This window comes from Anomalospiza imberbis, chromosome 22 (assembly GCF_031753505.1).
Source record: "Anomalospiza imberbis isolate Cuckoo-Finch-1a 21T00152 chromosome 22, ASM3175350v1, whole genome shotgun sequence".
Lineage (NCBI taxonomy): Eukaryota > Metazoa > Chordata > Aves > Passeriformes > Viduidae > Anomalospiza > Anomalospiza imberbis.
In genome coordinates this window covers 6,193,667-6,458,750 of record NC_089702.1, presented here as the reverse complement: position 1 = coordinate 6,458,750, position 265,084 = coordinate 6,193,667, and the positions used below count along the sequence as shown (strand labels likewise).

General features: G+C 50.3%; 12 protein-coding genes and 3 long non-coding RNA genes across 29 annotated transcripts in view; 7 read left to right on the top strand and 8 right to left on the bottom strand.

Moving 5' to 3' along the window:
- The first annotated feature begins 2,287 nt into the window (after positions 1 to 2,287).
- On the top strand, positions 2,288 to 13,361 carry PFKM (phosphofructokinase, muscle). Its single transcript, XM_068212449.1, has 23 exons — positions 2,288 to 2,397; positions 3,900 to 3,998; positions 4,730 to 4,803; positions 4,900 to 4,977; positions 5,267 to 5,456; positions 6,084 to 6,249; positions 6,327 to 6,371; positions 6,459 to 6,567; positions 7,187 to 7,282; positions 7,372 to 7,464; positions 7,555 to 7,680; positions 7,978 to 8,042; positions 8,125 to 8,188; positions 8,364 to 8,510; positions 9,647 to 9,717; positions 9,806 to 9,893; positions 10,146 to 10,298; positions 11,546 to 11,710; positions 11,814 to 11,875; positions 12,077 to 12,188; positions 12,313 to 12,412; positions 12,790 to 12,895; positions 13,004 to 13,361. The coding sequence occupies exons 2-23, from the start codon at positions 3,908 to 3,910 to the stop codon at positions 13,149 to 13,151; spliced, it is 2,349 nt and encodes a 782-aa protein (XP_068068550.1). The 5' UTR covers positions 2,288 to 2,397; positions 3,900 to 3,907; the 3' UTR covers positions 13,152 to 13,361.
- On the bottom strand, positions 7,236 to 8,342 carry LOC137486879 (uncharacterized). Its single transcript, XR_011005810.1, has 2 exons — positions 7,936 to 8,342; positions 7,236 to 7,825 (listed from the first exon to the last, which is right to left on the bottom strand). It is a non-coding gene; the product is annotated as an uncharacterized lncRNA (long non-coding RNA).
- Positions 13,362 to 13,992: 631 nt separating the features above from the next.
- On the bottom strand, positions 13,993 to 16,508 carry ASB8 (ankyrin repeat and SOCS box containing 8). The gene is made up of 3 exons (XM_068212451.1): positions 16,286 to 16,508; positions 15,618 to 15,722; positions 13,993 to 14,927 (listed from the first exon to the last, which is right to left on the bottom strand). Exons 1-3 carry the CDS (start codon positions 16,400 to 16,402, stop codon positions 14,295 to 14,297), a joined length of 855 nt encoding a protein of 284 aa, XP_068068552.1. The 5' UTR covers positions 16,403 to 16,508; the 3' UTR covers positions 13,993 to 14,294.
- Positions 16,509 to 21,430: 4,922 nt separating this feature from the next.
- On the top strand, positions 21,431 to 25,320 carry LOC137486857 (zinc finger protein 787-like). Its single transcript, XM_068212394.1, has 4 exons — positions 21,431 to 21,476; positions 21,847 to 22,029; positions 23,819 to 23,911; positions 24,605 to 25,320. Exons 1-4 carry the CDS (start codon positions 21,446 to 21,448, stop codon positions 25,318 to 25,320), a joined length of 1,023 nt encoding a protein of 340 aa, XP_068068495.1. The 5' UTR covers positions 21,431 to 21,445.
- Positions 25,321 to 27,742: 2,422 nt separating this feature from the next.
- On the bottom strand, positions 27,743 to 51,163 carry LIMA1 (LIM domain and actin binding 1). 4 transcript variants are annotated; one of them, XM_068212390.1, is made up of 11 exons: positions 51,016 to 51,163; positions 47,452 to 47,587; positions 45,484 to 45,529; positions 43,128 to 43,526; positions 38,840 to 38,951; positions 37,902 to 38,062; positions 35,482 to 35,586; positions 33,672 to 33,729; positions 33,291 to 33,403; positions 30,288 to 30,421; positions 27,743 to 29,910 (listed from the first exon to the last, which is right to left on the bottom strand). In XM_068212390.1, the coding sequence occupies exons 2-11, from the start codon at positions 47,568 to 47,570 to the stop codon at positions 28,911 to 28,913; spliced, it is 2,247 nt and encodes a 748-aa protein (XP_068068491.1). In that variant the 5' UTR covers positions 47,571 to 47,587; positions 51,016 to 51,163; the 3' UTR covers positions 27,743 to 28,910. The 4 variants fall into 4 exon arrangements, with proteins under 4 accessions (XP_068068491.1, XP_068068493.1, XP_068068492.1 ...); XM_068212392.1 differs by having other exon boundaries at positions 38,840 to 38,948; XM_068212391.1 differs by lacking the exon at positions 51,016 to 51,163 and adding an exon at positions 50,225 to 50,243.
- Positions 51,164 to 53,692: 2,529 nt separating this feature from the next.
- LOC137486860 (uncharacterized) lies at positions 53,693 to 54,793 on the top strand. Its single transcript, XR_011005797.1, has 2 exons — positions 53,693 to 53,988; positions 54,496 to 54,793. It is a non-coding gene; the product is annotated as an uncharacterized lncRNA (long non-coding RNA).
- LOC137486861 (uncharacterized) lies at positions 54,236 to 57,390 on the bottom strand. The gene is made up of 2 exons (XR_011005798.1): positions 56,265 to 57,390; positions 54,236 to 54,718 (listed from the first exon to the last, which is right to left on the bottom strand). It is a non-coding gene; the product is annotated as an uncharacterized lncRNA (long non-coding RNA).
- A 3,343-nt stretch (positions 57,391 to 60,733) lies between these two features.
- LARP4 (La ribonucleoprotein 4) lies at positions 60,734 to 82,939 on the top strand. 6 transcript variants are annotated; one of them, XM_068212387.1, is made up of 17 exons: positions 60,756 to 60,888; positions 65,537 to 65,711; positions 65,915 to 66,059; positions 67,307 to 67,465; positions 67,769 to 67,844; positions 68,345 to 68,481; positions 68,711 to 68,814; positions 69,780 to 69,890; positions 70,259 to 70,312; positions 70,885 to 71,094; positions 71,903 to 72,006; positions 74,644 to 74,868; positions 75,555 to 75,603; positions 75,805 to 75,963; positions 76,500 to 76,621; positions 77,438 to 77,606; positions 77,792 to 82,939. In XM_068212387.1, the coding sequence occupies exons 2-17, from the start codon at positions 65,661 to 65,663 to the stop codon at positions 78,182 to 78,184; spliced, it is 2,268 nt and encodes a 755-aa protein (XP_068068488.1). In that variant the 5' UTR covers positions 60,756 to 60,888; positions 65,537 to 65,660; the 3' UTR covers positions 78,185 to 82,939. The 6 variants fall into 6 exon arrangements, with proteins under 6 accessions (XP_068068485.1, XP_068068490.1, XP_068068486.1 ...); XM_068212386.1 differs by having other exon boundaries at positions 65,912 to 66,059; XM_068212384.1 differs by lacking the exon at positions 65,537 to 65,711 and having other exon boundaries at positions 60,734 to 60,888; positions 65,912 to 66,059.
- A 2,252-nt stretch (positions 82,940 to 85,191) lies between these two features.
- DIP2B (disco interacting protein 2 homolog B) lies at positions 85,192 to 149,425 on the top strand. 3 transcript variants are annotated; one of them, XM_068212382.1, is made up of 38 exons: positions 85,192 to 85,371; positions 112,028 to 112,099; positions 116,484 to 116,627; positions 116,886 to 117,011; positions 119,552 to 119,764; positions 122,046 to 122,189; positions 122,874 to 122,993; positions 124,173 to 124,370; positions 124,549 to 124,640; positions 125,024 to 125,116; positions 126,327 to 126,450; positions 126,952 to 127,061; positions 128,061 to 128,163; positions 129,190 to 129,254; positions 129,750 to 129,843; positions 130,527 to 130,646; positions 131,241 to 131,355; positions 131,923 to 132,062; positions 132,267 to 132,403; positions 132,715 to 132,795; positions 132,924 to 133,051; positions 133,778 to 133,892; positions 134,870 to 135,071; positions 135,411 to 135,520; positions 135,635 to 135,715; positions 136,257 to 136,380; positions 136,747 to 136,868; positions 137,501 to 137,612; positions 138,042 to 138,151; positions 139,516 to 139,646; positions 140,167 to 140,335; positions 141,254 to 141,424; positions 141,883 to 141,944; positions 142,077 to 142,134; positions 142,662 to 142,736; positions 143,265 to 143,442; positions 144,895 to 145,018; positions 145,965 to 149,425. In XM_068212382.1, the coding sequence occupies exons 1-38, from the start codon at positions 85,290 to 85,292 to the stop codon at positions 146,215 to 146,217; spliced, it is 4,698 nt and encodes a 1,565-aa protein (XP_068068483.1). In that variant the 5' UTR covers positions 85,192 to 85,289; the 3' UTR covers positions 146,218 to 149,425. The 3 variants fall into 3 exon arrangements, with proteins under 3 accessions (XP_068068483.1, XP_068068481.1, XP_068068484.1); XM_068212380.1 differs by having other exon boundaries at positions 125,024 to 125,134; XM_068212383.1 differs by lacking the exon at positions 119,552 to 119,764 and having other exon boundaries at positions 125,024 to 125,134.
- Positions 149,426 to 150,938: 1,513 nt separating this feature from the next.
- ATF1 (activating transcription factor 1) lies at positions 150,939 to 164,072 on the top strand. Of its 3 annotated transcripts, none has more exons than XM_068212397.1 (8): positions 150,939 to 151,163; positions 155,425 to 155,497; positions 156,748 to 156,876; positions 158,364 to 158,464; positions 158,769 to 158,899; positions 159,558 to 159,737; positions 159,819 to 159,978; positions 160,844 to 164,072. In XM_068212397.1, exons 3-8 carry the CDS (start codon positions 156,748 to 156,750, stop codon positions 160,986 to 160,988), a joined length of 846 nt encoding a protein of 281 aa, XP_068068498.1. In that variant the 5' UTR covers positions 150,939 to 151,163; positions 155,425 to 155,497; the 3' UTR covers positions 160,989 to 164,072. The 3 variants fall into 3 exon arrangements, with proteins under 3 accessions (XP_068068498.1, XP_068068497.1, XP_068068499.1); XM_068212396.1 differs by having other exon boundaries at positions 155,425 to 155,541; XM_068212398.1 differs by lacking the exon at positions 155,425 to 155,497.
- On the bottom strand, positions 163,297 to 172,689 carry TMPRSS12 (transmembrane serine protease 12). Its single transcript, XM_068212399.1, has 6 exons — positions 172,578 to 172,689; positions 171,100 to 171,298; positions 167,712 to 167,983; positions 166,527 to 166,669; positions 164,704 to 164,963; positions 163,297 to 164,652 (listed from the first exon to the last, which is right to left on the bottom strand). The coding sequence occupies exons 1-5, from the start codon at positions 172,672 to 172,674 to the stop codon at positions 164,718 to 164,720; spliced, it is 957 nt and encodes a 318-aa protein (XP_068068500.1). The 5' UTR covers positions 172,675 to 172,689; the 3' UTR covers positions 163,297 to 164,652; positions 164,704 to 164,717.
- A 1,451-nt stretch (positions 172,690 to 174,140) lies between these two features.
- TMT1A (thiol methyltransferase 1A) lies at positions 174,141 to 176,313 on the bottom strand. The gene is made up of 2 exons (XM_068211792.1): positions 175,536 to 176,313; positions 174,141 to 174,917 (listed from the first exon to the last, which is right to left on the bottom strand). The coding sequence occupies exons 1-2, from the start codon at positions 176,043 to 176,045 to the stop codon at positions 174,681 to 174,683; spliced, it is 747 nt and encodes a 248-aa protein (XP_068067893.1). The 5' UTR covers positions 176,046 to 176,313; the 3' UTR covers positions 174,141 to 174,680.
- A 2,908-nt stretch (positions 176,314 to 179,221) lies between these two features.
- On the top strand, positions 179,222 to 246,591 carry SCN8A (sodium voltage-gated channel alpha subunit 8). 3 transcript variants are annotated; one of them, XM_068212379.1, is made up of 27 exons: positions 179,222 to 179,377; positions 188,817 to 189,146; positions 198,163 to 198,282; positions 201,684 to 201,772; positions 203,330 to 203,458; positions 206,247 to 206,338; positions 209,898 to 210,119; positions 210,469 to 210,532; positions 211,081 to 211,222; positions 211,876 to 212,082; positions 212,353 to 212,640; positions 216,017 to 216,376; positions 217,241 to 217,376; positions 219,153 to 219,391; positions 219,567 to 219,740; positions 220,440 to 220,796; positions 221,867 to 222,337; positions 223,140 to 223,257; positions 225,052 to 225,206; positions 226,398 to 226,571; positions 235,321 to 235,443; positions 239,554 to 239,838; positions 240,709 to 240,762; positions 241,578 to 241,719; positions 242,453 to 242,577; positions 243,670 to 243,940; positions 244,598 to 246,591. In XM_068212379.1, exons 2-27 carry the CDS (start codon positions 188,871 to 188,873, stop codon positions 245,743 to 245,745), a joined length of 5,961 nt encoding a protein of 1,986 aa, XP_068068480.1. In that variant the 5' UTR covers positions 179,222 to 179,377; positions 188,817 to 188,870; the 3' UTR covers positions 245,746 to 246,591. The 3 variants fall into 3 exon arrangements, with proteins under 3 accessions (XP_068068480.1, XP_068068478.1, XP_068068479.1); XM_068212377.1 differs by lacking the exons at positions 179,222 to 179,377; positions 198,163 to 198,282; positions 201,684 to 201,772; positions 206,247 to 206,338 and adding an exon at positions 206,017 to 206,108 and having other exon boundaries at positions 189,019 to 189,146; positions 241,578 to 241,728; positions 242,486 to 242,577; XM_068212378.1 differs by lacking the exons at positions 179,222 to 179,377; positions 198,163 to 198,282; positions 201,684 to 201,772; positions 206,247 to 206,338 and having other exon boundaries at positions 189,019 to 189,146; positions 241,578 to 241,728; positions 242,486 to 242,577.
- Positions 246,592 to 256,796: 10,205 nt separating this feature from the next.
- On the bottom strand, positions 256,797 to 260,415 carry TMDD1 (transmembrane and death domain 1). Its single transcript, XM_068212736.1, has 2 exons — positions 260,319 to 260,415; positions 256,797 to 257,575 (listed from the first exon to the last, which is right to left on the bottom strand). Exons 1-2 carry the CDS (start codon positions 260,413 to 260,415, stop codon positions 256,872 to 256,874), a joined length of 801 nt encoding a protein of 266 aa, XP_068068837.1. The 3' UTR covers positions 256,797 to 256,871.
- Positions 260,416 to 260,529: 114 nt separating this feature from the next.
- FIGNL2 (fidgetin like 2) overlaps positions 260,530 to 265,084 on the bottom strand; it is a 17,590-nt gene continuing 13,035 nt past the window's right edge. Inside the window, exon 2 of the mRNA XM_068212055.1 lies at positions 260,530 to 262,754. Within this exon, the coding sequence (XP_068068156.1) occupies positions 260,551 to 262,743 (2,193 nt within the window). The 5' untranslated portion in view covers positions 262,744 to 262,754 and the 3' untranslated portion in view covers positions 260,530 to 260,550. The remainder of the gene's footprint in view (positions 262,755 to 265,084) is intronic.

The window sequence follows — 265,084 nt, the reverse complement described above, 5'->3', positions numbered from 1 at the left end:
CCCTATGGGGGTCACTCTGGGGGGCTGTGACCCTATGGGGCCACTCTGGGGGGCTGTGACCCTATGGGGCCACTCTGGGGGGGTTTGACCCTATGGGGCCACTCTGGGGGGCTGTGACCCTATGGGGTCACTCTGGGGGGCTGTGACCCTATGGGGGTCACTCTGGGGGGATGGGTGACCCTATGGGGCCACTCTGTGGGGCTGTGACCCTATGGGGCCACTCTGGGGGGGTTTGACCCTATGGGGCCACTCTGGGGGGCTGTGACCCTATGGGGGTCACTCTGTGGGGCTGTGACGCTATGGGGCCACTCTGTGGGGCTGTGACCCTATGGGGCCACTCTGTGGGGCTGTGACCCTATGGGGTCACTCTGTGGGGCTGTGACCCTATGGGGCCACTCTGTGGGGCTGTGACCCTATGGGGTCACTCTGTGGGGCTGTGACCCTATGGGGCCACTCTGGGGGGCTGTGACCCTATGGGGCCACTCTGTGGGGCTGTGACCCTATGGGGCCACTCTGTGGGGCTGTGACCCTATGGGGTCACTCTGTGGGGCTGTGACCCTATGGGGCCACTCTGGGGGGCTGTGACCCTATGGGGTCACTGTGTGGGGCTGTGACCCTATGGGGCCACTCTGGGGGGCTGTGACCCTATGGGGCCACTGTGTGGGGCTGTGACCCTATGGGGCCACTCTGGGGGGCTGTGACCCTATGGGGTCACTCTGGGGGGCTGTGACCCTATGGGGTCACTCTGGGGGGCTGTGACCCTATGGGGGTCATTCTGGGGGGCTGTGACCCTATGGGGCCACTCTGGGGGGGTTTGACCCTATGGGGCCACTCTGGGGGGCTGTGACCCTATGGGGTCACTCTGGGGGGGTTTGACCCTATGGGGTCACTCTGGGGGGCTGTGACCCTATGGGGGTCACTCTGGGGGGCTGTGACCCTATGGGGTCACTCTGGGGGGCTGTGACCCTATGGGGCCACTCTGGGGGGATGGGTGACCCTATGGGGGTCACTCTGGGGGGCTGTGACCCTATGGGGGCCACTCTGGGGGGCTGTGACCCTATGGGGGTCACTCTGTGGTAGGTGGTCACTCTGTGGGGTTGTGGCCCTATAGGGGGTCACTCTGTGTGCGTTTAGCCCATTACAGCCGGTCCCTACAGCTGATCCCGTTACAGCTGATCCCATTACAGCCGTTCCATTAGAACCGACCCCATTACAGTCAATCCCACCGTAGCTGGACCCTACAACCAATCCCATTACAGCTGATCCCACAACAGCTGATGTCACTGCAGTCCATCCCATAATAGCCAGTCCCTGCAGCTGATCCCATAACAGCCGATCCCATTACAGCCGATCCCGTTACCCCGATCCCGTTACTCCGATCCCATTACAGCCGATCCCGTTACCCCGATCCCGTTACTCCGATCCCGTTACTCCGATCCCATTACAGCCGATCCCGTTACCCCGATCCCATTACAGCCGATCCCGTTACCCCGATCCCGTTACTCTGATCCCATTACAGCCGATCCCATTACCCCGATCCCGTTACTCCGATCCCGTTACCCCGATCCCATTACTCAATCCCATTACAGCCGATCCCGTTACAGCCGATCCCGTTACTCCGATCCCATTACAGCCGATCCCATTACAGCCGATCCCGTTACTCCGATCCCGTTACAGCCGATCCCATTACAGCCGATCCCATTACCCCGATCCCATTACAGCCGATCCCGTTACAGCCGATCCCGTTACTCCGATCCCATTACAGCCGATCCCATTACAGCCGATCCCGTTACCCCGATCCCGTTACTCCGATCCCGTTACAGCCGATCCCGTTACAGCCGATCCCGTTACTCAATCCCATTACAGCCGATCCCGTTACAGCCGATCCTGTTACTCAATCCCATTACAGCCGATCCCGTTACCCCGATCCCGTTACTCCGATCCCATTACAGCCGATCCCGTTACTCCGATCCCGTTACAGCCGATCCCGTTACCCCGATCCCGTTACTCCGATCCCATTACAGCCGATCCCGTTACAGCCGATCCCATTACAGCCGATCCCGTTACCCCGATCCCGTTACAGCCGATCCCATTACAGCCGATCCCGTTACTCCGATCCCGTTACAGCCGATCCCGTTACCCCGATCCCATTACAGCCGATCCCGTTACCCCGATCCCGTTACTCCGATCCCATTACACCGCCCCTCGCGGCCGGTCCCAGGTCCCGGCCCGTGTCCCCGCGCTGTCCCCGGGCCATGGTGGCGGTCCCGGTGGCCCCGGGGCTGTCCCCGGGGCTGGGCCGGTTCCTGGCCCCGGCCGCGCTCTCCTTGGGCGCGCTCCTCCTCCTCCTCCTGCTGTCCTTCCTCCCGCCCGGCCCGAGCCGGCGGCGCTCCGCAGGTCAGTGCTCCCGGTGGGCGGAGGGGACTGGCGCCAGTAACGGCCCCGGGAGGGGACCGGTAACGCCCGCGGACTGGCACCAGTAACGCCCGCGGACCGGGACCGGCGCTGAACTGGAGCCGGGAGAGGCAGCGGCAGGGAACGGGCACTGGGAGCAGTAAGGAAAGCAGGGCAGATCCCACCGGGAACAGCGACCCAGACCAGTAACGGCCCCGCACCGGGACCGGTGATGAACTGGAACCGGTCAGGGAGAGGTACTGGAATCAGCAGGGAGCGGGAACTGGCACTAGTACCGCCCCCAGACTGGGATCGGCGGGGAACTGGAACCGGGAGAGGCACCAGCAGGGAACGGGGACTGGCACCGGTAACAGCCCCGGACTGGCACCAGTAACGCCCCCGCACGGGGGCCACCAGTCAGCTGGAACTGGGAGAGGCAGGGAATGGGGACTGGGACCAGTAAGGAAAGCAGTCTGGAACCAGTGAGGAGTGCAGAGCAAATCCCCCAGGGAACACAGACAGGGACTGGTAAGGACAGACCGGCACCAGTAAGGAGGATAAACTATCACCAGTAAGGAGGCCAGACCAGTAACCACAGGGAACAGAGACTGGGATGAACAGGGAATCCAGACTGGGACCAGTAAGAACAGAGCGGCACCAGTAAGGATAAACTGGCACCAGTAAGGAGTGCAGAGCAGCTCCCACTGGGAATAAACTGGGACCAGTAAGAACAAACTGGCACCAGTAAGGATAAAATGGCACCAGTAAGGAGTGCAGAGCATCTCCCACTGGGAATAAACTGGGACCAGTAAGAACAGAGCGGCACCAGTAAGGATAAACTGGCACCAGTAAGGAGTGCAGAGCAGCTCCCACTGGGAATAAACTGGGACCAGTAAGAACAAATTGGCACCAGTAAGGAGGATAAACTGGCACCAGTAAGGAGTGCAGAGCAGCTCCCACTGGGAATAAAGACTGGGACCAGTAAGAACAAACCGGCACCAGTAAGGAGGATAAACTGGCACCAGTAAGGAGTGCAGAACAGTAACCACAGGGAATGCAGACTGGGACCAGTAAAGATAAACTGGAACCAGTAAGGAGAACACAGCAGTTCCCACTGGGAACACAGACTGGGACCAGTGAGGACAGACTGCCACCAGTAAGGAACAGAGACTGGGACCAGTCAGAAGGACAAAGCGGCTACCAGAGGGAATATGTACTGGGTCCGGTAAAGACAAACTGGGACCAGTAAGGAGAGACCGGGACCTCTAAGGACAGCCTGGCGCCAGCAGGGAATAGGGACTGGGACCAGTATCGAGGGCTCCCAGTAAGGAGTGCCCCAGCCCCCCCGGGCGGGAGTGTCCCGGCGGTGGCAGCGGGGCTGTCCCAGTGTCCCCGTCCCCGTGTCCCTCCCCCAGCGGTGCCACTCTGCGCTGGCAGCGCCACCCGGAGGGACAGAGCCGCCCTTCCCGCCTTGGGATTTGCCCGAATTTCCCGATTTTTTCCAGGCAGGAAAATGTCCCCGAGCCCCGCGGGAGCCCAGCGCCCCGAGACCCTGGGGGTCGGCAAAGCCATCGCCGTCCTCACCTCCGGGGGGGACGCGCAGGGTAAGAGGACCCCAAAGCCCCCGGGATCCAAAAGCCCGCCCGAAATCCCTAGAAATGCCCCCAAATCCCACCGAATCTCCCCCCCCCCACAACTCCCCAAATCCCCTGGGATCCCGAAATCCCTGGGATCCCAAAACCTCCGCCCCAAATCCCTCCTGAAATTCCCCCCAAATCCCTAAAAATCCCCGCCAAGTCCCCAGAACTGCTCGTGTTGAGGTAAAAACCAGGATTTTGATCCCACAGCCGTCGGGGTTTTCCCTGGATTGAGGTTCTGGGAATGACCTTGGATTTTGGGGTGGGGTGGAGCTCGGGGGGAGTTTTGCAATGGCGGGGGGGAACAACGGTGACAAAATTCGGGCAGGGGACCCCAAGTGGACACCGGTGGCACTTTGGTATCGAGCCAAAATAACCGGGCTTGCCCAAAATTCTGAGGATTCATCCCCAAACTTGGGATTTTTTTCCGGGGGTCTCAAGGATGGGGGGGGGGGGTGCTAGGCCACGGGGGCCCCCCCGGAGTGTCCCCTCCCCCCCCCGTGTTTGTCACCCGTGTCAGGCGCTGCCACCAAAGGTCACCGGGGCAAAAATAACCCAGGCGGTGGCAGCTGTGGGGGGGAGGCGGGGGGGCCGGGCCGGGGGTGTCCGCTGGTGGGTGGCAGCCGCAGGGAGGGGACGGGGGCCTGGCTTTGGGGATGTCTCCGGGGGGGTGACGCGATGACCGCGGTGTCCCGCAGGGATGAACGCGGCCGTGCGTGCCGTGGTGCGCGTGGGGATCTACACCGGGGCCAGGGTGTTCTTCGTGTGTGAGGTCAGTGTCAGCGCCAGTCCCAGAAAAATCCCACAGCCCCGCTCCAAAATTTGGGAAAAGGGTGTAATTTAACCACTGTCCACTCTGTCCCCACAGGGCTACCAGGGGCTGGTGGACGGTGGCGACCACATCAGGGAGGCCACGTGGGAGAGCGTGTCCATGATGTTGCAGCTGGTGAGGGACACGGACAGGGGGACACTGGGGGGATCCCCTCCTGGGCTGGGGCAGCACTGGGTGTGGTCCTCACTGGTCCCAGTTTGTCCCTCACTGGTTCCAGTCTGAGCCTGGGCTCAGCAGAAAATGACCCAAAACCAGAGCTGAGACGGGAGGAGGAAGGGCGGGGTGGCCTTGGGGACGGACATGGGGACGACACAGGGATGGGACGGGCGGATGGACAGAGGGGTGGACGGACACAGGGACGGGCCAGCCAGCCCCAAGGCCACCCACGCCTCGCTGTCCCCAGGGTGGCACGGTGATCGGCAGCGCGCGCTGCCAGGATTTCCGCACGCGCGAGGGGCGGCTCCGCGCCGCGCGGAACCTGGCCAAGCGCGGCATCACCAACCTGTGCGTGATCGGCGGCGACGGCAGCCTCACCGGGGCCGACACCTTCCGCGCCGAGTGGGGAGGGCTCCTGGCAGAGCTGCTCAAAACCGGTACGGGGGGGAGCCCCGGCACCACCCTGGGGTGAGGGAGAGGGTTGGGGTCAGAAGAGAAAGGTTTGGATTCAAAAGCACACAAAAATTTGGGTTTTCGCACACAAAAATGTGGGGTTCTTCCTTAACTGCGGAAGTTTAGGACACCTTGGCTCCCCAAGGGGACATTTTGGAGGGGGGAGACAATGAGAACAGGGGGTGCGGAAAGGTTTGGTTTTGAATCAGGATGTGAAACTCAAAAATTAGGGTTTTTTCCCCTAATTGTGGAGGTCTGGGGCACTGTTGAAGATGTTTTAAGGGGAGACACAGAGGGAAAAGAGGGTGTGGTAAAAAAAATCAGGGTGCAGCACTCAAAAATTTGGGAATTTCCCCCAAAACAGAGATTTGTGGCACTGCTTCCTCCTAAGGGGACATTTTGGAGGGGGGTCCCACATCAGGAAAGGAGGGTGTGGGAAGGTTTGTGATTCCAAAAGAGTTTTGGTTCCCAAATCAAGGTGTCCTACACAAAAATACGGGGTTTTGTCACCCAAAGCTGAGCGTTTCCCCCCCCAACAATCCCTTTGACACCTCTACCCCCCGAGTGACCGTCTGAGGATGACGTCCCCCTCCTGCCCACCCCCTCCCCAGGTGGCATCACGGCAGAGGAGGCGCAGCGCTCGAGCCACCTGAACATCGTGGGCATGGTGGGCTCCATCGACAACGACTTCTGCGGCACCGACATGACCATCGGCACCGACTCGGCGCTGCACCGCATCATGGAGATCGTGGACGCCATCACCACCACGGCGCAGAGGTGACAAGGACACCCTTGTTGTTCCCAACCCCCCGGTGCTCCCGTTTCCGGTGGGTGACGCTTTCTTGTCCCCGCAGCCACCAGAGGACTTTCGTGCTGGAGGTGATGGGGCGGCACTGCGGGTACGTCCTGGTGGCACCTGGGAGGGGGTCTCGTCACCCCAGAAATTGGGGGAAGTGGCTCAAAAGCGGTTTTTGGCCCCATTTCAGGTACCTGGCGCTGATCACAGCCCTGGCCTGCGGCGCCGATTGGGTTTTCATCCCCGAGTCACCTCCTGAGGATGACTGGGAGGAGCACCTGTGCAGGAGGCTGGCTGAGGTGGGAGGGAGGGATGGACACGGGGGTGGACACAGACAGGGAGGGATGGATGGATGGACGGACAAAGGGATGGATGGATGGATGGATGGATGGATGGATGGATGGACGGACAAAGGGATGGATGGATGGATGGATGGATGGATGGATGGATGGACACAGGGAGGGATGGATGGATGGATGGATGGATGGATGGATGGATGGACACAGGGAGGGATGGATGGATGGATGGATGGATGGATGGATGGATGGACGGACACAAGGATGGAGGGATGGAGGGATGGACAGACACAGGGATGGATGGATGGATGGATGGATGGATGGATGGATGGATGGATGGATGGATGGATGGATGGACGGACACAGGGAGGGATGGATGGATGGATGGATGGATGGATGGACACAAGGATGGAGGGATGGAGGGATGGAGGGATGGACAGACACAGGGATGGATGGATGGATGGATGGATGGATGGATGGATGGATGGACACAGGAATGGATGGATGGACTCAAGGATGGAGGGATGGATGGAGAGATGGACAGACACAGGGATGGATGGTTGGATGATGGATGGAGGGATGATCTCCCCCCATCTCTGTTGCCACCCCGTGACCCCCCCAGACCCGTGACGGCGGCTCCAGGCTCAACATCATCATCGTGGCCGAGGGCGCCATCGACAAGCACGGCAAGGCCATCACCTCAGATGACATCAAAGCCGTGAGTGGGGACAGGGGGACATGGGGGACAACCCCCTTTGCCCCCTCCCTTTCTGGGGCCAGCCCTGGAGCTCTCCTGTGTCCCCACAGCTGGTGGTGAAACGTCTGGGGTACGACACCAGGGTGACCATCCTGGGCCACGTCCAGCGCGGGGGGACTCCCTCAGCCTTCGACCGCATCCTGGTGGGCACCTCCTTCCTCACCCCGGTCTCAAACGAGGGGACCTGGAGGTGACAGCCCCCCTTGGGAGGTGACACCCCCGTGTCCCCTCAGGCCAGCAGAATGGGTGTGGAGGCCGTGATGGCGCTGCTGGAGGGCACACCGGACACACCGGCCTGCGTGGTCAGTCTGTCCGGCAACCAGGCCGTACGCCTGCCCCTCATGGAGTGTGTCCAGGTGGTGAGTGGGGATGGGGGGACACTGGGAGTGGCCCCAGTCCCAGTCCAGGGATGGTTTCCACACCTGAGATGTCCCCAAACCCTCCAGGAAGTGTCCCCAAGCCTGCCCCAGGGATGGATCCCACCCCAGGACACCCCATTCCACCCTAATCCCATCCAAAACACTCCAGATCCCATCCCAGGACACCTTGATCCCACCCAGGACACCCCAATCCCCTCCCTCCCCCAGTCCCATCCCAGGACACCTCAATCCCACCCCAGGGACAGATCCCACCCCAATCCCTCTCTGTGCCCCCAGACCAAGGACGTCACCACAGCCATGAACGAGGGACGCTTCGAGGACGCGGTGAAGCTGCGGGGCCGGTGGGTGGCACCTCCATGTCCCTGTCCCTGCAACCCCAATGTCCTCAAAACGTGTCAAAACCTCAACTTGCCCAATTTTTAGGAGCTTTCAGAACAACTGGAATGTCTACAAGCTGCTGGCCCACATCCGCCCGCCTGCCACCAAGGTAGGGGGCACTGGGGAGGGCACGGGGAGGGGCCTGACCCGGGACACCCCAGTTCCATCCCAGGACACCCCAGGCATGGATACCACCCCCATCCCATCCCAATCCAACCCCGATCCCACCTAGGATACCCCAAGCCCACCCCAGGTTACCCCAATCCCCGTGTCCCTGTCCCCAGAGCGGGTACACGGTGGCCGTGATGAACGTGGGCGCTCCGGCCGCGGGGATGAACGCGGCCGTGCGCGCGACCGTGAGGATCGGCCTCATCCACGGCCACCGGATGCTCGCAGTGCACGACGGCTTCGAGGGGCTGGCCTTTGGGATGGTGAGGGTCCAGGGGGGAATGGGGTGGGAAAAGGGTGAGGAAAGGGTCTGGGATGCGGAGATTCCAGAGGGGAAAGGGTTTGGGATGGTGAGATTCCTACAGGGAATGGGGTTTGGGATGGATTTGAGGGGCTGGGATGGTGAGGGTCCTATGGGGGAAAGGAGTTGGGATGGGGAGATCCCTATGGGATAAAGGTTTGGGATGGTGAGATTCCTACAGGGAATGGGGTTTGGGATGGATTTGAGGGGCTGGGATGGTGAGGGTCCTATGGGGGAAAGGAGTTGGGATGGGGAGATCCCTATGGGATAAAGGTTTGGGATGGTGAGATTCCTACAGGGAATGGGGTTTGGGATGGATTTGAGGGGCTGGGATGGTGAGGGTCCTAGGGGGGAAAGGAGTTGGGATGGGGAGATCCCTATGGGATAAAGGTTTGGGATGGTGAGATTCCTACAGGGAATGGGGTTTGGGATGGATTTGAGGGGCTGGGATGGTGAGGGTCCTAGGGGGGAAAGGAGTTGGGATGGGGAGATCCCCATGGGATAAAGCAGTGGCCAGGGCATGACGGATTTGAAGGGCTGCATTTTGAGATGGTGAGATTCCTACAGGGAAAAGGGGGTGGGAAGTGCAGCATGGGTTTGAAGGGTTGGATTTTGGGAGGGGGAGATCCCAGAGAGAAAAGGGGGTGGGAAAAGGGAGTGAGAATTGTGGGATGGGTTTGAGGGACTGGAGACGGTTTTGAAGGGTTGGGTTTTGGAATGGGGAGATCCCAGTGGGAAAAGAGTCTGGGAAAAGAGTTTGTGAAGTGCAGGATGGATTTGAGGGGTTGGGTGCTGGGATGAGGAGATCCCTGTGGGAAAAGGGTGCAAGAAAAAGGCCAGGGAAGGGGCAGTTGTGGCACTGCAGGGATGGAGATTCCTCCGGAATTCCTCAGGATGGGGGTGTTTGACCCCTGTCCAAACCCCAGCCCTGCTGTGAGTCTGATCTGCTGCTGTCCCCAAGCCAGGGGACATCGTGTGACCTCCTGAGAGGGCTGAGGGGACGTCGTGTGACCCCAGTGTCACTCTGATAGGGCCGAGGGGGGCCAGTGTGACCCCAGATCTTCTCCCACCCCATTAAACCCCTTTTTCACCCCCCAGGTGGAGGAGATCGGCTGGAATACCGTGGGCAGCTGGACGGGGCTGGGAGGATCCAAACTGGGCACCAAGAGGTGACTCCCCTCTCCGTGTGGGGTCATTTGGGGTCTCTCTGGGGTCCCCCTCTGGTCAGGCTCATCCAGAGGAGTTTACCCTTCCCAGGACTCTGCCCAAGAAATATTTTGAGGAGATCAGCGCCAATATCAGCAAATTTGGGATTCATGGTCTTATCATCATCGGTGGCTTTGAGGTCAGCGGGGTGTGGTCAGCAGGGTGTGGTCAGCAGGGTGTGGTCAGCAGGGTGTGGTCAGAGCATGGCTGGGGCGTGGCCAGGATGTGGTTAGAGGGGCATGGTCAGGGTGGGGTCAGCGTCCCCCTGCTATCCCCCAGGCATTCACAGGCAGCCTGGAGCTGGTGGAGGGCCAGGTCTGGTCAGGGTGTGGTCAGTGTTCCTGTTCCTCTCCTCTCTGCATTGTCTCCTGATGTCCCCATTGTCCCTCAGGCGTTCACGGGTGGCCTGGAGATGGTGGAGGGCCGGGCGCGCTTCGAGGAGCTCTGCATCCCCCTGTGCATCGTGCCCGCCACCGTCTCCAACAACGTCCCCGGCTCCGACTTCAGCATCGGCGCCGACACCGCCCTCAACACCATCACCACCGTGAGACCCCAGATACCTCCCCAAAATCCCCCGCGTCCCAAACACCATCACCACGGTCAGACCCCAAATCCCCAGCGCCAGCACCACAGTCATACCCCGATCCTATAGCCTCTGATCCCAAACACCATCACCACAGTGAGAACCCAAATCCTGTATCCCATATCCGTCCTGATCCCAAACGCCATCGCCACAGTGAGAACCCAAATCCTGTATCCCATATCCGTCCTGATCCCAAACACCATCGCCACAGTGAGAACCCAAATCCTGTATCCCATATCCGTCCTGATCCCAAACGCCATCGCCACAGTGAGAACCCAAATCCTGTATCCCATATCCGTCCTGATCCCGAACACCATCACCACAGTGAGAACCCAAATCCTGTATCCCATATCCGTCCTGATCCCAAACGCCATCGCCACAGTGAGAACCCAAATCCTGTATCCCATATCCGTCCTGATCCCGAACACCATCACCACAGTGAGAACCCAAATCCTGTATCCCATATCCGTCCTGATCCCAAACACCATCACCACAGTGAGAACCCAAATCCTGTATCCCATATCCGTCCTGATCCCAAACACCATCGCCACAGTGAGAACCCAAATCCTGTATCCCATATCCGTCCTGATCCCAAACACCATCACCACAGTGAGAACCCAAATCCTGTATCCCATATCCGTCCTGATCCCAAACACCATCACCACAGTGAGAACCCAAATCCTGTATCCCATATCCGTCCTGATCCCAAACGCCATCACCACAGTGAGAACCCAAATCCTGTATCCCAAATCCGTCCTGATCCCAAACGCCATCACCACAGTGAGAACCCAAATCCTGTATCCCATATCCGTCCTGATCCCAAACACCATCACCACAGTGAGAACCCAAATCCTGTATCCCATATCCGTCCTGATCCCAAACACCATCACCACAGTGAGAACCCAAATCCTGTATCCCAAATCCGTCCTGATCCCAAACGCCATCGCCACAGTGAGCACCCAGTGGAAGTCCCAAATTCCCCTGATCCCAAAGCACTTCTCCCACCACTCTCACCACTCAGACCCTGATGGAAACCCCCCAACTCCCCTGACTTTAAACCACTTTTCCTGACCCCAAATCCCCCATTTCATGTGACCTGATCAAGCAGTCTGCCGTGGGCACCCCAAATCCCATGACCCTAAATGACAACCTCAAATCCCCTGGCCCTAAATCCCTTTTCCTGCCCCCAAATCCTGTCCCCGTTGCAGACGTGTGACCTGATCAAGCAGTCGGCCGCAGGCACCAAGCGCCGCGTGTTCATCATCGAGACCATGGGTGGCTTCTGTGGCTACCTGGCCACCATGGCCGGGCTGGCGGCCGGCGCCGACGCCGCCTACATCTTCGAGGAGCCCTTCAGCAGCCGTGACCTGCAGGTGGGGACAGTCCTGTCCCCTGTGCCCAGTGTCACCAGGGTGGTGTGGCATGAGTAGGTTTCCATTCCTGACCCCACTCCCACCCCCATTCCCGACCCCGCAGGCCAACGTGGACCACCTGACGGAGAAGATGAAGACCATGGTGAAGAGGGGGCTTGTGCTCAGGTGGGCCCCGGCTTTGGGAGGGACCTCACGTCGCCCCCGTGGGGACTGGGTTTGGGATCAGGGGAACTGGGCTCTCACTGTGGTGAGGGGTTAGGAATGGAAGATTTGGGGTCTCATCACGGCGCTGCTGTTTGGGATCAGTGGAATTGTTTGGGATGGGGTGAACTGTGGGATTTGGGCCTGATCCTGTCCCTGCTGTAGGAATGAGCGCTGCAATGAGAACTACACCACAGATTTCATCTACAACCTCTACTCCGAGGAGGGCAAAGGGGTTTTTGACTGCCGGAAAAACGTCCTGGGGCACATGCAGCAGGTGGGAACGGGGAGAGGGTTTGGGAATTCCCCCAGGAACAGGATTGGTGTTCAGGGGATTTCCCCGGGAATGGGATCAGGATCTGGGGGATTTCACTGGCTCATCCTGGATTCTCCTGGGGCAGGGAGGCAGCCCCACCCCCTTTGACCGTAATTTCGGCACCAAGATGGGCGCCAAGGCCGTGGCCTGGATCACCGGGAAGATCAAGGAGTGCTCCCGGCATGGTGGGTGCTGCTGGATGGGGGATCCCAAAAGGACCCCAGAGTGACCCTGCACTCCCAAAAGCCCCTCCAGCGGATTCTGGGGGATGTTCCCCACTCCTGGATGATCCCAAACATTCCTAACCTCCCCTCCCATGTTTCTGGAAGGTCCAAATATTCCAACCTACCCTCCCACAGGTTTTCACCTCCTGGAGCATCCCAAACATTCCCAACCCCTTCTCCAGGAGGATCCCAAACATTCCCAACTTCCCCTCCCAGGTGTTCTCCCACCCCTGAAGATCCCCAGACATTCCCACCCTTCCCTCCCACGGCCCTGGAGGATCCCAAATATTCCCAACTGGCCTCCAGGAGGTTCCCCAAGGTTCCCGTGTTCCCCCCAGGCCGGATCTTTGCCAACACGGCTGACTCGGCGTGCCTGCTGGGGATGCGCAAGCGCAGCCTGGTGTTCCAGCCCATCGCCGAGCTGCGCCAGCAGACGGATTTCGAGTGCGTGGCCCTCCCTGTGCCTCCCTTCCCCACCCCGGGAAAGTGGGACAAAGCCGGGGATCCCTCCCCAGGGATGTCCCCAGCCTGTCCCTGTCCCTGTCCCCTCAGGCACCGCATCCCCAAGGAGCAGTGGTGGCTGAGGCTGCGGCCCATCCTCAAAATTCTGGCCAAGTACAACATCGAGCTGGACACGTCGGAGACGGCGCACCTGGAGCACCTGACCCGCAAGGTCCTGGTCCCCGAGGCCACCCTGTGACAGCCACGGTGGCCACTGCCAGCCTGAGGAACCCCAAAAATCCCCTTTTCCCACAGCGTCCGGGGGCTTTTTGGGGATTTGATGGGATTTTGGGAAGAGGTCCCCAAGCGATGTCATGATAAATTGAGGATGGATGGTGGAGGTTGGGGTTTTTAGGGTTAAAAGTCACAAAATGGAGATGTTTCAATAAATTCAGTGCTTGTCCAAGTGCTCCAGGTCTCTGTGAATCCATGGAAAGGTGAACCTGGATCACACTGACAGCAAATCCCTCCTGATCCTCAGGATTTCCCTGCGCAGCTTAACAGAGAGGGATAGAAGAGGTAGAAGTTGAGCTTTCATTCCACAAAATAACAATAACAGTTTTTAGCTGCTTGGTTTCACCTTGGAGAGCTGCTCTTCCATTGGATACTGGAATAGATCCCAAAAAAAAAAAAAAAAAAAAAAACCCAAACCAACACCAAAGGGTGAATTCCTGGTGGGAAAGCTCAGGAAGAGACTGAAGAGATGGGAGGGAAACCCTCAGCTGCACATGGAGCTCTCTGGAGAAGATTTCTTTCACCCATAAGAATTCCAACCCTGCAAAATTTTGGTTTTTGAGGTGGTTTCACTTTTGATGCAGCATAAAAATTATGGGTAAACAGGGAGAACTTCACTCTCCATGCTGGAGAAACACCCAGATCTTTGATTTTCAGCCAACATATCCCACAGGATTACTCTGCAGCCCATCCCACAATTTCTTGCCTTGGGTCCTTCCTCAAAGGAGACTTTTCCTTTAAAACCTTCCTTTACCAAGGCAAAAAAAAAAAAAAAAAGAAAAAACCAAAAAAAGGGGAAAACCAGATTAATCCAACAGCTGGGATATAATTTGCCATCAGAGGGATATTGTGCATTGCAGGAGAGTGAAAGGGGGGGACAGGGAGAGAAGCAGGGGGAACAGAGAGGAGGAAATGGAGGGAGCCTGAGAGAACGGGCAGAAATGGAGGGGACAAGGCGACCAAAGGGAGGCAGTGTGAGGGGCCAGCGGTGTCCGGGGTGGCCAAGGGGAACAAAAACCATGGAGAGGAACCTGGGCAGTCACAAAGCGAGCGGGGAAGCTCTCCTTGGAGCGGGGGGCGATCCAGGGGGAGGGCAGGTGTCCCTCCCTCAGGTGAGCAGCAGCAGGTACTCCTTGAGGCAGGCAGGCAGCGGCAGCTGCTGCACGGCCTGGGGCAGGAAGCGCAGGCCGAGCGAGCGGCGCACGGCGTAGCGCGACAGCGCCTGCAGCGTGCCCGGCGCCGAGCACAGCAGCGTCAGCCGCTGGCACAGCTGCGGGTCCCGCGCCACCTCCCAGGGCAGGCTCCCGTTCTTGCGCAGCTCGAAGTGTCCCGTGGCTCTGTGCAGCAAATCCAGGCAGGAATCCTCCCGCTCCGTGCCCAGGCCCCGCACCAGCAGCGCCACCAGGCGCGAGATGGGGCTCTGGCCCTTCAGGTTGACCACGCGCACCTCGGCGCCGAAGTCCAGCAGGACGCTGACGCTCTCCAGGTTGCCCTTCATGGCCGCCCAGCTCAGGGGGGTGTCGTTGTTGTAGTCCAAGGCGTTGACCAGGGCGCCGTTGGCCAGCAGGGTCCGCACGCACTCGGCGTTGTTCTTGAAGGCCGCCCAGTGCAGGGGCGTGTCCTTGTTGCCGTCCAGGGAGTTGGGGTTGGCTCCGTACTCCAGTAAAATCTCCACGCAGGTTTCATCTTTTTCTGCTGCGTAGTGAAGGGCTGTCCGGTTGTAGCCGTCCAGGGCGTTCACCTGGGGGAGAAGAAAACCAAAAACGGTTTGGGGGTCAGCTGGATCCCGCAGCAAGGGAAGAGTCAAAGGTCCCAAATCCCAAATGTAGGGAAAAATGAGGCAGGGTTTTAGCCCAGTAGCCAGGGGAAAGCGGCGTAAAAAATCCAGCAAATTTAGGGTTTAATTCTTCCTTCCCAGCTACCTGAAATCTCAGTGCAAAAATTTAGGTTTCCATGCTACTCCCTCCCTCTTCCCAAAATGTCAGTGCGAACGTTTAGGTTTTAATTCTCCCTTCTCACCCTCCCCAACAGCTCAGCACAAAAATTTTAGGTTTCAACTCTTCCTCCTCTCCCAAAACCTCAGCCCAACAATTCCCTCCCTGCTGGGACAAAGAACCTTCCCCTGGTGCCACTTTGTGAGGGGAAACAAGCCCATGGAATAGCCTGAGCCGGAAAAGACCTACAAAGATCATCAAATCCAAGCCCTGGCCCTGCACAGCACACTCAAAAAAATCCCCCCACTATGCTGGGAGCGTTGTCCAAACCCCAGTCCCTGGAGCTTCTGCCCCATGACACTCTGGGGGAAGAACTTTTTCCCAAAATCCAACTTAAACACATCAGCTCTAACCCCAGCTGCTTATCCGCTCCTCCTGTCTTCCCTGCCTCTTATCTAGGCATTTTCCACCTGGTTTCAGTTTTTCCAAAGCTTTACCTCGGCTCCTTTTTGCAGCAGCAGCTCCACGCAGTCGGCATCAGCCACCATGCAGGCACAGTGCAGGGGTTTGAGGGTGCCGTGCAGGCAGTTCACATCGGCGCCCTGGGGAGCACAGGAACGCCGCCCCCGTCAGGAACTCACCCCTTCCCACCGCCTCACAAAGGGTTAATTCACACAAATCCCGGGGGTTTGCAGGAACCGCCTCAGGGTCTGCGAATCCCACGCTCTCCCCGGCCTCCCCATCCCTTCAAGAAAGGCTTAATTAAGAGAAATCCCGTGGGTTCGTTTCTACGAATGCTCCCGCTCTTAATCCCGCCTCCCGCTTGTGTTTCACCAATTCACTGCCCCCAAACGGCGCCCGGAGACCGCCCCGGCCCCGGCGGTGCAGAGGGTGGAAGGAAAAGCCTAGAGTCTCCACACCACCCGAGATGCCCCGGTCTTCCCCTCTCGGGACCCGAAAACCCCTCCGGAGAGTCCCCGCGGCGGCTCGGCAGGGAGCGGGACAGCCGGGGACAGCTGGGCAGTGCCCGTCGGAGGGACCCGGAGTCCCGGGGGGGCTCAGGCAGGCCGGCCCGGCCGCGGAAGGGGTGGGATGGCCCGGCCGCGGAAGGGGTGGGATGGCCCGGCCGCGGAAGGGGTGGGATGGCCCGGCCGCGGGGCCTCACCCGGCCGATGAGATCCTCCACGTTGTCCCGGGGGAAGGAGCGGATGGCGGCGATGGTGCGGATAAGGCGCTCGGATAGCGAGTACTTGCTCTGAATGCTCTGCATGATGTACCACATGGCGCGGGCCGCGCCGCGGCATCCCCGGCCGGCCCCGCCGAGCCCCGCGCCGGCCCCGGGGCGGGGAGGGAGCGGCCCGGCCCGGGCCGAGCCGCAGGAGAGTCCGGAGGTGGAGCCGCGGCCGTTCCGGAGCAATCCGGAGTGGCTCCGGGGCGGTTCCGGGGGGCCCGAGCCGCTCCCGGAGCGCTCCGGGATCAGCGGCGACGGCCGGCCCAGCAGGACGCGGAAATGCCGCTAACCGGAAGTGACATCACACCAAATGCCCCGCCCCGACCTCCTCGCCGCAAATCCGGCTGCGGCGCCCCCGCTGGTCCCGCCCCCTCCCTTTCTTTCCTCCAATCTCCAGCACCGACCGCCCTTAAGCCGCGCCCCCCATCAGATTTCCACCAATCCGCGCTTTCCTAAGCGCACGAAGGCCCTCCCCCTCCTCCATAGACGCCCTCGTAACCCCCATCCCACTTTCCCCTTAGGCCACGCCCACACAGACGCACCAACCAATAGGGACGCAGCAACAGCAACACGGGGGCGGCGCGGCGCGGTGAAGGCCACGCCTCCTCCCCCCCGGCCCCACAAACGGCCCCAAAACGGCCCCAAAACGGCCCCAAAATTGGCAATTCTTTAATTGCTTTTTCGCGTCTTCTCCCGCAGCCACCTCCAGGGAAGCCCCGGAGCTCCTGTCCAGGAGCCTCGGATCCCGTCAGAGGTCCCTGCTTGTCCTTCATGGCCGCGGGTTGAGATCCCAGTGGGAGCGGCCGCCACTGGCCGGCCGCAGAGCAGAGCCCTAAGTAAAGGAGAATGGTCCTGGCTACCGAATTTCGGGGTGGCCACCGCGTTTTGGGGAGTGGCTACTGAGTTCTGGCGGGGCTTGGTCACCGAATTTGGGGGGGGGGGTGGTGTCTGAATTTCGGGAATAGCTACTGCATTTGGAGGTTTTATCTTCGTTTAGGAGGAAAAGGGATGGGATGAGGGAGGGGCAAGGAGGAGGGGATGGAGCTGGGGTCCTCCCAGTGCTCCCAGTATCACCAAGCCCCCCTCCCAGTGCTCCCAGGAACCCAAATTCTCTCCCATTAGCCAACTGCCTCTTCCAGTCCTGCCCAGTAACCCCCTCCTCCCAGTGCCCCCAGGTCCCTCCTGGGGCTCCCTACATCCCTTCCCAGTTTATCCCCGTCCCCCCAGATTCCCCTCTCCGCATCTCCCAGTTCCTCCCAGTGCCCCCAGTACCTGTCTCTCGCTTGTCCCAGCCAGGGGGGGCACTAAGAGGGGAAAGGGGCGTTAGGGGGTTTTGAGGCCACCCCATAGATCGGGGTCAGCACTGAGGGGCTTCTCTGGGAGGGCCTGGGGTCCTGCGGGGGGTTTGGGGAGCTCTGGGCTCCTTCCGTGGGGGTTTGGGGTCACGCCATGGGGCTTTGAGGCCCTATATGAGCTTTTAGGGTCCCTCCTCAGAGATGAGGAAAGGGAGTGGGGCTTGGAGCTGAAGGCCGGGGCTTGGGGCATTATTTTGGGGTAAAACCTGTAGGATTTGGGGTCGCTCACCCACGCTGGAGGCCAGAGGGGTCCCTGAACTTCTGTAGGCTACGCCACCCTGAGGGGGGAGAGCGAACCGTTATATGGCAACCCCCGATATTTTGTGGTGGCCCCCCTTCGGGGTGAGGTGTCACCTGCCATCCCAGGGTGCCGTGGGACTGAGGGGGCTCCAGTGGGGCCAGGCGGCTGCAAAAGAGAGGCGGGAGGTTTGGGGGACCCCCCTGTGCAACTGAGGGACTCCCCCCATCCCAATTTCGGATGCCCTCCCCCCCACCTTACCTGACCACCCGACTGCTGAGCTGCCGGCGGGGCTGGGGAGTCACTGGAAAGGAGGTGGAAAATTTGGGAGGACCCCTATGAGCCAGGAGAAGAGGCCAGGGAGGTGTTTTAGGGTGCGGAAGACTCCCTTAAAAATTTGGGGGGCACTTACCCGAATGTGTGGGGGAGGGACGGGGGGTGCTGCTGCGGCTGCTCCAGCGCCAGCCTGGGGAGAGCTGTGAGGAGATTTGGAGGGCAGTTTTGTGGGGGGGAAGTTTTGGGGGACAGTTTTGGGGGTGAGGGAAGGGGCAGGGGGGCTTTGGGGGCAGTTTGGGGGCCAGGGGGGACTTTGGGGGCCACCTGCATGCGGCGCAGCTCCTCGTTCTCCCGGCGAAGTGACTCCAGCTCCCTGGGAAGGGGGAGGATTTAATGGAGGGTGGGAATTCCCCTCATTTGGGGTGGGGGGTCCCTCCGTAGGGCAGCTGAGGGGGGCAGAGCAAAGGGGGGGTAGGACCCTCCCAAGAAAGTGGCCAGAAGGATGAGGACTCCCATCAAGATGTTCACCAAGGAGTGCTGCCTCACCCACATGCCCAGAGGAGCCCAAGATGGAGGCGTGAACCCCCTACCATGGCATCCCCCTCACCTGCTCCTCTCCCCCAGCTCGTCTCTGGCCTTCTCCAGCTCTGCCTGCATCCGCCGAGCTCTGTCCCGGTGCAAGTTCAGCAGAAGCTGCACCTGTCCTGTCTGGAACCGCCACACCTGGGGGACATGGGTCACCCCATTGTACCCCCTCAGCGTGTGGGGCTGGGGACAGTGGTGGAACCTCATCCCCCACCACCTGTGTCCTCCTCACCTGTGTGATGTGGGCAAGGTGCTTGAGGGCGATGGCCACCGGGTTCTTGAAGAAAATCTTCTCCTGAGGGCGCATCTGTTGGGCATGGGGGTGTCAAAAGGATGGGAAGAAGGTTGGGAAACGGGAAGGGAAAAGGGTGGGAAGGGGATCTGGGGCACAACACGGCAGACACTGGCCTGTTCGGACAGGGGCAGGTAGCGGCAGGTGGTGCCACAGACTGGGCAGGGACCTGTAGGAGGGAGAGAGAAAAGTGAGGAAAGTGAGGGAAAAATATGTCTAAAAGTCTCCAAAATATTGTTCCTTGAGGGAAATGGACCGTTTCCCCTCATTTTAGGGTTTTAAATTGAGGCAGGATCCTCCATTTTCACAATGCTAAGGGTGTAAATTGAGGGAAAATCATCCTTTTTCCACCATTTGAAAGACAGAAATTGAGGGGAAACCCTCTTTTCATGATATTTTAGGGGTTTAATTTGAGGGCAGAGCCCTCAATTATTTATTTGCTTGAGTTGAGGTGACCCCTCCTTTCCCTCTCATTTTAAGGGGCTAAATTGAAGGAATACTCTCCCTTTCTCAGCATTTTAAGGGTTTAAATTAGGGGTTTTCCTCACGTTTACCTGTGCCCCCACAGCCCTCGCAGAGGATGTGGCCGCAGTTGGTGATGGCGAACCGGGCGCCATCCTGGCGGAAGCAGCGGCTGCAGTGGAACCAGTCCATGGCCGGGGTGAGGAGCTGCCTCAGAGCCTGGGAGGGAATGAGGGGGAAAGGTGAAGGGAAAAGGTGAAAGGGTGGGGAAAAAAGGTGAGAGAAAAAAGGGTCGGAAATGTGAGGGGGAAAGGGCTGGGAAGCGTGAGGTGAAAAAGGGCGGGAAAGTTGAGGCGGGGGGAAGGGCAGAGAAAGAGAAAAAGGGCGGGAAACGTGAGGTGAAAAGTGAGGGGAAAACAGCAGGAAAGGTGAGAGAAAAAAGGGACGGAAATGTGAGGGGGAAAGGGTCGAAAATGTGAGGGAAAAAAGGGTCGGAAACGTGAGGGGGAAAGGGTCGAAAATGTGAGGGGGAAAGGGTCGGAAATGTGAGGGAAAAAGGGCTGGGAAGCGTGAGGTGAAAAAGCAGAAAATGTGAAGGATGAAAGGGCAGGAAAGTTGAGGCGGGGGAAGGGCAGTGAAAGAGAAAAAGGGCGGGAAACGTGAGGTGAAAAGTGAGGGGAAAACAGCAGGAAAGGTGAGAGAAAAAAGGGACGGAAATGTGAGGGGGAAAGGATCGAAAATGTGAGGGGGAAAGGGTCGGAAATGTGAGGGGGAAAGGATCGAAAATGTGAGGGGGAAAGGGTCGGAAATGTGAGGGGGAAAGGGTCGGAAATGTGAGGGGGAAAGGGTCGGAAATGTGAGGGGAAAAGGGCTGGGAAGCGTGAGGTGAAAAAGGGCAGGAAAGTTGAGGCGGGGGGAAGGGCAGTAAAAGAGAAAAAGGGCGGGAAACGTGAGGTGAAAAGTGAGGGGGAAAACAGCAGGAAAGGTGAGGGGAAGCAGGGTGGGAAAAGGGAGGGAAAAAGGGTGGGAAACATGAGAGAAAAAAGAGGGGGAAATAAGAAGGGGAAAAGGGCAGGAAAGGTGGCGGGGGGAGGGGTGGGGGGAACGGTGGGGGAAAATGAGAGAAAAAGAGCAAGAAAGGGGAGAGATGGAAAAAGTGGGAAATGTGAGGGGGAAAAGGGCCACCTGGATGGGGACAGGGAAACCAGGATTGCGATATCAGGATGGGGACAGCAGCATCTGGACCTCTGGGGGCAGACGGGGATGAGGATAAAGACACCAAGATGGAGACATTGGTGGGATCAGGGATTTGAGGTGGTGCAGGGGGAGCACCCCAAAACCCTGATCTTACTATTTCCTGCTCCCAGAATCGCCAAATCCTGCTAAATCTTTGGCCGTGTTGCCTAATTCCAACAATTTTTAACTGGGGGGTTGGGGGGGCAGGAAAAGCACCCCCAGAATATCGGGGAGGGCCTCGGGGTTTGGGGGGTGCAGGAGGCACCCCAGAACCGCAATCCTACCACTACCGGATCCCAAAATTCCTCCGTGTCCCTGTTGAACCCTCTGGCCTCGCTGTGCAATTCCAACCACTTTTAATTCTAGGGATGTCGGGTGGGGGCGGGGGAGGCAGGAATGCATTCCCAGGCCCTCGTGAGGGAGAATCTGGGGGGGCACAAGGGCCACCCCAAAACCCCGATCCCGCTACCCCCCAGTCCCTCTATCTCGGGATCCCGTGATCCATCGTTGTGTAATTCCAACCACTTTTGATTCCCGGGGGCGGGGGCAGGAAACGCCCCAATAAAACCCTCTGGTGGGGGTCATTCAGGGATTTGGGGTGCGCAAGGGACACCCCAAAGCCCCGATCCCGCTGTTCCCGGGATCCCTGGATGCCGCTGCCGAGCCCTCCGCCCTCGTTGCGTAATTCCAACCATTTTTAATTCCCGGGGGGACAGGAAACGCGTCGCTGCCGTTACACAAAGCAGGAAGGGGTGAGGGAGAAGTCTGGGGGGTGCCCTGTCTTTAGTCCCCCCAAACCCACCCTGTCCATCCCCCACCCAGACCCATCTCCCGCTTGGAAAATACCCCCCCCTTCCAAAAACAACAAAACCCCAACAATTCGGGCAATTCGCATAATTCCCCCGCAACCAAAACCGGGCGGTTCGGGGGTGTCCCTGCTGGGGCCCGCCCTTTTTTTCCCCTCTAGGGGTTCCCCTCGCCCAAATTCCCGTTGTTCCAAGGTTTCCCCCCCCCCACTTTTCCCAGCGTTTTTTCCCCGCTTTTTTCCCAGTGGCGCATCCGGCGGGGAATGGGATGACGGGACCTTCCTGTTCCCGGCCCCGCGCCCGCCTCGCGCCCGGGGGACACCCCCGCCACGACCCCCCCGCACCCCCGAGCCCGACGGGACCCCCGGAGCCACCCCCGGAGCCCTCCGGAACGCCCCCGGCCCCTCCCGCGCCGCGGAGCCGCCGAGGTGAGTCAGGGGGCGCGGGGAGGGGGAGACGCCGTTTTTGGAGGGGGGGGAAGGTGAGGGGAAAGAGCGGAGACACCCCCCCCCAAAAAAAAAAAAAAAAAATTGGGAGATCCCCTCCCTCCAGTGTGAGATACCCCGATGTTGGATTTGGGGTGAGGGAGGCAATGGCGGAGGGGCGCCGTTGGGGGGCTGGAAATGAGGGGAAAAGGAGGGTGGGAACTCTCCCACAAAAAAACGGGGAGGACACCCCCCCCGTCCCCCCTCCCAACCGGAGATACCCCCGGGCTTGGATTTGTGATGGCGAGGCGATGGCGGAGGGGTGGCAAAAGATTTGGGGCGGGGGCGATGTGGATGAACGGCGGATTTCGGGGGTGGAAAGGGGAGGGAAGACAGCGGGGAGCACCCCCCCCCCCAAAAAAAAAAGAAAAAAAGAATCTGGGAGATCCCCCCCCGTCCAAATGGGGATTCCAGGGGATAGAGGGGAGCGATGGATTGGAGCCGGTGGGGGGTGGGGCGGTGGAAACGAGTCGCCGTTTGTAGGGTTGGAAAAGGTGGGAAAAGGAGAGCGGGGAACACTCCTGCCCCCCCAAATTTTGAAGATCCCTCCCCGATTGGGGATACCCCCGGTCTTGGATTTGGGAAGGGGGAGGCGATGGCAGGGGGGGACAATGGAAAGGGAGGGGGAAGGTGCTGTTTTTAGGTTTGGAAAAGAGGAGAAAAGGAGAGTAGGGACCCCCTACAAAAATCTGGGAGACCCATCCTGGAGTTGTGGATAACCTCCGTCTTGGATTTGGGATGGGAGGGGAGATGGATTTGGGCCTGGGAGGAGGGATCATGCGCTGGTTTGGGGGGAAGAAAGGGGGGAATGAGAGTGGGGACCCCCTCCAAAAAATTTGTGACACTCCTCCAAAAAATTTTGGTTACCTCCATGTTGGATTTGAAGGGGGGGGGGGGGGACTGTGGATAAACCGTTTTGAAAGAAGAGGCAAGAGAGTGGGGACTCCTCAAAAAAAACCCTGGGAGTCCCCGCCAGTATTCGATTTGGGGTGGGGGGTGAATTGTGGGGAAGGTTCCTGGGGCTCCGTTGTTCTTTTGTGCCCCCTTCCCAAAATTAAAGGGAGGGAGCAAACCTGGGGGGACTGGGAGTCATTTGGGGGTACCCTGGGTGATCTGGGGGGTCCCGAGTGATTTTGGGGGGCACTGGGTGACCTCCCCCCAGTCTGCATCCCTCCATTCCCCCCCAACCCCCCCAGATTTTGGGGGCTGAGTCTGGAGCAGCTGCGGGACCCACCGAGACCCTCAAAGAGCAGATGGGGGGGAATTGGGGAGTACAGGGAGATTTGGGGAGACACAGAGGGATTTGGGGGGACACAAAGGGATTTTTGGTGGGAACAGGGATTTTTGAGGGGGCACAGGGGGATTTGGGATCACATGGAGGAGTTTGAGTTTACACTGAGGGATTTGGGGCGACATGAAGAGATTTGGGGTGACACAGAGAGATTTTGGGGGAACAGATGGGCTGGGGGGCAGAGAGGTTTTCGGGGGGATGAGACTTAGGAGGGCATGAGGGGATTTGGGATCACCCAGAAGGATTTGGGCGGGGTACATGGAAACTGAGGGGGTCACAGGGAGGATTTTAGAGTCACACTGAGAAATGGGGGGGGTACAGCAGGAGCCAAGGTGCAAACAATCCTTTGGAATGGGGTGGGGGGGGCGGTTGTGGGTTTCTGCTGCACAGGGGGGGTCCTGGGGCGTTTTGGGGTGCTCAGGGCCCCCCTTGACGCTGCAGTCCCCGCAGGAGCCCCCATGGAGCAGGACGAGCCAGACGTGGTGGAGCTGCAGGACTCGGACGAGGGGGATGTGGTCCGGAGGGTCTTCATTGGTGAGGAGGGGACCCCAAAAGTGGATGAGGGGGTTGGGGGGCTCCAGGTAACCCAGAAAGGCGGTACAGAAAATTCTGGGGGGATCCAGACATTTTTGGGGGTGCTGTAGGCAAATTTTGGGGGTACCAGGCAACCCAAGAAGGGGATGCAGGCAAATTTGGGGGGACTCCAGACACCCCTAGAAGGGGGTAGAGGCGTTTGGGAGTGGGTTCAAGGCACTTCTGGGGGTCTCCAGACACCACTGGAGGGGGGCAGAGGCATTTGAGGGGGGTCTTAAAACACTGTTGAGGGGGTTCCAGACCCCTCAAGAAGGGGCTATGGGGAATTTTGGGGGCCTTCAGGTACTTTTGGGGGGCTCCAGACACTCCAGGAGGGGGCACAGCCTCTTTTTGGGGCACAGTGAGCGTTTGGGGAGGGGATTCAGTCCCTTTTTGGGTGACAACGACCATTTGGGGAGGGGTCCCAGCCCCTTTTGGGTCACAACAAACATTTTGAGGAGGCTCCAGGTAAACTGGGGAGGCCCCAGGCGCCCTTTTAGTGCACCATGAGCATTCGGGGAGGGGGCCCAGCCCGTCTCAGGAGTGCAATAAACATTTGTGTCAGGGTCCCAGCCCCTTTTAGGGTCACAGCAAACTTTTGGGTCGGAGGTCCAGCCCCTTCTGTGCTCTCACCCCCTCCCCGTGCCCCCCCAGCCGATGACGGCATCGTGAGCGACGGTGAGGCCGAGGTGCTGCCGCACGAGATCATCCGCACGGTGATCCCGCACAGCCCCCTGCGCCCCCCGCCGCCCCGCGGGACCCCCGCCCCGGCCCCGGGGGGCTCCGAGGAGGGCGGGGGCCGGCGGGGCGGGGGCCGCCAGCGCCCCTTCATCTGCAACGAGTGCGGCAAGAGCTTCAGCCACTGGTCCAAGCTGCTGCGGCACCAGCGCACGCACACGGGCGAGCGGCCCAGCACCTGCGGCGAGTGTGGCAAGAGCTTCTCGCAGAACTCGCACCTGGTGCAGCACCGCCGCACCCACACCGGGGAGAAGCCGTACAGGTGCGGCCACTGCGGCAAGAGCTTCTCCTGGAGCTCCAACCTCATCCAGCACCAGCGCATTCACACTGGGGAGCGCCCGTACGGCTGCGCCGAGTGCGGCAAGAGCTTCACGCAGAGCAAAAACCTCATCAAGCACCAGCGCACCCACGCCGGGCCGGGTGCGGCGCGGCCGCGGCGCTGCGCCCACCCCGCGGGTGCCCCGAGGGCGCTGAAGGGGCCTCGGGCGGGGGGCGAGGGCGAGGGGCCCGCGGGAGCCTCGGGCGGCTGCGGGCAGGAGCCGCTGATCTGCGTGGAGTGCGGGGAGAGCTTCGCCCGGAGCGCCGCGCTCAGGAGGCACCGCCGGGGCCACCGCCCGCTCTTCGTGCCCTGAGGGGCAGGAGGACAGTGGCACCGGGACATGGGGACACTCGAGCTGGGCACTGCCCGCTCTTGGTGCCCTGAGGGAACCTGGGAACACTGCGGAGAGGGCACAGGGACAGTGGGGCGCTGTCCTCGCACCGCTGGGGACACCGCCCCCTCTTTGTGCCCTGAGGGGCAGGAGGACGGTGGCACCGGGACGTGGGGACACGAGAGGTCCGCTCTTGATGCCCTGAGGGGACACCGCGGTGGGGACACAAGGACAGTTGGACAGTGTTCTGGCAGCGCCCGCTGTTGGTGACCTGCAGGGACGCACAGTGGGCCACCCTGGTGGAGGACACAGGGACTTGTGCCACAGACAGGAGATGTGGTGCCGCCATGCGAGGAGACACAGGCAGTGTTTCAGGGACAGGACGTGGTGATAGAGCTGGGGTCACCGCCACAGGTGAGGGGACGTGGTGACACCAAGCTGGGAGACAGTGGGGGGCACCTGGACTGGGACAAAGACAGTGACACTCAGGACAGAGTGACACGGAGCTGATGTCCCCAAGCCCACCCCGTGCCCTGTGTCACCCTCGGTGCCCCTCGCTGTTCCCCGTGGGTGCCACATCCCAGAGCTGTAAATAGGGGAAGGGGGGAGGGACACGAGGGTGGGACCCGTGGGGGGGGGGAGGTGACACCAGGACCCCCTGTGGGGTGGGGCGGGGGCATGGACGGGGCCGGGCTGTGAATAAAGTTGTGTTTTGGGGGACCTGGGCGTTGGTTTTAGGGGGTTTCAAAAATGGTGGGGGGGACAACCCTGGGAGAGAGACTAGAAACCCCTGGGGAAGGGCAAAAAGCCCCCGTGGGGGGGAGTTTGGGGGGGCTCCGGGGTTTGGAGGGTCCCGGGACAGTCCCTGCAAAGTCTTAAAGGACGGGGGGAGTGACAGAGGAAATTTGGGGGTCAAAAAAGGGGTCTCAAAACTTGGAAGGGATTGCAAGGAGGTCCCAAATTGGAAGGTCGGGGAGACCCCAAAACCGGGAAGGGTGTTGGAGGGGGCAAGAGGGCTCTCATATAAGTGGGGAGGGGGATTGGGGGACACCAGATTCTGTGGGTGCAGCTGTGGCAGAGCCCTCCCACCGCAGACCCCCCCATACCCCAAGTTCTTCCTCTCAGGACCCCTCAAAAAGCCCCAGATCCCACTCGGAGCCATCTCTCCCTTATTCCAGGGACTGGTACAAAACGGGGAAGGCAGTGTTGGGATTCCGGGGGGCTGCACCCCCAATCCCACAACAAGATTTTTGGGGTGGGGGGCTATGGCACAAGCCAGGAGCCCTGGGGCGCCATCAGCAGCTGCAGCATCTGCGTGATCATCTCCAGCATGGCTAGGGGGAAACGGGGGTAAGGGGGCTGCAAAGTGAGGAGGGGTCAGGGGAGAACGAGGGGACATGGGGACTCAGAGGGGACCCTCCTAAAATTGTGAACGGTGCAGGATTTCTCCCACACCAAAGCTGCCAGCAACTTGGACTCAGTTTACCCTTGGAGTGCCAGACACTTCCTCCGAACTGACATCAAGACACTGCGGGAGGCGAGTTTTGTTTCGCCCGAAAAGGGCCGGCATTGGTGTCCAGGGGCCCGTGGCCCTGACTGGGCCACTGCCACCAGAAATTCAGAACGGTGCAGGATGTGTCCCAGAGCCAACCCCACCTGGAACTTGTGCTGCCCTGGCAGTCCCAAGCACACTCTGCAAACTGACAGCAGGAACCTGGGCTGGCCACTTTTCCTTCCCAGGGAAAAGGGCCAGGCTTGTCTCCGGGGGCTGTGGGCAGGCGCCTCCAAAAAATCTGAATGGAGAAGGATGTGTCCTTTTCCCTGAGAAACACAACTCCACACCCCAGGTTCCTGATGTCAGTTTGTAGGGTTCCCTTGGGACTGTCAGGGCAGCACAGGTTTGAGGTGGGGGCAGGTTGGGTCTGGGACATATCCTCGTCCGTTCGGATATTTTGCAGGCAGCCGGCCACTCAGGGCCACAGCCCCTGGAGACAAAGACCGGCCCTTTTCCCTGGGAAAGAAAAGTGGCCAGCCCAGGTTCCTGATGTCAGTTTGTAGGGTTCCCTTGGGACTGTCAGGGCAGCACAGGTTTGAGGTGGGGGCAGGTTGGGTCTGGGACACATCCTTGGTTGTTGGGATTTTTTGGAGGCAGCTGCCCACTCAGGGCCACAGGTGGTCGGTCGCTGGAATGGATTCCCACAGGATGCCTCATCCCTGGAAGCACCCAAGGCCAGGTTGGTCGGGGCTTAGAGCAACCTGGGATAGTGGGAGGTGTCCCTGCCATGGCAGGGGGTGCAGTGTGATGAGGATTCAGGTCCCCCCTAACCCCAAGCACGATTCCATGACAGTTCTGTGACCCTTTAAACACCGCCTCTTTGTGAAACAAGATGAATCCAGACTTCAGTTATAATGGAAACGACCCAAACTTTATTGAAGGTTTTGTCATTAGCAGAACTGTTAAGAAAGCAGAATATTTTACACCTCAAGAATCATTAAGATCTAATTCTCTTGAGAATACAGTACAAATAAAAGCTAATAAAAAAAAAAGGGCCTCCTCCTCCCCCCATTCAAGATTTTATTATTTGTAAAATAAATGAAGTCAAGTTTAAAAATGTTCTGGTCTTCAACACTGGCAATTGGAAAGTGTCACTGATTCCAGAGATTTTTGCAATGCAGCACAATTTCACAGCTGTAAGGAAAAGATTTATGGCAGCTTGATAAAAGTAGGATTTCAAAGTGGTTAAAAGGCCTTAAAATCTTATCTGCAGTTTAAAATGATGACGAAGAACTCCAAGTAAAAAAAAAAAAGACAACAAACAAACAAAAAACTCCACTTCAAATGCGTGTGAAATGCACAAGTAATGCCCTGCAGGCTGCTCCAAAGTGTTCACTTGTCTTTTGCAGAGACCTGGCAGCCAGCACAGCTCCTGGGGTAGCACTGAAATGCACATGGTCCAGCAACGGGCACCATTCCAGTTGTGCAGGGACTCCTCAGCTGATCACAGGTTTGAGACAGAAATTCACATTGCACTCGCTTTAGGATGCTTTAGTCGTTGGACTCTACACACAGAAATGCTTTTATTATTAAAAAAAAGCCCAGTTATGCCCTTTCCACGTATTAAAGTGCATTAAGTGACCATTTTAAAGCAGGCCAGAAAGTCCCTTTGAAGTTGGTCCCTAAGCACTGCAGTAGCATTTGTAGTGGTACGGGTGGTGTGTTCCAGAGGCCCTGTCCCACACCAGCACAGCAAGTGCAGTGGAATTCCAGAAATTGTTAGTGAAATACCTATTGAAGCTCAAAGGGAGAAGACAGAGAACAGCTCTGTTCTCATGCTGGGGACAGACACTACCTGCTGAAGCTGTCCCACAGCCAGACACACACTTGTTCCATGCACCTAAAGAATTTGCAGGCTTCCAGAGTTTTCTAGCTGAGATAATTTGTAGGTAGATTCCCTTAATGCTGATGTGCAGTGCAGCATCACTTCATCCAGGAGAGCTGTTTGTTAAAGCTAAAAACACCCATTTCAAAAGGCCCAGCACCTTGCAGCAAGTTTTCTAGTTAAAAGGCCAACTTAGTCATCATCATCATCTTCATAGTAGCGATTCCTTTTGATCTGTTCTTCCACAGACAGATCTTCCATGTCTTCACCCTCCCAAAAACCAACGTCTTGGGATTTGCGATTCTGGTTTGGAGATGATTCCTTAGCGGTCACAACGTTGGCTAAGCTGGAATGTTTAGGAGAATTTGGTTCAGGGAGTTCTTCCTTTGGAATTTCTGGCTCCTCTGTAGCGTGTTCTTCCTCATCCGTGTCTGCATTCATCTGGCCATTCTCTACGACGTTATGCTCTGCTGTTTTCATACCAGACAATTCCCGTTCTTCCTCCACATTTTCCTCCCCGGTGTTCTGGATGTTCCTGTGCTCAACCCTCTTTTCCTTTTGCTTTTTCTCTACGACAACCTCTCTCTCCAGTTCCTCACTCCTTTTCAATGTGTCTCTCTCTTCCTTGGAAGGAGGTGAATTCTCCGTTTTATGGCCTTTAACAGATACTGTTCTAAATGAGGCTGCAACTGTAAAGGGGCGACTTCGCTCCTTCAGCGAGGAGGATCTTCTTAACTTTTTGAGATCCAGATCCACATCCTCCTGCACATCAGGCTTGGAAATCTCTTCTTCCGGAGGCCACTTGGGTTTGAGTACTTTGATGCCCTCATCTAAGGCACTTCCTTGGATACTTTGGTCAGATGGAGGTGGCCAGGCAATCCTGAGCTTTTTTGTTTCTGCTGGTCTTTCTTCCCTTTCAGGCACAGCTGAAGCTTTTGCTTCCATACTTGCTGCCAGAACTCCCACTTTTGCAATCGGAGCATCCTCTACTCCTGGGCTCTGTGGAGTTTCTGGCGAATTCACACCATGGACGGTTTTCTCCGGGGATTCTTCACATTCAGTTTTACCTGCCCACAATTCCTTATGCTGCTTGTGTCCAAAGCCCTCGTCGTAATTGCCTTTGGACTTGAAGAGCTGATTGAAGTGAGGCTTGCAGTAGATGTTCCCACGCAGAGATGCGTACGTCCCGAGGCTGTTCAGGAAACACAGATCCAGCATTAGAGCTCAGGGCCACCAACACCAGCGTCTGTTTCAGTTGTGTTACAGAAAAGATTCAATTTCAGTCTTCCACGTGTTCAGAATAGCAAGCTTACAGCCCTCAGGGTTTGTATGGCTCTTTCTAGGAATTCTTTACAAAGCTGGACATTCTATGTTTCCCCACGTAAAATGACATTAAGAGTTTAGAAATGGCATCAAGTGCACCAGGCACTGGCAGAAGTAGGCCTGTGGTACCTCTCCTACACAAATCACTGGATTATGGTGACTTCCAGCTCAGCTAGGCCTGACTTCCCTCAGCTGGGACAGGAAAATTCACTTCCCAGAGGGCAGCCAAGGGAGCAGTGCACATACCTGAGTTTGCTGTTGCAATAGGAGCAGCGGAAGCAGCTGATGTGAAACACCTGCTGGTTGGCAAAGAGCCTTTCCATGGGGTACACGGTCTTCTGACACCCAACACAGGTTTCCTTCATTGGCAACTGGAATTTCTACAGGGGGAAGAGAAAGTTTCTTAACTGGAAAACACATCAGCTACTGGGGACTTGGCGTGGGTTCACGCACGGCTTCCTGAACTCTCAAGAACTGCAGAGAGTTCACTTTCTCTAGTTATGGTGCAGCGGGGTCTGGTGGGCAGTAAGCAGCTATGACAGGCCCGTGGGACTGCTGCGGCTTGACAGGGAGCCAAGATTTCACCCCAGTGAATCCCACAGCTTGAAGCATCACATGCTGAGCAATGGTTGGGAATGAACAAGGAGAGCACTAAAACTGAGCCTGTCCCCCAAAGCTGTCTCCTCCTTTCCTGCAACCTGTTTTTATTGATAGGAGAATGATAAAGCATTCCAGTTGATTACAATCAGTGTGAGACTTGGCAAAATAATAAAAATAGTGCAGAAAAAGAGAATCTTGACATGGTTTGGGTTGGAAAGGACCTTGAAAATCATCTCGCTCCAATCCCCTGCCACAGTCAGGGACACTGTCCAGCAGAAGAGTTGAAATAGCCTCAAAAGGTACAGGGTGGGAGAGGAAAGGAGGGAAACAGGCTGCCCAATGGTTTGAAATGTTCCATTTTTGTTAAATCTTTTCTCTCAAAGAGGAGGAAATAGTCTCAGCACCAATACAACAGCAGGAAACACTCCTGGCTTCACTTGTTTACAATTCCAGCTCAGGTTTCAGGACTCACAGCCCCCCAAACTTGCTCAAGATTCAAAGTGAGCAGAGCTTTGAGGTTAAACAGCTACAATTCTTATGTGCTTATTGAACTTCCTGAGGGTTTAGTGCAAGGATGAACTTGAGCACTGAGGAGCTGAGTGTCACTGCTGTGCAGCAATGATCACAGGTTTGTTTTCGGACAGCATCGAGGAAGCAAGAACATTGTCCATGAGAAAAGGTCACTGGATGCCATTTGCTTCTTGAAATCTATTAACACTGGCCGATGGGGAGGACACTTCACAGGATAAATTAAATAACACAGCACTGGCATTTTGAGGCTGCATGCTGACTACAAGTGATTTAGCAGCCCAGCCTCCACTCCAGGCTGTGCTCAGACATAAGTGTGGCTTTTCCTTGGCAAAGAATTACCTGCTACAAACTTACAAAAAGCTTTATGGAAAAATCTGATGGCTAAAGAAAAAGCAGGAAGGGCACAGGAAGACATAATCACAGAAATTTATTTATAACAGTCTAGAAACAATGGCTAGGAATGAACGTTCCAGCATGTAAGGGCAGATTGCTGAAGATGGAGCCAGCTCAAGTCACTTTGTCACAACCATAAAGTTTGCTGCCAATTTAATTCCATTTTAATATGTATTTCAGGGTTTCCAGGCATTGCTTGAAGTTACAGTAGATTAAAGTTCTGTGATAATAGCTTCACTAACAAAATTCAGAATTTCTTTTGAAAAAGAATCCACAGTCTCTAGGTGCTGCCAAAACTCTGCAGCTTGAGTCACGAAACGAAATCTCAAAAAAATGAGATTTACTGATGCAAACAAAAATCTAATCACCCCTGCTTGCCACACAGAGCAAGGCAGCAAGCATTTGCTTGCCCATCGAAGAGTTTTCTCCCTGAAAGCTCAGTTTTGCACAAGGGCATTGGTTTTGCACGGTGACACAACAGCGCTGGCACATGCTTCTGCAATCACATCCCCATCCAAGGAGAGGGACTTACTTACATACAATGAGCCCTATATGTCTGTGGAGAGGCATTCTGGGCTGTGAAGAGACAGAAATTCCTTTCCAGGGCACTACAAAAAGGAGCTACAGGAGGAAGATGAGGCCCAATAATTATAAAAAGGACTTGAGAGAAAGCTGAGAGTTGAGCTCACATTAGGAGGGAAGCAGAAGGCAGGAGGAGAGGTTAGGAACCAAGAACAGGAGACAGAAGCTGGAAGAGACAAATAGGAACCTTGCATGAATAAACAGAAGCTTCTATCTCACACAGTGCAGCACCTAAAGCAGTAACTGGGCAAGAGGCTAAAATGGTTTTGATAGTATCAAGAGAGCACCAGGACATGCAGGCTTTGTGTCACAGACTAGGATCACACAGCTCTCACTGGCAGCTCCCATTTCCCATACTGGCATTTCTCCCTTGCACACTGGGAAGCCAGGTCTCCCCAGTCTCTGGGCCCAGGGCTGTTCCTCCCAAAGATGGGGAAAACAACAAAAGCCCAGTTGTTTCCTTAGGAGAGAGCCAGGAAGTGTGTGGCAGCCCAGGGAATCAGCATCCCAACCCCAGACAACACATGTGATGAGCAAGTACAGCCTGAGCAAAAGGTCCAGTGCTGCCATTTGTTATCTAGCCAGATTAGCAAATACATCCTTGTCCCAGAGTTCTCCATCTGCTTTATCACTCCCTAAAGAAACTAACATCAAAGACTCATTACTCAGAAAGCCAAAGCTGATTTTTATAGAGTCAGGCACCACAGTGCCCTCACTATGAAGTTACTATCAGTTGCAGTTACCTTGCGAGCAGCTGGAAGAGGTGCAAAGCCAAGTCCCAGCTTGCTAAAGGCTCTGGAGATCGGTCCCAGGACCTCAGGGCCCATCTCCAGGAGCACAGACAAGCCCTGAGACCATCCCCTGCTCGAGCCCCTCTGCCACACTGAAGGGAAGCAGCCTCTCTGTCACAGGGGTGTAACAGAGACAAGCAACTCCCACCCAGTCTCTGGAAGAAACCTGACTGCTTTGAGGTGCTTCTCCACCCTCACTTCGAAGTGCCCTCACAATCACTCTCTGATGAGGATGGAGCAGGTACTGATGCAGTTACTGCCAGACCTTTATGCTTAAGCCCATCTAGGCTTTTCAGTGTTAAACAGTTGGTTTTAACCTTCAGCAGGGTTTGAGACTAAAGAGCTGCATTACCTTCACGGCTTTCGGTGGGGAGGCCTCTGTCTGCCCAGCTGCTTTAGCACCAAGGTTCTGCTGCTTTGAGCTGACAGGTTTCTGAGCTTCTGCCTCGCTCTCCGACTGGCCAGCTGAGGGAGCAGGGGAGGGAGAAAAGGCAATTACAGTGGCTTTAAACTGTGCGCAGCTTATGCTCACCTGACCCATCAGAATCTCAGTTCAGTGGTGAAGGAGCTACACTTAAAAATGTTCAATCGGGGCAAAAGGAGTTATAAATGCCTTAAAATTACAGCTGCAAGCGAACTTCTAAACATGAAAGAAATTCTTATAAAGTGTGTGTTAGGCACAGGACAGATTTTTAGTACAGTTTCTATTAATTAATCATTTGCTAGGGCTCACCATGGCCATCCTCCAGCAGACCAGAGTGCAAAGACAAGCTGTTCTCACCTACAGAAGCCTGCAAGAGAAAAAAAATGAGACAATGAGAACCTCTGACCTTCTGAGATCTGAACAGTCTTGGCTCCAGGAAGCTACCAGGCAGTTTGAGCAGGGAGACAGGGAGAGACCTGAGTGGCTCAGGAAAGGAGCTGTTTCTGAGGCACAAAAGGGTCCAGCTGAGTGTCAAGGGAGTCCTTACTACAAGGCAGACACCCTCACAGGCTTCACACATACAAACATCAGATTCCTGTTTCCCTGGACACCTGTATTAACCCTCAGAAATCTTTGCTGATTTGCTGAGGTTCCTCCCAGGTTTTCTCACTTGCAAATCCCTTAACCCCCAGCAGCACATTTACTGGAAATCTAGAGGCTCCCTCCAACATTTGACCAATCTCTGACATTCAGCAGAGACTGTGCTCTTGGGAAAAAAAAAAAAGACCAAAATAACAAAACCTGCTACAGATAAAGCTCTTGATGTATAACTCTTTATTAAACTTGGCACTATTGCTATTAAATCAAATAGTTTTAAGTGAGGAACTAAAGTACTGTAACAAGATTAACTGCAAATCATCACTAATTCACCTTAATGATTGAAAAGTCCATTGCAAGCAACTGAAATTTGTAAATGAATGAGGTAACGAGGAGGCGAGTTACGTGCATTAACACCCTCTGCTCTGCTGGAACCAGAACTGAACCCCAGCGTCCTGGGCAGAGCATGAACGTGTTCTGAGGCTGCTGAAGTCACACACGCCTGGCTACTGGATGTGCCACGGGTGCAGTGTGAAAAGTGACAGAGTGAAGTGCCTTTTGTTTCCTTTTTGCCAGAGGACTCCCATTTCTGACACTAACGACAAGCAGTTTTAATTAGGCTCATTTCCAAGTTCGCCACGTCCCTTCCAAAGGACAATCCTGGCTCCCAAACAATGCTCCATTCAGGTTCTCATTGCACCTGCACACCTCAACAAGTAACTCTGCAATTACAGCTGAATACAAGAAATTTTATTCAAATCTTCCCTTCACGACAGGGAGATATTCTGATTTAACAGGTGCTCTTTTAATTAACTCACCTTGGAGCAGGAAGCAGCCTCGACCAGTCAGACACGAAGCTGCTCAGCTGTCTCTGAGAACAGCTGAAAGCAAAGATTTGGCCCCTTGCCCAAGGAAGGCTGAAAAGCTCTAAAAGCCCTCCTGGCATTAAGCTGCCACGTGTTCAGCCTGGATGGAATACACAGTACCCCAATTATTATTCAGCTACTTTTATCCCGTCTGCTGTCCCCAGTTCAGGGAACAAATGCTCCAGTCCAGTTTACAGAGTCTCAGTTTATAGCTGGAGCTCAAAACCAGGAGCAAACCCAAGGTGCCATTCTCAGTTACCCTAAAATTTAGCCACTAAATGCAGAAGAAACAGTGACAAACGCCTTTGACTTGGGTCACGCAAAGCTGCTCATGGGTTTTTTTAAATTGGTGTGGATTTTTTGTTTATAAGAAACCCACCATAAAACAAGCCTACCAAGACAGAAAAACTCTCTCAGAAAGTTTATCTCTAGACATTCTCTTCCACAGACATTTGCTGTCTTTATAATTCAGAGACAGTCCAAAAAGAACAATTTAAAAAAACAGGAATTTTGCAGCATGTAATGAATCTGCATCAGCTGCTCACGTTCAGTCCCCAGATGGCATGTGGAACATGGAACCAGTGTATCAGCTGTGCTTCCACAGCCAGTTCCACTAAAAATGAAGCCCTTGATCTCCACCAGCACAGACATCTTACCTTCTCCCCATCCTGACAGGAACTGGAGTCCTCAATTGGTGCCATATTCTCCTTCTGCCCAGATTTGTAATTCTTGAGTTCACTCTCACTGGCTTGAATCTCACTCTATAGGACAAAGCACTGGAAAGGTGACAGGTTCTTTTCCCCTAAGAAAATACTTGCTTTCTATTTTTCTTGAAATGTTTTTAAAACTGCTTTTCTAGTATGTGGAGTGATAACTGCAGGAAGGGCCATAAGAATGTACAGCCACTTGTTAAAGTGACATATTCTAGTGAGGGAACAGGATTGGGCTGTAGAGTTTTACTGTGGTCTAAGGTGGTAAAATGCCAGTGTTTTCCTGAGCAGCCCTTTTCTTCCAAATTCCTGTTTAAAATCAACTCCTAAGTGTTCCCTGCTCAATCCACATCTTCCTTTTTGAGAAAAGTTAACTTTTCACTTGGAATGACAAGTATTTCCAGACAAGCACTGCCTAAAGTACAGTGTAATTGCTAAATACAATATGACATAAAAGCAAATCCCACGTTTGCTTCAACTCTAGTCAAAACCCTGACCCTGTTTTCCTGACATTTTTGTTCTTGATAGAGCTGAAGACTTCTTGACTGAAGACTTTCACAGAAGGATCTTTCAGACTTTCACAGAAGGATCTTTCAGACTTTCAAACCAATAAAGTCCAGTGAAACCTCGTGTTTCTTTCATTGCCACAGGACAAGATCATTGGAAGCCTCATGCTTTTCACAAGGTCTCTTCTCTGTGACATGAAAGAGAAAGAGCCACATGCCAGCACCAGCATCTTCCTGCACTTGGAAACAAATCTCCACAAAACCAACCACATCCAAGGGGTTTGTACCAAACGCTGGAATTTTAATGCTTAGATCTCTGGATCTGCTGTCCAGCACCTTTCCCTCCCCTTCCAACACACAGAACTGATTGTTCCTCATCCCTACTCAAACCAAGTGTCCATCAGGTTTAATCCAGGCCTTACTACACCACAATGCCCTAAAATAGTTTTCCCCAAGAGAGAGTCTGGCTTTCCCTTGTAGCCCAGGTGTGAGAAGGGCAGCACAGACACCACATTTCCATAGCAAAAAAGCCCTGGTTGCTTTGCCAGCAGGGAAGGAGAAGGTCCCAAGGTTAGGGCTGCTGTTGGAACAGTGGCACTGCAAACACTGGCCTCAGGAACCCCTGTCTGCTCCATCTCACACTGCCCTCATCCACATGCCAGGTCAAAATGGGAAGAGATTGTGCCCAGGTGGGGCATCCTGAGAGCATCAGGCTGGACTGACACTAAACCAAGAGCACTGGGGGGCTGCTAACAGGAGCCTCTGGAGAAATCTCTTGCCATCAGGACAGAATTTAGTTACTCAGCCACCACTCTGAGCCCCAGGCTGGAAAAGGCATCAGGGAACAAGACCAGGCGAGGCACAGGAGGCAGAAATGGGCAATTAGGTTAATCAGATTTGTTGCAGTGGCTGCAAGGACTTTCCATTCAGGCAGGGAAGGTTTTACCGACCCTTCTCCCACAGCTGGGCAATCTGACCCATGTGCAGATGAAATTCAGCAATCTTTTGGGCTCAGAAGAAGCCCTTGGCTCTCCACAGAGACTCCTGGAAAGCAGGCTCTCCTCTGAGGGAGAACCAGCACTTTGGGCTCTCATTTCCAGGGCAAGTTTCCCAACTTAAAAAGGCCTTTTCTCCTCAAATCTATTACTCTGGTTAATAAAAGTAATACTTGAGCAATGTAAGTTTCCATCATTCAGCAAAAGTATCAGAAACTTCCAGCAAATGTACCTAAGCAGTTTTTAACAAAAGCTGAGATTCCTGAAACCCCCTCAGCTGCAACACTTCATTAATTGTTCAGCTCCTGGTCAAATATTTGCAAAACAGGCAGACGTTCATTCACTGCAAGAGTCTAATTGGATTCAGAGAGTGCTGAGAAATCCTGAAAGGAGGTGAACAGCAAAAGTGAGGAAAACTGACTGGAGATCCCAAAGCTGCAGGCCAAGAGATCCAGGTTCTGAGCACTCCGTGACACCAAGTCACTTCATCTCACTGTGCCTCAGTTTCCCACAGCTTAGAGCTGCTGGACAACACGGAATTGAGTTTTTTTTTTTTTTAAACAAAAACAAACATGCAGAGAGCTACAGACGTTCAGAAAGAAAAAGAATGTCAACTGTGCTTCAGAAGGACCTCGCTCAGGGTGCCAGCAATTAATTCCTTGGAAAACTTTCAACATTACTGCAGGAAGATGCAAATATACTTATTTCTTCCTGCAGTATGTAAAGGCAACTCTTCATCAGAAATTGGCAGAAAGGTGTTTTCCAAAGAGAATGGCATTACCCTCAAGCAGCCTGGTTTCCTTAAGATCTTCTCTCGAGTCTCAGGCTGGGACAAAAATTCACTTGCACACAAACCAAGACTTACCATGGGCATGATGCCTGAGGAAGTGCCCTGCTTGGACACAGCTGCCTGGTACTTGGCCAGCCTGTCCTTTATTGAGGTCTCTGATAAACGGGGCATGTCCAGGTTCTTCCTGGTCTCTGCCTTGTCTGGGCTGAGTCCTGCACTGCTCTCTACAATATACCCTGGTAAAAACAAACAAACAAACAAACATAAAGAACAGATAACTCTCAGAACACTCACTAACATCCTTTTTTTGGGGAGAATAAACACATTGCCCTTCCCTCCAGGATCATGCCAGCGAGTACACGATGTGTATCAGCAAGGAGGGAGACCCAAGGGAACAGCTGCAGCTGTGCCAGCCATTGGTGGAAACCCCAAAAGATTGCAGATGGTTTGCTGGAAAAAGGTCTCCAAACAGATAAAAATACAGTTTTGTTTTTTTTAAAGTCAAAGCTCACAGTAGCTCCCTGTGTCTGGCCAGGACAGGAGGGATGAAGATTGAAGCAAGGAGGCAGAAGGAACATTGACTTTCTGTTCACTGCTTCCTAAATTACCTTGACTATTAAAACTAGTTCTAGGATTGAGACACAGGTAAGAATGGGCTGTATTCCTTATCTTGTTGGTTATTCCCTGTGCCTTGGTTTCCCATGCTGAGGAGTGGAATCGTTTTAAACTCCCAGCAAGGCTTCACTAATTAAACGGGATGCTGATGGACTGCCTTCCACTTTGGAAAGGCAAAAGTTATTTCACAGAATCCTTGAGACTGGAAAAGCCCCCCAGGACCAGCAAGTCCAGCCTCTGGCTGATCCCCACCTTGTCACCCAGACCAGAGCACTGCGCACCACGTTCCAGCTGTTCCTTGGACACCTCCAGGGAGGTTTCTCATGTACTGTATAGATTTATCTGCTAAACAAAACCCAAACCAACCCAGGCCAACCCCAGCCCTGAGGTTTCCTGACCTGCTGTGCTGTGGCTCCTCTCTCCTTGGGCAGCATCGCAGTCCTCCAAGGAGAGGCTGTTCTCCGAAATCCTCCTGCCCACGGCCGGCCTCCGCGGCTCCCGGGGGCCCTGCTGGGGACAGACCCTCCCATCAGCTGCCTGGACACACAGGGATTGCTCTGGGTAATCCCTTAAGAGGCACAGGTGTCACTAGCAAATCTGCTTTACTGGAATAAACAAGTCTAGCAGGTAACATCTTATTTAACCAATATAAAGTTTGATCACAGAGTACCTGACCCTGTCACCTGGGAGACACTTTGTTGAAGAGGTCAGTCCCTTCCCTTTGGAAGTTCTCTTGGTTTAAAAGGACCACAAAGATCAGATTTTTAGGTCGTTCCCACTACGTATACAAAACTTCAGTCTAGATTTTTGCATTTCATGCAATTTCTGTTGAAGCCAATAGTCACGGTCGTCATATGAAGATTTAAAATCAGAAAAAGAATGCAAGGAACCACTTATCCAAAATCTGCATTCATTTTCAGCCACGGAAAAAGGAATTAACAGTATTGCAATAAAAGTTATCTAGAGTTATTTGATTTGGATAGTTCATGCATTCGGTACCAAATAATTCCCTAATTAGATCTGATAAGGCTGAAGCTTAAGCAGGAGTGTTAGAGATAAATATTCTCAGATCTCCAGGATAATCACTCTCTGCTGCAGAGCTGGACAGGGTGTCCTGGTAGCACCACACAGATGCTCTGGCTGCCTCAATCAGATTTTATTCTTATTTGTTGAGACCAACTCCCCAGAAGCTAAATCTCAGCAAAAGAAAGCACAAAAATAAATTTCCACAGCTTTGCTAAAAGTTGTTGAGCACAGAGTTAAACTGGACTCCATCAAGGTAGGATGCATTCACAGCTGAAAGTCAGCCTATAAAATCCTAGAAGGTGCTGGACCTCTCTTCTCTCTCTAGGAAGAGTTAAATCACAGTTGGGAATTCAGACTGAGGCTAATGTAGAGAAAAGGGCAGGTTTGGCAAGATGCTCCAACCACACATTCTCCCTCAGTTCCAAAGGATTTCTTATTTGCTGGTCACCAAACTGAAGGAAATTCCAAAGTTTTATTTTTGCAGAACTGCAGTGTAAGATAATCACTGTGAAAAATCAGGCTGCTTTCCATACAAACAGCAACTTCACCAGGAAAGGAAAATGCAGCTGGAAAACCTCATTTTCCATTTGCATGGGAAATAGTTTCTATTTCTGTGGTTTAAGACTTTGGTAACTTTTCTTACTGGAAAAGAGCTTTAGCTCTGACAAGTCTTGTGCTGACCAATAGGCTCAGGTCTGGGAGTGCCTGCACACTTGTAAAGACTTGCAGGTCCCTCATTCCATGAAAACTATTCTTAGATTGATTATTCAATCAGTGTCCCCTTTAACATCACCCGGAGCCCACGAGTCTGGGGTTCTTGCAGCTCAGAAATTTGGGGCCAAAGGGTCCATCAGGAAAAGTTCAATCTGCAGAAGTAGCTAGAGTGCTCCAAGGCACCACTGCAGAGCCCTGCCAGCTCCTCCTCCTGCCCTTTGCCACCTCACATCTGCAGGTGTTTCAGCTTCACCTGGAGAGCCTTTCTGTGGGTGAGCTGCAGAACACAGAGTAAAAATCCCAACAACCAGAATGCAGACGCTTTAGAGGTCAGGGATATTTCAGTAAACCTACAAATACTCAGTAGATCTACGAATACCCTACAAATACATGTAGGTTTTATATCAACAGCTTTATCTTGGGTTAAAAAAAAAGAGTAAAAGGAAAAGAAATGTTTAACAGAGAAGACGAGGGACTTTCCACATTACAACTGATGGACTGACCAACTGCAGGGAATCGGCAGGATCATGGCTCATGGAAGGTAACTCCTCTCACATGGAGAAAGCCCCCTTAGGCATTTGTCACTCTGTGGCTGGGCCACAATTCCCAGGGCACAGATGCTGCTGCTGTTTTGCAAAGGAGACAAAATATTCCTCGTGTGTGGAAAGCCCCAAGGTCTCAGACGTGGGCAAGTGCAGAAGCAGCGTGAGCACAGGTAAAGCTTTGCCTGGGGCACAGAGTTGGGCAAAAACCCAAATCAAAGTTACACCTATTTCATTACAAACCACCTGTGGCAGACGTGACCCTGCCACGAGGTCGCTAACACCACAGCCAGGTTTTGCCTTAAAGGAAGAACACAGACCAGCCCGGAGACAACTTCTTGAGAAATGCTGCAGATCTGATCCTCCTTCCCCCTGGGTGGGCTTTCACTGTCACTTACAGGAAGAATCCTTTGAACATCAGGTCTTTGAGCAGTCCCAGTCTTTGCTTAGTGCTGAACCAATCCAGGCTGCCGCGCCTGCCCCTAATGGGATTAGAGCAGTTTGTTCCCATGAAAATGCAATAAAAGATCTGCCTCCTATCTATTGCAGAAGACTGAGTGAATAAATGAGTAAATGACGAGATTTAACTTATAATCCTGAAAATGAGAGTAGGTGTGTTTAGAGGGGGAGATGGAATCAGGAAATCCAGGCTCTGACCTGGATCCCTGCCCCAGCAACCATGGAAGTTGATTTATCAGCACTGCCCCGAGCCTCCAGCCGTGCTGCTGCTTGGTTCGCACGCAGGTTCTGCCAGCAAAGCTCTGACAACACCGACACATCAAGTCTTCAGTAAAGTCCAAGGAAAACTGCCATCTCCCAGCTGAATTTACAGTTGGACTCAAGGTTAGAAAGGAATTTTCCACCGAAACGGTTCCATGAAGCCTCGCTCAGGAAAAAGCACAGGAAATAAATGGGAGAGGCAACTGCAGAGCTGTCGTGGCTCCCACCTCACCGAGCCACACCTGGGTCACCACAGCTCCCTTCTCTGCACTGACTGACCCAATCCTCCCATCACAGATCAGTTCCCAGAAAGAGGAATGGAATTCCAAACACGCCCCTCTCCCCCACACATCCGAACTTCAGATCACTCCTCTTCCCTTCTACCGAAACAGATTAACACGGACCAGGGATTTTGAACCAAACCCGAGCACTTTTGTGCCTCCTGGATGCTGTTTACTGGGTCTAGCTGGTTTTCAACAGTGTTTGAATTGCTAAGCTTGACAAACTATCAGTTTCAGATTCACTCAGCTCCAAAACAATTTATTCCCCAGGCTGAGATAAAGTTACTCGAAGCCCATCTGCAGAATTCCTGGGGAATTCTGAGTGATTAATCCTACAGCAAGAGTTCAGGGAAGGTCTGTCATGGGCAGCTCTCATATCATGACAAAGACTCCAAAAATTCAAGTTGTGAAATGACTTCACACAGACCCAAAATTCCCTTTAACACCGAGCTGCTCCTCTGAGCCCCAAAATTGCTACATGTTGAAACAACTCTTATCCAAAATGTGTTTGTTTTAGTCGACACTTCAAGAGAACCAGTCGCAGTTAAACAAAGCCAGGAGGAGAGGAAACTATGAGAAAACTGGAAAATCCACCAGCATCGAGGCCTCGGGTCTGTGTTGCAAGTCCCCAGCATATGCAACTCATTTTGGAGTTAAGCAATTCCCCCCGGGACACGCCGGCTGCAGTCCACATGCGGGATCAGATTTCATGAGCAGTTGGAAGAAAAATGCGAGCCCTGAGCATTTGCAAGTCAAAACCAGTGAGGGCAGGAGCTGCTCTGGCCATCTCGGCTTCGTTTCCCCTCAGTGTTTTTTTTTTTTTTTTTCCCGATAAGAAACATTTTGTAAGACACAAAGATGAGGGAAGAGCGAGGAAAGGATGGGAGTATTTCACTGTATGCGTGTGAGTTTGTGCGACTCGTACTGATACAGATATCAAGAACTCTCACTTCTTAGTGCTTCATCTCGACTGCAACAGTCCTGATTGCTCAGCTCACTTCAAACTTCCTTACTTTTCATATATTAAAAAAACACATAAATACCTTCAGATGCATTTTACACAATTCACATTGCATACCTCACTGTAATCTTCACACGAGACACAAACAATCCCAACTCACTTTACAAAACTTCATAAATTCCGTACTTATTTTCCCCTCTTCCACTGAACCCTACCAACAGCAAATTCACTTTACTCCAACGAGCTGCCCCAACTCCGAGCACCCCACACATACTTGCGCGGCTCGAGTAAGCTACTAACACCACGATCTTCTGTTTTCACTAAAACAATGAACAGAATATTTGCAGAGTCAATAGCTGGAGCCACTCCCTGCCGGGATTTTCCTGATGCCGCGGAGGCAGCAGCTTTCATTTCTCCGGGACTGGGAGGGACAGATCCTTACCTTGGGCTGCGGGGCTTCACCCTTCTCGAACATCATCTTGAGCTTGCTCAGGGGCACGCTGTACTTCTCGATCCTGCCCGGAGACTCCGACCTCTCGCTGGCTCCGGGCTTTTCCGCTCCACGGGGCTCTCTCACGCAGCTTTCCATGCCGCCACCGTCGCGGGAGTGGCCGTGGGGCTCTGTGCTGTCACCAGCGGGACCCTGCGGCCGGCCAGGGGCAGCTCCGGCCCCCGGGGATGGCGAAGGGGCGCGGCCGGTCCCGACCTTGTGCCTCACCTCAGCGCAGCTGCTCCGCACCGTCTCCTTGCCAGACTCCGCTCCCAGCGCCGGATTCTCCCACTTCTTCTTCAGCACGCTCAGACTGCCCCTCGCGAAGTGAGCGGGCAGGTTTTCTGTGTTCTGCAAAGAGCAAGGAGTTCAAGTGCAGCTCTCCAAAGCACTTCCCTTCCATGCAGGAGGAAGCTCAGCACCGATCCCCGCTCCCGGCCAGCTGTGACTAGTTACAGCTGTGCCACATGGAGAAAGCATCCAGGACAGGGAAGGAAGGAGGGGGAGAGGAGAAAAGTCAGGAGCAAGGCAGGAAGTGAGCAAACAGGAATGGCCTTATAAGGCAGAAGGACCAGAGCCAGGAGTTAAATGCCACACAAAAGACCCGAGCCCACATGTGAAGGAAATGGGACTCAAATCCACACGAGGAGGGTCTCCAGCCCCAGATCAAGGGAACAGGAGCACGAGCGGCCATAGGAGATGCCTGGTGTGCCAAACGCTGCAGTGTCTTCAGAAGACAGCAGCTATCAGGCCTTGCAAGAGCTACAAACCAGCTCGCAGAAACCACAAAATCCTTGGAGTTACCTGTTTCTGCAACACTTCAGTTCCCAGAGACCTGCCCAGGACTTCACCCCACCCAGCCAAAGCTTAAGCCAAGCACCCACAACAGACATCCTTCTGCCCCAGTTTAAAAATAACCAGTAACTCGCTAGAATTTCTGTTGCGTTTCACTCAACCCATTGAAAGCACTGCTGGGGACACACACACACACACACACACACACACACACACACACACGAGTCACTGGCACTGCCTCAGCCCCGAGGGAACACCTGGAGCAGCATCACCTCCCATCCAGCTGCTTCCCAGCCCACTCCTGCTCCAAGCAGTTCCCTCTTCCCAGAGCAACAGCCCAGCCCGTGTTTGAGCCATTCCAACCCAGTACCTGCCACCACTGCATGTTTCCTGTCCCTCCCTTACAGAGACCACTCCAAACTCATTGCAAGTGGAGCAGGGCTGCCAGGCTTACAGGAATTAACCAGCATTAGCTGCTATATTGGGATTTAAGTCTCTCACCCTATTACTCTTCTGGTCACATTTTGAACGCTGCTTTGCAAATTGACTTGAATCCACTTACACGTCCAAAAAAAAAAAAAAAAATCAGTGTGCCTGCTGACCGTATTGAAAAGAAAGTATTAAAATAGGAAGGGAAGTGTTGTAATGGAACAGAAATATTGATAAATGTGTGGCAGGTTTCTGCAGGAACACCTCCAGAATCCCAGCACGCTTCCTAACACAAGTCCCTCCTGCTGGAGACTTGCCTGTTCCCTGATCACAGGAAGACTGACAGACAAGCACAAGCAATGAAGAAAATTTAAGACTGAAAAGTAATTTTCAGAATGCTTATTTTATCCCACCTATATCCCAAACAGAGGCTCCCCAAGCATTAGAGAAATCAAGGCAGCAACTTTCCTACAGATCCTGAAAATACTGGCAGTGCTTTAAAATACAAATTACCCCGAGGACAAAGCCCTGCAACCTTTTTCAGCCAAGGTTCCCTGACCCCTGAACACCTGAGTGCAATGCAGGTTACAAGAGGGAACGTGGGGCTGTAACAGAGCCAAAAAGGTTGGTGCTGCCTCATCCAGGGGCATTTGCAGCCCTGGAAGTCATTTCAGAGAAGATCCTACAGCTCTCAAAGACACATGGTGGATTTCAGGGTGGCTCCTTTCAAGCACTTTTAAATTTAGTTAAGAAAGGAAGAGGCACCACACAAGTGCCTCCAGCTAAGAACAGGAGGTGGGTATTCCTGGCTTGTGGTTAACTCATTTTACCTTTTGCTTGGGAGAGAATTGGTGATTCAACACAGCTTTGGGCAAGAAACTTCCTTTCCTTTCCTTTCCTCCACACTGGGAAAAAGCATGGAGCAAAAGCAAAGCCTTTGTCTAAGCCAGGTTTTCTGTAGGATACACAGCAGCAATTTTGATATTCCAAAAATCAGCTGTCAGCAATATTTGTGCAGGTGATCCATCCTGACTGCAGGCTGTGCTCATTCCCAAGGAAACAAACACTTGTACAAAACACTTACACTTCTCTTCTTCTCAGCGGTGGCTTCTTCAGCAGCTTTCTGATACCTTTGAGAGAGTGAAAAACAAACAAAACCCAAGTTGTAACCAGAATACTGAATGCTGCTGAAGACAGCTGAGATTTTTCTTCCCCCACCCCCTGGATCAACTAAAACTAGAGGCTGGACAAACAGCAGCAAATAACACAAAGCCAAGTGACAGACACTTTTTCAGTCATCCAGTTTACAATAATAACACCCATTAATACTTTTCATTCCCTAAGCACTCTGATTCCCCAATAGAGACCGTTTACCTTGGAATAGCTGTATTGTCTCCCCCACCCAGCTGTCTGCTGTGCCCCCTTGCAGGAATAATTCAGCTCTTTATACAGCAGCTGCTGAACCAGAACAAATTCCAGCTTGGCACATGCCGAAAATCTCCCTAAGTGCCAGAGGATTTTGCTCCGTGGGCTGGGAGCTGCCCCCATTCAGCATTTGCCTCCTGGGCAGCTGAGCCATCCCAGCCCTCTGGAGATAAGCCACCCTGGATCATGAATCAAAGTCCTTTAAGGAGCTGTAGGAAACTCCCAGCAATCTGCACTCCTCTGGGTGCGAGTCCCTCCACAGTCCTCACTGGTTATCACGCTGCACAAGGCGATTGCGCTTGGCCTTTGAAATAGGAAAATCAGTGAAAATGACAAATTTTGCCATTTTAAGGAGAGTGCTGCCTTTCTGAGAGAAGGAACCCAGTGTTGCTTGGGCAAAGGGTGTTTCTGTTTCCCTTATCTGTGGAATTCTGCTTTTGACACAGCAGTGAGTGTGTCACAGGCTGCTGCTCCTCTAATCTCTGCAAACACACTGACCCACATCTCTGCACTATAAAGGGTCCAAATTTGAACACAACGTGCTGAGAAAGTGATGCTGGAAGAAGAGGGATCAATACTGGAAGAAGAAACAAAGAGGAACACAGATGAAAGTCAAGTAGCACCTGGAAAACAGACGATGACTGAGGAGTCCCAGCCCTCGCTCCATGAGTCAGCCCAGCATGGGGCACTTTTTTAATCTCTGCTGTTGCCTTTTGTGCCTCTGACCTGACAAAACTGATTATGTGGGATGGAGAAAAACGTTTTCACATACAAATATTTAATTAACAGCACTTAAGCATCACACTCCTCCCTGTGGGCATCAGGGTGGCAAAGCCAGAGAGCAGGACTGTGTTTTTCCAAGGCAGTGACCCCACCTATGTAGAGGGACACTACTTGATTAAGGAGTAGCAGTTTGGATTACTTCCAGTAAGCCTTTTTCAAGGGATTATCAACATTTAGCAAGATGACCAGGTTCTGTAATCAAGCTTCAGCAAGTGAACAAATTACCTTAACCAGGTGGCGACAGCAAACAGCTTCTCCCTGGGCCAGAGATCCAGAGGAACTCTGGAGCTCTGGGTGTGTAACTACCCCTCTCCTGCAGATTCCATAAAGTTTGCCCCACTCAAGATCCAAATACTCCAAAACTTTGTTACACTATTAAAGCAACAGCCTCAGAGACTCAGTTCCCCAAATGCCATTGAAAACCCCAGCTAAAGCCTATATAATTCCTTAAGGAAATAAAAGCCTTTCCAGGGAATGCATTGGTTACTACCACTCAGCTTTTTCAGGGTATACAATAGTTATGGTTTGAGTTTAACCTTTTATCCATCTCTCGGAGAAAAGGAAAGCTTAATATTCCTTTTCTACCTAAGTCAGGACAGGTTTAAGCTGGGTATCAGGAAAAGGCTCTTCCCCCAGAGCGTGGTCAGGCCCTGAAAAGGCTCCTCAGGGAATGGCCATGGTCCCAAGACTGCCAGAGCCCCAGGAGCATTTGGGCAACACTCTCAGGCACAGGGTGGGATTGTTGGGGCGTCTGTGCAGCAGCTGTGGGAGCAGCAGTCCCTGCTCCAGGTGCCAGCTGTCACCTACACACACAGCTGGTGCTCCCCAGCCCCACAGCACTTACTTGGAGAACCTCTCTGCGAGGGCCGAGGACTTGCTCTTGTTGACCAGGGAAAGCTCTTTTGCAGTGATTTTCAAAGACTGGGAGGTCCATTGCCTTCTATTGAACGGGGAAGGCTCCATCTTATGTCCCCAAATCCCTGCTCAGGAGGAAGGAACAGTGTCAGCAATAGGAACTGTGGGCAGAAAAGAAGCTCCACCAAGTGATTTGCCCCCAGCATCCCAGCGCCACCAATCCTAACCCCTCAGGATCTCGTCCATCAACTGACTTTAAAAAGGCAGCAGATAACAGTTATAATTTCCTCTGCAGATGCCATTGAGATGGTGCCCTGATAAAGCCATAGGCACAACGGGGAGCTGCGACCAGAGGATGCCGGAGTGACAATCCTGTGTCACACACACACACAGGAGCTCCAGGAAGCCCCAAAGTGCCCTCGCTTGTTCCGGTTTCAAACCAAATGCATTTATGTAAGAGGGCTTGAGTTACGAAACTAAGAGGATGCAATTACTATACAAACATTTTTCATTCACTCTTGTGCTCACTCTCAGCACAGCAGCGTTTCCTCTGTGAGCTCAAACAAGTCTCGTGTTCATGGAGGCAGCTGTGCCCCTCCTGTGGCAGTAGTTACCATAATATCTGTTAAATAGTATTAATTACCTAAAAAACAGCTCCAGCCATCCCATTCTCCTGGAAATGGGAAGAGACTTTGTCCAGCTTTTCAGCACAGAAGCCAACAAGACTGGATCAGATTTATTTTTTACGTGGTTTTCTTTCGTGGAGGAGGAAAGGAGGGGAGATTAATTTAAAGAGTTCTCTGATAAGACAAAAATAAAGCCTGTAGGGCAACGCCTTTCCTTTTCTCCTCTTTTATTTTATCCCTAGTCCCATGTCGCACAATGCCCGTGGCAAGGGCGTGAACTGAGGCTGCAATGCCAGCTCCAGGCAGGCTGAGCTCTTCCTTGTATTTTCCATTAATTCCTTTAACGGATTTGCACAGCCACGGAACTCTGGATGCAGTGTGAGTCCAGGTCTGCCAGACAACTGGTCACACACAAACAGAAACACCCTCAGACAAGGTGGCATAAGCAGCCAGCCAAAGGGAGGGAAGATGACGTTTCTGAAATCCTCACAGGTACAGAATGCACCTGCTCAGAAATGACAGATGTGGGATTCTGCAACACCTCAGTCCAGGAGGATCCAGGGGCACAGGCAGAGTCTGGCAGCTCCCAGTGCTGGAATGGGAGCCCTGGGAACAGAAGAGCTTCTGCAGTGCTGTTCCCTGCCTGGAGCAGTGGCAGGTGAACACGTCTCTGTCCTGGGAGATGCAGTCAGGGAGAATGGGCCTTTCTCTCACATTCCACAGTTCCTCTGATGTGCTGGAGAGAACAGCACGCCATGACAGGACAGGTTTTATCAGAACAGAGATTTTGGTGGAGTTTTCAGACACGCAGGTTGAACTGTCGCTGCAAACAAGCGATGCTGGTTTTGTGGGGATGTTGAAACACACTGAAACCACTTATCAGTGTTGCCTTTCCAGGTGCAGCTACCTGCAGCCTCAGCCTCTGAAAGGCACACAGAGCTCCTTCCAACCAGCAAGAGAAACCCAAACTGGGCTTACTTTCTGAAATTTCTGCCTTTTTGAACACTTTCTGCATCACCAAGTCCCCTGCAAACCTCCATCCAGGCTGCACTGAGAGTGCTCTGCACTTGACTGGCCTTTGACAACAGCACAAATCACCATCCACAAAGACAAAGGATCTCATTTCCACCTTCTCCCCTTTTAAAAATCATACTGCATACACAAATAAACCCAGCAATTCTGTGATGCAGAATGCAGCCCCCAGTCTCAGTCCCCAGGAGCCTCAGAATTCACACAGAGATTACAGATAGAATTTACTGCTGGAAAATCCCACAGAAAGAATTCTGTCCGTGTTACAGACCAACGCTGAATGAGCCGTGTCATGCCACAGTTTGACCTTTGTTTTATGACTAATCTTGAGCCAAAGGGAGCTCACCTGAGGCCCTGCTGCAGTTTAAATGGCCTTTCACAGAGCAGAGTCAGCTGTGCCCAGGAAACAGGAGCGGGGCATTCATCAGAGCTCCCCTGGCACAAGGAGCAGGTGCTCGTTGACACACGGAAGGAACAGCTCAGTAAAACACTGAGAAACAAACCTGAATCGAATTGTTCAGAAAATAACCCCGGTTTGGATGCCCAAGCTTCCCACTGCATCTCCAACCAGCCCTATTCAGGGCTGCATCTTCTGTCTATTGAGGGCTTCTGCTTCCCTGCCATTCTCCATCAAAGCCACAGGTACTTTGAGATAATCTGGCCCTTTTAGGCAAAAATCTCTTCATAAAGTCAGCGCCTGCTGCTGGGACATTCAGCTGGAAAGAGAAGCAGCCTATCTGGAATCTCAGTCGCTAGAGATGACACGAAACAGAACTCCGACATTCCTTGAAACTTGTGCTCCCACATTTTTATGCCATTCCACATTCTTAGCACTTTCTCATTCATTTACAGTTTTGGTGTGTTCGAGTAGCTCTGGGCTTTCTTTACTGCTCCTTCGGAATGGTTTATTCAGAGAAGGTTCAGAAAATGCATATTCAGATTTAAACAAGACTATGAACCTTGTGCCTGCTGCAATGGAAGCAGGTTCTGTGGAAGGTGGCACAGAGTCCAGAGGAGATGGAGACAGGTATGCCAGAGGTGTGCCAGATGTTAGGGAAGGGAAGGACTGTGACTGAGCCACAATCTAGCACAGCTCCTCAAATCTACCTCTAATAACTTTACCCACGAGTTTAGCAGCAGGCTCTAAATCCCTCTATGTGGAAAGACCCTGAAAGGAAAACTGACTGACACTCGCCCAAAGTGGAAGCGGCCTATTCATCACAAGTGGCCACAGGAACGGGCCACCCGCGGGCACCACGCTGCAGCCCCGGGCACGAACCCGCCGGGGGCCGGAGGCTGCGGCCCCTCGAGCCCCGGCTCAGCTCTGCCGCTGAGGCCGAGCCCCGGTGCCCGGCACGGGGAGGGATGACCGGAGCGGGGCCCGGACTCACCCAGGGCCCGGCCGAGCCCCGCTCAGGGTCCGGCCCCGGGTGGTCCTGCTGTCGGGAGGGAGGTCCCGGGGGTCCTGACCCCTCCCCGCGCTTTTATCCCGGCCGAACCGGGGTGGGGGGAAGTCCCACCGCACCTGGCCCGGCCCGGCCGGCGGCTCCCGGCACACCTGGCCCGGCCCGGCCCGGCCGGAGGGTCCCGGCACACCTGGCCCGGCCCGGCCGGCGGCTCCCGGCACACCTGGACCGGCCCGGCCGGAGGCTCCCGGCACACCTGGCCCGGCCCGGCCGGAGGCTCCCGGCACACCTGGCCCGGCCCGGCCGGCGGCTCCCGGCACACCTGGCCCGGCCCGGCCGGAGGGTCCCGGCACACCTGGCCCGGCCCGGCCCGGCCGGCGGCTCCCGGCACACCTGGCCCGGCCCGGCCGGCGGCTCCCGGCACACCTGGCCCGGCCCGGCCGGCAGATCCTACCGCCCCTGTGTGTCGTCTTCCCGCCCCGCCCCGCGTACCTGTCCCGCCGGAACTAGGGAGATCCCGCCGCACCTGTCGCAGCTGAAACAACGGGTCCCAACGCACCTGTCCCGGCCGAACCGGCGACTGCCCCGCCGCGCCCGCCGCAGCAACGGGCAGCGGCTCCGGCCACGCCCCGGCCACGCCCCGGCCACGCCCCCGGCCCCATTGGCCCTGGCCCCGACCGCGTGGCCACGCCCCCGGCCACGCCCCGGGCCCTCGGGACACGCCCCGGGTTTGGTTCTGTTCCCCCGGGTTTGGTTCTGTTCCCCGGGTTTGGTTCTGTCCCCCCGGGTTTGGTTCTGTCCCTCCGGGCTTGGTTCTGTTCCCCGGGTTTGGTTCTGTCCCCCCGGGTTTGGTTCTGTCCCCGCGGGCTTGGTTCTGTTCCCCGGGTTTGGTTCTGTCCCCCGGGTTTGGTTCTGTCCCCCCGGGCTTGGTTCTGTCCCCCCGGGTTTGGTTCTGTCCTCCCGGGTTTGGTTCTGTCTCCCTTGCCTGGCTCTGTCCCCCGGCTTTGGTTCTGTCCCCTGGGCTTGGTTCTGTTCCCCGGGTTTGGTTCTGTCCCCCCGGGCTTGGTTCTGTTCCCCGGGTTTGGTTCTGTCCCCCCGGGCTTGGTTCTGTTCCCCGGGTTTGGTTCTGTCCCCCGGGTTTGGTTGTGTCCCCCCGGGCTTGGTTCTGTCCCCCTGGCCTGGCTCTGTCGCCCGGGTTTGGTTCTGTCCCCCCGGGCTTGGTTCTGTCCCCACGGGTTTGGTTCTGTCCTCCCGGGTTTGGTTCTGTCTCCCTTGCCTGGTTCTGTCCCCCGGCTTTGGTTCTGTCCCCCGGGCTTGGTTCTGTTCCCCGGGTTTGGTTCTGTCCTCCCGGGCTTGGTTCTGTCCCCCTCACCTTGCTCTGTCCCCATCACTTGGTCCTGTCCCCCTGGCTTGGCTCTGTCCCCCTGGTTTGGTTCTGTCCCCCGGTCTTGGCTCTGCCCCCCGCTCGCCTTTGGCCGCAGGGGCTCCCCAAAGCTGGCAAAGTGGGAGTGGAATGAGGGGTCTCAGTGGAATGAGGGGTCTCAGAGGAATGAGGGGTCTCAGAGGAATGAGGGGTCTCAGAGCTGGGGTTCGACCCCGCCGTGGCTCCCGAGGGCTCAGGAGGGGCTGTGCTGGGGGAAGCTGTGCCGGTGCCAGGTGTTTGGGTCTCCTGCAGCCTTCATGTGTTTGGAAACAAGAGAAATTGGCTTCAGCAGCCAAATGAGTCAGCCGGCATTCATTCCTGAGATTTAGAACATCCCCGTGTTCCTTAGCAGGACACCAGTGCTGCTCCTGGCCCGTCCTGCAGTTCCTCGAGGGATTTGAACAATTCATTGTGTTTCTTTAGGTGTTTCTATTTCTTTCCTTGTTAATCTTCCTAATGTGTCAAGTACCAAATTTCTGAGTTAAAAAAAAAAAAAAAAAATCTATGTATTTGGTGCTCCAGCTCCTTCCCCAGCTGCAGGTCTTGGATGTTGATGTTGTCCCAAATTCTGGGCTGTCCCAAATTCCTTGGGAGCTGCTTGCAGAGCATTGGCCATTAAGACAGGAAGTGACTAATTAAATTATTATGTTGATGTTACTTTTATGACCGTCTCAGCACTGGCATGTGAAATTTAGTCATTCCAGTAAAAAGTCTGAATTATAGCCCAGAAAATCCACACTGCAAATTACTGTTTGGATGCTGGTGGGATGAAGGCAGGCCCATCCAACCCGGCCTTGGATGGGGCTTGGAGCAAGCTGGGATAGTGGAAGGTGTCCGTGCCACTGCAGGGCTGGAATGAGACGGGCTTTGAGCTCCTTTCCAACCCAAACCATTCCAGGACACAAAGGATCAGCACAGGCTTGGCCAGTACAGCACAGGAACACTGGCACCTTCTGGACTGGCATCCTCCCTTTTTCTGGTGGCAGGAACACCACGGGGCACCTCAAATGACACCAGATACCAATGTTGAAGCACTTTTGGCAAACCATCCCTGCTTTTCCAATGTGCAGCCTCATCTGGAATGCTGCAGTGATGTGCTTTGACTCAGGGTTTTATGGAAAACTTCAGTATTCCAATAGACTCACAGATTTTCAAAATGAGAAATGGATATAGAGGGAGAATTTTTAGGTTACGTAGGATGGAGTAGTTCTTTGGAAACGTTGGAAATGTTGGGAATACAGGATGCACTGCAGTAGCACCCGGAAGTTTGATTATCCAAATATCAAGGATAAAAGAATGGATCTCACTGCTTGCATTACAGCAGCCCACAGACTGCTGATTGGAATCGGGGAGGAAGAATAACATGGATGAAAAATCAGACCGTGCCTCAAAGACAGTGTAAAGCCTCAGCCTCTGTGCCCATGCTGGCTCCGTGAGAGCTCCATGTGCCAGAGGGATCTGCTGTGGGATTAGTGTCCAAATGAGGCCGTGCCAGAACGTGAGGCACCTCACAGAGCCACGGGATGGGCCATGAGGAGGAAGAGGGCAGCACTTAGGAGCTGCTGCCTTGCCTTAATTAATTGTGTATGAGGTTTCTGGTGTTTAATTTAGGGTGTTACAAACATCCTCCTGGGCCATGACATCTCCAGCACAGGGACCCACCTCGGGAGATGCTGTCTGGGCAAGCGCACGAGCAGGGAATGTGTCACAGAATCACGGAATGCGTTGGAAGGGACCCACCTGGCTGCAGAGAGCTGGCAGCGACAGCGCTGTGATCTCATTCCTGGGGTGCAGCTGAGGGCTCTGAGCTCTGATCTCATTCCCCAGTTGCAGCTGAGGGCTCTGAGCTCAGCACTGATCTAAAATGGGGTTTCTGCTGCTTTGGTGAGAGGTGGTGAATTGCAGGTTGGTAAGTCAATGAAACAGGAACAATTCTCCTCCAGGAAACAACCCCAGGTGTAATTATTAATCTGTTGGTAGTGCCTCTTGCTTTCCAGGGATATCTGCAGTCACTCTTGGAGCTGCAGAATGGAATCACTCTGGTAGGTTTATCCCAGAGGGGAGAATCCAAAGAAACGTTTTCTGTCTTCATCCCTCCCTTTCTGAGTCTCACTCAGGGCATTGCAGCATTTCCCGAGGAGCCAGCACTGACTCCCAGTGTTGGGGCTCCTGAGCTTTCCATAGCCCAGGCCCAGCACCAGCAGACAGGGTGAGGCAGCAGCTGAAGAGAGCCCCAGAAAAGCCTGGGACACCCTCATGGCATTTTTTTTGGTTTTGAGGTCCCCACCCAATCCGTAAACTCCAAGTGACCCCTCCCAACAGCACTACCGGTTTGTTTAATCAGTGATTAAACTGGAATTTTATTTCCATTTCCAAACATACTCTGTCAGTCTGTACATTCCCTTTTTGCTTTGTGATAAAACCAAGGTAACAGAAAAACACCATCATGGAACTTGTGTGGCATAGCTTTGCTAAGGCAGGGCTGCACACCTGTGGTTCTGATGGCACAGCCTGAGCTCTTCCCTGAGCTCTCCCCTTTCTGTCTGCAGGTAACTTTAGCCAGGAGCTGCTCTCCGAGACTCTTTTATTCCTGGACAGTTGGAGCTGCTGCTTCTTCTTGGGTTACAGAATCCTTTCTTCCTCATCCTTGGGGACTGGGAGAGACATTGGATCCACCTGCAGAACACGACTGATTCCTTCCCACCCGTGTCAGGTTATTGCAGAGGCCACAGATGAACAGGATGGATGGATTCCCTGCAGGATGTGTGTTCCCTGTGGCACAGAGGCAGAACTGCCGAGCCCACTCCTGGCAGCTCCTGGCTGTCCTTGGCATCCCGGCTGGAGGAGCAGGAAAATCTGAGCTCCGGTCCTCAGCAAGGGAGCATCTCACAGCCACTCATCCAGTGGTTTTGGACCTTCCTAATTAGCCCTCAGACATGACTCCGGCAGGCAGCGTTGGGAATTCAGGAAGCACCATTCCCACTTTACAAGGGTGAAGTGAGGAACAGGAATCCAAAACTGCTGTTGAGTAACCTGAGCTGGGATTACCGTCCTGGGACCTGCCCTGCCCCCGGGGCACTGTGTGCTCCTTTTTAGCCAAGACTGTCATGCTTGGATTTAAATGCCCTTGGGAAGAGGAATGCGAGATAGAGGAAGAAGGGAGAGCAGGCTTTGCCAAGATGGTTGGTAACAACATCCAAACAACTCACCAGCTTTTCCTTATTGATGGTGTGGGAACTGCTGTGCCCAGATGAACAAATGAATGCCATTAATGTCATTTATCCATCTCTTTTCTGGTGCTTATCGGGACACTGTGAAGCCCTTTGGACTTTTTTGCCTTTTGACTTAACTGCCTTTGAGGCACAAGTGCAGCCCTGAGGGACGGTCCCAGCACAGCTCCTGGCCAAGCAGGATGTTCCTGGTGTCTCCAGGGCCTTTTGCTGAGCCGAGGCGTTTGGAGGAGTTAAGCATTAACTCCTGGCCAGCTCCATCTGTCCAAGGTCCAGGAGGAGCCACGCTGGGTCAGCCGTGCAGCTGCATTTCCTGCTCCTGCCCTTTCCGGGTGATTCACTCGCTCCTCCTCCCTGCCAGGAAGTCTTCACCTGGATGGAGCGGTGAGAAGTGGGACAGGGACACCTGAGCTCTCCTGAATGGACCTCTGGAGATCAGCTCCTGATGGCTGGATGCCCTGGAGGGTTTCCTGGCTGGAATTCAGTGTAGCAAGAAGAAAATCCTGGGTACCAAAAGACTCGCCTGAGCTACAGAAAAATCCCCCTACACTGTGTTAGCCAAGCTGGTGCTCCACAGCAGGTCCCTGCTCCTGGCAGGCAGCTGTGAACCCATGTGAGCCTGTTGTTGTCCTGCTGCCCCCTGCATGGGTTTTTATTTGATCATGTTAAGTAAAAGGGTAAAACCTTTTCCCTGTGGCCATTTGAAGAGTGTGGCCCAGCAGCAGGGCAGGAGGCAGATGGGAAGAGCTGGTTTATTTGAAATTATAGCACAGTTTCTACACTCCAGCCCCGCCAAGGCTTTGGGTGTAGCCAGTCTGCCACAGGAGATGGATTGCTCAGGGCTGGCTGCCCCTGGAGCTGGAGCTCCATGGGTTTGCCTGGCATGTTGGGATCAGACCTCATGATGCTCTGAGCTGCCCAAGGCTCCTCTCCCACAGCGGGACTCGGTTTTGTCTGGAAAAGCCAATCAGTTACTTCAGCACCGATGGAAGTTTGTGAAAATACAATGGCACAACCTCTGCTGAGCTCAGGCCCAGAAGCAGAGCCAAGAGTCTCTCTGGCTTTGGATAAAACTTTGTTGTGGTTACCGGCATCATGGGATCATGTGATGGCAGCTGATCTCTCCAAACCTCCGAAGTTCTCACTCCAGGCCTCTTCTGCTGCATAAAAACACCCTGAGTGCTCAAAACATCTTCTCCCTGCTCGGGTAATCATTTATTGATAGCAGAATTATCAGCCAAGTGTTGTTGAGTAAACTGCCACTGCTGGTGTTTCTGATGCTGCCAAGGCCTTTTCCCAGCCCTCTTCCCAGCCTGCCAGCCCAGCCACAAACCTTCAGCACCCTCAGCTGAAGGGATTTCTAAACAGACACAGTTTTCCCCTCCAGCCCAAGGACATGCTTTGGCCTGCTCAGCACAACATGTCACATCTGTTGATTCTTCAAGTTTGGGTTCTCAGCCCAGGGAATTTAGGAATCAGGTCTAAGCTGGACTCTGAGCCCCTTTGAACCATGCTGATGGAGAAATGCATGTCTGAAAATGACTTTAAAGGAACTCTAGGGAGAGAGAAGAGCAGGAACCTGTCGGCCCGGAGCTGCTGCCCCCTCCAAGATCTCTCCCCTGTGAGGAGCACAGCCCTGGATTTTCTGGGACCTTCTTCCCGCAGGATAACGCAGGGTAAGGACAGGCAGAGTCAGCTCTGCCACAGGGCTGGTCCTCTGGAGAGATGAAAGGGAGGTGGTTTGGTGGCCAAATGAAAGTCGTGGCTTTAAGGGAGAATTAAAACCAGATGTTTCCAGCAGCTGCTGAGCCCAGCCTTTTGTGTCAGAGCTACCAAGGAGGCCTTGGCAGCATCTGCACCGCTCCGTGCTGGGAACACCCTGAAATCCTGCAGGCTCTGCCACGGTGCTGGAGGCTCCCTGGCTCTCTGGGAGGAGGCAACAGGAGCTGAGGCAGAGATAGTGAAGCCAGCTCAACATTTGTTCCGTGTCTAAAAATATTTATTCCTTGCTGATAGTGGGGATGGCAGCAGAGGTGTGGTAAGCAAATTTAGCACCTTTGGACAAAACACTGGGGCCAAGAGGTGGTTGAGCCACGTTGGCATCAGCTGTGCAGGCACAGGGCAAGATGTGGGGATGAGGGACAGAACATCACCCCTGAGCCAGGGACTGGCCTTGGACCCCTTGGACAGGTTGGTGCCCAGGTAACCGACAGCTGAATCTGCTGTGCAGGGAGCTCCTCAGAGCCAGGGGCAATAAACAATCCCTGCCTTTCTTCTGGTGTTTGTATTCAGCTGGGACAGAAGTGAACACCCGTTCCAGAGTGGATGTAACACACTGAAACACCAGGAAAAGGGAAGGTGACTCCTTGTTTCAGCACAGTTGTGGAGGGAGCAGCACTTTGCACTGCGAGGGAGAGCCCAGGCCTCGGGGCTGCCAGTGGGAAGTCCCAGCTCACACCCAGGAGCCATAAATCTCTCCCAGCACTGCTCCTACTTCTCCTTGTGGTTTTAACATTCACTCCTGGCTTCCTAAGGCCAAATTCCTGGTGCCCTCTGCTCTACCCCGAGGTGGAGTTTCCTCTTGCGAAAGCAGCGGGTGTCCTGTTGGCTCTGAGGGCTGGGAAAGGCTCTGCTCGCTGTTCAGGCCTCTGTGTCGTGGTCCTCATCTTCCTCCTGCCCCGTCCTGAGTGTTGGGATGCTCCTGCTCTAGAGGAGCAGGGGAGATGCCCTTGAATCCAGCTGGATCCCTTCTGCCGGGGAATGAGGAATAAATCCATAAGGTATGCCTGAAGCAAGGAAAAGTCAATAGAGCAGAGGGAGGTTGGTGACAGGAAATCCCAGTTTTTACTGGCATCGGCTCACATCAGATAATCTGACTATAACAAGACAGAAATGGCTCCATATTCTGATTCCATGGAGCTGGGTGAGGGACTGCTGTAGGAAAGGAGCTTCTTGCCTCGCCCTTTGCTTGTTCTCAGACTGGGATGTCTCATGTGTGTGTCCACCAGCTCACTCTGGAACACCCTGGGCAGCAGGAACAATTGTTTCTGCTGAAATTCCAAACCCAGCTGCCGGGAGAAGGCTTTGGGAGCTCCTGGGCTGCCCTGATGGGGCTCAAGGGGAACTGCCCGTGCCTCAGTCACAGCTGGTGACTCACAGGAAAGAACCTGCCTGGGTATAAATAGAGAACTGGTTGTTTCACCTCCCAGCAGGTGACAACAGGACCTGCTCGTGTCCCGGCTTGAGCGGTGTCACTCCTGCGTTTCTCCCTTGGCTGACACGGAATTGTTGTCACCCAGCAGGAATTCTTTTCTCACTCTATGGACCAGGCCTGGTTTTCCACCCCAGCCAGAGAGGCTGGGAGTGTTCCCGAGCTGGAAGTGTCCTGGTGACACTGAGCCTTTACCAGCCGAGCGTTTCCATGGAATGGACAGAAGCAACTGCTGGGAAATGCTCTAATCTGAGCATTAGTGGTAATTTACATCCCAGCAAAGCCTGGGTCCAGGAGTCCTCAGCTCCTGGGGGACCTGAGGTGCTCAGCAGGTCTGGAAACGGGGCTAGGAAGCGTTCCATGCTGCGATCCCTCCGTGGCTTTGGGAGCTCCATTTGGGCACATTCAAAATTAAGGAGCAGCTTTGGAGCTCAGGAGGTTTGTGAGCAGAGGGTGATGCTTACCCTTCCCAGGGGTGTGAGCATTAAGGAGCTAATGGTTGCAAAGTGCTTTGGAGAGGACAAGTGCTCAGTCTGATGGCTTCTTATCGGGGAAGGGGATGAGGAGGAAGAAGTTCTCACTCTCGAGGGACCTATGAGGTCTCACTACATCATAGAATCAGGGAATATCCTGAACTGGAAGGGCCCCACAAGGATCATCAGTCCGGCTCCTGGCCCTGCACAGACACCCCAACAATCCCACCCTGTGCCTCAGAGCGTTGTTCACGTGCTCCTGGAGCTCTGGCAGCCTTGGGGGGCTGCGGCCATTCCTGGGGAGCCTTTTCAGTGCCCGACACCCCTCAGGGGGAAGAACCTTTCCTGACATCCAACCTAACCCTCCCCTGACACAGCTCCAGCTGCTCCCTTGGCTCCTGTCCCTGGTCCCAGGGAGCAGGGGCCAGGGCCTGATGTGACAAACACTGATCTGACAGGGGGCTGCTCCCGTGCCGTCCCTGCGGACTGAGGTCGGGCAGCTCTCGGCAGCGAGAGGATTCCAAAATACATTCTGCAGCGCGTGAACGGTCCCCTCCCATTTCTCCTGCTCCAGCTTCATTGTTTGACCTGTGTTTCTTTTTCTTTCACTCCTCCATGTCTTGGAGCTGCTACCCACGGAACAGCCAAGGGCCTGCCAGCTGGGCTGTGTTTGCTGGGCAGCTTGTGCTCCGTGTCTAATCTCCTCAATGGACCCTGATTATTCCCTGGCTCCAACTTATCCACACGGATCTGCCCAGCCCTAATTGCAGGTGATGGCGTTGCTGGGGTCCCTCACAGGGCACGGATTCGTGGCAGGGGACCTGAGGGCTGGAATCTCCATCCTCCACCCACACCGGAGTGTTTTAATTCTCTTACCAAAACCAACAACTTACACCTCAACGCGCTGTAAGAAATTCTGTGGATGTTTCTCTGAAGCAAAGTGGTTTCAAGGCGCCTTTTCCTGGCAGGAATCCCCTCAGAGCATCATTCCTGCCGCTCCCCGAGTGGGTCTGCGGGGGACACCCAAGTGGGGGCGTAGGACAGGATTTCGGGATCTCAGGACTTTCAGCAGGACAGTTTGGGCCCTGCTCAGCCCTTGTGATGGCTGAGCTCAGGTGTGTAACCCCGCAGCAGGAGCGTTACCTGGGCAAGGCACAGGACGGACAATTTGGGCTCCAGTGGACTCCGCCAAGCCCTTCCCCAAAAGAAGAGCCAAAGCCAGGCCTGACTCCTCCAGGACAGCGCCGTGGGGTCGTGCCCTGTCTGGAGGAAATCCTGATCCTGCGACATCCCCACGGCAGTCACGGCCCCTTCCCAGCACTTCCCCAGCCGTTCCTGGCCGGGGCGAGCCCTGGCAGCCGCTCGGGCCCCTTGCCCACCTGCGGCCGGGGTCGCGGGAGGGTGGACAGGCTCGATGGGGGACACCGCGAGGGACGATCCCTCGGCGCCCCCGGCAAGCGGCACCCGCGGGATCGCCGCCCCGCTCCGCAGTGTCCCCGCGGGCCCGAAAACGGGGAAAACCGGGGGAAAAAAGGGGCCGTGGCGGGCGGTGGGGCCGGAGCGGGGCCTGACGGCGCGGCTGCATGGGTTTGTAGGAAGCACAGAGGATTATGAGCTCTTTAATTAGGAACGAACAAACAAACAAACGAAAATCAGCCAAGCAATCCCCCCCTCACCAAAAACCCCAAACCCGAGAATTCCCCACACGGCGGCTCAGGGCCCGTCCACTCCCTGCGCGGGGGGCGCCGCCTCCCCCGCGCGGCGCCGCAGCCGCTGCGCCCTCTGGCGGCGCCGGGCGGAGCGGCCGCACCCCCCCCCCGGCTCCGCGCGGGAATGGTGCGTCCCGGCCGTGCCCCGGACGCGCTCGGTGCGCCCGGAAGAGGCGGCGGCGGCGGGCGGGGAGCGGGCGGGACGGGCCGGGCCGGGCGGCGCGGCCGGAGGCGGAGCCCGCGTGTCCCGATCGCCGCTCCGGGCACCGGGGAGCGCGGGCCCGCCGGCCGCGGCGGCACGATGCTGCTGTTCGTGGAGGTGAGGTGACGGCGCCGGGCCATGTGGCGGGAGGCGGCGGCGGGAGGCCGCGCACGGCCGCGCCGGGGGAGGGGACGGGGCTGACACAGCAGATCCGGGGGCGGCGGCCGCGGGCGGGTGAGGGGGGTCGGTGAGCGCTCTGGAAGGTTCCGCCGGGGCAGGGGGCGGGGGAGGCGCCGCCGTGACCTTCGGGTGCCGCCGCGGCCCGGCCGTGAAGGTGACGCGGGACACGCGGGGCCTGCCCGAGGCCTCCCAGGAGCGGGCCCGGCCCGGCCTCTCGACACGCGGTGCGGCCCCGCGGGGCCGACCGCGAGCGCGGCGCCTCGTTAATTTTAATTAAACACTGCGGGTGGCTTACGGCGCGGGAGGGGCGGGGGGGTTCTGCCGTTCTCCGGGCGGGACGAGGAGCGCGGCCCGGCCCGGCCCGGCCCGGCCCTGGAGGTCACCGAGGAGGGCGGGCGCCGTGTCCGCTGTGGGCCGGGATGGGGCTCCCCCTGCTCGCGGCGTTTCGGGGGTTCGGGGAAGCGGTTTTAGCCTTCGCTGAACGAACCCCGGTGGCCGCTGTAAACTTTGCGCCGAGTTTGATCCCAGAACGTGCCCGGAGCAGGGGGCTGCCGGGGCCGGGGGCAGAAGCGGAGGGAGCCGGGCGGGCGCTGGGCTGTGTCTGCGCGAGAGGGTTCAGCTCGGGGGGGTTTTTTTGCTCAGGGGTGAGATGGTGCTGGTGGGCTCACACACAAACACCAACACGTGCTCCGTGGTTAGGAGCCTCTAAATGAAGCGGTTTGGGAGACACGTTCTCTCTCTTAAGTGAATCCCCTCAGTTCTGAGCTGAACGTTCCTTGGCTTCGCGGGGAGGACTGAAAGGTGTCCTGAACGCCGTGACAGGCCTGGAGAATTAGGGGCTGCAGCGTTCTGCTGGAAGAGGAACTGCTGGGGCTGATGGGAGGCATGAGCAGCTGCCTCATCCCCGGCTGAGCGGGGCGGCCCCGCGAGTGAGCGGCGGTGCACGAGGCGGGTTCTGGAATGCCGGGATGGAAGGGATGGAGATGTGGACGGGAGCTGGAGCAAATCCGGGAGCACATGGCTGCTGGTGCTGGTGTGGATGGGAGCTGGAGCTCATCAGCACTTTGGGAATTTAGGGTGGCCTAAAGCACAAAACTCAACTCTGATCTTCCTCTGATGCTGTTGGAAGTTTCTGTGATCTTCGTGCTGGAAGCCTCAATAATATTTAATTTTGAGTTCCTGAGGACCATCTGGGCTTTCTGAAGGTTTCTTTTCGCTGTCAGGACAGAGAACTGGAGCTCAGAGCTAGGTATCCTGGAATGCTGCAGTTGGATGCCTGGGAGCAGGCAGCAGCTTTATCTGGGGATCTTTGGGGATGCCTGGAAAATAAGGCACAGGATGCGTGGAAGACCCAAGGTTTTCAGGGCGATTGGCTGAGTTGCTGTAGCTGTCAGTGCTTGTTTTAAACTTGGTGATTGTGCCGAGCCCTTCACAGTGTGTGAGGGGGAATTGGGTTTTCTTCGACATCCTTTAATTCCAAATCTCTGCAGTGATGGCTGTGTAAGGGCTGTATAAGGCTCGTGCTGTTTCATACGTTTATGTTTGGGGCAGGGCTTTTTTCTCCTTCTAAGCCAGGATCTGTGTGCTGTTAACAGTAATTAGGTGCGTTGGGAATATTAATAAATACATTGAGAGAAATGGAATTGATAGTGGGCTCCACTCAGATGGGTATGTGCTCCTGATTCCATATATTTGTAATTACTGGGGAAATGGGAGTCTGTGTGTTTCAGGTGGGTGAAATGCTGCCCATGATGTTTCCTGGTTAGAAATCCAGGACTGTGGGAAGCACTGAGCGTTGTTGGCCCTCTGGAGCAGGTGAGGCTTGCTGGGACCCCACACTGCCCCTGTTCACGCTCCTCTGACACAGGTACCACCTTCAGGCAGCACAGCTGTGCCTTGGCTTTTCCAAGGCGTGGAGCAGGCTCCTCAGTGGAAAACCCTGCAGCTGCTGGTGGGAGGGATGTTCCTGTGACCTCTGCAGTTACTGTGAGGCTGGGAGTTAGCAGAGCGCTGAATGTTACCTGAAACCTGCCAGCAGCTCTGGGGGAGTTCTGTGTGTTGGTTTGACACCACCTTCTCCTTCTCCAGACGCTGAGTCTGCATCAGCTCTCCTGAGGTGGCGGTGACTCCCCTCAGAGAAGGTGGTCACACCGTGTCTGAGCCCCTCGGGGTCCCTACCTGCCTGTCCCCCCGCCAGCACGAGGCTTCTCTCAGCTGCCTCCCGTAGCTTTGCTGACCTTGGGGTTTTTCCATCTGCTTACGTTTCCATTTCTGGAAAAGGGTTAGTTTCTCCCCTCGCAAGTTTGGTTAAATTCTCTTCTGGATTTTTTGCTTTGTTTCTGTTTAAGAGAGTTTGTCTACTCCAGGAAATCTGTCACAAGCTCTGGGTTAGGATTTTGGTTGCAGAATAATTTGAGTTAATATTAAAATCGAATGCTTTAAAACTCTTTGAGTGCCTGTATTTCTGCTAGCTTCATTGAATCTGGTTAAGTGTAATTTAGATGTAATTACAATAAGAAAAATATCCTTTGCCATGTTTCAGAATGAGAATTTTCTTCAATAGCCAATTTTTAGGAGTTGCTGGAGGAGAATCTTTGATCCACATTTCCCAGAAGTAGTGTGAGCGAGCGGGGAAGCTGTGCTGAGGAGGAGAGCTTTGTCAGCTCGTGGATCCCAGCGAGTGTTCCCAACCTTTGTCACTCTGTAAAGCTTTAACCTCGTCATGAAAGTTCCCGATAGCAGCTGGGAGGATCGTGCTGCAGCCAATCCCACACGCTCGGTGTTTGCAGCCTCAGTTAAATAAGCAAGAATTGATATTTTGGCCTTCTCTTCTGAAGAGCCGCTGGCCAGGATGGAGCGATTTTGCTCATGGAGCGCAGCATGAATTTCCCAAAAGCTGATGTAAATTAGGGACTTTTTATCCTCTGCAGTCCGTGGGGTTTTGCTGTTAAGATGAGTGAGAGCAGAGCTGCATCCTGCTGGGCTGTTCCAGCTCGCTGTTTCTAGCACGAGGGGAAGTGGCCCACGCTCCGTTCCAGGTGTGTGTCCCAGCCATCGTGTTCATCGCTTCATCAGAGTTGTTTTAGTCCCAATCACCTCCAGAAATGCAGTAACCACAGCAAAGTGTTTCAGTTTCACTTTATCACATTTATTCCTGCAAATTACTTTAGGCCTGAGCTCAGTGCTACCCTTAGAGATGTAGGTAGTGAGGCGTGGTTTATTTTTAGAAAAGAATGAATCATCTCCTGGATGTGTCTCGTTTCTTTTTGCTGTGTTGAGAAGTAAGTTCAAGGAACTGCTGGCTCTGGGTCGGTGAGCAGGAGCCCATGTGGGCAGGTGATGCTGCCCCAGGAGTGACCAGAAGCTGAGCAGAACTGAGTTTGGAGCTGCGGAGCTGCAGAGACAGAGCCTGCGGTTGCAGCAGGTTACTGGGTTTTGCTTTGCAGGTTGTTTTGTTGGGGAGCAACTACTCTGAAATCTGCAAAGGGAAATACACATGTGTCCTTTCACCCTGAACTATTTCCAGTTTCCAGCTCTGCTCCTGGGCAAAGATTAACGGGAGGGGAAGACTCTGTTGCTATGTGGATTAAATCAGTTGTGCGTGGGGGGTTTCAATCTCAGAGCTTTGCAAAAACCGTGGTCTTTGTTTGCTTCTTACACGGTTGTTTTGAACTTCTCCAGTTTTGGAGGCTTCTTGTTACTGAGCTGGGGCTTGTCCTTGCAGCAAACAGCTCTGGCACGAGGTGTGACCTTGGCAGAGGAATTATCTCTAAAGCTATTGCAACTGCTTCCTTATCCTGTGCTGTGTGTTTGAGGCCTGGTAGCGAGCCACTCCTTAACTTCAGAATCCAGGAGCCTGGCCTCCAGCATATCCAGCTTGCTTATCTGTGTGTTTGTGGATATGAGCTGGATTAATGGCTTTCACCTTTTAAAGTCCAGCAAATTGCAGCAGTGGAGTGGAGCATCGTTCAGTGGCTGGAGGAACTGTTATAGCTGCTTGCGGGGTGTTGGGGTATCTTGGGGGGAGAATTTTTGCAAAAGGGTAGTTTTATTCACTACCCCATAACTACAGTTATTATTTCACCGTGTGAAAGGAGCAGAAGCCACGTTTTTCCTCCGTGCTGCTGCTGGATTGTTGGATTCCTCACCCAAAATGCCTTTGAGCAGCTCTGGGAGAGGGACCTTGAAGGACTCTTACCTTGTGCTGTGGGAATGAGCGTTTCTCTGTGTCAGGTGCCAGGCTGGAGTCTTGCAGTTTTTCTTGTCTGTTTCATTTGTAACCCTTTGACTCTAATTATGGTCCTTGTTGCCCAGACCCAAAGTGAGAAGATCCTGTTCTCTCCCCAGCAGGCTGGGATGGTGTGTAAGTTTGTCTTGGCAATTCAGAACCTTTAATCTCCTTGGTTACCAGTCTAAGGAAACCATTAGTGTTCGTTGATGTGTGTAAGATTCCTGGGGGAATGGGGTAAGTTCAGGAGGAACCTGGCACAGCACAGGTGATGCTTGGTTAGTACAGATGTCACTAATTCCGTTAAGTTATACAGTTTCTTCTCCTTGACATATGTTTTTTTACCTTCCTTTCTAGGAAGGGGTCTGGAGGAGGGAAAATTTCCCTTTCTGGTGAAAGGGGACTGGAGCATTATGACAGTCAAGTCTTTAAAAGCTTATGAGTTCCCAGAGCCCTTGCCGAGTAGCCGCTGCCTCCGCTGATGTTGTCGGATGTCAATAAAGAGAGGTTGAAGGCAACACTTCTAATGGAGGTAGAAACGAAATACTTGGAAAATACCAAGGATTTTCCTGTTTTCATTAATAAAAAAATCACATAGGTGCTTAATAGCTGGGTAGACACTTGAGATGTGGAACTCTAGAGACAATCACTAAATTCGCCTGTATTTTCTGGCTTGACTTCTGAGGCTTCTCTGGGTTGCTCTAACTAACCAAAGCGTTCTGATCTCTTCAGCAGGTAACATCGAAAGGTGCTGGCTTGAACCCCAACGCAAAAGTGTGGCAAGAAGTGCCCCAGGGCAGTGGTGAGGCCGTGCCCCCCACCAATGGCACAGAGCACACGTGGCAGGAGACCGCAGCAGCCCAGGGGACTCCAGCCGAGGGTGAGGTGTTGGGCCAGGGGTGGTGGTACGGCCCCTCCTGGGGGACACTCGGGGAGTTCAGCTGGGAGGAGCAACCTCTGGCTCTTGTCCTTGAGGCTGTCAGTGCTGGTGGAGCAGTGTGTGTGAAGGGAAGATGGGAAAGCAGCAGGTGGTTGGTAAGGGTGGTGGGCTCTGGTTCAGGGAGGTGTCTGAGCTCTGCTGGAGCAGGATTCAGGGGGCCCGGTGATGACCAAGTAACGCGCTAAGAGGGGAGCAGGGTGCTGAATGTGTAGAAATGGATTCATGACATTGCTGCACTTGAGCATCCACTGGACCCTGTGAACAGGAAAATGAGATCTGAGGGCCACCTGCAGTCCTGGGGAGCTGAGGTGCTGCTGAGAGCTGTCAGGAGCGTTTGTTCTGTTCAGACCCTGTGCAGTGGCCGTGGTTAACTCCTTTCCATTCAGGCTGTTCCATCCACTGCAGTTCCATCCACCTGCAGTCCTGGGGAGCTGAGGTGCTGCTGAGAGCTGTCAGGAGCGTTTGTTCTGTTCAGACCCTCTGCAGTGGCCGTGGTTAACTCCTTTCCATTCAGGCTGTTCCATCCACTGCAGTTCCATTCCCATCCTTATGGCACAGGCAGTGTCCAGAGCTCAGGATTCAACTGGTTTCACTTGTTTGGCTCAGACTTGATCCAGGGATGTAGCTAAGGTGACTCAAAGCATGGCAGAGGATGCAGAAGATTCCCTGCAAAATGGTTTAGTAAAAGTTAGGGATAAAGAAGAGAACATTCAGCTTGTATGGCCTTGTCAAAGGTTTCTGGTAAGTCAGCAGAAGTGAGGAGAGAGTGCTGGGTTTGTGCTTTGCCTGACAGAAACTCATTTGTCTCTTCATAACAAAGTGAAGCAATTGAGGCAGTGTAAGCAATTTTCATCCCTTGTTTTTAGGAACCTCACTTAAATATTTTAAATTTCATGTGGAAGGACTGGTTTTTAGATTCTCTTGCCACTTAGGGGATCAATTTCAGGGTCCTTTATTTACTTTTATTTACTTTTCCCTGAGAGCCTAGTGCAAACCAGATCTTCCTGAAATTAGAGAGGTAAAGGTTCTATCCAACACAAAGTCAAAGAAATACAGGCTAAGGTTGGACACTCTCAGGTACAGCTTTCTTGAGTACTTATTTTAATGTTGGTAGCCAGAATTTTTGAAATGGGAAATATGCTGAGGCTGACAGGAGGTTTCCTGCTGCTGGTGTGTTCCTTTGCCAGGTAACATAGAGATCTCAGAGGACAGCTGCAAGCAGTATGAAGTGATGTATTCCCCGTCCTGTGAAGCCCCGAGGAATGGCACAGGAGTTGATGAGGCGTCAGCAAATGGAATTGTCCTGGCGACTGAAGAGCTGGGATACCAAATCTATGAAGTGTCTGGTGAGTGTTAAAGCTCAAATGCTGCTGTCAGTGTCTGTAACCCCCCTGGAGCTGCTCTGAGTGTGGTGTGACCAGGTTAGAGCTCTGACATGTCCACGTGTATCCAAGAAGCTCCAGGATGGCCTCAACGTGTGGCCAAACAGGTGCAAAGTGGGATCAGAGTCATTTTGAGAGTGTCTTTGAGCATCTTGGATGAGCTTTTCCTCTTGGCCCTACCCAGAGGGATTCATTCTTGTATTCTGCAATGAGATGTGTCTTGTTGCCATGGAAGTGGGAGCTGATGGTGGATGTGATCCCTTTCAGGTGATGGCAGCTCCACTGTGTCCACAGAAGACATCAGAGAATGTTTGAGAAAACAGCTTGAATTCTGCTTCTCTCGGTAGGTGCAGTCAATTCAGCTTGGTATAAACCCTTTATTAAATAATCTTTGGCAAATATCCCTCTTCTTGCCTTGATATCTACCATCATCTTGATAAAAACACAATCCAAGATTTGCTGATGTGCTGTGGAAGCCCTGTGGCACCTTCCAGCTGTTTCAGTCCTGTCTGTGCAGCTGTGTCCTTGGATGAGGATGACTTCTGTGCTCCACAGTCATAAGATGTTGAGATCATGTACTGAGTGGCACCAGAAGTCTTTTTGGCAGATCCTTTTTGCAGACCGCCGTGTAGGGCACTGGAACTTCATTAAGTTTTTTAAATTATCTTACTCTGTTTTGTGTTGATTTTCTGGGATTTGTTCCAGGAGAGAAAATCTGAGGGTGGTTTGGTTGTGAATGGTACTGGTGAATATTTATTTAAGCCTGTAGTTATCCTCTTGTTTTGAGTGTTCTCTAAGTCAGGTTCAGGATCTTTATTTAATAATAATTTTATATCTTTTTAGAGAGAATCTTTCAAAGGATCTCTACTTGATGTCTCAGATGGACAGTGATCAGTTTGTTCCAATATGGACAATTGCCAACATGGAAGGGATTAAGAAGCTGACAACAGACATGGACCTTATTCTTGAAGTTTTGAGATGTAAGTCTGGGACTTTGGTATCTGCATCAGTGGCATAAAGAATCCTTCCATGCTTCAGAGGGATGTTGCAGTCTCTGAGCTGCTTATGGTTTGTTGTTCTGGTAAATGGTGACAGAAACTTTACTGAGTAGGAGGCTCTTCCAAACTCCTGAATTCGCATTCTTTCTTCCAAGTTCCATGAGAGAGTCTACTACTGCTGAGATGTCCAAATTTTATACTTTATTTTCAGCTTCTCCTATGGTACAAGTGGATGAAAGGGGGGAGAAAGTCAGACCAAACCACAAACGATGTATTATTATTCTCCGTGAGATCCCTGAAACTACACCTATAGAGGTAAATAAAGAGAAAGGAAATAAATAACTGTTACTGGTTTTGGAAGGTGTTTTCAACAGCACCAGGAAAAGGTCAGCTGGTGTTTAATTGGATTATACATGGATAGTTTTCTTCTAGACCACCTCAGTAACTTTTTCCGCCTGGGTGCAGTGTCAAAACAGCCAAAACAAAAACCTGTTGTCATTATCCCTTCCCATTGTTTACTACTATGTTTAAACCTTCTTAAGTAAACTTTTTTCCCACTGAAGCTGAGCTAGCTCGCCTTTTCTGGAAGGAAGTTTGAACTGGTTTCTTTTCAGATCCAAAAATAAATCAGTCCAGGGCATAGCTTGGAATTCAGGCTAAATTTTTGTCACAGCAATAACTTTACTTGAAGTCAGACAGTTGTTTTGGCAGCAAGAAATGTTGCTAAACATTTCTCATTCATTGAGTCCCAGCGTGAGCTGAGCTCATTGTGCTCGAGGAGGGAGGATAATAAAATTCCTCCTGATACTTGGCGAACAGAATGATTTAGTTCTTTGTTTTTTAAAGTTGTAATCCATGGTGTTTTTCTACCAGCATTTTTAATGAGTTCTTTTAATGCAAACTCTGAGCAGCTGCTTGTCCCTCTCTTTACAATCTGATTATCACAAAGCTGTCAGGTTGCCTTGACTTGGAAATATTTCATGGAATCATTGTTGTCTCCATGACTCTGCTGATCTAAAGCCACACTTTTCCCACCTGTTTCATATGAAAACATCACCAGGTCTACGCAGATCTTGATTTTCTTACCAGCTGTGGCTGCTCTGTTTTATCTTGGGAGCCCAGGAGGCTGAACTAGATTTGTGGGTTAAGGTAGAGGGCGATTTGGTCAGGGGAATAAGACAACATCCCTGGTCACGGGAGAGCAGCAGCTGAGGAGCTGGAGCAAAAACTTGGGTCACTTTAGTGTTCACTGTACAAGGGCCCTGAACTTCTCTCCCCAGGAGGTGAAGGCTCTGTTCAAGAATGAGAACTGCCCCAAGGTGATAAGCTGTGAGTTTGCTCACAACAACAACTGGTACGTTACATTCCAGTCCGACACAGACGCGCAACAGGTAAGGCTGCCTTCCTCTGACACCCCAGCTTTAATCCTTCCCCTGCTCAGGGAAAGGGCACTTGTGCTTCCTGTAGCTAAAAGAGATATTTATTTACTGATCCCCTTTTTGTTGTTTTAAGAGATTACTGGCAGATTCTGGTTAATGAGACCAAAGCTGAGAGACTGTGGGCTTGTAATTCCCTTGCCTGGCTCTTGCCTTGGCATCCTCCGGCCATGACTGGCACTAGAATCCTGAATTTGAAGTCTTAATGAATTTAGCTCACAGGGAAGCACTTGACTGCACATTTGTGTTAAATTATGGAGCATCCTTTGGGAAGTACAACTTTATCAAGATATTCTAATGTTGATCTTTTTTTGTATCTGCAGGCGTTCAAATACTTGAGGGAAGAAGTGAAAACCTTTCAGGGCAAGCCAGTAATGGTGAGGCTGCTTTAGCTGCTGTTTCTGTTGGGATTGAATTGTGTTGTTTCTGTTTGGATGATGGTGACCGTTTGTGGGGGGTGAAGCAAGGACTCAGCACTGGGATAGTCCATAACTCTGGCTCTGGAGGCTGGAAACGTGAACGAGGTCACGGGGAGCTCTGACAAATTACAGTTCAGTGGCTGCTGGTTACTCACAGCACTGCCTCCCAGGGGGGGTGAAATACATTCCTGTGCTGGCTTCCCTTCTCCTCTTGCCCCAGAATGTGGGTTTGCAGAGCTCAGGAGAGGGATTCCTGCCGCTGTGAGCCTTGAGTTGGCTGCTGCACAAAGCAGGCTGGAGCAAAGTGCATGTGCTGTGAGAGGAGCTGTCACGATTGGAGTCTGGACAGTTACAGATCACCCAGCTAAAGCAGCGTGTGTCCTTCCCCTTACCATGCTGTGGGAATACGAGCTGGACTGATTTTATCAGTTTTTGTTCATAATCAACCTTCACATCCCTCCAGCAGGCAAGAAAGACTCCACGTTCTCCTTTTCTCCCAGCTGACCGTGGTGTGATGTGCTGTCTTGCAGGCCAGGATAAAAGCCATCAACACGTTTTTTGCTAAGAATGGTTACCGGGTCGTGGATTCCAGTGTGTATCCCCAGCCCGTGCAGACCCAAGCCCAGTTTGCCTCCCCCCTGTTTATGCAGCCTGTATATAGCCCTCAGCAGTACTCGATTTACAGCATCGTGCCTCAGACGTGGTCTCCAAATCCTGCACCTTACTTTGAGACACCACTGGTGAGTAACAGCTGCTGAGAAGGGGAGGAGGAGTGTTGCCCTGATTTTTAAAAGTGTTAAGTTTTCTTTTATAGTTCTTTTGAAAGTTTTAAAGTTCTCATAAAACTTCTTTAGCCTTCTGATAATGTTTACATATTTGAGAGTCAAGAGTTCTACACGATTTCATGTAGAAATAGAATAGTTTCCATATTTCTCTGTGGGTAGAGAGAAATGATTGATTGATCTTTGGACCGGTGTGGTTGGAGAGGTGGTAATTCCATCCTCCAATCCACGGTCACCTTTGGAATTCTATAAATACCAGACCTTTGAATAAAACTGGCTCTTTTTCCCTTTTGAACTTACCAAGCTTCTGTGTACCCATTTCGTGTCCAATAGCGACAGAGGAGCCCAGCCCATCGGGGATGATTGGGTTAATAATCACTAGGGTGAGTGGGTGCTCCAGGTTTCTTGGTCAGATCCTTCAGTTTTATGACATTTATGTCACAGCCCTGATGAAGCAACACTGTCAGAGGAGCTGCCAGTCTCACCATTGGCTGCCACGTATTTCAAGGAATTTTGGTGTGAAATTCCATTATCCTGCAGCTTGTGTTACTGGAAGAGCCCAAAGTTTTCCAGGAACGGGGGAACGCTGCTAAAGCAGATGCAGACTGCGAACCTGTGGGGATTTGGCTGGAGTAGTGAGTTCCCACCACAGCAGATGCTGTAGCCCAGTGTGAAATTACAGCCACGAGTAACTGCTGAAGCTGGTCGTTAATCTGCAAGTGTTCTCTTTGTAGCTCAGCCACTGAGTCTGTTGTGTCTGTTGCAGGCCCCGTTTCCCAACGGTGGATTTGTGAATGGCTTTAATACACCAGGATCATACAAAACAAATGCTGCTTCTCTCAGTATCGGTCGCCCATTCCACAGGAATCGGTAAGAGAGTTCTGCCAGGAGTTTGCTCCTGCAAAACTGACACTGCTGAGAGCCTCAAGTGTTCCTTGCATGTCACATGCAGTGCTTTCTGATGGGACCACATTATTTATTTTGTTTTATCAATCATGTGATGTTTTTCAACTTAATTAAAAATTGAAGTAGGAGGCAGCAGCTTAAGATCCTAAAATAATGGACACAGTGCTGGTGAGAGCCAAGGTAACTCTTTTAAAAGCCTCAGAGGAATTTTGCAGACAAATAAATAACTTCCTCCTCAGGTCATACTTGTAATTATGTTTGTTATACCCAGATTATAAACTCCTGCAGCCCAACATGAGCCTTTCCTGCTGGGATCAGGCTTGTGGAGCTGCTGGTTCCTGCAGTGGGAGTTGCTTGTCCTGACTGCTGCGTCCAACTGCTTGATGCTGGGGCTGTTCCTGTAATTTATTTGCTTTATCCCCATCTTTCCTGAGAGCTGTAAGAACTTAGCTCAGATGCAAACACTGGGGAGGAGGAAACACTCTGTATTGCTGGAGCAATTGCTCTGTGAGCACAGTGGAGTTGTAACGTGTGTGTGGGGGTGGGAGTTGTTTGTGTGCAGCACTGGGCTGGGATCATGGCAATTGCTGTTGGTATCGTTAGAGGAATCAGTCGGCAGCTGCCAGGGCCGTGAGCGGGTTTGTGGTGCAGTTCAGGTCTGTGGCTCTTGGCAGAAGGGGAACTTCAGGCTCTGGTCTGTGGTGACTCAGCAGAGTCTTAAGCACAGACTGTGGAACTGGGAGCGTGACTGCCTGGAAGATGGAGCAGCTGCTCCAGGTGCAGCTGCTCAGCTCCCAGCTCACATCTTGGCAAAGGTGGTTTGGCTTTTTTTTCTTTTTCCTTTAAATTGTGCACAGTCTTAAAACCTGTAAAGCTCTGAGGTATATGGACCCTCATGGAAGTACAGATGCTGCAACTGTGCAAGAACTGTGTGTATCCAAGTGCTAGCACCTTGAAATGCCTCCTCGTACATCACATCTGCATAACCCTAAGCTTTTAAAATCCTGGTTATGTGAAGACTTCAATTTTTAAGACTTGGGTGCTTGAGGTTGCAGCTTTAGGGTCAGTGTGTGCAGGTCCTGTCGGCCCAGTGATGATCAAGTATCGCGCTAAGAGAGAACAGGTCACAGTTGGGGGCTGGGCAGCCTGTGCTCCCTGCTTCTCCTTCCTCCTGCTCTTCCTTCCTTCTGCTCTCACATCATTTCTCCTCCTTTCTGCTCTTCTTTTCCCCCCTCCTTTATCTTTCCTTGTCTTTTCTGCTTTGCTCTTGTGCCCAGACAAGACTGTGGCCTTCTCGATGACGGGTAAGATTATGAGATCTGAGGGCTGAACAGTGACTTGAGAATATGCCATTTTGAGAGCAGCTTGGACAAAATGGAAGAATTCAGTTGACTTCGCTCCGCCTCCTCCCTGTGCTTGTTGCTGACGGGAAACTTAAACTTTTTTGGACCCTTAAAACTGGTTCTTGAAGCCGGGAAGTGTGAATTCATCTCTGTTCAGCAAATCTCCTCTTGACCTGCAGAGCAGCTTGTTTGGAGAGTTTATCCAGCTGCTGCTTTTGGGTTTCTGTCCTGACCCATTAAACGTAGTTTAATTTTGTGGTACAGACAGTTAATGGTTAACTGCTGGAGTTTTCTCTGTAGCTAAACATTTGTTTAAGCCACTTGTATTTATTTTGTGCTGATTTGTTGCAACATCCTTGTGGGAAAGGGAGATGGAGGAATTGTACTTTGACTGGCACTAGGAGAGATTCTTCTGATTTAATGGAATATTATAATGAGGTTGTTTAAAAGCAGCAAGTGTGCAAAATCCTCCTGCTGCCCTTAAGTTATGAGATGTGCAGAGTTTACCAGAGGAGAGAAAATTTAGGTTCTTGTCTTTGAGCAGTGCTGCATGGAAAACCAGTGAGGGGCAAAAGTAGAAAATAGTTGAAGACACCTAAGTGCTGCTCCAGAAAACTGTTCCATACTGTGCTGGATCTGAGCTTTTCTGGAGAATTCTGCGTTTAAGACCCTGAGCCTGAACTGGCAGCAGCACTGCGAGTGCAGAGCTGTGTCTGTGCTCAAAGGAGCCACAGCTTTAAAGCTGAATGATCGATAATGGGGTGGAACATTTGGGATTTGGGAGCTGCAGAGTCAGTGCTGAGGGTTTGGGAATGGGAGCAGCCAGGCTGAGCCTGGCTGTGCATGGTAGGGCTCAGCTGCCCTGGCCTGATCTGCCATGTTCAGTCACTCCTGGCCTTGTGTCAGTTCAGTTTGTTTGCCTGTGGCCAGATCAGTCTGTTCCTTGGCCTTGGCTTATTTCTCCAGCTCCATTTCCAATGCCCTGTGCCAGTGCTGCAGGCCCAGGCAAAGAAAAATTCCTCTCTGGGTTCTCCTGGCTCTTCTGCAACCCTAGGGTTTTGGGATTTTTTTAAAGTTGTTTGAGGTTTTGGAGGTCTTTTCCCCTCCTGGGTATCTTTTAGGCAGCAATCTCAAACAGGAGTTCTGGTGCTTGCTGACCTGCTTTTCTTGTCAGCTGTGGGTGAGCTGCAGTTGGTGGTGGTTCTGCTGTGGTTCCTCAGCATGGGGGGGTCCCACAGCTCCTGCTCTGTGCCTGCAGGGTGAAGCCCCATTTCCGCTCGTCCAGCAGCTCGGAGCACCCGGAGGGGCCGCCCGGCGCCGGGGCCCTGCCCATGGGGGACCTGAGCAGAACCAGCTCAAGGAATTTTGTCATGGAGCGACACAACAGCTCATTAACCGGGCACCAAGACCAGGGGTATTCCCAGAAGGATTCTCCCACGGCACAGCTGGAGCAGAACGGCGATTACGGCGTCGGCAGGGGCAGGTAAAGGGCTGTGTCCTGTGTTTGCTGTCACACAGCAGCTGGGACTTGGCTTGTGTGAGCCAAAGATATCGACCATCAGCACAAAAGATGTTTCTGTAAGGAGCAGCCATGAGAAAACTGAGGTTTGAGTAAATCAGGAGCAGTAAATGCTGACCTGGGAGCAGGAATGGTTCCAGTCTCACTCTCCAGCTGGTAGTTACTCTTGACAAACAGCTGGCAGTAAGACAGTGAGGTGTCTTTATTTTAAAGTAACTGATTTGTTCCCAGAATTAAAACAGATGTTGAAGTAATCGGCATCTGTTGCTGTAAATAATAAGTAAATCCTCGGCTGGGAATTTGATGCTCCTCAGTATTTTAAGATTAACTGTTTTTATCTCTTTTAACTCAGTGTTTAGACACTCGAAAGGGCAGATCAGTGAGAAATCAGACTAATAAGTTTATTACTATAAAATAATTGTCCCTGTGCTCGGTCAGATGCTCATGCAGGGAGCTGAGAAAGAGGAGCTGTTTCCATATTGACTCTTTCCCAACTTCTTCCAAAGCTGGAACTTTGACCCCTCGTGCGGAGGGAGAACATCCCAGAGCCATGTGTGGGGAAGGCTCAGCAGGCAGCAGTGGATCCCTCATGCAGAGCAGTGCCCACTGCAGCTGGGTGAATGCACTGACTGGTGTTCTTGTCTTTAAAGGAGGAACGTCTTCAGAGGTCGGAGGAGACGGGAGGACGACCGCGTTTCGGTAAGTTCTGCTTCCCTTTTTGCAGGGAGTCACACCAAGTGCAGAGTGTTGGATTCCCAGTTATCGAAGGAATGGCAGAGTCCTTAAATCCTCAGATTACGCTGGGAGTTTACAGTTTCTCTAGGAAGCTCCCTGACAGCTTGCTCAGGGCTTTCACTGCTCGGTGTTACGACTCTAGTAACTTGTATTTTCCCTCTCCAGAGACCTCAACCTTCAGCAGAAACAAAGACTCAGACACCAAAGTTTGACTTGCTTGCATCCAATTTCCCACCTTTGCCTGGCAGCACAGCAAAAATTCTGGGAGAGCCTGTGCTGGAGAGCAGGATGTCCGACGTCGTTAAAGGAGTCTGCAGAGAGAAGGTGCCTGGTCTTGTCTCTGTACACCCACGAGCGTACCTGGGTGCTGTGACTCCCTTTTCCCTGTCAAGGGGTTGGTGTGTTAGAGCCACGTATTCCAGTGCTTTAATCCCAGACTTCTTAGTGCACTTTCCCAGGTTTTTTGCGGGAATGCAGCTGGGGCTCATGCAGTTATGCTGTTGTAAACTCGGTGATGTTTAGGAATAAAGCGGGCAAAGGAGGAATGTTGGTGTTGGAGTAGGAACAGTTTGGTGGAGTGTGGGAAGGGATCTTTCCAGATGAATCCCTTCTTTGAGCTGGTGGGACCAAGCACTGCCGTTCTGGATGATCTAGCCATAGTTCTGGTTTTACCCACTGCTTGTTCTGCCCATATAAAGAGGTATTGCTTTAGAAGTGACGGTCCAAAAGAAATAAAATTGCTATCATCAGGACTTGAGCAGCCTTTGGGACTACCCCACTTCTCAGAGGTCTTGCAGTGCCATATTGTGGAGCAATTTGAGTATCGTTGTGTATTTTGCAACTTTTTCCTCTGTGTGCAGGAAAGCAAAGACTCCCTGTGCCCCTGCCCGGCTCCTGCTCCAGAAGAACAAACGCCCGGCGCTGCCCAACCGCCCGTGCCCAGCGTGAGCTCCCCGAGCCAGACTGAGCCTGTGGTGCTGAGGTATGCAGAGAACATGGACATGCCGTGGAGTTACGGAGTGTCCCGAGCTGAAAGACCCACAGGCATCATCCAGTCCGAGCCCTGGCCCTGCACAGACCCCCCAACAATCCCACCCTGGGCATCCCTGGCAGTGCTGTCCAAGCTCTCCTGGAGCTCTGGCAGCCTCGGGGCCGTGCCCGTTCCCTGGGGAGCCTGGGCAGTGCCCAGCACCCTCTGGGAGAAGAATCTTTTCCCGATATCCCTCCCCTGAGAGAGCTGCAGTGGTTCCCTCGTGTCCTGTCCCTGGTCACAGGGAGCAGAGATCGGAGCTGCCCCTCGGGATGAGGCTGCAGCCCCCCATGAGTCTCCCCTCAGTCTCCTCTCCCCTCTTCTCTTCCCCAGAGCCCTGAGCCACTCCTCCAGACCCTGCCCCATCCCCTTGTCCCTGCTTTGGACCCTCTCCATCAGCTTCAGGTGGTTTTGATATTGTGGTGGCCAGACTGCCCCCAGGACTGGAGGTGAGGCCACCCCAGTGCAGAAGAGTGGGACAGTCCCCTCCCTCACCTGTCTGGCAGTGCTGGGCCCCATGCCCCCAGAGCCTGGTGACCCCTTGGGCTGCCAAGGCGCTGCTGACTCATTTGCATGTTCTAGCAAGGTCTCTCATCAGTGTCTGGCAGTAATGTTGGGTGGTATCTTCTCCAGAGGCCACCAGATGGAAAGAACAGATACGGGTGGGAATGGCTGCGCTGTTCTGTTCTGCACTTGTGACTTAAAGGAAATAATCTCTGAAACATGAGTGTCGGTAGGTTTTCATTTGAATTGCTGTTGGTTTATCAGCACGGTTCAGCCAGAGAGCAAACCAGAAGAAGTGTCTGCTCCAAAGGACCTGGCCAGCCCGGCTTCTCCGCCAGCATCCGTCTGTCCCACCGGTGCTGCAAAGCCACCGAGGACAAACACCTCCTCACCTTCTGCTCAAGCAAGTGCAGCTCCCGCTCTGTCCACACAGGTAAGGCCCAGAGCAGGGGATGGGGATGACACGGGGAGCTTTCTCTGGGATGTGCTGATGGTGCACCTGGGAGCTCCCCTCTGCTCGCTGTGCGTGTTGCTGCTGTCGTGCCGTGGCTCCGTGCCTGGGATGGGCTGGGAGGTGGTTGTGGTGCATAAACCTCGCTCTTCTCCTTGCTCCCAAAGGAGCCTCGCAAGCTCAGCTACGCCGAAGTTTGCCAGAAGCCCCCAAAGGAGCCACCTCCAGTCCCTATCCAACCTCTGAGGGAGCACCGCACCAACATCGTTCCCCCTGCCAAAAATGAAGACAGCGGTACGTCGGAGAAGGCTCCGGAGAAGGCTCCTCACGAGAGGGCTGAAGGTCGAATGAAGGATTACTCCGGGTTCCGCGGCAGCGGAGCTCCCAGGGGGGCTGCTGGGAAAATCAGGGAACAGAGGCGCCAGTTTGGACGCAGATCTTCGCCTCAGGGAGCGCCGCGCCGCGTGGGCAAGGAGCAGTACGTGGGCAAGGAGCAGTACGTGGGCAAGGAGCAGTACGTGGGCAAGGAGCAGTACGTGCCACCCCGGTCACCAAAGTAACGCTGGGCCAGCCAATGATTCTCTGTTTAACTTGAGCTGTGGACTAAAGAGCAGCAGAGAGACTGAGGAGGGAAGGATTCGGGAAGGGGAATACTGAACTTGGAGAGTGGCTTGCGTGGAGAAGTTGTGGAGGGTCCTAAAATTCATCTCTAAAAGTGATTTCACAAATGCTGGAGGATTCCAATCACTATAAATACAGAGATTATAATTTTTGTATTTTTGTTCTTAATTTGCAGAGGGTTTCCTGCTTGAAATCAGCTTTGGGATTGTGAAAGTAGCTTTTTGACAAAGTGAAAGAATGAGAGTTGACAAATTAACCTGTCCCTCGGTGTAGGAGGAAAAGGATAAGAGAATATTATTTTTGGAAAATGAGCATTTCTGTAAAATTAGACCTTTTTTTAACCTATTTAACGTTTGGCTTGTGGGCTGGTGTGTCTGCCATGGATGGCCTGGCATTGCAGAGGCCTCTGCAGCAGCATGAGCGGAGCGAGCGCAGCCAGAACTGTTGTCATCGCTTAGTCACTGATGATGAAAACTGAATGTACTACTGTAGTGTAACCCACGTGTTTCCAGCTTGAAGTAGAGTCTCTTGACCTTGCTAATATTTCATTCAGCAAGCTTTTTAAGGTATAAGTTTTGCAGGATACTGGACTGTAGGCGAGAGTGTGTGGACAGCAGAAATTGTCTCGTAGCTGCAGTGGAAGGAGGCAAAGGGAGCATGTGAGAATCTTTATTATGCCCTTTCTCCCCGCCTCCTTTTGAGGGCAACTCCTTAGGTTTGGGGTTTTGTTTGCTTTTCCCCTCTCTTGTTACTTTCTCTAATTTCTTTATTACAGACTTTAGTGCATTTTTCTTGGTGTGTTTTCCTGAGGCAGCCCCAGGGTAGGACGGGCAGGTGGCTACACAGCACCTGGTGTTACCTGCCCAGGTAAGGAGCCTGGAATTCCCGCTGCAGGTGCTGGATTCTGCCTTGCAGGTGGGAACTCTGGCCACTGGCTGTCATCTCTGGATGGCCGGGCAGCAAACCAGAGCTGTGGCTGGGCTTTCTCTGTGCTGACCCTGGAGTAGGCTGTTGGCTGCTGTATTGCCAGAAATCAGGGTTTAGACTCCTGGGAACTCGTTGTTTACAGCTGATGTCATAGCAACTGACTCGTTTTTAAGTGTTTAAAGTGGAACTAAAGATGCAGAGTTAAGGAAATCCCCTCGTGTTCAGAGAAGCTACTGGAGCAGTGGCTCCTTGCCAGCTGTGTGCTGACTGAATTTGCAACACTATTGTGCAGTAAGTGGTTAAGTTTCAGGGTGATTAATGACCGAAATAGAAACATTCAGCGCATTAATCTGCCAAAATCAGCATACCAGGGTTCAAAGTTCTGTATAAAGTGTTAGGGAAAAGTAGCTTCCAGCAGTAAGAATCACATCTTTATTTTTTCCTCTTTTTTTTTTTTTCTTTTTTTTTTTTTTAGTGAATAGCAAGTGTACAAATTTAAAGTTGTAAGTTGTGAACACTGGAAAATTCAATTGTGATATATTCCGTAACCATCTTAGTAATATATGCTCGTGTTGCCATAGAATGAATGTAAGTGGCAGTTAAAATAACTGTGAAATTTTTCATCTTCTGATTTCTTAGCCAGATAACCCTTGGCAACTTGGGCCTCAGTAGGAATTCTCTATCAACTGCTTGGAGAACACTCATATCTATTTTTATAAATATATATATAAAGCCAGAGTTGTCATTTCTCTAACTTATTATTCAGCTTGGCAATTGCTTTGAGTTGATTCATAACACAATATAATGTATTTATGCAGTTAACCGTTCATTTCTAGGCATGTTACAAAGAGAGAGTCAGAGAACCATCGGCTGGGCTGGGCTGGAAGGGACCCATCAGCATCATGGGGTCCAAGTCCTGGCCCTGCAGACACCCCCAGCATCCCACCCTGTGCCTGGCAGCGTTGTCTAAAAGCTTCTTGAGATCAGACAGGCTTGGAGCTGTGAGCCCTTCCCTGGGGAGCCTCTTCAGTGCCCACTCCCCCCGGGGAAGGACCTTTTCCTGATCTCCCACCTCAACCTCCCCCAACTCGGCTTCCCGCCGCTTCCTCGAGTCCTGAAGTATGTATACATATATATATTTATATGTATGTATGTATATAGAAACCCCAAAATCACTATTCACTTTGAAACTACCTGTACTGGGTTTTGGAGGTGGCTTTGGTTTTTTTGTAATTTAGTTAAAAAAAAAAATCGTTGCTCACATCCACAGTTTAGGGATTCTTACAGACCCTTCTCCCTTTATTTTGATAATGCTACTCTCGTTGGAACGATAGGGAAGTTGAAATATTTGACACAAAGTCCTGAAATGCAGTGAATGCAAAGCTTAATTCGTTTTAAAGGCTCTAAACAATTCCTGCAGCCAAACTGGAGCAAAACAAGCCTGTAGGATGGTTCATGGGTGTTTAGGGGAGATGTGTTCTGGGATGTTGAGGGGGCATTGGGGTGCCGACAGCCGTTGGCTCTTTGGAGGAGGCAGTTGAGAGGGACAAGGGGCTGGTGCAGGTGTGGCTCAGAGTTCCTGATCCAGTGTCAGTGACTTGCTTGTGCTGAGAGGACCTGAGTGCTGAAATGGGACTTTGTCATTGATCAGATGTGGGAGAACCCAACCAGCTGTGGCTCCATCTTCCTGCTGGGGTGCTGGGAAGGGGGTGCTCGGCGAGTCCTGCGGGTGTTTCCAGCAGCAGCGGGTCGTGGCTCTTGTGCAGGGGATGTAGGTCAGGCTGTAACTGTTGGCTTTTCCCAGCATATCCAGACTTCTCTCAGCTTAAGGCGCTTGGAACGATTAATTTCACACCTGCGTGCGAGGACTTCACGTGAGCATTTCCCTTCCACCATTTCCAGCTGTGGTTTGGGGTTTGTTTTATTCTTCTGCTTTCTGTTCTTTTCTGTGCAGGGGGAAATTCCCAGTTGGATACAGAGGCTGGGAAAGTGTTGTGGGGTGGGAGTTCTCAGCACTGGGACCTGCCAGGGACTGGCTTTGCCTTTTCCTCTGGTGCTGGGCTGGGGAAGAGGGTCTTGTGTCTGTCCCCACCAGTTTACCCGTTGGGCAGACTGGGGAAGCTGGGCCAGAGGGGTGCTTTGGAGGCAGACCCAGTGCTGGGCCAGCTCCTGGATTCCCCGGAGCCGGTCCCTGTCCCGGGCTCCAGGTGCTCTCCAAGTGACCAGAGCTCTCGTGGTTCCCTCTGGGCGTACCCTCACGGCGTAGAATTGTCCTGCTCTGCTGATGCTCAGTACCAGGAGGTCAAATCGCACCTGACTTTCAGTTTTAGGACCTGTGACTTGTTTTCAGAGTTGTTGACTTCCGTTAGGGACAGAAATACACTCCCCAGTTCAGTTCTTTTCCAATTTACTGCCTGTGGAAAAGATTGGGGCACTCTCTCGTGCTTCTGCTGGGGAGTGAAAAGAAGAAATTCTTTGCATGTGATAGTAAAATTAAAAGTGCAAAAAGTTTTGTTTCTTTTGATTTCTATCGTTAGGTTAGTTTTATAGTATCTTACATTCCTGCTCTTGTTGTTTTGTTGGTTTTTTGTTTTTTTTTTTTTTTTTATTAGCCTGGCACAGTATGATGTTGCAGTTTTAGCTGTAGGAACAAAAAAAGTGAAGAAGTAACCCACTATTAACCAGAAGAGAAAGATGATACTGTGGCAGATCAGTAGCAAATAAGTGACTTAATCAATGCTTTACTGTAGTTAAATAGCTATGGCCTTACTACTTTGTCAATATCAGCTTAATTGTCTTGAAACTGTCTGCAATTTTTACTGTTCCCAGGTGGGTTTACCTGGGCTGAGATATCTGGTATGTACAGATGATATTTTAAATTTGTAAAATGCACCATTGTATTACAGATGATGCAACAGAAATGCACTTCGGGGGGAAATGGCTTCTGATGCGTTTTTTTGTAAATCCTTGATTACTACAGATATGCAATAGAGTTTTTGTTTCTAATTTTGATATTTCCTTCTGAAACGTAAGATTGTTGCCATTAATCTGAATGATTTCTCATGCTCTTCTTTGCGTGTATATATTCCATATAGTGGGAGCTTCCTTTGGGATGGTACATCATTTTGGGTTGTTGTAGTATTTCAGTTGGCTCTTCTCTTCAGTGCCTTTAGCACAGGCACTTCAAGAGGTTCACCGAGTCTGTTTTTAATGTACAGTTGGGAGGACTTGAAATGGAGTTAAAGCAACTTATTTCTGAAAAAAAAAATAATCCATCTGCAAACTAACCTGTAACAACTTTAAAATTTTATATTTAAGAACCAGATGTTTATTTTTATGGAACTTCAGTTATGGATACAGTTTCCAAAAAAAAAAAAAAATGCAACTTCAAATGTAAACAGACTGTGCATAAATGGGTTTTGTTCTAATTTTTATAGAATACAAAATATTCAGATAATATATTGAGCTCGAGTTACTACAGACATCTTGTTCCTCCCGGATGAATCCAGCTTCCCCTTGGCATTGACGATCTCTCTTCAAAGTGGTAGGAAAGGAGAAAAAAGCGACTTATCTGGCTTTTAGACTGTCTGTTCTGGTTTATTCCTGTTGTCAAAATGTCCAAAACAAAATTTGTGTAAAGTAGGTTCATGCTTTAAGTGTTCAAATGATAATACATGTATTTGTATTTGTTTTTGACATTGCCAAGGTGCTATGGGAAATTGAAATAACAGTTAGAAAAATAAAGCTGATTTAAAAGAGAAAAAAAACCCACCAAAAAAATAATAAAAAAAAAAAGAAAAAAAGAAAAAAAAACCTTTAAACCACACTTCCCGGAGCTCTCCCTTGTGTCTGTGGAGGGTGAAGTGTTTTTAGTGCAGGGCTGGTGGGAGGGAAGGGGGGTGACGGGAGACCCTCAGCTCTGCTGGCCCGGGCTCCCAGCGGCTCCAGTCCCGGCTCCAGTCCCGGCTCCAGCAGGCTCGGCCCGGGGCCCGGGACCGGCTCCGGACGGTGCGGGGACAGACCGGGTGGGGAACGGCCCCGAACGGCCCGGGACCGGCTGCGGACGGTGCGGGGACAGCCCGGGTGGGGAACGGCCCCGAACGGCCCGGGACCGGCTCCGGACGGTGCGGGGACAGCCCGGGTGGGGAACGGCCCGGGGCCCGGGACCGGCTGCGGACGGTGCGGGGACAGACCGGGTGGGGAACGGCCCCGAACGGCCCGGGACCGGCTCCGGACGGTGCGGGGACAGCCCGGGTGGGGAACGGCCCCGAACGGCCCGGGACCGGCTCCGGACGGTGCCGGGACAGCGCGGGTTGGGAACGGCCCGGGACCGGCTCCGGACGGTGCCGGGACAGCCCGGGCGGGGAACGGCCCCGAACGGCCCGGGACCGGCTCCGGACGGTGCGGGGACAGCCCGGGTGGGGAACGGCCCCGAACGGCCCGGGACCGGCTCCGGACGGTGCGGGGACAGCCCGGGTGGGGAACGGCCCGGGACCGGCTCCGGGCGGTGCGGGAACAGCCCGGGTGGGGAACGGCCCCGAACGGCCCGGGACCGGGAGCCCCAAGCTGGACCCAGCTCCGGAGAGGCTTCGCCCCGCACGCTGCCTCGGCGTGGGGACGGGGCCGGAACCGGGGATGGGCCCTGCGGCAGAACCGGGACCGGGGACGGGCATCAGGAGCAGAACCGGGACCGGGGACGGGCATCAGGAGCAGAATTGGGGATCAGGAGTGGAACCAGGCCTGGGGCCGGGAAAGGAATGGGTCCTGGGACCAGGATCGGGAACAGAACCGGGACTGGCGATGGGGCCCGGCTGCAGAACCAGGACCGAGAGCAGGCCAAGGCATGGAGGCAGAACTGGGACCGGGACCGGGGATCGAGAGCAGAAACAGGACGGGATGGGGATCGGGTTCGGTCCAGGGCCGGGAGAGGAACCGGGACCGGGATCGCTCCCAGGGCCGGGAGCTGAACCGGGACCGGGATCAGAACCGGGATCGCTGCCAGGGCCGGGATCAGAACCGGGACCGGGATCGCTGCCAGGGCCGGGATCAGAACCGGGACCGGGATCGCTGCCAGGGCCGGGAGCAGAACAGGGCCGGGATCAGAACCGGGACCGGGATCGCTGCCAGGGCCGGGAGCAGAACAGGACCGGGATCGCTGCCAGGGCCGGGAGCAGAACAGGACCGGGCCCCGAACCGGGACCGGGATCGCTGCCAGGGCCGGGAGCAGAACAGGACCGGGATCAGAACCGGGACCGGGATCGCTGCCAGGGCCGGGAGCAGAACAGGACCGGGATCAGAACCGGGACCGGGATCGCTGCCAGGGCCGGGATCAGAACCGGGACCGGGATCGCTGCCAGGGCCGGGAGCAGAACAGGGACCGGGATCAGGACCGGGACCGGGATCGCTGCCAGGGCCGGGAGCAGAACCGGGACCGGGATCGCTGCCAGGGCCGGGAGCAGAACAGGACCGGGATCGCTGCCAGGGTCGGGAGCAGAACCGGGACCGGGATCGCTGCCAGGGCCGGGAGCGCTGCCAGGGCCGGGATCAGAACCGGGACCGGGATCGCTGCCAGGGCCGGGATCAGAACCGGGACCGGGATCAGAACCGGGACCGGGATCGCTGCCAGGGCCGGGAGCAGAACAGGACCGGGATCAGAACCGGGACCGGGATCGCTGCCAGGGCCGGGAGCAGAACAGGACCGGGATCAGAACAGGACCGGGATCGCTGCCAGGACCGGGATCAGAACAGGCCCGGGATCGCTGCCAGGGCCGGGAGCAGAACAGGACCGGGAGCAGAACAGGCCCGGGATCGCTGCCAGGGCCGGGAGCAGAACAGGGCCGGGATCAGAACCGGGACCGGGATCGCTGCCAGGGCCGGGAGCAGAACAGGCCCGGGCCCCGAAGCGGCACCGGCACCGGGCGCGGGGCGGCTGCAGCGCGGGGCGGCGCCGCGCGGGCGCGCCGCGGGGCCCGGGGCGCGCGCGCCGCGCGGTCACGTGCCGGCGGCGCCGGGCTCAGCCATGGCGGAGGCTGCGGCCGCTCCCGCCGCTCCCGCTGCCCCCGCGCCCCGCGGCCGCTGAAGCCCCGCCGGAGCCGCGCCCGGAGCCCGCCCGCCGCCATGGCCGAGCCCGCGGCCGTGTCCTCGCTGCCCCGCGAGGTCCGCGAGCAGCTGGCCGAGCTGGAGCTGGAGCTCTCGGAAGGTGAGTGAGGAGCGCCCGGAGCCCGGCTCGGCCCTGCCCGCGGGGCGCCGCGGAGCCTCCGTGTGAGGGGCCGGGGGCGGCGGGGTGCGAGAGGGGGTCGGGAGTGGCGGGGCTGCGATGAACGAGGCTCCGGGCTCTGTGTGAGAGGAGCGGGGGAGGAAGGAAGGGCCCGGCCGGGGCCGGGGCTGTGTCTCAGGGGAAGGAGCGCTGGGAGCATCCTCTGTGCGGGGGCCCCCGAGGAATCCCGGGGAGAACCCCCAGAGGCACCCTCACCCGTCGGGGCTGGGTGACCTGACCCCCCCGTCTCTCCCTCGGGAGTGGTTTTTTTTGTTTTGTTGTTTTTTTTTTTTCCTCGTGGCCTCTTTTCCGTAGCTCCCGAGCCGAGGATGCGGAGTGGGAGTGAGAGACCCCGGGACCGGCAGCTGTGGGGCGGGGGAGTCGCAGGAACTTCGGGCACAATAATGACGGCAAACCCTCTGTTATTCCCACTTTCTGAATAAGTTCTTTTGCCATAATCGGTTCAGAGCATGCGCTTTTTGCTGGGTTGGTTGGTTTTTTTTTTTTTGGTTGTTGTTGTTTCCTTTTTTGCATGGGTTTGTCTTTGTTCCCCAGCGTTTAAAATGCTGCTCTCGGTACAGCTTTGTTGTGAATCTCCCTTGCGAAGCCGGAGGGCGAGGGATGGAGCTGAGGCGGAGGGGGAAGGTTGCAGAGCAGGTAGCTCAGATTTGCATAATTTTAATTTTCCTGCCCCCATCACGGTATGGAACTTGATGCCAAAACCAGGTGGCTTCTCAGGAGGGTTCACTGCGTGGCTGGGATAACCAGAGAATCAGAATATCCTGAGCTGCAAGGGACCCTACAAGGATCATCAATGTCTCTCTTAGCACTAAAAATTAAGAAAAACCAAGTTGCAGGAACATCTTGCTCTGTTTATCCCAGAGCTTAGAGTGCATAAAAGAGACTTATTGACTCTTTGGAGATCAGGAATTCACTCCCAGGGTGAGCTGGGGGCTGTCAGCCCCCGCTGCCCACACTGGCACTCAAGGCTTTGCCAGCAGAAAAGGCCATGGCACTGCTTTCCTAACACAGCTAAACCCCTGATGTTGGCTGGCTGGGGCTTTTGTTAACTCTTTTCCAGATAAACTTGCTGCAGACATTTAACTAAAGTGATAAAACTTTATCTGGTGTTTGCTTTTGGGGACTCCGAGATAACAAAGAATGAGGAATGGTGGTGTTGCTCAAAAGGTAACATTAAATAGGTTTTTAAAAGAATTCGTTAAATGTTTCATGCGTTTGCTTGGATTTTCTGAGGTTTGTTTCTTGTGGCACTGAAAGCCCGTTATGATTTGACCCTGTGATAGATTGTAGTGCTAACTTAAAAATAAATGAGCTCTGTTGCTGGACTGGCTGCTGTGACATCCCACTAATCTTTAACAAGCTGCTCCAGTAGCTTCAACTTTGGTGCTTCAGAGTGAAATTTTGTGGGTTATGTAAGTAATTCTCTGAATATTAAATCCACTGCCCCTTTGTGAGTTTAATACTTGGATTTCTTAATATGTATATCAGGGATTTGTTTGTGCAAATCACTTTTTCTGTCAAAAAAAAACCCACGAGTACAGAGAATTCTGGGTGACTGTCCCCAAACTCTTGGGAACATATTTCAGGGGATGTTGTTGCTGAGATAACTGAGCTGTGGGAAGGGGGAGTGAGGTAATGTCATTGTGGAGTTCTTGAAAAATACGCCCTAGTTTGAGGCTTAAGCTGAGGGATTTTGAGGCCTGTGTGTGCATTGTTCAGCTGAATATAACCATGGGCTGTTGACAGTAAACAATATTGAATAGAAGCATTTTATTAAAAATGGCAGCAGGGTTCCATGTGCCACTGCTCAGTTGTTGCTCAGATAAGAACACTTGATCCTTTTTTTTGCCACCCCCTTGTTGCAGCTTCGATTGCCTCTGACTGTTGGCTGTGTGAATATTTCTGTCAGGTTTTTTGCATAGGAACACCTCGTTTTTGAGAGAGGAGAGGAACTGCAGCTGCTGGGAGTAGCCCAGGGTCCCTGACAGCAGGAGCTGGAGATGGCTCTGTCCTTGATGGGCAGCGTGGAGTACCTGGCTCCAGGGGCTGGGAGCACAAACACTCGGTGTGCTGAGCCTTGCAGTGAATTTCACCCAGGCATTTTGCTGCTACTAACCACCACAGAGTAGAGAATTTATAACAAAACAGGGGGAAATATACTATTAAAACCTTATCTGGCGTTGTGGTTGTGAAAGGTGCTGTGTCAGCAAGCGGGATGCAAAGTGGAGCAGGACTGCTTTAATGTATGCTGGAAATAGAAATCAGAGTTTGCAATGGTGAGCCATGAGAGTTTCTTAGGGAGCAATCTGTGCAGACGGAGCAACAGGACTAATTATACCTCTGGATTATTCCTTACTGAGCCTTGTGGTCAGTGCAGAAGTAACAGTCATCCCATCCCTGGGTGCAGTGCAAATGTCTGAGCAAAGGAGTGGGACATGCTTCAGGAAACATTAATTGTTCGTTAATCAGCAGAAATTGCATCTCACTCTGTGTCTTGGGCCTTGGCGATGGATTTGAGACCAACTCGTTTCTCAGTGTGCATAAGAATTCATTGTCTTCTGTCAACGTGAAGGGCATTTAAACCTGAGCCCAACTTAGGGAGAGCTTCCACTGCCTCACAGAAGGGATTAGTGTTGATACCTCTGAGGAAGAATGTTCAAGGAACAATATATCAGCTGACAATTGGGTCATGGAGCTGTGGGAGACCTGGAACCTGCTCATTACTCATGTTTTCCTTCTTTTTTCGCTTTTGGGATATTTTTCTTTCTGGTGCTTTTCTTCATCTGTCAGTAACACCCACATTATGCATCACTAATGATGGGAAGGGCTGTCTTTGTATTTACATCTGTTTCTGTTTGATGAGTGAAAGTGCTGGGGATATTAACTTCATTTAACTTTAACTTTCCCCCATTTTCACACATCTGTGAGTGTGGCAGCTCAATCTCACCTTTGGGTTGAGCTGCAGCACTGAGTGAAGGTGACTTCAGATCCACCACGCGACGCTGTTCCTTAGAATGTTCTCACTGTGTGCTGAAGGGTGCCCAGAATGAGGTGAATGTCTGAATTCATCTCATATTCGGTGAAAAATGTTAATATTAAAGCACTTCACCACTGGGCTTGGGTGTTTTTACACCTTGGGTGAAACATTCCAGCAGCTCCTCTCACATCAACCTCATCCCAGCTGTTGGTGGAGCTGGGAAACTCTGGACTATCCAGACTCCAAGGCTCTAATTAGGCACGTTCAGAGGATTTGTTCCACACAGGACACGTTTTGTGACTCTTGTGCTGCCTGTGTGCGGAAGTGTGCTCTCCTGGTGGTGAGAGCTCTGGCTGTGACAGCAGGACAACCCCACTGCAGGGCCCAGCCTGGCTCTGCAGGGGTAAACACCCACATAAAGAGCTGATTTGGCTGCTGGGCTTTGTGTCACTGTGGTTTCTGTCTTGCCTGATGTTTCTAACTAGTAAAGGGGTGCCAGTGGAGAGAACACCAGCTGGAGATACCCAACTATGCAGGGAAGGGCAGGGAATTCCACCTGGTAGTAACCAGGAGCTCCTGTGAGCAGCTCAGACCTTGGAGGTCATTTCAGCCACTTCTGGCTTCTGTGACAGGGTTACTCCCTCCTGCCTGGTGGGCAGAAGGAGCTGGTTTCTGTTTGCTTTCCTGGCTAAACACACGTTTGCTGTCTGCTTTGTGATTCTGGGTGGGTGTTTCTGTGAATGGCTCCGTGCACCTGGGTTTGTTCCTTTTAAAGCTGATTGTCTCTCACTGGAGAGCTGAGGCTCTGTCTGCAGAGCAAAGCTTTGTGTGAGGATTTTCAGAAGCTGGGGAAAACAGAAGGATGGTGGCATGTATGGAAAAAGGAGTATCAGCAAAACGGTGGAAACTCAGGACTGAAGGCCAGCCAAATAGGATAGAACCTTACTGGAAGAAAGCATGGTGACTCAAGCAAGTGGGTAGAGCCTTTGTTTTGTTTGGCTTGAAAATTTCTTACGGAATCAGGGTATTTCTCTGATCTTTGAAAAATTGTGTGTTTCAGGTTGCAATCTTTGATTGCCAGGCGCCTGTCAAAGTAGGTGAGGACCTTTTTTTATAGATTAAGCAGCTGAAGCACAGAATTTAAATTACAGAGTCAGAGGAAGTAATTGTCTGAGTAGGGACTGGCTGTATGGATTGTGCTGAGTGAGCAGAAAGGTTTCACTTCAGTTTCTTCCCCCACTCAGGGAGGAACTGTGGGCAAAGCACAGAAAATTTGAAGAAGAGCTTTATAAACATAAGCAAGTTGGATCTGATCAGCCTGTAGCTAACAGGACTTACAGGTGGTTTTTGTGCATTTATGCAGCATCTCACCCACAAGTCTTGCATTAGGCAAAACCAGCACTGGGAAAGCTTTAATGTTGCTTCCTTAATTTACCTGCAGGACTGGCAGCAGATGGGTCCCAAATCTGCTGAGGAATCTGTGCAGGGCTTTGACGCAGTCTCTGCGTGCAGGTTCAGTTTGGGAGCTTTGAAATACCTGAAACCCTCCTGGAGCTGTCACAGGGAGCTGGCTGTGCTCACCCAGGGATCATCCAGCCTTGGTTGGCTCTACAAAGATCCCAATACAGATCCCTCCTCTGCTTTCACTGTGTGTGAAATTGTGTTTTCTTTAGCTTCACAGCCCAGGAAAAAGTGATGTAAGCATGGGGCACATGGATTCCGTGCAGCGTCTGTGTCACAGGAAAAGGAAATCCAGCTCCAGTCGTGACCAAGAGGAGCAAAGTACCAGATCTGTCACCAGTGCAGCAAACAGAAGGTCCACAAGATGATCACAGATTTCTGCTCTGCAGATGGTCAAAGCAGAATGATTTGAATGATTAATGGTTTGGAGAGAGGGAGTTAAACACAAATACTGGATGAAATATTTTGGCTACCGTGAGTGGGAGTTGGGTTTACTGTTGGTGCATGATTGAAGCATGTAAACATGGAGAAGGGGAGGAAGGTTTTTGGAGCATCCAGACTGGAATAATAAAAAATAACCAGGGAGGTTAAAGAATGTGCATATTTTTATGTTGTCCCTTTTATACTTAGGAAATGAGGAGCGAGTTTGGGGCTCTTTTTCAAAGCTGCAGCTCTGACCCTTTGCCTTGGGGAGAGGAGGAAATTAGAGGCTTTAAAGAGAGTCCTGCACGTCCTCCCTGGTTGCTCCTGTGAAGCTTTGCTGGAGTTAAAACCAGTTTCTTCATCTGGGTGGAGGGGACATCTGGTAGCAGAGGTTCCCAGGTGGATTTTATGACTGTTAGTGCTTCCAGGATGGGTGACATTTGCCATTTCAGCTGGCTGCTCAGGCTGGCACTGTTCACCAGACCTGTTGGCCTGGCACAGCTGCGCTAAAGCCGCATTTGGAGTTTGCTGTGGTGTCCTAGATAACTGATCTCCAGTTTGCTATTTTAAATGCTGAAGCATGAAATATTGAGTAGGAAATGTGATGGGTGGCAGAGGAGCTGCACAGAGCTGCTGCTCTTCCCAACATGCAGCAATCCTTGGAGCTCCCCAGGGAAGGGACTGTGGAGCACCCCCATGTTTCTGCTTCACTGGTGATGTTGTGGAAAGGGTGATGGCTCCTTCCTGATTCCCTCTCTCTGATTAGTGTTTGTCATGAAGTTTTCTGTTCGCTGGATTTATCATGTTTATTCAGTGGCAAGTTTCAGGAGCCAAAGAGTGAACTCATGGTGAGCATTCCCGAGGGATGGGCAGAAGCTGGAGAGTTCCTGTTTGCATTTCTTTCAAATACAATGTGCAGATAATTTCTTAGGACGGTTTTCCTTAAACCGTGTGTCTCAGTTATAAAAAGCATTTCCTGAATCTCTCAGCGAGTTGCTCAGTTGCTTTTTTGGACATCGATTCATAGAGAGAGGAATTGAAGCATTTCTCTCTGTTGAGGCTGATTCAATCCAGAATTTTTTTGGAGAGCTTGTGAAATCAGGGACGAGTCATCAGGCCAGGATGTCTCGTTCTATTAATTAGAATGGAAGACTCTTACATTTGCACCATGTGTGAGGAAACAGTGATTTATAGCTAACGGATGCTCTGCAGGCAGCAGCATTCCATCTGCTACACGAATTTTCCCATTGCATGTCATGAAAAGCCTTGGGAGAAGCCTCACACCTGTATTTCTCATCTTGAATCATGTACTGGGTTGTTACTCTTGCCTGATATTTGGAGTAAAATGCCTGTTTCCATCAGTTTGTGTTCTTTTCAAACTTCAAAGCTGAGAGTTTGTGAAACACCACTTGAAGTAAACATAGGCAGGATGTAAGTTTAAGTTACACTGAGTTTATACCAAAGATAGTAATGTAATAGTAACATAACTTTCCTTGCTGTGAGCAATCACCTTGTCTTATTTAGTGTAACTTAAGCTGATAAAAAGAAAAAGGAAATAAAAAAAAAAACCCTTCAAAGTTTTAGCACTTCTCTGCCAACATAAACTCTTTCTAATTCTTGTTGACTTGAGAATTGCTGATGCAAACTAGGTCTTCCTGGCCTGTGAATTCCACAGGGATGGGAGCCCACAGAGCCTACAGGGCATCCATTAATACATTTTATGGACCCAGGATTCCAGTTCCTGCCTGAGCGATCGGTGACGGAGCCTCTCGGAATTGTTCCCCAGCAGTCAGGCAACCTGCTTTCACCAGCTCCATGTCCCTAGGGAGCAAAAACAACCAGGAGAATTGTATCCCTGCCTGATAAAATTAGGTCTTCTGTAATCTCCCTCGGAACAGCCGGATGGCTGGCTGCCTTGAAAAACATATGTTTTAATGCAGGAATAATGCATTCCATTTAGGATGGCTGTAGCCGTGGGAGCTGGGTGACTGAGTGCATGGAGAGCTCCCATTTTGCCTCTGGGATCAGGACTGATGTCAAACATCAGGTCTAAAGTGCAGCAGTGGAAAAGATTTGTTTGGGATGTTTTTCCTGTCTTTTGCTCTTAGGAGAGGTGTTGTTCCTGTGGCTTAGTCTTAAAGGAGTTGGACAGGTGAGCCTTTTATTGGAGACAAAGCGTAAACTGCAAAGATGAGTCAGTGTTTGTATTCCTGGATTTCAGCTTGCTGCTGAAATTGAGAAATTTACTTGGGAATAGCAACACTGGTGTTCCTCTAATACAGGTTTATAATTCATGTCTCCGAGAGCAGCACAGGTAACTTTTGGAGGAGGTTCTGCTTTATCCCCTTCACAGAGGGGCACACCCAACACACACCCAATGCTGTGTGTGTAAGAGAAGCCGGGGGAAATTTTGGAAGTTCTAGCTTTGGAACATATGAGCAAAGTAAGTTCTGATGGGACACTTGGTTTGCCATAAATTGGAAGGATGCGATCAAAGAGGGAGTGAGACAGCAGAAAAGGTCGAGGGCTGCAAGGTTTGGTTTCAGGCCCTGTGTGTGATTCCAGAAAGGGCTGTCAGGTGAGGACGTGCTTGAAGGAGGTTTGTGTTTCCTTTAGTGCATCAGCTCTTCATTTTGGGTGCTGATTAACCTGCAAGGAGCCATTTCAGCTTGAAGCACCTTTTCTGGAAATGCTGTGATTTGCTCCCTGGGAGCAGCAGGGTACATCAGGGGTGGCCTGCTACACCTTGCTTGCTCTGCCTGGTGCTTGTATCTCTAGCATCAATTCTCCCTGTCATTTTTAGCCTGCACTTCTCTCTGATCCCAGAGAGGAGCTGACCAGCCAAAAGAAGCCCCGAGGAGGGGAAGGAGGCTTTGAAGTTTTGTGCTCCCTTTCTAGCAAGAGGTAAGAGCAAGGTTAACAGTGGTCCAAGGTCACTCTGGGCCGTGGCGTGAGGAAGGCGAGCGCTGGCCATTCCTGCTCTGACATTCCTGCTCACAATGTGCATTGTCACTGGGGTGAGGACAAGGAGAGTTCCTCCAAGGAGCTGGGAAGTGACATGGCAAATTCCAGGCTGTGATTATTCACCCTGTGATGGAGAGTGGGGTCAGGGAGTCAGGTGATCCGAGCGGGAGATGAAAGTCCCTGATCCTCTGCAGTGCTGGTAGAGAATAAACAGATCTGCAGTTATTAAACTGTGCAGCCTTTTTTTTTTTTTTTTCCCCTTAATTGAATACAAGTGGAAAATGCCTATTAAAGGTGCTCCATTTCTGGCACTCAGGAAATTGCTGAGAGTCCCATGGGGTGTTGGAGCGAGGTCCTGATGGCATCTGCAGGGCTGCTTGTGGTGTGTGATGAGGAAAGGGGAGAAGTTTGCTTCAGATGTGCTGCATCTCCAGGCTGGAGAAAAGCACCTCTGTTCTGTTGTGTGTCCTCAGGAGCTGCACCCCAGGTTTCATAACAAAGCCCTTGGCAGCAGCGTTGGCTCAGGCTGCTCTCACCTCTTGGCACCTCACTCTTTCCATCTCGGGGAGCTCAGGTGCCGCGGCTCCGCCAAAAGCCGTGAACTTTGGCAAACTGGAGAGGGCATGGGATGAAACCTTTAGGAATCTAGCTGTTTCTTAAGAAAATACCAAAACTTTTCACTGTGTTTCATGAGCAGTGAAAGAAGCAGATGATAAATTATTTTGAGACAGTTTTCTTGGGCTTCTGTGTCAATCCTGGCAAAATACTGAATGTGAGACTGAAGCCCCTTGTGTTACAAAAAGGAGATCTCCAAATGGCCAAGTGCTCAAGTGCTCATGCAAATGTTTTTTGAGACTGAGACCTGTGTTTATTCTTAGGGCAGAAACTTTAAGTGATCCCTTGTGGATTAAAAAAAGAACAATTCTTATTGTAATTGGAATGAAAACCTCCATTCTTACGCAATTTGGGGTTGGAAGTGGCCGCAGTGAAAAGGGGGAAGTATTGTTATTTTGAGTTCCCAAGCAGGAAGGGGGGGAGATGCACGGGGTGAGGTGAGCAGCTCGGACACAGAGCAGGGGGCATCAGACACAGAGCAGGGGCCATCAGACCCTCCGTGGCTGAGGGGATGTTGTCGCTCACACTGTGACATGTGCAGTCTGATTACCAGGGAGAGGATGTCTCACCGTGCTGCATGTTCAGGAAGCTTTTCCATGGTGGTGATGGTCAGGTTTGGTTGAACATGATGTAAACCCACCGTGTTTGTGGGATTTCTCCTCTCTGCTTTAAATTTTCCAAGTCCTCCTTGAAGATGTCCTGATTTTAAAAAGTCATGTGTTGCAGAAAGAAGTCAATTACTGAGTCCCAAATAGGGAGAATTGTGGATGAAGGCGAAGCAAATGAGTCAGATATAAATAATCCTATTAATGTCTTGGCTGCAGCCACACCTAGAAACCTTGAGCAAACATTTCTGTGTAGTTATTCCTGTATTTGATACACTTTACTTGTTAAGTCCTGTTTTAAAATTGCAGCATGTAAAAATTGTGTAGGGCCAGTTGCCATTACTGTAAAGGACTTGGGAACATTGTTTTAGTAGTTTTAACCAGAAGCACAGGGACCTGAGTTAATTTGCTCTCATATTTCCCCAAAATCAGAAAAATCTATAACCTTGGAGCTGGTGTTGCCTTGCAAGGCTTTCAAGGCAATTCTTTTTGCAGTAGGCCTTCAAAAAATCTCTGGCAAGAAGAGCAAACAGGAAGATGTAATTACCCTTTGCCTTTTGTGTATCAAATCCTTGTTCATTGGACAGAGCTTTGGTAAAACACTTTTAGAAGTAGCTGCTTGCAGCATGGAAGCTGTAAGGAAAAGCGTTTGGATCCGGCTAAGTCATACCTGATGTTCCTGTGATTCCTGTCCTGTGTCTTAGGGGGTAATTACTGACCTCATAGTGTGGGTCTCCTCTCTTTTATGGTGGATAAGCTGATTTTTAATAAATCTGAACAAAGCCGTGTTTCCGGGTGTGACTTTAAGAAAAAAAGAACATTTGGACCTTTCTCCTCCCTGCCTCCTCTGATTCCAATTCTTCTGTTGTAGCTCCTCTGCAGGGGGGCCTGAAATATCCCTTGTCACCTGTGGCTGTTGCTGGTTTTGAAGTGTTAGTACCAGAGGTCGGGGTTTGGATTTTGGTTCCTGTCCAGACACATTCCATTTGCTTTGCACTGTTCTCCTGTTCTGCCTGCTCTCCTTTGGGCTTTGTCCTGGGAAATGGCATCCTGTGGCTCCAGAGGGTTGCAGAGATTTGTCCTACACTCCACGATCCTTCCCTGCAGGATTCCCATTCCTGTGGGGATCCTGCTCAGCTCTCGGTGTGCAGTGGCGCAGCTGATGGTGTTCAACCCGTTCACTTCCCTGTGGGATGTGGAGGTGACTCCTGGTGTTGGACTCGATGGGAAAAGACAAATGGAAATCAAGGTTCACGTACTGACAGCTCTCAGGGATGTATTTATGGAGGCTCACACTCATCAACGTCGAGTCTGCAGCAAAGGTGATGCTTTTTCTTTCTCACCTTTCAGATATTTTATTGGATTCAGCCAAGCACAAGGGAGGGAGACACAAAATAAGGGGATGATGGTCATAAAAAAGTTCTCCAGGATGCCAGAACTTGGCCTCTTCTCCTAGAAAAGTAATTACTTGTTTATGTTCTCTCGTTTAAAATGACAGAAGACCTTCCTGGGAATGTTTAAAATGACAGACCAAGTGAAATGGTGTGAGCACAGAGGTGGTGTACGGCACTGCAGGCTCCTCTTCCAGCAGAGGCACAATGATTTGGGCAGAAGGATAAAAGGAGAGAGTTGGCTGGAGAGCTGGAGAAGGAGAAAATAGTCTTCTCTGAGAGTTGACTTTGGCTTCAGGTTGTGGAGGATCTGACCCTGGTGCAGCCAGGAGTGTGTGTGTGGCTGGCTGGTGCTCCCACCCTGCAGTGGCAGCCCTGGGGCTGCGCTGGTGCAGCTGCTCCTGGGTTCGGATGCAGGTGCAAAGAAATTCACAGTATTGCAGTGGAATCCTTGACCCCAAGAGAGGGGTCTGTAAAATAGTCCTAGAAAGGGAGAAGGAAGGGAACTAGCGAAGTCGAGAAACCTAGGAAATGTCAGAGCTGGTTTTTCTGAAATTCTGCTGTCGGGAAGAGCTATTTCAGAATAGTTTTCTGTGGGTGAGGTGTGACAAGAAGTCCCCAAGAGGTGCTGTCACACTGGGGTAAGCTTGCAGTCCTTGGATTGTTTCCACCACTCAAAGAGAACGTTTGAAGCCGTTTCAGGGATTCTTGGTTGAAAGGTGCGTTTCTGCTCCTTCAGCACGTTCTGCCCCGAGCAGTCCAGGCAGATGTGTGTCTTAACTCACTAAACCAGTTAATGGTGGAGCTCTGAGCGCATTGTCTGCTGTCTCCTGTGACACTGCGTTGGGCATGCCGGCCAGAAGGACTGTGCTGGCTGCTCAGGGAGTTCCCTCGCCGAGGGGAAAAGCTGACTTGGGTTTCCTGTGCTGTCCTTTGCCTCTGATTGCGCAGGGTGCGAATTCAAAGCCACCTCTCCTTATCTGTGGATGGAAGCACATCTGAAGAGGAAGAAGGCAGCAAAGGCCGGGCAATGTGCCAATTGCTCCAAGCCTTTGTTAGAGATGAAATGAAACCTGAGTTTGGGCACTGCTGCACCCCCAGGGCCTTCCTTGGCCTCTCTGGGCGGGAGGTGAAGGCTTGGAAGTGATCGCACACTTCACGTCAGTGTCCATTAGCTCCCGAGGCCTTGTTGGTGTCTGAATTCAAAGATCTTGTGTTGAATTCTCAGGGTTTTCCTCCTGTGGGTCTGTCAGGATGGCACTGACCCCGTCCACTGGGAAGGATCTTCTGCGTGGAACTGGTCCCCTCTGGAGCATCTGGGCCCACATGTGACTTCCCTCTGCTCCCAGGGCAGGACATTCTCCACTGGTCAGGCTGCCTTAGCTCTGGGGTGGGTGCCTCTGGGATGTACTGGTTTCTCCATGTGATAAATTCCTCATTCTCAGCTTGCTGCATGCAGAAATAAAAAGGAGAGACAAGCTCAAGTATCAAAATAAATGTCAATTTAAAACAAGTGCAACCAAGCAAATTAAAAATGGGCAAGATTTCATGTTCGGGTCTTTACTGTTCCTTTTCCTCTGCATGAAAAGAAGATTTTGGAGTGATTTATGGCTGTCATGCCAGGCTTCTCAGCACTGTCTGTCAGTTGAGCGGTTGATTTTGACAGCCTGCACTTCTGGGCCAGGGCTTTTTTTTTTTTTTTGTTCCTCCTTTTAAAGCTTTTAACATGAAATATTCAATCCTGCCCTGTGCACAGCACAACTGATTCAGGTATCACACTTCAGAGAGCTGTGACCCCAGTGTTGGGTCATGAGCACATCCTGCATTTGTGGCTTCTGTGTGGTTGTGTGTTTTCATGGAATTGGAGGCCACCTGCCTGTGACCTGGCAGTCCTAGGAGGAACTTTGTTGTGTCTTCGTCCAGCAGAATTAGGGCTAGAGAAAACAGCTCTCCAGAGTTTCCTGGGTCCATCTGAGGTACTGCAGCCTGCAGGTGTCTGGATGCTCAGACTGGCTGTCACTGCAGGTCAGTGCTGTGTCTGGTAGGAAGATCTCAGCTGGGATTCTCCAAGGAGTTTATTTGGTTTCTGCATGTTTTATACAGTTCTGTGTTGTGCTTGTAGAATTCCAGTGCTAAGAAAGAAATAATCCTGTTGTGCAAGCGATGTTGGAGAGAAGTGGTTGTTTTATTTCCCAAACATCGTAATTTCTCTTGAGAGACTGTTACATGGCGTGGCATGAATTTTACTTCTGTGAAACACATGGAGTCAGCAGAGAAGTCTTGGAGAACAAATTGGAGGGCAAGGATCCAACCCGGAGCTGTGTCCGCAGTCCTTCTCTTTCAGAGGTTTTTGCTTAATTGCAGATTTTCTATTTGGTTGTTAATCCTTTAGTTTCTCTTTCTTGGCAGAATATCTCGTCTTAAATTATTACTGTCAACACGTCCTTAGCCCTTCCTGCTCCTCCACCCCCTAATTGTGAGTGCTGTCTGTGGTGCTTTGCTTTGCTGTAAAAGGCTGTGGTGTTTGCAGCTGAAAGCAAAGCCTGCTGTGAATATCATATTTTATCCAAAAGACACAAGCAGCTCCCCATTAATATTATTACATTGACACCCTGGTTTTATAAACAGTGGAATGTTCTGTGGAATGGTTGTTATCCTGTGATTATGGCTCCATTAGGCACAGGAACAGATGGTTCCTGTCCAAGTACTTTTTATGTTGTCATTTCTAGCAGAAATAAAAGAGAATGTTGAATTTTCATCTCTTCAGTGGTGACGCTGGAAAGGTCACACAGGCTGTGGTGGAGGAACTCAAAGTGAGGTTGAGAGACCAAGTAGGAAGTGAACTGGAATCATGGAATGGTTTGGGTTGGAAGGGACCTTAAAGCTCATCTCATTCCACCCTGCTGCCATGGACACCTTCCACTCTCCCTGGTTGCTCCAAGCCCTATCCAGACTGGCCTTGAACACTTCCAGGGGTGGGGACTGATGTGGATTAGACTGGAGCAAGGACAGAGCACACGGATGCTGGAATGGGTTGTAGGTCAGTGGAGTAAGGCTGCAATTGGGATGATCCTCAGATGGTCAAACCACCGTGTTCTGTAGGATCTCCAGGTTTGGAAGAGATGGGGTCCTCAGGCAAACCACCGTGTTCTGTAGGATCTCCAGGTTTGGAAGAGATGGGGTCCTCAGGCAAACCACCATGTTCTGTAGGATCTCCAGGTTTGGAAGAGGTGGGGTCCTCAGGCAAACCACCGTGTTCTGTAGGATCTCCAGGTTTGGAAGAGGTGGGATCCTCAGATGGTCAAACCACCGTGTTCTGTAGGATCTCCAGGTTTGGGAGAGATGGGGTCCTCAGGCAAACCACCGTGTTCTGTAGGATCTCCAGGTTTGGGAGAGGTGGGGTCCTCAGGCAAACCACCGTGTTCTGTAGGATCTCCAGGTTTGGAAGAGGTGGGGTCCTCAGATGGTCAAACCACCGTGTTCTGTAGGATCTCCAGGTTTGGAAGAGGTGGAATTGCTCCTGCAGTGATGGAGAGGGAAGGGCCTGGAAAGTCCCTGCCTTCCTTAGCTGCCTCAACAGAGGTGGAACTGGGCCACAGATGTCCAGGAGCTCTGCCAGGGTCCCATGTGGAGCTGAAGCAGCAGCTTTGCCCCGTGCACCTGTGTCCATCCGTGGCCTCCATCCTGCCTTTTTCATCGGGGTGATGTGGAACTGAACACCCCGGCGTCCCCATAAATGACTGACAAGTCTAATTCCATACCCTCTGCAATTCTTGCCTTGCCTTTTCAGGTCTTGCCTTTGTTAAATTTTGTCTTTTTTTGTAGGTTTGGGGTTTTTTCTTGGATATTTTAGAGTTGTGTATTGAATTCTGCTCTCTCCATGCCTAGAGAGAATTTAGCTGCCAGGATTTTTTCCTGTTATGAGAACCAGAGAGTTCAAAGCTGGGCTTCTGTTTTCAAGGAGTGAGTTGGAGGATTTACCTGTCTTTTTGCATAGTAATAAACCCAAGCTAATTCTGTAGAATTAAGTGCTAATGAGAAATAAGGCAATAAAGTTTAGTTTGTTATTGAAAGTAATTCTGCTTCCACCTCGGAGGGACATTGGCTATTGCTGAGAGAAACTGCACAGTCACCTTTGCTTGGAATTTAATGCAGAATGGAAAATTAAAATATGATCTCAACTCTCATTAAAATTAAGTAATTGATGTCATCATTCAATTACACGATTTTTTAGGAGCTTTCAACAAATCTTTTCAGGTTATTATTAAAACCTGGCCAACCAGGGATCCTTAAATTGGAGGAAGTGGGGGTAGTTCTCTGTTAGGTAACGGGGAGGTGAGGGAGCATCTCAGGAAAATCCCCAAGTGACAAACTCAACCCTGAACTCCCAAAGGCAGTGTCCTTCTCCTTCATGGAGATTCCAGCTCAGCATCACCCATTGCAGGAAATCTTTCATCTCTTGCTCTGGGCTATACAGAGCTGGAGTGGCCATGGAGACTCTGGGTTTCATGCTGGCTTCATCATTTTCAGAGTATGAATATTTAATTTTGGCTTCTTAAGGCTTTTAGCAGATTTATCAGGCTGCTTCCTGTGGTGGTGTATGTGAGGACAGCTAGAGAAAACATTTGGATTCGCTTACAGTATGGAAGTAGGGTTTATTTGTTTTGATTTATCACTGAAATACTTTTAAGAAGCTCATCTTGTTCTCTGAGTAACTTCCCCATAATCTTAACCAGAAAACAGAGCCAGCAGTTCTTACTTTTCCAGTGCCAAGCAGTGTTTTGGTGACAATGTCCAGCTTTCACTTGGTTAGGGCTGAAATCTGTTCATACTGCTGTTATGTGGGTAGAGGTTTGTATAAACATTTCATCATTTTTACAGACCCGTTTTTACAGTAAGTTTGATCTTGGAAGGATTGCACCTTGTTAGTGCAAATACACCATGGAATTTTTGCCTGTTATTAGACATAAAGTTCTTTCTTTTCCAAATTCATGATATTCTGGTCAAATGAACAGTGCAGGACATGAGGACGGGTCTGGTTGCCTGTCAGCACATGAGAGCCCCTTTTGTTTGCATTCTTTTAGCTTTTGTCAAGTTGCTGACTGTGTGCTCTTAAATAATCCTGCTGATTTCTCCATACTTCCTTCCCTCTACAAGTGAGACATTTGAGAAATCAGTTTATTTAAATTGGAAGAGGAGATACTGCACCCTGAGAGAGGCAATGGGAGGAAAATTCTCTGTCAGAAGTAGCTGTGGATTTGGAGATGGCTGGTGAATAAGATCTTCTTTACTTTTAGGCCTCTTTATTTTGGTTCGAGGTCTACAAGGTCAGTGTGGAAGGGATATATGTCCTCCTAGTTTTGTGAAAATATGTTTTGATGGTGAGGTACAGATAGAAGGCAAGAAAATTCCACCTGTGAGGATGTTAGTGATTGGAACAACAGAAATATCGGGGTGATATCACAATATCCTGCGTAACAAGGGCAGTAAATTGACTGTTCCTTCTTTTTATGGTAAAAGGATATTTTCTTCTACTTAAAAAGGCCACTTTGCACCAAAAACCGAATGTGATTCATTTAAAAGAACTATTAATGTGCTTTATTAATTAGGAGGAATAGGTGTGCTGGGAGAAAAGTCTCTTCTGCCCTGAAGCAGCCGAGTTCAGTGACTTCGGGGTGGGTTTGCAAAGTGCGGCTGGGTTGTTGGGTTCTCTTTTCTCTCAAGTTTGCCTCGTTATTGTGATCTTCCACGCAGCTGAAAGGCTTTCACATGAGCAGGATCTTGCCACATCCTGCTCTGCAGCAGGAACAAAGCTCTGCTGGAGCAGACATTGACTCTGCCCAGAGAGCCCTGGACAGAAGTCGCCCCTCGCGTGATCCTTCTTGTAAAGAGCGGTGCAGCTGACAGGATAATGGGGTTTTTTAGGCCTGCTGGTGACGTGCCAACAGGGTTTCCTTAGCAGTGCCATTCTTTAAGGAGCTCTGGATGCTGATGTAAACACAACTGAAAGCTTCACACAGCCCGGACTGAGCGCAGGGCCTGGAATCTGCTGCTCATGCCATGCTGTGCAGGACATTTTTCTTCTGCTCTGTCTATTTAAATCTGGTTTCCCAGGCTCGTAGCCAGCTTGACTGTGTTGTGCTGTTGAGTGCAGGAAAGCTGGCCTGGTGGCTGCGTGGAGGAGCTGTCCTGCTCCATGGGGCATCCTCCCATTCCCAGGATACAGAATCCTGTTTGGGATGGGGTGTGCAGAGCAGGTTTAAGGGTATTGAACAAAGTGTTTTGGTTCCCACTAGTCAGGCTTGAAGGGAATGAGTAGGAAACCTCTGTGCAGCTCCCGGAGCGGCTGCTGCCTCCGTCAGGAACGCGTTGGGAATTTGGTGGGAGTCTCCGCCAGTCAAATTACAGGTGTCGCACACTAATTGGAGGCTGGTAAAAGTTTAATAATTGTATTGCTTTGCCTTTAAGTAGTGGGATCCTGCTCTGGTGACTAATCCTGTTTAATAGTGACTGTCCTCGAGTGAGCACTTGGGAGTGCAGTGACTCGGGGTTCTGTTCCAGATTTCAGTGCTTTAGGAGAAACAAACGTATTTGCTCTCTTGAGCAGCCACCACTCTGTCTGCTGCTTTTTCTATGGAATGGGAGTAACATCCTCATAAATACACCCTTGGTACTGGCTCCTAGGGAAAACCAGGGCAGGAAGGGTGTGGGATATGTGCCTCACCTCTTGATTTTTGAAAGATTCATTCTTGCGACTGATTGTTCACTGTGCTTGGTTGGTTCTGTTTTTTAGTTGGGTTTTGTTTGAGGAGGAGGGATCTTCTAAGTGCCAGTGCCTCCATCAAGTCCTCTTTCTTTGTTTCACCATGCATAATCATCGACCTCATCGCTGTGACTTGGAATAACATTATCCCATCTGGAAATACATAATTACTGTGCAGGGTGAGGTGCCAACTGGGTTAGGCTCTGTGCTGTGTTCAAGGGCAGGTCGGAGTTGCTGAATACTCGGTGTGAGCAGCTGTGTTTGATCACTAGATAGGGCAATAATTGCTCTTAATTTCTTTCTTCTTCCCTCCTTGCATCTTATTCAAGAATCTAGGATTTTTTAGGAAAAGTAACTTCAGGTCCAGCTGGAGTGAAGTGGGCTGTGTATCCAAACTGCCTTTTGGTATGGTTGGAGGAGGTGTTGCTGTGGAGTCAGGATGGGAGGAGAGTTACCAGCAAGGAGTCCCTGTGGCACTTGTATTATGTTAAAAATTGAAGCCAAGAGAATTATTAAATATTGACACCTGAGAGCCAAGAAAAGGTGGCTGATAGGAGTCAGGCACAGGATTAAAACCCACAGTAGCTCCTGTTTTAATCTCTTTGGGTGCCAGCATGGTTTTGTCATTGTTTTAATTCCTGGGCTAAAACCAGGTTTGATTTGGAAAATCATCTGTCCCCACTTGTCTATCCCTTGTAGAAAGTGCAGGCTGCCAGAACGGGCAGAGTTTGTGTGTAATCTCTTGTCGTTGGGCTGGACAGACAACTCCTGGGAGAGCGTTATCAGCACTCCCAGCTCAAACAATTCACTGTGTACCTGGAGGGTGACAATGCTCTACCTGCCTGAATCAAGTGCTGAATCACAGGGCTGTCACAGTTTAGTCATTTCCTGGGAAACTTTGCTTTTCAGTCTGGTGGGAGAGTGCGAGGTCTGCACTTGCGCCGGGGATTGAATACTTGGGAATTTCTGCTGGTGTCTGTGAGCAGGAGGTTAGTCAGTAAAAAGAATTATTCAGGGCAGAATCACTTCATCTGGGTTGTTTAATGCTCTGGGAGTTGTCTTGCTTTGCTCAGCTCAGCTGGTTCTTGGGTGACACTGTCTGTGTCCCCTCCTGCAGATTGTTCTGGTGCAGGGCTGGTGCTAAAACCCTGCAGTGCTCCTGCCTCTCCACTCACATGGTTCTCACTGACTGCATATTAAAAATAGATGAAAACATTTCTCCTGAACAGATTTTGTAAAATCCCGCTTGTCACAAAGTCTTGAGTTTGTTGCATTCAGGAGGGAAAATGCATTTCCCCCCAAAGACAAGTTGTAGCTATTTAAAGGATTTTTACTTTTTATCCCTAGGATGGGGTTACATGCAAGATTTTTTATTTGTATATGGGATTCAACTGTTTATGTGCATGCGCTGCACATAAATTTTATGGGTAGTATAACATTTATATGGATGCACTTCACAATAGAATATCTCATATAAAGTTGACTTTGGTGATTGGATTTTGTAGGTGCTGGTTGGAGGCAGTGGAGCAGAGCCTGTGTTTCGGGTTATCAGGGCTAACACAATTAACTGGTGGAGCTGATTAAGAGTTTATCTTCAAGAGTCTTTGGAGCCTTTTAGAAAACATTGTCCCTTTTGGAAAGGTAGATGTTAGCTGTGCACTGGCAGCATGATTTGTGTGGCTGATCACAGAATCCCAGAATCGTCGAGGCTGGAAAAGCCCTCTGAGGTCATCGAATCCAACCTGTGACTGATCCCCACCTTGTCCCCAGCCCAGAGCACTCAGTGCCACATCCAGTCATTTTTTGGATACCTCCAGGGATGGGGACGCCAAACCTCCCTGGGCAGCCCCTTTCAGTGTTTAACTGCCCTTTCCATGACGAAATTCCTCCTGATGCACAAGGACATTTTGCATCCCGTTGTCCCAGCTGAGGACCTGAAAGGCAAAATCTTTCTGGGGGTGAAGAAGAGGTTCTTTGACCAATGTACCTGAGGAAGTCCTCTAAATGAACCTTAAGTAGAGATAGCAGGACAGGCTGATGCTGTGTGAGCCACACATGGTCACGGTGAGCACGTTCTCATGTCTGCTGAGAGAGAAGAATCAACCAGAGCACAGTTACACCCACGAGAGGCTCTTTTATTCCCAGTCCTAGCTCCCAAAGCCCCTGAGAACTCATTTTGCTGACCCTGGATAGTGCTGTTTTCAGCAGAAATGCCCATGATAAGTTACCAGGTGTGTCTTTGTGTGGGAGAGGGAGGGTTTGTGGCTGAGATGGAGCTGGTGACACCTCCTTGTCACTGATGCCCCCAGCCCAGGTGTACAGGGGGCACTGAGCCCTGTCCTTAGCTCACCCACTTGGTGAGGCATCACATATGGCCTCGAAGATTACAGCTGGAAATACACAGCCCAGACGGGTGAACCGAGGACACTGGATCTGCTGCAACTCGGAAATGCTGCTGGAAGATAAAGAGATTCTTCAGTATAGTTTCAGGAGTTGGATTTACTGCTTAAAGTCAAAACAACAACAACAACAACAAAAAAAAACCCTTAAGGTTTATGGCACCCAGTGAGTGACCTGGGGAGAAGATCACCTTGTGACCTGGAATGACCCAGAGCCTGAACACAGGGCAGCCATGCCACAGAAACCTCACCTTGAATGGAATTCTTTTGAAATAATAAACGTTGAGATTAAAATAGTTTGAATTTGGTGAAACAAAACTCCTAAGCCTTTAGAAAAGGGTTTTGGAGCTGTAGAACAGAGCCCCCACAGTGCTGCGGCCAAGTCGGCTTGTTCTGTGTGTGTAAATTAATCTGGAGCTGATCTGTCTGTGAAACTTTTAACACCGAAGCTGTAGCAGTTTAATGCTTGTGCCCAACAAACACAGCTTTGTGAGCCCTGCTGGGTGTTCAGTGCCCTATTCATGCTCCTAGTGGGAATACAATGGTGCTGTTAAAGGGAAACTCCAGAGCCCAAACCTGTGCTGGTTGTTTGGTGACAAGTACAGTGAGTAAGGTGTTATTTCCCCTCAAGAAATCAGACTTTTTCTGGAAGACTCTTAGTTCACAGACCTTGCTAATATCTCCAAGAAGGAAACCTGATATACAGCTTCACCCAGCGGAAGGAGGAGGGAATCTTTGAAGCTGCATCATCATTTGGCCTCAGACAGAACAAGGCAGTTGTCTAAACTTGTTTCAAATGTAGTTTTTGTGCAGCAGCTGTAGCTAAGAGTGGTAGGAGGACTTTAAGGCCATTGCACAGGTACAGTCTATTTGAGCACACAGCCTGAGAAAAAAAGGTTTAAATGTTGTTTTTAGGCTTGCTGAAGCCTGAAATTGAGGATGTCTCAGTTTTAACTCTTGGTAAAACCACTGGGGAGAGTGTGGGACGTCTAGAAGTTGCCAGTTCTCCAGGAAAATCACAGAAACCCAGATTGGCTTGAGTTGGAAGGGAACTTAAAGCCCATCCAGTGTCACCCCTTGCTGTGCCAGCGACACCTTTCCACTATCCCAGGTGGCTCCTTTACATCCTGGCTTTGGACACTTCCAGGGATGGAGCTGCCACAGCTCCTCTGCACAACCTGTGCCAGGCCCTCCCCACCCTCACAGGGAGGAATTTCTTCAAGAAAGGTGAGAACCAGCTCTCAGTACATAACTGAGTGATGACAGCATTCCTTACTAAGTGCTGGCCCGATGCTGTGCCCATTTTTTGCCCAGGCCACAAGTGCACTTAGTTTTCACCTTGGATTTCTCCAGTGTCCTACCTGCCACTCCAATCACACTTGAAAGGCCTTATCTGGAGGTGACGTGCAGCAAAAGAACATTCTGGACTTGCAGCAGCACTTCTGGTCTTCACTGTGTCGATGATGGTACCCCAGACCCAAGCCCTGCAGACCCAGACCCTGTGTTCTGCTCTTTCAGAGCAGGTTTGAGATGATAAAACCACAGGGAGACGTTGCCTGTCCTGTGCCTGGGCATCAGCAGGGGAGTAGAAAGAAAGGCCAAGTCATCATGTCATTTCTAGGGGTGAGACCTGAAATCCAGATGAATCAGTGATAATAGAAAAATGTAATTATTTTTGTTACGATCTTTTTGTCGTGTTTGCCTTTAGTAGGGTAGCTGCCTGTGTTTTGGGGCTAATGGAAGTACCAGAAGCACCACCAGGATTCTCTGGTAGCACAAACTGTTGGAAACATCAACAGATTTTTTTTTAAAGCATACAAACATTTTTTTAAATGCACACAAACTGCTTTCCAATTGGAATCTTTTCCTTGCTGCAGCCCAGTGTTTGGAGGCTTTGTTGGGGAGATGCTGTGCCCTACGTGATCATTTTCCTAAATTTCTCCACTGTAGTAATTATGGTTTTGTTAGACAGTAAATGATTCAGTGTTCTCATTCCATGGGGGAAGGGGAGCAGGGATGTTGAAAGAGGAGCATTGTCTGAGCTAGCAGGATTAGCGGGTGTTACCACCTTGCACTGATTGAGCACCACTGGTTAGAACAGATCATCAGCGCTAATTGCTGAAAAGCAGCCTGGCGTCACCGGCCGGGTGGGGAGTGAGGCTCCCGGGGCTTCTCTGGGGCAGGATTTGATTTGAATACAGGTGTGACACCCACCTGGTCAGCTGTCCTTCCCTGGGCTTCCCTGGCCGCTGTCATTGCGAGCTCTTCCTTCCCCTTGCGCTCCCAGTGATCAGAACATTCCAGTTGGATTGCTGCAATGAGGACCGATTCTGTATTTTCTCCCAGGAAATTAGGAGAATCAGATGATGATTGTAGTGGTGAGGAGGGCGTTTTACACCTGGTCTGTTCCAGGGCACCGGTTACCTGGGGAGGCTGAAGCAGAGGTGGCAGGAAGGAAGAAGAGCCTCTTCCTCCAGCACAGCAGCAGCTCAGCTCACCCTCATCTCTCCTCTAAAACCCCTAAAGCTGCTTCCCTTTGAGCAGAACCCCATTTCCTGGGCAGGGCCTCAGCCTGGGGAGGCTCAGCCTCAGCTCACTGCGGATATAGATAAATCCAGAGTGAACGGAACAGAAATGGGTGGTGGCTGGGAGGGAGCCAGGAGAGTCTCAACGCTGTTTGTGTTTTAATTTCTTCCTTGGGAATGAACAAACACCATTTCTTAGCCAAATTATCAGCTCTCATTTGCTTTGCTGGTGTTTCTTTGTGGTGCCCTGTCTTGCATCTGCCTGGAGCGGGGTTGTGGTTCTCAGGGTGGGTTTTGAGCTCTCTGGGAGAATTTAGCACCCCAAGTGTCACAGAGTGTTTTATTTGTGGGAGGGTGTTAATGATTGACCAGGTTTATGTCAGAGGAGTGAATGGTTCCAGAGTTTGCAGCCCTATTGTCCTGGTGCTCTTCCTGTGGCTGTAATTGATGATATTCCGTGAGGAAATCCACGTTTGTGTCCAGATCTCGCCATTTCCATTTCCTGGTGTTCAGCAGAAAAGGAATAGGGTGAAAGAAAACTTCTCCCTTAGCGGTTCTTTTGTGTCTGTGTCAGTGGATTGGTACCAAATTTGGACTCTGCATGACCAGAAAAGAGGCTTTATTCAATAATTTCGTTCCACCCGTGCCGTGTGTCAGAGGCACGCTTGTTCCCCAGGCTGGCCGTGCCAATTTGGTTATGACAGTTGTGGTTGCAGTAGTCAAATCATCACGTCCATGAGGTGACTGCACCTGCCACCCAGGCCTGCACATGAGGTCTTTCCCAAGAGGACAATCCCTGTGTCTGGCTGGAGCTTTATTTCAGGTAGTTGTGGTTTGGTTCACACCTGTGTGGATGGTGCTCCAGAAAGAACTCAGATTTATCTCCTTCCCCAAACCTTTCAGTCCCTGCTGCCCAGTTCCACTTCAGGGCTGGTCTCAAAATTGAGGCTTTACGTTTTCAAATCCTGGGCAGGTGTTTGAGACTGTCAATCTGTTTGTCAAAATAATGGTTGATCTGTTTTTTTATGTTATAACAACATAAAAATTCAGATGGAATTGGAAATTCAGCACTAGGAAGACAGAGCGCTGCCAGGGAGTCCCAGGAATCTATCAGCTTTTTTATATTTATTGCTTGATTTTTTTTCTCCTTGGAACTTCCCTGCTTTTGCCAAATAGCATTAGGCTTTATTTTTTTATTGGCTTATGCTCAGAGAATCCTTTTTACAACAATAATATCAACGATGTGCACCACATGGCAGTTGAGGTTGCAGGCAGTGTTGTGGCCTGAGTTAGCTCCTTGTTTCTCAGTAGGATCTCACCTTGGCTTCAGATTTCCAAATCAAGCCCAGGAACCATACTGCTTCCATTCCAGTGCGGATGGGTTTGTTTTGTTGGTGGGATATTAGTATGGAACAGGTAATTAGAGAGAATTCTCTGCTTCCCAGCATGTGAAATAGAATGGGGTGCTACTGCTACTTAAAGTTCTGGTATTTATTCACAATGTACTTACATTATTTGTATGTGTTGTATTCCTTAGTAACTCCAACAATTTTCTGTGGCAAATGTTTCATTATATGTAGTGTGTAACCACCAATGTGAAGAGTACAATTAAATCTTGTGGAGAAATTAATCACAGAATAACAAGCTCTGAACAAACCTGTGGGTTGGCTTATAAGGAGAAATCCCTCCCCTTTCCGTGTACCTGTGTTTTCCTGCGTTCCCTGCAGTGTTTTCCTGTGTTTTCCATCCCCTGGCTCCCTGTGCCTCCCAAATGGACATGAGTGTTGTGGCAGCCCAAAGGGTCACCTTGTCCTGGGGGCTACTGGGGCCAGTGTCACTGGCCAGGCGAGGGAGGGGATGGTCACGCTCTGCTCTGGGCTGGCCTCACCTCTGTCAAAACCACCTGAAGCTGATGGAGAGGGTCCAAAGCAGGGACAAGGGGATGGGGCAGGGTCTGGAGGAGTGGCTCAGGGCTCTGGGGAAGAGAAGAGGGGAGAGGAGACTGAGGGGAGACTCATGGGGGGCTGCAGCCTCATCCCGAGGGGCAGCTCCGATCTCTGCTCCCTGTGACCAGGGACAGGACACGAGGGAACCACTGCAGCTCTCTCAGGGGAGGGATATCGGGAAAAGATTCTTCTCCCAGAGGGTGCTGGGCACTGCCCAGGCTCCCCAGGGAACGGGCACGGCCCCGAGGCTGCCAGAGCTCCAGGAGAGCTTGGACAACACTGCCAGGGATGCCCAGGGTGGGATTGTTGGGGGGTCTGTGCAAGGCCAGGAGCTGCACTGGATGATCCCTGTGGGTCTCTTCCAACTCAGGACATTCCACAATTCTCTGAGAACTGCCTCTGAAAGTGGAGGCAGAGCTGGTGGGTTTTGAGGCCCCTGCAGTCACTCAGCACGTGGTGCTTGGGCACACTGGAGCTCAGCTGGACGTGTCCCTGTCCCTGCTCGTACCTGTCCAGTGAGCGGGGTGAGTGTCACCTGCGCTCTGCATTGCAGCCAGGCACTGCAGTTACTGCTTGGCTTGGCGTTTCACTGCGTTGTGGACGTTCTCCTTTTCAGCTGCTGGATTTGTTTGGACTTGTTGGGCCCTGACTCAAACGTTGTGTTGGAGGAGCGAGATAAAATTCTGTGTGCCGATGCACACCCTGCCCTGAGCAGCACGAGTCAGAGAAGGATGGAATCATGGAACGGTTTGGGTGGGAAGAGACCTTAAAGCTCATCCTGTTCCACCCCTGCTATGGGCAGGGACACTTTCCACTAGCCCAGGTTGCTCCAAGCTCTGCCAGCCTGGCCTCGGACACTTCCAGAGACTGGGCAGCCCCAGCTTCTCTGGGCACCCTGTGCCACGGCCTCAGCACCCTCACAGGGAGGAGTTTCTCCCCAATATCTTATCTAAACCTCTGTCAATCTGAGAACCACTCCAGCTCTGAAACTGCTGGTTTGAAGTGCCACTGATGTTTGAGTGCCCAGCACTAAGGAGGGGAGCCCATTCCCTTTCCAGGCATTTCACAAATCACCTTTGGAACCAAGCTGGGCACTTGGCTGGAATGTTTTAGCAGACATTGGTGGTGTTGGGAGGCTTAGAGCCTGACGCCTGTAATCCCCTTTTGTGGTGTGGAGGAGACTGGCAGGAGGATCCTGTTTGGGGCAAACCCTGCGGCCGGAGCTGCTCCGGGGCTGAGGCTGCTCCCTCTCCGTTTGGGCTCACAGCAAAGAAAACATCCTGTTTGTGATCACTCACTTCTTGTCATCGTGTAACTGTGGCTTGACTTTACCTCGATACCAAACAATTCTGTTTTCTTAGTGCTGTGTGTTTGATGGCTCCCCATCTCTGGGAGACGGGAGGTTGTGAGTGCCGGGCAGGCTACGAGGAGGCTTGAAACGCTGCAGGGCTGTTTGTTTTAATCCCTCCAAGGTTCCAGTCTTTCTTGTGGTTCTGATGTAATGTGAGAAATTAAAACAAAAGACAGCAGCCAGATGGTGCATCTCCAGGATCAGACAGATTAGTTTTTTAAAAGAGGGAAAAGTTTACAAATGCTTATTCTGGTCTCTAGAGTAATCACTCTAATAATAACCACTCCAGAGGGGATTCCCCCCTCTGCTCTGCTCTTGTGACAACCCACCTGGAGCCTTCTGTCCAGTTCTGGGGCCCCCACCGTAAGAAGGATGTGGAGCAGTTGGAGCAAGTCCAGAGGAGGCCACGAGCTTGATAAAAAAGGGACTGGAGCGCCTCCCTTATGGAGACAGGCTGGGAGAGTTGGGAACGTTCAGCATGGAGAAGAGAAGGTGATGTGGAGACTTCACAGCACCTTCCAGTGCCTGAGAGGGCTGCAGGGAAGCTGAGAAGGACAATTCACCAGGAGCTGCAGTGGCAGGACAGGGGGAATGGGTTCAAACTGAAAGAGGGGAAGTTTAATTTACATATATGGAGGAAATTCCTCCCTGTGAGGGTGGTGAGGCCCTGGCACCTGCATCATGTCCATCCTTGCCTCAGTTTTTGGAGATCCCTTAAGCAGCTGCTGGAGTGGACTCGCTTTGTTTGCTGTTTGATTAGTTGAAGATGAGGCTCTGAGTTTCCCCTTCACCTTTTTGGTTGGGAATTATCCCACTTTGTTCACATAAGTTGTTTTGTGGTTACAGAATATTTTCATGCACTCCCAGTTTCCCTTTTTAGTTTTTCACTGCTTTGATATTCCGTTTAGATAGCTGCTGTGATCCAAGTTATTGCATTTAAATAGTGGATAGTGTAGGTCTCTGATCCCAAGGGAAACTGCAGAAGTTCTGTAATACGGAGCTTTGAAATCCTAATGTGCTCAGATTCATTGAGTTTCAGGTTTTCTTCAGCTATGTTCAGGTGAAACCTTCATGGCACTGCAGAAAAAAAAAAAGCAAGCAGACCTCAAATTGCAAAATTTCAATGTGATTAAATGAGGTTTCTTTGCTTTTTTTTAGGGGACATCACACAGAAGGGGTATGAGAAGAAGAGAGCAAAGCTGCTGGCTCCATATGTTCCACAAACCCAAGGTAGGTCCGTGTTTTGGCTGGAATCATCTCCCACTCCCTTGGCTCTTGGGAACTCAAGGGCTTTGGATCAGTCATGAAGGTCCTCAAGAACCATTCTGGAAGCATTCTCCAAAATGTCTGTGCTGTGTCCTTCAGCCATCTTAATGCCTTGTTGGAGAAATACTAGGATTTTTATAATTTGTTGCTTTATTTTGCCAGAGTAGCTGAAGTCACGTCCTTTGGGTACAATTGTTTCCTTTGGTTCAGAGATCCAGAGCAGCTCAGCTGGTTGTATGTGGGATAATTATATATAATTGTAAACTAAAGGACGTGGCTGAATGTGTGTCTAATCATTATTTTGGGGCTTACCCGGAATAATTGTTACTGATCTGCTGAAATGTTCAGCCATTAAAACTGATGTGTCTGGTTCTGATTTTGGGCAGTGACTGGATATGACAGGGAGTCCTGAATGGACCTACTGGAATTTACTGAGCCTGGTCTACTGCCAAAAAAACAATTGATAAAGCTCAAAGTGCATTTATTGCCCATCAACACCACGGGACTGGGGGGAAATGACAGCAGCTCCCTTCAGGCACTTGATGGGGGAAAATAAAGGTTGTCATGTGGCAACTTCCTGACTCTCCCACCCCAAACCACTGCCCAGTTCCTGCTCTCCAGCTGGTTCTCAGGTTGGATTTGGTTCTTTATGCATCTCAAGGTGGAGCTCTTTGAGACTGGGTTTTACACAGTGTATTCTGTCTGAGCCACGTGCAGAAGGGAGCAAGGCAAGCACAAATGTAATTTAGCCTTCAAAATGGAGATTTTGTTGCAAACAGCTCTCCAAGTGCTGGGGACTCCCTGGAGCAGGATGTGATGGGAATCTCAGCAACTTGGTTGCTGCCTATTTATCAAATCTATTTCTGTTACTTAAAGAAACCAAAAACTAATATGCACATGACTAATCTCTCTTGATAAATAGGTATTTGTTGAGCAGGTTTTATAGTCCTCAGGCTAGCATTTGTTCCAGTGGTGATCTTGAGCCTGAGGAGGAAATGGGGAATCCTTGGGTAGTTCAGGAACTCTTGGCAGCCCTGCTTTTATCCCGAGTATTCTGGAGTCTGAAGATGATACAATCCTGGCCCCAACCCTGGCACTTGCACATGTTTGATTTGTCTCAGAAAATGTTTAATTAGGAGGTGAAAAAAGTGTTTGGCAAGACTGGGCTCTGCTGTGTTAATTGTGGGGCTTTGAGAGCTGCCGGTGGAGCTGGGGTCCAGGCAGAAGCCTGGGATGATGGAGGTCACCAATTAACCCAGAGGTTTGATTGCTCTTCCGGCCCAGCTCTGCAGCTTTTTATCCATCTCACACCCAGCTGCCCCAGTGTCTGGGAACCTCCTGTTGTAAAAACCCCGTGGAAGTCATGCGTGAGGGATTCGGAATCAGGTCACCTTGGTAATGAGAAGAAAATTCATTTAGGCCACAACAACAACAGCAACAACAACAAAATACTCAGTGCTGGCATTTCGTGCCGTTTCTGTGAGTGCTGGACTGGTGCTGGCTGATGGAGTGTCTCCATTTCATGGATGTGAAATGAGAGGAAGGGAGGGAAGGTGGCGTGTCAGGGCATGCGGGCAGGATCATTTAGGAGATTCTTACTGCTCCATCTGCCCTCCATTCACATGGCCTCTGGGAGCTTGCCTCCTTATTCAGGAGTTAAGGCAGCACTGTTAATTACCTAAAGATGCATTTTTTCCTGGTGCAATATCCCTTAAGATCCATCCATGTGTTAACTTCTGTAAAGTCTCTGCAATCTGCAGATCCCAAAATCTGAAGTCCCTAATTCCAGGGAGTTCTCCGTGATGGGGTCAGCAGCAAGCACAGCAAATGAAGCCCATGGAGTTGGGCCAGGTGTCCCTGGGTTCTGGGAGTGTGTTCAGGCTGCCCTGGAGACCCTGGAGGCTCAAGCTGGTTATTTCCATGTTTTTATGGGTCTGTAGCTTGAACAAAAAAACATCTTCAAGGAATAGCCAGTCCAGCCCCAGCACTGCTGCTCCATTCTGTTTGCAGGCAGTGGAGTGACAGGTTTGCAGCTGCTTCCTTGTGCATGTGGCACTTGCTCTCCTTGTTATTCATGCAAACATTTATCCTTGTTGATCTTCTAATAGTTCTGAATCTGTAAATCGTTGGCCCTTCACCAAAACACAGGAATCACAAAGCAGTCAATTCTCATTAGAAGCTAAAGACAGTCAACAAATCCATGGCATCCTTCAAAGCCAATCTGAAATAATTCATTTTTCATCTCTCTGTCATATTTGTCATGTTTCTGCCAGCAGAAAGTGCAGCTGTAGCAGGATTGTTCTGAAGGGAGCACGAAATAAATCACCTGTCACCTGCCAGGCTTGGCTCCCTTGTGCTGCTTTGTTGTGTAACCATCAGTGATTTACACTCTTTCCTCCTCTGTGTCTGAACGCTTTGTGAGGCCACTGGAACATGTTATTATGTCAGAGCAAAATATTGAAACAAAGAGCTTGTTCTCTGTGTGTCATGTCACTTCGAGCCACCTCTGATCCCTTCCTAACTGGAATGTCACGTTTGCCCTGTGATGCCCCGCGGAGAGATGAGAGGCTTTTACAAGACTTACGAAAGAGAACTGAATATGAATTTAATAATTCATTTAAAATAGTGTTAAATCTGCTGCTGACATCTAGTGGGTGCCTGAATTCATAAATACTCAAGTGATCAGAAAACATGAAGCTTTTCTGTTTGGTCTGTGAAGTCGTGTTGGTTTTGGGTCAAAATAAAACCGGGCTGGGTTTGGTGAAGGCAAATAAATGCTACAAAGATGTTAAACTGGTTATCAAGGGAACGTGTTCCAGAGTGACAGGAAGGGCACATGTTGATGCTTTTGGATGTGGGTGAGCTGAGATTTTGAATTCATAATCTTGCTCTGGAGCCCAGGTCCTGCACAGAGATCGCTTTCCTTTTCCATTCAGCTTTTTTGCCACCTGCACATTGGCACAGGGGATGGGTGTGTTTTGATAAGCAAATGCAGGACTCTGGTATGTGTTACTATATCCAAAAACACCAGTGGAAAGGGGGAATAATTGTTTGCCCCCCTGGTGTGGTTTGAGGGTTTCTGGCTAGCAGGAGATCTCCTCTATAACTAGAAATAAAGGTTCTCAGTTTTTGGCATGGTAGTTTAAAGAATCAGGAACAATCCACAGCTAAGTGGGTTGTTAATTTGCTCTAGCATTCAACCATATTCCACTAATATTTTGCTCTTTGGGATTTTAAAAGGGACAGGAGATGGATGAAGGAAGGTGAGGAATTTAAAAAATGTCTTTCTACAAGAGAGATGTTGAGGGGCTGGAGTGTGTCCAGAGATGGGAACAGAGGGGGCTGGAGAACTCCTGAGGGAGCTGGAGGGGCTCAGCCTGGAGAAAAGGAGGCTCAGGGGGGACCTTTGCACTCCCTGACAGGAGGGTGGGGCCAGGTGGGCGTCAGGAGGATTGGGTTGGACATCAGGAAGAACTTCTCCATGGAAAGGGTGGTCAGGAGTTGGAGCTGCCCAGGGAGGTGTGGAGTCCCCATCCTGGAGGTGTCCAAGGAAGGACTGGAGGTGGCACTTGGTGCTCTGGGCTGGGGACAAGGTGGGGATGGAGCACAGCTTGGACTCAGTGGTCGCGAGGCTTTTCCAGCCTGAAGAATTCTGTGCTCCTGTGGAGATTCCTGCAGCTGGCTCAGGGTGATTTGCTGTTCTTGTGAGACCCGAGCTCAAGGCACTCCCCTGAAGTCGTTTACCTAAAACCACACACCTCAAACGTGGTGTAACTGGATTGGAAGCTCAGGGTTTGTGGTTTCCACTCCATTTCTCTGATCCTTTGGTAGTTTGTGAGAATTCTGAAGCAGCACATACAGATGACACAGTTGCTCTTGGTTTTGCATGACTCCAGGTGACAGCCTGGAGGAAATTACAGCTGGGTGACCTCTGGGTTTTAGTTTTCCAAACTTCCCTCTGACACACAGATTCATTTTAGAATTAACCTCCAGTAGCAACAATTCTGAGTTGCTCTTGATGAATTATGTAAAATTGTACTGTTTATCAGATTATCTATTTTGCTTCCTGTTTTAATGGGAAAACCAAACTTTTCCTGGATATAAAGCCACGCACTGGACGTGCTGAAAGCCAGAACCAGACAACTGGAGGTCTCCTTGGGTTTGTGATTAATGGGAACAGCGAAGGCTCTTGCTGCTGGTTTATTATTGGTTTTCCAGTCAATAACAAGCTGGTCACTGGGACACTGAGTGACAAACCAGCTTTGTGACATGCACAGCCCTGTCATGGGAGAAGGGAAGAGTGTGGCCCAAAAAAAACTCCTTTTATTTCCCTCTCCCTGTTTTCCAGGGGTTGATCCAGCATTACAGAAGGAATCCAGACCTCAGATGCCCGTTCCATCTGCAGCTCCAGCCTCAGCATCTTCCTCCTCATCCTCATCCAAATTCCACCGCGCTCGCTCAGGGGGAGCCAGAGATGAACGTTATCGATCTGGTAAGGGCAGGGACAAGAATCCCCTGGATTCCTCCCCGTGAAACTTCACTTCTGTTCATATTTTTTTGGGGCCTGAAGGTGTCCTTGGATCACAGGCCCAGAGGGATTGTTTTGCCTAACTAAAATGTGACGACAGTTAACTACACTTTACCTGGAATTCAGAGCTGTGCACTGAACAGGATTTGAAAAACAGAAAAACTAAGGTCTTAAGGCATCCCCTTGGTGCTGTGCTGGTGCTGAGGCACTTCCCTCTCGCAGATATCCACACGGAAGCGGTCCAGGCGGCGCTGGCCAAGCACAAGGAGCAGAAGATGGCCCTGCCCATGCCCACCAAGCGCCGCTCCACCTTCGTCCAGTCCCCAGCAGATGCCTGCACTCCCCCAGGTGAGGCTCTGTGGCATATAGGTAAAAACCTTACTTAAAATAAAATCTAAAACATTTATTTATTTATTTATTTATTTATTTATCCATTTATTTAACATTTATAGTATTCATTTATTATTTTTTATTTTTTTAAATATGTATTTTTTAATTTTTAAATAGTTATTTTTATTTATTTTTGTTTTATTATGACTAAAATATTTGTAAAATAATTATAATTACATTTCTATATAATTATAACATATTTATAAAACCATAACTTAAGCCTACTACTTCAGCTAAGTAAAACTAACAGCTAGGCTGTTAAGTTCCCATGTGAAAAAATTATAAAAACCAATTTATGTAACAATCTATTCTTGTAAAAAACCAGTTTACACCTATGAAGAAGAAAATTCTATCAATAAGAATCCTTAAAGAAAATATGTAAACATCTGTGGAAATAAAAAGCCTTAACACATAAACACACAAACACCTTCTAACCAATAAATTGAGTAGCAAAAAAGTTACTAGCCAATTAAAGCAAATAACTTTAAAAACTATATAAAAATAGACTGCAACATTAAAAAATCAGCTTTTCTGCATAAAAACCCCTAGAATCCTGTCAGTTTCTGTTACAACAAGGCTGTGCTGGACCGTCCGGGGATGCACCTTCCAAACCAAGGGGCTCCCAGTGCTGCAGCTCTTCAGGGAGTCTGTCAGTCCTCTCTCAGGGCTGGGAGGTGACCTCTCTTCCAGGACTTCTTAGAGAAACACGTGGTGGGACCCTTGGGATGTCCTGGATGTCCTTGGATGGTCCTTGTGAGTCCAACTTTGGACCTTGGATGGTCCCTGGATGGTCTTTGTCAGTCCAGCTTTGGACCGTGGATGGTCCTTGGATGGTCCTTGTGAGTCCAACTTTGGACCTTGGATGGTCCTTGGATGGTCCTTGTGAGTCCAACTTTGGACCTTGGATGGTCCCTGGATGGTCCTTGTGAGTCCAACTTTGGACCTTGGATGGTCCCTGGATGGTCCTTGTGAGTCCAAATTTGGACCATGGATGGTCCCTGGATGGTCCTTGTGAGTCCAAATTTGGACTGTGGATGGTCCTTGGATGGTCCTTGTGAGTCCAACTCGGGATGTTCCATGTGGTTCAAACTGGCCAGAGCTGAGGTCTGGACTGAGAACACTTCTTCCTCCACACCTGCTTCTGCTGGATAATTCACATCTTGATTTCATTAAAGTGTAATGCTCAGCACACCAGAGGAGGGTTTGCAGGCAATGTTTGTTTCTGGGCAAGGACCTCAGAGGGGTCTGGTGGGGTTCCACGACTTGCAGGACTTCTCTCACCCCTGCCACGTGCTGGCTGCAGCAGAATCCCTGGGTGACACGGTGTCTGTCACCATGCATGTGCAGCAGATATCAATAACCCTCTGTTTTCCAGCAGCTGGATGCACTGATGGCAAATGAGTCCGTGTGATTTTTGGCAGTCACTTCTATGTTGTGTCTCATTGTGCAGAAGCATCGCAGCCATTTGGGTTGACAGAGTCATCCGAAATGTTATGAATCCACATCTCCTGGTGAATTCATAGCGCTGAAACTGCTCTGCTAGGCCACGTCACTCCTCCTCCTCCTCCTCCCTATTTCCTGTTTTATCACACTTCCTTTTGCCCTTCCTTTCTCCGGGGGCTGATGCATGTTCCTGGTGTCTGCTTGGGTCTCAGCTCTGTGCTCACTTGTCCAGGAGCGCAGCCCGTCCTGTGCTGGGGGCGTCACACCAGTCGAGGTCAGCGCTCGCAGCCTGGCTGGAGTCAGGCCTTTGCCTCAGCTCCTAACTCCGTTCCGCTCTGGCAAGTGGGTAGAACGTGATTAGTACTTTGATTTACCACTCGAGCGTAGGCAGAAAATCCCTTGGAAGAACACCTAAGTTTTAGGCCAAAGCCACCTGTGCGTTTGTATTTAGCACTGTGCAACTCGGCATCTCAAGAACTGAGTGCTTGCTTCATGGAAATTAAATAATTAGTTCACAATTTTGGGACAGCTGAGGTATCTGTGCCCTGGGACACACAGGAAGCAGTTCCTTGCTGTAGATTTCTGTTCTGTTTTGGGGTTGGGCTTTTTGTTTGTTTTCTGCAATTGAAAGGGCCCCATTTAGAGCCCCAGACAAAAGCATTTTCTGCTGTGGCCTTGGCACAGTTGTTCCCTGCGTTTTCTTTGTTCCTGGGACTTTGCAGTTTGACAACAACCCTGACCCCTCACTCTCCAGTTCAGAATAACCAGAGTTAGGCAAAACAGCATCTGATACTATGGAATGTGAACGGAAAAGTAATGAGAGTTAAGTTCTAGGCTTGGAGACCCCAGGGGAAGGATGTTGTCTGAGGAGGTGAATCAAACAGGGGTGAGTGTGTTCCCACCAACAATTCTGCTGCTTTAACCTCTGGTTTGGCCGATGTGGAAAACAGATCTTCCTGTGAAAGCCTGTGCTGTTGATATGTGATTGGAAAGAGCATGTTCAGTGCCATGTGCTTTTCCCTAAGCAGCTAGATTTTCTTTCTGCTTCCACACAGACACGTCTTCCGCCTCCGAGGACGAGGGCTCGCTCAGGCGCCAAGCTGCTCTCTCTGCTGCATTGCACCAGAGCTTACAGAATGCTGAGTCTTGGATCAACCGATCTGTTCAGGGGTCATCCACATCCTCATCAGCATCCTCTACACTTTCCCATGGAGAAGGCAAAGGGACCAGTGGGTCACTAGCTGATGTATTTGCCAATACTCGAATAGGTAGGAGCTGGGTACGAACAGAACAATCGCTTCGAGTTCAGACTGTGTTGGTAAAGCTGGAGTTGTCCCTTGCAGAAGGGAAATTCAGAGCAAGAGTTTAGCTGGTGTTGATGGAACTTGCTAGGATTGGTTGGAGCTGCACCGTCACGTTGTTGTTTTCCTGAAGAATTTCAGAAGATTGAGGTGCTTGTAAAAAGGGAGAGTGGGGAGCAGGAGCTTCTGGAAGCAGGGAAGAATCCAGGGACAGTGTGGACAGAGCAGGAGGCACAACTCTCTGTGTCCTGTGTTGCTTTATGTCTCCAGCTCTTGGGAGCTCCCGTGGGCACAAAGCTGCCCAGTGCAAGTGGCATTTTCATCTGTGTCCTGACGAATCCCTTAGGGGTGTCTGTGCCTGTGGAGTGGGGAAATGCTGTGTTTAACATCCTCATTTTGCTCTGAGCCCCCATGGTTTATTGTTTGCCTTAGATCAGGAAAGAAAAAGAACCAAACCCAGCCGTGTGTGTGAACAAATGAGCCTGCCATTAAAAACCAGGGTTAGAGGAGTAAAGCTTTAGCCCAGCTCTTCCATGGCTGTCTGAGGAACAACCAGAGCATCCAGGTACCGAGGAGACGGAGCAAAATCTACAGATCTGGATACCCCAGGCTCAGTTTTCTGAGGCTCTGAGGTGCTCCTTGCTGCTGATGCTTCTGTATGAAATGGCCAAGTTTGTTTTTGCTCTGTGTATGTTTGTCCTTTTTAGCTGCTGGTGAGGAAATTCCTGCACCGTAGGACATTGTCTGTATTTCATGTGCTCTCTGCTTCTGCTTAACTGGGTTGGGGCAAGCAGTGCATAGAAGTGCTGGTGATTTTATCTTTCACTTATTTATCTTTTTATTGCTGTTATTTTTGTTTGTTTATTTGCTGGGATGCAAATTGTTTCCTGAAATGGAAAACTGAGGAGATTGCCCATAAAATGTAGTCAATATAATTCATGTCTTTGAAGCAGAGAGGCTGTTTTTAATTGGTTGGAACATGCAGAAGGCCACATTACCTTTTGCAATGAATTAAGGTAACACAGCTTTTTACCTCCAGAATGTCTACTGTCTAATCTAATTAGTGTCTTATGCAAAATAGAAGCTTTGAATCATTGTCAGAATTCTATTTGCCGCATTCATCCCGTGTTAAAACCTGGTTTAAATGAATAGAACTCTCACATACACAATTCTGTACATCTCTTTCTCTGGAGTAATAACAAGTCCTGCAGATGTTTGGATTGTACAAATCCACGTCCTTTCCAGTCATTTTAGAAGTTCAGTGCATGAGAAATATTCCTTGCCACTGTGTCTCCAAAGGGATGCAGAAATGAGTTATTTTTTTCTCCTTAGAAAAAGGGAAATGAGCACAGAATCAATCACAAAACCCTGTCAGTGGGAATTATTTGGGATTTGGCTTCAGACTACCTATAAAACCCAGCCTGCAGATTGTTTCAGATTGTTGGGTTTCAGATTGTTGGGTTTTTCCTTTGTAAGCAACAGTTGCTGGTGCTGTTAAGCCAGAATAGAATATTCTTGCCCTGTCAGATGACTGAACCTGCTGGGTTGTGTAAAGAAGCCCCACATTAGCAAAAATCCCTCGTTTAAGAGACAGTTCACTGGAGAATTCCTGCAGGATGCAGTTGCAGCATCAGCTGAAAGGCAGGACAGTGTCTTGCAACTTGAAGCAGAAGTAGGACCCAGCTCCCACTGTTTATTGGATTCATCCTGTAGCTGCTGGACAAGCTCTGTAGCCACCCGGCTGGAAGGGATTGAAACCCAACACAGTTTTTGCTGATCAGATTCCCACGTGGTTTGTTTTCAAAAGCCCTCACGCACAAAAAAGCTAAATAGTAGAATTCTAGCAAGAGAGATCAGTGCATAGGTGAGAGAGGGATTTGTTCTGGACTTTGGATGTTTCAGAGCTCACGTGAATCTCAAACTTTTAAAAAATTACTTATTTTTTTTATAGTACTGAATGTCAAGAGATTGAGCTTCAAGGTTAGAAACCAAGAACAGGAATTCTGTTTTGCTGAAGCACTTTCCTGACATGGACAAAACCTTGTGCCTTTGGTTTTTGGTTTCCAGAACAGATGCTGTGCCTCTCCTAGAGCTGCTGAACCTTTAGGAATCAGTGTGTGTAGCATTAATGAGAGTTCCCGTACATCCAACCCATTCAATCCTTAGGATTATTGGGAACAGTGACTGACACTTTGCTCGTTGGGGGGGATAATAAAAGGTGTATTTAGCAGCTTTCTTCTTTTTCTAGAAAGTTTCTCAGTCCCTCCAGATGTCACAGCAACTACCTCCACGCCCTCAGCGCGGCCGGCAGCCATCGACCTCCCTCCCTCTGGGATTGTGAAGGGGATGCACAAGGGATCCAACCGCTCCAGTCTCATGGACACTGCAGATGGTACGGGACCCTCGGGGCACCCAGGGGCTGCAGCAGGCTCCAGAGAGGGCTGAAACCACACCATTTGTTCTCCCAAGTCTGCTTGATCTCAGAATCCACAGCATTTCTGGGTTGGAAGAGAGCTTCAAATCATCGAGTCCAACCCAGCTCCAACACCTCAAATAAACCATGGCACTCAGAGCCACATCCAGGCTTTGTTAAACACATCCAGGGATGGGGACTCCAGAACTTTATCACTCTTCCTGTAAAAAACTTTTCCCTAATATCCAACCTATATTTCCCTTGGTGCAGCTTAAGGCTGTGTCCTCTCTTTCTGTGCTGCTTTCAGTGCTGCTTGGAGAAAGAGACCAGCCCCCACCTGCCTACAATCACCTTTCAGGGAGTTGTAGAGAGTGATAAGGTCACCTCTGAGTCTCCTTTTCTCCAGGCTAAACACCCTCAGCTCCCTCAGTCATTCCTGAGTCACCATCTCATTTAAGCTCTTCACAAAATCTGAATGCTTTCGGTGCTGGCATTAAGATGTTCCTGTGCTGCAGTTGTGGTGTTGGCATTCAGGGGGAATTTCTTCTTGGATGGGGTGGTCGGGCTCTGGAAGTGCCCAGGGAGGTGGGGGAGCCCCAAGTCCCTGGAGGTGGCCAGGGAAGGACTGGACATGGCACTCATTGCTCCGGTCTTTCCCTCCAGGTGTTCCTGTGAGCAGCAGAGTCTCCACAAAAATTCAGCAGTTGCTGAACACCTTGAAAAGACCTAAAAGACCACCCCTGAAAGAATTCTTTGTGGATGATTTTGAAGAAATTGTGGAAGGTAATAGCACAAATAGTGGTTTTATGCACATTTGTTACAACTGGATGCTCAGGGAGCTGAGTTCTTGGTGCTCAAGGTTGACTCTGTTGACAAGGTTGTGCTCTGTGCTCCAGGTTGACTCAGATTCACTGTTTGCAGCAGCCTCCAGGAGCAGTCTGCCACAAAACCAGTGTTTGAAGTAATTCAGTGTTCTGCTGAGCTTTGGGGCAGCTCCTGAACACCAGACTCCTTTTAAAAATATTTAAATAGATTTTTCAAGCCCCTTTGTTCGCTTAGGCTCCTTTAATTCATTTCCCAAAGGGGATTGTTGTCGCTGGTAATTCCATTCCAGCATTATTTTGTGGGGTTTTCTTTTCTGACCTCTGTGTTCCTTTCCTTACGGATGTGATGAACACCTTTGAACAGCATCCTGTGAGAAGCCTCAGTGCATGCTGTCTTGTCCCGTGCGAGACCTCCCAGGAAATGGGATGGAATGGGCTCTTCAATGCTTTTCCTCATTTCCTTTAGCTTTATTTTCAGTTTATTTCAAGCTGAACTGCCAGGTGACAAATGGGCAAAGACGGGGAATATATATTAGATTGTATTAGAAATAATAGATATATAATGTACTATTTTTATATATTTTATATATATCAAACTATATCTAAATATATAAAACTATATTTAATTATAATATATATAATTATATATATCACTATATAATATATTATTATATATTATATATAATTATCACAGAATCACAGACTAATTATATATTATTATATATAATATATATTATTGTTATATAGTTAATATATAATATCGATTATTACATAATATATAATATATATTATATACTGTATTATATTTAATATATTGTATATGTATAATATATATAATTATAAAAACAAATATATAAAATATATTAAAAATATATTATATATTTTTATATATTATAATATATTATTTTGTATATAAAATATATAAAAATAGAAATATATAAAATAGAAATATATAAAAATATAAATATACAAATATATAAATATACAAATATATAAAATATATAAATATATAAAAATAAATATATAAAAATAATTATATAAAAATATATTAAAGAATATATATATATATATATAAATATATATATTAAAAATATTAGAAATAGCAATAGATACTGGAAGTAATATTGGGTTTTCTCAGTTCCCCAGCCCGACCCCAACCAGCCCAAGCCCGAGGGCCGCCAGATGACCCCGGTGAAGGGAGAGCCCCTGGGAGTGGTGTGTAACTGGCCTCCTGCCTTGGAAGCCGCTCTGCAACGCTGGGGAACCACGCAGGCCAAGTGTCCCTGTCTGACAGCCCTGGATGTGACAGGAAAACCGGTTTATACGCTCACCTACGGTGAGTTGAGCCTCCCCTCGGCTCACGGGGCTCGTGGGTTTAGAGGGGCTGCAAAAACCTTCCTGGCCTCTGCCAGGGTTGTGGGCAGAGCAGTGGAAGTGGAAAAAAGCCAAGGTGGGAGCTGTTCTCCGGGGTGCTTGATCCAGGGCTCTGCAAGCCGCTGTTCTCTGTCTTCCAGGCAAACTGTGGAGCAGAAGTCTCAAGCTGGCCTACACCCTGCTTAATAAACTGGGGACCAAAAACGAACCCGTGTTAAAACCTGGAGACAGGGTAAGGACTTTGGGACTCTCTGGAGTGAAACCGGGGGTTTGGAGGCTGGAGCCTTCCACTGACACCACAGTGAGACTCTAACCCCAGGGACAAGCCTGCCTGGGACATGGGTGTGGTTTTTCAGGGGTCCTGGCTCCTCCGTGAGCAGCTTCTTGGCTCTGGGTTTTGAAATACACCTGAGGGAGGGCACACACCTCGGAGGGAAGTGCAGGGTTTGATCTCTGTGTCTTGGCTGTGTGTGAACTTCACGTGCCTGGGCACTGTGTGAGGAGCTCAGGCACATTCCTACATTCTGTGTGAGCAAGGATGTGAAGTAACACCAAGTTTTCTGAGTTCCACTCACTCTAGACGTGCATTTTGAAACTTGAACTTGTGGGTTGCAGGTAGCCCTTGTGTATCCCAACAACGACCCCGTGATGTTCATGGTGGCATTTTATGGCTGTCTCCTGGCTGAAGTGATCCCAGTGCCTATAGAGGTACCTCTTACCAGAAAGGTAACGTTGATGGAACTTGGAGGAGTGATGTGGGATGGAAACCAAGTCAGGCCATCAGCCTCTGACAGCATTTCACAGCCTCCAGCTGCTGCCTGAGCGGCTCTGTACCAGCAAGGACTTTTGGGAGCTTGGGTTGGCATTTAAAAATGGAAAAACATATTGATCAGAGCCGTGCTGAGCAGCTGGAGATGGTCAATTCTCCTAAATGATGCAGTCCTCACTTCCTTATCACAAATAATTTATACAGAACAGATTAGAGTGTGGATCTGCCCCCTGGTTTGATGGGAGGGGGCTCAGGCCAGCCTTGCTGAGCTCTGCCAGGCCCTGATTTTGCTGGACATGGAGGTGCTCAGTGTTCCTGAAGACATTGAGGCACTTTTTGTGAATTATTTGCTCGACAAAGTGTTTCATTTACCCTTATAAGATTTTTTGCACCGTTGCCATAATATTGCTGTGTCAAGAACTGTGTGAAACTATAGGATTTCGTAAGAGGAAACAAATCCAGCAGGATCATGGCAAACATTATGGCAGGAGAGGTGGGAATGAGCTGGGAGCTGGTCTGAGAGGTGGCAATGAGCTCAGGGAGCACTCAGGGACTCACAGAGCTTTGATTCCATTCTCTGCACTGTGACAGACTGCTATAGCAACCAAATGCAAAATTAAAACTTCTCCAGTATTTGCCCAATCAGTTTCTGAGTGAGCCTCCTCATTTTATCGTTGTGCTACAGAAATTGGCTCCAGGGGATGGAGAGGTCTTGTTATCCCAGCATAATTACATGGTTTGCTTTCTTTTTGCCTCTCAATTCCTCTTTGCAGCATCTGGGTTTCCATTAATGCCAGGAGATGGGGTGAGCTCCGTGCCCGGGTGCTGGGCGGGAGCTCTTGTTTCCCCTGGATTTCACATCCAGTGCATTTTAATCCTGCCAGTGCCATATTTCATGGGGTCACAGCATGGTTTGAGTTGGAAGGGACCTTAGAGATGATCCAGTTCCATCCTGGTAGGGACACCTTCCAGTAGCCCAAGTCCCTCCAGCTGTGATTCTGTGATCCTGTGTGGGAATGGGTTGTTTTCTTCTTTTCCTTGCCATTCCTTCCCCCAGTCCCCAAAGCATTATCCAACCTTGGATTTTGGTAGGGGAAAGCTGACTTCTGTCATCTTTGAGCAGGAGTGACTTTTCCCCTGTTCCCTCAGGATGCTGGTGGGCAGCAGATTGGTTTCCTGCTGGGGAGCTGTGGGATTGCTCTGGCCCTCACCACTGAAGTGTGTCTGAAAGGGCTCCCAAAAACCCAGAATGGAGAAATCGTGCAGTTTAAAGGTGAGTTGGTTACAAATTGGCTTTTGATTGTACTTTTGCTGCAGCTGAACCATCTGAAAGGAGCTGTCAGGACTCTGAAGGCACTTGGGGAGTAAAGGGGCAACTCCTGATCCCATCAGCAAAATGTTGTAGGATTTGTGTTTGTGGTGTCTGACACAGCTGCTCTGGTGTTCTGGGGGTCACAAGGAACCACCTCCCGAGCCAGGGTTGTGCTCAGGTCCCTTCAGTGGCATTTGGCAGGTTCCAAGGCAGTTTTTATTCCCAGGCTTTATTTAGGAATGCTGCAGGGATCTTCCCTGAGGAGAGGAAGTACCTTGTTGCCCACCGAACTCCCTGATGAGAAATGAGTTGAGCCTCCTGGCTGGTAGCTGGGCTTGGCTTGGAATTTTGCTTGTGTAACTGAACTTGGACAAATGATGGGGTTTAGTGTATTCTTGCAGAATATAAAAAATCCCTGAATAAATGAACTGATATTAATGTACTGTTTAATTTTGGCTCCAGGTTGGCCCAGACTCAAATGGGTTGTGACAGATTCAAAATATCTCTCCAAATCTCCCAAGGACTGGCAGCCCAACATCTCAGCAGCAGGAACTGAGCCAGCATATATTGAGGTAAGTGGTGAATGGGGAATAGAAAGCGCCTTCCGTGAGCTGAATTTAATGTTCTAATCACCAGAGAGAGAATAGTTTCACCTCACTCCCTTAAACTTCCCACTTTCCTGCCACTGACACCAGCCTCGCACAGCGGACACCCTGCTGTGAAGCTCGTTTCAGGTTTGAATCCCTTCGTGGCCTTGAGCACTGCTTGGAATAAAGTGGAGAATTGTTTTTGTTCCCAAAAAAGTGAGGGATGGAGACAGCTGAGCTCTGAGGTGGTGCTTGGTAACACCCCTTTCTGCCAGTGCTTGAGGCAGCAGCAGTTGGGATTCTCTGTTCTTGCAGTAATGCTGATTTTTGTTCCTATGCCCGAAGGTGACTTGTAGGGATTGTGTTGGTTTTCTCAGCTTGTATCGAGACAGTGTTTTGAAAGATTTTATCCTATTATCAGTCTTGATGAATAGTGAGACACAAGAGATGTAAAACTCAATGCTATTCTATCAGAAGCTAACTTATTTTCTGGTTACAATACCTGATGAATTACAATACCTTTTCCAGCTTGTGAGCTTTTGCTACACAATGCTGCTATTACTTCTAACACCAATCACCTCTATTTTTTCCTACACGGTCTTGCTCCAATGCATCTTTCACTAAAATTCTCTAAAATTATGTAAGCTTTCTATCAAATTTAAAAAATTCTTTACAAATCCATTCCCCACAGGATTGCGGTGGTTTGAGTGGTGGTTCAGCCATCCTGAAATCACAGATTGGCTTTTCAGTTTGTTACAGGAGCAGGAAGAGATGTCGTGAGCAGCAGTGACAGTGAAATAAACACAAACACATTCATTTGTTCTCCCATCTCCATGGAGATTTTCCATGTGTGCCACCACAACAGCCATCTCCTGGGGTCTAAGCTTTCACACAGAGAGAAAACTTAATTTTCACGTGGATTCTGTGATTTAACTTCCTTAATTTCTCTCTCCCTTAAGTTCCTTTAACTTCTCTCCTGTGCAGTACAAGACCAGCAAGGAAGGCAGTGTCATGGGTGTCACCGTGTCCCGTGTGGCCATGCTGGCTCACTGCCAAGCCTTGTCTCAGGCCTGCAACTACTCTGAAGGTGGGTGAGGGCACAGAACATCAAAGGTTGGCAGCATTAAGTGGTTGCCTCTCGTATCTTCAACAGCTGTCTCTGAGTAACCAATATTTACTTCCAAAAATAAATAAAATTTGAAAGTGCAGATTAATTCTACCCCCCCCCCCCCAAAAGTGAACATTAGCTGTGATGGTTTTTTATCCCAACTGCATCATTTTCACTGCCATGATGAAGAGGAATAAAAAGGGGGATTTATATGATTTATATGAAGTTGCTGAGTCTGTTCTGTTGAACTAAAAGAGGAGCAAATGAATGAAAAATGGAACATTTTCCAACAAGCTCGCGTCCCCTCTCAGTGCACTGATGGCCCATAGAAATGTCTTCCCACAGAAGTGTCTTTCGTTGCTGATAGTTTGTAAATACCCAGATTTCTGGGACTGGGGCTGTTCTGGTCCTGTGAGGTTTTTGGGTAACCCAGAAACGGAGATTGGAAGGTGCTGGTGGTGTTCCAGAAGGTTTTGCTGTGGGTTATGGTTTATTCTGGTCTGCCTTGTAAATCAAGCTAATTCCTGCATCCATGAGTGAAACTATTTATGGAGCTGTAGGTCATAGAGCTTTAAAATGCAAAGTTTGCCTTTTAGAATCCATCACTCGAGCTCCCATCACTGCTGAAAGTCAGGGCTTGAATGATGTTCTCTGGCTCCCTTCCCTCCCCTGCTCGTGCATAACGAGCTTCAGACCCTTCCTGTCCCACTGATGGACATCTCAGGCTGGAATGTGGTTTCCAGCTGGCAGCTGGATTTCCAAATACGATTTCCTTGCAGCTTTCTGGACGTGTTCCTGCTGAGGAATGGGCGTGCAGTTGTTGTGTTGCATGGCAGGGAGCTGTGATCAGTAACACCTGCAATCAAACAGGGCCCTGGGCTGCCCCGTGGGGCAGGTCTGGCAGATCAGGGATGTTCATCCATGTGCAGATTCCAGCATAAGTGATGGGCACGGCTGTGCTGGCACGTTGCACTTGACAGCTTCACCTTTCTTTTCTTTTCCCAGGTGAAACCATAGTGAATGTGTTGGATTTTAAGAAGGATGCAGGGCTGTGGCATGGCATTCTAACGGTGAGTTGGTTCCAGAGCTCGCCGTAATGAAAGATTCATTATTAGATGGGATATTAAGAAAAATTTCTTCCCTGTGAGGGTGGAGGGGTCCTGGCAAAGGGTGCCCAGAGAAGCTGTGGGTGCCTCTGGATCCCTGCAAGTGTCCAAGGCCAGGTTGGATGAGGCTTGGAGCGACCTGGGCTAGTGGAAGGTGTCCCTGCTATAGCAGGGGTGGGACTGGATGAGTTTTAAGGTCCCTCCCAACCCAACCCATTGCAGAATTCTGTGATTCTGTGATAACAGTAGAATTTGAGTCCATGGCTGAGAACATTACCTGTTAAACATTTATCTCCCTGCCAGATCTGCAGTTCTCTGGGGGAGCAACAGAATCACCCTGACTAAACCTCTGTGAACTCATGATGGGGTGGAAGTTGATGGGCACTGAGGGTGACCCTTATTTCTGATAACGAAAGGTTTGTGATCCCTTTCCTAACAGTCTTTTTTTCTGTTTTGCAGAATGTCATGAACAAGCTGCACACTATCAGCGTGCCCTATTCTGTGATGAAAACCTGTCCTCTCTCATGGGTGCAGAGGGTTCACGCCCACAAAGGTAACTCGGGGTGATCCACAACTTCAGCTTGGAGTTCTCGGGATCCAAGAGTGAGGGGCATTAAAATCTCAAATGCCTTATCCTTCCTGCTCTTCCATGACAAATCTCAAGGGCCAGGAGTTTCACTAATGTCCAAAGGTAGTTGATTTTTATTTTGCAGTGTTAGATATGATTTTCTGGATCCTCAGGCAGGGCTGGAGCTCATGTCTGTAGGACTCAGTGGGAGATTTTAAGCCCCCAGTCATGTGGACACTTGTAAAATTCCTTGCATTGGTAACTTGCCAGAGGCTGGAACAGGAATGTGACAGCTTGGGAGGACAGGGGACCTTGCCATTTATTTCTGTGCACAAAGTCCTAATGCCGTGTCAGTGGTGGGGATCTTGTGACTTGGAGCCAGTTTCTTTTATGAAACCAAGAAAATGGTAGAGTGCAGCAGGAGCCCTTGGTCCCTGGCGTCCCTGAGGGCTTTCAGAGGGTGCTAATGGTTTATGGCCTTTGGAGGAGGAGCTGCGATGTGACAGACCCTGGCTCAGGTGTGGCAGTGCCACAGCAGGTGCCGTTGTGTGTTGGCTTTGCTGTTACTGCAGCCTCAGTTATTTAAGGCTTCCTTATTTGAGTTCTACAAAAACGACTCTTGGAAAGCTTTGATTTGTCCTGAGGTGGTGTTTTTGTGTTGGCTGCAGCAAAAGTTGCTCTGGTGAAGTGTCGAGACTTGCACTGGGCCATGATGGCCCATCGGGACCAAAGAGATGTGAGCCTGAGCTCCCTGCGGATGCTGATCGTCACCGACGGCGCCAACCCCTGTGAGTGTCCCCAGCCCTGGCCCCAGCCCCGGCCCAGGCCTCTCACTGCAGCCCCTGGGATCAGGGTCAGCTCCCTGGAGCTCTCCCTTGGGGCAGGGCTCTGGCTCCTGGTGCTTGGGCACAGGACAAGGGTGTTTCAAGTTTCCATGTTGCCATCCTTTGGGCTGTGAGAGAGCCCGCAAAGCAGGGAAAGGGAGAGTTGGCTGGGGGGCAGTGTTTATAAAACCAGAGAACTGTTCAGGCTGGAAAAGACCTTTAAGACCATTGAATCCAGCCTTAACCTAGCACCATGTTCACCACTAAACCCTGTCCCCAAGTGCCACATCCGCATGTCCTTTAAATCCCTCCAGGGACTGTGATTCCACCACTGCTCTGGGCAGAATCCAATGTCTGAGCATCCAGTCTGGACTTGTTCCAGTGCCTGACCATCCTTTGAGTGGGGAGATTTTCCTTCATGTCCAGCCTAAACCTCCCCAGCACAACCTGAGGCTGTTTCTTCCTGGAGTTTCCCAAATCCTCCTCCTGACCCTTCCTGTGGATGGGCATGAAATCAATATCTGTGAAGTCCTAGTGGCATCTTTCCTTTCTTCCTAGGGTCTGTTTCCTCCTGTGATGCCTTCCTGAGCTTGTTCCAGAGCCATGGGCTCAAACCAGAGGCGATCTGTCCCTGTGCCACCTCCCCCGAAGCGATGACCGTTGCAATCCGGAGGTAACAGATTGACTCATCCAGCCTGGGCTTTCTTCACACTTGGGTTGGTCAGAGTTGATTTAAGCCCGTAATAAACTCCTCTGACATTTACTCTGTGTGCTCAGGTACTCAAGTTGCTGAGCTTTAAACCTCCCTCCTGAGATCCAAGTGATTCCTGAGGTGTGTGACAGCTCAGCAGTGCCTGAGCTCTGCTTTTCCTCCTGATTGCCACAGCCTGGGAGGTGTTCCGGATCTGAGATGAGATTTGAGATCATTTGGACATTCTCATGCTCTGTTTCTGTCCATTGCTGCCTTCTGTAAGAAGCAGCCCTGCAGTCATGTGGCCTGGGAGCTGGGGTTTGCCATGGGGTGAGATAATGAGCTGGCAGAGGAGCTGCAGTGCCCAGGAACACAATTCCTTAGGGCTTGAAAATTTGGGTGGGGATCCTTACTGCCATCACAGTTTGAAATGATTATGCACAGCAGAGACATTGAGACTCTTTCTGTTGCTGGGCCATCTCCATCTGAGTCTAACGTCAAGCCTGGGTGCCTGATTGAGTGTGTTTATTCATTTTCTGTCCTCCCCAGGCCTGGAGTCCCCGGGGCCCCTTTGCCAGGCAGAGCCATCCTGTCCATGAATGGGCTGAGTTTCGGTGTGATTCGGGTCAACACTGAAGATAAAAACTCTGCTCTCACTGTCCAGGACGTCGGGCACGTGATGCCAGGAGGTAAAAACAGGCAGGAGGCTGATGTGAGATGTTTTTGGGGATGTCTTAGGAGCAGAATGGGTCAATATTCTCTCCCATCTCAGCCTCGCTGTGGGAGAGGTGGGGCAGTGCCAGACTCAGTCATTTCTGTCACGATTAAACGTGTCAGTTCTCACACAGGGCAACATTTGGGAGCTGTTTCTAACAAAGCCTGATTTGTCCTAGGCATGATGTGTATAGTGAAACCAGATGGGCCACCCCAGCTCTGTAAAACAGACGAGATTGGTGAAATCTGTGTGAGCTCCAGAGCAGGAGGAATGATGTACTATGGGCTGGCAGGGGTGACAAAGAATACTTTCGAGGTATGTCTAGCACAATGCATCTTTCCTGCCCCATTTTCTGTGTAAAACTGGTGGCGTTGCACAACCCCTTGGGTTTGTAACTGAAGTGTTAATGATGTTTTTTAAAAACATGCACTGGAAAACTCCGTGCAGTTAGAGATACTCAGAATCCCCTCCATAAACATCTCCCACCCTGGCTGTACCGAGGCTTCCCTGCCCTTCTCCTCTTCCCTTTAAGTGAAATTCTTGGGGTGGTTTTTCTCCACAATTTTGGGGTGGTTTGGGAAGGTTTTTCTCTCCTGAGGCCTCCAATGTCCTCCCTTGTGTTGCAGGTGATCCCTGTGAACTCCTCTGGCTCTCCAGTGGGGGAAGTGCCCTTCGTGCGCTCCGGCTTGCTGGGATTTGTTGGACCTGTACGTGAGGCAGCTCAGAGCCTGCACTGCCCTGGCCCTTCAGCATTTCAGAGAAAAGCTTTTGGGGAGGGAGGATGTGTGAGGAGAGCTCGCTGTGAATTCCTCACAGTTGCCTTCTTGTCTTGCAGGGCAGTTTGGTGTTTGTGGTTGGGAAAATGGACGGGTTGCTGACAGTGAGCGGGAGAAGGCACAACGCCGACGACATCGTGGCCACCGGACTGGCCGTGGAGTCAATAAAAACAGTTTACAGAGGAAGGTCAGCACAAGAAACCCCATCACCTGCTGCATGTAACAAAGCAAAGCACAAGCTTTAGTACTTCCTTGGATTTCTCTTCGGTAGCTCAGTTAAAGTAAACGTACTTTTGATTTAGGTAGCAATTGCCCTGATCCTGCCCAACGCAGATCTTTTTCCCACTATCCAGCCTGGTTTTTCATCAAGTCTGTGCTTTAGGGAAAGCAGTCAAGTAACAAGATAAGTCAGCCACATGGAGAAATTAGTTCTCTGTCTCTGCAGAGTTGCAGTTGTTAGCTGCTGGCTGATGCAGCAAGGAAGAGTTTCATTAATGTCCAAAGATACTTGATTTTTATTTAGCAGTTGTGGATGTCATTTTCTAGATCTTCAGGCAGAGCTGGAGCTCCTATCTCCGAGACTTAGTGAGAGATTTTAAACCATCCTGTAGGTGCCTTTAAATCTCCTTTCATTTGGGCTTTGCCAGAAGTTGGAACAAGAATGTGACAGCAGGTTGGGAGAACGGGGGACTGTGCCATATGGAAATTCCATCAGGACGTGGAATTAACCCCTTAAACACTCCCCAGTCTTTCCTTTTGACTCAACATTAATTGTCTGATGCTTCTTCTCTTTTTTTGCCCCATGGTTATTTTAACAAGTGTGAATTCTGTGAACAAGTTCTGTCTTTAACCTCTCCTTGGCTTCCTGTTTCTGAGGAGTGGAACTGGAGCGTGGCTCTGCCCTTTTCCTTAGGATTGCTGTGTTCTCCGTGTCTGTGTTCTACGACGAGAGGATCGTGGTGGTGGCAGAGCAGAGGCCAGATGCATCTGAGGAGGACAGTTTCCAGTGGATGAGTCGGGTGCTGCAGGTACAGCCAGGGGAAGTCCTGCTGCTTTTGGGGTGTGGGCAGAGCCGAGGCCACTGATGGCCCCGATGGAAAGAGCCCAGGGATGGAGGTGCCCAAGCTTTGCGTCCCTCTTGGCACAGGGTGTTTGTGCAGGGTCACAAGCTGTGTCCAAGCTGTTCTGTTGTGTCCTGAGGGAACTGGAGTGACAGGACAAGGGGAATGGCTTCAAAGTGAAAGAGGAGGAATATAAGTTAAATTTTGGGAAGAAATTTCTCAACCAGTCTGGGATTCCATGAATCCCAGAGAACAGAGGGGCTCTTGCAGTCGCCTCTCAGAGCTGCAAAGCAGATCCATGCTCAAGCTTTGGAGTTCTGCTTTTAGTCTGGATCGTGTGGGGCTCAGAGTTTGGCTTTGAAGCCACCCTTTTCTTTGGAGATGCATTTTCAGCAGGGACCAAGTGGGCAGGGAAAGGCCAGAACAGCTGAATGAGTGTGGTCCTAAAACAATGAGTAGCAGGTACTTCCTTTGAGAGCTGCCTGCACTGCATGTGTGTCGTTCCAGGAATGGCATTCGGGGAGTGAAGTGTGCAAGCTGGGGTGGAAAATCAGGGAAGTACCTGGTGCTCTGAATAATGGATCAGATGCCTGAATGCTGAGGCAGGCAGGAGGGAGCAGAGCGTGGTGGTTCAGAGGAGACAGATGGATACAATCCCGAGATCAGAATCGTGTGATTCATCAGGCAACCGTGGATATTTTGGGATTTTGGTCATGAAAGATTTAAAAATGGATTTGGTGTCTATGAAATGGGCTGTAAAGGCAGGGATGTACCCAGCACTTCAGGCTCACTGCAGGACTCGCTGGTGGCACAGAGGTCAAATGGGATGTCAGATGTTGACTTGCAAGCCCAGGGATTTGTCTTGCAGTGTGAGAGTGCATCAGCAGCAGCAGACTGTGTCCAGCAGTGCCAGGAATGCCAGTGAGCATCTCTCCTTTCTCTAGGCAATTGACAGCATTCACCAAGTGGGTGTTTACTGCCTTGCTCTCGTGCCAGCCAACACATTGCCAAAAACTCCGCTGGGAGGGATCCACATCTCCCAAACCAAACAGCACTTTCTGGAGGGCTCTCTGCACCCCTGCAACATCCTCATGTGCCCACACACTTGTGTGACCAACTTGCCAAAGCCCAGGCAGAAGCAGCCAGGTAAGCTGAAGCCCTTTTGTTTGGTGGTGTCGAACTGGGGCTCAGTGCTCAGCCCCAGGAGCCCGGGTGATGTCCTAGTCCCTGTCCCACGTGCTGGGGACCAGGGCCTGTCCTGTGCCCTGTGGCTGGGGCGTGTTCCAGGCCTCTCTTTGCGTGTGTTAGTCAGGAATTTTAATTCCCACCTTTGAACTCACTGGGGTTCTCCCTCCTGGTGAATAGAAACCAGCAATGCCTGCTGAACTCCATCAGTGAGGCTCATTCCCAGGAGCAGTGGGATCCTGCAGGGACTCCCTGTGCCTTTGCTCTGCTCCTTCCCAAAGTGCTCCTGTCTCTCCACAGGTGTGGGCCCTGCCTCTGTGATGGTGGGGAACCTGGTAGCTGGGAAGAGAATCGCTCAAGCCTCTGGGAGAGATCTGGGTCAAATAGAAGACAACGATTTAGTTAAAAAGGTAAATCAGTGTTTGTGACTGAGAGTGGGAAGGAATTTTCCCTCCTGGATGCAGAACAGCAGTGGGGAGCACTGAAGGAGAAGCTGGTGTTGAATTCCTGCCTGTCTCTTCCAGCACCAGTTCCTGACAGAAGTGTTGCAGTGGAGAGCTCAAGCGACTCCTGACCACCCACTCTTCCTTTTATTGAATGCCAAGGTACAGTCAGTGCTGAGCTCTTGGGTTTTAAGGTCCACATGTTATCCAGTGCCAGTTGGAGAGTCTTTACAATCTTTTGCCCTCTGCAGGGCCTCTCTTTAACCTCTGTATCAGATTTTGCCCATAGATTTTTGACTTAAAACTTGACCCTTTAGGTCCCTTCAACAAATGACTCTCATGGTTTGACACTTCATTTTAAAACTGAGCGTGTTTGTAGGTCCCACTGGTTCCTGTATCAGTTAATGGTGTATCCCTTGGTGCCACCATCCCTATCAGTGGTCTTGAGTATATTCTGGCAAGGTTCTGGTGCAAGAAGACCTGAACTGACTCCCTGGAAGGTAGAATTTTCTAGAGCAGATCTAACTCCATCTCTGTCCTTTGATACTGTAGTGGATGAGTGGCTCACTGGGTGCCAGCAGCCTTTAGGTAGAGATAACTCATAGCTGTAGCCTCCTGCTAGCCAGCAAGCTCGGGTTTACCTCAGAGCAGCCAGTTTGTGCCGTGCCAGCCCCTGTTTAGAGCATTTTTGTCTCCTTTCAAGGGAACCACTGTGTGCACGGCCACCTGCCTCCAGCTGCACAAAAAGGCTGAGAGAATCGCATCAGTGCTGTGTGACAAAGGCCATCTCAATGCAGGAGACAATGTGGTGCTTCTCTATCCTCCTGGTGAGTGAGTCCCACTGGGGAAACACAGCCTGGGCTTGCTTTGGAATCTCACGGGGATCTGGGACTACGGGAAAGGCACTCAGTGCTAGTGAGAGGCGCTCACTGGTGTGTCCTGACTGACTTTGGAGTCGTTTGAGGTTCTTTTCCTCTGTGATGGAGAGGCTTTCCTGTGTGGTTCCTTTACTTTCCTCATTCCTTGTCCCAAGCTTTCCCAGCATCCTTGTGCTGCCCTTGCTGCTGGGCTGCTGACGTTGCCCACCTGTGCTCTGGAAATCCCACGGGAGGAGCAGCAGCAGCAGCACTGCCCTGCTGTGCCCTGGGGGACCCTCCCCAGTGTCCCCCAGTGCAGCTGTGGTGTCCTTGCAGGCATTGAGCTCATCACAGCCTTCTATGGCTGCCTGTACTCGGGCTGTGTCCCTGTCACCGTGCGCCCGCCCCACGCCCAGAGCCTGGTGGCAACACTGCCCACAGTGAGGATGATCGTGGAGGTGAGTGACGGGGTGGGCTCCAGGGGTGACACGTGTGTCACGGGGACTGTGGCTGGAGCGATCACGGGCTCCAGAGGTGACACAGGAGTCGCACTGGCTGCTCCAGCCTCCTGCTCTGGGGGTGCCACACTTGGCCAGGCTCGTGGTGCCTGTGTGAGAGGGACGAGGCACATCTTGGAGCTGAGGGACAGTGTTCTCCTTCATAAAATGCCAGAGAGAACCCCCTCCTCACAGACAGAGTGCAGCTGCTTTCTGAGAACACCAACATGGTGTTGCCACCCAGAACTTCACCTTGACACTTCTTAATGCTGAGGAAGTCCAAATCCTGCAGTGAAGTCACTTCCCAAGCCCAGTAACCAGGAGACAGCATTGGGAAGAAAGCTGGATCTTGCTGTGACACCTTCTCACCTGCTCTAGAGGTTCTGACAGGGTCTGTGCAGGCTGGGCTGCGCTGGGGGTTTAGTGAAGGGGAAGCAGAGCAGAGTGTGCGAAAGGCAGAGAAAGGAATTCAGGTTTGCTGAAAGAAACGGGCTGTAGATGATAAAATAATCTCTGCACATCAGCTCTTGCAGTGGCAGTGCTGCTGGGACATGCTCTTGCCTCTCTGTTTCAGTGAGTTTCCGTCTTTGCAGGTCAGCAAAGCCGCCTGCATCCTCACAACCCAGACCTTGATGAGGTTGCTCAAGTCCAGAGAGGCAGCTGGTGCTGTGGATGTGAAAACCTGGCCAACCATCATCGACACAGGTGAGCTCCCGGGCCAAGAGGCTCCTTGAAGTCCTGTGGAGAGGCGACTGGTGACTTCCAAAGGGACTGTCCCCCACTTCATTGAGTGGCTCTTGAAAATTTGTTTGAATACGTACAAAGGCTGTCCAAGATGTGCTCTTGTTCACTGAGAACTCTTCTGTATTGAGCTGTGCATGGGAAATGATTGCAGTGATTGCTGGAGACAATTTTAATTGCTTAAGACAAGAGCGAGTTGGTCTTTTCTCCCTTTTCCTGAAAAGAAATCATTTTCTATGTGGCAAGAGTTTTGCCATAGACTAGCCTGTCTCTTCTGGAAAGAGAATTAATAGAAAGCTTTATCTTCCATCTCTGATGTTTCAGAAGTTGAGTTCTCCTTTCAAATCCCAGTCAAGTAACCAAAATGAACCCATTTGTTTCTCTCTTGCACAGATGACTTGCCCAGGAAGAGGCTGGCCCAGATCTATAAGCCACCCACACCCGAAATGTTGGCCTATCTAGATTTTAGTGTTTCCACCACAGGCATGCTCACAGGAGTAAAGGTATAGTAACGGGTTAGGAGATGGGCATTCCTGTCTTTTATTGCCTGACCCTCTGAGCCACCTCCCCTTGACCTCCACCTCCAAGTTGTAGCTCAAACAAAGACCCTGATTTTCTTCTGGCAAAGCTGTGGGCTTCAGTTCTCTGAGTTCTGCTGAGGAGGGAAACAGGTCTGCACAGTGGGATCAGGAATTCTGCTCCTGCCTCCCCCTGGAGAGCTGCCCTGGGAGAGCAGCAGAGCTCTGAGCTCCACCAAGAGCAGATGAGGGATGCAGTCAGAGAAAAGAGGATAAGAAACTAAAAAGAAAAGCCTTAGATTGTTGTTAAAGCCTTAGATGTGTGTTTGGAGTTGCAGTCACAGGACAGTCAGGCTTGGAAGGCACCTCTGGGGATCCCCAAATCCGAGGCAGGGTCACGCAGAGCAGGTGACACAGGAGCATGTCCAGGTGGGTTTGGAATATCTCCAGAGAGGAAACTCCACAACCACCCAGGGCAGCTGTTCCAGTGCTCTGCCACCTCCATGGAAAGTTCTTCCTCATGCTGGGGTGGAACTCAAACAGCTGCAGCTGCAGGTTTGGCTGTTGGTGTCGGGGCTCTGCAGCCTCTGCAGCTGCTGTGGAAGCTCAGGAACCCAACCATGGCCTTGCCTGCACACCAGCTCTCCATGAACTGCCTTTGCTCTCACCTGGGGGATGCCTGGGTGGTGTCCCGGGCCCCTCTCAGGGTCTGTGGTGTTGGGATGACCCTAAGACTGTAAAAGTCGTTGTTTCCCAGCCCGTGCAGTTAAAGAAGGAGTCTGAAATGTGTAGGATCGGCTTCTCAAGGTTGTTTATTTTTCTTGATCTATAACATTCTTTCTTTGATTTGCTGAGCTCTGTCTCGTAAGGAGGCCACGGCATTCTGCGTGTTGCTTCGGGCAGCGTTTCCATTTTATATCAAAAATTACGTGTATTATGTTTACAATATTGTGCTAATGCTTATCGTTTATGTTAGACAGTGTGTTTCTGCTTTAAACTAATAGAAAAGTGTTACTATTACACTAAGACAGGGAGGACAAGAAGAGGGAGAAGAAGGCTAGGACACGCTTAGATCTTCCTATCTTGACTCCTTGAATTTTAGTCTAAAATCTCTAAAATTCTACTTTTCCACTTTGTGTTAACTCTAAATATTACACTACTCAAACTTTTGTGGCTTGTAATTCTTCATACAGACTTGGCAGCTTTTACTGCGGGCTAAAACCGAAGCTGTGGGTGTTTTTGGCTTTGTTGAGGTCTCTGAGCCCCTGTCAGGGTCTCGAGACAGCCAGGGCAGCCAGAGGGATGTCTTGGCCTCTGACAGGCCCCCAGCAGTGTCCCCTGTGTTGCAGATGTCCCACGCTGCTGTCAGTGGCCTGTGCCGGGCCATCAAGCTGCAGTGTGAGCTCTACTCCTCCCGGCAGATTGCCATTTGTCTGGACCCCTACTGCGGGCTGGGATTTGTGCTCTGGTGCCTTTGCAGGTAGGACTTGGTGTGGGGAGAGGGGCAGGGTAACTCTTGGCTGGTTGTAAATGGGAAATGGGTGCAATTACAGGCGTGCTGGCATTGCAGAATGACTTAATTTACAGTTACGGGGGAATTTGTCTTGGAGCTGACAGCAACATGCTCCCTTTTGCTGCAGATTAGCAAGATGTTATCCCGTCTTGATGATGTGTGTTTGTGCTGCCAAATATTCCTGGCTTCAGAATGCTTCTTTTCCCTTTCTTCCTTGATTACATGTTGCAGTAAGGGAGTTTTTGCTCTCGGTGGGGTTGAGCCAGTTCTCTTTCTTCACTGTCAGTGTGTGTTTGTGTGTGGATAAATTGTTATTCTTGTACAGTAAGCTGCATTTTTAAAATGTTGCTGCTCCGGTTTGCCTCAGCTGCAGCCCCACAACCTGCCTTTGGACTAGCAGGAATGTAATGTGCAGATACAGTAAATATTAATTTAAAGATAACTACAAGCTTCACTAAAATGCTTTCTCCCTTAATGTTCTTCACAGTGTGTATTCTGGACATCAGTCAATTTTAATTCCTCCTATGGAGCTGGAATCCAATCTTTTTCTCTGGTTATCTACTGTCAGCCAGTATAAAATAAGGGACACTTTCTGTTCCTATTCAGTCATGGAACTGTGTACAAAGGGACTTGGAAACCAAGTTGAAATGTTAAAGGTAAGAAACGCTTCCTGAGTGTTACGTTATGTAAATTAAGGGAGCTCTGGTAGTAAAGCAAAGTGATATGATCGTTAAATACAAATTCTCCTGTTGCACAAATCTCCAGGCCGGAGGTGCTCCAAAAGCAAATCTCCAAAATCCCCCTGGGAGAGCAGAGGACTGGGGAGGAGCAGGGAGCACCTGCCAGGGAATGTCAGGGCAGCCCTGAGCAGGGAGGATCCCGGTGCTGCTCTGCAGCAGATTCCTTATGTAACAGTCTGCAGTGGAGGCTCAGACCAGCATATGATGGAAAGCACATGTCAGGAGAGCTGCTCAATGGAGGTGTGTTCTCCTTGGGGATGAGAGAAGGGAAAAAATAGCTCCATGCCATGCCTGAGGTGGCTGTTTCCCTGGGATTTCCTGGAACAGTGGCTCTGAGATCAAGGCTCAGCCTTGGTCTCTGGCTGGCACAGAGCTCTGCAGGTGCCTGGGCTGTGGCACCAGGTGAGCAGCACATGGGAGCTCCTGCCTGGTGCTGGACAGAGCATTCACCACGGAATAATCATGGATTCAGGTGCCAGTGTTGTTGAAGAGTCAGCGCAGTCCCGGTGGATGACTTTATTCTGCCTGGGTTTGGTTTCCATCTGTATGAGCACTGACTCAGAGGTGTAATCTCAGCTGAGCAGCTGCGCTGAGAGCTGGGGCAGAGGAGGGAGCTCTGTCAGTCCGTGTCTTGCTCTGGCTGCATTTCCAGGCTCTGGTCAGACACGATTTATAATTACAAATAGAATCAGAAAGAGAGAAAAGCAACTCAGAACACAAGGACTGAGTTTGTCCTGCATTCCCCGAGTCATTTCAAGGGATAAGAAGCAAACATAACTTGTTGGGAGGGGACAGATGAGCACCTGCAGCCCTTTGCCTCACGTTTGTGTGCAGGCCCGAGGCATTAACCTGTCCTGTGTCCGGACCTGCGTGGTGGTGGCGGAGGAGCGGCCGCGCGTTTCCCTCACTCATTCCTTCTCCAAACTCTTCAAGGACATCGGGCTCTCATCCCGAGCCGTGAGCACCACCTTTGGCTCACGGGTCAACGTGGCCATCTGTTTACAGGTAAGGCTTCCCAGGGCTCTTTGCTGTCACTGGCACCGGGTTCCAGATGCCAGGCTCGGTTGAGTTCCGCACTCCCCGTCTGCACTCGTTTCTGAAGCCCAACATCTGCCCTGTAGAGCACAGCTGGCGCAAGATTTAAGCAGCTTCTCTCATTTTCAGCTGCCAAATCGTAGCACAGATGCTCAAAACAAGTGGAACGTGAATCTGAGCTGTTTATTCCCACATAAACAGTGCCTGGTTGCTCCAGGCTGCTGGCTGAGAGGCCTTGGGGTGTCTCCCCCCTGCCCAAGGCTCCTTCCCACACAGGTGTTCCAGGAAGTCACCTGCTTACTGCAAAGGTGGGGGAATATGAGTAGGAATTCTGCTGCAAGAAACCCCTGGAAATGTTTCTGGGCTCAGGCAGAAGTTACCCTGAGTGCCCTAAATACATCAATGGTTTTTAAATATTAACTCCTCAGGGAACATCGGGGCCAGATCCCACCACGGTGTATGTAGACCTGAAATCCTTGAGACATGACAGGTACTGTAAGTTCACTTAAGCCAATTTATTAACTGTATAAAACCCTGCAGTGGTGCTGAGTTTTCACACCACTCCAGACACTTCAGCTCTGTTTTTTCCCCTGACGGTGTTCCTTTTTTTCTTGACCTTCAGAGTCCGTCTGGTGGAACGAGGAGCTCCGCAGAGCCTGCTGCTCTCTGAGTCTGGAAAGGTAATTCCATGTCTCCCCACTTCCCACTGCCTTTGTAGCTGGGAAGGACAGTCCTGTGGCATGGGAGGGGCTGGCACTTGGTTGCACTGTCTCTCTGGAAAGTCAGTTTGATTTTTAAGGAATTGCCTGTTGATTTAGGAGTGTGTTTTGCTGGAACTGTGGGGGGAATTGGTCCATTTTGCAGTAAATGAACCATATCAGAAGTGTGGGCTCTGGTATTCTTGAAATCAGGCTGTACTTGGGATTTACTGTAGCTTTTACTCCCTCATAGCTTAACAGGAAGGGGTTTTCCTGTAGTTTTTTAGCTGGATTCTTCAAAATCAAATCAGAATATCTTACCTGTGTGACCCTGGAGCCATGGAATACATCCACACCCTGATCTTGCCTTGCTGTACCTGTCCTGGCCTGTTTTATCCCTGTTTGTGATGTCCACGGGTGAAATCCTGCCCTGACGGAACAGACTGTGTGTTTTATTATGCTGAAGATAATCCAACAGGGATTGCACATTTCCTTCTTGTGCTCTTTAGATTCTGCCTGGAGTCAAAGTGGTCATTGTCAATCCAGAGACAAAAGGGCCTCTGGGAGATTCTCACCTTGGGGAGGTAAGTGCAGGTTTTGCTCCCTGGGGACCTTTTCCTGCTGCTCCCTGGGCTTTTCTCTGCTGGGGGACAGTTTGGAGCTGTGAATTATTGCTGGAGCATTCAGAATTTGGGTATTATTTCACTGTCAAGTTCAATGAAAACCCGCTTGAAAAGAAGATTCTTCCACCCTAAATCTTGCAAACTGGCTCCCAAATAGCATAGTTTACATTTGGCTTTTCTTACTTTGATTACACAGCAGTATATTGATTTGTGTCGATGGATTATTATCCAGTTTTGGACTTGACATGTTAAAAATCCACAATTTATTTACGCAGCGAATCCTCGGTTACGGTTACTGCAAGACTACATCTCAAGGTGCATTTTTTAGGTTCTGCAGGGTATTTGGAAGTTTGAGCTGAATTTTTCTGATCTGAAAAACCACAGATAAAACCAGAACCTTCTTGCTGCAATTCCTTTACCCACTCCACTGGGCAGATTTCTCCAGATGGGCAGCGTGGGGATCTGACCCTTTCTCCCCTCCCTGCACAGATTTGGGTGAACAGCCCCCACACAGCCAGTGGCTACTACACCATCTACGACAACGAGACCCTTCAGGCCGACCACTTCAACACCCGCCTGAGCTTCGGGGACGCGGCGCAGACGCTCTGGGCCCGCACCGGCTACCTGGGCTTCGTGCGGCGCACGGAGCTCACGGCGGCCAGCGGAGGTGGGGTTGGCACAGGGGCAGGGGCACGGGCAGCCTGGGCATTCCCATGGGAGGGCACAGCTCTCAGGGGCACGGGCAGCTGGGCATTCCCATGGGAGGGCACAGGGGCAGGGGCACGGGCAGCCTGGGCATTCCCATGGGATTCCCATGTGGTTTAACCAGGGGTCACACCTGGGCACAGCTCACAGGACATTCCCATGGGATTCTCGTGTGGTTTAACCAGGGGTCACACCTGGGCACAGCTCACAGGGGCACAGGCAGCCTGGGCATTCCCATTCCACACTCTCGTGTGGTTTAACCAGGGGTCACACCTGGGCACAGCTCACAGGACATTCCCATGGGACTCTCGTGTGGTTTAACCAAGGGTCACACCTGGGCACAGCTCATGGGACATTCCCATGGGACTCTCGTGTGGTTTAACCAGGGGTTACACCTGGGCACAGCTCACGGGACATTCCCATGGGATTCTCGTGTGGTTTAACCAGGGGTTACACCTGGGCACAGCTCACGGGACATTCCCATGGGACTCTCGTGTGGTTTAACCAAGGGTTACACCTGGGCACAGCTCACAGGGGCACAGGCAGCCTGGGCATTCCCATTCCACACTCTCGTGTGGTTTAACCAGGGGTCACACCTGGGCACAGCTCACAGGACATTCCCATGGGATTCCCGTGTGGTTTAACCAAGGGTCACACCTGGGCACAGCTCACAGGACATTCCCATGGGATTCTCGTGTGGTTTAACCAAGGGTCACACCTGGGCACAGCTCACAGGGGCACAGGCAGCCTGGGCATTCCCATTCCACACTCTTGTGTGGTTTAACCAGGGGTCACACCTGGGTTGATCCAGGCTGGGGATGAGCAGAGGGAGCAGCCCTGGGCAGAAGGGTTTTAGGAGCTGGACGTGCCCCAGGAACCCCCTGAGCCCGGGCTGAGCCCCAGCAGGGGAGCAGGGGAGGAGGGGCTGCCCCTCTGCCCCTCTGCCCTGCTCAGGTGAGACCCCACCTGCAGAGCTGCCTCCAGGCTGGAGAAGAGCAGCTTTGGGTGCCCTCATTGTGGCCTTCCAGTGCCTGAAGGAGCTGCAGGAAAGAGGGAGAGAGAGCTTGAGTGCCAGGACAGGGGGTAATGGCTTCAAGCTGCCAGAGGACAGGGTTAGAGGGGATTTTGGGAAGGAATTCCTTCCTGTGAGTGTGGTGAGGCCCACAGGTGTGGCACAGGGCACCCAGAGAAGCTGTGGCTGCCCCTGGATCTCTGGAAGTGTCCAAGGCCAGGTTGGACAGGGCTTGGAGCACGCTGGGACAGTGGAAGGTGTCCCTGTCCCTAGCAGGGGGTGGGACTGGATGAGCTTTAATTCCCTTCCCATGCAAACCATTCTGGAAGTCTTTAGCTTATACAAGAGACAATTTGTTCTATCAAAATTCCATTTATTCCCCCTCCTCTGCTCTCTCCCCAGAGCGCCACGATGCCCTGTACGTTGTGGGAGCCCTGGATGAGACCCTGGAGCTGCGGGGGCTGCGGTACCACCCCATCGACATCGAGACCTCGGTGTCCCGCACCCACAGGAGCATTGCTGAATGGTAAAACAGTGCTGAGGAGTGGAGCCACCCCAGCCCAGCTGAAATGTAGCAGTTTGGGCAAAGATGCAGGGTTTTGTCTGAAAAAAAAGTGGAGAAATTCAGGTTTTTTTGTGTTGCCATCAGCAATTCATTCACCTGATTTCACATCTGTTTGTCAGTGTTTTCTGACAAGCCTTAGTTCAACACAGAATTAAGGATGGTTTCCTTCTCTGGGGTGTAAAGAGCCCTTTCTGGAGCATTGCTGAATGGTAAAACAGTGCTGAGGAGTGGAGCCACCCCAGCCCAGCTGAAATGTAGCAGTTTGGGCAAAGATGCAGGGTTTTGTCTGAAAAAAAAGTGGAGAAATTCAGTTTTTTTGTGTTGCCATCAGCAATTCATTCACCTGATTTCACATCTGTTTGTCAGTGTTTTCTGACAAGCCTTAGTTCAACACAGAATTAAGGATGGTTTTCTTCTCTGGGGTGTAAAGAGCCCTTTCTGGAGCATTGCTGAATGGTAAAACAGTGCTGAGGAGTGGAGCCACCCCAGCCCAGCTGAAATGTAGCAGTTTAGGCAAAGATGCAGGGTTTTGTCTGAAAAAAAAAGTAGAGAAATTCAGTTTTTTGTGTTGCCATCAGCAATTCATTCACCTGATTTCACATCTGCAGGTGAGAACAGACTCAGTGTTTTCTGAGAAGCCTTAGTTCAACACAGCAATGGTGATTTCCTTCTCTGGGGTGTAAAGAGCCCTTTCTGAGTTGGTGGCAGCAGCGTTGGGTTCCTGTCTCCCACGGGTGTTGCTGAGATAGGTCTGATTTTTGTCACATCAGGACCAAGTCATGTTGCAGTTAGGTTGGAAATGCAACCCAAAAAGGAGGTGGTTTCCATCTGAGGATAAAGAACTGGAAACTTTGGATCTTTGTGGCAATAACGTGGGTTTGGTGTTGTTTTTCCTCTGTCGTTTCAGTGCTGTGTTCACCTGGACCAACCTGCTGGTGGTGGTGGTGGAGCTGTGTGGCTGTGAGCAGGAGGCTCTGGATCTGGTTCCTCTGGTTACCAACGTGGTCCTGGAGGAGCATTACTTGATCGTGGGTGTGGTGGTGGTGGTGGATCCTGGAGTCATCCCCATCAATTCCCGAGGCGAGAAACAACGGATGCACCTCCGGGACAGTTTCCTGGCAGATCAGCTGGACCCCATTTACGTGGCCTACAACATGTGATGGGAGCACGGAGTGCTCAGGGTGGTTATGGAAGTGAAGCTGGTGAAAATTACTAATACTTGATCTAAAGTTTGAGGTTGCTGCCACATTCCCTCCCTCCTGTCCTTGTCCTGGTGGGGTTTCAGTCCTGGCGGGGTGAAGGAAATGGGGGAAGCAACAGCAAACGTTTGTAACAGTTTACTGAACCGTGAGCTTTAGAGAACTGCAAAGGGGAAAGTGTGTGAGCTACGAAATCCCCAAGGCCTTTACAGTAGTGTTACTTTTTCGCCCGTTGTACATATTTGTATTTTTATCTAATCCCGGGTTAGGATTCTATAAGGGGTGGGTTTATTTAGTTAAGATAATAAACTATTAAGAAAAGGGTCATCAGAGTTCTGCAGTTCCCTACTCCATGATCTCATTTGTATCTGGAGCTGTTCACCCCACGGGATCACACGGCTTATTGACAATTGTGCCATGACCAAATCAATAACTTACAGAATCAGAGTTACTTATTCATATAGAGATTTCTGGAATTTAAAAAGAATTTTTGCCTATATTTTAAATATGTAAATATTATTATACATAATTCACTTAGATAGAAAATTAACTTGGCTAGTGAGGACAGCTGAAGGCTGATGTTTTTAAGGACAGGTGACTTTTGTGATCCTCAGCATCCTGGCATTGGCTTAGACACAGTGTGAGATGCTCCCGCCTTCCCCAGGTTCCTGATTTCATTTGTGTCTTTATTCTGGCCAGAAGTGTGTAGAACCCTTTGGTTTTAAGGCACGTCTTTCTCCAGGAGGCTGAATTCAGCACGGAATTGGGGAGAAATGGCAGTGCAAGGAAGGAGCTGAGGGACAGCCTCTGCCTCATCCTGTGGCACCCGGTGTGGAAAGGAAAACCATTCCTCAGGTTGACACACAGGTGAATTCCCTGCTTGTGCCACTCCTCTGGGATTCCTTCAGCTCCCTGAACTACTGTGAAGAGGCTTTAGTGGAAACTGGGAGCAAACAAAAAATGCTCTCCTCAAAGCATTCCCTGGAAGAACGGGAGAATTCCAGGTTTCAGTCAGACACATTTTTTCTTTTACTGGAGGATCCAGTAATTCTGGCAAACACATTTTTAAATAACATTGTGAAAACTGTTATCCCAGCCTGTGTCAGCTCCAGCATTAGGGAATGGGAAGAAAGAGGAACCTGAAAGCAGCAGGTACAAGCTCTTCCTGCTGGGAAGCAGGGCTGGGAGAGAGCTGATGGTTGAGCTTTGACTCAAAATTATCTCTTTTTTTTATTATTATTTTTTAATTCTTCATCTTTTAACAGCAATTACACTTCTCTGGGTGCTAATTTATGATTTTGGAAGCCTTGGGAGCTGCTACCAGATCCTGCAACAGGGTTTTTTGAGTCAGATGTGGTATATACAGTGTAAATAAACTTTTCAAATGTTCCAGATTACCTCACGCAGAGTTTTTAGGCAGTTTTTAAAAGGTTGATGGGGTGGACTTGGAAGGTCCTGTGGCAGTTACTGGGAACAGAGTCCAGCGGATCCTCGAGCAAACCCCAGCTGTGTCCTTGAAAAGCTCCTGCTGCATCCTCGTGGCTCCTCACTGAAAGCAGGAGCTTTAAAACTCACACCTTTCAAATGATATTTTTTGAAAAATATTTGGTGGGGGAATAGGAACTGGAAGTTTTGTGGCAGGTCTGGGCTTAAGGTTCTTTGCAAACACTTTGGGTTTCAGGGGCACATTTTGGAGCCTTGTCTGTGTTTTCCACAGTACCAGCCAACACTGCAAAATATGCACAGAATCTTCAGTACATGTAGTTTTAACAAATTGAACACAAAGTGGGGACAGTGGCAGGTCAAAGACTAAAACAGTTGGTCCTGCAGCTTATTTTGGGTGTAAAGTGCATTTTCAGCCAGAAAATTCCTGTTACTCCATGTTCTTTGTCACCATTTTTGTGTTTCCTGCACAGCCCCGGCCTGGCCAAGCAGCTTCACTCCAGTGTGACCTTTCCAGGGAAAACTGGTGGTCTTGAACCTTTTTCTTTACTCAAGGCTTTAGATAAATTGTTTCAACATTTTTTTTTTTTGTCCACTGAAGTAGATTTTAAGTCCAATTCCAGGATTGTCTTTTATTTTTATTCGTGATTTTTCACAAATAAAACAACATGTGAATTAATTCCATCAAATGTGGCAGCTGAAATTCCTGAAATGGCATTTTTGATTGTGACTGGATTGATTTTTCTTTTTTTTCCCTTACTTTTTGGTTTGGATAGGTACTGATAGCTTCCTGTGGTTTGAGGTTTTATCTTGCAAGCTCCCTGTGTGCTCCAAATCTTCCAGCACGTTCCATTTCTGCGTGCTGGAGAACTGCAGGACAGTGCCCATGGGATGAGAGAACATTCCAGGGACAAGAAGCTGCTCAGTTTGGCTTTTCCCTGAATGCTGTGAGAATTTTCTGTAAATCCATTTCCCACAGTGCTGGAGAGGAGGAAGGATGGAGCTGGGGCTCTGGAATCCCCAAAATTCCACCCCCAGCTCTGCTCAGGACTTGCCACGAGCCTTCCACAGGTCATTCCACTCCTCCCTGTCTAGCTGGGGATGACCTTTCCGTATTTTTGGGGAACAAAACAAGATCCTTCACTCCGGACATGGGCAGGTGGGCAGGGCTGGGTGCTTTTCCCAAAAAACAGCCTCTCCCCCTGGTGGGGCTGCAGCTGCTGGGGTTGCACAGGGCACATTATTGCCTTTTTTTTGGCCCTGGGGGTCCAACTTAACTGCAGTGAAACTGAGGAACCGGGAGTTCTTCCCGCTGGACTGAAGTGTACTGTGTGTGTCCCACTGCTCCTGAATCTTCCCTGAGCAAACGCTGTGGAATCAGGACAGTTCTGTCCCGTTTTGTTAGAGTTTGCACTTCATTTCTGGTTTAAATCAAGTCAGCTGTGTCCTACTAACTGTCCTAAAATAAGGTTATAAAAACCAGATCAATTTTAGCCCTAGATGCTTTTTTTTTTTTCCTTTTATTTCTGTCAACCTCTTTCCCATTGTCCAATCCAGACTCTGGCATTCTGTAATTATGTATAAAGGTTTTATTTATTTAAAATTAGATTAGTTACATTTTTAAATTTAACACCTGGCTGGACAGTGTCCCATTAACGCATTGATTGTGTTTCCTTTGTCTTGTGTTAATAAATATTGATGCCTGGTTGCTTGTTTAGTCCTTCCAGCGCTGTTTCCGTGAAGGAATTTTATTTTTAAGGAAGAAAACGTGGGTTAAAATTGATCCTGGGCAGAGGGAGAACTTGTAAGTGCCTTACACTTTGTCAGTTTTTGGAGAAGTGTTGGAGCTCTGGGGCGGTGGAGGAGCTGGGCTGGGCAGTGTCCGGCACCTGTAGCTTTGGGAATCTGAGTTTTTGGGGACCGGAGCAGCGAGGGGAGCTAAGGAAGGGGCTGGAGAGTGCTGAGGGAGCTGGGGAAGGGGCTCGGCGGGAGAAACGGGGATGGGGGCAGTTCCCGGCTCTGCACAGCTCCCTGACAGGAGGGGGCAGCTGGGGGGATCGGGATTTATCCCAGGGAGAGGGAACGGCCTCGGGCCGGGGAGGCCGGGGCACACGGGGAGACATTCCCCATGGGAACTGGAATTGGAGCTGCCCGGGGAGACATTCCCCATGGGAACTGGAATTGGAGCTGCCCGGGGAGACATTCCCCATGGGAACTGGAATTGGAGCTGCCCGGGGAGACATTCCCCATGGGAACTGGAATTGGAGCTGCCCGGGGAGACATTCCCCATGGGAACTGGAATTGGAGCTACACGGGGAGACATTCCCCATGGGAACTGGAATTGGAGCTGCCCGGGGAGACATTCCCCATGGGAACTGGAATTGGAGCTGCCCGGGGAGACATTCCCCATGGGAACTGGAATTGGAGCTGCCCGGGGAGACATTCCCCATGGGAACTGGAATTGGAGCTGCCCGGGGAGACATTCCCCATGGGAACTGGAATTGGAGCTACACGGGGAGACATTCCCCATGGGAACTGGAATTGGAGCTGCCCGGGGAGACATTCCCCATGGGAACTGGAATTGGAGCTGCCCGGGGAGACATTCCCCATGGGAACTGGAATTGGAGCTGCCCAGGCAGGGTGGGAGCGCCGGCCGCTGGAGGAGCCCCCCGGAGCCGCCGCTCAGTGCTGGGGCCGGGGGACGAGCTTGGATTCGATGCCCTCGGAGGGATTTTTCAAGCTCGGGAATTCCCGGCTCCTGTAAAAATCCCGTTGCTGTTCCTAGGGGCGCTTGGCTGCAGTTGGTGCCTTTCAGGGAACGCTGAGTTTCCCGTGCTCCCCGGTGCTGGCCGAGGAACCCCGGAGGATGCCAAACCCTTGCCGTGATCCTAAAGTCGGCTGTGCAATACCCGCGAGAGCGGCCCAGCCCCGCTGCTGCTGCGTCCTTCAAACCGCTCCGTGGGGGCGTGAGCAGCCCTGGCCCGTCCCCGCCGCGTTCCGCCCTGCCGCTAAAACCCGGCTGCGCTGCCCTTTGCCCACGGCTGGCCGCGGGCGGCTGGGAGTATCGGGAATTCCGGGAATTCCGGGATTTTTCCCGGCGGCGATCCCGATCCCGATCCCGATCCCGATCCCGATCCCGATCCCAGGGCGCGCGTTCCCGCCCGCACCGCGCCCTCCCGCCGGCGGGGGCGCTGTTCCCGCGCCGTGCCCGCCGGCGGCGCTCTGCCGCCTCCTCTCTGTGGTGCGGCCGGGCGGGGCCGGCTCCAGGCGGCCGCTCTAGCCCGGCGCCCGCGCGCTCCGCGCCGCTCGGGCTCTATGGCGGGGGCCCCTGGGCGCGCACTCTATGGTCGCGGCCCGCCCCCCCCGCCGGCGCCGCTTCCCTGAGGCGGGACCGGGCCGGGACCGGGGCCGGGACCCGGCGGCGGCTCCGGCGCTCCCCACGCGCGGCCCCGCGGGGCTCTGAGGTAAGCTCGGGCTGAGGAGGCCGCCCCGTCCCCACCTCGGCCCGCCCGCCGCTTCTTCACCCCCTCCGCCCCCGCGGGCCGTGAGGGGACGGGCGCAGGCCGCGGCCTCGGCGCGGCGGCCGCTGCGGAAACCGCGGGGAGTTCCCACCGCAGCCGGGCCTGAGGCGCTGCCCTGCGGCCTGGGGCTGCTGCCGGGCCCGCGCCCGCTCGCCCCGGGCATGCGGGAAAAGGCTTCTGGGGGGGGACGAGGGGAGCCCCGGGTCCCGCGTCCCCCCGGGTCCCGCTCCCCTCGGGGACGGGGAAGGGTGCTCTGGGGGTGACGAGAGGCCCCGCGGCTCCAGGCGGTCCCGGCCAGCGGGAGCTGCGTCCCCGAGCCCTGCCCGGTGACAAACTCGCCTTTATCGCTAACTAAACCGCCGCCAATGGGCCTCCTTACCTGTCCTCTATGAATTTTGCCCCAGAGCCGTGTCTGAGCCTTGGCTTCCAGTGCTCGGTGAGGATCGGGTGGATCCAGGGCGGTATAAATGATAGAAACGATGACATAAACGTTCTCTGGGCTGTTTTTCTCTCCCAGCCATCAGATCCCTGATGCGGATAGAGTATTGAGATTTTTAGGCTGCAGCGTTTATTTCTGAAGCTCCTGTCAGGGGATGTTCCTGTACAGGCTGGTGCTGGGTGGAGGGGAGTGGGAGAAGTCCTGTGAGGAAAGCGCTCCTGGAGTTTTGCGGAATAACTTTGTGTGTTTGTGGAGTGGAATCTGGAGCAGGGACTGGGCACCTTGACTGGAGTCTGCTCGCTTGCACTCTGGTGCATCTGGTGGGATGTGCTGCCCTTTTACTGATTTCTGGGGGAAAAAAATGGGAGTTCTGTCAGTTTTTGGGTGAGCAAATCTTCTCCAAGTGTCTTAATGGCAAATTTAGGTAAATAATATTTTCACTGCTGAAAGCAGCTGATTTTGAGGACCCCAAGCTCCCCCAGATCACTTAAGCATCATTTAAGAAAACGTTTTGAAATCCCTTTGTACAATTTGTAAATGTCAGAAATCGACTCCTGTCACTATTTGAGAATAAAATTCTGTGTCAAATATTCTTGATTTCTTACGTTATAAAAAATACAATCAGTTGGCTTTTACAATATTTCAGTGATGAAACATCATTCAGACCCTTCCTCTACTAGAGCTTGCAAAACAGAACTTGGTTTCTTCCTCTGGTGCTCCCTGTAGCATTTTAGGGAATTTACAGAATTAGGGAGTCGGTGGGAGTTGTGGGAATGGGTTTTTCCTTTTTAATTGATGCTCCTTGAGCATGTCAGGTGTTTGTGGTGGGTTTGCCTGGTGCTTCGTGCACTCTGAGGTATTTGGAGGGTGTCTGTGAACTTTGAGAAATGAAATGTGTCCCGATGAACTGTGACATTCCTGTTCATGTTTCAAAGGAAGGTGGATTTGAGGCTCCGGTTTGAAGTAGGCTGAGTTTTCTTGGCTGGAGGGAGATGATGCCCAGAGTTTTAGGAGTCCTTTAATCAAATTTCATGAGGTGCTGTTGCAAAATCCTTTCAGTTAAATGACTTTTGGAGGTGGAGCTGCACGGAGACTTCGGGTTTACTGTGAAAATCGTCTCCCTTACCTGTCGGGTTATCAAAAAGCGGTGTTTGTACAGATTAGGACAATGAAGCCTTGGTGTTGCTCCTCTTGTCAGTGCTCTGTGACAGCAAAATTCTTCCTTCACCCCAAAGAGAGCAGCTGCTTTCAGCTAAATAAATTCAATTCAGCTGTCAGAGCAGTTTTACCCAGGAGGTGACTCAGGTATTATCCTTTTTGGTGCTTTTTGTCAGAGCTTGAGACCTGCAGGTTGAGGTTTTTCCCCCGTTCCAGGGGGAAATTCCCAGTTTTCCAGCTAAATAAAGTTAAAGGCATGGGAGTCTTGTGTGACACTCTGTCCCCAGAGGCTGTGAGGTGCAGGATGAATTTCCATCTTGTTGCAATCCTTGCTAAATCTTTTTATTGACTGCTGTTGGATGAATAATTAAATATTCCAGAGCAAGCAGAGATGAACTAAACTCAAAACTCATATTTCTAATGGTAAATACTTTTATCTTTTATTCCTGTAAGCAGAACTTCACACCAGTGAGAGAAAGGTCTGTGCTTTCCCCCTGGGGTGATTCTTTGGGGTGGTTTTACTGGTTTCACTGTTTCTTGCAGGCTGTTTTGAGTCTTTTGTGGGACAGTAAGGTAGAGAAACTAATAGCAGAGAGCAGGGAGGGCAGGCTGTGGTTTTGCACTACAGAAATGAACAGAGGTTTCTGTAGCACTGGAAATTTATTGTCATTTTTGCTGCTGCCTGGATTTCGGTTTGAGGGGCCCTGGTTACATGGGATGCTTTGCAGGGTGCAAAATGTAGATTTTCCTTTATAAAAGCTAAAACTGTGTTTGAGGACAGACAAAGTCGTGTCCACTGCAGGTTTATCATTAATTCTGCTCGTAATCTTGAAGCAGTTGATGTTTGCAGCCACGAGGATGTTGGGAAGCTGCATCATTGCCTGGGGAAGGTTTGGGCTGTGCTGTGAAGGACACACAGAACCATGGATTTGTTTTGGCTGGAAGAGACCTTAAGGAACATCTCATTCCAGCCCCTGCCATGGGCAGGGACACCTCCCACCATCCCAGCTTGCCCCAAGCCCCATCCAGCCTGGCCTTGGGCACTGCCAGGGATCCGGGGGCAGCCTCAGCTGCTCTGGCACCCTGTGCCAGGGCCTGCCCACCTTCGCAGGGAGGAATTCCTTCCCAGTATCCCATCCAGCCCTGCCCTCTGGCAGGGGGAAGCCACTCCCCATGTCCTGTCACTCCAGGCCCCTGTAAATGCTCTCTCTCCATCCTCCCTGCAGCTCCTTCAGGTACTGGAGAGGCACAGGAAGGTTACCCTGAAGCTTCTCTCTTCCAGGCTGAGCAATCCCAATTCTCCCAGCTTTTCCTCACAGCAGAGCTGCTCCATCCATCACAGTCTCTTGTGTCAGCCAGCCACCGGTTTTCTCCCTGCAAAGCCCTGCTTTAGTGACTTTTTTGGGGGTCCTGCAGTGGGACCCCTCAGAGCAGCGAGGGTGCAGGAGCAGGACTCTGCTCCTGGTGGACTCTTCCCTCCAGGAGCCTTCACTGGGCTGCGTGCTGTGGTTGGGCTCAGCAGGGAAAAATCAATGACTCACATTTCCACAGAAAGAAATGTAATTTCCAGTCTCATAGCAACTGTCCTTTCAACACTTTCAAACCTTCTGTGACAAAATGTTTAACACTCACCCATCAGCTTTTAATGCTCCAGGCTGGTCCGCCCACTCCCCCCAGCTGAAACCTGCATTTGTGCATCCCTGAATCCCCCAGAATCCGAGGGGGGATGCTGGCAAGACGTTGAACAGTTAAATATAAAATCTTAGACATGAGAGAAGTGTTGCTGACTGCATTACATCAAGACAGAGTGACTCTGAAAATTCAAAACTGTGTTCTCTTCACTTTGATTTGAGTCCCTGGTTTGTTTTTATACACCTTCAGATAGTTTAAAATAGGTTTGGCTGGTGGCTTGGCTAAAATATTTTTGGAAATTATCTTACTTAGAGAAAGATATTCTTTAGTATAAAAAAATCTTGATTTTCTTCCTGGATCTTCCTTCAAACTGAAAGAGAGCAGGGTAAGATGGGATATTAGGAAGTGGATATTAATGGGATTATAACAGGATGGTGAGGCCCTGGCACAGGGTGGCCAGAGCAGCTGGAGCTGCCCCATCCCTGGAAATGCCCAAGGCCGGGTTGGACAAGGCTTGGAGCAAGCTGGGGTAGTGAAAGGTGTCCCTGCCCATGGCAGGGGGTGGCACTGGATGAGCTTTAAGTCCCTCCCAGCCCAACCCAATCCGTGATTCTGTGTCCTTTACAGCACAGACCAAACCTGTTCTGTTCCCATGCTGGACTCCTGCTGTTCCCAGGCCGCAGGAGGTGACCCCAGCTGAGTCCTTCACCTGCCCAAACCCACAGGGAGGAGCAGGGCAAGGTCCCACCGTGTCCCTCCCCACTGAGGAGGCGCAGAGGGGCTCGGGGTGTGGATGGGAAGGGACAAAAACCCGGGCTGTGCCTTAATAATGGCAACACAGGGCAAAGAGCTCATTCAGCACATCCCAGTGAGCCCAGAATCATCAGGCACTGGGGGTGTAAAACACTGGTGGAACTGGGCACCTGTCTGCTCTCCAAATTCATTACTAACTGGATTTAACTGGTTTTCTCGTAGCTGATGATGGAAGAGGTGCACAAGGGCAGCAGCAGCAGCAGCTCTGTTACGTCCCAGCCCTCAGCTGTACAAGGTACAACCCTCCAGGCAGCTCAGCTCTCTCATATTGCTCAACAGGTAAAGCCTGGGCTGGATCTCAGCAAACGTTTCAGGGAGTTCAGAGCCAGTTTTATGTGCTGCGAACCATAGGTCCATTCTTGGAAGCACTCAGAGAAGAAAAAACCCAGAAAAATGCTAAGAAAAATGTGTTTGTTTGATGGTGGGTGACATAAAATCAATTTTCAAGTGGTTAAAAGCTAATTTTTTGTGTTTGTACAATGCAAAAGTGCAGCCCAGATTTGGGGTTAGTCGACCACAGGAGCTGCTCAGGAATAAAATGAGGGCCTGGTTTAATTTTTTTCCTTAAAAAAAGCATTTCCAGCTCCTTTTGTAGTAGCAGCAATCCTGGGTACTCAGCACCATGGAAACCCTTGGCTTTTAGCCCAACATGAACATGTTTAATCTAATAAACCATATGAACTTGCAAATTTGAGATTTTTCCTCTAAGGCAACATCCCTGTCAGAGCTTTAACCTGAATCCCTTAGAACTGGTGAAAGAGTGAATCCTTCCAGGAGGGTTTTCCTGGGAAAAAGCAATGTTCTGCAGCTCATCCAGTGTTTATCCTGTGGAGGCAATTGGGATTTTGATGCAAAATTGAGATATAGGAAAGGAGAGAATATCAGCTGCTGCCCTGGAGTTTGTTTCCAGGCTGATTTCCTGATCTGTTTTTATATAAAGTTCTGATTGTTCCCTTAATGTTGTGAGTTACCATACAAAAGTAGCATTAAATGGAAATTCAGCTGTGTGTATTTTAATGATCCCTTCATCTTCTTATGTATTTCAGGTAAATAAAAGTACTGAAGGAATTGAATTACAAAAGTGGTTATTTACTTACCATCTACATGTATAACTCGAATTTCTTTTGTTTTGGGAATATATGGAAATGTGAATATAAATTGAATTAAAGACTCATGCAAGTCCAACATCAAAACTACAAATCCTCTAGGAAGCTGAAGCATTTCCATGTTTTTAATATGTTATATAATATCACATATTTGATTATGTGACATAACGCCACATTTGATTTTTCTCCAAAAAAAGGAAATAATGAACTATTTCAGCCTTTTTCATATGCAAATAATGTCTAAAAAATGTGCATCTTTAAAGGTACTTTTGTGATTTAATTAGAATTAAGATAAGCTGCTAATGGTTTTCCTACACGTGTTGCACTTCCAGAGTCCTGTGGCACAAAGGTTTTACTGGTGGTTTTTGGTCTGTTGTAGATGTCTCTCAGAGGTTCTGCTCCCCTCACAGTCGTTCAGCTTCCTGGAGAGCAAGTCCAGGTCCAGGGAGTCATTCAGACAGCTCAGTCCTCCTCTGTGATCCACTCCCCTCAGGTGCAAACCGTGCAGGTAACTCCAGAACGGCTTTAAGTACCCCACATCCGCCTTACGTGGGTGAGAAGATGTGAAAGGATGCACAGAGGCTTCTCTGAGTCAGCTGCCTCTGTGCCCTGCTCTAAGAGACAGTGACCATTCCCATGGCATCCCTCGTTTGGGCTTGAAATTCTTCCTTGTGGGAAGTCACCTGTGCAGTCAAAATGAAACCATTTGATGACACCTCCCTTCATACGAAACTCCAGTCCACATCCAAAGCATTTGATGTCATACAAAACTCCCTTCACACAAAACTCCAATCCACATCCAAACCATTTGATGTCACCTCCCTTCATACGAAACTCCAGTCCACTCCAAAGCATTTGATGTCACCTCCCTTCACACAAAACTCCAGTCCACTCCAAAGCATTTGATGTCACCTCCCTTCACACAAAACTCCAGTCCACATCCATCCATCCAGTCCCATCCTGGTGTCCTGGCAGTCAGGGGGGGTGTGACACCCAAAGGAGGGGAGTGGGGAATAATAGAATAATTCAGTAGTGGATTAAAGGAGTGTTTGGGCAAGGCGGAGCTGCGTGAAGGGGAGTGAGCTGCTGGGTGCTCTCTCGTGCTGTAACTCCCTTTCAGTGGTACCCAAGTCTCTGCTTGGGTCTCTTACTCACTTGCCATGTGATGTTTGTAAGAGTCCCTTCCGGAGGTACCCAGGGAGTTCCAGTGAGTCTCTTCCTGCTCCTCTCAGTCCCTGCTGCAGAGCCCTTGGGGACCTGGAGTTCCACTGGGAAGCTGCCCTAGGAAGGGAGGAGCTGCCCTAAAACCCAGGAATTTGTCCCTGATCCTCGTGCCATCCTCTCCTCACACCACACTAAATTGTTAGCCGTGAGAAGCAAACCTGGCAGGGCCTGTCAGCTGTCACTGCTGTAACATCAGAGCAGGGAGAGGAGAACGTGTCACTGCTGAAAGCACTCAGGCATCTGCATTGCCTGCTTCTTGGTGCTCCTGTCTCTGTAAAGTCTCTTTCCTTTTCCCTCCCCTGGTTGCACAGTCTCCACTGACTGGATTCATTCCTCCTCTGTAATTTATGAACATTTGGCCTTGATGGGGGCAAAAACAAAGTACCACATGAGCAGGTTTTTCTGCCCTGCTGACCATGGGCTGCTCTGTCTCTGCAGTTCAGCGAGAGGCTTTTCCCAGAGCTCTGTGCATTCCTCTGCACTCTGTTACCGGCACACGGATAAGAAAAAATAAATATTTTGTTCACTAACAAGGAGCATCAGAGACAAAATAACTCTTTGAACTGGACGAGCACACAGTGCAGTAATGAAAATTGTAGATAGTACTTTGCATATTTACTCCCTGATATGCTGCTGCCTTAAATATTCCTTTCATTGGACTTTTACACTCTCACCAACAAACCCCACAGCTCCTCTTCTACATAAAAGATTCCAGGTTCTTTCTGTGTTTGTCCTGTACATCACTGGTGTTCCTGTTCCCTTTCTCACCAGGTATCTTCCTTGTCTGAGAGTGAGGATTCTCAGGACTCCTCAGACAGCATTGGCTCCTCACAGAAGGCTCGAGGCATCTTGGCTCGTCGTCCATCCTACCGGTACGGGTGTGATACACTTGGTGTTTTTATTTGAAACCAAAATAACAGCCCCTTCCCGTGGTTTTCAATATTCTGCTGCCCACCAGGTTGTTTCCTTTCCCTTGAAACATGCACTGAATCTGTTCATGCACTGAACTTTCTGAGCCATCGTTACTGTGAGGAAACTTTGACTCCACGAACTGGAGATTGGCCTCAGCAGGATTTTGTAAAGGGCAGAATGTTCACCAGCCGTAATTTTACTCAGTGGTATCATTTTACTGGGGTGAGGAGTGCAGTCAAATGTCAGACTCTCTTTTTTTCACAGAAAAATTTTGAAAGATCTTTCTTCTGAAGACACACGGGATAGAAAAGGAGATGAGGAAAGCCCTGGGGTCTCCACTGTCACCTCCATGTCCGTTCCCACGCCCATCTACCAGACAAGCACTGGACAGTACAGTATGTTACCCAAAATACCCTCACAGTTTTTCTTCTGCTTGCCTCAAAATACAGCTTTCCTTAAGCATTTGAGTAAGATGAAGGACAAAAGTTGCTTATTACCTAGTAGTCACTAAAGTTAGTACATAGAAGTAATTGGTATCTACAGACTTCAATTAAAACTCTGTAATTTTAATTTTTGCACATTAGGACATTTAAGAGTGTTTGTATGGAGCGCACAGCAGTGTTCTTTGCTGGATTTAGCCCAGTTCATCAGTGAAGACACACAGAGATTTTTTGTTTTAATAGATATATGTATATTATAGACCACACTAAAAGGCTCCTGTGGTATCAGAGAGGTAGAAAAAATTAGAGTTTGTTCCTTTGATGTTCCCACTTGGTGTGTGTGGTGCTTCACACATCCTGTGAGGTGCTGAGGCCCTGGCACAGGTGCCCAGAGCAGCTGTGGCTGCCCCTGGCTCCCTGGCAGTGCGCAGGGCCGGGCTGGACAGGGCTGGGAGCGGCCTGGGCTGGTGGGAGGTGTCCCTGCCGTGGCAGGGGTGGCCCTGGATGGGCTGTAAGGTCCCTCCCGACCCAGCCCATTCTAGGACACTGTGATTTACCTGTATTTTCTGCTGTACAGCTACAAATGTTCATGTCCATGTGCCTTCCCTCACAGTCGCCATCGCGGCCAATGGGCTACAGCTGGCAGGGCCAGGGGCAGACGGGGTGCAGGGGCTGCAGACACTGACCATGGCCAATGCTGGTGGCTCCCAGCCCGGGACCACCATCCTGCAGTACGCCCAGACCTCGGATGGGCAGCAGATCCTGGTGCCCAGCAACCAGGTGGTGGTGCAGAGTGAGTACCCGCTGTGGCCGTGCTTACAGCCCTGCCACCGTGAGTGTCACCTGCTAACGCTGCCCCCTTTGTGTCCCCCAGCTGCCTCTGGGGACATGCAGACCTACCAGATCCGCACCACGCCCACCACCTCCTCCCTGCCCCAGACCGTGGTGATGACGTCCCCTGTCACTCTGACATCCCAGAGCAGCAAGACAGATGACCCTCAGCTGAAACGCGAGATCAGGCTGATGAAGAACAGGTACGTGAGTGCACCTGAGCTGCTTGCTTGCTGAGTTTAGCCACCTGCAATCGCTGGGGTTGGAAAAGACTTCCAGGATCGTAAAGACCAATCTGTGACAGGTCTCCACCAGAGCACCGAGTGACACATCCAGGGATGGGGACTCCAAACCTCCCTGGGCAGCCCTGCCAGTGCCTGACCAAACTTTCCATGGAGAAATTCCTCCTGATGTCCAATCTGAACCTCCCCTGGCACAGCGTGAGGCCTTTTCCTCTTGTCCTGTCCCTGTTCCCTGGGAACGGAGCCTGACCCCCCTGCCCCTGCCTACCCCTCGTGTCAGGGAGTTGTGGAGAGGGAGAAGATCCCCCCTGAGCCTCCTTTTCTCCAGGCTGAGCCCCTTTCCCAGTTCCCTCGGGAGTTCTCCAGACCCTTCTCCTTGTGCTCCAGCCCCTTCCCTAACTCCGTTCCCAGCTCTGGATATGCTCCAGCCCATCCGTATTTCTCTTGCAGTGGAGGGGCCTCAACACTGTCCAGCACAGGGGGCAATCCCTGCCCTGGTCCTGTGCCACACCTGGCTACAGCCCAGGTGCCCTTGGCTCCTTCCCCTCCTGGGCACACCTGGCCTTGTGGGAGGTTGTGACCCAAACATGGGAAATCGTGAGCCAGACCTTCTGCCGTGAGGCTCACAGTGTGGAGAAAGCAAAACTGGGATTCCCCTGCGTGTGCGTTAGCAGATCCTGCTGAATTTCCTGCTCTCCTCGGGCAGTTCTGGGTCGGTTTTGTTCCTCACTGCAGTTCCAGCTCTCTCGTATTGGCCAGTGAGTGTTGTGATATTCAGAAAATAGATCTCGCACCTAAAATCGAGAACTCTGCTTCTCTGTTGCAGAGAAGCTGCCCGGGAGTGCCGTAGGAAGAAGAAGGAGTATGTGAAATGTTTGGAAAATCGAGTGGCAGTCCTGGAAAATCAGAACAAAACTCTAATTGAAGAGCTAAAAACTTTGAAAGATCTTTACTGTCATAAAAGTGTGTAAGAAGAGAAGGTGAAAACCTTTGGGGACTGGTGAAATTGATCAGAGGAGAATTTTTTTTTTTTATACTGAATTTTTTAAACTAGATGAAAGGTCAAAAATGAAACTTTTCTACCTAGATGTCACAGCTCAAAGACTCTGTAGATTTTCTTTACAACATGTTGGTGACAAAGAGGAAACGAGAAAACCTCACCAAAATTCCTGCTGGCACAACTGGAAACTGCTAAATTCAAGGTTGCAGCTACAGCGGAAGGACAGTGTGGTGTGGCGAGGCAGGTGATGGGAGTTTCTTTGAAAATTCCTAGGAATGCCTCTAATGAGGGAGGCTAAACCTGGTTACAACGAAAACACGGATGAAACAGAATCCTTGCCATAGCTGACATTATTAGTAACATTTATAACCAGTGTATGTTTTGATTTCTTACTCTTTTTCAAGCCTTTTTCCTTCAGTTATTTGTCTGTAAATATTTTTATTTTAACCTGTAAGTTGGTATTTACAGGTGCAGATGATAAAAAAGCTGATACTTTGCTCGAGGTATAAATTATGTTTTTACTCTTTCTCAGATGACAATTTAAAAAGTTGGGATGATTTTTTTTTTCCGTGTTTGCCGTGTTTATCCGATTGGGAAAGGATCTGCAGAAGGCAGCAAGAGGCCTGGTCCTGGAAATGTGTGAGGCACAGAAAATTGTGCAGGTTTTCTTAGAGAATTCAGCACCTCAGTGATTTTAAAGCACAGTGTGAGGGACAGGGACTGGTGACAAAAGTTCTGAGGAATTTCTGAGATTCAACTTCGGAAAGTTTTTTAATTTTGCAAGAGTTTCTTCTTAGTTCTGGGCATGAGAAACACTGATCGTTGAAAATTAAATTGATCATATCTACAATTAAACACTCAGTGCTTGTCCTGGCTGGGGATTCTCCTGGGCTTTGGAACATGAAACCAAATAGAAGACAAATGTTGTAGTAAAAAATGGAAGATCTATACCAAAGGGTTATGAGGTTCTAATCTCTGGTTTATTGCTGGAAGTAGTGCAAGATGACAATTTCCAGCCTAATTTTGTAAGGTAGGAGCTATTTTGCAAAGTAATGGTGTCTTTGTAAGCAAATACTATATTGCAAACAGGGAGATGGATGGTATATTTTGTAGCTAAATTGTGATCTTTACAAAACCTGAAATTGAGTTTCTATACGTATTTTGACAGTTTATATCTTTCATTTTAGTAACCAAATGAAATATTTTGTGAACCAGATTTTCAAGGATATATTTTTATGGATAGTACAAAGTCAAATGAGATCCTCTTTGGTGTAGGAGATACTTGAATTAATTTTGTATGTCTGTAGGCAACTTGCAGGAAAAAATGGATCCTAAAGAGTATTGGGGGGGAAAAAAAAGAGGAAAAAAACAATTAGGGTTTTTTACTCCCCAGAGTTGACAATATCTGCCCATTAGATCTCATTGTATCAGAGAATCCAGTTTGTACAATTTGAATTTGTTTCAGGTGAAAATCAAAAGTTTGACATGATCAGGACTCCTTTACCTGGGGAATCTCCATTCTTGGAGATGCCCAGAGCTGTTTGGCCGTGGTCCTGGTGGCCGGGCCGTGGTCCTGGTGGCCAGGCCGTGATCCTGGTGGCCAGGCCGTGGTCTTGGTGGCCGGGCCGTGGTCTTGGTGGCCGGGCCGTGGTCCTGGTGGCCGGGCCGTGATCCTGGCGGCCGGGCCGTGGTCTTGGTGGCCGGGCCGTGGTCCTGGTGGCCGGGCCGTGGTCCTGGTGGCCAGGCCGTGGTCCTGGCGGCCGGGCCGTGGTCCTGGCGGCCAGGCCGTGGTCCTGGTGGCCGGGCTGTGGTCCTGGTGTCCAGGCCTTGGTCCTGGTGGCCGGGCCGTGGTCCTGGCGGCCGGGCCGTGGTCTTGGTGGCCAGGCCGTGGTCCTGGTGGCCGGGCTGTGGTCCTGGTGGCCGGGCCGTGGTCTTGGGCAGGTGCTGTAGGTGACTGCAGTGCTTCTTGCATGAGTAATAAACCATTTCCATAGCTGGGATTGAATCCTGCTTCCAGTTCTGTCAGCAGGAATGACACAATGGACCGGGCTGTCCCAAGCTGTCGGAGCTCCGTGCGTGTCGTGCTAGCTCAGATCTGGATGGAATTCCAAGCTGTGCTCCCTCTCTGGGTGTTTCATGCTTGTCCCATGGTCAGTCGGTATTTTTGATTTTGCTCCTTTGGGAATTAATGGACTTGTAGCAAGCAGAGCTCTTTGCCATGAGGAATCTGCATTCCACAGTCTCCTGGCTGCTGGGCTAGAAAAGGGTATTTTTTCTCCCCCTGAAGTTCCTAAGTCTCTGATTGTTGTGGGCACGAGTCCCAGTGTGTTTCCTTTAGGCCAGGCTGGAGTGTGACTCCTGGTTGCCATCATGTCAGGAAAAAGGCTTTGTGGCCCATGAGAAATGAGGCTGGGAAAAGTCCTAAACTGAGGGGGCTGCTCCTGGAGAGGTGTCGGTGTTTCCCGTTTCTTTGGTGGAATTTCAGGACAATTGAACAGCCTGGAACGTGCACCTCAGCGAACGGGACCTTTCCTCAGCTGTGTGTAACCTGGCATGTGGGAGAGGCTTTGACCCACAGTTCTGAACTGCTTTGGGAACTCTGGTAGCTGATCCTCACTGTGTTCTCTTTTTTCCTTTTGTAAGATGGAACAGTAATAAACAAAAACTATCAAGTGTTAAGACTGTAAAAACCTGGTGGCCAATTCTTGTATCCAGCAAGGGAAGCACCTGTCCTGCCAGACACACCAGGAGTCAGTTTTTACGCTCTTGAAATAGTGTGTTGGAAAGAACAGCTGATTTTTCATCTTGGGAATATTAAACAGTAACACAAGTTCGCTCTTTAAGCACTGATCATGAAGTTCTTAGTTTGGATTTACTTTCAAATCTCGATTTTAAAGAGTAAAATCTCATTCCTGAGGGTAAGAGATGCAGCAGCTGATGCTGTTCTGCTGGTTGGTTCCAAACAGTCCGTGCTTTCCATGAATTGTAAATATTTGTTGAAACAATTAATGGTTGCAAATTTTGATCTTGGTAAATAAAGTCGCTAAAATATTATCATTCTGCTGGTCCCTATTTATTTTTAATGAAGTTAGAGCTGCAGTGGTGGTGACCAGGTGTGAATACCTGTGTGAGATCGAGCCATATCACAGCCAGGAATAAATAACAGTCAGTGAGAGTGGATTAAGTGGCACTTGTACATGCCTGCCAGCGCCAAAACTCATGAGTGCAGAACAGCTTTTACCTTCCTGCAGGTTTATTTTCACTCTCTCAGTTTTCAATAAGCTGAGCCACAGTTAAGGTTGGTTAATTAAACGGTTAATTAAAACCTTCGTGTGCTCTGCTGGTTTTTACCCGGCAGAGGGAGCATCTGCCCTCCCCAAACCCTGGTGGCAGCACTGAGTGTATTTAACCTTCCGAGGGCTGGAAAAGCACGGAAATGGGGTGGGAAGAAAGTGTTTCCAGTCGACACCATCTCTGAATTCAATTTTCCTTATTAGTGCCGAGGCTGTTACTGTTTCCTCTCCTGTCAGTGTGGATGTCAGAGGCAGGAAACAAAAAATACAACGGCAAACATGACTCCTAAACAGTAAGCGCACATGCTGTGGCTCTTGGATTTATTGTCAGGAGGGAGGGAGCTGCTTTCTCCAAGCTTTTCCAGGCAGGACAGACCTCCACGAGGACCACACGATGGTTTGCCCCTCTACAAAGTCTGCGCGAGCACCGTGTGGACCAGAGCCAGGAGGACGCTGAGTGTGGTGCTCACGGGGTTCCGAGTCTCGTTCGTCAACACGAGTTTTGCCTTTATCCATTTGCTGTACTGGGACAGGCGCACGTAGATCCCGGGGTACCTGGGGCGGCCGCAGCCCACCCCGAAGCTGGCGATGCCGGTGAGGTAGTACTTGTCGGTGTCAGGGTGGTAGCACACCAAGGGGCCCCCGCTGTCGCCCTACAAATGAACACCACAAAACGCAGTAGCATGTAAGGGTTTCCTTCCAGGAAACAGTTCAGCAACCAGTCTGTTCTTCAGGCTTGTTTTAAGCAGCTCGGTTAACCCGACAGTCACAGTGACAGTAACGTGGGCAGTCGCACGTGGACAACTCAAGGTCAGTCTGGTGCTGCTGAAAGACAGAATCGGCATCCTTGAGGCTGGAAAGGCCCTGCCAGACCATCAAGTCCAACCTGATCCCCATCTTGTCACCAGACCAGAGTGCTTGTCACCCACGTCCAGCTCTTCCTTGGACACCTCTGGGGATGGGGACTCCACCACCTCCCTGGGCAGCCCCTTCCAGAGCCCGACCACCCTTTCCATGCAGGAATTCCTCCTGATTCTGGTCGAGACTACACCGACCACAGCCCCAGGCCTGCACTGCTTCAGTATCTTTTAACTCGGATTCTCTTGTTTTCTCTCTGCACCTTTTCACACCTAAACCTTCACTCCTCACTTAACTGGGGAATTCATCCCATGAAATTAACTGGGAAATTCATCCCATTCATGGTGTGGGAGCTCCTAGAGCCACAATAGTGACCACACACGCTGTGCCTTGGCCGGGTCACCTGCTCAGGGAAAACTGCTGAGAGAAGCAGGAAGTCTACCAGGCAAAGCACTCAGGATACACGATGGGGTTTCATTAGTAATGTCTCCATGTCCCAGCTGGTGCGGCAGCTTCTGCCAGCGCCTTGGACCTGAGAACTGGCTTTTCCAAGAAAGAGGTGGTGATTGCTCAGAATTTAAACAAAAATCATCCCTGAGCCACTTCCTAGAGCCCTGTGCCTGAGCCACACCCCTGGATGTGGCCAGTGCTGCTCTCCAGCATAAGCACAGGTGAGACATGCATGTGCTTCACACACTGCATGCTACAGTGTCCAGTGTTCTGTGTCATACGTAATTTACTGACACCTTTGTGGCATAAATGTGTCGCATTCTTTATCCTTCCTCTTTGTTCACCTATTCCTGTCATCCTTCCAATATCACCAAATTCTTTGTGTGCGTTTTTGCTTTGCAATCACTGTCCCAACCCTTTTATGATGCTTCCTTTGCATTTGACATGTTTTCCAGTTAGTATTTCTGCTGTTTTAATTAATTATGCTACAAATCACAATGCTGCCGAGCCTCTGGCTTGGGAGTTCCACCGAGGCAGCTGGGGCACCACCTCCCCTCTCGCCTGGCAGCTGTGGCACCACCTCTCCTCTCACCTGGCAGGAGGGGGGCACCACCTCCCTTCTCACCTGGCAGCTGTGGCACCACCTCCCCTCTCACCTGGCAGCTGTGGCACCACCTCCCTTCTCACCTGGCAGCTGTGGCACCACCTCCCCTCTCACCTGGCAGCTGTGGCACCACCTCCCCTCTCACCTGGCAGCTGTGGCACCACCTCCCCTCTCACCTGGCAGGAGGGGGGCACCACCTCCCCTCTCACCTGGCAGGACAGGGGCACCACCTCCCTTCTCACCTGGCAGCTGTGGCACCACCTCCCCTCTCACCTGGCAGCTGGGGCACCACCTCCCCTCTCACCTGGCAGCTGTCGGTGCCTCCAGCCCAGGCGCCGGCGCAGAGCACTTTGTTGTTCATGAGCCCCGCGTACCCTTCAGAGCTGTTGCACAGGCTGGGAGGGAGGATTCCCACGTGGGCTTGTTTTAGCAGAGATGAGAGTTTACCTTGAAAGGAGACAGAATTTGGAAAGGTGAAATATGCTGGGGTTTGTAGCAGTTCTACTGTGCTTGTTATTTTTTCGTTTTGCCAGCCTAGGTGTGTTCCTGGGCATGTTTAGACATGGGTATGACACAGACCCCGCCCGTTGCCAATGGATTGGAATTTGAGCGGGTTAAAGGTTTGAACACTTGGGTTTGATGTAGATTTTGCAATTCTTCCTCAGAAGAAGCATCAGTGATAACATACCTGCCTTGCTCAAAATGTCAGAGGTGACTTATCAAACAGGTTCATACAATCTCAGCTGGCCCCAAAATCCCACACTCCAATGGGCATGGAATTTGTGCCCAGCAAGAGAGAATTGGAGGGGGTGTAGTCATTCATAAATCCCATGGGAAGCCCTCAGTTCACAACATGTGGCATCAGAGTTGTTGCTTTTCAATAAAATAGCTGTTTCCAGCAGCCCACGTTGACCTGCGCCACGAATCTGAAATCGGCTGAGTTTATTTTCCTTTTTTTCATGTTATACTTGCAAGAAAGGCTGGGAAATCTATTTCTGTGGTGACAGCTGTGTGGGTCTAACCTGCTTGTGATGGAAAACCCCTGAGAGCAGATCCTCACTGCAGAGTTAAATGACATTGTGTGAGGAGACCATAACCTGGGCAAATCCAGTTAGAATCACAGAATGGTCTGGGTTGGGAGGAGCCTTTAAAGATCATCCAGTTCCAAACCCCTTCCATGGGCAGGGACACCTTCCACTATCAGGTTACTCCAAACTCTGTCCAACCAATTTATGGGACACTTACAGGGATCCAGGGGAAGCCACGGCTGCACTGGGCAATCTCTGCCAGGGCCTCACCACCCTCACAGGGAGGAATTTCTTCCCAATATCTACTCTGAACCTGTCCTCTTTCAGTTTGGTGCCATTCCCCCTTTGAAAGGTCAGGAAAGGCCTCTAAAACCCAAGTGCAAAGTGAGTTTATGAATTCGGGGAGCTGGAGAGGGTGAGGTGGAAACAGGAGGGTTTCAGCCGTGGCCAGAGCCCAGTACCCTTCTCGGTGGTGCGTCCCCAGCCGCTGATGTAGCAGTCGGAGCTGTTCTCCAAGGGCGGCACCAGGGCAGCGGGGGGCAGGCACACGGGCTGCACGTAGAGGCTGTAGCGCACGGCCGACTTCAGCTCGAACACCGCCACGTCGTTCTCAAAGGTTTCCCTCTGGAACCCCGAGTGCACGATGATCCTCCTGATCCTCCTCCTGGCGGTGTGGGGGCTGTGCTTCTCAAGGTTGTGCACGCCCAGAACGGCTCGCCAGGAACACGGATCCCTGCGGGAGAATTCAGGTGGGTTTAGGTCAGTTTCACCGTCTGTTTTCATCGTGGAGTGCAGGAATGGGTTGGATTCGAGGCACCCTAAAGCTCATCTTCAAGATGAGAATTCAGGTGGGTTTTACACTGGTTTCACCGTTTGTTTTCATCATGGAGTGCAGGAATGGGTTGGATTGGATTGGAGGCACCTTAAAGCTCATCTTCAAGATGAGAATTCAGGTGGGTTTTACACTGGTTTCACCGTTTGTTTCCATCATGGAATGCAGGAATGGGTTGGATTGGAGGCACCCTAAAGCTCATCTTCAAGATGAGAATTCAGGTGGGTTTTACACTGGTTTCACCGTTTGTTTCCATCATGGAATCCAGGAATGGGTTGGGTTGGGTTGGGTTGGATTGGATTGGACTGGATTGGAGGCACCTTAAAGCTCATCTCATCCCACCCCTGCCATGAGCAGAGACACCTTCCACTACCCCAGGCTGCTCCAAGCCCTGTCCAGCCTTGCCTTGGACACTTCCAGGGATCCCAGCTTCTCTGGGCACCCTACACCAGAGCCTCCCTCACAGGGAGAAATTTTTTCCATTATCCCTTCTATCCCTGTCTTCTTTTGCCGATGCACTTTTAGGAATATACATTGGAAATTCCATAGTAAATATTTCCTGGAATAAATCTGCCTCCTTACCATTCTGCCCGTGTGAACACTCCCTTTGCCTGTTGATGTTTAAGGAAAATTCAGATTAAAAGTTTAAGATGGCACCCAGATTTTCCCTCCCAGCAGAGTCCACCGGGAGATAATAGTCTGAAAAAGCTGAAAATGTGGTTTAATTTTGGGTAAAAGAAGGAGGCTCATCCCCCACAATGCTCATAAAGACTCTACTACTCTAGACCTGGGAAATCCATTATCTAGAAGTAAAATAATGGCTATCAAGTTAATAATGAATTCAGAAATAGGGGTAGAGTCATTTAGACCTAATTTCTAGTCAAGTATATTGAAAAAAATCTTTATAAAGTGAGCTTTGAATTTGGCCGTCGATGAGCTATAAAATTCAAATTAGCCTCCAAAATTAAGGTAGAAATTAAATTGATAATTTAAAGAGGCATTATTTTGCAAATAAATGTTTGCTAAATGCAAACAAGGAGCTGATGTAACAAAGTCCTGATAAAGGACAAAATTCCAAGTTTCAAAGATTTTACAGTTCACTTTCCCCCAGGTCATGGTCGAGTCAACACAGTCGATGTTGACACATGCAGATTGTGCAACTGTGGTAAAGGCTGGAAAAGAGACCAGTGCTGGGAGCTGAAATGCTCCAGAGTTGCTGCAAGTGCAGTTAAAAATCTGTTCTGAGGAGTTATTACCACAGTGTCAAAAAAGAAAAAAAATCTTAAGTGCCAAATTGTTGGATCTGATCAATAAGAAAAAAGGAAATTGTGCTAAAACTCCTGAATTGGAGTGTTTGTCATCTAAATATCACAACATTATCTGGTGAGGTTTAGTGGTTAAGAAAACCCCATTAACCAGAAAAATCAGAGCTCTGTGGAACAAAGCAACCCAAACTACTTTGGGGGAGTGGGCTGGGGAAGGGAAAACCTGGCATGGGAGAGGGTCCTCCTGCTCCAGAGCTGGAAAAACCCAGAGTCAGGGGTGGGATGAGATCTCATCCAGTATCTCACCCTGTGATTCTATTAATCAACACCAAACAGCCCTTGATTAGAAACCGCACGGGCAATTCTGGCCCAGGCCAGAAGGGCACAGCCAAGATTTCCTGCTGCTGGCTGGGACTCCTGACTGTTCCTGATGCTGGCTGCCAGGGAGCTGGTGCAGTCCCCACCCCTGGAGGTGTCCAGGGAATGACCGGAGGCGGCACTCAGTGCTCTGGCCTGGTGACAAGGCGGGGATCAGGCAGAGGCTGGACTTGGTCTTGGAGATCTTTTCAATCACACCTGTGCTCCAGCCCCTTCCCCAGCGCTGATCCTGCCTCTGGATACGCTCCAGCCCCTCAACGCCTCCCTTGTGAGGGGAGAACTGGACACAGCACTGGAGGGGGCTCGCAGTGCCCAGCACAGGGGGACAATCCCTGCTCTGCTCCTTTGGCCACCCTGTGACGCAGCTCAGGTGCCCTCAGCCCCCTTCCCCCCTCCCAGGGCGCTCAGCTGTGGTGCCCAGGGGTCAGCCGTGGTGCCCAGGGGGTTTGGCCATGGTGCCCAGGGGGTTTGGCCGTGGTGCCCAGGGCTCAGCCGTGGTGCCCAAGGCTCAGCCGTGGTGCCCGGGGGTTCAGCCGTGGTGCCCAGGGGGTTTGGCCGTGGTGCCCAGGGCTCAGCCGTGGTACCCGGGGGTTCAGCCGTGGTGCCCAGGGGGTTTGGCCGTGGTGCCCAGGGCTCAGCCGTGGTACCCGGGGGTTCAGCCGTGGTGCCTGGGGGTTCAGCCGTGGTGCCCAGGGCTCAGCCGTGGTGCCCAGGGGTTCAGCCGTGGTGCCCAAGGCTCAGCCGTGGTACCCGGGGGTTCAGCCGTGGTGCCCAGGGGTTCAGCCGTGGTGCCCAGGGCTCAGCCGTGGTGCCCAGGGCTCAGCCGTGGTGCCTGGGGGTTCAGCCGTGGTGCCCAGGGCTCAGCCGTGGTGCCCAGGGGTTCAGCCGTGGTACCCGGGGGTTCAGCCGTGGTGCCCAGGGGGTTCAGCCATGGTGCCCAGGGGTCAGCCGTGGTACCCGGGGGTTCAGCCGTGGTGCCCAGGGCTCAGCCGTGGTGCCCAAGGCTCAGCCGTGGTGCCCAGGGGTCAGCCGTGGTACCCGGGGGTTCAGCCGTGGTGCCCAGGGGGTTCAGCCGTGGTGCCCGGGGGTCAGCCGTGGTACCCGGGGGTTCAGCCGTGGTGCCCAGGGGGTTTGGCCGTGGTGCCCAAGGCTCAGCCATGGTGCCCAAGGCTCAGCCGTGGTACCCGGGGGTTCGGCCATGGTGCCCAGGGGGCTCAGCCGTGGTGCCCAGGGGTCAGCCGTGGTACCCGGGGGTTCAGCCGTGGTGCCCAAGGCTCAGCCGTGGTACCCGGGGGTTCAGCCGTGGTGCCTGGGGGTTCAGCCATGGTGCCTGGGGGTTCAGCCGTGGTGCCCAGGGGTCACCCCAGTACGTACGTCCTGCCATCCACGCAGTGGCCGGCGGTCAGCACAGCTCTCCGGCTCAGCAGCACGCCGCCGCACAGGTGCACGAAGCGGACGCCGCCGCGCAGCACCTGCAGGCTCACCACCCACGGCCACGCGCCCTCCGGGGCCTCGTGGCCCCCCACGATCCAGGACGCCACGCTCCGCGCCAGCTGCAGCTGCTGCTGACACTCTGCAAAACACAATGGGCTCCTTGGAGAGCCTGGAGGGCAAGGCTCAGCTTGGGGTGCCGTGGGTTTATGGGCTGGTCTTTTTTTTTTTCTGTTGCCTCGGGGGTTCTTGTTTGGTCGGGGGTTTGGGGGTTTTGGTGGGTTTTTTTTTTGTTGCTGCTGGTGGTGGGTTTTGGGGTTTTAAAATTTGGTTTGGATTTTGGATTTTTAAATCTCCACCACAGTACAGGAAGGACATGGACCTGTTGGAGATGAGGCCACCGAGTTGTTTAGGGGGATGGAGCAGACCTGCTGTGAGGAAAGGCTGGGAGAATTGGGATTGTTAGCCTGGAGGAAAAAAGCTTGGGGCTGACTTAACTGCGGCCTTGCAGCTCCTGAAGGAGCTGCAGGAGAGATGGAGACAGACCATATAAATGGGGCTGGAGCGCCAGGACAAGGAACTGCCAGAGGGCAGGGCTGGGTGGGATTTTGGGAAGAAATCCCTCCCTGCGAGGGAGCTGAGGCCCTGGCACAGGTGCCCAGAGGAGCCGAGGCTGCCCCTGGGTCCCTGGCAGTGTCCGAGGCCGGGCAGGACGGGGCTGGGAGCACTGGGACAGGGGAAGGTGACCCTGCCCATGGCACTGGGTGGGCTGTAAGGTCCTTCCAGCCAAAACCATTCCACGGATCTCCGTTCCCCTCACAGATCCCGGCCTCTGGGGATCCCGGGACTTTTCTCAGCCCGTGCGAAATCCGGCGTGTTTATCCGACTGAGGCGTATTTCTGGTGTACAGATCTGCGGTTAAACACGCTCAGTCACCGCTGCCTTACGGAATCCACCCGGTTTCTGTACAAACCAGAGACCTTTCCGCCCCGCCTCGACCCGCTCCGCTCAGGCTCTTCCCCGCTCTCTGCCCCCTTCCCCGACCCCTCCGCCCCGGCCCGGCCCCACTGGGCCCCGTTGGGTTCCGCTGGGTCCCGTTGGGCTCCGCTGGGTCCCGTTGGGTCCCGCTGGGTCCCGCTGGGTCCCGTTGGGTCCCACTGGGTCCCGTTGGGTCCCGTTTGGCCCCGCTGGGTCCTGCTGGGTCCCGCTGGGTCCCGTTGGGTCCCGCTGGGTCCCGCTGGGCTCCGCTGGGTCCCGTTGGGCTCCGCTGGGCCCCGCTGGGTCCCGTTGGGTCCCGTTGGGTCCCATTGGGTCCCGCTGGGTCCCGTTGGGTCCCGCTGGGCCCCGTTGGGTCCCGTTGGGCTCCGCTGGGTCCCGCTGTGTCCCGCTGTGTCCCGCTGGGTCCCGTTGGGTCCCGGTACCGTCCGCAGGGTCCGTGGGGGCCGCTCGCCCGGGCAGGGGCCCCTCGAGCAGCAGCAGCAGCAGCAGCAGCGGCAGCGCGGGCCGCGCCCGCCGCATGGCCGGCCGGGGCCGAAGATAGCTGCGGGGCCTGAGGGGAGCCCCGCGGGGAACGGCCGGCACCGGCACCGGCACCGGCACCGGCACCGGCACCGGGCCGTTGGGGCGGCGGGGACGGCGCGGGAGCGCGGACGGAGGAGCCGGTGAGGGGCGGGAGCGGCCGGCCCGCCCTCAGGGATCGCTGTCAGGGAGCCCTCACCCGGGCAAAGGGTCGGGGGGGCTCAGCTTCACCTGGGCAGAAGATCAGGGGCTTACCCTCACCTGGACAAAGGGTCGGGGATGCTCAACTTTGCCTAAACAAAGGGTCAGGGGGCTTACCCTAACCTGGGCAGAGGGTCAGGGGGCTCACCTTCACCTGGGCCAAGGGTCAGGGGTCCCACCCTCACCTGGGCCAGGTTCAGGGGTCCCACCCTCACCTGGGCCAGGGTCAGGGGTCCCACCCTCACCTGGGCCAGGTTCAGGGGTCTCACCCTCACCTGGGCCAGGTTCAGGGGTCCCACCCTTTCCTGGGCCAAGGGTCAGGGGTCTCACCCTCAGCTGGGCCAGGGTCAGGGGTCCCACCCTCACCTGGGCCAAGGGTCAGGGGTCTCACCCTCACCTGGGCCAGGTTCAGGGGTCCCACCCTCACCTGGGCCAGGGTCAGGGGTCCCACCCTCACCTGGGCCAGGTTCAGGGGTCTCACCCTCACCTGGGCCAAGGTTCAGGGGTCCCACCCTTTCCTGGGCCAAGGTTCAGGGGTCCCACCCTCACCTGGGCCAAGGTTCAGGGGTCCCACCCTCACCTGGGCCAAGGTTCAGGGGTCCCACCTCACCTGGGCCAAGGTTCAGGGGTCCCACCCTCACCTGGGCTAAGGGTCAAGGGTCCCACCCTCATCTGGGCTAAGGGTCAGGGGTCCCACCCTCACCTGGGCCAAGGTTCAGGGGTCCCACCCTCACCTGGGCTAAGGGTCAGGGGTCCCACCCTCACCTGGGCCAAGGTTCAGGGGTCCCACCCTCACCTGGGCCAAGGTTCAGGGGTCCCACCCTCAGCTGGGCCAGGTTCAGGTGTCCCACCCTCACCTGGGCCAAGGTTCAGGGGTCCCACCCTTTCCTGGGCCAAGGGTCAGGGATCCCACCCTCACCTGGGCTAAGGGTCAAGGGTCCCACCCTCATCTGGGCTAAGGGTCAGGGGTCCCACCCTCACCTGGGCCAAGGTTCAGGGGTCCCACCCTCACCTGGGCTAAGGGTCAGGGGTCCCACCCTCACCTGGGCCAAGGTTCAGGGGTCCCACCCTCACCTGGGCCAGGTTCAGGGGTCCCACCCTCACCTGGGCCAAGGGTCAGGTTTGGGGGTTCAGGTTCCATCGGGTGGAGCAGCCGTGAGGGAGCGTGGGGAGGGGGCAGCAGGTGCGGCGGAGCCCCAGCGGCGTGCCAGCGGGGGAGCCCCTGAAGGATCCCCGTTCCAGAGTGAGCCAGGCACAGACAGCAGTCCCCTTCCGTTAATACATTTATTTTCTGCTTCCCGGGCTGGTTTTTGTTGTCCTGGGATCCTCCCTGGCTGCACTGGGTTCTACCAAGGCAGGGTCAGCATTGCCAGGGCTTCAGGAAGGAAACAGCCTCAAGGTATACCAGGGGAAGTTTAATTGGATAAAACAAAGATTTCTTCAGGGAAAGGGCTGTCAGGCCCTGCCACGGGCTGCCCAGGGCAGTGGTGGAGTGACCATCCCTGGAAGTGTTCAAAAACCATGTGGACGTGGCACTTGGGGACGTGGTTTAGTGGTGAACACGGTGCCGGTGCTGCGTTACCTGTTGGACTCTGGTCCAAAAGGGCTTTTCCAACTTTGTTGATCGTGTGATTCGGAGACACTCGGGAAATCGACCCTCCCTCCTCACCCGACAATTTGGTTTCTGGTTCAAGTCCTTCGCTGTGTTACTGAGATGGGCACGCGTGGAGGAGCCTGTGCCGTGCAGGGTGCGTGGGTCACCATGAGGAATTCTGGCGGGACAAAAAATTTTGGCAGGACGGGGGTTACTTCACCCCGTACCCCACGATGTGCGGCTCGATGGGCATCCAGGGCATCGCCACGCTGATGTGCTGTATCTTCAGCTCGGAGAACTTTGCCTCTTCCAGATTCTTCCACAGCTCTCTCGTGAGGCAGCATCCAGCAAAGACGAGTTTCCAAGTCGGGAAACAGACTTGCTGCCAAAAATAAGTCCAGCTGGAATGCTCGGCGGCCACGTGCTCCAAGAAATAGAAAGCTCCTCCCTGGGAACACAGAGTGTTCTTGCAGCGGGCGTGGGGGTCACGCCGAGTGGCTCCCACTTCCCCCTCCCTTCCCTTTCCCCTTTCCTTTTCCCCTTCCCCCTGGTAGCTGGGATTAAAGAAAGAAGGAAACGTCCAGAGATTCAAAATGCCCATTCAAAAAGCACAGAGGACTGACTTATTTGATCCCTCTTTTATTCCAGCAATAGTTTGTTGTGGTTTTGTTTCAGTTGGTTACTAACATGACTGGTTTTTTGGAATTAAATGATCTTTAAAGGCCCTCCAAACCATTCCATGGTACTATGAAAATGCCACTTTTAAAGGTTGAAAGTCTGTTTTAAGCTCAAACCAACTCTTTTCCACTTTGCTTTTATTTTTGGTCTGGGTTTTAACCTCAAACCAACTCTTTTTCACTTGTTTTTTTTTTTTATTTTTGGTCTGCATTTTAAGCTCAAACCTACTCTTTTTCACTTCTTTGTTTGTACTCTTTTGTTTTAGGGGTTTTTTTGTGGGTTTTTTGTGTTTTTTGAGTTTTTTTTTTTGTTTTTTCCCCTTTCCTTGCACCTGGCACCTCTAGAGCAGATGTTAGAGGTACTACCAGGTTTTTTTGCAGGTACTCACCGGCCGGAGCACCCGGAGCACTTCCCTCAGGGTGCTGCTGACGCTGTGCACGGAGCACAGCACCAGGGTGCAGACCACGGCGTCCACCGAGCCGCTGGGCACCTGCCGCAGGTCCTCTCCCGCGGCCACCAGGAACTGCTCGTAGTGGAGGTGCTGGTTCTTCTTCATGTTTCTGGAGAGGCCCTCCTGGAAGTTGGGGTTGATGTCGGTGCAAGTGACTTTGCAGCCCGGTGGGTAGAACTGGAAGTTGGAGCCGCTGCCGGTGCCGATCTCCAGCAGCCGCAGCTCCCCGGAGGGGCCCCTGAAGTCGGGCAGATTGCGGAACAGCTCCTGCTTGTGCTTCTTTGATTTCTTGTCGTGAACTCCAGAAATCTTTTCTAAGAAGAAAGGAAAAAAGACCTTCCTGCAGAAGGGCTCCCAGATGCCCAGGAAGGACAGCAGGTAGACGGGCCAGGCTAGCAGTGCCAGGCCAGCACGGAGCAGGAGGACGCTGGCAGCAGCCTCTGGCATTTTCAGCGTGGGCAGAGGATCCGTGCAGAGCAGAACTGCTTCTCCTGTGTGGCAGAGCTCGGGAGCCCAGTCAGAGCTGCATTCGCGTCCTCGCCGAGTACATTCATTCAGCTGCTTGGGTTGCTCTGGTGGACGCTTTTCTCCAGCTGATTTCTCAGTCCGGTCACAGGCAAGGACTGAACAGTGCAGGTGCAGCCAAGCAGTGACCAGAGCCCGGGGGAGGAGCTGCCAGTTTGTTCCCAGGCCGGGACAGGCTGGGCAGCACAACTCGGTGCGTAACCCCAGGCAAAGTTCTGCAAGTGCCCTCCTTCAGTACCGGGTGCAGTCACGTCTCTTAAAGCAGCCTGTGCTGCCCTCGGAAGCTCGGCCGAGCTCTGGATCTCTGCAGGAATTTCATCAGGGCTTCGGTTAAGGTTTCAGTTCGAGGAGCTGTCAGGGAGTCGATTTTCCAGCCCCTGGGAGCTGCTGGGTTTGCTCGGCAGCTCTGTGCTCTCTCTGAACAGCAGTTTTAAGTGTTTGCAGTTCGAGGACACCTTAAATCTTCTGGTGGGTGAGAACGAGCTCCCAGTGATCTTCCAGGCTGATGGGAAGATAAAACAATTAATGAATTAATTAGTTCTGCACGCAGCATGTGGAGTTTGGGTTTTTATTTGGGTCGAATCAACACTGACCACTCCACGAACACATTCTGGAAGAATTTGTCAGCTTTGCAGTCAACGATTTCCCAAAGGATTTGGTGGCAGCGTGGATCAGCCATTGGCAGGTGACAGCTCTGCTCCAGGTGGCAGGAGGATCCAAGGTCCCTAATTACCTTGGGATGAGCGGTCCCTAATGATGAGTGGTCCCGAATAACCTTGGAACAGTTCTGCTGGGGCTGCCTTGGAGTTTTGCTTTCCCGGGAAAGCCACCGGTGTGTCTGCGCCTCCCTCTGGTGGCAATAATGCAAATTAAACCCAGGAGTAATTAGGTGCTTCGTTAATGATCTCTGCTGTATCTTCACGCCTCCACCTCGTGGCAGCTACAAGGAGATTGAACAGTGGGAATCACAGAATGGTTTGTGGAGAAGACCTCCAAGATGGAATCCAACCTTTAATTCCTGCGTGCTGCACAAAATACAGGCAGTGACGGACACGGGGATGACGATGATGATGGTGGTGGACACAGGATGGTGATGGACACGGATGATGATGATGATGGACACAGGGATGATGATGATGATGGTGGTGGACACAGGGATGGTGATGGACACGGATGATGATGGTGATGGACACAGGGATGATGATGATGGGCACAGGGATGATGATGATGATAAAGGACACAGGGATGATGGTGGTGGACACAGGGATGGCGATGGACACAGATGATGATGGTGATGGACACAGGGATGATGATGATGATGGGCACAGGGATGATGATGATGATAAAGGACACAGGGATGATGATGATAAAGGACACAGGGATGATGATGATGATGGTGGTGGACACAGGGATGGTGATGATGATGGGCACAGGGATGATGATGATGATAAAGGACACAGGGATGATGATGATAAAGGACACAGGGATGATGATGATGATGGTGGTGGACACAGGGATGGTGATGGACACGGATGATGATGGTGATGGACACAGGGATCATGATGATGATGGGCACAGGGATGATGATGATGATAAAGGACACAGGGATGATGGTGGTGGACACAGGGATGGTGATGGACACGGATGATGATGGTGATGGACACAGGGATGATGATGATGATGGACACAGGGATGATGATGATGATGATGATGATGATGGTGATGATGGACACAGGGATGATGATGATGATGGACACAGGGATGATGATGATGATGATGATGATGATGATGACGATGATGATGGACACAGGGATGATGATGATGATGATGATGATGATGATGATGGACACAGGGATGATGATGATGATGATGATGATGATGATGATGGTGATGATGGACACAGGGATGATGATGATGATGATGGACACAGGGATGATGATGATGATGGACACAGGGATGATGATGATGATGATGATGATGACGATGATGATGGACACCGGGATGATGATGATGATGATGATGATGATGGACACAGGGATGATGATGATGATGGACACAGGGATGATGATGATGATGGACACAGGGATGATGATGATGATGATGATGATGATGACGATGATGATGGACACAGGGATGATGATGATGATGGACACAGGGATGATGATGATGATGATGATGATGATGATGATGACGATGATGATGGACACAGGGATGATGATGATGATGGACACAGGGATGATGATGATGATGACGATGATGATGGACACAGGGATGATGATGATGATGGACACAGGGATGATGATGATGATGATGATGATGATGATGATGATGGCGATGATGATGGACACCGGGATGATGATGATGATGGACACAGGGATGATGATGATGATGGACACAGGGATGATGATGATGGACACAGGGATGATGATGATGATGATGATGATGATGATGGACACAGGGATGATGATGATGATGATGATGATGATGATGATGATGGCGATGATGATGGACACCGGGATGATGATGATGATGATGATGATGATGATGATGATGGACACCGGGATGATGACGATGATGATGGACACAGGGATGATGATGATGATGATGATGATGATGATGGCGATGATGATGGACACCAGGATGATGATGATGATGATGATGATGATGGACACAGGTATGATGATGATGATGGACACAGGGATGATGATGATGATGGACACAGGGATGATGATGATGATGATGATGATGATGATGGCGATGATGATGGACACAGGGATGATGATGATGATGGACACAGGGATGATGATGATGATGGACACAGGGATGATGACGATGATGATGGACACAGGGATGATGATGATGGACACAGGGATGATGATGATGATGATGATGATGATGATGATGATGGCGATGATGATGGACACCGGGATGATGATGATGATGATGGCGATGATGATGGACACAGGGATGATGATGATGATGATGATGGCGATGACGGCGGTGACGATGGACACGCGGGCGCTGACGATGACGACGGGCCGGGCCCGGGGCTTCCCCGCTCCCGCCGCGCCGCTCTCGGCGCCTCGGGAGCGCCCCCCGGCGGCGCGCGCGGGGCGGGCGGGGGCCGGGCCGGCCGGGCGGGGGGAGCGCCGGGAGCGCACCAAGATGGCGACACCCGCAGTCCCTCCCGCAGCTCCCCCCGCGCCGCAGTCCGGCAGCGCCGCGCCGGGGCCGCGCTGAGCCCGCCCGACACGGTGAGTCGCAGCCCCCGAGACCCCCGCGGGCTCCAGCCGCGGCTCCCCTCGCTTACCGTCCCGCTCGATGCATCCCCCCGCCCTCCCCACCCCACCGTAGCCCTTGGCACGCCTCCCCCGGGGGCTCTGCCGCAGAGCGCGGCCCGGAGAGCCCCGGGGACACCGGAGCAGGGTTGTGGGGGGGACGGCCCGCGGAGCCCCCGGCCCCAAATCCGCCGCGTGAGGAGGGTCCCGGAGCCTTGCCCCTTCTCAGCCATCCCCTCGGTGGATGCCCGGGCACCCCGCAGCCAGGGAAAGGGGGTCGGGGGCCCGGTTCTGTGCCCACTCGGCGCTGCCCGCCGGGCTCCGGCAGCCGCTGCCCCGGCCGCGGAGGGTCCGTCCGCTGCAGCCCGAGGCCCCCGGCCCTGCGGGGAGTGGGGGGGACGGTGCCGGGCCCCGGCCGGCGGGCTGGCTCCGGCAAGGGGCAACCGCCCCCTGCGCCCACCCTCGACCTGGAGCCCCGTCTGGGCCCCGTCCTTCCATCCTCCCGTCCGTTCCTGCATCCCTCCCTGCACCCGTGCCTCCATCCCCCCTCCACCCCCCAGCCTGGGGGGCCCCCGGGACCCTCTTCCCACCCCCCCAAACTCGGGGCCGTGCTCTGTGCGCTGTAGGAAGGGAGAGCCCGAGTTCTCCTCGGTGTCCCTTCCCCCGCGGCCCTCGCTGCAGCGCTGCTCTGTCCCTCCACCACCCCCTGCTCCCACCGCCCGGCAGGCAGAGCAGCCCGGCCCGGGGAGGGGGGATTTTGGAGGGCAGGGGTTTTTTTGGAGTGGGGGGGAGGCGGGCAGGGGGATGCTTGGGGCAGCCTTGGTGTTCCAGCTGACCCAGGTGTTGGGTCAGCATCGTGGTTGTGCCTCTTCCTTCCCTCTTTCCTTCCGCCACAGATTTTGGGGGGGATGGTGAGGGCAGATTTGGTTTCTATTATTTTTTCCCTTCCTGCTGGGAGGGAATTGCACATTCACGAGGTTTTTCTATTAAAAAATCTGGGTGTCTTCCTCCCCTCCCCCTGCGTTCTGGTGCAAACTGATGCCCAGCTGATGTGGGGGTGGGGACGCCGGGAGATGCTCCACGGCAGCGGCTGCGGATGATCCGGGGTGAAGTCGGAAAGTCTGGCAAGGGGAGTGTGTGCAAGGGGCAGCAGCTGGATCCGCACCCTGGGGCCCTGGGCTGAATTCTGGAGGGTGATCCCAGGTGTGGGAGGATCATCCTTGTCCCCTCCGTGCCGTGTCGCAGCGGCCGGCGGGAGCCCCCCGAGGGGCCGCGCAGGTGGGGCGGGTTTCGCGGCTCCGGTCGTGCTTGTGCCGTGTGTGGACGGCTAACCCGGCCCTGGCACACTGCAGCATTCCACCCGCACCGGGAGCCGTGACCGGGACGTCCTCTTTTCACACCGGGAAGCTTTAATTGTGAGGAACGGGGTGGAGGGGGGTGGGGGGCGCGGGGTCCCCGTCCCCCTCCTTTAGAGGGGAAAGGGAGGAAAGCGTGACCGTGGCGGTTTTCCCGAGCAGTCCTGCTTTGGAGGAATGGGGCCTGGAAATGCTCCTGTTGTCCTGTGTCGGTGATGGAGGTTCTGGGAAGCTCTGGGCTCGGTTCCTCCAGCGGGTGGCCGGGGGCTGAAGGTGTGGGCGAGGCTGGAGGGGCCCAGGGGACACTCCCCGTGCCCGTTACTGTCCCCTCGGAGCCGTCACCGCCCTCCCGATCTCTTGAGGGGCAGCACATAAAGTTGGTGAAGCTGTTGAGGATCTCTGCACAGCCCTAGGCTTGGGGCGTTGGTGCCTTTAGGAGTAACAAGCCCCTGCCCTCCGCTGGGACCTTTCCCTGCTGGTTCTGTCCTAAGGCCCCCCGGAGCTCCAGTGCTGGGGTTTTCCACCCTTTGTGTGTTTAGAAAGTCCCTGTCCTCCACTTCGGTGTTTTATGTAAAACTAACGACGTGACCGAAGGTTTCTTTGATCATTTTAAGGTGTTTGGGTGCTTCTGCAGCGTTGTTCACCCAGGGTGGAGGACCTGGAGCCATCACAGATAATTTAATCAGTTATATAAGCTTGTATGGATGGCTTAGACGTAGATCATGGTATCGATACTGTACTGCTCAGTGGAACAAGTATAATCCTGTGGCTCTTTGGTGGGAGGAGGTTTCCAGCAGGCAGGAGGGCGAGCGATCACGTGCCTCAGGAAATGGAGCATGGCTGCGCCTTCATTCTGTTAAATAAAGCAGAAACAAAGTCAGCACTGAATGGAAATGAAGTAGCTTCCAAACACAAATCGCAGTAGCCTCTTCCTCCCGTCTGGTGCCGTGGCTGTGCTTGGTGGTGGGGCTGCCCGAGTGTGTTTTCCATGTAAATGACCTGGTCTGGGTTTCCATCTCGATGGAGAGTTGCTGTTTTTCAGCGGCTGAGTGCTGGCCCCGAGGCCGTGTGGCCCCATGGGCTCCTGCTGTCACATGGTGGCCCTTCGGCATCGATCGCCTTCCCCCGGGCGGCTGCGCCTCCATTGACATCGACAGATACACTGGGATCAATAATTTATTGTTGAGTTCAGAGCAATGGGCTGGCTTTAGAGCAGGGGCAGTGAAACAACAAAATGAGTTGGGAACAAGCACAAGGGGAGTAGTTTCAGGAGCCACAGGGAGGAAAGGCGTGTGATGGCTGGTGTTGGTGATGGTGCGGTGGAGAGCTGGTCCTTGTGGGACGTTGGCTGGAGTCTGGTGGGGTTCAGGAATGCTTGGACTGCCCCTCCTGTGCCTCATTATCCTATTTCTGTGCCGAGGTGGAGAATACAAGTAGGGAAGAAGTGCCTTCCTGCTGCAGGAGTGTATTACAAAACCTCCCTGACATTAGCTCAGGTTCCAGCCTGGCTTTTAACACTTCACATGTTCTTCTGGCTTAGGCAAAACTCTCTCCTTTTCGGGAGGGGTTTCTTCACAGAAAGAGTGGTCAGGCACTGGAAGGGGCTGTCCAGAGATTGGTGGAGTCCCCATCCCTGGAGGTGTCCAGAGAATGAGTGGACATGGCACTGAGTGCTCTGGGCAGGGTGACAAGGTGGGGATCGGTCACAGGATGGACTCGATGAACTTGGAGGGCTTTTCCAGCCTCAGGGATTCTGGGATCCTGTCTTGAAATGCTGTTCCAAATTTAGAGCAACTTCTGCCTTCCCTTCCCTCAGCCTCGTCCTGTAAATGTTATTCCTGCCTGATGGAGCACTCCAGAAAATGGGAGATTCTGAGGAGAAAGAGCAGCCAAAGGCTGTGCTCCTTCCTGAACACAGCCATTGCAAAATTCAGAGATCTTGCTGCCCTCTGAAAGTCCCACTCCATGCTTCTTGTCCTTCCTCCCCAGCCAGAAAGTGTGAGGAGTTTATCATGAACTCTGCTGAGGTGATTTGGGGAGGAATGTTTGCTGAATACTGCATAACACTGCTGATTTGTCCAGGTGTTAAAGTTCCAGGAATAGTTATAGTGTGTTAAAGTTGTGGAAATAAACCCTTCATTGCTGGAGAAGGGAGCAGTGAGTTGTGGGGAGTGAGAAAGGGAGGCTCAGGGGGATTTTCTCCAGGCTGAGCCTCCTCAGCTGCTCCTCAGTGTGAGATCTCTGTCACCCCGGTGGGAAAATGCCCTGGAAACAGGAGGTTGGATGGCAAATGTGGCCATTCCCGTGGTGTTCCCAGCGGGAGAGGAACTTTTTCTGGTCTCTTGAGTGAAATCGGTGGCAGGATGGTGATGTCAGGACAACCAGGAATAACTGACATTAGTGAAGGGAGATGTTTGTCTGATCAGATATTCAGGGGGTGATGAGGAGGGAGGAAAAGTGTCACTCCACAGGGAAAGCTGGGTTGTGTTCCACGCGTCAGAACTGTTCAACAGAGCACTAGAAGGGGGTTGTTTATTCTCCCCCCCTTCATATTTGTCCCCTTTGTACTCAAACCATCTGAGTGCTCCACAACGAGAAATTAATTCCCCCAAAATTACAGTGTAAAATAACCATTCCCTGACTCCTGTTTTATGGGTCATGGATGGGCTGAATGAACTGAACAAGGAATTCAATTTGGGTTAGTGGCTGAACTCTTGCACAAAAGCTATTTTGAACAGTTCTTTGTTCAGAAGTTTGAATTTAAAAGGGGGGAAGTTGAAGCACTTCAGGTTGTTTAATTTGTGAACCTCCAAGTTCTGTGTGGGCTGGGAGATAAACACAAGTCGGCCTTGAGTAAGGACAGGATAGGGAAGTGGGGATTAATGAATTAACTGGGATTAACTAGTTCTTGTAACTTACTGAGGGATGTTACTGAAGCCACACAGCTACTGGGGGGGAGTGAGGACCCTGCAGGAATCTGTCTTTAGTCGGTCTTCATTAAAGTGTTGTTAATTAATAATGTTTCCTGTGTGGCCAAGTCTTCAAGGCCAGGTTGGACAGGGCTTGGAGCAACCTGGGGTGGTAGAAGGTGCCCCTGCCCATGGCAGGAGGTGGAACAGAGTGAGCTTTAAGGTCCCTTCAAACCCAAACCATTCGACCATTCCATGAGTCTAATATTCCTCTTTTGCTGTTGGTTGCTTCTTCTCTTTCCTCTGTGCATTTCTGTTCATTTTCTCTTTCCTCTGTGCATTTCTGTTCATTTTCTCTGTCCTCTGTGCATTTCTATTCATTTTTTCTTTCCTCTGTGCATTTCTGTTCATTTTCTCTGTCCTCTGTGCATTTCTGTTCATTTTCTCTTTCCTCTGTGCATTTCTGTTCATTTTCTCTTTCCTCTGTGCATTTCTGTTCATTTTCTCTTTCCTCTGTGCATTTCTGTTCATTTTCTCTTTCCTCTGTGCATTTCTGTTCATTTTCTCTGTCCTCTGTGCATTTCTATTCATTTTTTCTTTCCTCTGTGCATTTCTGTTCATTTTCTCTTTCCTCTGTGCATTTCTGTTCATTTTTCTCTTTCCTCTGTGCATTTCTGTTCATTTTTTTTTACCTTTAGAGGTGTGTGTGTCCAAGTTCAGGCCTTCCATGGCCATTTCAAGACCATGAGCACTTCCCTGCCCTGTCCTAAGTCTGCCTTGACCTCTCTTGTTGAGCCAAGCTCAACAAGAACTTCCACAAGGTTTTACAAAGGGTGGGGAAACACCGAGCACCAAGCAATAAATGCTGCTTGGGAGTGGAAATACCTCCTTTTTCTTCCACTTTGTAGCATCACATGTGCCATGAGAGCTTTCCTTGTTCATCTACACCATGTTTTCCTTCCTGCCTCTATCCTCACGTTGGAATCAAGAGGCACGTGTGTCCATGTGGGTTATATAAAAATTCACACAGAAGGTCTCTCTGCCTCACAGACACACTGTGAATGGCTGACTCGTGGTAATTAATAAAGGAGGAAGTGTATTAAAGCAAGGAAATTGCCTCAAAAGTGTTTTTTAATTTATTTTGATGATCAGCTTGAATAATTTATTGGAATATTTCATAATGTACCAGTAAATGGACTGCTGGGAACATTTAGAAAAAATAATTAATTCTTAGCAACTGGGCACCTCAGTGCAGCAGTTTCTGGTGGAAAATCTTTGGCGTTTGAGCAATGGTCTGTGTTGTGTGCACCCAAATCCGAGCTCCCAGGATGAATTCCTGGCTCCCTGGCAGTGGCTGGGAGCAGCAGTGCAGTGTCATTCCCAGTGCAGGTATCCATGGATCCCTAACCCAATCACCCTCTTCTGCAACTCACCTGGATGCTGAGTCTGTCCCTGCTGATTTTGGCAGCGTGGTGTTGTTCCCAGTGCAGTTTTCCATGGATAAAATTGGAAAAAAAACCACAGTTTTCAGAACGTTCCTCTTGTTACAGGTTGAAAGACCTGATGTGGGAAGGGCTGAAATAAATCCTAGGATGTATCCATATCAATCCCAGCAGGACCATTCCTGGTTGGGAAATAACATTTACAAGGATTTTAGCTTCCAGAAGCTTTGCCAGGCAGAGCAGCTGTGGAAGTTCCTCCTTGATGAAGAGGAGCCACACCTCTTACTTTGTCCACTACCTTAACGTGGGATAATTTATTGGGAAAACAAATGAAGTCAGCACAGGCAAAAACATCCCCAGGAGAGAGACCCTCAGCTCACTGCAGTGTGTTGACAGTACACAAGAAACAGCCCTGTAAGTAATTCCAAAATGCCAAAAGGTGGAGGAGCTGCTGCCATGTGCAGCTGTGAACCAGATTTGGGGAGTGGTGTTGGTTTGTTGGGTTTGGTTCTGTTTTTTCCTTTAAATGGGCAATCAGCTGAGTCGGTGCCTCCAGTTGTGGGTTGTGTAATTTTGCACACATTCCTTCATGCCTTCTTTTTTTTTTCCCTTTTTTATGCTGTGTCCCTGAGCTACTTTGGTTTCTAAATTCAGGCCTTACATATTTATCTGTGCCATTCAATTAGACCACATCCCCAATGCTGCTCTATAGTTTCACAGTATGTGGGAAATTTGGTAATTAAATGCATGCAAATGCTGCAAGAATAGAATAAATTAATTTTCCTTAATATCAGCAGGCCATTTGGTGATGTCTCAGAGATAATGTGACCAAGATACTGGCTCTTCTCTCCCCTTCTTGCCATCTTTTTTGAGCCTTTACTATTATTACTCTAGAAACACCCAGTCAGGTTTATAGGAAGAGAATCCTGGCCTTGCTGTGCTCTGGGATTACATAAGGAGGGAGATCTGTACTCCAGGTTTTTTTGGATCTCCAAATAAAACCTGAGCTGGAAACAGCATTTGAGCCCTACGTGTGTGGTGCAGCTTCAGGCCGATGTGTGGACTGGGGGTGTGAAAGGTGTCACAGCAAGGGATAACCTGAGATCCCTCAGAATGATTTGCACTGCGTGTTCCAGCTCTGGAAGTGCTCTGTTGAGGGCTGGCATCTCCAGGTATTCTTACCAAAGACTCAGTTTTTTATTGAGTTTTATTTATTCCTGAAGCCCACTGCACTCCAGAGAGTTGTGGTTCTCTGTTTCAGCTTCCCTGAACTCCTCCCACGTGAATTCAGCACAGTCCTCATGGCCTGGGCAGGCTGGGGGTGCTTGACCTCGTGCTGAATTAGCTGAATTTTTACAATTCAACCCCAAGTCATCATTTCCAAGGAATCTGAAAGTCATTCTTTTCTCCAGATCTTTAATATTTATTTGGATGCTGTGTTTGTGTTGCCTGAAAAGATCTGACCTTACTGGTTATCTTTTTCCTTGCTGGAGGGACCTTATCCCAGGCAGCTTTGGGATTCGTTCTGTGCCATACCCTCACGGTTTTTGTGCCTTTCCTCTTGGATTTGGTGTTTGGGTCCCTCCCCGAGCACCGTGTCGGGGCTGGGTTCTCTTCCAGCCTGCAGCACTGCAGTGCTGTTGCATCAGTGCAGGGTTTCTGTCATCCCTCTCCTCCCTTGGCCTCTTCTGGAGTGAGAACAGCCTGACGAGGTAGCAGCAGCTCAGAAATGCAAAGGTATTCCTGGTATTGCTGGTTCTGGAGCAGAGCTGCAGAGCCGTGCTGGTGGGCGGCTGCATTCGGGGGAACCAACTTCCTCACAGCTCTGCTTCTCCTGGCAGTGGGTGGAGGAGAGCAAGGGGCTCCGTGGAGGGATGGGGCAGACCCTGCCAGGGCAGGCTGGAGGCTCTGGGAGCTTGTCCTCACCTGTGCCCTGCAGCCCTCCCTTTGCCTCTGTCGTTTGTGGTGTATCTGATGCCAACAAGACCCTGTGTCTGACCCAAATAATCAGAGAAAATGGAACTTTCAGGAATTACTCTTGTGCTTGATGGAAGTATTTTTAAATGGTTTCGTTTTTATGGCCTCAGATAAATAGAAACCCTCATAACTGATAGGATTGTGGAACGGGTTGGGTTGGGAGACACCTTAAAGCTCATCCAGTGCCACCCCTGCCAGGGACAGGGACACCTCCCACTAGCCCAGGTTGCTCCAAGCCCTGTCCAGCCTGGCCTTGGACACTTCCAGGGACCCAGGGGCACCCACAGCTTCTCTGGGCACCCTGTGCCTCAGCACCCTCACAGGGAGGAGTTTCTTTCTATAATTCTGTATCTGTAAAATGAAAAGGTGAGATTTGACTTCCTGTCGCAGAGCTGTGATGTGCTCTGGAGGAGGTGAGGCAGGTAAGCCTGGTGAGGGCTTGGCCCTGCCAAAAGAGCACTCAGAATTCTCCCTGGACTTGGTGAAGTCATTAGGGAGCTTCTCATAGCTGCAGGAACACCTGATAGGGCACCAAGGAGCATTTTTTGGGAGTGCTCAGCACACTCAGCTCATGTTGGTGCTGGTGCTGTTTTAAACCCAGCCCCAAGTTCCTCCTGTGTGTACCAGGGAGTGCTTTGCTAAACACCTTGTTAGCACGGTGAGGAATGTGCTGGTCCCCTGCACCAGGCCCAACACCTGCTCCAACTTGAGCTGGCTTGGAATTTTGTCTAAAAGTCGGTTTTGCTGAGAGCAGTGACTGGTCGAGCTGTTTTTGCAGGAAAATAGTGGCTTTGAGGACAAAGTTGCTTTTCAGAATGTTTTTTCTAGAGTGGTTTGTGTTCAGGAGGGCCCAAGTTGGGGTGGCCACCTGTGGGGCTGGGGGAGATCCTTCAAGCTGCTTCTTGCTTGTAGAACTCGTTGAAGTGGCACCTTGGGCAGTGACAGGTGGGGTCAGCTGTGCCCAGCCTTGGCACATGCCTGGAGCTCGTTTTGGGAGTGAAACCAGCAGCTCTGCTCCTCACTCTAATGCCTTCAGTTTTAGCTTTCATATTTTCCAGGTTCTGTACTGCACTGGTACAGAGCTCTGAACTTCATATAAAGTGTTTTAGCAAGTTCTCCTCAGACAAAATCCTTTTCCAGCCCAGAACCAAGGACACTGCTGCAGCCTCAGGCCCAAAAAGTGTCAACAACAGCAAATTGAGGAGAGCAAATTGGGAGGATGGGACTGCATGACCTGGAGCTGGAATTGAACAATTAACCCCTGATATGTAAATGGACCAAACTTATAATTGTGTGAAAAACTCATGACTCAAAGTCCATCTTGGGTGGAGCCACGGCCGGGCTCTTGTACTGCCCAAGGTGCATCCATTGAGGAGATCCTTTTAATAAAGAAATACTTAATTCTTTAACTCTGTGTAGCTCTGTTCCAGGAGCCTCTCAAGGCATCACCTACAGCCTCAGGGCCCAAAAAGTATAAATAAAAATGTATAATTGTGTGAAAAACCCGTGACCATTGTCCATCTTGGGTGGAGCCACGGCCGGGCTCTTGTACTGCTGAGGGTGCATCCTTTGAAGCTATCCTTTTCATAAATCCCTCCTTTATTCTTTAACCCTGTCTTGCTCAGTTCCAGGAGCCTCTCAAGGCATCACCTCATGGGGATGTGAAGAGCTCGGCTCCCCGTGGCTCTGCCCGTGCTGTTCTGACCTCGTGCCTGTGTTTTCTCCCCAGCAGAGCTGACCTGCCCGGGCTGCAACACCTCGAAAGAAGCTGCTGCAGGATGAAAAGATGGCAGCGCGGCTGCTCGCACCACCAGGCCCCGAGAGTTTTAAACCCTTCACTCCGGAGTCCCTGGCCAACATCGAGAAACACATCGCGGAGCTGAAGAAGAAGCAGCGCTCCAAGCAGGACAGCAGCCACCGGGATGACGATGAAGACAGCAAACCAAAACCAAACAGTGACCTTGAGGCGGGCAAGAATTTGCCTTTCATCTACGGGGACATCCCTAAAGGGCTGGTTGCTGTGCCACTGGAGGACTTTGACCCTTATTATATGACCCAGAAAGTGAGTCTGCAAGGAAGGAGTTGCTAAAGCGCCTTTTTTTTTTTTTTTTTTTTTCCCTTGGGAAGGTTTGGGTATGGTTTAAACAGAAGATAAAGGGAGTATTGGATGGTCTGGTTGCTTTGCTTTCTTGCGTATTTTTCTGTGAGGTTTAACAGAGGTGATGCGATCGCCTCTATCACCTCAGTCTTTAAGGATGGAGTTAACAAGCTCTGGAAACTAAAAATGGTTCAAGTTGTGCTAATGTGCCAGTTTTAACCATCAGGGCAACAAGAAGAATTTAATTGAGGGGTAACAGTAGGGGTTTCAGTGTGTATTTCATCACTTACATGGAATTCAGTCTGAATTGATGGTTATGAAGCACTGGGACACAGAATTGTGGCAAAAAAGGAGACTAATTAACTGGCTTTCATCTTGATTTTTATTTGTCTGGGACTAAGGTGATGTGGCAGGGAGCATTTATGGGTGCTGAGGTGTTTGAAGAAATGATGTCGTGAGGGGATGGTTGGCAAACTGCTGGGGATGAAGGGGAGGGATCCACTGGTGATGGAATGAGGAGCACGGTCACTGATTTTCTTAGAAGGCTGAAGCTGAGGTTCTTCAGTGTTTAATTTCATTGCTTTCTTTGATGCAAGTCTATCTGAGCCAGCTGAAACAGTCACCATCTCCACTGAGGCTCAGCTGTGCCTCTGGGGGAGCTGCAGATTGAGCTGTGTGGGTGACAGGAGCTGTGATGTGGCTGTTGAGAGCTCAGAACTGGCTGCATGTGAAATCCGTGTCGTGGGTGACCAGTGTTTGATGAGTTTTTGTTGGGACAGACGTTTGTGCCACGCTCAGAAGTGACTCTGAGACTGGCAGGGCATCATTCACATGAAATCAGCTGAATTTGGGGAGTGATGAGTGTAACTGACCCTTCTTGACTGTGTTCACACCGATTCATTTAATGGTTGGTTGTGTCCATTAATTCTTGTGTCCAGAGTGCTGAGGGCAGGTTCTGATCAGAGCAGGGCTGTGAAATTTGGGGATCTGGGTGTGGCACCGTGGTGCCCAGCTGATGTGCTCCTTCAGGAGATGCACTACCAGGAGCTGCTGTGGGAACGAGGCAGCTTAGTTATCCTCAGGAATACTTTTTTATTTATTAAACAGATATTTTCTCTTTACTAAACCAATCTGGTTCTGGTGAGAGCAGGTGACGGAATTACCGGATTTGGGTTGGGAGGGACCTTAAAGCTCATCCAGTGCCAGGGACAGGGACACTTTCCACTGTCCCAGGGTGCCCCAAGCCCTGTCCAGCCTGGCCTTGGACACTTCCAGGGACCCAGGGGCACCCACAGCTGCTCTGGGCACCCTGTGCCCACCCTCACAGGAGAACTCCAAGGTCTCTTGACCCCTTTTACCCACCACAGAGGTGTTAGGAAGTGTCTGTGATCCCACTGGCAGATTTGTGAAGCCTCTCTGTGTCTGTGAGTTGAAGGGGTGGTGTCAGTGGGAGAATTGATGGTTTTTTTGGCTGAAGTAGGCGGCAGTGCTGAAGGGGCAGTGGGCAGAGCTCCGTGGTTCTCAGCATTCCACCCCAAACAAGGAGGCACAGGGAACCCCGTTATCCCTCCTGCTGCATCCATCTCCACGTTTGCCTCCCAACACACAGCTATTAATAAACCTTTCATTTTTAGAGCAAGAAACGAGCTGCATTCCCCTCTCTGAAGGCATCTGTCACATCTCTGGGAGCGCCGTGTGGAATCCTTGGCGGGCTGAGATGCAGGGAAGGTTCTGGAGATGGGAGCAAACCCTCCCCAGCCCTGCTGACCTCGAGCAGGGTCTGGCTCTCTCCTGAATCCTCTGCTCCCTTCCTGTTGTGTCCATCCCAGCATGGCCTTGCCTTAGTGCTCCTTGCTGCTTCCAATAGTCAGTGACTTTCCACAAAGAATTATTTTTAAGGCCAATAAAAAAGGCCCTTCTCTGAATCATCAGGAATTGCGAATCTGCTTGAATCATGGGAAGTTTTCCAAGATTTTTTTCCCCCCCCCCACCACTCCAGCAGGCTTTGCATCACAGGTCTTTGCTTTTGCGGCGTGCACAGGGACGAATCAGCCGGTTCCTTTCCCCTGCAGGAGGACACGGTGATCTTGGTTTGTCTAAGGAAACTGAAACTGCATTTTAACAGAGCAGCTGAACCTCCCAGCACCTGTAAACTGATATCTAAAGGAGAAACAGTGTGACCTGGAAACAGAACCGTGGCACAGGGAGGCACAAGTCCTGGGTTTGTAGCCCAGCAATGGTTTTGTCCAATGTGCTGCTCTTTCCTCTGCTCAGTTTCATTTTGCAATATGGGAGTCACAGAATCCCAGAAGCTGGAAAAGACCTCCAGGATCAAGTTCAGCTTGTTCCCAGCTCTGGACACGTTCTAGCCCCTGAGTGTCTTGAAGTGAGGGGTAAGTCATGACTCTGAGGAGAGTCTGGAATCCCTTTGCTCACAGGTAGCAGGTTTAGGAGCTGCTTTAGCTCCTGTTTGTCTCTGTATAAGGACCAGAAATAATTTTTTCATGGTTCTTTGTTTTACAACTTGTAATGGCCTTCCAGTTCCTGGCCTGAAGAGCAGACAGGGGCAATAGTTGCCCATTTTAATTATGGAAACCCAAACCATTCCAATTAATATATCCAAAAGGCAGGTACATGAACTTCCTCGTTCACATGTGCAAACAAAATTCAGGGAAACCCCCTGTGTGAGCAGCCCCAGCCATGGGAGCAGAGCCTTAAATCCTTCAGTGTTTCTTAAAGACATCAGGACCATCTTCCTCTTTCGTTCCTACACCCTTACCAGGATTTCCATTTTGAATGTTTTTCCATCTTCTGCACCTCTCTTTCCTTCTGATCCATTTGTGGCCCAGCCCATTCCTACTAAACAGCTCCTCACCCTGTTCTTTCCCTCTGGACTTGATATTTGCCAGGCTGGGGCCGTTCTCCTCAATTCCCTGGAATTTCCAGTTCCCTCGAATTCCATCCCTGCTGCAGAATGCGGTGAAGGTGCTCCTGCTTCTGCAAAGGCTCCAGTTATGAGGCAGCAGCAGGTCCCTGGATATTCTGTGAGTTGAGGCTGTGGATAAGTTTAGGTGGATGGATTTCAGTGGAAAAAAGGAACAATGTCCACACGCACGTGACATTTGAGGCTGGGCTGGGACATCTGAGGTCACCTATGGCTGCCAGAGAAGCACCTGAGGATCTCTCCAGAGCCTTCGTGCCAAGGGAGTGACTTGCAGCTTTGTCAAGTCACATGCCAGCTTTGGAAACGGGCCCTGTGGGTCCAGAATGTCACCTTGGCCCAGGAAAATCACAGGGATGTGAGGGACCAGCTGCAGGAGGCACGTCTGGCCCTGGAATGTGCCTCAGGAGCCTTGGCCCGTGGTGTCTGCAGGGAGAGGTGGTGACTCTGCAAGGTCACGACACCATTCCTGGGTTTGCATTTCAATGAAGTCACCAAAACAGAGGAAAGGGTCAGAACCATCCCAAAAATCAGCTTTTTATTCTTATTTCCAGCGTCTCATTGCCTTTTCCAGGTCTTGAGTGCTTAATGTTGTTTTTTCTTCCACTCTGCCTCTCCAGTTGGCTTCAAAGGAGCAGGAAAAGTGAGTGTGGAAGGGAAAGAGTGAAGAAAGGAGATTGGATTCCCTGGCAGTCGTGTTCTGCAGTCCCCTCCAGGTGTTGGAGGGAAGGCAGAGCGTGGTGGAGCTGCTGGCTGAGCGTGGCTGTTGGTGCTGTGGATCCAGGCATGCAGAGCTGGGATCAGGGAATGCCAAGTGTGGAATCTCTGCTCCCATCTCCTGAATAACTGCAGCCCACTCGTGGTGGGGGAAAGGGTGGAGAATTATTTCTGGCCAGGAGGCAGAGTGGATTTCCTTGCGCAGAAAACTTAAAAATCAGGAATTCTCTCCAGCAGCTCCGCATCCTCCCGGGGCTGGGGCAGCTCTGCAGGTGGGGTCTCACCTGAGCAGGGCAGAGGGACAGACCCCCCTCCCCTGCTGGGGACTCAGCCCAGGCTTGGGGGGTTCCTGGGGCACCTCAAACCTTCTCCCCAGGGCTGCTCTCAGGACTGGTTGTGTCTGTAATTCTTCAGCCCACAGGGTGCCCGACTTCGCAGTAAATTCCTTTTCCAGCAGCCCCGGCGGCTCGCTCAGGGCGCCACCAGGAAGCCACCGCTCTCCCCTGCTCCACGTCGTGTCACTGCTGCAGGAATGTGCTCCCATATGTTCTGAGGCTGTTCCTAAAGCTGTTTGCTTCTGAAATCTCCTGCCCACTCCCCCTCACTCCTCAGCCATTACAGAACTGCTCAGTGGCAAACCTGCAGGAAGCAGCAATGTTTTAAATCTTGCTGGAGCTGGATGATTCTTGCCATCCCCCAGTTGGTTCTGTTGCTCTCCCAAGCACAGTCATCATTTTGCAGATTGATTTTTATGAAAGCTTCTCTTTATGAAACCTATTTCCAAGGTTTCTGGTGGGTCCTGATGAACTTGATGGAATTTAAAGAGGATGGAGTTTTTTCACAGCTCTAACAACAAATGGAGGCTTTGGGAAGTCCTACCAGACAAAACCATCTTCTTAAACTGACTGCAAAATACCTTTTTCCAGGTACCACCTTCCTCTGAGTTTTGAGCTTTGCTTCAGCACTTCTTAAAAGCTCTTAAGGATGTTCTTGGCCCAGATCCAGAAAATGTTTTAAGAGCTTGCAGCCATTTTGACATGGAGTTTTAATATGTCAGCAGCAGAACAGAAAACTAAGAGAGGATTTAAATTGCCAAACACTTCTTGGCTTTTGGGCTTTTCTTTCTATTGACGAGACCAAGTGGAGATTTACTCAGGATTTTAGGGGGTACCCAGGGGAATGGTGGATCTCAGAACTGTCGTAATCCATGAGCAGACTGGAATTCTGGCACCTCACTGCTGTGAGGGTTGTGCTGAAAGGCCCAGGGATGATGGGCTTTACAGGCAGGAACAATTCAGCAAGTTTTGTGGTCTAAAAGGGGAAAGTTGGGCAGGGCACAGGGAGAAAACAAGGAACTGCCTTAAGTACAGTCCCAGAACAGGTGAGGGATTAAGCAGGAAGAACATGGAGTTCATGTTTGGTGGGCAGAGGGATGAAAACTTAGATTTCTTGATGGAAAGGGTGGTCAGGTGTCGCTATATTCCTTGTCTCTCCTGGCCCTGGAGTATCCAAAGCCAGGTTGGACGGGGTAGGGGGTGGAATGGGATCGTCTGGAGGACATTTCCAACCCAAACCATTCCACACCTCCATGGCTGTTGTTCAGGAGGTGGAATGGGATGGTCTGAGGGACATTTCCAATCCAGACCATTCCACACCTCCATGGCTGTTGTTCAGGGGGTGGAATGGGATCGTCTGGAGGACATTTCCAACCCAAACCATTCCACACCTCCATGGCTGTTGTTCAGGGGGTGGATTGGAATGGTCTGAGGGACATTTCCAATCCAGACCACTCCACACCTCCATGGCTGTTTTTCAGGAAGTGGAATGGGATGGTCTGAGGGACATTTCCAATCCAAACCATTCCACACCTCCATGGCTGTTGTTCAGGGGGTGGAATGGGATGGTCTGAGGGACATTTCCAATCCAGACCACTCCACACCTCCATGGCTGTTGTTCAGGGGGTGGAATGGGATGGGATGGTCTGAGGGACATTTCCAATCCAGACCATTCCACACCTCCATGGCTGTTGTTCAGGGGGTGGAATGGGATGGTCTGAAGGACATTTCCAATCCGGACCATTCCACACCTCCATGGCTGTTGTTCAGGGGGTGGAATGGGATCGTCTGAAGGACATTTCCAACCCAGACCATTGCACACCTCCATGGCTGTTGTTCAGGGGGTGGAATGGGATGGTCTGAGGGACATTTCCAATCCAGACCATTCCACACCTCCATGGCTGTTGTTCAGGGGGTGGAATGGGATCGTCTGAGGGACATTTCCAATCCAGACCATTCCACACCTCCATGGTTGTTGTTCAAACTCGGTTGTCACTATTGGACACGAAATGGGTACACAGAAGCTTGGTAAGTTCAAAAGGGAAAAAGAGCCAGTTTTATTCAAACATCTGGTATTTATAGAATTCCAAAGGTGACCGTGGATTGGAGGATGGAATTACCACCTCTCCAACCACACCGGTCCATCAGTTCTCTCCTCCCACAAAGAAGAATGCAAAACAATCATTATTTACATGAACAGTGCGTGAGAACCCCAGTAGAAATATGTAACCATTATCAGAGGGCTGAAGAAGTTTTATGAGAGCTTTAAAACTTTCAAAAGAACTGTAAAAGGAAACTTAACACTTTTAAAAATCAGGGCACCAGTCAGGCATTGGAAGGGGCTGCCCAGGGAGGTTTGGAGTCCCCATCCCTGGAGATGTCCAAGGAATGACTGGACACTCGGCACTCTGGGCTGGGTGATTGCTCACAAGTTGCACTCGATGGCCTTGGAGGCCTTTTTCACCCTCAGGGATTGGGGGATTCTGTGTTTTTTACAGCAGGCCGTGCCAAATTCCCGAGTCAGGCCTTGTGAAAGTGGCTGTTGCACGGGATCCCTGCCGTGTGCCGGGACCAAGGGCTCCCAGCCTCGCGTGGGGCTGTTCCCATCCACCCAGCCCAGCTGAGTTTTGGGTTGTTCCCCCTCCCTGAAGCCACACACACGTCCCTGTGTCTCCAGGGGAAGGATGGTTTTACTCCTGGCTTGCTGATTTTGGCTGAACGAGCCACAGGCTCCTGCCTGGGGATTTTTCCCATGGGAAATGGAGACACAGTGGAACTGAGGCACCTCTCAGAGCTGCCGAGTGGGGTTTGGGAAGTTCCTGTCTTCTTCCAGCTCCCCTTGTCCCACGTAATGTCCAGCACGGTCCTGCTGCAGGGTTCATTGCTCAAAAGGTGTGGGAGAGTGGGGAGATCCTTTTTAAAGAGATTTTAAAAGGAAGGGGGTGCGAGTCCTGGAAAGTTTGTGGTGTCAGGGAAGGGGGGAGAGCTGATTCCTAGAATTGGGTGTCCCCTGAGCGCTCTGTAATGGCAATTTTGCAAAACTTTGGGCCTTTTAGGAGGTTTGTCCATGCCAAGGTGATCTGGTCATTAATTCTTGATGCTGCAATTTAAGATCTGTCCAGGGCTGTCTTTAAAGTGCTTTTGGTGGAGGATGCATTAGTGGTTCTGCTAACAAACCTTCCTCTCTTGGTGCTGAACCACAATCTGATTTTGATTTCCTTTGCAAATAATTTAGTGCTCAGTGGTCTAATTTAACCAAACGAGCTCAGATATGTTGTTTCATTGACGAGGAAAATGACAAATTTCCTAAGAGTGAGTCTCCTGGGGGAGCCTGTGCTGGCAGAGAGCCCTGGTGGATTCCCTGGGGTTGGGCTCTGAGCTCGGGGCTGTGCCAGCCGGGGGTTGGAGACAGGAGTGAGTCCAGCTGTGCTTTGGGGCCATCCTGGAGAGGCTAAAAATGGGATAAATGCTGCCAGGGAAAGGGCTTTGTGCACACAAATTGCTTGTTTCCCTGGCTGGGATGCTGCTGATGGTTTGCCCCTGATGCTCCTGGTGCTGCTCTCTGCAGGGAGATGGACCAGCAGAATTCTGCCCCACGCTCACATGGATCATCCCACAGGTTCTTAAGGAAGAAATGGACCTGGAATTCATCCCACAGGTTCTTCATGAGGAAATGAACCTCACATCTTAACCAGCTCTGTAGGGAAAGGCAGTGAGACCCAGGCTGTGCTGGGCACGGCGGGTGACCTGTGTCTGCTGGGCTGGGGGACGCTGCCGCCTCGTTTTGGTCCTGTTTGCCTGCCAGCCTCGGTTCAGGGATTTGCGGCAGCAGGATTTGTTGTGGTTATTTGGGATGTGTTATTTGGTTATTTGGGTTATTTGGTTATTTCACCTGTGGGGAGTTTTGAATCGGTTTGAGACGAGACCTCGGAGTTGCTTTCAGTGGTGCAGTTTGTTTTCTTATTTTCTGTGTAAGTACGAAGGGTGAGTCCGGCTCACACTGTTACAGCATAATTCAGAAAGTCACAAGACCCTTAGTTACAAGTCCTTTTAAAGAGTTATTAACCAGTGAAACACTGCTGACAAAGATATTTATGTTCTTGACCCAATCCTTAAATATTTCATCTTATAGACCCATACTAGAGTGTAAACTTTCTTAGCCAATATATAATAATAATACAGGTTTGTTACAATAATAATAATAATAATATAGGTTTGTTACAATAATAATAATAATAATATAGGTTTGTTTATGATATGTATAATAATATATGTACTAAACTCCTTCTTTGCTCTGTAACTACTTTAATTTTTTCTACATCCTAAACTCTAAAACTTTGAACTTTACTTAGCTTAATGTGTCTATACTTTAAATCCACATTCTCACCCTAACACTTGAGTTTAAAGGCCTTTTCCGAGGTCTGAGATCAAATCCCGTGTTTAATTTTAAATTCTAAGAGCTAATTTGTTAAATTCTGAGAGTTCTTTGCATTTCAGGTTCCAGCAGGGAAGGAGGCTGTGCCAGATCTGCTCCCGAGGCTCTGGGGACCCCAATTCTCATCCTTAGAAAGGAAGAACGGGGTGTGGGAGAGGAGACAGGGGCTTGGCTGGGAGCTTTGGCTCCTGCCCTGAGACCTGGAATGAAATGGATTTTTGGAGCAGAATTGCCCCTGGTGTCCTGGTGGGTGATGCCCGTGATGCACTGCTGTGTTGTACCCTAATGGGAGCTTCATAAAGGAAATACTAAAAAAAAACCACCAAAAAATGCTTTTTTTTTAACCTGAAATTCTGTCTACTTTGTGCAATTCCCGCTGTGATTTTCCTGCATTAACTCTCTCATTCATAAGCTTCATAAAGGAAATATTAAAAAAAACCTAAAACAACAAAAAATGCTTTTTTTTACCCTGAAATTCTGTCTACTTTGTGCAATTCCCGCTGTGATTTTCCTGCATTAACTCTCTCTTTCTCTTTCTTTTTTTCTCTGCAGACCTTTGTAGTACTAAACAGAGGGAAAACACTCTTCCGATTTAGTGCCACACCTGCCTTGTACATTTTAAGTCCTTTTAATCTCTTTCGAAGAATAGCTATTAAAATTTTGATACATTCATATCCTTTTTATGCCTGGATTTCCTCGGTGGATTTGTTGAAGTTCTCTTAGCTGTTGTCTTTTTGCTGATCTTTTCCGTTTGTTGGAAAATCCCTCGGCATGCTCTCTGTTGCCCGGTTCACAAACACAAATGCCAGTCCTGCACCTGGAGGTGTGGCCTCAGAATATGCAAAAAAAATCCAGATTTTTACTGGAGGAAAAAGCAGTTCTTTAGCCACACCCAGTGAAGGGGAATTCTTTATTTTCCCCGTTCACACGCGCGGATGGGTTTTGGAGCAGATGTGACTGAAGGTGAAGGAGAGTTAGGCTTTAAGAGCTACTGAAATGGTTCAGCTGAATTAAAATATAAAGAAATAAATGCATATTATTCTAGGTGACATATATGTAATATATATTCTAGTTACATATTATTCTAGGTAAGATATTACATAGAAATAAATAGAATTATTACCTGGAGAAAAGCCACAGCCCACCTCGTCTGTAATTAGACCCTGAGGAATTTCTTGCTCTTTTGGCACCTCTAAAGCATCCTCCTTAACGGCAGAGCTCCTCCAGAACTGCAGAGCTTTGCAAGCACCATCTGATGGTGTTATTGGCAGAAAAATAATGGATTTATTGACCGAGCTGCTTGGATTATTCTGTGTAAAATACATGTCGCAGATGTAATATGTACTCTATTTTCGTATTATTCTAGGTAAAATATTACATAGAAATAAATAGAATTATTACCTGCAGAAAAGCCACAGCCCACCTCGTCTGCCCTGAAATGGTTTTGGGAGTGAAATAATCTGGATTTCCCCACTCTGCTCCCAGTTCAGGAGTTGCTGAATAGACGGACTGGGGGACACTTTTCATTTAGGGCTCTGAACTGAATTGCTGAGACATACCAGAAAATAGAGCATTGATTTATATAAAATGAATTTCAAAAGTAAATTACATTTAAATCAACCAAAAAAATTCAAAAACGGGGACACAAAATGCCAATTACGTAGTCATATATACCATATATATATATAAAGTATATGAAATTTAAATCAACCAAAAAATTCAAAAATGGGGGCATAAAATGCCATTTATGTAGTCATATATACTATATATATATATATAGAGTATATGAAATTTAAATAAACCAGAAAATTCACCAAATGCTGCCAGAAAATGCCATTTATGTGGTCATTTATGTTATATAGTAGATATTTATATGTAGTTATATAGTTATAGCTATATAGAATGATAGTTATATAGTTAAATATAACTATATATTTATCTGTAGTTATATATATATAATATATATTTATAGTTACATATGTAGTATATATATAACTATATATATAGTTTAGTTATATATATAGTATATATACTAGAAATAGTATTATAATACAGTATATTAAAAGAGATAGTATGTAAATATTGTATATAATACAGTGTGTATAGCATATAGTATATATGTTATGTAGGCTATAAATAGTAAATATAATTCAGTATATTCAAATATATAGTATATAAATATTGTATATAATATAGTGTATATGTTATGTAGGATACAAATAGTATCTATAATACAATATATGAATATATATAATATATTCATATTGTATATAATGCAGTATATTCAAATATCTAGTATATAAATATTGTATATAATGCAGTTCATACAGCATATTGTATATATTATGTAGGCTATAAAAAGTATATATAATACAATATATTAATATATATATAATATATTAATAATTTATATAATAAAATGTATATAGCAGATAGGATATATGTGATGTAGGCTATAAATAGTATATATCATACAATAAATTTATATATATAATATATTAATATTGTATATAATGCAGTGTGTATAGCATATATGTTTGTAGCATATAAATAATGTACATAATTCAATAGATTACTATATATACATAATATAAATATTGTCTATAATACAGTGTATGTAGCATATAATAGATATGTTATGTAGGATGTAAATAGTATATATAATACAATAAATTGATATATATATAATATAAATATTGTATATAATGCAGTTCATACAGCATATAGTAAATATGTTATGTAGGCTATAAAAAGTATATATAATACAATATATTAATATATATAAAATATATTAATATTGTATATAATAAAATGTATATAGCAGATAGGATATATGTGATGTAGGCTATAAATAGTATATATAATACAGTAAATTGATATATATAATATATTAATATTGTATATAATGCAGTGTGTATAGCATACTGTATGCATGTGATGTAGGCTATAAATAGTATATACAATACATTAATATATATATATAATATTAATATTGTATATAATACAGTGTATATAGCAGATAGGATATATGTTATGTAGGATACAAATAGTATATGTAATAATAAAATAAAGTAAAATGAAATAAAGTAAAATAAAATAAAGTAAAATGAAATAAAGTAAAATAAAGTAAAATAAAGTAAAATAAAATAAAGTAAAAAATAAAGTAAAATAAAATAAAATAAAATAAAATTGAGTAAAGTAATATAAAATAAAATAAAGTAAAATAAAGTAAAACAAAGTAAAATAAAATAAAATAAAGTAAAATAATATAAAATAAAGTAAAATAAAATAAAGTAAAAAATAAAGTAAAATAAAATAAAATAAAGTAAAATAAAGTAAAAAATAAAGTAAAAAAATAAAATAAAGTAAAATAAAATGAAGTAAAATAAAGTAATATGAAATAAAATAAAGTAAAATCAAATCCAATTAAGTGAAATAAAGTAAAATAAAATAAAATAAAGTAGAATAATATAAAATAAAGTAAAATAAAGTAAAAAATAAAGTAAAATAAAGTAATATGAAATAAAATAAAGTAAAATCAAATCCAATTAAGTGAAATAAAGTAAAATAAAATAAAATAAAGTAAAATAAAGTAAAAAATAAAGTGAAATAAAGTAAAATAAAATAAAATAAAGTAAAATAAAGTAAAAAATAAAGTAAAATAAAGTAAAATAAAATAAAATTGAGTAAAGTAAAATAAAATGAAGTAAAATAAAGTAAAATAAAAGAAAATAAAGTCAAATAAAGTAAAAAATAAAGTAAAATAAAAGACAATAAAGTAAAAAATAAAGTTAAATAAAATAAAATAAAGTAAAAATAAAGTAAAATAAAATAAAATAAAGTAAAATAAAATAAAATAAAGTAAAAAATAAGATAAAATAAAGTAAAATAAAGTAAAAAATAAAGTAAAATAAAATAAAATAAAGTAAAATAAAAGAGAATAAAATCAAATTGCGTGAAGTAAGGTGAAATCAAGTCCGGTGCCATGAAGTGCCGTGAAGCGCCGCGAGCCGCGGCAGGCGCGCGCTGTGTGGAGCAGGAGCCGCCGCGCTTTGTCCTTGACTGGGCGCACAGTGTTCAGCATGATCATCATGTGCACCATTCTGACCAACTGCGTGTTCATGACGTTCAGCAACCCGCCCGAGTGGTCCAAGAACGTCGAGTGAGTCTGGGGCTTTTTACATGTTTGGGGGTTTTTTGGGGTTTTTGGGGTTTTTTGGGTTTTTGGGGTTTTTTTGGGGTTTTTTTGGGGTTTTTTTTGGGGTTTTTTGGGTTTTTTTGGGGTTTTTTTGGGTTTTTTTGGCTTTTTTTGGGCTTTTTTTGGGCTTTTTTTTTGGGGTTTTTTTGGGGGTTTTTTTGGGTTTTTTTGGGGTTTTTTTGGGTTTTTTTGGGTTTTTTGGGGTTTTTTTGGTTTTTTTGGGGTTTTTTTGGGGGTTTTTTTGGGTTTTTTTGGGGGTTTTTTTGGGGGTTTTTTTGGGTTATTTTGGGGTTTTTTTGGGGTTTTTTTTTGGGGGTTTTTTTGGGTTTTTTGGGGGTTTTTTTTGGGTTTTTTTGGGGTTTTTTTGGGGTTTTTTTGGGGGTTTTTTTGGGTTTTTTTGGGGTTTTTTGGGGTTTTTTTGGGGGTTTTTTTGGGGGGTTTTTTTGGGTTTTTTTGGGGGTTTTTTGGGGGTTTTTTTTTGTTTTTTGGGTTTTTTTGGGGTTTTTTTGGGTTATTTCGCGGTTGTTTTCTGGGGTTTTTGGAGTTCTTTAAAACATTTTATTTCTTGGGTTTGTTTTTGTCTTTTTCTGTATTATTCTCTTTTGCTTTTCGGGTTTGTTTTTGGTCTGATTTTATATTTCTGTTTGGTTTTTGTTTGGTTTTTTTTTTGTGACTTTTTGGTTTTTTAAAAATATTTTAGAGCCTTTTATTTAAACCAAATATAATAATAATAATAATAATACAATTACAATTATAATAACATAATAACAAAATTAGAATATAATATGATATAATACTAATAGAGAATTATATATTTTTATATGTTATGATACAATATAGTAATACATTATTATATCATTATATAAGATATAATAATATAATAATATCATTAGAATACAATGTGATATAATACTAATACAGAATTATATATTCATATGATATAATATAGTAATATATAATAATACAATAATTCAACAATGTAATAATATATTAATTTAATAATATAATAACATATCATGATATAATAATACATCATTATATATTTTATTATTATATTATTATATTGTTATGTTATTATATTACTATGTTATTATGTTATTATTATATTATTATATTATATTATTATATTATATTATTATATTATTATATATTTTATTATTATATTATTATATTATTATTATATTATTATTATATTATTATATATTTTATTATTATATTATTTTATTATTATAATATTATATTATTATATATTTTTATTATATTATTATGTTATTATATTATTATATTATTATGCTATTATGTTATTATATTACTATGTTATTATATTATTATATTGACATTAATAGAAGATAGAATTATTTTATATCATATTATATCATATTATTATAATTATTATAATACTTAACATAATTATAATGATTATAAGAATTATAATAATTATAATAACGCGATTGCAGTCCAAGCAGATACACTTATCATTCACCTGTTTTCCACCACTAAAAGGACATTTCTCCGTGGCAGGTACACCTTCACCGGGATTTATACGTTTGAATCTCTCGTGAAAATCATTGCCAGAGGTTTCTGCATAGATGGCTTCACCTTCCTGCGGGACCCCTGGAACTGGCTGGATTTCAGCGTCATCATGATGGCGTGAGTTGTGTTTTTCCAGGGATTTCTGTGCCTGGGAGGGGACGTGGCCTGAGCAGGAGGGGGTGGATTTGTCCGGAAAAAGGAGGTCGAGGAAAACCTCGATGGACCCCCTTGGTTTTCCCAGGGAAAGCTTCGTCCTGCTGGGATTTCAGCTCGGAGCTGCTAACAGGAGTTAGTGGAGTTGCTACTGCAAAAAAAATAAACAACAGGATTTTCTGAAAATTGGAAAATTGCCTTGATGAGTCCAAATTTTAGGTGGCTCTTGCACCAGAGGGACAGATCAGCATAGGAACCAAATATCTTTAAATTCCAGTCTCTGCTGCTCCTTCCTTGGGCTGTGCCTGGAGGTTGGACTGGGATTAATGACCCGTTAATAACCTGTTAATAAGCCATTATTGACCCATTTCCCATGAAGCCGCAGTGTCAGAAAGGAGACCTTTGATTTTCCTTCCTCTTTTATTTTCTCCTCTGCTGGATCGGGCTGATACTGAGGATCATGGGCATGTCTGAGTCACGTCAGGAAATTCCTGGTTTTTATTATCCTGTTTTTTCCCATATTTTCCATTGGAAAAACTCCTGGTTTTTTCCATATTTTCCTTTTTTTTTTTTTTTTTTTGCCCTGAGCTGATCCTGGCTCAGACTTAGTCCTGCTGATGGACACCAGGTCTTTGTCACTGGTACTCCGAGTTGCTGGTGGAAGAAATATTTTTCCATGAAAAGCCAATAACCAGCAGCTCCCAACACTTGAATTTTTGCTCTTTTTCTACATTTTTTTGTTTATTTAAATGATATACAAAGAATTGGACACTGTCAATGAAAAGCCAATAACCAGCAGCTCCCAACACTTGAATTTTTGCTCTTTTTCTACATTTTTTTGTTTATTTAAATGATATACAAAGAATTGGACACTGTCAATGAAAAGCCAATAGCCAGCAGCTCCCAACACTTGAATTTTTGCTCTTTTTCTACATTTTTTTGTTTATTTAAATTATATACAAAGAATTGGACACTGTCGATGAAAAGCCAGTAACCAGCAGCTCCCAGCACCTGAGTTTTTTGAAGCCCTTGAGGCCTTTCTGCAGCAGGAAAAATCCTGAATGTTGAGCATTTCTTTGCTTTTGCATACCAAGTTTCTCCCCAGGCAGCACAGAGGAAATATTCTCTGAGCTGGAGTAAAATACAACCCTGTTACTAAGCCTCTTCTCCCCTGTGTACCTTGGGTTTTTCTGCTTGGAAAAAGAGAATCAAACCTTCCTGTGGCTCACAAACAGACATTGAAGCATAAAGGATTAAAAATGGAGGATGCTAATTAAAATGAAGGATGCTAATTAAATGGAAGGATGTTAATCAAAGCGGAAGATGATTATGTTTTCTTAAAAAGCATGAAGTGAAGCGAATATACCTGAAACCCCTGATCTGAGGTACAGTCATGGAGTCATGGATTGGTTTGGATTGGGAGGGACCTTAAAGCTCATCCAGTCCCACCCCTGCCACGGGCAGGGACATTTCCCACTAGCCCAGCTTGCTCAGTGTGGTTTTGATTTTTAAAAGTGTTAAGTTTTTTTTTTTTAAATAGTTTTTTTTAAAGTTCTTTCCAACCGCACTGGTCAAACCAGCAGTCCATCAGTTCTCTCCTCCCACGAAGAAGAATGCAAAACAATCATTATTTACACGAACAGTGTGTGAGAACCCCAGTAGAAATGTGTAGACATCGTCAGAAGGCTAAAAAAGTTTTATGAGAACTTTAAAACTTCTAAAGGAACTGTAAAAGAAAACTTAACACTTTTAAAAATCAGAGCAACAGCTCAGGGTGGTGTCACCAAATCTCCTCAATGATTTGGCATTTTTACAACTGCCTTCTTCTGCAGAGATTCAAAGTTTCAAATTCTCTCTAGGAGTGGTGTGGAGTTTGGGGCACCACCATATGGAAAACATCTGAAGCTGTTGGAGAGGGGACGAGGGGATGGGGCAGGGTCTGGAGGAGTGGCTCAGGGCTCTGGGGAAGAGAAGAGGGGAGAGGAGACTGAGGGGAGACTCATGGGGGGCTGCAGCCTCATCCCGAGGGGCAGCTCCGATCTCTGCTCCCTGTGACCAGGGACAGGACACGAGGGAACCACTGCAGCTCTCTCAGGGGAGGGATATCGGGAAAAGATTCTTCTCCCAGAGGGTGCTGGGCACTGCCCAGGCTCCCCAGGGAACGGGCACGGCCCCGAGGCTGCCAGAGCTCCAGGAGAGCTTGGACAGTGCTCAGGCACACGGTGGGAGTTTTGGGATGTCTGTGCAGGGCCAGGGCTCGGACTGGATGATCCCTGTGGGTCCCTTCCAGCTCAGGACACTCCATGATTCCAGCTGAGGATGGATATCCAGCCATGTACCTGGGCAGGCTGGTTGAGGAGCAGAGAGACTTAAAGCTCATTTTACCCCTGCACCTTTGTCTCTCTCTCTCTTCAATGCCAGCTCTGAAGTGTTTTAAATCTCAAGCTGTTTCCTACAAGCAGACAATTTATGCGAAGGAAGGTGACCCCAACGGTGCCATTAACTCTGGTTTAATTCTGCAGGTATATAACAGAGTTTGTAAACCTAGGCAATGTTTCAGCTCTGCGCACTTTCAGGGTTCTGAGAGCTTTGAAAACTATTTCTGTAATTCCAGGTAAGGCGGCCCCGGTTGGTGTTTAGCTGTCGGGTACAGGCCCCTGTGAGTGATGTATTGCTTTGTCTGTAGTTGTTGTTTTATTTTGGTGTGTGTTATTGTCATGGTGTTTTTTGTGTGTGACCTCCCTCATTGCAGATATGTCACAGAGTTTGTGGACCTTGGGAATGTCTCAGCATTGAGAACTTTCAGAGTTCTCCGAGCTTTGAAAACTATCTCTGTAATTCCAGGTGAGAACCATTCAGCATTAAAGGCTGGGCTTGTGTGTGTCTCCTCTCTGTATTTCCCCTCCCCTCCTGCACTGCTCATTCCTCAGAAATGGCACTGGGATTTTTTTGGATGGGATTTGCAGTCTGTGTAACAAAGCAGTTTGGAATCAAGGCTCCTGGGCCATCAAATTATGGCTGTTACTCCATATTTTCTGTCCCTTTGTATGCACATTTCATACTGATCTCTGAGACTAAAGCCAGGCTTCAAAGTTTAATTCCAGATGAAAAGGATCAGGCTCCTCCTCAGGCTGAACAGTTTCTGGCTCAGGGACTCGACCTGTTATTGTCAGTGGTTTTGGAGTTGCTTTAGGAATAATTTTAGAAAGCAACAGAACAAAACCCAACCAAGATTAAAACCATTTAGCCCATTTCCTGTGCCACCCCAGAGCTGGACTTGTCAGGACCACCCTTCCCAAATCTGCTTCTGGACTTGTAACTCAGCTGGGTGTCATGGGGTGAGCAGTGCCCTTCCTTTGGGACACCATGGAGACACCATGGACTGAGAATGACAGAATTCCAGTCTGGTTTGGGCTGGGAGGGACCTTAAAGCTCATCTTGTTCCACCTCCTGCCTCCACCTCCCACCAGGAACACCTTCCACTAGACCAGTTTAATCCCAGCTCTGTCCAGCCTGGCCTGGAACACTTCCTGATCCTGAATTCTTGTACAGAAAAGCTTCATGCACGTGGTTTCTCAAAAAGTGCCCCTAATTCTGAGCTCAAGCTCAAGGCTCAGGTCTTACAGGCACTCAGACATCTCCAGCTTTCTGGTTTCCAGGTGCTCAGCCTGTTTCAAGGTAGGCACCTGAAATAACTTCTCATTTAATGATGAGTTTTGGTCTCGGTTCCCTTGTGGTTTGTTCCCTGATCCTGCAGTGCTGGTTCTTTCTCAGGCTGCCAGGGACCAGCCTGTGGAGCTGGAGGGCACATCCCTTTTGTCCCATCCCAGACTGCCAACCCCATCAGCTGTACCTGCCTGTTGTGCATGATGATGATGATGATGGTGGTGGTGGTGGTGGTGGTGGTGATGCTCCTACGTGGCACCTGCTTTCCTTGCACCCAGTGAGAACACTCTGGATGTTCCTCCTGAGCCTTCCTTCATGTCTGGTGATATTTAAGAGCGAAAGACCTTTGGGAATTGCTGCTGAGGGGTGGTTGTCTTTCTCTCAGCCTGCTCCAGAGAGCGCTGGCTTGCTCAGAGGAGAAGCATCGATGTTAAAACCAGTTTTGCCTGTGTTTTGCTTTCTTAATTGTAGCAGCGTGGAGATGATGCAGCTTGAAGGAGCTGGTTGCTGGCTGTGTGACAGCATGCCTTGTGTTCCCCTGGAAGGGAGCAGAACAGCTCAGTTTTGGATTATTCTCTCCATAAAACTCAAAAGTTACAGAGTTTTATTTCAAACGGCAGGGCTTGGGGCTGAGCCCTGCTAAGTTCAGCACATTCTTAATGTCATTTTTATTAGAGGGACAATTTGCTGCATATTTTGGTTGAATAAAAGGGGTGATTTGCCACACACAGCCAAGGGGTTCCTGTTTGGGTGTTGGGGACACTGACCATGCCTGAAATGGCAAAACTTTGAGGTTTTCTATCTGTTTTTGGGGGAGGATTGTCCAGGTGAGTTTCTGCAGCACAAATCTTGGCCCCCTCCGTTTTGTGACAGCAGGAGGAGTGTAAAGCATTTGAATAATTGGCCTTTTGGGATATTTAATATGAAAGCACAAAGTGCTCTTTATGGGCTTTACCACTCTCATTCTGCGAGGAAAAGGTGATTTTTAGAATACACTCAATATTAAAATACAAAGGGGCTCCCCTTCTGCTTCAGCACATGGAATGGGAATCTTAACTCTGTGCTGAGCTGTGAGAAGCTCATTTTAGTGTTTCGAGTGCCATCTGCACCTTCTGTCAATAACTGGAATTAAGGTGTGTTTGAGACAAGATAAAAATGGGAAATACCACCAGAATTTGGCATGCCATGGACAAAATTCTGTGCTCTCCATGGATCTCTGTGACAGCAGCAAACTGTGACACCCATGAGCTGAACCACCTCAATATCCCTTTGGTCTTTTTTGGTGGAAAACCTGTATGAAACCATGGTGGTCTCAAGAAATTCTCTATGTTGGCGCTTGAGTTCTTCTATTTTAATTACCACCTGGGGACACACCTGCATTCCACAGGATCCAGGGAAACCTGGACCCACGGAGCACGGGGGTGGTGGCTGCAGCTGGAAGTTGCTGGAGTTGTGTTTGTTGAAGTGTTCCCAGTCCTTGGACTGGGATCTCTCCTGCTGCCAGTCTTCTCCTGGTTCCAAGCCTCTCCTGGCACACCTGAGAGACAGCAGCATCCAAAGCAGGAGCCCAGGGGTGCATGTGCAGAGCAGAGCCCTGGGATGAGCATGGCAAGAGGTGCTGGGGGTGATGTGTCTGCCACAACAGCAAAATCCTGCTCTGCTGCGCCGGAAAATCCATGGAGAGTTTGGATGATGGGAGTAAATGACACTTCAAAATAGAATTCCTTTATAAGGAATGCGTCTGCAAGTGTTTGTTTTGGGATCTTTGTGTTCCTGGGATGGGTCTAACCTCTGTTGGTCTACAAGGGATTTGGAGGAGGAGGAGGAGGTTGGGAGGGAGTAAGGTTTCTGGTGCAGGATTTATTGCAAAATGTTCATGTGGTCTCAGCTGGAACCTTGGATCTGACTGACCCCAAATCCAGCAGTGAATTATTATTTTTTTTTCTCCTTCCTCCCTTCACTGCTCATTTATAAAGCACAGAATAATCCTACTTCACACCAGAAAGGCTGACCAAAGGAGCCTAATTCGGTGTTGTTTCTGCATCCAAAATTCTAGCTAGTTCAGACCTGTTGCCTAAAAATTAATTCTGAGTTCTCCCCACTCACGAGTTGTGCCTCTCACAGAGCAGACTGGTGTGGGAAACCAGCAGGATTCCTTTTGGAATCTCTCACCTTTGGTCCCGAGCCTGTTAATGATCCCAGTGGCCTCAGCAATGCCAAAGCACCGATGCTGTGGGTGAAGCCCTGCCCTGGCTGTCACCAAAGCCACCTCTGAAAGGGAAGATTCTGCTCCTGCAAGGGAAGGGAAGTGCTGAGACAGTTCAGTTGAGCAGGAGAAACCCAAGATGTGGGGAGTTACAGGCATTTGATCTCTGTGAGTTGTTGTGCCAGCGAGCTCGGCTCGAACAACGTGTCCACGAGGATTTTCGTGGCAGCAAATCCCAGTTTGATCCTCGTTGGACAAACCTTGTGCGTGGGGGAGGATTCCCCACGTTCTGCAGTCCTGCTGCGAGGCTCAGGGACAAACGTTGGGATTTTGGTTTGTTCTGACCATTCCTTGCCTCCATCCCAGTGTTGTACTGGCTGGAAATCCACGGGGTTGTTCCCAGGAGCCTCCACCATTCATAGCCACAACCTTTCCCACTGTAGAGTCACTCTAAGGTAGTGTATTCATCTGGATTTTCAGTGTGTTTTCCTTCTACCCGAGTGATTTCTAGTCTTGTTTCCTTCTCCGCAGGCTTGAAGACCATCGTGGGTGCCCTGATCCAGTCTGTGAAGAAGCTGTCGGATGTGATGATCCTGACAGTTTTCTGTCTCAGTGTCTTTGCCCTCATTGGGCTCCAGCTGTTCATGGGCAATTTAAGGAACAAGTGTGTGATTTGGCCAATTAATGTGAACGAGACCTTCCTGGATAATGGCTCCAAGGGCTTTGACTGGGAGGAATACACCAACAATATGTGTAGGTATTTCTACACTGAAGCTCCCTAAAACCTCCTGACTTGGCTTGATGCAGCTGCCCAGGAGGTTCCATCATGGCTCATGCTGGTTTTCACACTGAAAACCCCATGGGCAGAAGGTTTTTTTTGGATCTGACCTTGTTGAGATGTTCCTAATTGAGTTCATCCTTTAGAAGGGTTTGGATGTGCACTTTTAGCTAAATAATTTGTCCAAAACATATTTTTACTGATGGATTCCTCAGCAGTGCTTTTGTGGGGGGCTTTTAAGTGAAGGTTTTAATAGTGTTACAGTCTATTAAATCCTCTAACTCCGTATGTGTGTGAATGTAACCTCTTCTTTTTCATCTTCAGCAAATTTTTACATCATTCCTGGCGCCCCCGACCCTTTGCTCTGTGGTAACAGCTCAGATGCAGGGTGAGTGTTGAGCTTCATGAACAATCAGTTTGAGCTTCATGAGCAATATCAGTTATCCCTGATGTTACCTGAAGCTGGCAAAACCTTTGGAATATTCCCTGTCACTTCCTCTGTTGGTTCTGGTGTTATTTCGCCAGGTTTCAGATTTCTTAACCTAATTACGAGTCCATTGCTGATGCAGTGTAAGGGACATTTTCCCTGTCAGGAGGCAGCTCTGGCCACCAGTGGTTGCCAGTGGCATTATTTCTCTCTGAATCCAATCAGAGAAGGGTGGATGGAGGCTCAGAAACGGGAACTTGCCACGTGCTGTTGGTTTTCCACCCCGACCTCCAGCTCTGAAGACCTTTGTGGCCCAAGCTCCTGCCTCGGGCTCAGGCTTGGGGAAAAGCTGCGCCTTGCAGCGCCTCATTTCCACAGGACAGGGAGAGCAGGGCTCTCCTGAAATCCTGTCTCCTTGCCTGCTGTTCTTAAATGACATGGAAAGAGCTGCTGTTTGTGGGGAGAGTGGTGGCAGGGAGAGCCCTGAACTGGCTGTTGTCCCTCCCCAGCCAATGCCCAGAGGGATACACGTGCATGAAGGCAGGACGGAACCCCAACTACGGCTACACGAGCTTTGACACCTTCAGCTGGGCTTTCCTGGCTTTATTTCGCCTTATGACTCAGGACTTTTGGGAAAACTTGTATCAATTAGTAAGTAAACACTTCGCTTTGGGGAGAATTTGGGGGTAAAACAGGAAAGGGAAATGTGAGAAGCTTTGTTTTATTCCTTCTCTCCAAAAGAGTGCAAGTAAACCTTCACAGTGAGGTTTTTTAAGGGGAGGAAGGGGACATTACCTGTCAGCAGGTGTTGGACTTTAAAGTCCAGAAGGGATGGTGGGTCCAGCTGAGCTGTGAATTAATTTGGGAGGAGCCTTAGCACTGGCTGCAGGAGGCTGTGGGCGTTCAGCTCTGCTCACAGAGGGTGCTCAGGCTCTTTGGAGGGCAGAGGGTTTTCTCCTCATCTGAGGGTGCTTTGGGGACCTTGCTGAAGCAGCTTTTTCTTGATTTGGTTTGTTTTAAGGGAGCCTGAGCATTGGGTTTCACACTGTGCCTCTGAATTCTTTTCAGTTTGGATGCTCCCTTAAGGGAGGAAGGTGGATGTCACCTTTTGTGTTCATGGCTAAGGAGCGTGCAGTGTCTCAGCTCTCTGCAGGGAAAATGCTGAGCTCTGGAATATTCAGGATTTCCTTAGAAACATTCAGGTCAAGAAACCTGGGATCAGCTCTTGCATCTCCTGTCAGGGAAGCCTGAGGTTGCTCCCCTTTCCCTTTTCTAATCCCTGTGCCATTCTTTTCCACTTCCAGACTTTACGAGCGGCAGGAAAAACCTACATGATCTTCTTTGTGCTGGTGATCTTTGTGGGATCCTTCTACCTGGTGAATCTGATTTTGGCTGTGGTGGCCATGGCCTACGAGGAGCAGAACCAGGCAACCCTGGAGGAGGCAGAGCAGAAGGAGGCAGAATTCAAGGCCATGTTGGAACAATTGAAAAAGCAGCAGGAAGAAGCACAGGTGAGAAAAAAAAACAATTCCTCTCTGTAAGGGTGGTGAGGCCCTGGCCCAGGTTGCCAGAGAAGCTGATTTTACTACCCGCACAAGCAGACTATAAAAATTCTAACAAATTCTGGCTGCAAGTTTCGTCCAAGGAGAGAATAAACCTCTCAGTCCTGCCCCAAAAAGTCTTTCACTCAGGTGCATTAAGCCAAACTCTTTCCTCAAGCTGAAAATGGAGCATCAGTGGTGGAAAGATGGGATTGATTTTTCCTTCCCTCCCCTTCCCAGGCTGCTGCCATGGTCACCTCGGCAGGGACGGTGTCTGAAGATGCTGTGGAAGATGATGGTGGGGGGAGGATGTCTCGGAGCTCCTCGGAGATTTCCAAACTCAGCTCCAAGAGCGCCAAGGAGCGTCGGAACAGGAGGAAGAAGAGGAAGGACAAGGAGCTGTCGGAAGGAGATGAGAAGTGTGACAATGAGAAGGTGTTCAAGTCAGAATCTGAGGATGGCATGAGGAGGAAAGCGTTCAGGCTGCCGGATAACAGGCTGGGAAGGAAATTTTCCATCATGAACCAGGTAGTTTTCTGTTCCTTCACTAATGTTTGTGGTTGCTAGAGGTCAGGATGATATTCTGCTTTAGATTCCTGCCCGCTGTCCTAAGCTGTGTTGGGTCAGGAGAACACTTAGGGCCCCAGCTGATGACTCTCACACACACTTCCCCTGGCAGGAATTGTTCCTGAGGAGTCCAGCCAGGTAACTCCTCCACTGAGACAGCTCAAGCAGCCCGGAGTGAGCAGCTCTCAGAGTGCAGCCCAGGAGTGAGGGGTGATGTGTGTGCGGGCCTGGACAGCGAGGCAGCAGATGGAGAGAGATCATTTACAAGCACCTGGAGTGCCAGCACAAGGGGCAGTGACTTCCCCGTGCAGAGGACGGGGCTGGATGGGATACTGGGAAGAAATTCCCTCTCTGTGAGAGTGGGGAGGCCCTGGCACAGGTTGCCCAGAGAAGCTGTGGCCGCTCCCTTCCTGGAGGTGCCCAAGGGCGGGTTGCACAGGGCTTGGAGCAGCCTGAGGCAGTGCTTCCACCCCACAACGGCCAGGGCTGGAACTGAACAATCTTCAAGGTCCCTCCCAAACCAAACCATTGAGTGATTGTGGGAAACCACCCAGCAGTGCTTTGTGTCCATCCTCCTCGCTGTGGGACTAAAGCACACGGGACTCCGTTTTCTTCATGGTGGAGAAAGCTCTTTTTTACTCACATAACTCAGTTTTTATACAATTTTACAGACCTCCTGTGGGACTCCAGTTGGTCAGGAGTCCCTTGCCAGTTACTTACTGGTTAATGAAAGCTGCTTTGCTGCGTGGATTGGTCACTCAAACCCTCGCTGTGTGCGTGCAGGGAAGGTTGTTTGTGAAAGATAATTTTCATTTTTCTATCTAACACTGTGAAGTCCAACAGTGTAGTTTCTATCTAAACAGTTTATACAGGTGCCAGTTGTTTTTGACCCAGGAATAGGTTGGTTTTGTTAACAAACTGCTCACAACAGGATTACTTCCACATGGGAACTGCAAAATGCTAGCTTGACTTAGAAGAAATGACTTCTAAAAGAAAGAAGAAATTGCCTTTAAAATCAGCCAGGGAAGGCCTGATTTTGAGAGGACTTTGTTTATAATTTTTCCACCTTACTGCAATGTCAAGGCAAACGGGACCCTACTGGGTAATAATCGACACAGCCTCCATGTATTACAGAAGGCTGATTCTTTTCTTTATTAAGAAACCCATAATTTATAGACAGTAACGATACAGCTGGACCTAATTGGTCCTCCAATCAAAACACCATCACCACTGGCTAATTAAGAAACCACCCTTTGGTAAGCAAATCCCCACGGCACATTCTGCATGTTCACCAACACCAGGTGCAGCAAGTGAAGATAAGAATTGTTTCTCGTTCTTTTCTCCCATCTTCTCACAGCCTTTTCCAGAACGATGCCTGGGAAATTGGTGGAACCCAGGGCACAGGGAATGTTTCTCTTTCTGCTCTGAGGGATCTTGGCCCCCAGAGAAGCACTGACTTGGACCTTTGCCCATGGAGAAAGCTTCCAAGACTTCGAGATAGACTAAAGTCTACCAGAGTATGAAATAGATAATAGAGAATAGTGTAGCTTGTCACTGGGTGAGAGCTTTAGCTTTTGGGATTTTTTAGTATGGAGGATTTAGGGCACTCTCTTGGGCTGCTTCTTTTTCTTCTTCTTTTTCTTCTTCTTTTTCTTCTTCTTTTTCTTTTTATTCTTTATCTTCTTCTTCATCTTCTTCTTTTTCTTTTTATTCTTTATCTTCATCTTCTTTATCTTCTTTATCTTCTTCTTCTTCATCTTTATCTTCTTCTTTTTTATCTTCTTTATCATCTTCTTCTTTATCTTCTTCTTCTCCTTCTACTCCTTCTTCTCCTTCTTTTTCTCCTCCTTCTCCTCCTCCTCCTCCTCCTCCTCCTCCTCCTCCTCCTCCTCCTTCTCCTTCTCCTTCTCCTTCTCCTTCACCTTCACCTTCACCTTCACCTTCTTTCTCCTCCTTCTCCTTCTCCTTCTTCTTGTCCTCCTTCTCCTTCTTCTCCATTTTCTGCAGTTGGTGGCACGGGGTGATTGGTTGAGGAAAGCCGCAGTCTTAGGTTACATGAACAGACAAGAGATGAATTATTGGTAGAAAAGTAGAAATAAAGCGCGTTTTAAGAGTTAATTGGATGAAACAGCTTTAGAAGACCTTGAAACTGTCCATCTTGGAGCCATTTTGGGGTGCATAAAGTCTGGTGCAGACGGCGTGCTGAAGTCTGATAAGATAACAATAAACAACAAGCTGAAGAACAAAAAGGTCCCGTGCCTCTCTCCTTCCTGGTCTGGCCAGCATGGTCCTGGAAGTCAGATGGGCAAGGCTTGGAGCAGCCGGGTCTAGTGGAATTCAGCTCCCCCTGCTTTAGAGCAGTACACATTCATGCATGGTTTTGCCTAAATCTACTTCTTTTGGGTGTTTATTGATAAAGAAATATTGATCGGACTTCATTTTACTTGGTTTTGGCATCCAAATTGCACAGAGATGGAGGTAAAGACAACAAAGAGCTGTAAGTTTACAGTGAAGAGAATGCAGTGTGGAGATCCGAGGAGTGAGGCACAGAACTGCTACAGGAGGGTTTCCCCCATCGGGGCCTGTTGCTTTGATTTTTAAAAGTGCTAAGTTTTCTTCTATAGTTCTTTAAAACTATTAAACTATTAACATTTAACTTTTTAACTTTTATTAAACTATTATTACCTATAAACTATTAACTTTTAAAAGAACTATAGAAGAAAACTTAGCACTTTTAAAAATCAAAGCAAGAGGGGCAGGCACCCCATAGGAAAGGTGCCTGTTCCTCTGAGTGTCCAGCGAGCTGCTGCCACACTGCAGCACTCACTCTTCCTTCCCTTTCCTCCCCCAGTCTCTCCTCAGCATCCCGAGCTCCCCTTTCCTCTCCTGTCACAGCAGCAAGAGCAGCAACTTCAGCATCTTTAAAACTTTCAAAGAACTACAAAAGAAAACTTAGCACTTTTAAAAATCAAAGCAATAGGGACAAACATCCCCTAGGAAAGTTGTCTGTTCCTCTGAGTGTCCAGCGAGCTGCTGCCACACTGCAGCACTCACTCTTCCTCCCCTTCCTCCCCCAGTCTCTCCTCAGCATCCCGGGCTCCCCTTTCCTCTCCTGCCACAGCAGCAAGAGCAGCATCTTTAAAACTTTCAAAGAGCTATAAATGAAAACTTAACACTTTTAAAAATCAAAGCAAGAGGGGCAGGCACCCCATAGGAAAGGTGTCTGTTCCTCTGAGTGTCCAGCGAGCTGCTGCCACACTGCAGCACTCGCTCTTCCTCCCCCAGTGTCTCCTCAGCATCTCCTCAATGCTCACTCTTCCTCCCCTTCCTCCCCCAGTCTCTCCTCAGCATCCCGGGCTCCCCTTTCCTCTCGCGCCACAACAGCAAGAGCAGCATCTTCAGCTACAAGGGGCGCTTCCGCGACCCGGGCTCGGAGAACGAGTTCGCCGACGACGAGCACAGCACGGTGGAGGAGAGCGAGGGCAGGAGGGACTCGCTCTTCATCCCCATCCGCGGCCGCGACCGGCGCAGCAGCTACAGCGGCTACAGCGGCTACAGCCAGGGCAGCCGCTCCTCGCGCATCTTCCCCACGCTGCGCCGCAGCATCAAGAGGAACAGCACCGTGGACTGCAACGGCGTCGTGTCCCTCATCGGAGGGCCGCCGTCCAGCATGCCTGGTGGCCGCATCCTGCCCGAGGTAGCTGCTGAGCGTGGCGTGGTCTGATGAGTGGGCTTTGGGCGGTGTGGTCTGGTCGGTGCGGTCTGGTCTGGTCAGTGTGGTCTGGCCAGCATGGCCTTGTCTGGCCAGCTTGGTCTGGTCAGCATGGCCTGGTCTGGCCCAGCTTGGTCTGGCCAGCATGGTCTGGTCTGGCCAGCATGGTCTGGCCAGCGTGGTCTGGTCTGATCAGCATGGTCTGGTCTGGCCAGCATGGTCTGGTCAGCGTGGTCTGGTCTGGCCAGCTTGGTCTGGCCAGCATGGTCTGGCCAGCGTGGTCTGGTCTGATCAGCATGGTCTGGTCTGGCCAGCATGGTCTGGTCAGCGTGGTCTGGTCTGGCCAGCTTGGTCTGGCCAGCATGGTCTGGCCAGCGTGGTCTGGTCTGATCAGCATGGTCTGGTCTGGCCAGCTTGGTCTGGTCTGGCCAGCATGGTCTGGTCTGGCCAGCTTGGTCTGGCCAGCTTGGTCTGGCCAGCGTGGTCTGGTCTGGCCAGCGTGGTCTGGTCTGGCCAGCTTGGTCTGGCCAGCTTGGTCTGGCCAGCATGGTCTGCCGAGCATGCCCGTCTGTTTGGTTCTAGTACAGAGAATTAATGACATTGCATGTAATTAGAAGTGTTCTCTAAAATACAGTCCGTAGTTTGTCTAAGGCTGCAGAGCACTGGTCCAGCAGAAGAAAGGGCTTGAGTTTTGTTTTGACCACTTGTATCTTGTAGGAAGGACAGAGGCATACACAGAATATAGAAAATACAGAATATGGAAATGCAGACTAAGAGCTGCATTTCTGGGCTGAGAGTGGGTAAGAGGGAAGACTCAAGCGTGTATTAATCATCATCTGCATTTTTCAGGGTACCACTGAAATTGAAATCAGGAAGAAGCCTGGTGGGTCTCTCTTGGTCTCAATGGATCAGGTGAACGCGTCCTATGGAAGGAAGGATCGGACCAACAGTGTCATGACTGGGTTGACCAACACCCTTGTTGAGGGTAGGTGTGATCTGGGGGTTAGAGGGACACCCTTGAGCCCCTTCCAGTGCCTAAAGGGGCTCCAAGAGAGCTGGAGACAGACTTTGGACAAAGGGCTGGAGGGACAGGACACAGGGAATGGCTTCCCACTGGCAGAGGGCAGGGATGGATGGGATATTGGGAAGGATTCTTCCCTGTGAGGGTGGGGTTGCCCAGAGAAATTGCCCAATTCTTGGAAGTGTCCAAGGTCAGACGGGCAAGGCTTGGAGCAGCCGGGTCTAGTGGAATTCAGCTCCCCCTGCTTTAGAGCAGTACACATTCATGCATGGTTTTGCCTAAATCTGCTTCTTTTGGGTGTTTGTTGATAAAGAAATATTGATCGGACTTTATTTTACTTGGTTTTGGCATCCAAATTGCACAGAGATGGAGGTAAAGACAACAAAGAGCTGTAAGTTTACAGTGAAGAGAATGCAGTGTGGAGATCCGAGGAGTGAGGCAGTGACAGGTCTGGGTGTTCTGTCTGCTGTCATCTCCAAGCTCTGGAGGGACCTTCCTTTGCTCCAGGCTGTGGGAGAGAAGGACTGGAGCTGCACTGAGAGCTGCAATGTGACAGCTGTCAGAAGAGAAAGGGGCTGTTGGCTGGTGGGAATTCTGGAATGGACAGCACATGGAGATGAGATTTCCCAATATGTCATGCAGGAGCCAGCAAGAATTCATGAACAGCAGCCACATGCGGTTGATGATCTCAAATTCCTGCTGTCTCCTGCAATAAAATTGTAGGAAAACTAAATATACTTAGAAACAGAGCAGGGTTTTGCTGCCGCTCCCCTCCTGCGCAAACGCCTACGGGCTCCAGTGCCACGGGCCTCTTTTTAACTTCAGAAATTCCAAGGCAACTAAATACTAAGCAACCAGAGAACCAATGGGAAGGAGAGCACAGTGGTCCTTTCCCTTCCCCTAAAATTAAAAGGTGAGGGTGCACAGCCGCATGGCCTGACTGGAACCAGCAAGTCAACCAGCAGCTCCTTGTTTGTATTTTTTTTCCCCTAAGCACTTGAGATAAGCCAGTGTGAAAAAAAACAAAAAAAAAAAAAGAAATGGACACAGAATTTCTGTGTTTGATTTCTGTAAATGGATGTAGTTAGCCTTAATCAGGTTATTCCTGTTGAAAATCCTTCGCAGCATTATGTCACCTCTTTCCTCTTTTAGACCGTGTCTGTGTACAGCACGGAATTCATCTCAGTTATTTAAAAACTGGCACCAAAGGCAGTTTGGAATCTGTAACTTTGGTTTTTACTGCTTTACCTTGATCAGTTCCGAGGTAAATATAGCCCTTCATTTGGAATAATTTGCACTGAATCATCCTGGTGGGGCTGAAGCACAGGGTTAGAGCTGCAGCTGTGGTGACCTGGTGCAGGTGTTGTGTAGGGACGAAGGAGAAGTCATGGAGCTCAGTAAAATCATGAAATCCCAGAATCCAAGAATCCTTGAGGTTGGAAAAGAGCTCCAAGGTCATTGGGTCTGACCTGTGACCAATCTCGGTGCTGTCACCCAGCCCAGAGCACCGAGTGCCACATCCTTGGACACCTCCAGGGACGGGGACTCCAAACCTCCCTGGGCACTCCTTCCAAAGCCTGACCGCCCTTTCCAAGAAGAATTTTTTCCCGATGTCCAGCCTGCCCACAGACTTGACCTAACTCTTCTCTCGTGTCACCTCCATTTTCACAAAGCTCGCGGTTTTGTGATTCTGCAGCCTCAGAGATGAAGCCTGAACTCTGTTTTGTTTTGTGCCTGCAGAGCTGGAAGAGTCCCAGAGGAAGTGTCCCCCTTGCTGGTACAAATTTGCCAACACCTTCCTGATCTGGGAATGCCACCCATACTGGATGAAGCTGAAGGAGATCGTGAACTTAATTGTCATGGATCCTTTTGTTGACTTGGCCATCACCATCTGCATCGTGCTGAACACGTTGTTCATGGCCATGGAGCACCACCCCATGACCCCCGAGTTCGAGCACGTGCTCTCTGTAGGAAATCTGGTAAGGAAACGTGCTGAGCACTCCCCACGGATCTGCTCCTGCTGGGATGCCTGGATTATTGATGTGGGCTTGGACTTTGAGTCCATTGCATTGTCGAGACTTAGCCTGAAGATGAGAAAAAAAGCCAAAAATTATTCTTTGCCTGTCCTTTGTCTGTCTCTCCTCCCCACTCCAGGTTTTCACTGGGATTTTCACAGCAGAAATGTTCCTGAAGCTCATTGCAATGGATCCATACTATTATTTTCAAGAAGGCTGGAACATCTTTGATGGGTTTATTGTCTCCCTGAGCTTAATGGAGCTGAGTCTGGCAGATGTGGAGGGACTTTCCGTGCTGCGATCTTTCCGACTGGTATTCCAAATTCCGGCTCTTTTTCAGCGTTATTATCGTGGAGCTACTGCAAAGCTTAGAATCACAGAATCATGGAGTGTCCTTAGCTGGCAGGGACCCACAGGGAACATCCAGTGCAGCTCCTGGCCCTGCACCTCAGCCATGCCACCTGTGCATCCCTGGGAGTGTTGTCCAAACATCCTTTGAGCTGTGGCAGCCCTGGGGCAGTGAGCGTTCCCTGGGGACCCTGCTCAGGGGGAGAAGAACCTTTTCCCAATATCCAGCCTATCCCTTCCCTGACTCAGTTCCAGCTCTTCCCCTCACAGAAGGAATTTTTCCCATTTACACAGGACAAGGGAAGATCACATTTTCCTGGGTTTGGGGAGGACAGAGATGGAGTGATGCCATTTTTTATGGTCTCTTCTTTCTTCATGGCTGCTCTCCGGGATCTGAGCAGCAGCTCGTTGCGTTTGGGCAGGGAAGGGTGACTTTTCCTTTGGGAAGGGAGATCAGCGCGTGGGGAATAACGAAGTACAAAATACACAAGCCCAAATTTCCAGAAAGGTTAAGCATTCTCTGCTCCCTGTAACCTCAGTAGCAGAAGGATGGACTTAACCTTTATGTAAAACACAAGATGGTTGTCATTTAGGAAGTTCTGCTTTATTTTCCTCTTTATTTAAGTTGTATCTGGTTTTTTTTTGGTTTTTTTTTTTTTTGTAGCTGAGAGTCTTCAAACTGGCCAAGTCCTGGCCCACTCTGAACATGCTGATAAAAATCATTGGCAACTCAGTGGGTGCCTTGGGGAATTTGACCTTGGTGCTGGCCATCATCGTGTTCATCTTCGCCGTGGTGGGAATGCAGCTCTTCGGCAAAAGCTACAAGGAGTGTGTCTGCAAGATCAATCCGGAGTGTGAGCTACCCCGCTGGCACATGCACGATTTCTTCCACTCCTTCCTTATTGTCTTCCGTGTGTTGTGTGGGGAGTGGATTGAGACCATGTGGGATTGTATGGAAGTGGCAGGACAGGCCATGTGCTTGATTGTCTTCATGATGGTCATGGTCATCGGAAATTTAGTGGTCAGTAAATGGTTACTGATGGGCTTTCTTGGTTGCCTCTGGGTGGGGTAGGACTTGGGGAGACCGCCAGGATGAGGGAGTGATGGTTTGTTCCTGTTCCTGCTCTCTGGAGGTCCCTCTTGGCCTTTTGATCCGTCAGTAGTAGATTTTGGTAGCACAATGTTAAAGATGTTTTTTGCTTGATGAGGACCTTAAACAGTCGCCCCTAAATGAAGCATTTTGCATGAAAAGCTGAAGGTATGAAAGCCTCAGTCAAAGTGCACAGACCTGGCCTGAAGGGGAAAAAGAAGCTAAAAGAAGCAAAACCTGGCATTTTAATTGCCAGAAGACGAAATAATTTGGTGCACAGGGGAAGGTCCTGAAGTGTTAAAATGAGGAATGGAGGTTTCTTCTAAAACCTGCCCACTGGCTCAGTCATGAGGTGCTGTTGTGTGCGGGAATGGGCTGTGAAACTGCACGGCCTGTTGTGTGGGAGGTTGGACTAGATCATGATGCTTCCTTCTGGCCTTAAATTTCATGAAGAAAAGTCCGTGGAGGAAAATGTGAGCAAGAATGAAGTCACATGAACAGTCGCAATTCTTCAGAGTAGTTGCGAGCTCTCTCTGAGAGGTCCTGACTTGCCAAAAGCTTTTGATAAAATAAATCTTGGGGATGGTCACTAAATGCGGGTGAGGGAATAGGGCTGTTTGTGATCACTCAAAATGCCAAGATTTCCCCCATTTTCTTTGAGGCAGAGATGGGACTAAATCAGTAAGGCTGAGTTTAAATCCCGTGGGGACTAAATCCCTCTCTGACATCTGCCGTCCAGGTCCTCGATCCGGGGACCCCTGTACCTGCCCTGGACCCCTGGGACTCCTCAGAGCTGCACCAGGGTCCCTGCTCAGGGAACTTTTTGCAGCATCAGGGGGGTCACACCTTGAACCTGGGCACCTGGATGAGTTTGTGGGGCAGCAGAGCTGGTTTTCAGTGGTGTTTGGAGACAGCTCTGCACCATCGGCAGGGCTTGGGCGCTGAGAGCTTTGGGATTACCGCCCTTGTGTGTCAGTCCAGCATCAGCTCTTCCCTTCCAGGTGCTGAACCTGTTCTTGGCCTTGCTGCTGAGCTCCTTCAGCGCAGACAACCTGGCGGCCACGGACGACGACGGGGAGATGAACAACCTGCAGATCTCGGTGATCCGCATCAAGAAGGGCATTGCCTGGACCAAGGCCAAGGTCAGGGAGTTCATGCAGGCCCACTTCAAGCAGAGAGAGGCGGACGAGGTGAAGCCCTTGGACGAGCTGTACGACAAGAAGGTGAACTGCATCGCCAACCACACCGGGGCCGACATCAACCGCGACATCGATTTCCTCAAGAACGGCAACGGCACCACCAGCGGCATCGGGAGCAGCGTGGAGAAGTACATCATCGACGAGGACCACATGTCCTTCATCAACAACCCCAACCTGACCGTGCGCGTCCCCATCGCCGTGGGCGAGTCCGACTTCGAGAACCTCAACACGGAGGATTTCAGCAGCGACACGGATCCCGACGGCAGCAAGGAGGTGGGATGGAGGGCTGGGAATTAATTAATTAATTAAATTAACTCACAGGCCCGCCGGGAGTGTTGGGGAAGATGAAATAGGAAAACCTTATGATTGCTTGGCAAAATATTTGGAAAATCCAGACATTGAGATGAGAACTAGATTTGAAATAACAAACCTTGACTACTGAATAACTAGAAAACAATAGTATAGCCAGGCTGAAAGCAATCCCCCTTTCTGATTAAACAATGCCCTTTACCTGCAGATAGGTCCAAAGGTCAAATGGAATGCTCTGTCTCACCCCCAATGTATGGTTCATCCCACACCTGTGACCCTCCCCTGAAGCATCAGGTATCTGGGACCCCATTGGCCCAAGTCCTGTTCAGTAGTACAGTATAGATACTGTAATAGATAAATATAGGTAATTATAGAATATAATATATAATAAAATAGAGATATATAATCATAGAATGATCCTATAAATATAGATACCATAATAGATAAATATAGGTAATTATAGAATATAATATATAATAAAATAGAGATATATAATCATAGAATGATCCTATAAATATAGATACTATAATAGATAAATATAGGTAATTATAGAATATAATATATAATAAGATAGAGATATATAATCATAGAATGATCCTATAAATATAGATACTGTAATAGATAAATATAGGTAATTATAGAATATGATTTGATATTTGATATTGATTGGGTTGGAAACAACTTCCATGGCAGCTGAGCCATCGTGAATTTGGTATTTTTGGCTTTGATATTTGATATTGATTGGGTTGGGGTTTTTGTGCTGCAGAAACTCGACGAGACCAGCTCCTCTGAGGGCAGCACCATCGATATAAAGCCTGAAGTGGAAGAGGTGCCCGTGGAGGCACCAGAGGAGTACCTGGACCCCGATGCCTGTTTCACAGAAGGTGAGAAGGGAGTGAAGGAAGAGACTTTTGGGGACCAGTCTGCTGTAGGCTCCTGTCAGAGTCCAGCACATCCCTCTGGCTGCCCTGGCTGTCTCCAGACCCTGGCAGGGGCGTCAGAGACCCTGGCAAGAAGTCAAAAACACCTGTGGCTTCCATTTTAGCCCGTGGGAAAGGTTGCCAACTCTGTGTGAGGAATTACAACCCACAAGGGTTTGAGTAGTGTGGTAGTTGAATTAACACAAGGTGAAAAAGTAGAATTTTGGGATTTTTAGAGTGTGATTCAGGGGTACAAGATGGAGGGATTTGGGTGTGTCCTGACCTTCTTCTCCTTCTCTTGTCCTCCATGTCTTGCTGTGATGGTGACACTTTTCTGTTGGTTTAAGGTAGAGACACGCTGTCTGACATGGGTGATAGTTATTGGCACAATATTGTAAATACAACACACCTAATTTCTGATATAAAACGTAGATGCTGCCCGACAGGGCAGGCAGACTGCCGTGGCTTCTTTACTAGACAGAGCTCAGCAGCTCAGAGAAAGAATGTTCTAGATAAGGAAAAATAAACAACCTTGAGAACTCGATCCTACACTTTCCAGACTTCTTCTTCAGCTCCACGGGCTGGGAAACAAGGACTTTTACAATCTTGGGGTCAGCCCAGCACTGAGACCCCGAGAGGATCACCTCAGGTTAGGTCAGCCTGTGTCCTAGCTGAGACAGAGACAATCCAAAGCAGCACACTCCATTTTCAGAAGGCTTCAAGCCATTTTTATTATAGCATTCATGCTTTTTTATACATTCTTACAGATCTCCTAAATTTACACTTTACTCCTTGGTCAGGAGAGACAAACAAAGTGCTCATTGGAACAGGCAGCTGCAGGTTTCTCTGATTTATCCTTTTCTTCCTTGGTTCCTGTGTCAACGACCTTGGCAGGAAATTCTTTCAGGGGTAAACGTGGATCCTCTTCTCAGACTTCTCTCTGGCTCGCAGAAGTTGCTGCAAAACCTCTTCCACAAGCCTGGATCAGGGCTGGCTCAGCTTATCTCGAGGCCCTTCGTGGATGCTGGTGCATTGATTCAGAGAAATTTCCAAAGTGAAGCTCTCAGAGATGCAGCTGCCACTGCTAGGATGTCGATCATAGAATCATCCAGTAGTTTGTGTAGGAAGGGACCCTAAACTTATCCAAATTCAACCCCTGCCATGGGCAGGGTCACCTCTCCCTAGCCCAGGTTGCTCCGAGCCCCATCCAACCTGGCCTTGGACACTGCCAGGGCTCCAGGGCCACCCACGGCTTCTCTGGGCTACCCATGCCAGGGCCTCCCCAGCCTCACAGGGGGAATTTCTAAGGCATCAGAGGTGACCTGTAGTAGAACAAGATGATTTTTGTGCAGCTGATGCCTTAAGTACTCAGGAGCAGAGTACTTTTCCTTTCCTGCAACTGGCCTCGATGTCTTGCAAGAGCCGATCCGTCACAGGAATTCCCAAGGCAAAGATGCTTTAAATGGTTCAAGGTTATTTTATCAGCAACTTTTCCATTTGTCTCCTCAAGAGCATGGACCTCACCAAACAGAACGAGCTGATCTGTTCCCAAATTGATGTTAATTCTGGTGCCCAGGCCCAGGAGTGGCAGAACAGCCCTAAAATCCTCAAGAACGCAAAAATTTTAACTGGCATTAAAACTCACTCAGCACGGTTCACGTTGGTGACATCAAAACTGCTTCTAGACAGTGAGAATTTAATGTTTTTGCCTTAAATCCCGTGTTTCCTGAGTGGAGGTGTGCCCTGTCCCTGTTCCAGGTTGCATGCAGCGCTGCAAGTGTTGCCAGGTCAATATTGAGGAGGGGCTGGGAAAGTCGTGGTGGACCTTGAGGAAAACTTGTTTCCTAATTGTGGAGCACAATTGGTTTGAGACTTTCATCATCTTTATGATCCTCCTGAGCAGTGGGGCTCTGGTGAGTAAAATATGTGTAGTTCAGAGGGGTTGGGCTCGGGGATATCTGGTTGTATACAGGAAATTTGGGGGAAAAGGCAAACCGTGGGAATTCCTACCTGGAAGACAACTCAACCGTACAAAAGCTTTTATTCGTGTTTTTTGTTTAGTTGAAATGAAGAACAAATCCTTCCAATCTGTGTTTTGGTCCTAGTTTGACTAGAAATGTGAGGATCTGGGGAAAATTTGGCATCTGGGTGTATAAAGGAAATTCTGGGAGAAAGGCAAAGTGTGGGAATTCCTACCTGGAAAACAACACAACTCCATCGTGGTACTGGAAAAAAGCATTTATTAATGGGTTTTGTTTAGTTGAAATGAAGAACAAATCCTTCCAGTCTGGGTGTTGGTCCCAGTTTGACTAGAAATGTGAGGATCTGGGGAAAATTCAGCCTGTATCTGTGTCTGATTTCACAGAACCAGAAAATCCCAGAATCACTGAGGTTGGAAAAGCTCTGCAACGCCATGAAGTCCAACCTGTGACTGGAACAAAATCAGTTTTCTAGATTTGATTTATATATATAAACAAATGTATTTTATATACATATCTGTATCCTATATATATATGTGTGTGTGTGTGTTGTATACATTTATAAAATATTTATATATATAAATATATAAAATATACATATTTTTAATATAGCTGTATATTTAGCTCATCTATAACTGTACATTGAACTCACCTCAGTGTCATTTGAATCTCCTGAACTTATATATAAGTTATATATAAATAAATATCTATATATTATATAATATATAATATATCATATATAATGTATAATGTATAATATATTGTATATTGTATACTATATATTATATATTATATATAATACATAATACATAATATATAATATATATTAATATGATGATATGTGATATATGATATATAACAATATATATTATATTATATTATATTACATTATATTAATAATTATATATAATATATTTTAAATATATTATAATATTCTATTCTATTATACTATATTCTATTATATGTAATATAATAGAATATATATTATATATATATAAATAAATAAAAATAAAGTTATAATAAACAAACATCTATACATATAAACAAATATCTACAAATAACATATATATGAGTTATATATAAATAAATCCCGTATGCTGACACTTGCACCTGGTTATTTCCCAGGCTTTTGAGGACATTTACATCGAGCAGAGGAAAACCATCAGGACCATCCTGGAGTATGCAGACAAGGTGTTCACTTACATTTTCATCCTGGAGATGCTGCTGAAGTGGTGTGCCTATGGATTTGTCAAGTTCTTCACCAACGCCTGGTGCTGGCTGGATTTCCTCATCGTGGCTGTATGTATCCTCTCCTCCTTCCTTCTGCTTGGGATGTTTCCTCCTCAGATCCCACCTGGGTCACAGATTTAAATCCCAGTGTCTGAGAGTTCCCAAAGCAAGGATGAAACCCCTCATCCTCGGGTGTTTCCTGCGCAGCTCTGGGGTTTTGCTCTTCTATCCTGCTGGAAATGGAATTTTTAGGAGACCTGGCTGTGCTTGGAGGTGTTCTCAGTGGGAAAGCTGGGTCACAGATTTAAATCCCAGTGTCTGAGAGTTCCCAAAGCAAGGATGAAACCCCTCATCCTCGGGTGTTTCCTGCGCAGCTCTGGGGTTTTGCTCTTTTGTCCTGCTGAAAATTGAGTTTTTAGGAGACCTGGCCACATTTGGGAAAGCCGGGTCACAGATTTAAATCCCAATGTCTGAGAGTTCCCAAATCAAGGATAAAACCCTTCAGCCCTTTGGGTGTTTCCTGTGCAGCTCTGGGATTTTTTGTCCTGCAGGAACCAAGGAGGATTTTCCAGCCCTTTGGCTCTTTTCTGCTGAAAATGGAGTTTTTAGGAGACCTGGCTGTGCTTGGAGGTGTTCCCAGTGGGAAAGCTGTGCAGATGTGGAATTCCTTGGGGATATTTTTGGGAGTTGCATTCTCTGTAATCATTTTCTTGCGTTATTAACGATGAGGGGGTGATGAGGCAGCAGAATTCCCCATCCCACCACCCCAGTTCTGAGCACTGGAATTCAGGATTCCGCACTGGACGCGAGAATCTCGGTCCTTGGAAAGCTCCTCGTGCACAGTGAAGTTCAGCATCAGCAAAAGAACCAGGAGAGGAAAAGCAGGATCACGTCCAAGGAAAAGCTCCGGGTGCAGAGAGGCACGGATCCACCCTGGGATCCCCTGCAGAACGCCTTGGGAGGGAGGATAACTCTGAGAAACCCAAAAAAGGGTGAATTAATTGTAGATTTAGAAGGGAAAAAAGACAATGGAGAGAAATTTTAGCAATAAATTCAGCTCTGAAGCACAGCGAGGGAATTGAAAATAAACGGAGTGGAAAAGAAATGGAATTGAAATAAATTGAAATTAAAATAAAGGGAATTTAAAATAAATGGAATTTAAAAGATAGGGAATTGAAAATAAAGGGAATTGAAAATAAATGGAATTGAAAATAAAAGGAATTGAAAAGAAAGGGAATTTAAAAGAAATGGAATTGAAAATAAGGGAATTGAAAAGAAAGGGAATTTAAATTAAATGGAATTGAAAAGAAAGGGAATTGAAAAGGAACGGAATTGAAAAGGAACGGAATTTCTGCTGTCCAGAGTGGTAGGAAACGCTGTAACTCAGTGGGAAATCTCAGAACAGGAAATTTCGAATGCAGGTGCTTGGATTCTTTTGGAGCGCTCCATCACGTCCATCCGGGGTTCAGCGACTGCCCCAGAGCAAGCGCGTTAACAAAGAATTCCCAGCTTTTCCAGGCTTCTCCTCTGGAGCTCTCTGTGTGTGATTCAGGTGCTGTTCAGCACCAGCCTCTCTGGAAATATTCCCGAGGAGCTGGCAGGAAATGTGCTTGGAATTCAGGGCACAAGTGACGCAAACTCTGCGTTTCCTGTAGGAAAATCGAAATTTTCAATTTTAATTTTTTTTAAAATCCTCTCTGATCCCCTCAACACCTTTCCCTGGACACAGCCTGCACCTTAGAGGTTTTATTTTCTGGCAGAAAAGAAGCTGAAAAATAAATCAATAAATAAATTTAAATTTTAAAGGAAACGAATAAATAAATTTATTTTCTGGATCTCTCTCGCTGCCTGAAGATAAAGTACAAGTTTAATTCCAGTTTAATTCCAGTTTGATTCCAGTTTGATTCCAGTTTAATTCCATTTTCATTCCAGTTGGATTCCAGTTTGATTCCAGTTTGATTCCAGTTGGATTCCGGTTTGATTCCAGTTTGATTCCAGTTTGATTCCAATTTGATTCCAGTTTAATTCCAGTTTCATTCCAGTTTGATTCCAGTTTAATTCCATTTTCATTCCAGTTTAATTCCATTTTAATTCCAGTTCCACTCCACTTTAATTCCATTTTCATTCCAGTTTGATTCCAGTTTAATTCCAGTTTGATTCCAGTTTGATTCCAGTTCCACTCCAGTTCCACTCCAGTTTGATTCCAGTTTAATTCCAGCTTAATTCCAGTTTAATTCCAGTTTCACTCCAGTTTAACAGGCAGATGTGATTTTAATTTCCTTCCCACGTATCTGGGCGTGGAGTAAAGATCAGGAACTTCTCAGGCAGGAAGGGAACAAGTGCAGAAGGATTTGGAATTCCCAGGGCTTGAATATATCCAATATTCAAATATTTGATTATTTATTATTATTTGATTATTTATTATTATTTGGGAAATTGTAGAATTCCTCTCATTATTTATTATCATTTAGGAAATTTTAGAAAATTCCTCTCACTATTTATCATTATTTAGGAAATGTTAGAATCCCTCTCATTATCATTATTTGGGAAATTTTAGAAAATTCCTCTCATTATTTATTATTATTTAGGAAATGTCAGAATCCCTCTCACTATTTATTATTATTTAGGAAATTGTAGAATTCTTCTCATTGTTACTATTCAGGAAATTTTAGAATTCCTCTCATTATTATTTAGGAAATTTTAGAAAATTCCTCTCATTATTTATTATTATTTAGGAAATTTTAGAAATTTCAGAATTCCTGTCAGGAGCTTTTAGAATCCCTCTCACTATTTATTATCATTTAGAAAATTCCAGAATTCCTCTCTTCCCTTGCTGTCTGACAGACGCCTTGCACGTTTCTCCCTGAATAAAAACCCCCAAAAATCAATGTTCAGTGTGACTTTGAGGTGCCAGATCCCCCCTGGGCGGAGCCCAGCGATCTTTGTGCCCTGTAGCTGCTGAATTCCCATTTTTGACCCCAATTCGGTGGAGCCAGGGCAGCAGGGAGGATCCTTGCATGCTCACATCCTCTCGGGTGTTGTTTTTCAGGTTTGCAGGAGTGTCCAGCCCCTGACCCCAGAGCCCCTGGGTGTGTGGTGAAGATTTTTGGGGTAAATAACGCAGGATTCTGCTTTGCGGCCAGCCTGGGACTGCCTTGGCAATCCTTGTGCCCTGTAGCTGCCAATTCCCATTTTTGACCCCATTTCGGTGGAGCCAGGGCAGCAGGGAGGATCCTTGCATGCTCACATCATCTCGGGTGTTTTTTTACAGGTTTGCAGGAGTGTCCAGCCCCTGACCCCAAAGCCCCCGGGTGTTCTGGTGAAGTTTTTTGGGGTAAATCATGCAGGATTCTGCTTTGCAGCCAGCCTGGGACTGTCTCCTTGTGCCCTGTAGCTGCCAAATCCCATTTTTGACCCCAATTTGGTGGAGCCAGGGCAGCAGGGAGGATCCTTGCATGCTCACATCCTCTCGGGTGTTGTTTTTCAGGTTTGCAGGAGTGTCCAGCCCCTGACCCCAGAGCCCCTGGGTGTGTGGTGAAGATTTTTGGGGTAAATAATGCAGGATTCTGCTTTGCAGCCAGCCTGGGACTGCCTTGGCAATCCTTGTGCCCTGTAGCTGCCAATTCCCATTTTTGACCCCAAATTTGGTGGAGCCCATGCTCACATCCTCTCGGGTGTTGTTTTTCAGGTTTGCAGGAGTGTCCAGCCCCTGACCCCAGAGCCCCTGGGTGTGTGGTGAAGATTTTTTGGGGTAAATAACGCAGGATTCTGCTTTGCAGCCAGCCTGGGACTGCCTTGGCAATCCTTGTGCCCTGTAGCTGCTGAATTCCCATTTTTGACCCCAAATTTGGTGGAGCCCATGCTCACATCCTCTCAGGTGTTTGTTGTTTTTCAGGTTTTCAGGAGTGTCCAGCCCCTGACCCCAGAGCCCCCAGGTGTTCTGGTGAAGATTTTTGGGGTAAATAATGCAGGATTCTGCTTTGCAGCCAGCCTGGGACTGCCTTGGCAATCCTTGTGCCCTGTAGCTGCCAAATCCCATTTTTGACCCCAATTTGGTGGAGCCAGGGCAGCAGGGAGCAGCCTTGCATGCTCACATCCTCTCGGGTGTTTGTTGTTTTTCAGGTTTTCAGGAGTGTCCAGCCCCTGACCCCAAAGCCCCCGGGTGTGTGGTGAAGATTTTTGGGGTAAATCATGCAGGATTCTGCTTTGCAGCCAGCCTGGGACTGTCTCCTTGTGCCCTGTAGCTGCCAAATCCCATTTTTGACCCCAAATTCGGTGGAGCCAGGGCAGCAGGGAGGATCCTTGCATGCTCACATCCTCTTGGGTGTTGTTTTTCAGGTTTGCAGGAGTGTCCAGCCCCTGACCCCAGAGCCCCTGGGTGTTCTGGTGAAGATTTTTTGGGGTAAATAATGCGGGATTCTGCTTTGCAGCCAGCCTGGGACTGCCTCCTTGTGCCCTGTAGCTGCCAATTCCCATTTTTGACCCCAAATTCGGTGGAGCCCATGCTCACATCCTCTCGGGTGTTGTTTTACAGGTTTGCAGGAGTGTCCAGCCCCTGACCCCAAAGCCCCCGGGTGTGTGGTGAAGATTTTTGGGGTAAATAACGCAGGATTCTGCTTTGCAGCCAGCCTGGGACTGCCTTGGCCGACCTCGGTGCCTGCTGTGCCTCCTGTTGGGATGTCCTCAGGGGAAATCCTCAAAAATTGCTTATTGCTTGATTATTGAGGATGTGATTATTTACTATTACATTATTTAATATGGGATTATTTATTGTTTGATTCTTTGTTACCCAATTTTTTATTTGATACATTATTATCTGATTCTTTATTATTTATTTATTGTGTGATTCTTCATTATTTTATTATTTATTATCTGATTATTTATTATCTGATTCTTTATTGTTTGATTATTTATCTGATTCTTTATTGTTTGATTATTTATTATATGATTCTTCATTATTTGATTATTTATTATCTGATTCTTTATTGTTTGATTATTTATTATGTGATTCTTCATTATTTGATTATTTATTATCTGATTATTTATTATCTGATTCTTTATTGTTTGATTGTTTATTAAAGGCTCAAGCAGCCTTTTCATTGATCTGATTGATTGATTTGATTCTTTATGTATTTATTTGATTCTTTCTTATTTGTTTATTTGATTATTTATTTATTTTTCTCATTATTTATTATTTGAGTCTTTATTAAAGGCTCAAGCAGACTTTTCATTTATTTGAATGACTTATTTGATTCTTTCTTCATTTATTTGATTCTTTCTTATTTATTTGATTTATTTGATTCTTTATTATGTGATTATTTATTGTTTGATTACTTATTAATGGCTCAAGCAGCATTTTGATTTATTTCAATATTTATTAAAAGCTCAAACAGCCTTTTGATTTATTTATTTATTGTTTGATTCTTTATTATGTGATTCTTTATTATTTGATTACTTATTAAAGGCTCAAGCAGCCTTTTCATTTATTTGATTGATTTGATTCTTTATTTATTTGATTATTTATTATTTATTTGATTATTTATTATCTGATTCTTTATTATTTGATTCTTTATTAAGGGGTCAAACAGCATTTTGTTTTATTTAATTATTTATAATTTGATTCTTTATTATTTGATAATTAAAGGCTCAAACAGCCTTTTGATTTCTTGGATTCTTTATTATTTGATTCTTTATTATTTGATTCTTTATTAAAGGCTCAAACAGCCTTTTGATTTATTGGATTATTTATTATTTGAAGGCTCAAACAGCCTTTTCCTGTCCTGGTCTTAGAGTCCTGCTCAGGAGTAAGATGTTATCCTGAAAAAAGCTCTAAAAATCAGAATTCTTTGCTCATGGAATCATTTCCCCCACATTTATGCATTTAAAATCTGGATCTGATATTTCCCAGAAACATGTGTGGAATAAGAATCATCCTTCTAATTAATTCTGTTAATTCTGGTTATGATTATTCTATATTTTTAATATAGAAGAGATAGCAGAATAATATAGAAGATATGTTTAATAGAGAATAATATAGAAGATATTTTAATAGAGAATGATACAGGATAATATAGAAGATATTTTATTTTAATATAGAATAATATAGAAGATATTTTATTTTAATATAGAATGATATAGAATAAAATAGGAGATATTTTTAATAATATAAAGGAATGAAACATAGGAAGTGTCCAAACCCCACCTGTTCCAGGAGTGTTTTTTTGTTTGTTGCTGTACATGGATGTATTTTCCTTTTTTTTTTTTTTTATTTTTTCTTAAAAAGGGTTCATGTCTCTTTCTTATCTGTCTGACGTGTGATGGTAGGGAAAAAAGGGGAAAAATGGTAGCAGAAAATGGGGAAAATGGGAGCAAAAAAAGGGAAAAATGGGGAAAATGTTAGCAAAAAATGGTAGTGAAAAATGGGAGCAAAAAAAAAAGGGCAAAATTGTAGCAAAAAGGGGGAAAAATTGTAGCAAAAAAAGGGAAAAGTGGTAGGGAAAAAAGGGCAATCCCAGTACATCCCAGTCCATCCCAGAGCATCCCAGTAAATCCCAGAAATTCCCAGTCCATCCCAGTCCATCCCAGTAAATCCCAGAACATCCCAATCCATTCCAGTCCATCCCAGTGCATCCCAATCCATCCCAGTAAATCCCAGTGCATCCCAGTCCACCACTGCACACTCCTGTGGCTGCTGAGGTTGGGACTGGGGGAAAACCAGGGGAAAATGGAGATGGGATGGGATGGGATGGGATGGGATGGGATGGGATGGGATGGGGGAAATGGGATAAAACCAGGATTGGGATGGGAGGAAATGGAGCTGGGATTGGGAAGAATGGGAGGAAAACGGGGAGAAAACACCTGGAATGGAGGAAAATGGAGAATTCTGGAGCTGGGATTGGGAAAAAACGGGGAAAAGTGGAGGTGCTGGTTTTGGGATGTGGAAAATAAACCTTGGGAAAAGCAATTCCTGGGAATCTCCAGGCATGGTGACCATCTTCCCTCATCCCAATCCTGTTTTATCCCATTTCCCCCCATCCCATTATCCCATTATCCCATTATCCCATCCCATCCCATTATCCCATCCCATCCATCCCATCCCATCCCATTATCCCATTATCCCATTATCCCATCCCATCCCATCCATCCCATTATCCCATCCCATCCATCCCATCCCATCCATCCCATTATCCCATCCCATTATCCCATCCCATCCCATCCCTGTTTTTCCTGATTTTTCCTGGTTTTCTCTCCCTGATCCCAACCTCAGCAGCCACAGAGGTAGCCCTGGGCTGTACTGGGCCATACTGGGCTGTACTGGGCTGGTTGGAAAAGCCTTGGAAAAGGGATCAGAAATGCTTTAGGAATTTGGAAATTCAGTTTTAAACTCAGCAGCAGCCCAAAACTGGTCTCAAACCAAATTTCCTGGGGATTTGGAAATTCAGTTTTAAACCGATTTGGTTCAAAAAGCACAAGCAAAGCACCGAACTTCACAAGCTTGGACACTCCCTTGGGTGTTTCAATTTTTGCAGTGTCTGGCCGCTTTGCCACTGATATTCTGACATTTTGGTGCTCTTTTTTTCCCCATTTGGGATTGAAAGAGTCTCTTAAGAACATAAAAAATATAAAAATTGTGCAGTAAAGTGAAATAAAGGGTGTTTTATATCAAAGATCAACATATCACCCTTTGTTTCCTATTAAAGGGTGTTTCATATCCCAGGTGCTCTTAGAACAAGAGTGTGGGGTTTTGTGCTAAATCCAAGTTAGTTCATATCCAGAGGAGAAAAATCCCTGATTTTTTTCTATTAAATCCCAGTTAGCTCAAAACCAGAGAGGAAAAATCCCTGATTTTTCCTGCTAAATCCCAGTTAGTTCATATCCAGAGGAGAAAAATCCCTGATTTTTCCTGCTAAATCCCAGTTAGCTCATAACCAGAGAGGAAAAATCCCTGATTTTTCCTGCTAAATTCCAATTAGCTCATAACCAGAGAGGAAAAATCCCTGATTTTTCCTGCTAAATCCCAGTTAGTTCATAACCAGAGAGGAAAAATCCCTGATTTTTCCTGCTAAATCCCAGTTAGCTCAAAACCAGAGAGGAAAAATCCCTGATTTTCCTGCTAAATGCCAGGTAGCTCATAACCAGAGGAGGAAAATTGACATATTTTACACCAGTTTGGTTCAAAATCTCCCCCGTGCCGGGGTGGTGAGGCAGGAGGAGCTGGCACGAGGCTCAGCATTGCCAGAGCGCCGCGGTGGCCGCGGAGAGCTTGGCCCCGGTGTGCAATTTGGGAGAAATTTGGATTTCTCTGTATTCTTTCTCATAGGTTCCTTTAACATTTGTCTGGCTTAAATTTCATGGGCGCCGCCGGGATCCCTGCAGCCGGTAAAGGGCGAGGGTAAGGCTTTTGTCATCGTTTGGGCTCTTCCTTCCAACAGCCCCTCTCCGTGTGTGTCTCTGCCTCTCTTCTCTCCTCTCTCTCTCACTGATCTCTCCCCTCTGGTCTTTTCTCAACTGCATTATTTCCTTCCAGGTCGGTTCAGTCAAGTGAAGTAGGCAGCTGGTGTCATGGCTTCGGTATTTGGGGCGGCCCAGGTGGCTCCTGGGCTGGGCAATCAGGGCTAGGGGATCCAATCTAACAGTCTGGAACCTTTTTTTTTTCTTTTTTTCTTTTTTTTTTTTCTTTTTTTTTTTTTTTCATTTCTTTTTCTGTGTTGTTTTTTTTTTTTTTGGTCCGTTTCGTTTTCTTTTTCTTTTTTTTTTTTTTTTCCTTCCTATTTTTGTTCTGGTTTCTTTTTCTATTTTTTTTCTATTTTCTGTGTAGGTCTCTTTAGTCAGCCTTATAGCTAATGCCCTGGGCTACTCGGAACTAGGTGCCATAAAATCCCTTAGGACCCTAAGAGCCTTGAGGCCTTTAAGAGCGTTGTCCCGATTTGAGGGGATGAGGGTAAGATGCCATTAGCAGCTGATCCTTCTGCATGCCCGTGGAGCATTTTATTTTGAAAGCATGCTAGAACTGATCAAAACTGGTGGAAAGAAAATTCCAAACAGAATCATGATGCAGCTGCTGACTTGATCACCTCTACGTGGATGTACCCTCACCCTGCCCACCGCTGCACCCTCCCCTCTAACGAAGGGAGATGCATCAGCTGCCTCATTACATTAATTACTGGCCCAAACCACCCATTTGTAGCCGATGTTGACACTTGGCTGTTCTCATTTGGCCTGGCTTTGACCTCGAGCATCCGAGGGGCTTCTCAGCTGTAACTTTTTTTTTTTTAACCTAGGGAGAATCACCAGGTGCAAAGAAGCAGAATTGGAACCACCTCAGGGTCTGCAGGTGTTGGCTGTTGGTGGAATTGGATTGAAAGATTCTGTCTCGGAGGGGGTTTTGAAAAAAGCAGGGGGGAAAGGCTGCTGCCTCTCGTGGGTCACTGCAGGAAGGGACTGGGGGGAGCTCAGCTCTTTGAAAACTTTGGTTTCATTCCTCTTGTTGCACCTTGTTGTTCTCAGTCCAGTCTGGTGGTGACTGGCAGCCTTGTCTAGTAGTGAAGCTTTTCCTTTCTGTCCCCTTCCTTTTTCCATGCTTTTTTGGTCCCTGTCCTGTCACTGTGGAACCAGAACAAAGCACAAGCAAAGCATTGAACTTAACAAGCTTGAATTGGCACCACTCCCTCGGTGTTTCAATTATTGCAGTGTCTGGCTGCTTTGCCACCAATATTCTGACATTTCGGTGCTTTTCCCCCCACCCCATTTGGGGTTGAAAGAGTCTCCTAAGAACGTGCCAAAAAAAAAATTGTGCAGTAAAAAAAATGAAATAAAGGGTATTTTGTATCAATGGATTTCCCAGGTGCTCTTAGAACAAGAGTGTGGGGTTTTGTGCTCAATCCCAGTTAGCTCATAACCAGAGAGGAAACCAGGTATTTTAAATAATAAGGGAAGGGAATAGCAGTCTCAGTTTTACTTCAGGGTCTGAATGGAGCAATTCCACCTGGATCCTTCTGGAGGAATTCCACCTGGATCCTCCTGATCTTTGCAGCATAACTGAGCCCAAAATCCAGCCCAAGAGGAGAAGTGAGCTGAGGAGGGCTCCTCAGACTCCCTGGGAAGTAACAGGAATACGTGAGCTCCAAATCCAAAGGAGCTGTTTCCTCTCTAAGACCTTCTCCTGCTGTTAATTCTTTGTGTCGGGAGTTTAATTCTGGACTTGAATCCATGGCAGAGGCACAAAGGAAGAAAAATTTCCATTCACACAAAGGTGGAGCTTTTGCTGGGCTGGGTTTGGGTCCCACCCAGAAGTTTGATCACAAAGAACAGGCCTAGCACTAAACCTGGAGAAACTAAAAGCCAGTTTTAAACCACGCTGGGGAGAAGATTTCTGATGTACAATCAGGAAATTCTCGTGCTTGAAGTGGGGGATTTTCACCATGGGAAAATTGATAGTTACAACTGTTGTTATTGGACACGAGATGAGTATACAGAAGTTTGGTGAGTTTAAGAGAGAAAAAGAGCTAATTTTATTCTTGACTTTGCAAAATATAGAATTCTAAAAGTGACAGTGGATTGGAGGATGAAATTGCCACCTCTCCAGCCACACTGGTCAAACTAACAGTCCATCAGTTCTCTCCTCCCACAAAGAAGAATGCAAAACAATCATTATTTACACGAACAGTGTGTGAGAGCTCTAGTAGAAATATGTAAACATTATCAGAAGGCTGAAGAAGTTTTCTGAGAACTTTAAAACTTTCAAAAGAACTATAAAAAAGCCTCAACACTTTGAAAAACCAGGGCAGCGTTACAACTGCAGCCCTGTCAGCTCCCTAGACCCAATTATCTTCCCTTTGTTTTGGAGACAAATATCACTGCCCCATCCAACCAGACCCAATTTCAGAGATCTGAAATGCCTTTGCAAAGGAGACTGAAACTGGAGTTCTTTGCTTTTCTCTCCTCCATAGCAATCTGCATTTCCAGGAGCTTGCTCTGCTCTGAGCTCGGTCGGGGAGTTTGACAGTGATGCTGTGAGACATGCATGTGTTCTTGTCGGTCTGCACACAAAAGCCACGTTCCTCCTGTCACTCCTTTTGGAAAGCTCTGTAGATTCAGTGAACCATAAATGACCACATTTCAGGAGGATATTACCCTTTTTTTTTTTTTTTTTTGCTTCACGTGTTAGCTGGAATAAATCAATGTATTCGTAGGAGGATGTGACCCAAAAAGTGCTGCTGGTCCAGCAGCTGAGCATCCTGTGGGGATGAAGGGTTTGAGAGCAAAGGCATCCACCTGCAGCCTTTTGGGGCTCTCACCTGTGCCTTCCTGGCTGTAGGGATGAACTCCTGGCACCATTTACCAGCTGGAACAGAAGATTCACCATCTGGACCACCGTGGTCCTAATTTTCCTCCATTCCTCTATCTCAGACTGGTTTGGGTTGGGAGGGACCTCAAAACCCACCCAGTCCCATCCCCTGGACACCTCCCAGCAGCCAGAACTCCAAACCCAGCCCAAGGTGGCCATGAGCTGCTCTGGTGGCCACATGGTGGTGGTGGCTTCCAGCAAGGGACCAGGACAAGCTGTGGCCAATGTTCCACCCTTGGGGCCTCCCAAGTCCCCCGTGTGTGGTTGAGCTGCCTTTCAAAACTAAGGCAGAGGGGTAAGGATAGTTTAGCTGATGTTCATCTGTTAAAGGAATCTAAATCAGCAGATCTTCATAAAAGATTTAATATCCTGCTGAGCTGCCTCTATTAAAAGCTTCCATTTGGCCATGTGTTGGCCAGGGATGCTCAGGGACGCGGCGCTCCCGAAGTGTGAAGGGCTGGAATTAGGGAGGGATGAGCTCTGAGACAAAACCCATCCTCAGTGCTGAGCGTTTGCTGCCCTTTGGAGGAGGGAACGTGGCTTTTGTGTCCTGGCGAGCCTGCCAGGCTGCATGCTCAGCTCTGCCTGGGACGACACGACTGGCCTTGCTTAGTCCACAGGATGATCTTGGTGTTAGTCCGTGCTTTAGTGTGACCACAGTGATGCTGGGCTTGGTCCTGACCCCGCTGCTGGGAGCAGGACCAGGCCCCCGGGTGAAAACAGCCTTGTTTGAACGTGGGGAATGGCTGGGGGGGCCACTGGCTGAAAAGAAAACCCCAAAAGCCTCTGGGATCCACCAGCTAAAGTGTCCTCGAATTGGCTCTGAGCAAATTCCATCAGGAGCCCGTTGGTTACAGGAGTCTGAGCCCCCCTTCTGCCTTGGGGCAACTGAAATGACATCAGATGATGGTTTTGTTGAGGGACAAAGAGTGCAGACTCCATAAGTCCAACAACGTGGCTTGAGAAGGGAAATTAGTTTGAAATATGTATGTATTATATAATATATATAGAATACAGAATATACAATATATAATAGCTAACACATGATGTAAAATATAAAATATATGTAATATATAATATACAATGTATAATAGATATGTAATATATAATGCATAATATATAATAAATACTATTCAATATAATATACAATGTGTAATATATAATATACAATGTATAATATATAATATACAAGGTATAATATATACTATACAATGTATAATATATAATATACAATGTATAGTATATAATATACAATGTATAATATGTAATATACAATATATAATGTGTAATATACAATATATCACATATCTAATATATAATATATATTAGATAATATGTAATATATAATATACAATAGGTAATATGCAATATATAAAATATACAACAGATAATATAGAATATACAATATGCAGTATACAATATCCAATATATAATATATAATACATAATATATAATATGCAACATACTATACATAATACATAATACACATTATTGCAATCACAATACAACCCCCTGTTTTGGAAACACAGCTTCCCTGGGTGGTGGCTTTGAAGCCACAGATTCCCTTCCAACTTCTGCCTGGACCAACCCCCGCCGTGCCAGTGGCCTGCTCCCCCATTCCCCCCAAAAAACAGCTGTACTGATGCTTGCTGTCTCCTGCCTCGTGTTTTATACTGAAACTTTTTCCCACCCCTTCCAACACAGGTGGTTGTCAATGCCTTGGTTGGCGCTATCCCTTCCATTATGAATGTCTTGTTGGTCTGCCTTATCTTCTGGCTGATTTTCAGCATTATGGGGGTTAACCTGTTTGCCGGGAAATATCATTACTGCTTTAATGAAACAGCTGAGCATCGCTTTGAAATTGAGGTTGTTAACAACAAGACAGACTGCGAGGCTCTGATGCCGCCCAACTCCACGGAGATCCGATGGAAGAACGTGAAAATTAACTTTGACAACGTTGGGGCAGGATATCTGGCTCTGCTGCAAGTTGTAAGTTTGGGTTTCTACCGTTGTGTCTTTAAAATACTTCAAACTGAGGGGCTGGAGCTCTAAAATACCCCAGATTGAGGGGCTGGAGCTGTGTCCCCTTCTAAAATACCCCAGACTGAGGGGTTGAGCTCTAAAATAGCCCAAACTGAGGGGCTGGAGCTGCATCCCATCTAAAATGCCCCAAATTGAGGGGCTGGAGCTCTAAAATACCCCAAACTGAGGGGCTGTAGCTCTAAAATACCCCAAATTGAAGGGTTGAGCTCTAAAATTGCCCAAACTGAGGGGCTGGAGCTGCATCCCATCTAAAATAGCCCAAATTGAGGGGCTGGAGCTCTAAAATAGCCCAAACTGAGGGGCTGGAGCTCTAAAATAGCCCAAACTGAAGGGTTGAGCTCTAAAATAGCCCAAACCGAGGGGCTGGAGCTAAAATACCCCAAACTGAGGGGCTGGAGCTGTGTCCCCTTCTAAAATACCCCAGACTGAGGGGCTGGAGCTCTAAAATACCCCAGACTGAGGGTTTGAGCTCTAAAATAGCCCAAACTGAGGGGCTGGAAATACAAAATGCTCCTGGTGCCTTTTACATGCTTCCCTCTCTCTGAAATCCAGCATCCTCTGGGGTTGGGGCTGGAATGAATTTGCCATTTTATATTTCTTCTCTTCCCTAATTTGTGGGTCCCTGTAAGGGGCCCCAAGTCCCCCACGCACCCTCGCGAGGTTCAACTCCCTGAGCTGGATTTCTGTAATTTAGATAAAATGGAAAGAGAAATACTGAAATAATACTAAAGTTTGTTATACAGGGACGTCGAGAGTGCCAGGGCAGAGCTGGCATAATTCTGGTATTTTGGGTGAATTCTGTGTTTTCTTTGCCAGGCTACATTCAAGGGCTGGATGGACATCATGTATGCAGCTGTAGATTCCAGAAAGGTAACCTGCAAAAATCCCCTGCCCTGATTTCCATCTGCTCTTTTGCTTTGCTAAAATCGAGAGGGAAAGCTGTAGAATTGTGTCTGTAGCAATTATTTAATTCTGGGATTGTTTAATTTGCTCTGGGGGTCTGATGAGTTCAAAGATGCTGAAGAAAATCCCAAAAAGGGCAGGTTCTTCTTGTTCTTCTCCAACTGAAGTTGAACAAAAAAAAAAAAAAAAAAACAACCAGAAGTATAAAAAAATAGGAGTAGAAATTAAAAAATATAGGAAAAAACCAAATAGAAAAAAACCCAAAAGAATAGGAGTAGAAATACAGAGAGGTTATAGATGTAATCATTAGAATAAATTATGGGGAGGAATTAGCCATGGATCCTATGTCTGTATGGAAGTCTGAGCATTAGTGTGAATCCAGTTGTGGATTCACAACTGGAATTATGGATTATGGATTCAGGAATTCGGGATTATGGATTCAGGAATTATGTCTGGGTTGGAGTTCATTCCTCAGGCACTTCTCTGTTTCTTGCAGGCTGGAATCATGCAAATACCATTATTTCCTTTTTACTTTCAATTTTCCCCCCTTCTATTCTCTTGGGTTTTATATGAAACGTAAAATTTATATTTTTAAATGGATTTTTTTTTTTGTCCTGCACTGGATGCAGGCTCGAAACAAGTATGGCTGTGCCAGGAAAGTGTAAAAATGTTCTTCTGGTTTTTGATCTTTGATAATTTGGAAACACAACCAGTCTCATTTTGCCTGTGTTTGTAGGATGCCTTTGAAATGTCATTTGTTGTTGTTCTTATCTCCCCTTCAGCAAGAAGAGCAGCCCAAGTACGAGGACAACATTTACATGTACATTTATTTTGTTATCTTCATCATCTTCGGTTCCTTTTTCACCCTGAACCTGTTCATTGGTGTCATCATCGACAACTTCAATCAACAGAAGAAAAAGATAAGTGATCTGTGTTTGCTGATTCCAGCTCAGACCTGCTGGCTTTTCAGGCTAGCAGGTTTTTCTCCAAAATAAAGTCATTTTGGGGGACAAAACTCGTTTTTTAGAGCTTGGTTTAAACTACAAGGCTTGGTTTAAACTACAAGATTAAACAGTTTCCCTAGGTTTCCATGCATTTTGGGTTTTTTTAATGCCTTGACAAAAATACAGACTGGAAGCAAGATGTTTTCCTTGCCTATGCCTCTGTCTTGTATCCTGATTTTCCTCGAAAAAAAAGTTGTAAGTTTGGGTTTCTACCATTGTCCCTTTAAAATACCCCAAGCTGAGGGGCTGGGGCTCTAATTTGGGATGGATTTGGGATGGTGCAGCTCCTGGAAATGCCCTCACACCTGCTCACCACAGAGGGGAGAGAGGGATGGGGAGGGAGGCAGTGCAATGAAACCTATAAATTTCAACTTATTTGAGGAAATTTTAGGAAATTTATAGGAAATTTTCCTATAAATATCAATTTATATCATGTTTTCATTTCCTTTAAATTTCATTTATGGGAAATTTTAATTTCCTGTAAATTTCGTGTATAGGAAAATCAGTCATTTTTATAGAAAGATCAGTGCACCCTGGGTGTTAGTGTGGGCTCTTTCTGTCTGAGGCAGCTGCCACCAGCCTCTCACCTGGCAGGTCTCACCTGAGCTGGGTTTACCCCTTTCCCTTCTGCTTCCTGAGCTGATTGTAACCAGTTCTCCTTTTGCCCCTTTACTTTGGAGGTCAAGATATTTTCATGACAGAAGAACAAAAGAAGTACTACAATGCCATGAAAAAACTGGGCTCAAAGAAGCCCCAAAAACCCATTCCCCGACCTCTGGTGAGTACATGAGAGCGAGCTCGGGACAAAGCTGTGGAGTGGATTTCAAAGGAGCTTGTTGTTCAGGGGTGGAATGGGATGGTCTGAGGGATCTTTCCAATCCAGACCATTCCACACCTCCATGGCTGTTGTTCAGGGGGTGGAATGGGATGGTCTGAGGGACATTTCCAATCCAGACCGCTCCACACCCCCATGGTTGTTGTTCAGGGGTGGAATGGCATGGTCTGAGGGACATTTCCAATCCAGACCATTCCACACCTCCATGGCTGTTGTTCAGGGGGTGGAATGGGATGGTCTGAGGGACCTTTCCAATCCAGACCATTCCACACCTCCATGGTTGTTGTTCAGGAGGTGGAATGGAACGGTCTGAGGGACATTTCCAATCCAGACCACTCCACACCTCCATGGTTGTTGTTCAGGAGGTGGAATGGGATCGTCTGAAGGACATTGCCAATCCAAACCATTCCACACCTCCATGGTTGTTGTTCAGGAGATGGAATGGAATGGTCTGAGGGACCTTTCCAATCCAGACCGCTCCACACCTCCATGGTTGTTGTTCAGGGGGTGGAATGGAATGGTCTGAGGGACATTTCCAATCCAGACCGCTCCACACCTCCATGGTTGTTGTTCAGGGGGTGGAATGGAATGGTCTGAGGGACATTTCCAATCCAGACCGCTCCACACCTCCATGGTTGTTGTTCAGGGGGTGGAATGGATTGGTCTGAGGGACATTTCCAATCCAGACCGCTCCACACCTCCATGGTTGTTGTTCAGGAGGTGGAATGCGATCGTCTGAAGGACATTTCCAATCCAGACCATTGCACACCTCCATGGCTGTTGTTCAGGGGTGGAATGGAATGGTCTGAGGGACATTTCCAATCCAGACCATTGCACACCTCCATGGCTGTTGTTCAGGAGGTGGAATGGGATGGGATGGTCTGAGGGACCTTTCCAATCCAAACCATTCCACACCTCCATGGCTGTTGTTCAGGGGGTGGAATGGGATCGTCTGAAGGACATTTCCAATCCAGACCATTCCACACCTCCATGGCTGTTGTTCAAACTCGGTTCCTTGTCTCTCCTGCTCCACAGAACCGCATCCAAGGAGCCGTCTTCGACTTTGTAACCCAGCAAGCCTTCGACATCGTCATCATGATGCTCATCTGCCTCAACATGGTGACCATGATGGTGGAGACAGATACGCAGAGCAAGCAGATGGAGGACATCCTTTACTGGATCAACTTTGTGTTTGTCATCTTTTTCACCTGTGAGTGCGTGCTGAAGATGTTCGCCTTGAGGCACTACTACTTCACCATCGGGTGGAACATCTTTGACTTCGTGGTTGTGATTCTGTCCATCGTGGGTAAGTGTGACACCACTCAGAGGTCGTAGTTGAGGCAGAGACAGTGCAAAGCAGCACACTCCATTTTCAGAAGGCTTCAATGCCTTATTTTAGCATTCATGCTTTTTATACATTCTTACAAAACTCATAAGTTTATATTTTACTCATTGGTCAAAAGACAAACAAAGTGCTCATTGGAATTTCTCTGATTTATCCTTTTCTTTCTTGGTTTCTGCGTCAATGACCTTGTTAGGAAATTCTTTCAGGGGTAAACGTGGATCCTCTTCTCAAACTTCTCTCTGGCTCGCAGAAGTCGCTGTAGAACCTCTTCCACACATAGAGGTCTTTGAGTGCCAGGCTGTTTTGGTGTTTTTAGGGTAGAACATGTCTTTGAAAGGGATATGTGGTTACCAGGACTTCAAGGTTCTCTTTGAGCCGCGGGAAGACACCAGGGCAGAATTTATCTGAAGAATTTAATTGTGAAGTGCTGAAATTTATTTATGAAGTCCTGACTGATGCCCCTTCCCTCTGTTCTGACATTTTGCTTGAATAAGTTTTAGTTTATTGTTTTTCGGTGTTGGTTTTTAAGGCGCTCCACGTGCCCCGTCCACCCCAAGGCCCAGAGGAAGCAGCAGCCTGTGCGTGCCCACTGTCACACGTGTTGCCTCTCTCCTTTAGGGATGTTCCTGGCTGAAATCATCGAGAAGTACTTCGTGTCACCCACCCTGTTCCGAGTGATCCGCCTGGCTCGCATCGGCCGCATCCTGCGCTTGATCAAGGGAGCCAAAGGGATCCGCACGCTGCTTTTTGCCTTAATGATGTCCCTGCCTGCCTTGTTCAACATCGGCCTCCTGCTCTTCCTGGTCATGTTCATCTTCTCCATCTTCGGCATGTCCAACTTCGCCTACGTCAAGCACGAGGCCGGCATAGACGACATGTTCAACTTTGAGACCTTTGGCAACAGCATGATCTGCTTGTTCCAGATCACCACCTCGGCCGGCTGGGACGGGCTCCTGCTGCCCATCCTCAACCGGCCACCCGACTGTGACCTGGACAAGGAGCACCCGGGCAGCGGCTTCAAGGGGGACTGCGGGAACCCCTCGGTGGGGATATTTTTCTTCGTGAGCTACATCATCATCTCCTTCCTGATCGTGGTCAACATGTACATCGCCATCATCCTGGAGAACTTCAGCGTGGCGACGGAGGAGAGCGCGGATCCGCTCAGCGAGGACGACTTCGAGACGTTCTACGAGATCTGGGAGAAGTTCGACCCCGACGCCACGCAGTTCATCGAGTACAGCAAGCTGGCGGACTTCGCCGACGCCCTGGAGCATCCCCTGCGCGTGCCGAAGCCCAACACCATCGAACTCATCGCCATGGACCTGCCTATGGTAAGTGGGGACAGGATCCACTGTTTGGACATCCTGTTTGCCTTCACCAAACGTGTCCTGGGGGACAGCGGGGAGCTGGATATCCTGAGACAGCAGATGGAGGAGAGGTTTGTGGCTTCCAACCCTTCCAAAGTGTCTTATGAGCCCATCACCACCACGCTGCGGCGCAAGCAGGAGGAGGTGTCGGCGGTGGTGATCCAGAGGGCTTACAGGGCTCGTTTGGCACGACGGGGCTTCATCAGCCGAAGGCCTGCCAGCACCAAACTGGAAAACGGGGGAGCAAACAGGGAGAAAAAGGAGGGCACCCCATCCACGGCGTCCCTGCCGTCCTACGACAGCGTCACCAAACCCGAGAAGGAGAAACAGCAGCGGGCGGAGGAGGGCAGGAGGGAAAAGGCAAGGAGACAAAAAGACGCCAGGGTGGCCAAGTGTTGAGACACACACACACACACACACACACACACAAACACAAACACAGAGAGAGAGAGAAAAAAATCAACAAAAAAAAAATAGTAGAATTGTACGAATTAAAGTATTTGCAAGTGAAAAAAAAAAGAAAAGGAAAAAAAAAAAAAAAGATTGTTTACAAACTTCCTGAAATATATCAATACAGAACAGCTGTGGAGACACTTACCTGAAGATCTTATACCAAACATAGTCTGCTTCCTGTGTGACAGCGTTGCATCTAAAGCAGTGACCTACCACCTGTTTAAAGGACCCTGTAAACAAACATTTAAACACAAAAAAAAAAGAAGGAAAAAAAAAAAAAGGATTTTCTATTGTTTGGGCAGGTGGATACTGCATGTTCCACATCAGTCAATGCAACTTAGGACAAACAAGCAAAATAAACCACACACACACAAACACACACACAGAGAAACAAAGCCCACTGCTGGGATTCATGTATTTTCCAAAGCAGCCCCAAATGGATTTTATTTTCCCCATTTTGTTGATTATTCTCAGAAGAAAACCCAGAATTCACAACGTCAATGGGTTTGTTCATGCAAAACTAGATTTGCATTTAGTTAAGCAGCAAAAAAAAAAAAAAAAAAAAAAAAAAAAAAAAAAAATTGAAAAAAAAGAGTTAAAACAAGTAGAGCAAAAAAAAAAAAGGGAAACAGAAACAAAGCACCCATGAAGCCCTCTGAGTTACCACAGTTTATTTGAGATTTATTATTTGCATTCTACTTTCTACATGGGCTTTTCTTGGTTTGGGAGATGGGGTAGTCGGGTACCTTCAGCCTGGAGCCAGCTCGGGCTGGACCCCCCCAAAAAAACAAAGCGCTCGTTAACGCCCAGAAGCGATTCTCGCAGATTTTTGCAGATTTTTGCATGATGGCATGACCAGGGACCATGCATGAGGAACCACAACCAGGGGACACGCAGTCACCTGTCCACAGAGGTGTGTTAAGCCATAAATTCGAGGCACTCCACTGAGAGAAACCTTAGTGATGCTCCTGCCCGGCACCAGTACTCCCAGTTCATAGAGAATCTTCCATAAACCTGCCAGTAGAAGGGGAAAAAAACAAAAACCCAACAAAACCTCAATGTAACTCTAAAACCACAAAAAAAAAAAAAAAAAAGAAAAAACCAACAGAACATGAATGAATTGTGTGTGTCTGTTTAACAACTTTGACTTTCTTTTCCATACAGCCATGGTTTTTTTTTTTGTTGGTTTGTTTTTTGTTTTTGTTTTTTTTCACACTGAAACAAATAACAAAATTCCAAAATGCTGCTCTGGACCTCACCAAAGGGGAGAGGATAAATCTGGGAATGGCTTGTTATCCATGTCACTGTAAATCCAAAACCTAGGTCTTCAACGAGCCTGCAAGGTCAGTTGTATCCTGCAATATTTAGCATTAATGTTAATTATCCTCCAGCCTCCATCCTGCAGTATTTAGCATTAATGCTAATTATCCTCCAGCCTCCATCCTGCAGTGTAGACACTTCTTTTGGTGGAGAGAAATGTGTGGAAAAAAGGAAAAGCAGCACGTTTTCCCTGCTGGGAGGAGTTTGGGGAGCTCACCCCCAGCAGCCCTGGGGTGGAGGTGGGGTTGGGGGTCACCTGTGGGGTCAGGAGCCACCTGTGGGGTCAGGACTCACCCCTGGGTTTGGGAATCACCTGAGGGGTGGGGAGACACCCCTGGATTTCGGACTCAGCTTTGGGGTCAGGAGCCACCTTTGGGGTCAGGACTCAGCTTTGGGTTTGAGACTCACCTTTGGGGTCAGGACTCAGCTTTGGGTTTGAGACTCACCTTTGGGGTCAGGACTCAGCTTTGGGGTCAGGAGCCACCTGTGGGGTCAGGACGCACCCCTGGGTTTGTCCTTTAGATTTTAGGACTCACCTTTGGGGTCAGGGGTCACCCTTGGGGTCAGGAGACACCCCTGGATTTCGGACTCAGCTTTGGGGTCAGGAGCCACCTTTGGGGTCGGGACTCAGCTTTGGGTTTGAGACTCACCTTTGGGGTCAGGACTCACCCCTGGGTTTGGGAATCACCTGCGGGGTCAGGAGTCACCTGTGGGTTTGTCCTTTAGATTTTAGGACTCACCTTTGGGGTCGGGTGTCACCCTTGGGGTCGGGAGACACCCCTGGATTTCAGACTCACCTTTGGGGTCAGGAGCCACCTTTGGGGTCAGGACTCACCCCTGGGTTTGTCCTTTGGATTTTAGGACTCACCTTTGGGGTCAGGTGTCACCCTTGGGGTCAGGAGACACCCCTAGATTTGGGACTCACCTTTGGGGTCAGGACTCCCCCTTGGGGTCAGGACTCCCCCTTGGGGTCGGGAGTCACCCTAGGATTTCGGACTCGCCTTTGGGGTCGGGTGTCACCTTTGGGGTCGGGTGTCACCTTTGGAGTCAGGTGTCACCCTTGGGGTCAGGACTCCCCCTTGGGGTCGGGAGTCACCCTAAGATTTCGGACTCGCCTTTGGGGTCGGGACTCACCTTTGGGGTCGGGACTCCCCCTTGGGGTCAGGACTCCCCCTTGGTTGCCCCGTGGCCATTGTGGCTCCTGCTGGAGGGGGGTGCAGAGCTGGACCCCGGGGTCCTGGGGTGTGGCCAGGAGGGGTTTTGGGGTCTGCAGCCCCGGAGGGTCCCGGTGCCTTCCCCCTGCCCCATTTCCCACAGGTAGCCCTGGGGCTAGCCCTGGGCTGCTCGGGGTGCAGCATCACGAGCCACGTCGGGCTCTGCTCTGTTCCCCCATCCCCTGCTCCCTCTGGGGGTGTCCCCAGCCCCTCTCAGCTTGGGGTGTCCCTTCAGCTGGTGGCACCAAGCCACGGGTCACCTGCAGGGGTGGCACCCAAACCGAGGCTACCCAAACCAGGGTGTGGGGGGGAAAAAACCCCAAACAGAACCCCAAATACAGCAGAGCTTGGTGGGAGGATGAATCCCCGTTTGCATAATGCCATAAACCCAGAAATCGCCTGAAATAAACCCAAATCAAGCAGGAAAGCCATCCAGCAGCCATCTGTGCCACCTTGGCATCCACGGGAGCAGCTCTGCCCCACAGCAGGGACCTCGCCTGTCCTGCCCCCCGTTGCTCCCAGGATGGGATGTACAATAATAATAACAAAGGAACAACAACAACAACAACAAAAATCTACATACATATTGTACAGGCTACGTTGTAAACAGCACAAAAATAAAAAAAAAACCTAAAAAAAAAAAGGAAAAAAAAATAGCTGAAAAGTGTGGTTGAACTTTTTAAGAGAATATTATAAATACTGTAATATACCATTTTATTTTATTGGCATGCCTTTTTGTAAATACAAAGAACTACAAAAATTATAGAATGGCTTCTGGCTTATGCCATTGTCCATGGTTATTTTTATTTTTTTAAGATTTTTCTGTTGTCCTTAGATTTTAGATAGCCAGGAAATGTCCCCCAGAGGAAAAAAAAAAAAAAAAAAAACCCACAAAACAAATTCCAAACGAAAACCTAACCCCCCTCAAAATAGATTTTAACAAAAGCTTTATTGCAAGTGATATTTGCAGCAGCAAAAGTGTCTATTTTTGGGTTCCAATGTGCAATAAGTCGACCACTTCTATGCAAGATTTGGCTGAATTTCATAATTGTCCTTAGGCTGGGCTGAGTCTTGTAGGTGACGCTCGGTTGGCGTTTGTGCTGGCAACTCATGAAGCTGCTCAATGATTTAAAATAAAAAAGTCCCTTCAAACTCTGTATATATATTATTTTTTTTAATGTTTTGTCAGCGTGAGACGCAGCAGGAAGGGGAGGGAGGAGGTTCTTCGGCTTTCTGTTGGCTGGACTTGGTTCTTCTGCTCAAAAAAAAGAGGAGTTTGGGGCGCTTGGGGCTGTTTCCTCCTTTGGTTTCCTCCCCAGGGCTGATTTTGTGTTGGGTGAAGCCAACGCTGGAGGAAGTTTTGGGCAAAGAGCCTCAGGGGTTTGCCGCAGGCAAACCTGCAGATTCTGACACGGAATTTCGTGGAATTGTTCTGGAGTCAGGGTTTTGGGAGCAAATTCGGGGGGCGGGGGTGGCGTCGTTAGGAAGGTGCAGCCAAAACTCATCAACCACACCAAGGGGTGCCCTGCCCTCCCCCCACCTGTAAAACCCTCCCTTTCGGGTCAGTTTGTGACTCCACGAGTGTGGAGGGGAGGGCCTTTATGAAATGCCAGTCCAAGCTGCTCTATTATTGTTGTTATTATTATTATCATTATTATTATTAATGGGTTTGTTCATGCAAAACCAGATTTGCATTTAGTTAAGCAGCAAAAAAAAAAAAAAAAAAGGGGGAAAAAAAGAGGAAAAAAATTGAAAAAAGAGTTAAAACAAGCAGTAAAAAAAAAAAAAAAAAAAAAAAGGAAAAACAGGAACAAAGCACCCATGAAGCCCACTGAGTTACCGTAGTTTATTTGAGATTTATTATTTGCATTCTACTTTCTGCATGGGCTTTACTTGGTTTGGGAGATGGTTTGGGAGACTTTACTTGGTTTGGGAGACTTTCCTCTTCACCTTTTCTGAAAATATAGAAGCCAGTGTTGGGAAAAAAAAAATTAAACAATTCAGGTAAGCCCCATGGTGTTCCGTAGAGGCCACACCTGAGTTTGGATGATTTTTCTGCTGCAAAAATAAAATCAACTTTTTTAAAAACCCCAACCAAACCAAGAAGCTGTTCAAGCTGTAAAACTCACTAGTGAAGATTAGTGTATTAGAAATTGCATGGTGGCTCTTACCGGTCTTACCCAACATGATTTACAGTTACTATAAGCCAAAAGGAAATGAAATAAACTGAAATAAAGGAAATAAATTCCCTTCTCACCGTACAAGGGAAGGCTGTCGTGGTGTCCCAGTTCTTCTCACTCCTCCTCCCCTTCTGCTTCCCCCGAGGCGTTTCAGGGCGGTTTTGGGGAGCAGGGAGGTGCAGGAGGAGCTCCTGGAAGGTTTTTGGTGTTGAAGCTGTCAGGTGGATCAGCCTGCTCGGGGCTCCCTGTGACACCGGTGAGGGCCCAGGCAGGTGAGGATGGGGGCTTCAGGCAGGTGAGGATGGGGGTTCCAGGCAGGTGAGGATGGGGCTCCAGGCAGGTGAGGATGGGGGCTCCAGGCAGGTGAGGATGGGGGTCCCAGGCAGGTGAGGATGGGGTCCCAGGCAGGTGAGGATGGGGTCCCAGGCAGGTGAGGATGAGGGTCCCAGGCAGGTGAGGATGGGGGTCCCAGGCAGGTGAGGATGGGGCTCCAGGCAGGTGAGGATGGGGTCCCAGGCAGGTGAGGATGAGGGTCCCAGGCAGGTGAGGATGGGGGCTCCAGGAAGGTGAGGATGGGGTCCCAGGCAGGTGAGGATGGGGTCCCAGGCAGGTGAGGATGAGGGTCCCAGGCAGGTGAGGATGGGGGTCCCAGGCAGGTGAGGATGGGGGCTCCAGGCAGGTGAGGATGGGGGCTCCAGGCAGGTGAGGATGAGGGCTCCAGGCAGGTGAGGATGGGGCTCCAGGCAGGTGAGGATGGGGTCCCAGGCAGGTGAGGATGAGGGTCCCAGGCAGGTGAGGATGGGGGCTCCAGGAAGGTGAGGATGGGGGCTCCAGGCAGGTGAGGATGGGGGTCCCAGGCAGGTGAGGATGGGGGCTCCAGGCAGGTGAGGATGGGGTCCCAGGCAGGTGAGGATGGGGGTCCCAGGCAGGTGAGGATGGGGGCTCCAGGCAGGTGAGGATGGGGGCTTCAGGCAGGTGAGGATGGGGGTCCCAGGCAGGTGAGGATGGGGCTCCAGGCAGGTGGGGATGGGGGCTCCAGGCAGGTGAGGATGGGGGCTTCAGGCAGGTGAGGATGGGGGCTCCAGGCAGGTGAGGATGGGGTCCCAGGCAGGTGAGGATGGGGGCTCCAGGCAGGTGAGGATGGGGTTCCAGGCAGGTGAGGAGGAGGGTCCCAGGCAGGTGAGGAGGAGGGCTCCAGGCAGGTGAGGATGAGGATCCCAGGCAGGTGAGGATGGGGCTCCAGGCAGGTGAGGATAGGGGCTTCAGGCAGGTGAGGATGGGGGCTCCAGGCAGGTGAGGATGGGGGTCCCAGGCAGGTGAGGATGGGGGCTCCAGGCAGGTGAGGATGGGGTCCCAGGCAGGTGAGGATGGGGCTCCAGGCAGGTGAGGATGGGGGCTCCAGGAAGGTGAGGATGAGGGTCCCAGGCAGGTGAGGATGGGGCTCCAGGCAGGTGAGGATAGGGGCTTCAGGCAGGTGAGGATGGGGGCTCCAGGCAGGTGAGGATGGGGGTCCCAGGCAGGTGAGGATGGGGGCTCCAGGCAGGTGAGGATGGGGTCCCAGGCAGGTGAGGATGGGGCTCCAGGCAGGTGAGGATGGGGGCTCCAGGAAGGTGAGGATGGGGTCCCAGGCAGGTGAGGATGGGGGCTCCAGGCAGGTGAGGATGGGGGCTACAGGCAGGTGAGGATGGGGGTCCTAGGCAGGTGAGGATGGGGGCTACAGGCAGGTGAGGATGGGGGCTCCAGGCAGGTGAGGATGGGGGCTTCAGGCAGGTCAGGATGGGGGCTCCAGGCAGGTCAGGATAGGGGTCCCAGGCAGGTGAGGATGGGGGTCCCAGGCAGGTGAGGATGAGGGTCCCAGGCAGGTGAGGATGGGGGCTTCAGGCAGGTGAGGATAGGGGCTTCAGGCAGGTGAGGATGGGGCTCCAGGCAGGTGAGGATGGGGGCTCCAGGCAGGTGAGGATGGGGGTCCCAGGCAGGTGAGGATGGGGGTCCCAGGCAGGTGAGGGTGGGGGCTCCAGGCAGGTGAGGATGGGGTCCCAGGCAGGTGAGGATGGGGGTCCCAGGCAGGTGAGGATGGGGGCTCCAGGCAGGTGAGGATGAGGGTCCCAGACAGGTGAGGATGGGGGTCCCAGGCAGGTGAGGATGGGGTCCCAGGCAGGTGAGGATGGGGGTCCCAGGCAGGTGAGGATGGGGCTCCAGGCAGGTGAGGATGGGGGCTCCAGGCAGGTGAGGATGGGGGTCCCAGGCAGGTGAGGATGGGGGCTCCAGGCAGGTGAGGATGGGGGTCCCAGGCAGGTGAGGATGGGGGTCCCAGGCAGGTGAGGATGGGGGCTCCAGGCAGGTGAGGATGGGGGCTTCAGGCAGGTGAGGATGAGGGTCCCAGGCAGGTGAGGATGGGGGCTCCAGGCAGGTGAGGATGGGGGCTCCAGGCAGGTGAGGATGGGGCTCCAGGCAGGTGAGGATGGGGCTCCAGGCAGGTGAGGATGGGGGCTCCAGGCAGGTGAGGATGAGGGTCCCAGGCAGGTGAGGATGAGGGTCCCAGGCAGGTGAGGATGGGGGCTCCAGGCAGGTGAGGATGGGGTCCCAGGCAGGTGAGGATGCTCCATGCTGGCAGGGGTGGACGCTGTTCTGTGACGGCTCACCCTGTAACTGCTCACCTGAACCTCTCATCCTATATCCCCTCACCTGCGACCCCATATCCTGTAACCCCTCACCTGTAACCCCTCATCCTATAAACCTTCACCTTTAACCCCTCACCTGTAACCCCTCATCCTATAAACCTTCATCTTTAACCCCTCACCTGTAACCCTTCATCCACCATCACATTTGACCCTCCTCCCTCCCCCCTCACCTGTAACCCCCTCCCCTCGCCTGCAGCCCCCAACTCTTGCCCTGAAAAGACCCAAGAAAGTCCCCAAACACCCCCCCCCCCAGTCCCCCCACGGGCGTTGGGGGGCAGCAGCTCTGCAGGGCTGCTCTCCTGCTGCCCCCCAGTGCTCCCAGCGCTCCCGGTGCTCCCAGCCCTGCTCTGGGGGCTCCTGCTGCCCCCCAGTGCTCCCAGTGCTCCCAGCCCTGCTCTGGGGGCTCCTTCTGCCCCCCAGTGCTCCCAGTGCTCCCAGGTCTCCCAGTGCTCCCAGCCCTGCTCTGGGGGCTCCTGCTGCCCCCCAGTGCTCCCAGTGCTCCCAGTGCTCCCAGCCCTGCTCTGGGGGCTCCTGCTCCCAGTGCTCCCAGTGCTCCCAGCTTCCCTTCCCCACCGCAGCCCCAGGGGGGGTCCCTGCAGCGCCGGGACTGGCCCAGCTGGGGCTCCTGAGCTGGGGCTGGGGCTGGCCACAGGTGGCCCCCAGCCGCCCGCCCCGCCGGCCCCGCTGCCGCTCCTGGCCCGAGGGGCCGGAGGCAGAGCTGGCCCCGAGCTGGGCGCCGGAGGCACCGCCCTGGGATTGCTTCTGATTTCCCGGCTTCGGTCACTTCGGGATCATTTTTTCATGGCAAGCGTGATTCCTGCTGGGTTCCGGCGCAGTTAGTTTGACAGAGGTGAATTTTGCTGCTCGCTTGAGGCCAGTGGGAGCAGCCCCCGGTACCGCTGCTTTCACTGGGCGCAGGCACGGAGGGTTCCCAGCTCTCCCCATCCGTGGCCGTGCTGGCTCATTCCCCGCCCCACAGGGGTGTTGTGAGGCTCCGCCCGTGGCTCACTGCACCTGTATTTCCTGAAGTCGAAGGTTGGCTGAGCCCCCTGGGGTCTGAGAGGGCTCGGGAGGTGGGCGGCTGCTTCCCGAGGCGAGGGCACGCGTGGCGTGCTCAGTTCGTCCCCGCCGGCGTTCAGGACCCTCTCCCTGTTCTTTTCTCTCCTTTTTCCTGCAGAGGGTGGGTGGAAGCTGCGCTAGGTGGGCAAAGGGAAGTTTTTCACCAGGTGACAGCGTCCCCGGCGGAGGCGGGTGTCGTGTTTTCAGAGTGCATTGCTAAAAATTTCGTGGGGCGGCTGTTTTTGTAACTTTCCGAATGTTCCTTCGCAAGGTGTGCAGAATGTTGTATTTCGGAAGCAAGCAGGCGCTAAACGGAGCGCTCTAAGTGCCGCACCGAGGGTCCCAGAGCTGTGGCACCAGCGAGGGGTGGCACGCCGCGGGGGCGGCGCCGTGCCCTGTGCCCGCTGTGCCGCTGCGGGCATCCTCTGGCAGCATCCTCCAGCAGCATCCTCCCCCAGCAGCATCCTCCCCCAGCAGCATCCTCCCCCAGCAGCATCCTCCTCCAGCTGCATCCTCCTCCAGCAGCATCCTCCTCCAGCAGCATCCTCCAGCAGCATCCTCCCCCAGCAGCATCCTCCTCCAGCAGCATCCTCCTCCAGCAGCATCCTCCAGCAGCATCCTCCAGCAGCATCCTTCCCCAGCTGCATCCTCCCCCAGCTGCATCCTCCCCTCTGACCCCCGCCGCGCCGGGCAGAGGAGGAGGATGCAGCTGGGGGAGGGCGGAGGAAGGCGGTGGGAGCGGGAGTTGCATGGCTGAACTTTTGAGGTCCTTTGTACTGTACATCTTTTTACTTTGGAATTGCAATAAAGGGGTATTGTCCATCTTGTTTTAACAGCTTCTCCTGGCTGCCCGTCCTTCTGTTCCCCTCACTCCCCAAAACCCTCAGCTCAGGCGGCTCCTGGGGCAGGGCAGGGCTCCAGGGCGGCTTTGCAAAGTGGGGCTGGTCTGAAATGTGGGGGTCCAACGCTGAACCCCTGATTTTAAAACCCTAAAATTCCACTTTTTCACCCTGTCTTAATCCAACTACCATGCTACTCAAACCCTTGTGGCTTGTATTTCCTCATACAAAGCTGGCAGCTTTTTCCACGGGCTAAAATCGGAGCCACGGGTGTTTTTGACTTGGTGCCAAGGTCTCCGAGCCCCCTGCCAGGGGCTCGACCCAGCCAGGGCAGCCAGAGGGGTGCCCTGGGTTCCGACACGACGCCAGCCCCTGCCCCGAGGGAGAACCCAGGAATTATCCGTGGGGGTTATTTGTGGGAATCCCAGCTTTGAACCCCCCCAGGCACAACACGGAGCTCATCCCAGCCGCATCCCGGCGTGTTCTGGCTCCTGCTTTGGGGAGTGCAGCTTCGGGAGACACGTCCTGCCACCACCACCCTGGCATTGCCCCCTTCCTGCAGCTCCACGCTGCTCCAGGGAAATTTGCCACCTGGAGCAGCCCTGTGGTTGTGGGGAGCACTCCACCCAGCACCCCCTGCTCCACTTTGGCGCACACGGGAGCTGGGGATCACCCAGAGTTTTCCCAATTTCGAGTTTAAATTTGGAAGAAAGGCCCTGTTCCACTTGCCCTGTTGGCTCTGGCCACAGCATCCCGGCTCAGTGGACCTTTTAAAGTACTTAACACAGAATATGCACAGAAATCCAACACCCTCCTCCTCTCCCTCCATCCCTGGCACCGAGCAGCTCCTCGGGCTCCCTGCTGTGCCGTGACACAGCCAAAAAAAGAGAAAAAACCTAACCCGCAGTAAGGGACAAACCCAGAGCCCCCCCAGGCCTCAGGTTCAGGAGAGCTGTTACCCCAAATGTCCCCAAGGAGCACAAAACGCCTCTGCAACAGCCCTTGCTCAGGTCACGGGTGTCACAATTAACCTCTCACCCACGAGCAATTAACCCCAGGCACTGGCTCAGCCTGATGCCCCAGCAGAGAAAAATTCCAGTGCTGGCACTGTGCTCCTTTTTCACCTGGATTCAGGGATTTTTGGCTCCTCCAAGCACTCAGCAGCCCTGGAATCAGGGATTTTTGACTCCTCCAAGCACTCAGCAGCCCTGGAATCAGGGATTTTTGGCTCCTCCAAGCACTCAGCAGCCCTGGAATCAGGGATTCTTGCCTTCCCCAAGCTCTCAGGAGCCCTGGCAGCTCCTGTCGGGGGTGGGGGGACGCAGTGAGGACACGGCCGAGGGAGCTTTGCCCAGCTCCAGCCCTGCCACAGGCATCTCTGGCACCCGGTGACAGACAGGGACATCTCCAGCCCAGCAGCTGGAGGTGCTGGTGGTGGCTGGTGGCCACCTCGCCCTGGATGAGCCCAGGACGAGCCCCTCCCTGCCCAGGAGAGCACACAGAGCCCGTCTCGGGATGCCAATTCCCCCCGCGAGGCTTTACTGGGTCTCGCTTTCCCTCCGGCAGCTCCTGGGAGCATCGGGAGCCTCCTCCAGTGGCACAAACACACCGCGGCGCCCGCGAGGAGCAGGGAGCTGAGGAAGGATGAGCAGCCCCTCCCTGCCCAGGAGAGCACACAGAGCCCGTCTCGGGATGCCAAATCCCCCCGCGAGGCTTTACTGGGTCTCGCTTTCCCTCCGGCAGCTCCTGGGAGCCGCGCGGGTTGGTGCCAGGCCAGCATCAGGCGCCCAGGAGCCTCCTCCAGTGGCAGAAATACATCGCGGCGCCCGCGAGGAGCGCGGAGCTGAGGAAGGCTCCCAGGACGCCCAGGAGCACGGGGCGGACCCAGCCCAGGAGGCCGCGGCTGTAGCGGGGGGGCGGGCGGCGCTCGAAGAGCAGATCCCCGGGCAGGGGAGCCCTCCAGCCCCGCGGGCCCGCGCTCCGCAGCTGCGCCGAGCTGAGATGCTGCACGCTCCGCCTGTATCCCTCCACGTTCCTGCGCAGCTCCAGGCTCCGGTCTTGGTTGAGGTTTTTGCCCAGCTCCCGGGCGATGTCGGAGCGCCCGATGTGGCGCAGGGCAAGCACCAGGCGGTCCCAGGTGGTCGCTTCTCCTGCGGTCGCCAGCCAGCGCCGCAGCGCTTCCGAGCATCCCCGGGCGCCGCGGCGGGCGAGCTTCTCCCCCTCGGGGAGAGCCCCCGGCTCCTCCAGCTCCTCCGCGGGGCCGTTCAGCTCTGCCTGCAGCTGCTGGCACTCGGAGCTGGCCAGCAGCTCGGCGATGCGGCCCATGCTGTGCCGGCCCACGGTGGCGGCCACCGTGTCATCGGCGCGGCCACCCAGGGCCAGCAGGAGCAGGGCGAGGCCCAGCGGGGCCAGCATCGCCCGGGTGCCCGCGTGGATTCGCTGCCCCTCGGGGCGCCGGGGTGTCCCAGCAACGTGGAACCGCCCTGACCTCACAGAGCAGCTCCAGGCCGAGCTCCCTGGCCCGGGTCCCTCGTCCCCGGGTCGCCTCCCACGGCTGTGGCACCTGCCCCTCCTGGCATTCCCAAATTGCCAACCTGGGCACCGAATTTGGCGCTGTAGGGACATGGGGACAGACCGAACGCAAAGTGCAATTTCCCTGGATCTCCCTGGATCTCCCTGGATCTCCCTGGATTTCCCTGGTGACAAACTGCTATTTCCCTGGATAGCCCCAGATCTCCTGGGATTTCCCTGGATCTCCTTGGATTTCCCCGGATCTCCCTGGATCTCTCTGGATTTCCCTGAATTCCCCTGAATTTCCCCGGATCTCCCGGGATTTCCCTGGATCTCCTTGGATCTCCCTGGATCTCTCTGGATTTCCCTGAATTCCCCTGAATTTCCCCGGATCTCCCGGGATTTCCCTGGATCTCCTTGGATTTCCCCGGATCTCCCCCCAAAACCCCCACGCTGGCAGCAGAGAGGAGCCCGGCCGCCCTTTGCTGCGGGATGAGGATGAGGAAGGAGGAGCCCTCAGCCCTTTATTCCCCTCGGGGGGGTCCCAAGAGAAGGCTGGATCCTTCTGGATCTCCCCTGCCCAGGGGTGTCCCCTCCCAGCCCGGGGGTCCCCAGCTGCCCCCCGGGACCCCTGCCCGCCCTCCCACCCTTCCCCATCGCTCCCAAACCCCCCCTGGGGTCCCAAAAACCGCCTGGACCCCCCCCCAGGAGCCCCCCAGGAGTCTTTGCAGCGCCCCGAGGACAGGAGTTGTTCAGGTAATCTCTTTAATACTGTGTAATACTTTTTCTTTTTTTTTTTTCCATTTTTTTTTTCTTTTTTAAAATACAGCATTTCTTGAGGTAGACCATCCCAGCCCTAGAGCTTGTCTGTCTCAGACATCAATAAGACATGAATTAAATACTTTCATGTACAATATGTTGCAAAATGAGGTAGAAATGGTTACAGAGAGTGTACAAATAGGATAATAATAATAATTATAATAATAAGTCTTCAGGAACCCAGCACGACTTTTTGGAGGTGGGAGGCAAAGGGGTAATGCCCTGGATGCAATAGGGAACTGGGAAAAATGGGAAAAATCGGGAAAAATAGGGAAAAATCGGGAAAAATTGGGAAAATCGGGAAAAATTGGGAAAATTTGGGAAAAATTAGGAAAAATTGGGAAAAAACCTGGCAGACACCTCTGGGGGCAGCCCCTGTGAGGGATCTGTTCTCTCTGCACATGCAGACCCTGAGGTTTGGGGGGGCTGCTCTAAGGGAGGGGGGCCTTTAGAGCCTTTAAAAATAATTAAAATTACCTTTTTTTTTTAAATGGGGAAAACCCCCACCATGATGCAAAGAGGGGCCAGTGGTTGGGCTGGGGGTTCATGCTCTGTGCAAAGCCCTTGGCTCAGCCCTGCTGGGCTTTATTTTATTTTTTTGGGGGGGGAGGGGAAAGGGGGGATTTGCCCAATTTGCTCCAAAAAGTGGTGCCAGCGACAGCTCCCAAGCTACAGCACTAAACTTTCCATTGAAGACACGTTACTCCACCAAACTCTACGATAAACGATGTTAAGAAACAAAATTTCAAATAAAATTATGGCATAATATATGTGGAAAGCACCTGAAATACATTCAAATCTCATCTTTGTAACAGCTTCAAGTTTATTTTTTCCTTTTATTTCTTCCTTTCTTCACCCCCTTTGGAAGCAAATGCAGGAGGCAGCTTTGTCCCAGGTCGGAAAACTCTTAAAAAAATCTCCTTTTTTCCTTTTCTGAGAAGATAAAAAGTGTTTTTAAAAAAACATTCTTTAGTTTTTCTGAGGTAATTCTTTTCCTGAGTAGTTAAAAAAGAAAAACAAACAAACAAACAAAAAATACTACGGACCTTACAAAAATAAAAACCCAAGTCTAGGATATTCAACAATCTACAGCATTTTACTCCAAAACCCCCTGGTTTTGGGGTGTAACCCATTGGTTTGGGGTCTAACCCCCTGGTTTGGGGTGCAACCTCCTTGTTTTGGGGTGAAATTCCCTGGTTTTGGGCGTCTCCCCCAGCTCCCCCTTTCCCTGATCAAGGTGAGAAGGGGCTCCAAAGACACCCGAGGTATTTCTGTTGGCAATAATAAAATCAATCAACAACAACAACAAAAAAATCCACAATAAAGCTTTGGGGCGGACGGGGAGCTCCCGAATCCGGCGCTGGAGCGGATCCCGACGCCGGGAACCTCCCGGGGCGCCTCCGGCCCCACTGGCGCCGCCGCTCCAAGCACGGAGGGGCAGGAAAATAATAAATAGCTTATCCTGAGTGGTGGGAGAGGCTCCCCGAGGAGCACGGCGGGGAAAATCCCTGGGTGAGCCCCAAGGAGGAGAGGTGAGGTATGCGCTGCTGCCGGCGGGGCTGCGGGTAGGGATCCGACCCCACGGAGAGAACCAGAGCCCCCAAGGACCCCAATCCGTGTCCCAAATCCGTCCCCGTGGCCTTGGGATTTGTCCCCACGGCCTTGGGGTCCGTCCCTGCAGCCTTGGGGTCCATCCCTGCAGCCTTGGGGTCTGTCCCCACAGCTTTGGGGTCTGTCCCCACAGCCTTGGGGTCCGTCCCTGCAGCCTTAGGGTACACCTCCATGGCCTGGGGGTCTGTCCTCGTGGCCTTGGGGTCCAGTCTGTCCCCGTGGCCTCAGGGTTTGTCCTCACAACCTTGGGATCTGTCCCAGTGGCCTTGGGGTTTGTCCTCGCACCCTTGGGGTCTCTCCCCACGGCCTCGGGGTCCGTCCTCACAGCTTTGGGGTCCATCCCCACGGCCTCGGGGTCTGTCCCTGCAACCTTGGGGTCCATCCCCGCGGCCTTGGGGTTTGTCCCCATAGCCTTGGGGTCTGTCCCCAGGGCCTTGGGGTCTGTCCTCACAGCTTTGGGGTCTGTCCTCACAGCCTTGGGGTCTGTCCCCCCCACGGCCTCGGGGTCCGACCCCCATCAGTGCCTGGTGCCGTACATCTTATCCCACTCCAGGAACAAGTCCAGCTCCTTCTGGGACACGGCAGGGCGCACCTTGCAGAACGCCTTCTCCAGGTCCTGGTAGGAGGTGGGGGGTCCCGGCAGCGCGCGGCGCGCGGCGACCCCGGCGTGCTGGCAGAGGCGCAGCAGCTCGGCGCCGGAGAAGCTCTCGGTGCGTTGCGCCAGGGCCGCCAGCTCGCGCTCGCTCAGGCAGCAGCTCTGCTGGGCCAGGGCCTGGCGCAGGATGTGGCGCCGCGCCTCGCCGTCCGGCGGCGCCACGTACAGCCGCGTGCCGAAGCGCCGGTGCGACGCCTCGTCCATGCTGCCGGGCCGCGCCGTGGTGCCGATGACCACCACGTTGTGCTCGGATGAGGTAGCCACGTTGTCCAGGTAGGAGAGGAGCTGGGATTTGAGGTTGCTCGCTTGGCCGCCGTCCTCGCCCGCCCGCGCCGCCAGCAAGGATTCGGCCTCGGTGATGAGCACCACGGAGGGCTGCCGGCAGTTGGCCACGAAGAACACGGTCTGGAGGATCTTCTCGGCTTCGGCCTTCCAGGTGGACAGCAGCGCGGTGCCGCTGAGCCTCAGCAGGGTGGAGCCCAGCTGGGTGGAGATGCAGCGGCTCAGCAGCGTCTTCCCCGTGCCGCGGGGCCCGAACAGCAGCAGGGTCCGCAGCGGGTGGCTCGCGCCGCTGTAGGAGCCGGGCCGCAGGATGGGCCACAGCAGCTCCTCCTCGATGGCCGCCTTCACCGACACCTGCCCGGCGATGTCCGACCACTGCACCGGCGGGCCCCGCTCCACCACCTTGGTGTTGACCAGCTCCAGGAGCAGCGGGTCGACGTTCTTGGGCTGCTCCTCCAGCGCGGCGCCGCCGAACACCAGAGCTTTGGGGGGCAGCCGCAGCGGGAAGGGGGGTCCCGGCTCGGCCGCCCGCTCCCCGTTGGCGAGAGGGGGGCTGAACTTCTCGAAGGGCTCTGCCGGCCGCAGGGGAGTGTCCCTGGCACCGTAGGATGGTGACACCATCCCCTTCATCTGCTGCCCACCGTACTTGCCGCCGTGCTCTTCGGCGCTCCCGGCTCCCGCTGGCCGCTTCCCGGGCTTGAAGGCCACCTGGGGGGACTCGCCGCTGCTGCTGAAGCCGTTGCCCCGGCACTCGCCGTTGTCCGACAGGGGGTAGGGGGACTTTGGCTGCTCGTAGCTGTATTTCCTGTACCTGCCCTCCCCGTCATCCTCCCCGCCGATGTCAAACGCCTTCCTCTTCAGCGTGCCCGCCGCCTCGGTGCCCAGGGGCGGCACGGCCAGGGCGCCCAGCCCGGCACCCTGGTAGCCATAGCCAGGGACCCCCGGCGGGCGGGCGGAGGGCGGCGGGGCTGGGATGGGGGTGGGCGCTGCGATGCCCGAGGGCAAGTAGGAGGCAGAGGGGTGGGGCGGGTGGATGCCCCCGTAGCCCGGCTGGGGCGGGTAGCTGCCGCTGGCATAGTTGTACATGGGGCCCGAGGAGCCGTAGCCCGGCACCAGGGCGGGCGAGGCGTGCGGAGGCTGCAGGAGCCCTGAGCTGTGGAGGCCGGGGGGGTGCGGGGGGGGCAGCGCTGCCCCTGGCTGGGCGCAGTAGCCGGAGGGCAAGTAGGTGCCACCATAGCCTGAGGGGTACTCCTGAGACGCCCCGAGCGCCCCAGAGCCGGCAGCGGCCGCCCCGCAGGAGTTCCCGGCGTACACGGGGTCGCTGAGGTTGGCCGACACCACCGGGGAGCCGCCCAGCCCGATGGCCCCGCTGCCGGCAGGGACGGCGGGTGGCACCACGGCCTTGGCACCCGCCAGCCCATCGTGGATGGGGGTCAGGGGGTAGGTGCCGTCAGAGCCGTGCGCCCCCGGCCAGGGCTCGCCGTCCCCCTTCTGCCCGTTAACGGGGCCGAAGGCGCCATCCCCATAGGTGCCGAGTGCCGGGCGCTCGTAGGGCGCGTCCAGCACCCCCGAGTACTTCTCGGCGTACCTCTTGAGGAGGTTGGAGGCCGTCAGCGCCGAGATGTCGTCGTTGGCCCAGGCGTAGTTGAAGCGCTGGCGGGTGCTGGGGTACAGCTCGGACTTGTGGGCCGGTGAGGAGGTCGTGGAGGAGACGTCCAGGTGCTGCTCCGGCCACTGGTTCAGGGACTGGGCATGCTCTGGTGACCAGTGCATCTTCGACAGACCTGTGGGGACGGGACAGCGCAGGTGAGAGCAGCGGAGCGGGAGCTGTGCACGGAGCGTCCCCAAATCCTGCCGCGCTGCCCTGTCCTTACCCCACCACACCCCCGGGCTGTGAACCCCTGCTCCAGCTAACTCTGGATGTCCACAGGACCATCGAGGTCAGCAAGGACCTTCAAGATCACCCAAGCTTTGACAAGTCCTCGTCACCCAGACCGGAGCACTGAGTGCCACGTCCAGCTGTCCCTCCAGGCATGGTGACACCACCACAGCCCTGATGTCCAATCCAACGCTTTCTGTGAAGGAATTCTTCCACTCTAAAACCCTCTTGACCATGGGCACCTCCTGCTGAGGTTGGTGTCTCTGCCTCTTGCTCCATGGGCTCCTGAGGGTGGTGGCAGTGTCCCCTGTCCCCACCCCACTGTCCCCCCCCCAACCCCATGTGCAGCACCTCGGGGTGTGAGAATGGGAAAAAACAAAAACTTCCACAGCTTTGATTTGCAGCCTTGAGAGACGTTTGGATTGATAAAAACACAATACGCAGAATTGCACCATTAAGCTGAAAAATCAATCGTACAACTAAGCAGAAAAACCATAAACTCATGTTTCTGATAATGTTTCTACATTTGTAAGAAAGAATATGCCTTGAGTGAGAAATTATTAATAAGATGGTGAAAGATTTATAATGTAGGGGCGTGGTTGCATAGAATAAGCTAAGATTTTAGAAGTTATAATAAAAACAAATGTGTACACGTGAGACAGAAGCCTATTAGACTTTAGACTATTAGCCTAAAAGCATCCTCACTGCAGTAGAAATAAGTGAAAGAAAGGCCAGAAAACCAAAATAAACCTTGCAGCATCTATTCATTAAAGTAGAAAGTTCTATACTGCCTCGGAAGGAGAAAACTTGTGACTACTCTCGAGCTACAACCGACTGCTTACTCCTTTAAAATCTCCCAGCCTCTGAGGCTGAGGTTTGGCTGAGCAATAAATCCTTCTTAGCCTGACCATGGTCCCATCCCTTCATTATCAGTGACAACAATAATTTCGGGGGGTGTCAGGGGGGGACCTCCTGTCCCACTCCCTTTAAGCCACTCTGCACAATCAGATTATTTAATGCTTTAATTGATTTATGGGGCACTTGTGCTTCCACTTTGGATATCAAGCTTCCTCGAGAGGATTCAGCCCCGTGTGGGGTGATCTCTCCTCCTCCTCCTGAATTTTCCAGCGTTGTCCAAGCGCTCCTGACGGATAAAGACACAGGGGATCCTCCTGGAGCTGCCCGTGGGGCTGGTTTGGCACGGGGCTAAGGTACCCGGGAGCTCCAAAGGGAAAAACGAGCATTTGGCTGGTTCTGTGAGGAATGGGAATGAGGATTCATGTGATGAATAAGGGCATTTTCCTCGATATTTATATTTTTTAAAGGGATTAAACCACCGGGAGTTTCCATCCTCGCTCGGCGGGTGCAGAGTGCTGCTGCTGCTTCTGCCCCCTGGAAATGTCAGGCTGCAAGTGCCCAGTGCTCGGGGATTTGGGGACCCCAGGGGAGGTGTCTGACCGCAGCTGGCCACCAGCACAACCAGCAAATCCCAGGGGCACTCCCAGGCTCTTGGGGGCAGGGAGCAGCAGCCCACCACAGCGATGAGCCCCACTGCCCAGGCAGCAGCTAAAAATCACACCCGGAGCTGGGCCCAGGGACGGAATTGCTCCTCCAGAAGCCTGGAGGAGGGTGGCCAATGCCACGGGGTGTGGTTGGAAGCCCACCACAAGGGCACAGCTCCTCCAGCCAGCCTTCCCAACCCCGGATCCCAGAGCTGCTCGGGGGAAGGCGCAGCTTTGCAAGCTCCGGCCCACCAACACCTTAAAGAGGCGAGAAGGGGAAAATAAAACCAAAAAACCCAAACCAAATCCATGGAAAAGCTGGAAAACCCAGCGAGGGGGGAGGGCGGCGGGCAGGGAGGAGTTGTCAGGGTTGAAATGGGACGTGAATGAGCGGCGGAGCGGGACAGATGTTTCAATGCTCCCCTTGGCAGTGTGAGAAAATTACTGTCCAGTGACCAAATGGCCGGGCCGGTTCCCACCCTCGCTGCTGCCCATTATCCCCAGCGCAAGACAAAGGCGGCCGGGGGGGCTGGGCAGGGAGAATCCCATTGTTCCCGCCCGCCCTAATTATGGAAATCTTGTTAATCTATTCAGCAGCGAGTCTGAACTGGGCTTTTGTTCGGGTTTTTTTTAGCGGGCGCACCGCTGAGGGTGTCCAACGGCTCGGCGTGGGGATGGGGTGCGCTGCCGACCCCCCCACCGCCCCCCGGGAGCAGCTCCAGCCACGGGGCCG

Excerpts from the sequence above, each read along its gene's own strand:
- TMDD1 (XM_068212736.1), bottom strand. The coding sequence starts at position 260,415 with ATGGACCCCAAGGTTGCAGGGACAGACCCCGAGGCCGTGGGGATGGAC. Across the intron at positions 257,576-260,318 it reads CGTGGGGAGAGACCCCAAGG|GGCGGTTCCACGTTGCTGGG; the intron begins GTGCGAGGACAA and ends CTGTGAGGTCAG.
- TMPRSS12 (XM_068212399.1), bottom strand. The coding sequence starts at position 172,674 with ATGCGGCGGGCGCGGCCCGCGCTGCCGCTGCTGCTGCTGCTGCTGCTG. Across the intron at positions 171,299-172,577 it reads CCCCACGGACCCTGCGGACG|AGTGTCAGCAGCAGCTGCAG; the intron begins GTACCGGGACCC and ends TGTGTTTTGCAG. Across the intron at positions 166,670-167,711 it reads GGGACGCACCACCGAGAAGG|GTAAACTCTCATCTCTGCTA; the intron begins GTACTGGGCTCT and ends TCTCCTTTCAAG.
- ATF1 (XM_068212396.1), top strand. The coding sequence starts at position 155,428 with ATGATGGAAGAGGTGCACAAGGGCAGCAGCAGCAGCAGCTCTGTTACG. Across the intron at positions 158,900-159,557 it reads GACAAGCACTGGACAGTACA|TCGCCATCGCGGCCAATGGG; the intron begins GTATGTTACCCA and ends CTTCCCTCACAG. Across the intron at positions 159,738-159,818 it reads CAACCAGGTGGTGGTGCAGA|CTGCCTCTGGGGACATGCAG; the intron begins GTGAGTACCCGC and ends TGTGTCCCCCAG.
- ASB8 (XM_068212451.1), bottom strand. The coding sequence starts at position 16,402 with ATGTGGTACATCATGCAGAGCATTCAGAGCAAGTACTCGCTATCCGAG. Across the intron at positions 15,723-16,285 it reads TGGAGGATCTCATCGGCCGG|GGCGCCGATGTGAACTGCCT; the intron begins GTGAGGCCCCGC and ends TGTGCTCCCCAG. Across the intron at positions 14,928-15,617 it reads TGCTGCAAAAAGGAGCCGAG|GTGAACGCCCTGGACGGCTA; the intron begins GTAAAGCTTTGG and ends CTTCTCCCCCAG.
- PFKM (XM_068212449.1), top strand. The coding sequence starts at position 3,908 with ATGTCCCCGAGCCCCGCGGGAGCCCAGCGCCCCGAGACCCTGGGGGTC. Across the intron at positions 4,978-5,266 it reads TGTCCATGATGTTGCAGCTG|GGTGGCACGGTGATCGGCAG; the intron begins GTGAGGGACACG and ends CGCTGTCCCCAG. Across the intron at positions 8,043-8,124 it reads GCGGTGAAGCTGCGGGGCCG|GAGCTTTCAGAACAACTGGA; the intron begins GTGGGTGGCACC and ends CCCAATTTTTAG.
- DIP2B (XM_068212380.1), top strand. The coding sequence starts at position 85,290 with ATGGCCGAGCCCGCGGCCGTGTCCTCGCTGCCCCGCGAGGTCCGCGAG. Across the intron at positions 124,371-124,548 it reads GGTTTATACGCTCACCTACG|GCAAACTGTGGAGCAGAAGT; the intron begins GTGAGTTGAGCC and ends TCTGTCTTCCAG. Across the intron at positions 133,893-134,869 it reads GGATGAGTCGGGTGCTGCAG|GCAATTGACAGCATTCACCA; the intron begins GTACAGCCAGGG and ends TCCTTTCTCTAG.
- TMT1A (XM_068211792.1), bottom strand. The coding sequence starts at position 176,045 with ATGCCAGAGGCTGCTGCCAGCGTCCTCCTGCTCCGTGCTGGCCTGGCA. Across the intron at positions 174,918-175,535 it reads TGCTCCGGGTGCTCCGGCCG|GGAGGAGCTTTCTATTTCTT; the intron begins GTGAGTACCTGC and ends CTGTGTTCCCAG.
- LIMA1 (XM_068212390.1), bottom strand. The coding sequence starts at position 47,570 with ATGGAGCCTTCCCCGTTCAATAGAAGGCAATGGACCTCCCAGTCTTTG. Across the intron at positions 38,952-43,127 it reads GTGAAGCCCCGCAGCCCAAG|CAGGGCCCCCGGGAGCCGCG; the intron begins GTAAGGATCTGT and ends GTCTGTCCCCAG. Across the intron at positions 33,730-35,481 it reads CCTGTCAGGATGGGGAGAAG|GCTTCTGTAGGTGAGAACAG; the intron begins GTAAGATGTCTG and ends TTTCTCTTGCAG.
- LARP4 (XM_068212386.1), top strand. The coding sequence starts at position 65,661 with ATGTTGTCGGATGTCAATAAAGAGAGGTTGAAGGCAACACTTCTAATG. Across the intron at positions 67,466-67,768 it reads CCAAATCTATGAAGTGTCTG|GTGATGGCAGCTCCACTGTG; the intron begins GTGAGTGTTAAA and ends GATCCCTTTCAG. Across the intron at positions 76,622-77,437 it reads ACTGAGCCTGTGGTGCTGAG|CACGGTTCAGCCAGAGAGCA; the intron begins GTATGCAGAGAA and ends TTGGTTTATCAG.
- SCN8A (XM_068212379.1), top strand. The coding sequence starts at position 188,871 with ATGGCAGCGCGGCTGCTCGCACCACCAGGCCCCGAGAGTTTTAAACCC. Across the intron at positions 198,283-201,683 it reads TTAAAATTTTGATACATTCA|GTGTTCAGCATGATCATCAT; the intron begins TATCCTTTTTAT and ends ACTGGGCGCACA. Across the intron at positions 220,797-221,866 it reads TGGTCATCGGAAATTTAGTG|GTGCTGAACCTGTTCTTGGC; the intron begins GTCAGTAAATGG and ends CTTCCCTTCCAG.
- LOC137486857 (XM_068212394.1), top strand. The coding sequence starts at position 21,446 with ATGCCGCTGCCGAGCCCTCCGCCCTCGTTGC. Across the intron at positions 21,477-21,846 it reads GAGCCCTCCGCCCTCGTTGC|TGGCGCATCCGGCGGGGAAT; the intron begins GTAATTCCAACC and ends CTTTTTTCCCAG. Across the intron at positions 23,912-24,604 it reads GGTCCGGAGGGTCTTCATTG|CCGATGACGGCATCGTGAGC; the intron begins GTGAGGAGGGGA and ends GTGCCCCCCCAG.